Source organism: Ochlerotatus camptorhynchus, unplaced genomic scaffold (assembly GCF_037179485.1).
Source record: "Ochlerotatus camptorhynchus isolate MF236.1 unplaced genomic scaffold, CSIRO-AGI_Acam_v1.1 ptg000183l, whole genome shotgun sequence".
In the NCBI taxonomy this organism is placed as follows: Eukaryota; Metazoa; Arthropoda; class Insecta; order Diptera; family Culicidae; genus Ochlerotatus; species Ochlerotatus camptorhynchus.
Window position 1 is genome coordinate 80,490 of NW_027040673.1, and position 288,358 is coordinate 368,847.

Below are 288,358 nucleotides of genomic sequence, written 5' to 3' on the forward strand. Positions count from 1 at the left end.
TCATGATTAATTAGACCTTTTCTGCACGGCGTGTGAGATGAGATGAAACCTGTGAAAATGGGCACCCTAATGACAAAATAAAAAAAATATGTTTTGCGATAAGGAACAAAACAACAAATTTTTACTAAATTCTGAGAACAACCAAATCGTTTTGCCATGGAATGGCTGTATATATAGTACTATCCCGTTTCTGTCAGCCCCATCTGAAATTTTAGGCTGACAAAAATGGGAAGCTGACAAAATCGGGAAATTTTCTTTTTCAATATTTTAACCATCAAAATGATTGGAAAATCAAGTTTAACCATTATTTATCCACTATTAATGGAATTACTGATAAATGTTTACTATTCTGGCTACCACGTTAATGGCCTTCGCTGCCTTCTCGTAGGCGTATTCTACGTGGCTATTGAAGCTAAACGGTCGTCGACCATCACTCTCAGGCATTTCAACATGCACTTCTAGTTTATTGCGTGCTCCCTAACGGTAATTTCTGACCACTGCACAGTGGCGGGCCTCCATACAAAGGTCGGACAAAACCTCATATGTTATCCGAAATGGCTAAAACTCACATGTTAAGATGATTTTGGTATCCTGAATGTATTTCTGATATGAAACTTTTCATATATTTTGGTTTTATTATATTAGGGTGGTTCTAAATTATGAAAATCAGCTCATTTTGGGCTAAGTAAAAAGTAATCAATAATAAGCTATCACGATGTGTTAGTTGAATGAAGATTTTGATTGAAAGGGTTATTAGGGGGTTCTGAAATCATTATTGATATTGAAATTAACTTTACTTGGGTATTTTTTGCTCTTAGGGTAGTCCAAAAGCTATAAAATCATATAAATTATTAAAAAAGTTCGATTACCTACGTTTTGTTAGCTGACAAAACTGATTGGTATTCTTAGGGACCGTCCATAAACCACGTGACGTTTTTAAGGTGCGAACTCAGAACTAAGTTAATGCTGAAGTTGATGTTGTATAAGGATTTATTTCTTTTACGATTTACAATGGGATCAGATAGTCTCAAAATGTGAACTACGTAAAATGTGAGCTGTCCCTTACCAATCTCATTTCAAGGCTTTCATACATGGTCCTCTGAGTGTGGGCTATAATATACATTGATCTTTTTTTCTCACTTGTCGAAGAGATACCAGCGAACAAAAGAATGATGGTACCTCATCTCATTTTACGAAAGTGAAACAAATGTCAATACACATTCGCAATACCGAACGGAGTTGCTGATAAACAGTCATCAGTGATCGGTGATCATATTGATAAAAAGTAGAGTTCCAGCAAATACTTTCAAATTTTTAATCAATCTTTGTGTGGTTTAGTGGAAATGTGCTCTAAGAAAAACGGTATAGATAACACACAATGAAATTTCTAGTTATATTAGAAGTAATATTTGTTTATATTTTATAGAAGTTTACTTAAAATGAAAAGACGTATTGGAGGATGCTCTGAACTGTAGCGATGTGCGTGTATAGCAGAAACGCAAAGCTGTCGACCAATATGTGTCGCTATATGTTGGATGTGCGGTAGAAGGTCGTGATGAGATCGTTTCCAAGCTTTTTAAGGAATTTCAACGAAGATGGCAGAGTGCGAATCGAAAAAAGGATCAGGTTTTGAAGACCAATGAGCAATTGTTTGTAGTTATTGTTTCATGTTTTTTACGGTTGATTATTTTTTGCTTTTATTTAATTTCTTAGGTTAGAAGAATTCGTCGTTCTTGGTGAAGCAACATCATCTTCAACAATGCGGAATGTAGGTGGTCGTCCTTCAAAAGATTTTGAAGACGTTTGTGATCGAACCAAGCGGCCAAAAACAGAAGTGTTGCGTAAATCATTTACTCCGCCAGAACTGAAATTTGATGCAGGAATGGCTTTGCAAGCAGAAGGAAATGCGGAATTGGCTTCGTTACTAAAGAAAGGCACCTGCACGACAAGCATTCCGATTGAGCATGCTTTGGCAATATATGTCGACGCAAAACTTTCGAAAAGAAGATACAATATCATTCGCGCACCCGTTAAAATTTTTTATCCATCTTATGAAAAAATATCTTCTTCGAAAAATGAGCACTTTGAAATTACGGAGACTGTATGTAACATTCAATTACAAGCATTGCTGAACCACACTTGCTCTCGGTTGATTGTACTTGTTAAAGATAAATTTGAAAATCTAGTTCGTGAAGGTTTCAACGATTTCAACGATTGTGATGGAAGTTCTGGTTTTAACGAATACAAGCAAAAATTTATGGGTCCTAGCTGCTCCGACGCTCACATTTTTTAACATCGGTGGTACCATTAAGATTAATTACCGACCGGAAAGTAGTTGGGATAACCCTCGATCGTCCTCTACGCGATACTGTCGGCCTGTTTCATTGAAATTTGCAAAAGAAACTGTCGAGTTAACAAAACAAGAATTTGAGCGCATGAATGACGAAATTTCTAATTTAGAACCATTCGAATTAGAAATTTCAGGCATCAAGGTGTTAATCACATTTGATCTTATGTTAGCTATGATTGATGGAAAGACTGTTAACGCCATCACCAATACAAAATCTTCTCAGAGATGCTACCTTTGCTATGCTACGAGTTCCAATTTTAATGACATTGAAGAAATGTTCAACAGAGCTATCATCTCGGATAATCTGTGTAGCTTACAATGCTGGATCAGAACATTTGAGTGTCTGTTACATATAGCATACCGACTTAGCTTCCGAAAATGGATAAAAACTGCACATATGGAGGAGTACAACAATGCTAAAGCTCGAATTCAAAAAAGTTTCTTCCAGCAACTTGGATTACACGTCGATAAGCCTCGTGCTAAATTTAGAAATAGCAACGATAGTAAGATGGCATTTTATAAGACTGACTTTCTTTGATTTGCACGCTAGTATTCTTCAATATTAATACCTTTTACCTATTAATATTCTAATCGCATCGTTCTTATTATCTACAGGTAACACCGCGAGACGTTTCTTCAAAAATGCTGAGATTTCATCTCAAATCACTGGAATTGATCTTGATCTTATCATTCGATTGAGAACGATTTTGCAAGCCGTTTCATCTGGAGAATCCGTTGACCCAGAAAAATTTCACCAATATGCAAAAGAGACAGCCAAACGCTATGCTTCTTTATATGGATGGTATAATATGCCTACAACGCTCCATAAGTTGCTTGTCCATGGGTATCCAATAATAAATAACGCATTGCTTCCCATTGGTCGTATGTCCAAAGAAGCCCAGGAAGCAATGAATAAAGAAATAAGGCAGCTAAGAGAGCATCACGCGTGGAAAGGTTCACGCGAGAAAACAATGAAAGATATATGTTGTGGATTGCTTGTTGCATCCGATCCCATTGTTTCAAATTTATCGCCATGGGCAAACGGTAGTGGCAGATGAATTGCCTAAAGAGGTGAGGGAATGAAACCTCTCCAAAAATAAATGTCTTGACAAATAAAGGCTAAATCATCCTTAGTCATCACTCTGCTCCTCTCCACCTTACTGTTTTTTTTTTACCTTATATGTAACACTCCTGCTTGTGGTCTTTTGTCCGTAGAAAAATTCTAAAATTTGTTAGGGTCGTGGTCATGACCCCCTCCCCCTCTGCCCCTCCCACCTCCCCTCCCCCTAAGACCACGTGGTTTATTGACGGCCATTTACCTGCCAGAATAAGGATTACACTAAATAGTCAGTATTCAGATGGTAATTTTATTTATGTTAGGATAAAATACAATCTTCGAACTATTTTGCTTCCTCCACAACCATGCGTCTCCATAGTGACTTGATAAAAAAAAAATTCGCGCTTTGCGCAAAAATGCGCAAAGAGTGGCCTATATACCCAAAAACTAGACAAAATTTCGCGTCAGATCCGGGGTATGGCATCGTTTTCTGATGTTTCCTGTAAAAGTACTGGCTCTCCTTAATACTAAGTATTTCTCCAAAATTGCATATAAATCAATATATTTGCACGCTGGAAAAACACTATAATTTTGCGAATGGATTTCAAACAAACCTTGAAATGTTTTGGTTATTTATGCTCAAAAACACCTACAGTATTGTCAGATTATCCAAATTTTCCAATGTTTTACAACGAGCTCATAAAGAAAGCTCATAAAATAAAGAGAATAAAAATTGAAAAACTATCACACAAACCTCAACTTTAAAAAAATCCCCAAGACTAAATTTTTGACCAAATGACTTGAAAATTTGGGATTTTCTTAGTTGAAGTATCTATATTGAGAGAAAAATATAAGAAAAATGAAATAATGAAGTCGATTTTTGAGGTTTTGTCCGATTTCCGGCCACTGTGCACTGCAGCGCTTTAAGCTGGGTTTAGACTGGGCATGTAAAATGATCAACTCAGTTGAATTCAATTGGCTTGAAAAATTGAGCCTGGTTCAACTTTTTTCAATTCAAGTGAGTTGATCAAGTCAGTTGAATGGCATGGTTTACACGTTCAATTCGCGTTCATGTCAGTTGAATTCAACAAACTTGATCAATTGGCTTGCCCTGTCTAAACCCAGCTTTAAAGTTACTGCTCAATACCACCTTGCTTTTGTTGTGGGATATCTGCAGCTTCGCTCCATGCATAAGGTTTCCTATCATGTCGACCGCCTCAGTCACCAAGATTTCCATCTATTCCAGCGTCTTGCCTGTTACCGTAAGACGCAAAGCCAACGATCTCAACTCGTTTGGGTAGCTTCAGCGTTAGACCGCCGTTTTAAATCACGTTTCAGAGCGTTGGACCAAAGATGGAGCCTTGTGGAATTCTCACCGTGATCATAATCGATCTCTGTCCCATATTTGGCTCGTAGATCAGAACCCGGTTCTGGAAGTAGCGTCGGCCTCCCAGCTGGAGCTGTTGAACGCATTCTTGACGTCGATCGTTATCACGGCGTAATATCGATCTCCTCTAACGGCGCCGGTGGTGTAGTGGTAAGCGTGATTACCTCTCACCCCAGCAGGCCTGGGTTCAATCCCAGTCGGCGCCGCCGGGATGTTCTGAGGCATAACATCTCTGATCACGCCTTCCTTCGGATGGGTAGTAAAGCCGTTGGTCCCCGGTTCATGAGTTGATGGGTCGATAGGTAGGGTCCAGGTGTGGGAGCTGCCTTCCTGGCACGTCGGTAGCATTGGTGCTCAGCACGGAAAACAAGATTGACGGAAAAAACAAACCAAAGGAAAAAAAAAATCGATCTCCTCTCTACTTCTGTGTCGATGCCTTCTCGGCTCTCTCGAATTTCATCCACTTTTGCTCTTCCTTTTCGAAATCCGAACTGCCTCCCGACAATCTTTGCTCACTCTCCGTGCATTTCGTCAGTCTGTTTAGGATGATCCTCTCTAAAGCTGGGTTTAGACTAGGCAAGTCAAATGATCAACTCAGTTGAATTCAATTGACTTGAAAAGTTGATTCTGGTTCAACTTTTTTCAATTCAAGTGAGTTGATCAAGTCAGTTGAATGGCATGGTTTACACGTTCAATTTGCGTTCAAGTCAGTTGAATTCAACTGACTTGATCAATTGACTTGCCCTATCTAAACCCAGCTTAAGAGTTTTCCGAGTGTATCCAGCAGGCACTGCTACGAGTTGCTCGTTGGTGACTTCGTCGTTATCTCCCTCTCCGTCTCCATACGATGTACGTGACCAGGTCGTTGGATCATGCTTCGAGAAAAGTCCTTCAACAATGACTTTCAGGTTCTCTAAGCACATTTCAGCGGGCATGACTTGACATCTGATCTTCGTCATCATGACACGGTGTACGTCGTTGGCAGCAGTGTCTCAACCCAGGCCAATTGAAAATATCTGTTGCTCTGTTTTATATTTCTTTTATGTGCTCGGAACCATGGTGGGTATATACAGGGGTTGTGAGAAATATAGGCCCCCTTATTATGCGCCACGAGTGAGGTGAGGTGACTCGCTGTCACTAGTGAGGTGACAAAAGTCACCGCGAGTGAGGTGACTCTCTGTGGAAATCAAATGGAGAGTCACCTCACTCGCGGTGACTTTTGTCACCTCTCAAGTGACAACCTCACCTCACTCGCAGCGCAGAATAAGGGAGAGGGTACTAGCAAAATTTTGTCCAAATTTGGACTGTTGTAACTTTGTTAAATATTGTTCGATTTTTTATCTTTAAGAAGCATTCGACTGGACAACTAATCAAGTGTTATGACGGGGTTATGGAAGTGACCATGGTTACCGGATACCGGAGATATTCCGAGTTTTCTGAGGGCATGTCTAAATTGCTAAATTTGTGATGAGTTTTTCTCAGGGTGTCCGTTACTAATCTGTGTTTTTTGTTCATACGCCAAAAAAAAACCATTTTCAAAGTAAATGACGCACCATCGTCTCTGAATCAACCGAGATATGGCCATTTCCCTGGAATCGGTCCTGAGGGAGGGTTCTGAGTGCGGTCAGTTCTTTCATTCATTCATCAGTAGGCTTCCTTTAGCCTTTGAATGGATCATTGACCACATTGGTCACTTCCGGAACCACCGGAGTACTCCCGAGGGCACCTGTAGTAGGGGAAAATTGCATTTTTTTTTTTCTCCTCCACATCATGCCGTGCGACAGCTCTTTCTTCATGGTTTTGCATCAGTCGGCTTTCTATAGACTTTGAGTTGATGATTGACCTCATTGGCTACCTCCGGAAACACCGGAGTACCTCCGAGAGAACCTGTAGTAGGAGACAATTCCATTATTACACAAAAACATGCCGTACGACAACTCTTTCTTCATGGTTTTCCATCAGTAGGCTTTCTATAAACTTTAACTGGATCATTGATCACATTTCCCGCTCACTGAACCACCAAGAGGCGCCACGGATGCGTTTACCTACTGCAGGAGACAATTAAATTTTTACACCAAAACATTCCGTATGGCAGCTCTTTCTTCACGGCTTTTCAGCAATAGACTTTTTAAAGACTTGAATTGGAGATTGGCTGCTCTCGGCACCACCGGGATGTCTCTGGGGGGGGGGGGGGGGTTCCCTTTAGCAGGGACAATTACATGTTTGAACCAAAATGTGCCGTGCAACAACTCTTTCTTCATGATTTTTCATCAAAAAGGTTTCTGTAGAAGTGGATTATTGACCATATTGGCCAGTTTCGAAACCATCGAGATGCCCCCGGAGAACCTATAGTAGAGGAAAATTATATTTCAACCCAATACATGCCGTACGACAGCTCTTTTTTCATAACTTTTCGTCAACATGTAAGACGTGACGATATGGAAAGATATGAAAAGTTTCGTATACACCGATGAAAATTCAATAATAACATTTAGAAAGATTTTTTCGGAAGCAAAGACTAGCCTTGGACTCGTCTGGCAATTGAATCGTACGGTTTAGGAATTGTTTCAATAGGTGTTTAATACCACTCGTCAATCAAAAGTTTTCCCAACTTTTTTACAGACGTCGATGGTGGGAACACGCTCCTCACTCAAATGGGAAAGCAACGAAAAACAACGCATTTTATTCCAGGGGTGCATTTAAGTTCATCCTTACTTAATATTCAAATTTTGCTTTTGTCTTCGTTCATGTGACTATGCAGCGTGTGAGTAGTAAGATCAGATTGAAAAAGAGAAGAAGACAAAGATGCATATTCATTCTTTGCGATACGTTGTCAAAAATGTAAACAATGAACATTGCGACCAAGATTATCATAAAAGGTAGCCTTGATGTTGACTTGCATCTGTATTAGTATTTCGAAAATCAGCTGATAACCTGTTTTCCTGTTGTTGTGATCCATTCAAAGTCTATAGAAACCCTACTGATGAATAACCATGCAAAAAGAGGTGTAGGAGAGCCGATTTTATCTCTTGGTGCGTCATTTGCTTTGAAAGTGTTTTTTTTTGGCGTATGAACAAAAAACACAGATTAGTAACGGACACCCTGAGAAAAACTCATCACAAATTTAGCAATTTAGACATGCCCACAGGAAACCCGGAATATCTCCGGTATCTGGTAACCATGGTCACTTCCATTGCCCCACTATAAAATTTGATTACTTTTTAAGTCGAATACTTCTTGAAGATTAAAAATCGAACAATATTCAACGAAGGTACAACAATCCAAAGTTGGACAAAATTTTGCTAGTACCCTATATTTCTCACAATCCCTGTACATGGTGATACAGCTTTATCACTATATGGGCGAGGGGGTCGCGTGGGGGAAAAGTGCGGTTTAAGAGCAAATTGTTAACAAACTCGGTCGCTGTCCCATACAAAAATTCAACATGGCTGAACCATGAATTTGACACATTGGAACACCTATATATAGTCACCTTGCTCGGAACATTCCTCTACGTCCCTATCTGCCTGCTTCTGTTCTTGATCTCTGGATCTACTGGACGACTTCTGGCTCTGAGACAACTATCGCGGAGGGAGCTCATTGCTTCGTTGCAGTAGAAAGCTGGAAGCCGTCTGTTATTTAGCTCTAGTTTCCTCGGCATGATCTTGTTACATGCTCCTAATGATTCTGTCTTCCACTTCAGGTCGCAAGTTCTCGTCCTCTCTACTGCCACAGGATTCCGTTGGCCGATGCCCCTATCGGATTGCCTGATGGTCACTATGGGTATATCCTTCACACACTCTCCAATTTATGCTTTCCACCAGCGACGGACTGCAGTCCGCATAAAGTGACGTCGACAATCGATTCCGGGCCATCTCTGCGAATAGTGATGGTCGTGCCTTTATTGAACAGCCTAATTTCCAGCTTTGCCCGAGCTTCCAGAAGAATGTGCCCTTTTGCGTTGGTACATCTATATCCCCACTCCACTGCCTAAGCATTGAAGTCTCCTCCGATGACTAGCGGTCTTCGTCCGATCAGCTCTTCGGTAAGTTCAACCAGCGTCTCGTGGAACTGCTCCATCTTCCATCTGGTGCGTATGAATATTCCGTTAATTTTGGCGATCACGAAATCTTCTTCTTGAATGGGGTATCTGCCCATAACTTGCCCAGACAACCAGTCGTATAACAATGTACACACAGTATCGTAAATGGCTACGGTTTAAATCAAAATCGCATAAAAGAATGGCATAGCTCGCATTATGTTTAAGTTAAATCGTATAGAATGCAAATGCGATGACTCATTTTTCCGTCGTACTGTATCACAAATTAAATCGGATTACATCGTAAGACTTTTCAAAATGAATTTGTTATTACAAATTAAATCGTACATGATGTTAAATCAACTCGTTTAAAATTAAATTAAAATTTGCACGTAAATGGCCTCCACTTTTGTACATACAAGCCATTTATTTACATTCTATACGAATTGTTTGTTTGCATATATGTTTGTATATCACGAAAACAACTTTAAATATACGTGCATTCTGGTTGTCTGGGTGTATTGCAGACATCCCAGCTCTATTCACCAACTAGTTACCTTTATCGGGAGGGACTCGATACAGCTGTGCAGTGTTGCAATAATTGAGGTTTAATTGAGTTACCTCTGTTATTGTTCCGACAATCATTTGGAGCGAAATGCTTGAGAATTCATGCTTAAAAACCAAAAAGTTCAGCAAAATCTTCAGGCTGACGACATCGGAAAAAAAAACTGACAAAATCGGGGGTAGACCAAATCGAAATCGGTTTAACGGAAAGTAAATGTTCATGGCCATAGTTTCAGTGTCCTTTTGAGATTTTGAATTTTGGGTAATTTTGGACACTTTTTTGTCCATATTGCGATGATTTTGCATGAATAAGTGTACGGAAGCACTCAAAAACTAAAATCTCATTTTTAAGACTATTCGATTATTAGTTTTGCCTTGCTAAATTCAGCAGCGCATTAATCACTGATAAGTCGGTTAAAAATTAATTGCTTTATATTTTGGCGTTATGCATTGTTCTCGGTGTTATTTTTGCACTATTTCTTGGAAAACTAACAGAACATTCATGTGCATACCATCAACTAACATTTGACCGGATTTTATGTGATTTGAAGGAAGGAGTTTTTGGCGTTGTGAGTGAGAGTTCGTGAAAATGCATGAGCGAGAGATTTGTTTGTGAATTCGTTCGTGAGTGTATTCACTCAGGAGTTTTCAATGAAGATAATGAATTTAGCGGAAACGGTCAACACACATGATTGACAACAAATAAATACATAGTTGAAGATGCTAAGTTTATGATGATCGATGAGGAGATGAAAGTATAGAGTTAATAGTTCATTATAGTACGGCAGCGTGAAAATTGTATATAGAGAGAAAAGATCGAGCAAGGACAACTTTGAGGAAGGTACGAATCGTGTTGATCACCTCTCAACCCGATTCGTACCTTCCTTAAAGTTGTCCTTGCACGTTTTTTACTCTCTATATACAATTTTTACACTGCCGTACTCTAACCGAACTATCAACTCTATACTTTCATCTCCTCATCTATCGTATAAAATTACCACTTTAAGTTTGAGCACTTTATCGGGGCAGCAAAAAATCATTTATTACTTGATATAGCTGACCCTAAACATATCTTGAGATACATAGTTTAAGGTCTCTGGGTTGACTAAAGCAATATGCACTAAAGGCCATTGAAGTTAGTTCTTTCTATAATTCATCGGAACCTATCCAGTAAACATCAATTGAGTTTTAACATCTCACCAGGCAGTTTGTTTTTACATTTGTGAAATCAACGGAGACCCTTATGACGGAGAAATTGAAATGAAGTAACAACGAGTCACTCACGGCTATGTGATAATCCATTTGACTTGCAAGGCAAATCACTTCACTGTGAGTGATGTGTTGCCACTTCACATCATATTCACCGGGCTAATAGATTTGAGTCGTCTAGTCATTCATAAAATTTCGCTCCCGCACAATGTTCAGATTACAAAGAATACTCTCACAATAGCACTTGCTTCGACATAAACGATTTCATGAGCAAACAGAAGACCTTACGTCTCATCCACTAGGCCACCGTCTGCAATCTTTAACTGCATATTGGTTATGCAGGCAATCTTGTTGAGTCAGGCTTTACAGTGTTTGAACCACTTATTTGGTGGATACGAAGAGGTTGCTATAGTTCAGCAGTTAGTTTTTTTGGGGCACGATTCTTTGCTAACGTATTACTTCCCAATTTTACCCTTATGAATACCGCATTTACCATGACAGCACAAATCTCGAGAAGATCGATTTCAACTTCCAGCTCGCCGTCGCGTTCAAAATCAGTCCAATAATGCGCATTCCCTAAACCGAGCTCGTTCCATTCCTAGCGTTCGCACGGTCCTCTATTTTGACACTCCTTTAGAAATGATTCTGATTAACCCTATACACTTGTTAATACTAGAAAACCTGTACAAAATATTTATAATAATAGCTACTTGCCTCTAGAAACGAAGTCCTCTAGCTCTCTTCTGTCGTGTGGGAAAGAACCCCAACCCATCTCGTGCCGACCCACTACCCGGCATCGCGGCACGAAACCTCAACAAGTGAATATCTATCGTGAACCCTTCCTTCCCACCGGTGACCCTTAGACCGCATCAAACAATTTAATACTTTTGCTGAATACAGTCTTCACGATTACCAGCACTATTAGTATACAGAGTGTCATCCTAAAGCTAGTGAGACTGGAGGCCATCGTCGTTGCAGCCGTTTGCCGTCGCAGCAGCATCGTGGACACGGCAGAGCAGGAAGAGAGGGAGGAGAAAAGCGTCGTTGGGAGCCATCGCAGGATCCACGGAGAGGACCAATAGTAGGTCCAGGTCAGCAGAAGGGCCGCCATCCATCCACCGGTGGCAGAGCTCGTTAGTCGTCGACTGATGGCTGCGGCACTGCTCGCAACTGTTGGATTTTTCGGATGTTGCATTGCGGCTGGCTTTTCACCTGTGTGGGGGGAATAGAAAGAGAAAGAGCAGTGCATTAAAAATCCATCCAACAACGGTTGTGGCTATGCCAGACTGGATCGTTATGAAGTGAAATTCGGTGTGCCTGAATGAGGGTGGAGCAACTTTCCACTTTCGAAACACCCGGGGGAAGATTTATTGTTATGGAAATATTTTTATTTCGTCAGGATTCCTATTTTGCCTGGCTGCTCCGCTTTGACTGGGACACATAACGTGGCGAATGTGACAGGACAGTGAAATGTGATCGTTGGTTAGGGTTTTTGACAGGGTGGAATGATGTGAAGGTCGATGGATTTAGTCGGGAATATATGTTCGCATGACCTTGGTAGTTTTTTTTTTCTCGATGCACTCAGATTTGAAGTGGATTTAAGTGCCACAACGTAATAGTTCAATATGTTATCAACTCAGGGCTCCTAAAATGACTTGAATCATATTTAACTAACCACCAACAAATAATTACATTCAACGGAAAGAAATCGAGTCCAATTCAAGTCACTTTAGGCGTCCCCCAAGGCTCTCATTTGGGACCTCTTCTTTTTATTCTATACGTAAACGATATTTCTTTCATTCTCAAAAAACTTAAATTGCTTACTTATGCCGACGACATGAAGCTCTTTTTGGAAATAAGAAATGAAGAACACATCAATATATTCCGGAATGAAATACACACATTCTACATATGTTGCAACAAAAGTCTACTAGAATTGAATGTAAAAAAATGTAACTTAATATCATTTAGCAGGAAAAGAACAACTTCAAATATTTCAATTGCACTAGGAAATCAAAATGTAGAAAAATGTGAAAGAGTTAGGGATTTAGGAGTTATCTTAGACTCTAAACTAACTTTCATAGACCATTACAACACAATTATTCACAGGGCAAATAACATGCTAGGCTTTATCAAGCGCTTTTGCTATAACTTTCAGGACCCATACACAATTAAAGCACTATATATCGCCTATGTGAGGTCACGACATTGACTGCATCACCATTGCATTCCTTTGGTCCTGTAGCGGATTAAGTCAATTCTAACGCTTTCCACACTTCTGGAAATAGACCTGCTCTATGCTGTCAATCATGTCGAAACTCGAACACGCAAAAACACTTTTATCTCAAATCGCAGTCCTTCACTCCGATCAGCCAAATACCAAGTCCAAACACTGCATGATTATGCGTGTTTTCGGTATATATTCTTTAACGAATCCACCACACTCGCGTGAACAAAGTCGTGGCTCATCGCACCAATTGAACAACACATTACACGCGGTTAAGGTCAAATCGGGTAACAAGATAACAAAACATTTGCAAAAAAGTATTTAATCAAATGAAACGACTACCCATGCGATATAGAAACTAATAAAATGCGATCTCCGGTCCAAAGTAACACAGCCGAAAAACTCCAACCACTCGGTTCTAAAAACTGATGACAGAACTGCTCATGCTTACAAAAAATAAACAATTACTGTGATGATACATAATTAGGATTACCATATCAAAAACTTGAAAGGAGTACGTTTCAGTTGAGGTTTGGAGATAAAGGAGGACAATATTTCCTTTTCTTAACATTGAAGGAGTACAATGAGTTTTTATCCAACGTTTGAATAATATGTGCGCTATCACAAAATTCATGATTTTGTAAGGTTCAATTGAGATTGTTTATAACTTTAATTCTTTATCAATTCAATTCATTTTCTCGTTAAACTTCTGAAAAATGCATGAAACTAGCCATCATAATTTATTTTTAATACAAGAAAATGATTAAGTCTAGCTGTTTTTGCATGAAAACTACAGCTTTACAGCCTTAAAATCATCCCAATTTTTATCATGAACAAAACTTAGGATACATGTTATCGCTGATTGAAACCAACATGAAAAAGGAACATCTAAGAAGCCTGATAATTTTACCATTGATTCAGCAAAGGACTCTAAACCAATACCAGAACATCAAAAACGAACACATGTTGGATTCTATCTAAGGCTGTGTTCCATTTGGTGAATTTTCACTTGCATTTTAAAGTTGGGAAATTTTTAAATAACCATGGTATTGCATAAGACTTATTTCTGACAGACAAACAATCCATTTTGACAAACACCTTCTCGAAAATTGGCCAAGAGGGATTTTCGAACATTTTAATATATTTTCAAAATTTAAATGCAAATTCCCCAATAGAAACACAGTCTAATACTCCGTACAGAATATGGCTTATATCATGTACTACTCATACACTTTTTTTTTTTCCTCTATTCGGGATCTAACACCACTGTGACCAGTAATTTGATCTATTGTAGTATATCCCGTGTCCTTAGTTTAGTGCATGTCGTATTACTCCATCACTATTGAGAAATGATGAAGTATTCGATTTTTTTACAGTTGCCACTCTTGCATTTATCGCAAGGATCCGACTCTAATTGAAAGGTCTTGCAATTTATACCCTTGTAAGTGTTGAAATCCCCTCGAAAGGCGCACTCCTTTGTCAGTCAAAATTGAATTCCTTAGCAACAAAATTAAACAATGACACTGATAATGACCATGCATCAGAACCCTAGTCTTAACCACTTCAAACTAGAGAACAACGAATAAAGGATTAGGAATCACATAGGTGAAGACTAACTAACTCATTTTTTCCTTATTTCAAGATCATCCTCGGTGGACAAAGCCGAGTCTTGTCACTATCAACAAGACATAAAAAGTAACAAGGACTAAGAGGTGTTCCTTGGATTACTGAAAAATCCTGTTCACCTAGTTTGAAGTAGTCAGGACTAGGAATCGATGGTAGATCTTACATCCCGTAACGTACCACGAAAAGGTGATCTACCCACGTTACGGGGCACTCATACATCTAGTTTTCACTGGAAATCCTATGTTTGAGTGCTCATTGCAAGACACCCTATATTACATGACACAAGTCATAGTCTAAGGCTCTAACGTGAGTGAGCTACCAGCTATGTCAAATCGACGATCAAATGCATTGTTTACAAAAACTGATACATCCCTTCTAAAACGTAATCGAGATTTGGTGAGTTTTCACTTAAATTTAACGCTTCGAAAATACATTATAATGTTAGAAAATCTCGCTGTTGTTGATCTTCAGAATTTCGAGGAATTGTTTGTCAAAATTGATCCCTGGTTGGTCAGAAATAAGTCTGGTATTCTACCTATGGAATAGCAGGTTTATTTTAAAATTTCCATCGGTCCATTTTGTGCTCTGCAAACAACGCTCTTTGAAAACAATTTTATGAATATGATATTGGAAAAAATGCAAAAAAGGAGGACATTTTCGATGTGTGATGTAGAAAAGTTGTTGAAAACGGAGGACATGTCATCTTTTAGGATAGCATATGTTAATCCTATACATAATGTCATATTTTGGTAGCGAGCCCATGCAGCACCACAATTTCGCCCATTTGAGCGGGTTTCCTTTATATCTTTGTCATCATCTTCAATCATCTTTGTTTAGATCATCACTCATTAATTTGTAGATAGTCAGTAGCTCGAGGTGAACACAGGAAATTGAAATTTGATTCAAAGTTTGTTGTTAGCTCGTTCGGTGGAATAAAGTTGTGGAAATTAGTAAACCAGTAGTGCAGTGTATACCCGAAAACTACCTCTGTTTTTATATCTCCTGATTTGATTGTTCATCAGCGTCGAGTTAACTGTAGTGCCAAAAATACGGCTCTCTCGCATTTCTGTTCTCGCCGCTGTTCTCGCATCGTATGCATTTTTCTTATCTTCCATATGGGTCATTCCAGTTCAAGTGGGTACAGAATTTAAAAAATATGTGGTCCATGTCACCGATTTGAGCCAAACTTGGCCAAAACGCTTATTTTGGAATTCTGAACTAACGCCTTTTTTATTTTGCTCTAAAATGCCTAGATCGTTCTGGGCTACAACCCTGGATTTTTGAGATTTTTAAAAAATTTAAACTTTCAGAATAGATTACTCTACAACCAAATAAACTATTCGTGATATTTGAACGTCAATTTGGAGGGTTTTTAATGTAGATTCTTATAAATGCATAAACATTTTGTTTTGTTATAGTTACTACAGTAAACAGACTGATTACCGGCAGGTATTAAAATTTTCAAAAAAATGGCCTATTTTCGCCATGGGCAGGATTTTTTATTTCTTACTATTTTGGGCTCAGTTATTTAGTTGTTTATTTATTTATTTATTTATATATTTATTTATTTATTATTATTTTTTTATTTATACGGTTTTATTTATTTATTTTTTTATTTTTTTATTTCATTTTTGTTTTCATTTATTTATTTATTTATTTATTTATTAATTTATATATGAATTTATTAATTAATTAATTTATTCATTTTATTTATTTTATTTATTCTATTTATTTTATTTATTTTATTTTTTTATTTACATGCAAAATCTCCTTAATAAAGAATTAGAAAAAATAGTTTGAAGCAAGCCTAAATATTGACAATCATCATCACTTTCTCACATAAATAGGATGTTTAGGAACAATTAAAAACTGTTTATTTAATTATTTCCATTAAATTGTACATTTAGAGTGGAAGAAAGCATCGTTTGTTAAGGAACACGTTTCAAAAGTGCCTTTTTTAAACTAGTTATGGTGACCTTGCTTGTGTTTGCTTAGAGTCGTGTTGATTAACTCTGAAGACGACATCAAAGCAGCCGGACATTCTTGATTGGAATTTAATCCGAGGATAATACCGGTTGGAGCTTACCACCATTAATGGAATTGTGAACACATTATCTTATAACTGTCAACGCCATAAATATAATATCATTAAAAGGGATTGTTGAGAAACGAAATAGAACATTGTAGTGACTAACTTCACCTCGTTTTACGGTACCATAAAGTTCTCTTTGCCTCAATCCAATCCGCTTCGGTAGAATGCCTAACTTTTCCAACTAACATCCCCCAGAATAAACGCTGAAATCCAAATAGCGTTTCTTCGTAACGCAACATAGACTAAAGCACCTACAATACTCTAGTAGAGCTCACTACAAGGCACAGTTTCTTATCCATTTTGCAGCATATTTCGATGGTACTATGGTTATTTGTTATGGCTTCGTTTGGCTCATGCAAACCTCTCAGTAATCTGACGGATATAAGCCGATTGATTTATATAAAGAAAGTGAGAAGGACTACTAATTTCCATTTAAATCCACTACCTTAATTGCTTATCCTTGACAGCTACGCGTATTTCATGAACAATGTGCAGACTTCTTTAGTGTGTTGAATTATTCTATCTTTCGACTATAGACGCCTACATTGATTAGAATTTGCCGGAATACATTTTCTCCACCTGTGTCTTATACCTATGACAAATATGATGATAATATTTATCACAGAGGTAACTTTCTGACACTACCGCTGCACTATGGGCCAGAAATTAAAATTTCCTGGCAAAATCAAAAAACTTTTTCGAAATAATCACAATTTTTCAACTACTCAATCAACCTTGATAGGTTACCGAAATCAATTTGGAAGTAATTTTAAATTTAACTGTGCTTGTTTCATTTTTAAGCATAGTGATATAATATGCGTTGCTTGGAAAAATTATGTTGTTGCTAATTTGTAAGGTACACTCGAACTGATAAAATAGAGCTTTGAGTGTTTTGGTTAATTTCCTTTAAATTCCGTTATAATTGCTTATCTTTTGACAGATATGTGTATTTCGTCTACTACTTGCAGACATCATCAGTGCCAAGTACTTGCCAAGTGGTGTTGAGTACTTGGCACTGATAAAGTCTGCAAGTAGTAGACGAAAAACGCGTATCTGTCAAAAGATAAGCAATTATAACGGAATTTAAAGGAAATAAACCAACACACTCAAAGCTCTTTATAAAGGGATTCCGTTAAGAGGTTCGACAAATTTTAAAGACTGATAAACTGGTTTTAGAATCATTAAGTATTGCGTTCCTGTTGTGTAAAGAGTAAATATTCTTTGCTTTAACATATTTAAGGTTTGAAGAATTGTTAAAATTTTTATCGAAATCGTTATTTAATTCAACCTACAAATTGGTGACAACATTTTCTGCAGATGTCTGCAGATGAGGTCAGCAGAATAATTTTAATCAAGCAAATCTTTGTAGTTTTTTCAACAGTTTCTTCAAAGTTTGTGGATATTCCTTAGCAAAAATTCAGATTTGGATGCATCTATACCATGAAAAGATGAAAGTTAGCATATTTGTTATTGGAATTTATTTTATTCACCATTTCTTCATGTTTTAACCAATTCTGAATTTATTTTCCTAGTAACTCGGGAATGGCAGGCTGTGGATCATTCGTGCCTGTTCGTGCTTATTTTTTTTAATTCAAAACTTTTCATCTTTATGGGTGAGTTGTGGACGCCAATAGATACATAGTTTTAGTTATAAAGAAAAACAAGGCTTCACTTGAAATATATTGGGTTTGCTGTCCACCGGGGATGAACTAGCCATAGGCTACAAATCTCCTTGATTAAGAATTTAAAAAAAAAAAAGTTTGCTGTCTACATTTTAACTGTGTACTGTACTCCTCTATGTTTGTTCTACGAATATCTTCAGTTCAACGGCTGTCAAAATATTTAGTTTGAATCCAAAATGTCCTCGATTTTAACGTTCTGATCCTATGGCATTTCATGTTTGGGTTCAGCTACCTATGCTGCATCAATGGGAACATTAACAGGTTGCTTAAATATTCCATGTTTATGTTGATTTTAAACAGCCCCCGGCATTTTAAGTCTATGCTGGGAAAAGATTAATATCAACAGCTACTTTTTTAGATTGATTTAGCAGTAGTGAATAAAAATTGGAAAATCACATGGAATTTACTCTACTTCTCGTTAAACTGCATAAAACAGTCGGGTTAATCGCACTTTAAACTGGCAAATATTTGACAAATACGAACCAAACCGATAACCACTGTCAACGCCATAAATATAATAATTCACTGGAACAGCAAACAGCGCAGAGCAGTACGTACACACCACGAAAAATATATTAGTTTTATCTGCAAACTCGTTGATTTGTCGAAGAAAACAAACCCGTAGTGATGAAAACAACCACACTATACTGTGGCTTGAGCTGGCTGCCGCCTAGCAGTGAAATCCCACGGAAAACATAAACATAAACTACCCATTTTCCATTATATAAATTTCAATCTTTTTATGCGGCTTTGGCTTCAGTCTGCATACTTCATCCCTTTTTCCTCCAGCAAACGATCCTAGCAAAGAAGAACCGCTTGCAATAAATTTTCATTTTGTGTATTATGTAAAATTAAGTTGAAACAAAGCAGTCAGTGAGTGTGCTTGGTGGCGATGGCGACGGACGGTGGTGAAGTTGAAAGTCAGTACGAAGAAAACATAACCTCCCAGCCGCCTGTGATGCAGAGAAGGGACCTTCTTGTTTCTCCCAAAAAAAAAATTCAGCCAAACAGTGGAACAACAAAAGGCAAGGATCGAATAAAAGCAAACATGTTACAGTTTGCTTCGTCGTCGTCGTCGTCGTTTCGGTTTCTGGCAGTTTGGCGAAGCGGGCTGATGGTTGGAAAGCTGAAATACGTCACGTGAAGGTGTAGGTTCAGCTTTCAAAATTCACGACGAAAGGTTGCCGTTGGGGGTGACAAGGAAGACGAATGTTTTTGTGGCGTCGGAAAAAAAGCGAACAAACAATTTAACGCTAGCGTAAATATGTAGTAACTCCAGCGTGGAGTTCTGTATTTTCGTAACAAATTAAGGCACATAGGGGAAATGCAGGTAATGTCGGCCTAAGTGTCCCTAATTTGGGCCCATACATAAATTCAGCAATCAACTAAATTTTCAATAGCAACCAAAAATATCCATTAGTAACGTCCCAATAACGCGTTCATCTAGATAAAATTGATACATAGCAGACTTTTAGCGATGGACCCAAATTAGGAACATGTAGGCCGACATTACCTACATTTCCCCTAATTTATTTTACAAATTACTAAGCGGCCGCTGGGATGAACAGCGCTCCGATGGAGACGCAAGGTTGTTCAATTTTATCTTTGGATTTTCGATTTTTATAGATGATAGATATGCATAATCAATGATGTGTGATAAATCAATGCAAAACACACTCACAACGCTCGTCGGTCTAAGCATCAAAACATGTTATCTTTGAGGATAGATTACGTGACATGAGCAAACAACCCCTCCGGGAAGTGGGGTGATGTCAAGTGGAAACAGGCTATCAAGAGAAGAAACGAGCAGACGCTTGCATTATTTTGACAAAGTATTATCTATTGGAGCATGAAGCGATGCGAAAATAGACTGAGGCAATATGTTGAGCTGTACTGAAGTTATCAGACCAGGAAGCGTTCTCTGCATGTTGCAAAGAGAGAATACAATATTGCAGTTCAAGTTGGTATGTTCGATCGTCAGGGATGCAGCAATTTTCAGTTGGACAAATTACTATCTTTTCGAAAGCTGAAAATGCATTTCTCACAGAAACATGAAGGTGGTTGTATCTGAACAAGGAACTGATCACCTGCATTTGTACCTTTTTCCTGGAATATATGATTCCTCCTAGAGTTTGTGAAAGAATTCGGTCATTTTGGCTGACGTCTAATTTTCCGAAATGGCGTTTTCGATATTGGATATTGGATATTGGAAAATGACTCAGCTAAATAAAATGACGTCTGAGACAAAGTTGTAGAAAACTAAAATGCCTTTTAAGAAAAAAAAAACCACAAATCTGCGTCAAAAATGAAAAAAAAAATACTGTTCAAAATTTAGATGTGATGTGATGTGATGTGATGTGAATGGAACCCACCATCAGTGCAAGGATTACCAATGTCTGCAGATACTTTACCGGTTGTAAAGTTCTGCCTGATGGTTTGTTGCAGCAGGGTGAATCAGCTTCATTGAAGACCTTTGGAAGACAAAATGACCAGATAGCCATCTGTAATCACGTGACAAGGGACTGGCAAATCCGAGAGCCCTCTTTCAGTCATCAAATCGTTTGATTCCCTCCGGCTGCCCCCCAACCCAGTATATAATATAATGTTTTAATATATATGAATTACAATAATGTTTCACCACGTGTTCAAAAATGTGCAGACATTTGGCGTTCAATGATGATTTCAAATACACAAAAAATGCAATGTGTGGAGAAAACTCCATTAAGAATTTGCCAAATTTTAGATAATCATGTAAATATAGTTTAAATAGATAAAATCAGATACGATCTCAACAAGTTAGTCCAAATGAATCCACAGGAAGCATCCGTGCTATTGTTGCATTGTAGTTCCAATCAAAAACGGTTCGCTTGATGGGGATCAATATAAACTAGTCCCATCCTATGTAGAACGAAGTTGAAGTGTCCAATAGGGTGTTTCATTTTGAAAAAAGTGATGAATTTTTGATAGGCCACCCTCCAGTTCGATTCATAGCCCCAAAATATGAACCTGTGCAAAAAATGGTAAAGATTGATGAAGGTTTAGAGGTCGCGCCAATGATTTGGATTTTGTATGGAGATTTTGGTGAATTAGTATGGGAAATTATTGATTTTCGTTTACATTGCTCTAACTTTGGTTGTAGTTGTCCAAACGTTGAAAAAAAAAAATATGTGGTTGTCATGACAATGATCAACAAGCCTGTTGTTGTTGCGATGAAATTGGCGTTGTTGCCTTGTACATATTCATCTGTCAATTTACCCTATTTTGCCATTTTTTCACATTTTTATAATTCTTGATACGCTGCAAAACTGAGCGTAGCAACTGTAGGCTTTTTGTTTATTGCCATAGCAATAACATACTAAATTTTTTCGACATTTGGACAAGTAGAAGCAAAGTTATAGCGATATAAGCGATTTTTTAAATTCTTCCATAGTAATTCCCATACAAATTTCAAATCATTGGCGCGACCTCTAAACCTTCATCAATCTTTACCAATTTTTGCACAGGTTCATATTTTGGGGCTATGAATCGAACTGGAGGGTGGCCCATCAGAAATTCATCACTTTTTTCAGAATGAAGCACCCTAGTGTCCAATCGTCGAAAATGTTAACCGGATTAATAACCAAATAAGCATAAAAAACACCGAGAAAAAAAAAACGAACGTCATGAATACTGTTCAAAATATAGATAACAATTTTATTTTAAGATTTTTAAACTTTTGTTTGTTTGAAAGGTAATGGACACAAAAGACCTTTCAAAATAGTCCAAAATCTTAAACCATCAATAACAGTACACATTTGGAAGTTTTTTTTTCAACATTTTTTTCTTATTTTTTTTTTTGTTCAGAAAACGTATTTTTAGTCCTGAAAATTGTTTCTTAAGCACAAATCATAAAAAACATCGCGTGAAAAATATCTAACTTAAATTTTAAGTTTTACAATTTTGGAAAATTTTCAAGTGTCCATTGCTCATTTCAGGAAAGCTAGAATTTTCGACAAGCTTTCAAAATGCGGCGCCGGTGGTGTAGTGGTAAGCTTACCTCTAACCCCAGCAGACAACACCTTCCTTCGGGGGAAGTAAAGCCGTCGATCACCGGTTCAAGAGTCGATGGGTCGATAGGTAATGATGATGATGATGATGGTCCCACTTCTTACCGCTACAAAAGTTTGAGCTGGACAATCTATCTTTAAGATAATTAAATATGACAAAAAAAAAATTAAAGGGTTGTGTCCTAGACATGACCGCAGTTTGACGTAGAACTACGCAAGATTGATGTTTGTCCTGCATTTTGGATTATTATACTTTATCTTAAATTTTTAAAGTAATTCAATGTTTCGGTTATGGTTCAAAACTCGCGACAATTCATGTTAGCATAATCAGACCACGGTTCATCTTACGCATGAGATAATGTTTAAATTTAATGTAATGGTTGAGAATTGACAGAATTTCCCCTACAACTACCTTGGGTTGATCAATGTTGAGTTATTTTGCTGTGATCAATGTACACTAAATTTGACATGGACATCGACTACAGCAGGAACTGACACTATTTTGTCACACATTTTTTGTTGATTTGCACCTCAGTATAGTACACAAAAACGCCATGCATGTTGTGGGATAAAACATTAATTTTTTTCAGTAGCTCCATCATTAGTTTTAAGTTAGGTTTGTGAAGCAGAGAAGAAAGTGAAGATTGCATTTTATAATAACGCAACAGGCAGTTGTTTTACTTGTCAGAAGACGGTACTTTAAATATTGAACAAAATGTTGGTTCGTATGTCAACGAAGTAGGCGAGGAAGGAGTATAACGATCATACGGGGTTTAAGCACCTCTTTGTTCTCCAATTTGGAGGACAACCCTAACATAAAATTACCATGCATCATCATTATGTACTTTACAGCGTGTTAGTAGAATGATTGCAAAATAGAATACTGTGACTTTTCTCAAATTAAACGTTTGGTTTCCAATAAGTAGGTGCTTAGTACAAAATTAATTGAAAATTAGGGGATTCAGCTATTGAATTTCAAAGTCAGAGCAAAAGCTTTTATACAGGTTCTCCACCTGTTTAATGTTTTGATAGTAAACATCATAGTTAAGGTACACTGGTGCAAGTTGAAAAAGTACGTATATCTCTTTGGAAGTGAATATCCACTGTAATTATTTTTGAGAGGCATTGTGTACTACCGCAAACTATATTAGAAATAATCGCAGTGATTATTCACTTTCGCTAAGAGCTACATCTAGTGTTTCAACTTCCCCACGCGTTTCTACTTGCCCTGGTGTAGGGTAATGGATTTTGATTGGACCTTTTCATGTTATTTTCACACTGCGTCTAAATGTATGCCATGTTTTTTCTATGAATATTACATAAGGACATGAAAAATGTGTGTTTGGTGAAAAAGTCTAACTTTCTTGTTACTATTAATACTTAAAAATACAATGTTCTCAAAATAGGATTTTATTGAAACGCGGGATCGTAATCAAACAAGCATTCCTGAGTAATTGAGCAAATTGGGTATTTTAATTAAAAAAAAAGTGTGTCGATTTTTATACATCATCTGAAAGAGCTTCGTTTTTTGAGCACAACGCTATTTTTTTTCGAAATCGTAGACTTTCATCTCGATTTTTAAATCAAAGTTTAAAGCAAAATATTAACTCCACTGTTTGACACTAAACTAACAAATTGACAGCTCGCTCCCATACAAAGTCCGACTGAGGGGCGCTGAGATGGTGATATTTGCTAATGTGATCGCACTTATTTAAAATAGTTCTAGTGTTCCAATTTTGATCAAATTTCGGATTTCGGTTCCATGTTTAATGTAGATTACGAATATGCCTTTACCTCAATACCCTTAAAGAACCCAATTGGAAATAGTAGATAAAGCTTCTTTCTCTATGATGCACGGTATATGCATTTGGGTTAACATCCGACGCCCCTCCTTTTTTACATAATCTGCAAAAAAAATACATTCTAAGTCCCGCCCCTGACAGGATTTTCCACCGTTTTTTATCAATGGGACGGGGCAGAAAGTATTTTTTGTGCAGAATATGTAAAAAAGAATAGACTTCGGATATTTATCTAATTGCATATATAGAGGTACCAGATATGTTTTACAGTCCGTCAGTTGGTGGTAAATCACGTACATAATAACATCAAAATATTGTGAGCGATTTTTCTTTCAAATTCGAAGCTCTCTGGGCAGTAGTTGGGTAAAAAATTAACGGAATTATACTTTTTTTTTACTACATTGTAGTTTGCTTAGTAATTATGTCCATGTTTTTTCAGGTTGTCGTTATAGGGGAGGGGGGAGGGGAGGGTTGTTTGCATAAATAGCTTTTCCGCGTTTCGTATTAAGGGATGTTCATTAGCTACGTAGACATTTTTTTGGGATTCTTGCCTCCTCCGCCACCCCCTCGTAGTTAGTTAATGAACAGCCTCTTAGTTGAACGGGACCCAAGTCACCTTTAACCACTGACTTGCTCCTGCTTACTGCAGGACCAAGCGCCACGCCGTCCGAAGCGGTAATGAGCAGAAACGCGACAACAGTGCTGTTTCTTTTCAGAGCGATGTGCAACCAAGTGGTACTCGATTATTATGACTGGGTTTGGGAAACACGCTTATTTCATGAAAACAGTGATAAAATTATCATTTGTACATTTTTCAAAAGTTGTGTTACAGAAAAATTGGAAAAATATTTCAGCAGGTTTGTAATGTAATATCCTATCGATTGGCGTATTCGGATTTTAATTTCACCTTTAAATGACAAAGTTACAAGTGTCCAAAATCTAACACTACTTCACGACACATATTTTTTGATTTGCACCCCAGTATAGTCGACAAAGACGTAGTTCTACGTCAAAAAACCAACTTTGCAAACAAAATCGAACTGGTTACAGTTACAGATGTAAATTCCATCTTTTCACTTCAAGTTATTTTTCCACTTCGCTAATACCAAATTTAACGCGGTTTCACAAGAATGACTTTCTCGATATCCCGATTGTTCTGGTATCAACAAACTATTTTTTATTTAAATACTCCAACAGCTGGCCTTTAACAACAAGTTCTAAAATTTTCTCTAATGTGTGCAACATGTTGATAGGACGAAACTTTTCGGCTTTAATCAATTACATTAACAATATCTACTCCAGCCGATTTCCCTTATAAAAACAAATAACTCATCTAATGTTATTGGGTGAAAACCTTCGAATCTACAACTTTTATTTACAGGCTGTTTTATTCCGACAGGTTCATCAATGGATTTTATTTTATTTTATTTTTATTTAATACATCCATCTGACAATAAGTCTTAATGAACCAGAAGCCATAACAAATACTAAATGTATCTGGAGTTAATAATACGTCTCTGGAATTGAGCAGCAGGTTCCCCAAACTCGAACAACTCTTCAACTGTAGAAAACGTGCGAATCATACTCGTAACAGGTTCATGTTGTCCAAAAGAAGAGCGGTGTGAGTCTTGACGCAATAGGAACGTTGAGCGTAGAAATCTGCTTGGCGCACGAAAGTTCAAGCAAGAGAGTAAGTGGGTAGAGTCAATTTCACCACTTAATAACTTTGCGACAAATGTTGCCTGTTGAATTTGTCGTCGTCGTTGTAACGTGTCCATGCTTAGCAAGCGACATCTCTCAGCATACGGAGGTAAGTTTAGTGGATCTCTCCAAGGAAGTTGTCTTAATGCTCGACGAATGAATGTTTTTGGATACGTTCTATTCTGATGTTCCAGGAAAGTTGGTAGGGAGTCCAAACAACAGATGCAGTCTCGATAATCGGACGAACAGGTGAACAGTACAGTGCTTTTAAACAGTACGGATCCGAAAAATCTCTTGTGATTCTTGATATAAAACCAAGCTGACGATTAGCCTTAGTGATTATCATTGAACGGTGTAAGTCAAACGTAAGTTTAGGGTCCAGCATTACACCTAGGTCGCTTACTTGTTCTACTCTTTCTAGTACAAATCCATCAATTGAGTAATCGAATACGATTGGCGTTCTTGTGCGATTAAATATCATGACCACACATTTTGATATACTGACGGAAAGCTTGTTTAAGCGGCACCAATCAACAAATTGGTCTAACATTGCTTGGAGCTGACGGCAATCCTCGACGTTCTTGACAACAATGTATAGTTTGAGATCATCGGCGTATATGAGCACACAACTACTCGGCAAGAGGAGCGTCACATCGTTGAAGAAGATTGTGAACAGCAATGGTCCTAAATTGCTGCCCTGGGGAACACCGGAGGTTGCAGCAAATGGTGATGAAGTGCACGAACCCAGCTTGACACGAAGTGTTCTGTTGGAAAGATATGATTTCAGCCAATCAACCAAACCATCCGAAATTCCCAGGCAAGACATTTTCCGAAGAAGAATACCATGATCGATGCAATAATTGATTAATAAATGAAACACTGTCTACAAAATAATCATTAAACTTAGATGCTATTTCTTTTTCTGACTGTTCTAATAAACCATTAAAAGTTATGGACCGCGGTTTGCAATTACCAGGTTTTAATAAAGATTTCAAAATTTTCCATAACTCTTTGCCATTGTTTTGATGCTCATCAATCTTCCTTTGAACATATTCACAACGAGTTTCCTTTATCGATTGTGAATACTTATTACGCGCGATTGTGTACCTATTCCAGCGATTGTCATTATTCGATCTACAAACTACCATTTGTCCTTTTTTCCGTTTAAGACGAAAAAGATCCAAATTGTACCAGTTTTTCGTGTTTTTCAAAAAAACAAACTTTTGCTCAACTAGTTGATTGGTACACGTTTTCAAAGCGTTATTAAGAACAGCTGTAGATTCATCTAAGTTACCGGCCGCGAATGGAAAATCAACGCTTCTCTCAACAAGATTCGAAACAGCCTATTTCTAATATTTCTTCCAGCACTTCAATTTTACTAATTCAAAATTGAAATAAACGTGGTCAATTAAAGTTTTACTGTGCCTGAAAATACGCGTATATTCATTTACCGTTTGTTTTAAATTGAAAAAGTCAGCTAAACGCTTCGAATGATGCGAATTATGGTTATCACGCCAATTAATATTCAAATTACCAGCCAATATATTTAATTTACTAGAGTCAAGGAATGTCTCGAGTCAGTTCTCTAAAACTTCAACAAAACGCTGGTCACTAGAACTGGGAGAATGATACAAAACACCATAATAACCCCTCTTCATGCCACGTACAACTGTAATGCCCAAGAAACAGTTGCCATCAATAGCTTCGTTGGTACAAAGGTTGAATTGAACTGGTTCTTTATGTTAACACCGCCAATGTGTCTATAATGTGATAAACAAGCAGCAACAATATATCCCGGAATACTATACTGATCAAAAGTTTCAGTTTCTACAATATGAGTTTCTAAAACTAAAAGAAGACGTTCTTCCTCAACAATTTGATGTAATGCTCGAAGTAGAGCCAGGTGTGGGTGCTGCCTCGCTGGCGTCGGTAGCATTATGATCGATGAAAAACAAATCAAAGGAAAAAAAAAGTTTTCAAGGCGGCACTACATTTTGGGTGGATTCTACGTGTGCTTTGCGATCGATCCAGGCTCCTCCGTCTACGTGGTCAGTATTTGTCGCAAATAGGGTTGCTAAAATCTAGGCGATCACAGAAGGTTGTGACTGGAGACATGTAGCAGGTGCTGACAATCCGGCAGACTTGATTTCGAGGGGAATAGGACCGAAGGATATCATCAACAATGACTTCTGGTGGCATGGACCGAGCTGGTTAACTAAAGAGCGGAACAACTGGCCAATTTCGGATCCTGCTCCGGCAGAAGAAGAAGAGGAAGAAAGAAGGCGTACTACAATTGTCGTTACAGCGTCAGCAGTTGCTGATTTCAACGAAGGGTTCATCTCCACATCGAACTCCTACACGACGTTGATTCGTCGCGTTTCTATTTGGCTGCGGTTGATACGATCGCTTCAGACACCGGAGAATCGTCCAACTGGGTTTCTAAGAGCGGAAGAGCTACGGCAAGCAGAATATACGTTGATACGAAAGGTACAGGAAGAGGTATTTCCGACTGAGCTACGAGCCGTTCGGAAGCAGGAACCTGTCAGTAGAACGTCTCCACTTCGCTGGTATCATCCTTATGTTTGCGAGAATGGCATTCTAAGAGTCGGTGGACGTTTGCGTAATTCGAACGAGCCTGACGACGTCAAACACCCCATGATTCTTCCAGCAAGACACCGGTTAACCAGGATGGTCTTTGAACATTACCATCTTTGTTTGCTCCACGCCGGTCCGCAACTTCTGCTTGGAACGGTTCGGCAACGCTACTGGCCTCTCGGAGGAAGAAACGTTGCAAGGCAGGTTGTCCACCAATGTGTAACGTGCTTCAGGTCGAAGCCAAAACAAATACAGCAGTTTATGGGAGAACTACCTACATCGAGGGTCACGGTTTCTCGTCCGTTCTCCAAAACCGGAGTGGACTACTTTGGTCCGGTCTATTTACGGCCAGCCCCACGTAGAGGTGCTGTGAAGGCCTACGTAGCCATTTTTGTGTGTATGTGCACGAAGGCCGTGCACATGGAATTGGTGTCCGATTTGTCCACAGAAAGGTTCCTGCAAGCACTCCGACGATTTATCGCACGCAGAGGAAGGTGTACCGATTTGTATTCGGACAATGGTACGAATTTCGTTGGAGCTCGAAACCAGCTGGAGGAATTCTTTCGTCTATGGAAAGATACTGATCATCGACAAGACGTATTCAGGTTCTGTGCCAACGAAAGGATTACTTGGCATTTTAATCCTCCCAGTTCCTCACATTTTGGAGGATTGTGGGAAGCCGCGGTACGATCAGCTAAACATCACATGTTACGGGTCATCGGTTCCAATCCTGTTTCACACGAAGACATGTTCACGTTTCTAGCTCAAGTAGAGGGCTGCTTGAATTCCAGGCCGCTGATTCCGATGTCAGATGATCCTAATGATCTTGAGCCTCTTACCCCGGCACATTTCCTGGTTGGCAGTTCATTACAATCACTTCCCGAACCGGACGTACGGTTGGTACCCACGAACCGCTTAAGACACTATCAATTGGTTCAGCAGCATCTACAGCATTTTTAGGACAGATGGAAGAGAGAGTACCTCTGTCAATTACAAGGTAGGTCCAAGAGTTGGACTAGGCCTGTCTTGTTTGAAGTTGGAAGACTGGTTGTTATTCAGGACAAAAATCAACCACCGACTCGATGGCGCATGGGCCGCATCGTGGATGCACACCCGGGTGCTGATGGTGTCGTGAGAGTCGTAACTCTGAAGACATCATCTGGAGAGTTGAAACGAGCAGTCGAGAATATTTGTCTGTTTCCAGTTCCTGAAATGGCTACCGGCGAGAATTGAAGTGCGCACCTTACCCTTTCCCGTCCCAATCGAAGAGGATTTTGTTTTCTTTCAGGTTCAGAAATCAACATTTCAGGGTGGGTAAGAATGTCTGCGAGGACCACCCTAAAACACACCATCTCAACCGACCAGCAGTACGGCAGACTGTTGTTTTGGATGTCCTTTGTTTCGCCAATCGATCGACGGTCAGCCAGATAAACAAGGGAGATCACTTTCCCTTTCGATGGCACCTACATTGACGTCATCGATGCAACCGATGGATCGGTAGCCGATAGCTGATGAGCGCGAGAGAATTTCGGTATTTTGTATATGTATAAATTCACTACAGATTGTTTGGTTCAGGTTTTGTTTTAGGAGTAGTGGCAGGTCAAAATTAGTGTTAAGTAATACAAGGTCGAAGACGGTCCTGCGTGACCAATTTAGTGTTAAATGTTAAATGTTAAATGTAATAAATGTAAATTGGTAGAGTCCTGTAAGTAAAGAGTTGTGTTAAATAAAAAAAGTAGTTTTCTGTGCTGTGACCATTACGGAATCACCTCATCACCTCATCGAACATTCCAACCCATCCACCGAGCTATCAACCGGTCCAGGTATCCTACATAATTGAAATAAGTTTTTAAATTTTAAAAATTCACTTTTTTGTTATTGAAGTTTTAATAGTTTTTTTTTTCTTCATTCTATGACAAAATATATTTTCATTCTATGACGGTGTATATTTTTTGTTCTGAAAAGGTTATCAAGTTTCCTACAACTTTGTATCAGACATAATTTTGATTAGATGAGCCAATATCGCGTGAAAACATTCAATGGCAATAATAATTCTCAGCACTGTATCACTTAATAAAACATATTTATGAGGTGGTGATTAAATTAAATAATGTGCAGTCATATTTCTAGGAGAACTATAAATATTTTATGAGCGACTAAGCCCGACCCCTTGGTTCAGTCGGAAAAGGCGCAGCTATAAAGGCTGGCGGCTGACATAGATTCCCGAATCTATCTAGGAATTTTCACACTATCTCGATATAACGTAACTACTAAGTTGAAGATCGACGCAAAGTTCCAGTAGGGACATAATAAAGCCAACATGAATAACCCATTGAGAACTGATATTGTGTGTCAAACATTTTTATACAAATCTATAAAATTCATTATCAATATTCTAAGTGCGTACAACACGCCGACTAGTAATTACTAATCCAATTAACCGTCATCAATTTCATAGATCTTCAGGATGGCTATTTAAAGAATGATTGAATTCAAAACCGCATAAAACCCGTTCCAAAATCCAACACGCCATGGGAAACTAGTTAAGGAACCACCTCACGAATCAAATTTACATCTGCAGAGTAACTTTTTGGCAATAAATTAGGTTTCGCGGAAGGGATTCCCGCTAGCAGCCGACAGAAGCAACGCTACACGAAATAAGAAAGAAGACCGAAAAAATGATCCAACGAGTTGAGAACTCAATTTTCCACCCGGGCTGAAAAACGTCTTCATTGCTTCACGTCTTCTTGGTGAATGCTGGCAGCGTATGTACCCAGTTGTATGGTTGTTGAAGCTCCTCGAGGAAGAAATTTGCCTGTCCCTCTCCGGTTCACGTCTGCGGCACGTGATCGAGCTTTGCGGACGATTTGTCTTACTCATGTTACTTACTTCCTCTGGCTTCTTGGGACGGTGAACCATACATAGACAGACACTCTTCCACTGAGCAAAGTTGAATTTAGTGATTCTGTTGAACATTGAATTCATGGGTGTCTGGCGGCTCAGCATGACACTCTAGCACTTGTTCTCCTTGTAGGAATGGCATTTTTTGTAAATCAATAATTCAGCTGTGGACTTCCTTCTTCCTTGCTGATGAAATATTTGATTATTTATAGATATTTATTCGTTTTGTTGTTCGAACAGGTAAAATAGGTCGCCTCTTAATTGGCGCTTTCGGAATTCGTTAGGTCCTTAACACACATTCCCATTAACCCCTGCTGCTGTTGTTGCTGCTACTCGGCATGAATCATAATGAAGATTTCCCTGAATAAAGTCGAACGAAAGCTGCCTCTAATGACTTGAAGAGGTAAACAAAAGAGTATGTTCGTTTTCTCTTTCACCATGCTGTGTAATATAGTGAAGCCACCTCCAAACGTCGTCGTTATTCTCCAGTGACAAACAACAATAACTCACCATTTGTGCCGAGCGTGCGAGGGCTTATCAGACGGTTTCCAGGGTGCTGGGTTTGCCATGCTGCCTAGGGTACGTTACATTCGCTATTGGATGGCACAAGATGGTTTCAAAATTTTCACAGAACATCAACAATGAGAGTTGTTGTTTTCTTGAAAAGAGGAGTTTGTTGGAGCTTTTGCATCAAAAGTGAGCCGGAGCAAGGTTTCTGGCGAGAGCTCAAGGGCAGATTCTTCAAAATAAGCTTTCGAAGTGGCCTTTGATTGTGATAATATTAATAATATCAAAAATATAGTTTAAGCCACTCCACATGAAACGTCAAGAGGTCTACCATCGCACAGCACCCTGAGAATTGAGAACTATGTGCTTCAAAGTTTTTCAACGGCATGTTGGAATTACCAGAAGATCAATGGAATGGGTCTAGAAAACTCCGCACAACAAAACCTATGCTGCCTTCGGAAGCAAGCCAGCTCATATTACGAAAAATGCATTAAACATTCATATCCTTCTGCTTTCCAAGAGAGTGGGAGGGACCAACCGAGTTCCGTTAAGTGAAACCAACGCGTGGGATTTCACCTTTCCCCTCCCTGCGTTCCTTGGACGGGTAGAGAATGGAAAGCAAAGCTTTTGTTCTAACAGCAGCTACAATGCACAGTGTTAACGATAGACACACCGCCGTCGTCGTTGCTCAGCAAGTTGTTTCTCATAGTAGCTTGGAAGGTATGTACAATAACTTTGGTATGAAATAAGGATAAAGAGGAGATTTTCCCAGCAAGTGGCTCAGAGTTGCTGTTTATGTTTGTTCGTGAAGCGTGAAAACTATTCTTCTCGACCATTATTGTTGCCTCGATGAACAACATGGAACAAACTGGGTTCCTGAAAAACGATGCAACCTTGGACTTTACACAGGTTTTACACCGTCCCGTATCGATCTGAAAAGAAATATATTTTACTGCACCCTTGTTCCGGTTTTCTTTTTATTCAATTGCAATGCCCACGTGACAAAACTTTTCTCATCAACGGAGGTAAGGTTTGTTGATGCATGCTGATCAGAATGCTTGGTCAACGGAGAAATTTCATTTCCCTATGTGCCCCGAGAGTTTGGCTTCCGTGCTTGACATTTTCCGACCCGTATGATCCAATTAGATTTATTACATGTGCAATAACTTTTACGATGCCTTTTTTTTTCTATCGTCGGCGTCTTCGGGTTGAGTTGAGGGAACTAGACCATCCGGAAGGAAAGAAAAGCTGATGGCAGAAAGCTAGTATAAAAGTCAGTGCCAGACCTGGACTGTTGCCGTTTGGACCTACCTTGCTTCGTCTAGGAAGACGGGTATGCATTCGTGGTGTGGCTTATTGGTTGAGTAAAAAATTTGTCCCATTTTTCGAGCGGGTTGATGGTCATCGTCCTGGGTATCTTCTGGGTTTGGGAAAACGGAAGCTATATGGACGAGTCAGCTGAAAGGAGGCATCTTTATGGGTACAATCATCGTGGTCTATATCTTTGGGATCAAACGGGAATGGCTCCACTATATCCCTCTAGTGAGATGATGGTGGTTTTGAATTTATGAAAGTTTCTTACATTACTCTTACTGGAGGGAAATTTGTTCAGGATGCTAATAGGCTGCGTTGTTAGCTGTTGTAGTAGAGAATTGTTTCAAAGTATTAGCTGATAAATCACTCAAAATTGGGATAATAAAGCGCATAAAACAGGCTACAGTAGGGTGCTTAATTATGGAAGAATAATGTCCGCATTCAAAAATGGAAAAGATTTATCGAGGTTTAGGGTCGTGCAAACGGATTCAAGTAGCTATGTATGAAGTCTCAAACAAATAAATCAACAGGAGATTTAAGTTATCCAAATGCTGTCCAACTTGAATGTTTGGTTGCTATGGCATTAAAGATTGCTCAGATTGTAAAAACTGACACCAAAAAGAGTGTGTAACGTTTTCAGTCTACGTTGAATCTGAATTGTTAATTCAAGATAAAGGGCGAACACGAAATTATTGCAACACTTACAACTGGCTGTATTTTTATTCCTTCTAGGTGGAAACTAATGCAAAGTTTCTCTTTGAAGTGTATTGTTTACATCCTATAAATTGCGTTATTGTCTGTTTCGATGCGGCTAAGATAGAAGTGAGTCAAGTGAAGACGCGTGAACAAATTTCTGGAGCTGCCCCATCGTGCTGTAAGAAAAATACTGCATATCAATAATTCAACCGTATCAAGAGATTCAAGGACCGGTTTAAATTGGATCACAAGCACGGAGCATGAAGGAAACTGGGAGCAGGATGTAGGAAGGCGGAGGGAAAGATAATTACACCCGAAATCCCAACATTTCAACACATGATGTTTCCAAAAAGGTGGGTGTTTCGCAAAATTACGTGCAGAAAGTCAAGGCCAGAGCTTGATTACATGCACTCAAGGTTCAAAACTTCCCAAACCGCGATGAACGCCAGAAAACTGTAGCCAAAACCCGCGCAAGAAACCTCTACACGCAAACGCAATTTTTGAGGCAGCGCAGGGAAAAACCATTGGTTGGGCCGGACTTAGCTTCATTTCACTATTCTAAAAGCGTTCTGGAATGGTATGAGGCTATTTTTTTTATATCTTTATTAAGGAGACTTTCAGCCTTGGGCTGGTTCGTCTCCGGACACCCCAGAAGGGGGTATCTCAAAGGAAGAGAAGGTACAGAGTTTTTATTTTACGGAGTTGAATGATGGTTGCGGTTCCAGAGGGGAACTTATTTTGCCTAGCTGTTCTGTGTTGCTCTCATCTTTTGTGTTTTCTGTTTTGTTTTGAGGACCCCAACAGAGCCCCACAGGTAGAAGCTGCCAGGAGAGACCTGGCACCCGCTACCGACAGGGAATGCCGGACCTACTGTAATAATATACTGGTTAAACTCTTTTGTAGATTCCGGCCTCCTTCGCGAAACATATCAGTTGTGCCTCTGCTACCGGGTCGTTCTGAAGGGCGTCTCGGATGTTGCCCGGGATCCCGTAAAGCTCTCGTGGTCCGTGGAAACAAGGGCAGTTTATAAGAATGTGCTTGACCGTCATTATTGTTCTGCAGGTGTCGCATATTTGGCGGAAGTTTCTGCCACTGCTGCTCCCCATATTGTGGGTGATGCGGGTGTGGCCGCTTCTTAACCGGGACAGGAATCTCTGGTCGTTAAACCTTAGGACATCCGTCCAGGGAAGGGTTACCTTTTTGGTCTTCCGGATGAAGAGGTCTCTTCTGGCGAACCATTCACGGTCCCATGCTGTCCTGAGGGTTGACTTGATCCAAAGTTTCAGGTCCTGTCTGGGGACCGAAGTGTGGGCGAGTCCAATGGCTGCGAGGTGGTCTGCTCCTATGTTTCCGGCAATTCCGCAGTGTCCCGGTATCCACATGAAAGTGGTGCCAAGGGGAGTGTGGTTTTGTATGGTCTGAATCCAGGGGTGGCTGGCGGTGGCGGATTCCAGTGCCGGGAGGGCGCTATCAAAGTCGGTTAGTACTCATAGCGGAGAGGAGGATGGTAGGGAAGCTGCGTAATGAAGGGCTGCAATCTCGGCCGAGCCGGAACTGCTTGGCCATGGATTTGTCCACTCGGATGGGGAGGAATCCCACTCTCTGGCTCCTTTCCAGTGCAGCTGGGCAACCGGGGGGAGCTCCTGATGAGTGATTTCCTGGATGATTCGTTTCCCTTCTGTGAGGAGATAGAATTCTCCGTCTCCGCTTAATTTTCCGTCGAGGCCCACGGCTCTGGTACAGATTGTTTCCGCAATGTAATATCGGAAAGGAAGCACTCCGATTTCAATACAGGCGGTATCGGCTGGTGTTGAGGGCAAAAGTCCAGCCGCAATTCGTGTTGCCTGGTTATATATCGGCGCTAGTCGGGTGACGACCGAATCGCTGGACGCACAGAGGAGCTCAATTCCGTAGGTCAGTCGGCTATGAACAATGGCTCTGGCGGTATTGAGTACAATGGCCCTGTCGCTCGAGCGGAAGCTGTTCAATCGTGATCAACAATTAGTCCTGACATCATTAAGCTGGGTGTCGAACCGAAAGTTCCGGTCAATCGTGACCCAGAGGATGCATATGGTCTTCTTTCTAGGGATAGTGTGGCTGTTTTGATTGGTGTCGGAAGTGGTCGGTGGCCAAGGTGGCAGACGTGGGAGATTGAACTCTTTTCGGCAGATATCTCAAAGCCGGTCCAGCGACCCATCGGCCAACAGCGGAGACCGCAGCTTAGAGCTTTACCCTCATGGCCTTCAGGGTCTTCCCTATAATCAGTAGCAAAATGTCGTCCGCATAGACCAGAATGTAAATCTCCTTAGGGAGCCCCATAAAGATTCCGTTCATTGCCACCAGGAAGATGGTAACTGCAATTACAGAACCCTGGGGAACCCCAGTCTCTTCCCGTCTGGTGCTGGAGCGGTGGTTCTCGACGGTCACCTGGAAGGTTCTGCCCTGCAGGAACTTCTTCAAAAAGTAGAGGATATTTCCTCCGAGGCCCCATCTGGCTAGCTGCTGTAGTACTTGAGGTGTCCAGGCTCTGTTGTAAACTTTGGCCAGATCCAGGGAGGCCACCTCGACGTGCTGGTCATTACGGAGTGCCGCATGCACTATCTGGCCAAGGCTGTTAAAGTATGTACCAGTTCCGTGGCCAGGACGGAAAGCATGCTGTCAGTGGTCTAGTAGCTTGTTCCCCTCAAGGAATCTCGCTAATATCCGGTTGACCAGACGCTCCATTATTTTGCTGCAGCAGCTAATCAAGGAGATCGGCCGGAAATCCTTCGGTAATAGTGCTGAACCAAGGTTTTTTGGGATGGGGACGATAAGGCTATGTTTCCAGGAGTCAGGCAGCCGACGTCCCGTCCATGCCTGGTTGAGAAGCTCGAGAAGGGTTCCTTTGTGCGTGGGTGGGAGGTTTCGCAGCATCGGGTATCCATGAGGCTAATTTGGTGCATTTTGTCCCCAAGGACATGGATCCACTGAACTTTCCAGAATTACGTCCAATCTAAACCTATTGGGCCATGATGAAGCGAAAACTCAGAAAAACCAAGGAGAAAATAAATGATGCAAATGCCATGCAGAGGGAATGGATAAAATATGAGAAAAAGGTACTGGATACGACTGTTGGGCATTTTACTAAATCCCCAAAAATTGATCCAATTTATGTATGAGCTTAAGACATGTATAGAACCACCTTTCAAAATTGGTTTTTAATTGATAAATACGTGAAATTTTAGAGCAAATTAAATGTGTTGCAATAATTTCGTGTTCACCCTTTATGTAAAGATTATTAGCCAAGTAACATTATGCACCACTTAAATTAATGGATGTCAATCTCATATCTTTTGATTGATCATTCGAAATATTTAAACAATTGTACCATATATATCCCCATACTATAAAGGGTGGGTGTACCAGTTATGGCTGTACGCACTCTTTGCTCGACTGTTGAGCTGTTCAGTTCGTTTTCTTTTTCGCTCGAGTTCTCGCTTCGATTCGGTTTGTGCTGTCGCGTTGCGCCGTGGAAGCGTCGCCACCTTCGCGCGTTCTGGCAAGTTTACTGCAACTTGCCAACACGAAACAAATGGTGCGTAAACGTACCAATGATTCAGCAGCGGGCCCTTCAAAGAAAGTGGTAATCCAGCACAGCGCGTCGCAGGATGACGCCGGAAAACGGGTACTGCAAGCCAACCAGTTTGCGGTGCTCCCCGAAGAAAATGGCGATGGTGACGTCGTTCCCATCGCTGCAAGAGAGCGGATTCCCCCGCTTTTCACGCCGGAGAAGGATGTTGCCAAGCTGCGTGCCGAACTGGCAAAACACAAACTGCTGCCTCGCTTCAAGCTTTGCAGCATCGGCACCAAAATCATGTGCTCCAGCCTGGAGGAGTACAATCAAACAGGATGTTTCCTAAAGGAAAACAACGTTGACTTCTTCACGCACGATCTGCCATCGAGCAAGCCACTGAAGCTGGTATTGCGTGGATTACCGTCGTTCGAGGCGGCTGTGGTTAAATCCGAGCTGGAGCGGCTTAGGCTCAAACCTAAGGCGGTGTTCCCAATAAACCGGCGTTCCAACCACAACACCAGCTTCCGAGACCAGTTGTTCCTGGTGCACTTCATGAAGGGATCCACCAGTCTAGCGGCTCTGAGATCCAAAATCCGGGACCTGTTTCAGGTCATCATCAGTTGGGAGCATTACAAATCCCAACATCGTGATGTTACGCAGTGTATGAACTGCCTCTCCTACGGCCATGGCACCAAAAACTGCCATATGAAGACTATCTGCGGCAAGTGTGCTGGAACTCACTCGACTGCGTCCTGTGAGCAAGATGATGACATCGAGCCAACGTGTGTCAACTGCGGTGGTAACCACCAAGCCTCCAATCGCGGATGTCCCAAGCGAGTGGAGTTCATCAATATCCGTCGGAAGGCTACGATCAATAATCAGCCCGGTCGCCTCCGTAATCATCGTTCGCCTCCTGCACGCACGGAAGTCCAGTACCCAGCTCTCCAGCCCCGTCAACATGTTCCAAACTTAGAACCACTTCCGCTCAACAACCAACAAATCAAGCATGTGAGTATTCCTAACAATCGAACAGTCCAGCATCGTCTCGCTGCTGCTGCTGCCCAGCCAATGCCAGGTCCCTCCACCGCCCCTGGTTTATCATACGCTGGTGTTGTCTCAGGTGAGCCTGTCGACGATTCTCCGTTCACCTCGGAGGAACTTGTGACGCTCGTGGCCGAGGTCATCATCATCTTGCGCACCTGCAAGACTCAATCTGAACAGCTTCATGCTGCCCTGTCCCTTGTCACTAAGTATGGACCGTGAAGCCATCAAGATCGTAAATTGGAACGCTTGCTCCTTGAAGAGCAAAAACATCGAGTTTGTTGAGTTTCTCAATGAACGAAACATCGACATTGCCATCAAAACTGAAACCCACCTGAAGCCTGAAACAAACGTCTACCTTCCCGATTTCCGGCTCGTGAGGCTAGATCGAACCAACTCTGGAGGAGGAGGAGTGGCTATTGCAATAAGGAGAAACATCTGCTGTCGACTGATGCCCAGCTTTCAGCTGAAGATCATCGAAGCCGTAGGGGTGGAAGTTTCTACTCCTATCGGCCCCATCACCATCGTCGCGGCTTACTGCCCCAAACAAGTCAACATCAGGGACGGATCGGCAGAAGATCTGCGACGAGATATTATCAAGCTAACACGACGACGGGAAAACTTTATCATCGCTGGCGACCTGAACGCCAAACATCAAGCTTGGGGCAACAATCGGCGCAATCAAAACGGCACCACCCTGAACAACGACCTGCAGGAAGCGCAGTACAACATCCTGAGTCCGGAAACTCCCACCCGGTTGAGTCGGTCCGGTGTTCACGCTACCATCGATATCTTCATCAGCAACATGGGCAACAACATCGCTCAACCTATCACCTATCAAGAACTCAGCTCGGACCACTACCCGGTGGTGACTGAGGTGGGATCCTCCGTAAATCGATTTGAAGCTTTCCGGCGCAACTATCATCGTGTTGACTGGGGTCAGTTCCAACATTGCGTCGACTCCGCTCTAGACTACGATGTCCAACCGGAATCGTCCGAAGATGTTGACCGGTGTCTGCGCTCCATCGATCAAGCAATTTCCCGGGCCAGGGAGCTACATGTGCCAGTATCCAGACAGGTGAGTAATACTCTGAACCTTGACAGGCCTACTAAAGACCTCATTAGACTCCGCAACACGATTCGTAGGCAGTACCAGCGTACTGGGCTGCCTAACCTGAAGACCAATTGCAACCGTTTGAACAAAATCATCCAAGCCAGGATGGTGGATCTCAGAAATATCGATTTTGCAAACAAGATTCGCTCTCTCCCAGATTGTGCTAAGCCATTCTGGAAAATGGCAAAGATTTTGAAAAGTAAGCCGAGGCCCATTCCTCCCCTTTCCTCTCCTAACCAAAATTCGGACCCATCTTTACTAATAACCCCATTTGAAAAGGCCAATGCTCTTGGACAACACTTTGTAAATTCACATAACCTTGGCCACGCCATGGTGAGTCCCCACGAGCCTGCAGTATCACAGGCAATGGCTAGTGTCGCTGCCACCCCCGTAGTTGTCCCTGACGAAAGTAGAATATCGGCTGATGAGGTGATAGCAGCGATTAAATCAACAAAGAACATGAAGGCCGCTGGTGTCGATGGAGTGGTCAACCTCGAGCTGAAAAACTTGAGTGTTGACTTCTTCAAGCACCTTGCAGTGGTCTTCAACAAGTGCTTAATGCTTGGCTAATTTCCTGCATGCTGGAAGTTAGCCAAAGTTATTCCAATTCACAAACCTGGCAAAGACCCTACCAGTGCCAAAAGCTATCGCCCCATCAGCCTCTTGTCCTCCATCTCGAAGCTATTCGAAAAATTGATACTCAGCCGTCTGCTGGTGTTTTCAAATGATAATAACATCTTTCTCAAAGAGCAATTCGGGTTTAGGAAAGGCCACTCTACCATCCACCAACTCGCACGGGCTACTAACATCATCAAGCGGAACAAGTCCGTTTCCAATACATCTGCCATGGCATTGTTGGACGTCGAGAAGGCGTTCGACAATGTCTGGCATGATGGTCTAGTGTACAAGCTGCATCGATACAACTTTCCGAACTACCTCGTGAAGATCATCAAAAACTACTTGTCGGGCAGATCATTCCAGGTCTACTTGAACAATGTCCCCTCTGATACGTTCAACGTTGATGCAGGGGTCCCTCAAGGTAGCCTGCTTGGGCCTATCCTATTCAACATTTTCACGTCAGACGTTCCTCCCCTGCCGGGTGGTGGTATCCTGTCAATGTTCGCAGATGACACCTCCATCATCTATAAGGGTCGAGTGATCCGTGCTCTGGCGAGTAAACTACAATCAGGCCTGGATGTTTTGTCCGACTATTTTAAGAGTTGGAAGATTTGTATCAATGCAGCTAAAACACAAACCATTCTGTTTCCACATTCGTATTCACCTCGGCTTGTTCCGCCTGCTAACGTCAAGATCCTTGATAGCACTCCCATTGAATGGTCGAGTGAAGTAGTCTACCTTGGTCTCACCCTCGATAGCAAATTGCTATTCCGATCCCATGTGGACAAGACATCCACCAAGTGTAACATCTTGATCAGGTCGCTCTACCCTCTGATAAACAGGAAGTCCACCCTGTCCCTCATAAACAAGCTTGCTGTCCACAAGCAAATCATTCTGCCGGCTGTTGAGTATGGTATGCCAATCTGGGAGAGTTGTGCTAAGTGCCACCACTTAAAGCTTCAGAGGATCCAAAACAAAATCCTCAGAATGATCCTTAACAGTCCACCGCGAACTCGTAATTCTGAGATTCACCACCTGGCCGGTCTTCAAACACTCGAGGAGCGAAAGACTTCCACGCTGGAAAGGTTCAGAGTCACCTGTCTGCGATCAAACCACCAGATCATTCGTGATTTGGCAACCTAGTTTAAGTAGTTAGGTGCTCAAGTAGGTAGGTTATCAAATTTTTAAATTCAAACCAAAACAATCCCACAAAGGGTATCCTGTAAATTAGCGCTAAACGCAATAATCACATTAGAATAACCAATTAACTAGAACAAAGATGAAGAGCCAAAGGCTAACCAATTGAAATGTTAAATCAAATGTTGAAACATAAAGCCCAGAAAATAAACGTAAATTTTACTACTTACTTATGGCTGTACGTTCGTATTATGTTGTGTTGTAATGATAACCTATTGGAATTGTATAGGCCATAATTGGAACACACTCAAGTCTTTCTTTACATGGTTGATGCCGCTGAGTCGCAAATTACACGGTACGTTTGTAACAATTTCTTGATAACGATACAACCGACTTGATTCGAAACGCATAGGTAATCGAATGGCATACTTAAAAAAAATCACCATTTTTTGGTGTACGTACAGAATTTTTTTAAATATGTCTATATGGAACCACAGCATGCTATAAATCCGAATGGGAATAAAATGCAAATTTAGTAGCTATGTGAAAAATCCACGGGGTATTCAATTCTGCACATCTCAATCTGTGCTGACTACTTTAACTGTGCCAAAAGCTATGCCAAGCGTTGTGCCGAACGTTCCGCAATCAAGGTGTCAGCCTCAGTATCCCATGAGTTTGGCAACCCTGCAGTTATGACTTTTGAAATTGTTGGTTAAACAAATTTAAGCTCTCATTTGAAGTTAATTGAAAAACGGAAACGGAGAGGTGAATATTCATTTCGAGTGTCCTGTTGAAAGTAAAACGAGCATAGAATAACACGCGTGTGGTGAGTTAGTTCATTCCGCTTGGTTCAATGATGCCAAACGAGTGTTTCATGACAAACACGATCGCAGTAGTAAATATATTTTGATTATAGCACCAGTTCAAGCACCACCATCATATCATCACAAACATCGATTCTGATCTTTGAGGCTTATACCAAGATTTTAACCAGGCTGGCCAAGGCGGACCCAACCAAGACATGTAAGATAAGTGATCAAGGCAGAGAGGTAACCCATTTTACTATAAAAATGTTAAAAAATGTAAAATGTGTGGTATGCATGAGCCATATAGTATAGATACAAATAAACACGAGTCTTATTCTATTTTGTTGTTGGGAGATACATTTATTATCTTACATAAAAAGTGGAGGTGTTAGATTCTACGATATGCAATTAATTAGACACAGGAAAACGGTACAAGGGGGGAGGACAGTGGTTATTTTTTTCTTAATTTTCCCTCTAAAGAAAATATGAGAATGAGAATAAAACTTAAACTTTCTTCTTGAGTCACGTACGGCCCTATGTCGTCATTGTATCTCTTACGATTTTCTCGCACAGCTGCAAATACATACTACTTCGACACGATGTTTATCACCTTCCTAAGCACCTGAATTTTCAGGTCCTGAAGCTGTCCAAGGAAATTTTCATAAAAAGATCCAGGAATTGTTCTGAAAAAAGATTGTGATATGCTCACTAATTAACTGTTTTGTTAGAGCCCACAGCTCCTAACGATGAGATATTGAATCCGATCAGTAGCGGTGCGGCTTCTTCCGACTTCTTCAGTGAATTGAGGGTTTTTTGAGGGTAGCTTGATAGGTAGTTGTACTGGAGAAAAATGTACAACGCCACGCGCCGAAAGCACTGCTGCTGAAGACGACCAGACACCACCACTCATCACACGCAGTGGTTGTATGGCGATACGGATTGAATTTTGAAATCTGTGTAAGGGAAAGCGTTTTTCCCAGGCAATCGGTGATAATTTAAATTATCATAGCAACAGTTGCACAGTTGACCTTTTGAAAATTGATAGTCTTAATTTTAACAGATTTTTAGAAATAATTCCCATCGATTGGCGTATTAAGAATTAAAATCCATCATCTCTGGATCAAAATCAGACCAGTTTCATGCCGCGACCGACTTTGGTTTTGAAATTGCACCCCAAATGTTGCAAAATACATGAAATGTTAGATTTAAACTTATGGGACCTGACATCTAATTGAAGGTTTCGACAAACAACCAAAAAATACTCTTTAACAAATTTATTGTGGTCTTAAAAAGGAACGTTTTGTCGTGATATTTAAATAATGCTGACCCTTATAGTGTTCATAACGGATGGGGCTGGTGAGCTGTATGTTATTTGGAACGAGGTGACGCGCTTGTCATTGATGGCCCACAGCGGCTCACGAAGAGCTACTGAATCCGATCCGTAGCGGTGCGGCTTCTTCCTCCTTCTTCGGTGAATGGACGCTCATGTGGGCTGCAGCTCGCTGATTGCGGGCAGCCTTTCGTTGTGTACTGGAGAACAATGTCCAACACCACGTACCGAAAGCACTTCTTCTGCTGTTGCTGATGACGACTGACCGGACACCACCACACACAGTGTTTGAATAAGCACCGTTCGGCGAGTCGATTTTGAAATCTGTGTTAGGATAAGCGCTTTTTGCAGGCAATTGGTGATAATTTTGTATCACCATAGCAATAGTTGTACATTTGTGTAATTTTAAAAAGTGACCTATTGAAAATTGATAGAGTGCTCATTTTGATAGATTTGTAGGAAAATTTCCAATCGATTCGCTTATTTAGAATTAAATTAAACCACTATTGACACAGTTATAGGTGGTCAAAACCTGACTACTTTTCGTAACGCGGTCGATTTTAGTTTTTTTTAATTGCATCCTCAATATGTTGCTGAAAGACGTAATCCTACGGCAAAATCTCTAGAAGAGAAATATAGAATTCAAATTTAATGAAAATTGCACTGGAGTATTTCAAAATCATCGGATTTGGATGCTTCAAAATAAATGAATCTCAATTGTTGGGATCCTACTTTCTGAATGCTTATAAAATGGAATAATCAGAGATATACAACTAAATTAATATTTTTATAGTTGGAGTGTAAATGCATTCAGATTATGAATCCCTAATTAATTCACCTATCGGTGACAAGTGCCTACCGCGTGCAGTATTAAAAAGCTTTACCTAATAAATGTGTCATATTCGGGCTTCCATTGCAGCGTCACATTGCTAGTGTTCATCATGGTTTTAAAGCATTCCGCGAGTCTAAATCATGGTCTACAGATCCCTTATAAAACCCAACATGTGACTTGGGCTGTACAGTTTTAGTGAAAAATTCACGTTTGAAACATAATGCTCGCATTTTTAAAATGGACCTTGCTTCTGAATCAATACGAATAGATATTTAATAACACAAATAATTGTTCAGTAAAACGGGTAAGTATTTTTATGAAATTTTGTTATATCTGTGCTGTCAAGTTAACCCTTTGAAAATTATGCTCAGATTTTGTCTTGGATTCAAAATTCAAAATGGGAAAAACCCGCTGTGTAGTTGGCAACTAAACTACAATCAGTCTGCACGTATCCAAGCAGTATATCAGTAATACGTTGGCTGTTTTGGTCACGAAAGAGCTATTGTTAAAGCGCTTAAAAATATCCCCGATGCTAAGACAAAACTCTAAAGCACAACGCCTAAGGAAGGAACGAATTCCTCTTAAGCTGTTCACGCGCACCTGCCTTCCCTTCCGAGACCTCTACCCTCCCAGATTGAAAATCACCATTCACCAAAAACTTTTCGTAGCTTTTTACCACCATCGCTAAACAGCACCATCAACAAACGTATATTATCGTCTACTATTACCTCGTTTTACGCTTCGGAAGGTGAGCCGTCACCTGTATTAATCAAATAACTTTCCCTGGTAAACTTCGCCACCGTCATCGTCAGCCGTATGAAAAGCAGAAAAACTCTAAGTAAAAGAAAACAGATCACCATTTTGGGTCATCGATGACACGGAAGGGAGGGGTGACGCCCAAAAGAAAAACACACCAAGCCCAAAATTGAAAAGTCACAACAACTACAGAAATTGGACAAGTAGGTGCACCATGGTATGAAACGATAAACAGCCATTAATGGAGATTGAATTCAATATATCTTTCTTCCGTATACTTTTCAGCATGGGATCGACTGCTACTGGCGGGGGCGGACAGACTTTTGGGACCCGAAAAATAAGGTGTCGACAAGTTAAATTGACTAAATTGAATTTAGTCCGGTAGAATTATGGAGGGCGATCAGAAAAAACGTCACGCTCGTGTCGAATCGAAACATTAGAACGTAAGAAAAACAAGTCCCATCAATAAAAAAAAGAGCAAAATGACGTGGCGCGGGCAGGGAATAGAAAAGGGGAGCAACGTGTGCCACCTTGCGTACATCGTAAACAACTCGACTAATAAAAAAAGTTTTGCTGCGTCTCTTCCGTATCGGAAGTAGATGGCTTCACTTTTTTTCCGGCTCTTTGGCATATGTTAACTGGGAGTGTGCTGCTAGAGGTGACACCATTTTCCTGTTGGGACATAGGTTTTGCCATACACAAGGGTCAGATCGACCTTTGACCGATATGGGATTCCTTCTTGGATGGTTTTGTCGTGCTTCGTTTTCACCCTTTATTGGCTTTAAAACGCTTTTATGTAAGAATGAATGAATAGGATTTGCACCTTGAATCGATATGGTGCAGCAAAAGGATGGAAGAGGTACCACACCGGAAATGCGATTGGATTTGAGAGCTACAGAGAGGTACCGTTGCTTGCGGATGGTGTTTCCTTTTTCTGGATTCCTTGAATTTTTTTTTTACTTTAAAAGGATTTGAGCACTTTCTTCTATCGACTGTTCAAGTTGTTTGATAGCGGATGAAATTGGGTTTACAGAAATGGCTATTTTATCGTTACATCTAATTGCTCGGAGACTTGTGAGTAAACGGCCAGAGCTTTGAAATGAATACCCAAACCAATCAGTAAGGTTTTACTGGGTTTTTAAATTGTGGAACTGTTCGGTAAAAGTTTTAAAATTAAATTCTAAAATTAGAAAATATATTCTGAACATGTACAGGCTATGTTCTTTGAATCCCATTTAATGTTGAAATAAAATTTGTCGATTTAATTGATTCCTTACTTTGTCACGGTCATTTGAATTTTCAACAACTTTCTAGCAATTCAAAAACTCAGTTAAAAATACTGACTCCTGTAAAATAATCTAAGTGTGTGAACCAATCCTAAGGGCCAAATAGCTATTTATTTCCTTTGCCGAGGAACATATGCAATTCACGGAAAACTGTGAACTTGAAATATCCCACTGAAAAATGCGCTCTCCCCAAGAGACGTATTCAATTTCCATCCAATCGTCTAGCAAGCACACACTTCTTACATACAAGTTACTGTCACCGGTGCGCGTTCCCACTGCGTTCATAAATATTGTCTCTGAATGTATCGTCAATCTTGGGCCTCCCGCCGGGTAGTGCTACGAAGGGTAGGACCCCCTCCCCTGATAAATGAATGTTGCTCACTGACACACGCGAGGAAATTAAATTTCTTCTACATTTCACTGGCGCCGGCAGCCATAAGGAAGCGACAGCTTTTTTATTACCTTCCCATACAAAGTACTTTTTCTGACAAACATATGTACTTTTATGAGCCAGTACACTCGGAAATGATACCGGGGTACGATATTGGAGACATTTGAAACTTTCACGCGTTCTGCCGAGAGGAAATGATTTCTATACTGGTGCTTTCTGGAATGATATATGATTGGAACTGGGTTCTCTGCAAATGGAATTCTTCCAATTTTGTCCAGCTGCCCGGCTCGTTTCCGTTTGCTGCACTACTGGTCGTTTATCAAAAGCTCCCGATAGTGAAGCATTGCAGCTGCGTGCTGCTCGATGAAATTTATGACGCAAAGGAAAGTTTCTGTTTAGAGTTGGCACACACTCACACCCTCACACAGCATGATGTCACCCAGTCAATTTTCTGGCAATGAATCAAAACCGAATCCCCGGGTGGTGTTTCTGTTTCTCAATTTTCAAGTACATAAATGAATGAATGGCTCCTCAATTGCCGGCTTACCTTTGAGCACGTGCACATAGATACTCGATTGTCTTGCATTGGCCGGTGCACAGGTGTAGTTCCCTCCGTGCCTGGCAGTGGCATTCCGCACCGTGAGGACACTCGACGTCAACTTGTTCGTTGACACCGAAATGCCATCCTGCTGGTCATAGTTGACCATTCGCTCCTCGTGATACCTGCAATTGTGTGGGAGAAGAAAGCGAAAATCAAACATCGAACGCCAAAATTGCCACTTCATCCTGCATTCAAAATGCCAGCTCCGAAGGAAGAAGGCACACTTACCAAAAGACGTACAACGGACTTTCGGTGGCACGTTTCAGTTTGCATTCCAGCCGCAGTGTCGATCCCTCGTCTATATGCAAATCAGGCGCTTCCAGAATTTCTGCTACGGCCTCTGCAGAAAAATGGAAAGGAACGTTCGATACCGATCAGTGACGTGCAAAGTGAGCCAGTATGGTGATTCAGGGAGACTACATTAATAACTCTCAATCGAAGTACTTTCCAGTTAAGGAACTATTTTGGCAATAGTTCTGTCTATGTGCGCGAGTATTCTAAGTTCTTGCAAAATCAAGAAATATCTAAATGATGGTTTCCAAATTCACCGTGAATCTGCACGCCGTGAAAACTTCAAAACGGAACGCAGAATCTACGGAGCGCGGGTTACTAGAAGCTCAAATTTGAAATGAACTCCGGTAATAGCGTTAGCGTTAGCGTTAGCGTTGTTATGATATACTTCGTAGATTGGATACAAGCGACACTCACGTCTCTTCTGAAATTCTCAGTTAGACTACTTTCAGGAATAATGCTGGGGAGTAAACATTGGTTCCAATCTAAACAAGAGTAACAGAAGCATGACTGTCGCTATTCCCGGCCACGCCCATCTTTACCATAACTAGGGATAGGGAAGGAAATGTTGATGTAGTACTTACTTAACGAGAGGCCACCGACTTAGCGACACCCTCATAAGTGCTACGGAGTTGGAGGGTTGGGTAGGGTATTCGGTTAGGATTCACCTCAAGTTGGTGATGCAACCAAAAGTATGTATTGTTTATTTGTTGTTTATTTAATCTCCCGATAGTCGGCTATCGAAAGAACATATTCATTTTGTTTAGTGATCATGAATTTTAAGAGTCATGACGGAGAGCTTGGGATTAAACCCATGATTTTCTGCTCAGTAAGCAAACACGATCCCTCCAGGGTCATAGATATTCAATATCAAATATACAAATTATGGTGGCGATTTATTGTGCTGTGGAAGAGCTTGGGGTTAAATCCATGATTTTCTGCTCTGTAAGCAAAATCGATCCCTCCAGGGTCATCGAGCATCTCATAATCCACAGCGCTTCGCGTCAAAGTACGAATATATGGATGAACTATCTATTATTGAATAACTATTATTTACGATAATAACATGAAGAAATAAAATATAAACTACAAACAAAACGTGACTACTAAAATCTCAAAGAGATATTCTCACAAATATATTTCACGCAACCAGGAACTTTAAAACCATTAGACGCTATAATGATACTCTGCACATGTTAGACACAAGAAGAGGCCAAAAAGCAAGCGTCTGAAACACAAAACCCGCCAAATCAACTTGCAGTCACAATCAACAATTCTACGAATCGCGAGTGCTCAAGAATCATAAAACCGCCGACTGCAGCACTCTGAAATCGAAATTGACAGGCTCTATGCGTCAAACACCCGCCCTCCAATCTCCTCCCGCATCCAACAACACAAATCTCCATTACAACATCTAACGAATTCAAAACTCCGAAAATCACTTATCTGTAGCAAGTGAGTGGAAGCAACCCTGCATGCAATTATTCTTCAAGATACACTTTTTCTGCTTATCTTTCTATTAGGCCTGTGGACATGCGTTAGCTTCGAAACTTCTAACCAAACTGGGAAAATTTTCAGATCACAAAAACAAACTTGAAAAAAAAACTTTCAATCACCAAGTAAAATACATATTTATTATTTTACGCAAAAACGAGGAACTAATATTGAATCTCTTGTATCGTATGCTAATGCTAATTGGCTGTTACAAAAATAATATGCTTGAATAAAATAAAATTTTAATAAAATGATTTGCTAAATTTACTAGGAGATCATTACTTTATTGGTGAGATGTTTCTAATAAGCCCTCCCAATTCCTCTGTAAACAGAACAAATCTGATACTATAATCAGAATTGCTCAGTCTGCATGAAGCAGCCGATTTCATCAAGGAAGTTCTATTAACAACCAAGAATTAATCGTTTGAGGCATACTGAAGCATTAATAAGGTGATATGTATCACTATAGGAAATCATCATCGTTGCAAATATAAAGAAATTAAACATAACCCTTTGCTACAGTACCGTCAACCTCCATGTCCATGGGGAGGGGGTATGCAATGTCAGCCTCAGCGTGCTCAACAAAAACTCTTCAGACCCACCATGATCACAGATAAAGGGAACTTTAAAGTACAAAAACATCACTGAAGACATCAAACGTCTAAAACCAGAAACAAAAGCACTTGGATGACTATCTTGACGTTCCCACTCGATCTCAACATGTGAAAATTGTGCGCTCGACAAATTACAGCATGAACGTGGCTCTTCGAAAAGATGTCCAAGACAAAATTGTAGAAAACTGATAGATGGTACAACAAATAAACAGGAACGAACTCACCAAATGAACGTTGGTTTGCACGTGAAGCCAATACTTGAAAGACTGTTGCATCTCCTAATTCTAGCTAAACATTTCACAACATTCCGTCAGATCTTCAAAGAAGCTCTTGCACCTGCCTCCAATCAGAATCTTCGGGCCAGATTGCCAATCGCCTAATAAATGAAAAACCGTAAATTTGACACTCGGAAATTTTTCGCGTCCGTACAGAAGCAGAGCACACTTCGATCATCCAAATTTGAAATGAACTCCGGTAATATGCACGAAGTGTGATTCAAATTATCGGGGGTTCACGGAATACCGCGAATTTAACGTATCCAATTATAATTTACCTATACATCGATTTCAAATCAGCATACGACATAATCAATCGAGACCAACAATCGACGATACGGATATTCGGATAAGTTGACGCGATTGGCAAAGTCGAAGATCGATCGAATGGTGTGTGTTGTCCGAGTAGCGGGGACACTCTCAAGTCCTTGGCAATAGAGATGAAATCGACATCATAGCACGGAACTATTGGATGAGGACGGAAGCTTACATTTAGAGCAACGATGGCGAGCTTAAGGAATTTTCCATAGATCGACGGAAATGATCGATTTTTCTCCGGAAATGTGGTTCTGAAAACAAAATCTTTAGAATTTAGCTTGTTCTACGGAGATATGCAGATTCAAGTAATTATAATTTACGGATCGTTCTCTTTTTATTCTAATGAGTGCCCTTCGTAACTTCAATGGGTGCCTTGTCGAAGTCCCGACCAACGCTCAACACTTTCAAAAGTTATGAATCCTCCGGAATCGACCTAGGAAAAATCTGGCATCACTGATTTAGACTGAAGGCTGAAGTCAAAAGGATTGTCATTACCATCGAAGCAACGATGCTATGAATTTTTGTTCACGGAAAAAGTGTACACCCTCTTTTAGTTCTTTTTATAAAATATCAAATTAGATGACCTGATGCAACACTATTTTTCTTACTAAATAGTAGCCCATAACGCCTAAAAAACATTGCTCACATGGTTGTATTTTTCATTTAAATATGATTTTATTCTCTAGAGTAGCTTTTGAAAAGAGCGGTGCCGGTGGTGTAGTAGTAAGTGTGATTGCCTCTCGCCCGAAAAGGCCAAGGTTTAATCCCACTCGGCATCGCCGGGATTTTCTGAGGCATACAATTTCTGGTAGCATTGGTACTCAGTACGGAAAACGAAATCGACGAAAACAAATCAGGGAACAACAAATTTTGAAAACAAAACTATTACATTATGATTAGGGTACAGCACAACTTCGGCCCAATCACCCATTTTGGGCCTATCGAACAGAAAACATCAAATAAATCCATTGTTTCAGAGTTAACAAGTCAATTATGCGGTTGGTACGATACTTTAATTAAAAAAAAAAAAAAAAAAAAAAAAAAAAAAAAAAAAAAAAAGTGGAGGCGAACCAGCCCAAGGCTGAAAGCCTCCCTAATAAAGATAAATAATAATAGTGCAAAAACCACCGAAAAAAGTCAATGAGAACGCGTGATATGAATGTTTACACCAATTTTTCTAAAAAAAAAGAAACGCTCCGACCGAATCAATTTTTATCTTCATCCGATAGGCCGAAGTGAATTTAATGGCGTTTCAATGGCGTTTCAATGCATAAGACCTAATTCAGAATCCGTAGGCCATGTTTGGGGTCAAAAAGCAGTGTAAGGTTTTTAACTATATCTCAACAGTTTGTTTCTCTTTATCAAATATTACGGTACGTGCGGAAAGGTAAATAAATTTAGGAGTCATCTGCTGTGATAAAAAAATCCACACGAAAAATAAAAGCAAAGGGCGGTTCGTGCTAAGAAGGCCCAAAATGAGATCTAAGCCCTACGATAATGATTGATGTGATCAAAATGACGTCTGAAAAGAAAGTGTAGGTAATTAAATGTTCTTTGAAAAAAAAATCTGTAAATGTATCGTACAAAAACATAAAAAGGTTGATTTTCTCTTAACATCAAACCATATATTTTTATTTTTTTTTTTAAAGAAAGCTGAAGTAATGCTCTGAAATTTGGAGTGTTGGTTGATACCTTTTTTTTTAAAAATGTATTTTTTTTTTATTTTTGTTTATTTTGAAAGGTTAATGAAATTGCATATTTCTTAGCATTGTACTTAGAAATACTGATTATTAAAAAAAGTAAAAACAAAATTCTTGGAACTCAAAAATCAAAGCTATATTCGAGTTTCAAACAACCAAATTGAATTAAAAATATTCTCTAACTTTTATGATGCACCCAAAATATTCAATGAATGCAAATAATGAGTGGTGAAAAAATACGTTTTCATATCTCACCAATACCAATCTTTCATTTAACAACATCATCTAGATATAAATAGGCCTAGAAAGCCACAATATCTTATAATGAATTGTTTTTTTTTATTTAATATACAATCATGGAAAACACATTTTGTTGCTGAAAGTCGTGACTAACATTTGAAAATGGTCTACAATGACGAAAATTCATAATTACTATTGTTAAAATTCGCATAAACAAAAGAACGACTGGGCTTAGGGAAACAGTTTGCATGTGCAGATTCATAAAAAGTTATTCGCAGAATCTAAATAAATTTTTATTTTTCCAATAAATATGCAATTTTGTTATATTTTAAAATGAAATAAAAATTTATAAAATTTTAGAACTGTGTTGAAGCAAGTTACCAACCTACACATTTCACCAAATCTCATTCAAACTTATTCACAAACTTCATTTTGATCAAATCAATCATATCCATTTTATGATTTTTTGAAAAAAAATATAATTATTTCATTTGAATACGCCTTCTTTAAAAGTTACTCTAGAGAAAAAAAATCATATATAAATTAAATATGCAATCATTGGTATCAGCGAACATATAAGTAATGTTTCATTCCTTTCCTGGCCTTTGCGCACAAGGAGCAATTGGCTTCAGTATTCTTGGACATTAAGGGGGCTTTTGATTCAGTTTCCATTGAAATTCTGTCAGACAATCTGCACAGATGTGGACTTCCTAGAATTTTAAATAATTTCTTGTAAAATTTGTTGTCAGAAAAGCAAATGAACTTTTCGCTTGGACAACTGACAACTTCCAGAATTAGCTACATGGGCCTGTCCCAAGGCTCATGTCTCAGCCCTCTTCTTTATAACTTTTATGTCAAAGATATCGACAACTGTTTGGCAGAACAATGCACGCTAAGACAACTTGCAGATGACGGTGTGGTTTCCGTAAGAGGTCCACATGCCGTGGACTTGCAAGGACCATTGCAAAGTTCCTTAGATAACTCTCGCCTATCTTTTCAAAAGGTCCTATCTAACATTTCACTCTTTTCGAGAAAAACGTGGTTGAAGATTGACAAAATCTTTTTTGATACTATTTTAAACCAAATCAACTTTTGACATTTTTAAGACCTTTAATAGTAAAATGCGATAGTAAAATTGAAATTGAAATTATAATCTACCCGTTTCATACATTTTTTTTATGAAAACGTGAAAAATGTTACATAGGACATTTTGCTCTTGTCAGGTGTACATTGGACATGTTATATAGGACGTTTTGTTATAATCACAGTTACATAGGTCATTTATGTTTTCAACATTATTGGTTTGTTTTTAAGCATTATGAGTGCATAATTTAAGTTATACGAGCTAAACGAACAATATGAGTATTGGACAATGCATCAACTTTTTTTTAACGGTATATCGCAACACTGCCCACAGATTGTTTTGGTCGATCGTTGGTGGTAGCGTGAGCTGCTTTTTATTTGATAACAGTGTTTTTTTTAGGGGCTGTTCACTAACTACGTAGACAGCTTTTCGGTATGCTTAACCCCCCTCCCCATGCGTAGTCAATTGTCCATATACAAATTTTAAAATTTGTATGGGCCGTGGATAATTGTCAACCCAACCCCCCCCCCCCCACGTAGAAATAGTAGAAAAATGCTTGACATGAAAATTCCGATGTGCACAATCATATTGTTTTGGTTTGTTTGAACATTTTAGACGTTTTACTCGTATAAACACAAAGGACCGAAGGTCAGATCTGCACTGTTTTGGTTTTTCTGATACTTCAGACGTTTGTCTTCATGAACATAGTCAAACGTTTTATGTAACAGTGAAACATCGTTAATGCAAATTTTGATTTCAGACGTTTTGTTAATTTAGAATTTTCTCAATTCAATTGACATTAATCTGAATGTCTGTGTGTGCATAATGTTCTTAGATACAAATGTTACAATGTGCATTTATAAACTCGATTTGTTTACATTTGTTACTTAGGACCTTTTGAAAAGTTAGGCGAGGAAAAGTTGTCTTCTTGGGCTAGGAATCTAGGGATCGAATTCTCGCCGCAGAAAACTGAACTGGTAGTGTTTACTCGAAAGCGGTACCCAGCCCAAATGCAACTTAACCTTTTGGGCAGAAACATTACTCAATCATTGTCTTTCAAGTACCTTGCTGTCTGGTTTGATTCAAAGTGCACTTGGAATACCCATATTACGTATTTGAAGCAAAAATGTCAACAGAGGATCAACTTTCTCCGTTCAATTTGCGGCACATGGTGGGGTGCTCATCCGGGAGACTTCATAACGCTTTATAAAACAACAATTCTCTCTGTTCTAGAGTACGGCTCTTTCTGATTTCTCTCGGCAAGAAAATGTCACCTAATAAAATTGAAACGAATTCAATATCGTTGTCTGCGTATTGCTCTCGGCTGTATGCACTCAACGCATAACATGAGTCTCGAGGTTCTGGCAGGAGTAACACCCTTCCAGAACCGTTTCTGGGAGCTCTCTCTCAGAATACTTATCAAATGCGGAGTGACGAACACACTTATAATTGCAAATTTTGAAGAAATGTTTAAGCTGAACACACAATCTCGATTTATGAGAATCTACCACCACTACATATTCTCGGATATGTGTCTTCCTTGTTATACTCCAGACCGTGCTCACTTCACCAATCGCAGTTCCTGTCCATGAAACAAGTGATTCATGGGATTCCAGATCAACTTCGAACTATTATTATCCCACGTATTTTTACTGAAAAGTACCAACACGTCAATTGCGTGAACAGATATTTCACAGACGGGTCTCGTCTCAGTGGATCCACTGGCTTCGGTGTCTTCAATAAAAACTCTAGCGCCTTCCGCAAACTTCAGGAACCTTGTTCCGTTTATGTTGCTGAGCTGGCAGCAATCAACTTTGACGAGGCTCGGTAGCTCAGTGGTTACCGTTTCTGCTTACTGAGCAGAAGGTCGGGAGTTCAATCCCAGGCCCGTCCCCTTCCTTGCAATTTTTCACTTTGCCTTATTCTATACCCACTAGATTTTAATGAAAACAAATTCTTCTTTAACACCGATCGCATCACTTACCACAGTGTGGGTCCTGATCTAAAAATAGAAATTGGATGAGTGCGCGCGCGTGTGTGTGTGTGTGTGTGTGTGTGTTTGTGTATTATAATCGCTCTACCAAAAAACGATTCCTGCGTGTGCGTGTGCAACCTTTCCCCACATCCAACATCCCAGTGATTTCTCGTGGAAGCGCAGAGGATTTCTCGGTTTCCTTCACAGCGAGTACCACGTCAACACATTCCTTCCCATTCCCTAGTTGACCTGCATTCGGACACGGCCGGCGCTGGTATTGCTAAATATTAGATCTCCAGTTCTTACACATTGAGGATGAATGTTAGTCCCAAACATCATCTGTTGGTTCTCTGTGTAATTGCAGCTGATCTGGTAATAACAGAGCAGCAACCGTGGGCGGTCAAGCTGATTTTTCTGATTTTTTTTGAGCTGGCAGCAATCAACTTCGCTTTGGGGATGATTTCCAACATGCCCGCAGACCATTACTTCATCTTCTCGGATAGTCTCAGTTCTATTGAGGCTATTCGGTCGATGAAACCAAGTAGGCACTCATCTTATTTCCTTTCAAAGGTAAGGGAGCAGATGAGTGTACTGGTCGAAAGATCATATATGATTACCTTTTACCTTTTTATGGGTCCCCTCACATTGCTCAATCCCAGGCAATGAGAAGGCGGACTCTCTCGCAAAGGTGGGCGCGCAGGAAGGCGAATTTTACCACTTAGTGCGTCAGAGGAACCCTTTCGAGTTGGCAAACCGATTGGGACAATGGAAATGGTTACATTCAATTATTCCTAATGTTTCTTCGAGAGCGTGGTTTAAAGGCTTGGGCTTAAGTCGTGACTTCATTCGCGTGATGAGTAGACTTATGTCCAACCACTACTCGCTAGATGCGCATCTCAATAGAATAAACCACGTGGACAGCAACATATGTCGGTGTGGAAACGGTTACGACGACATCGATCACGCAGTTTGGCAATGTACGGATAATGACGCCGCCAGAGAGCGACTTTTGAATACCCTCGAGGCCCAAGAAAGACAACCCTATATTCCTATCAGAGACGTGTTGGGTACCCGCGATCTCTGCTATATGCAGTCGATTTATGTGTTTCTGCAAATATCTAGTAGGAGAATTTAATTCGTTTGTCTTTTGTATCTCTTTATTAGTTTTTGTTTCTCTTGTCCCCCGTCTCGATGAATCTCATCGTCGTCCACTGGTCACCATATCCGGTCGAGCTCCAGACGAATCTAGAATGAGACAACGAAACCCTACCCCAAGCTCCTCCCCTTTTCCTATCCTTCGACAATGTACCCCTCTAACCTCGAGTAAGCCGCGAGTATTCGGCCCAACTCCTACTAGACATAGAATAAAGTGAATTTTGTTACAAACAAAGAACAATGAATTATCGGCTCCGTAAAGCTAATGCGATTGAGCCTTACAAATAAATGAACTAGATAAAAAAAAAAATTTCATTCAAATTGGAAACACTCATAGTCAAACGGTTTGCGTTTTGGGCTGGAAATGCTCTATGGTTAGATTTGACCCTTCTAACTAATATAAATCCAGACAAAAGTGTGTACATGTTATGATAACTTTTACAGTCAATCCAGATTATTCAGAGATCCAGGATATGTCCACTGTAACCCAAAATATCAATTCCTTATTAAATTCGCTTTAATCTCACATATCTGTAAAACGTAGAAAAAATCGCAAGGTTCTTGGAAATTTTTTATAACGTGGCCACTTTATTGGTCTATCCAAATTATCAGGTGAACCAGGATATGGCCACTTTATCGCAAAATAAAATTTCCATATTAAATACGATATGAATTCTGAACAATATATAAAAAAAATCCTAAGGTTCCAGGAAAATGTTTATAATGTGGCCACTTTATAGGTCGTTCCAGATTCTCCTTTGGGCCGATAATGACTCCATGAGGGCGTATAAGGTGTTAGTGCTAACAATTTCCAGCAATATACGTAAAGCAAAACCATGTCGATTGATACTGGAATTTCCTACTTTACCGGGACCTCCGGCCAATGAGATTACCTTCATTCGATTTAGCAGAATCTTTCCTTAAAGAATATGTATAACATGTTGACTGAAACCGTTTGACAGCCGAGATATTCAGTTTAGTTGCGGTTTTGTCAATTTTTGTTCACTGCGCAATAAGCTTTTCCAGGCAAAAAATAATAAGGTTGTCTGCAGCTAAATTTGCTAGCTGGGAGAGCAGTGTTTTGATCTATTGTGGCATATCCTCTTTTACAGTTTGCTGTGCTTTGATCATCAACCACTATTGGTAGATGAAATAATCTAGTTATCATTATCTCAACATGAGATTGCACTTAGTATGAAGTTCACAACTTTGTTGGGCGGACTAGTCCAGATTTCCCCAAGAACGGTCAGTCCCTTATTATCCCTCCGAACATGATCTTCTTCTTCTTCTTCTTCTTATGCGCATTTCAAGCTTATTGCTCCGAACATGATGCCTCCGGTAAAATGTGTAACGTCAAACTTGCAATGTTTAAAAAATCATGGCTCAGCTGTTAATCGATGAACTTCAAATCTATTTGCACAATTTGAAATTTAATACTTCAAAAATTTGTTTGGTATCAGTAGATTTAAAATCTGTTGATAAATTGATGATTGTTCAAACATTTTTAATATGCTGCTACATTTTTTACCGGATGCCTCCGAGTGATAATAAATCTTTATCGTTTATTAAATAGTACAACACAATAAATGTTCAGAGTTTTTGCACTCCAAATTAAAAACCAGACATCTTTCATCACTAAGCATTCCAATAATTGACAGATGGTGTTTAATAGGAATATATCCTGTTATTAACCCACTGTACGTACTTAAATCATTTTTGGAAATGATTAGTAACCTTTGAATATTCAAAGCATTGGATTCATGAATCGTTTTGATTGCCGGGCTGTTGAGATGTTATTTCAAATGGATTGTATCTTGATGTTTTCACAGTTCTGTAACTCAATTTACAGATTAGAAGGCGATAGACCAATAAACTGCCGGCGCCGGTGGTGTAGTGATTGCTTTCTAACACCCCGATGGGTCTGGGTTCAATGCCAGCCGAAGTCGGTGGGATTTTTCAGAGGCATAAAAATCTCTGGTCACGTCTTCCTTCGGAAGGGAAGCAAAGCCGTTGGTCCCGGCCCATTTGTGTTTGAATGGATGCGATATCCTACGCAGGTGTGGAAGCTGCCTTCCTGCACATTCGATTGCCGTCAATGGATGGCAATCGATGTCCGTCGGTGATTGGCACTAGATTGCGGAACAGAGACCGACGTTAAATAAAGGAAAGAAAAAAAAAAGACCAATAAACGCTTCTGGACCAGCAATTTGCAGAGATGATCTAACAAGCAATTTGAGGTGATTAAAGGTGAGCTGAATATGCAATTTATTAACAGAGAAGCATATTTTTTCTCTTATTCTGCTATCACTGTTTGTTTTGGAGCCAATCTTTGCTATTTGAGCAGCTTTTGAATGTCATCCAATCCATGGCTAGGAATACAATATAGAGGTTGTCACTCATTAGGATCTGTACAACATCTGGCTGCAGCTTCTTCTAGTCTAGTCTAGTCTACACATACACAGCCAGTACTTGAAAGAATCCTGGAAAATGATACATCTATCATTTTTCTTGTCATTATTAATGCCTGCTGCACATCAAGGATGTGAAACAAACAATAAAGCGGCCAGGCCTACTGTGTAGCGTTAAGTAAATTTTTGTGGAAGTGAATGTTTACCATGTCTACTTAATAAGTATAGACAGTGGTTAACATTTAATCCACAGGTAATCAAAGAGCGGGGACATACCGTACCAACCGCTCCGTATGCAGGATTTGAAAATAGGCTATATAAATCGTTGGGAGTGACAGAGCTAAGAAAGTTAATGTACACTCCTTGATTGTCCGATCTCCTGGGATGGAACACAGGTATTTACCCCTTGTGTTCGAGCGTACAGTCCTCCCTCCGTACAAGCATGGACGGCACCGCCAACCCACTGCCATCCCTCAATCGATCCAGCCGACCTCAGTCGAAGGACAACAGAGAGCGGTGTGCGGACGTAACCTATACGGAGGGAATGCTGTATTCGCCTAGGTTATAGCGCCCTTGCTCGCTACCATTTTCTTCTAGCGGTTGGGACCTGAGCACTAACTCTTGTCCTAGCCCTATATGGCATATGGTTATAGCGCCATTACTCGCTTTCTGAAAAGAGAAGAAGGGAAGGGAAGGAGAGGAAAAGGACTTGGGAAAAGGAAATGCGGAATTCCTTTCCTCATTAGTATTTGTATCGTCAACTTTTATGAAAACTATATAAATCATTCTTCCTTGGTCAGAGGTATTATTACGACATTTGAATAAGATTGTCTTATCATTTCCCTAATAAAAATAACCATAAAAGAGAGCTTAACGACGTGTTCGGGGTATCATCCAAACCCTATGTGGGATGGTTTACCTATCCGAGATACAGTTCGTTTATGGTATTTGTTTATTAGGGTTGTTATTAAAAATTTAATGTTATAATGATCAACATAGCTTTGGATTATCCAATATAAATCGGTAACACTGTCCTGCAACCGATGTAGGAAGCACCAAAGAATATATATAGACAAATCTCAAAAACACAGTTTTAACTGATAGTACTTTATAAACATCAAACTGTCCAATATTGGATCCTGCCAATTATAAGCACCAGAATAAATTGCAACGGACTCACCAAATTGATCCATGAACGATGTCCTGTTACAGTGATCTCCATACTCAAGGGTTGGTTGACTGGGCTCGAAAATAGGTTTTCCTATTCTTAGTATCGGACAAGCGAACCAAAAATCCTGTATGGCCAATCAGTTGATTAGTCAGATGATGAAAGCACAATTGTGGCTGAATGGATTCAGGCTGCTAATCGGAGAATCTGACCCACTTGTAAGGAACACAAAGAGCCACAAAGAACAACCAATGGTGCTAGGTTCCGAGATGATCAGTGGTTTAAGAACTCTGGGGTGGCAAATAGTTGAAGGAACACTAATTACAACTTCACAAAAGTCTAGAAAAAACGGAGCAAAAATTGACGGCTGAAAATTTTCTAAGTCTCTCTTCGAGCACAGCTCACTACAATCCTCGTACAAAAGTATTCACATCTGGCTGCAGCTTCTTCTGTACATAAACCCACTTTTTTTCATGTCTTCCTCAGATTTCCGTAGTGTCTGTTAATAGCTCAGTATTTTTCGATGGGCCTTAGTTCCGGTGAGTTGATGGTGGGGGAGGGGGGGGGGGTTACAAAAGTGACCCCATTGGCTTCGTACCACTCCAGGACAACATTTGAATAATGGCACGAAGCTAGATCCGGCCAGAAGATCGTAGGGGCCTCGTGTTGCTTCAACAAAGGAAGCAGACGCTTCTGTAGACACTCCTGGAGGTAGATCTCCCCGTTTACAGTCCCGGTGGTCACGAACGGCGCACTTCGTTTGCCACATGTGCAGATCTCTTTCCAAATCATGTATTTCTTGGCAATCTTTGAAAGTTTCTGCTTCGTTACTTCCTCCGGAACATCAAACTTGTGCTGGGGTGTGCCCCGGAAGCTGCCGGAAGTCCACCTTGTTGTAAGTCTCACCATGATGTGACAATGAGGCTTCGGTAGGCCCGTGACATTCCCACCGTATTAAGAATTTTCTACAGCGTTTTTTTCCGTGATGCAATTTGATGTGGGACACCCCTAATTATGACAGAACAATTGCTGAAGCTGTTTATATAGCATTCCCATACTGATTTTGAAATGTAGGTAATTGAATGAAGGGCATTCAATTCTGCTTGTATATACGAAAAAATGCATATGATTCCATTTTTATTATCTATTTTGTTGCAAATTTCTACACATTCAAGAATCGCAAATATCCCTGCTTGTAATCTGCTTTCTATAGAAAAATTGAGTCCAGAACCTGTTATGCCTGCTTCTACCCTATTATCCTGTTTCAAGTCTTCCATGTAGAATATTTTTAAACAAGAACGAATCAAAACACACAAAAATAAAACAAATTTAAAAAATGATGGAATTCATGTTTTTTCTGTCATGAAATATTTATTTTTCAATATTAGTGGACTTAATTGAATCTCTTTCAAAATATTCAGTCAATTTTCAAGATCTCCTTAGAGAAGCTATTTTGTTCGTCTGAGTCTGAATTTAATGAATGGATGTAACGGCAGAAGAGTAAGTCAAGCTTCTAAGGCTATAGATTGCTCCAGTAATACAGGTAGTAGCCAGCCTCTGCAATTGATGAATCTTCTGTGGAGCTGCTTCTTCTTTTCTTTTGGCCACAAAATTAGTGAAACATATCTAACTAAGGCCAAATATATTCAATGTAACATTTTCAATAACGTCCTCTTACTAATCCAAAGAGCATTGCCCAAGCAACATTTCCTGTTTTACAGTGCTCCTCAAGAGCATTCCAAGCCTTATTAATCTCTTCAAACCCATGATAAAACCAAAAATGTTACTTGGGTGGTTGCTTCTATACTGCACTCCAATAGAGTTTACTATCATAAGTTGCTCCTAAATATTTAAATTCATACGAAAATGTTAATTCTATTCCTTTCATAAACATTTTTGAAGGTAGGACTTTTTGTCTTTTTGTTTTTGCTGGGATTACGGTTACATTTAATGCCGTCTGAATTATGGTTGAATCAATTTCATCAAATTATATATTATAGCTATATCATCCGAAAATCCAATAATTTCAAATCCTAGAGATTCAAGATTAATAAGATGTTCATCTTTTACCAGAGAACTAGGAGAGAAAACCCATCCTCGAGGACAGCCTTTAGCAGGCGTTACCTTTATTGTTACCTATCCAAGATTTGATGATGTTTTTCGATTAGATAACATTTTCACTATTCAATTTTTTCGATTGCATTGAACCCACGTTTTTTCATGGCGTTTTCTATTGATTTATAACGTCGAGAAAGGTGCCATCCTTAGTTTCGAAGCATTTTTGTAACAACACGCGAACACGAAATTATTGCGACACCGAAAATGTCATGCAAATTTTCTTATAATGTTTAGAATCAAACCAAAATTTTAGGGTAGTTTTATACATATATTTACTTCAAAAATCAAAATAAAAGTTAATCGATGGAGCCTTGAGTGTAAAATTGAAGGCATTTTCGCTTGATGCCCTCCATCAAAGTCTTTACAGTGTCATCCGGTACCAGTTTCTCAGTTTTTTTTTTCCATTTTCTTAACATGTCCTTCTCGTCTTTGACTGTCTTCTTGCTCTTTCGAAGTTCCCGCTTCATTATTGCCCAGTACTGCTCCACCGGGCGCAGCTCCGGACAGTTTGGCGGATTCATGTCCTTTGGTACAAAATGGACAGAATTGGCCTCATACCACTCCAGGACACTTTTAGAATAGTGGCATGATGCCAAATCTGGCCAAAATAGCGGAGCTTCGTCGTGCTGCTGCAAGAACGGCAAAAGGCGCTTCTCGGGACACTCAGATTTGTAGATCTCGCCATTTACTGTGCCCTTTGTCACGAAAGGCTCACTCCTCAGTCCGCAAGAGCAGATGGCCTGCCAAATGAGATATTTGGAGGCGAACTTCGACATTTTGTCGTCCACATCGAACTTGCTCTTGCCGGTGAAAAACTCCAACCCCGGAGTTTGCTTAAAATCGGCTTTTATATACGTTTTGTCGTCCATCACACAGCAGCCATATTTTGTCAGCATCTTCTCGTAGAGCTTCCGTGCCCGAGTTTTAGCCGTCGATTGTTGCCGCTCATCGCGGTTTGGGAAGTTCTGTACCTTGTATGTATGTAGTCCAGCTCTCTTCTTTGCATTCTGGACGTAGCTCTGCGACATGCCGATCTTTTTAGCCAAATCACGGCTTGAGACGTTGGGATTTGCTTTAATCATCCGCTTCACCTTTCTCTCCGTCTTTTTGTTCTCCGGTCCCGGTTTTCTTCCAGCTCCTTTGCCGTGGTCCAACGTCAACCGCTCCTGGAACCGCTTCAACACTCTGGAGACGGTTGAATGGTGAATGTTCAACATTTTTCCCAACTGCCGGTGCGACAGGTCAGGAAATACCAGGTGTTTGGAAAGAATTTGTTCTCTCAACTCGCGTTGGTTCACCTCCATTTTCGTTGAATCGAAAAACACGACTTCGAGTTTGACAGCATGTACACAATACACATCAATGAGAAAGTGTGCAAAATTTGGTTGATTTTTACCCAATGGTAAAAAAGTTATGCCCTGTTGAATGTGTCGCAATAATTTTGTGTTCGCCCTTTAGTGTTGTATGTTGTAACTGTCGATTTTCCCAGATGATATGCAGATTGAGCTTTACTCATTGGTATTTTCGGAAGAATTACAGATTTGATATGTTCATCATGTAGGCAAATGGGGGAAATGAGATTTTATCATTACTTCCAAAGTTGTCTCTTGGTAAGGTAAAAAATTAATCCTCTTTTTTGAAAGTTGGGTTTTGTATTACCCTTCTCGGTAAAAAGGGTGAAAAGAGGGTGTCCACTTTTTTCTTGACAAAAGCTCAAATGAATAAAATCGAGGTGCACGACTTTGTTGAGATGGGGTCCTTGGGAAGTTGGCTCCTTCGTAAACTGTATAATTTAGGTGGTGCTCCACTCCTCTAACACGATGGTGTTATTCAAGGGAATGGGTAATGTTGGGAAAATACTGCACTCCCGCGGTGTGAATGCTTAGGTTCAGGACCGATCACTTTCTTATATATTTACATTAAATAGCATGTATCACACGTAACATAGAACACGTTAGAATTCCTAACCTAATGACCTAATTAATTGCCTTGATCGTCGCTGCCTTTGGAAGCTGGGATGGTTGAGAGCAAGAGAACCGTTGCTCCATGTATGGGTCAGATTCACCTTGCACTCATCCGGTATGGTGCAGTGGGGTGAAATATTGTTTGACCGTCTTTCTTCCAATTTGGGGTGGGCTACTCTCCAACAACCTATTTATTTATTTTGACACATTGATGACCGCCAATACTGATAATTGCACTACATATTCGGCTTGACATTTCGTTCCCAGGAGATGCGTGTTGGTAAGCTTACGCAGTTTTGATGTTGTGTTTTTAGAGTTGCGCGAGTGAATCGTGGATTTAGGAATTCAAAGCGTGAAGGTGTTGCGTTTCATCCACTGTGCAGTGCATATGGAAGACGGAATGTGGAGAATGCCAATAATCTGCGCAATAGGCATCATCCTCACCGTAAAAATGGGGTGAGTTTGGTGGGCTTTACTCGTTGTGAGAATATCGAACAACAACCCGAGAAAAATGGTTCTATAGATCGACTTGACTGGAGCTTGACGAAGAAATTTGAGTCGTGCAGCCATGTCCAAATGGTCCAAAAGCCGCATTTAGTAATCAATGATTAAAAAGGTTATTTAGTAATAGTGATTCTTTGGAGTTACCCTATGCTACTTTACTAGAAAAAAGTTAGTGACCCGTTTTGACCACCCTAATGTCTTTTACACGATTTTTTTTAATTTCTTTGAGTTAACGGAACACTACAGACGTTAATAAAATGATTTAGGCACAAATAATGTATTCTTTATTTACGATGATTAGCTTTTGGACCACTGTGCTACACAAAAGAGACCATTCTTATCCACATCACAGGCAAATCCACTCTTAGCCTGAAAGATAGCCTAAGCTATCGAATCAAGGCGACCCTCAACCATTATTCATCCTAATCCTCGCTACATCACATTTACAAATGATTATTTTCACCGCCTCTACGATACATGCGAAAATATTTTCCACCTTATTGCGTGATGAAAATCAGGCCTCCTTCAACAAAACACACCGCAAACATGAAGATCCTCTCCCTTCTGCACAACTCGCAAGGCCAATAATTCATCGGACATTATCATATAAATTACATTTTTTTTCCCCTACCTCCACCAATAGGCACAAATCGATAAGGACCTCCGATAAGTATACCGACTTAATGGGGTGCTCGAGTGGCGGTCGATCTTCAAACGAATGTTAACAACGAATTCCTTTGAAAACACCACCCACATTGAGGTGAAACACAATAGCACAGTTATAAAGTTTAATTATCTCTTTAGACGAGTGCCACCCTACAGCCGAAAATGCGAGAGGGAGAGAGTAGGAAATTGATTACGAATTGGGACACGTGCCCTGCGTGAGCAAACGGGCAGCCAAGATTCGAAAGGTGCAAAATTCGAAAACTTTGACGAACAGAGGAGGATGATGAAAAAGGGCAACACTTCAGCAGCGGATGAAAGGTCAGTCTCGTTGTTTAATCGAAATTTACGCATCTGTTTATTGAATTTCCGGGAAAAATTCATTTCATCAAGTCCTGTGAACCATTCATCCTCCCGCTCAAAGAAGAAATCATCTGGAACCGTCAATGGCCTCATGTTTTTAGATTATCAGATTAAAGGAGATGAGAAGCTCCCGCGTAATGTTACCAATTATGATAATTCATCTCATCTGCTAATGCTTCCATTCTCGTTAGGGATTATTTGCTTTGCTGTCCTGTCGGTGTACTTACCTACGATCCTAAGCTCGATGAATATCGACTGTGGTGGATGGGTGGAAATTTGGCACTCGTACAGTCCTTCGTCTTCCCTCCGGGCGTTCTTTATCCGTAGCGCCCAGTTGCCCAGGTGGCGGGTGTGCTCCACCAGGAACCGGTCGTCGCTGCTGTATGTGGACAGGCCGACCGTCAGCAGCTGGTAGTCTTTCCGCCGGAACCACGATACCTGTAAAGGAAGGGCAACACGAAGAAACAACACGGAAAAAGAATGAGAGACATTTGTCTTACACGGTTCGTAACGCGGCCGTTGCTAATTGCGCTAAATTTCGGTCGTGAACGGATCGTTAACGAAATGATAAACAACGTGATTACCGAGGGGAACGAGAAAAATTGAATCCAAAACGCATGGAACGGAAATATTGTCTATGGTTAATTAGAAAAATGATAAATAACCTGGAGTATGCTGAGGCATCTCGGAGACTCTGATCATGTTAATGTTTGAGATGATGAATGAATGTTAGGGCGATTCAAATAATTCGGTTTGGCTAGTTTTATATCATACCTATTTTTTAACAAATGGAGCTACATGTACATCGATCTATCTGTCTCTCTCTACTTGTCGAATTGATTTTAAAAAGAACATTCGGAAAAATATACAAAGTCATCCTTGTTCACTGTTTTAAATGCTTGCTGTATTAAATAAACAAATCAATATCATGCTACGTATTTTGAAAAATTATGAAAATACATTTAAGTAAACGTGTTCTTAAATTCTAGACCAACAATTGAAATAGGTGGAACAACCAAACGTAAGCAATGGCTTTAAACGAAAATTTCTCGAAAATAAAGGTACATCCACGCAATTTAACACCAGCATCTGAAAAAGCAAACTTCCTTTATCGAATGACATTGTTAGTTTGCTTTGGTGTGTTATGCTTCACGAGAAATTTGCGTTTACAGCAAAAAAATAATTTTGATATCACATCAAAGTGGATGCACTTCAATCGTGTCAAAAATAAGGTGTAATATTACTTGCCAAAAATCACAACATTACGCTTCTTTTTCTGCATTTGTTTATTGTTGTGGCCATAAAAATTAAGTGAGATTTTCGACTTTTCGACATTTCACATTTCGACATTTCGACGTGTTCAATTGATTTATTTAACGATGCTACCTGTCCATCTTATCCTAATCTAGACTGCAATGAAATTGTGAAGCCGGGAAGTATTCACCGTGAATTTCATCTGTCCGCAGTCATAACACATAACAACATTGCTAATTTTTAAAGACATTGGACCCAACATCAAATACAAATGTTTCATGTTCAAACTATATGATTAACTTTGAATTAAACTGATCTGGTATTTTTTTAAAGGTATATTTGGTTGATAGATCTGGAAATCTTCAACTAAACCATTAACTACCAGTACCATGCATATCAACATTTGCAAGGAAAATGGATGCATATTAAATAGAAATTTATCCTAGTTTCGAACGAAGCTTAAGAACTTCTCATACTAATACTCATACTAAATTTCTTACAAAACTGATAACATTTGTACATGCTTTTGGCCCAACTTGTTACAAAATCGGTCACAACTTTCAAAACACATTTTCCAACTAATGTGGTCAATGAAATGATCACAATTTGTTAGCAAGGATTTCAATAGAAACTTTTCACAACTTCTAACGGCTTGAACTCAACTTTTCACCAATTTGAACGAAAATAGGCACAGCTTCTATAAGGCCTTGTTACAATTTTCAAATAAATTGATTATTTATTTATTTATTTCTTGTTTAGTAAATCATCTGACAAACAGTTTTAATGAATATCTAAAGAATGTTCAATCTTCTTACTCTATTTGCAAATTGAGGCGTTGACATACCAAAATTGAACGCTGATTCAACCGATGCAAACAAACAAACCATTGCAGATATAGGCTGGTCATAACCATACAGAGTATGATGATATCCCGGCTCAATCAGGGACCGCTGACGTAATATTCTACCTGATGCACGGAAGTCAAGGAGCGATAGAAGATAGGAGCAATCAACGTCACCGTTGAGTAATTTAAGGACCAACGTAGCTTGTTGTAATTTTCGTCTTCGATCAAGCGTTTCAAGACCAAGCAGACGGCATCAAGCGAGATACGCTGAAAGGTTAGACGGATCACGCCATGGTAGATTCCTGAGAGCAAGCCGTATGAACCTTTTTTGGACTCGCTCGATTCTTATGCATATGTGAGCTTGCATCTATAGTCAAGTGAAGATGCAACGTCATTGAAAAATATGACAAATAGTAACGGTCTCAATTTGCTTCCTTGTGGGACGCCGGACGTGCTAGCAAATGGCGGTGAAACATAAGATCCGTGCTGAATATGTAGCACTCTTCCAGTCAGATACGATGAATACCATGACACCATGATTATTCGAGGCTCCCAATCGTGATAATTTCCTGAGTGACAATTTGTGATCGATTTTGTCGAAAGCCACCTTCATGTTTCTTATCACAGAAATTTTACTCAACTGCTAATGAAATTAATTTAAAAAGATATCAAACTTCAATGCTTAACTTTTAATTATTTTGGTTATTATTAAAATGAATCAAAATTGGCTACATTTGCAAAATCATATGACCTCAACTTCAAATGAAATCGATCACAAAATTTATCGAAACTAAACACAGCTTCCATCTAAATTATTTGCATCTTTCAATGTAATTGATCTCATTTGCAAATAAAAATGGACAGACATTCAAATAAATACACCGAGTCCAATATATTCTCATACGCATCTTCATTTCGTTGATGTAGTTTAACAAAGTATGGCACATGCACTTACTACACACTTACAAAAAATCATGTAAATTTACGATTAATCAGATGCACACAAATGGAGCGGCTGAATATATTTAATATTCAGTTACGCTATAAATTTACATGGCTTTCAAAACATATTATGTAAATTTAAACGAACGTAAACTAATAGATGTAAATTTAAATCCTATCGTAATTTCCATTTTGACGTATTTTTGTCCATTTAATACCCATTGTGAGCCAAAGCAAATGTATTATTCCATTTCGGTTTCCATTTTGTCACGGTTTAATACATTTTCGCTAGTCAAAGTTCGCACCAATATGTTTCTTCTGTTTTCGGAAAGGTCAAATTCTCTTGCAATTTCTTCGCTTATTTTTTTTTAATTTTTATTCTGTGCATCAGTAAGTTCTTCTAATGCCACTATAATTTCCTGAATTGCAGCATCAGTAACATGATTTTTGGAAATTAGTTTTATAAATAGGCTTCCAAAAAAAGCTTGAGCTGCTTCACAATTTTTATCGTCGTCACACTGTTCTTCGCGGAAATTTTTAGGTGTTTCTTCATCACAATTGTGATTATCGAGGTTAGGAGCTATTTCTTCTTCGGCACAACCATTTTTGCTATCATTCTGTGGCGCACTTCTTCTGACGCGATGATAATACATATTATGAATCCGAAGGCTGTTTCCAGCTCGGAATGCTTTTTTAGTTTGGCACTTTAGAGGACAAAATACAGGTTCACCAGATTCTATATAGCGTAATGTAAGAAGCTTAAAATTATCCAATTTCACGTCGCATCCTAACACCCCACAGTCGAATTCGCCGCTTTTGATTTTTCAAATATGGCGTTGCTCTAAGTGCTTTTTTAAAGCCACGAAACATTTAAAATTAACGCGACAATCATCGATAGGACACTCATAAATTCCAATATTCTTATGCACCCTGAGGTGTTTTATTAAAACCTCCACAGTTTCACATTTAATATACCAAATTCGACACTCTACAGTCATTTTTCACTAAATTACCGTTTAACTGAAAAGAAATTTGCGCTCGACCCCGACGACGGACGGAAGCAGACTCTGCATAAAGAAGCTAAAAAATTCAGCAGACACTTTTATGTTCAGCACAGTTTACATGCGTGCACTTGGCATAATTACGTGGCTTAACACTGAAAAACATTACAGTGAGCAATGTTGAAGTCAAGCACGATGAATTTCAAGACTGAAATGTAATATTCAGTTTGTTACTATGTACATATTTATATATCAAGATCATGTATTCATCTCAGTGATAGAGATCGTAACTTTACATAATATTTCGTTTACGTCTTTTTTATAAGCATGTTTAAATGAATTAGGTTGCGTGTGATTTTAATATTTTTTTAGTGGTGATGTACCCATCTTTAATCGGCAATGTTCATAAAAGGTGAGTCGCCGGGTGCCATTTTTAAAAAAATCAATGAAGCGTGATTTTGTCTATTGGATCATAAGAAGGTATCATTGTACTTTCTCGTTGGATGACCAGTAGAGAGCCAAGCACGTTCAGTGAAGACAGAACGAGCTATTAAAATAACCAGTAAAAGGATTTGACGAAAATCCCAGTACGTAAAATGCCTAATGATCTCAATATTTCAATATCGTTCTTGTAAAATGTCCTGAAACTTGACCTGAGAATCCAAATTTTCCAGAAACGGAAAGTTCATGAAGTTTCAGAAGCTTTGAAGAAAGTAAGGCTCGAAAGATCAATTCTTCTACTATCACAGCACGCTGGGGATGAGCTTGACCTACCCGACGAGCAGTTGCTTGCGCTGCAGTAGTCTCATCATGTTTAAAACACTAGGTTTTGGGCTTCTACCTCGAAAAATGTGCCAGGGAGTGACATAAATATTCCACGGTTCCAAAGTACCACTCCAGTGATGGGTTCTGGAGGAATATGCAAGTGCGGCAAATTACATAGGTTTGCATGGAAAAACAAAGCGTTTAAATTAACGCTATACATTGCGAAAAGGATTTTTTAAAGAAAGTTGTCAAACCAAGTGTATACGTTATAAATGGAATAAATGAAAAAAAAAAATCATTTTGTGTTTAAATAGGATGGAACGCCCTCTAACACAGCAAGTGTGTTCAAAGCTTATGTAGAGATAATATGGCCAACTTTTCCGTCAAAATTTCCTGGCTATCTGGTGAACTACATGAATCTCTTGGGTTATTTCATGTATTCATAAATACTGTCGAAGGTAAACGAGCTCAGGGTATCTAACTTAATCCAATTTAAAGCCATAATCAAACGAAAATGGAACGAAATGCCCTTGAAAATCGTGCGTGCCATCTGTAACGCATTTGAGAAACGTCTGAATCTGATGGAACAGGTTGAAGGCAGGGTGATTCCGACACATATGCTGTAATCGATCAATATTATATTGTCTCTCAGTTTGTATAATTACTAATAAAATCTAATGTACTGATATGAATATTAAAACCCATATTGATCCAGCGGGTAGGTGAATAGAACCTTTGTTACACAGTATAATCTCGTTTTTGATATTATCCATAGATAGACGAGGCCTTAATAGATATTTATAGTTTCTGCACTGCTCAATTTAACAGAAATTGCTAGTTTGAATTGGAGTACAAATCATAATTTAATAATCAGTTGATTTACTTCACTGTCTTCACGTTTATTTCCTAACATGACATTAATTTTAAGATATAATTGTGGCTTGTCTATGAGGAGCTGATATGAGTTTTACGTTGTGCGAAGCGTATATAAATCACTTTCTTTTTCTTGGTTTGTAAAACTGGAGCTTTATGACTTTATACTTAATCTGCTTGATTGTGCTCTACATACCTTAAGGACAATCGTATTATAAACAATCTTATTATATTGCAATAATATTTGACAAACCAATAAACTTAAATAATCAATCAGCTCGATTCTCTTCATCGATTTTCTCTTTCGCGAATAACCCGACTGCAAATGAATGTCCCAATCAGTGTGTTGATTCAGACGCAGTTTATTTGTAGTCTAGCGGATAGAATTTCGATCTATCAAAAAGCGGAACCAATTCAATGTATTGTAGACCAACAATTGGGTTCTTAAAGGGTATTGAGGTAAATACATATTCGTATTCTGCATTAAAAATGGTACCCAAACCCAAAATTTTAAATAAGTACGATTACATTTGTAAAAAATCACCTTATTAGCGGCCCTTGGTGTCAATTTGTATGGGTACGAGCTATCAGTTTGTTAGTTTAGTGTCAAACAGTGAAGTTATTATTTTGAGGGATCGAGGTAGGCCGTGCATTGAAACTGACGTGTTTTGAATTTGCTGCTGCTTTATTTTCCAAGATGTTTATTGAAAATTAACACCAGCACCTTAAGCTGGTGCATTTTGAACACCTGAAAACTTTTTCAATAATTTCACGTGTGTTTATTAGTGCTGCGTTTGGTTATTTATAAAAAATAGGGTCGAAAGAGTTTTTAATATTACCGCGAGTGAACAAACCGGGTTTTGTCTTCCTTCGTCGCCGCCGTGAAACGTTGCGAAAAAGCAGATCTCCGCTGAATTTTCTAATGTACGCTGTTGAATCGTGTCCGTTTTGGTTTAGTTACAAGTGCAAAACGATCCGGAAGCCGGAAGTTACAAAATAAGTCCAGGAGGTAGCAGTGATATCCAGTGGAAGTAGGTTAAAATCTAGCAAATTTTCTCCTGCAAGCCAAAATGGGCGCGTATCTATCGGAACCACTCACAACGAAGGATTCGAGCGAGGAGGCAATTGATTTGCTTGCTTGCGGTTCCAGCTCGATGTAAGGCTGGCGGATCAGCCAGGAGTAGTAGTTTCTAGTGAACGAAATGATCTCCATCACATCACTAAACATAACCACGAGCAATGACGAGGAACTGCATCCCAAACCCCATGATAAACAAGGACTGATGCATCCAATGAAACTTTTAAGCGCAAAAGAATCATTACCAACATAGGAAAAAATTCGGTAAGATCCTTCCATTGCATTATTTTATGATTCTTCAATATTGTACAAATATTTACACATTACACACAACTACACATAGTAGCTCGGAGCGTTTGGTACGGTATGTCCACGCATCCTTCCACCCCTGTAGATTTAAGAAATGTTCCCATTCATTTTCAAGAATTATCTTTATGGCAAATACAACGCAGTAGGCCTGGCCGTATTGATGTTTATATCATAACGGGTGTTCAATAAAAAATGAGAATTTATTTTTCAGTCATTTAGCTAGTAAATAATTTATTTTTTTTAACGAATTCAGTATTTTTTTTATTAAAAACATAATGTTTATTTTTCAAAAAAAAACGTCAATGAATATTGGAGAAGGGGCCCTGGTCAACCGCACGACGCAACTTAGTCGCGATGCTCTCAAAAGAGCGCTGGACGGCACTAAAATCATTCTCATTTTTTATTGAACACCCGTTATCTCAGATATGCTGTAAACATCAATTAGATAAGAAAAATGATTAGACCTCATCGAACCTAATCATTTTCCAGGATTCTTTCTTGTACTGGCTGCGTTTGTATTAGATTAGATTAGATTAGAAACAGTGAAGTTGTTATTTTGCTTTAAATCTTAATTTAAAAATCGAGATGAAAGTGAGTGGGTTCGAAAAAAAATATTGCTGTGCTCAGAAACCGAAGCTCTTTTGGATGATGTATAAAAAACAATAAATTTTTCAGACACCAATTGAAATAGTACTGTTAAGTTATATAAACAAAACGTTGATTATTCTTTCCTCGCCAATCGAACGCAAATTACCGGCATAGGAGAAATTTTCCACAAAGATGGTGCTAGTTTGCGTAGGCGTGCCTTAAGTCACGAAGTTTTGTTCGCAATAGCTGATGTACTCTTTTCTGTTGTTGGTCGTGATTTGCTCTATTGGTTCCTTTATTTGGCAGGTCAATTGGTTTCCCGAGATTCTATCCGCCAGGCTACGAATATAGCGACTATGAGGCTAACATCATCTTCGGGGCTGTTCATAAACTACGTAGACATTTTATTTGAATTATTGATCCCCATCCCCCTGCGTAGACAATGGTCCATACATTTTTTTTTTAATTTGTATGGGCCGTGGATAATTGTCAATCCTTCTCCCCTCTTAACTGTCTACGTAGTTTATGAACCCTTCTGTCCTGCGAGCTGAGCGAGAAACTCGTTAATGTTGCCGTGGTAAATCAAAGAGAAAATCGATGAAAAGAATCGATCAACGAAGATAGTTCCTCTTCAACTATTACGTGAGAATACAGAATAAAATTCGAAAAAATGTGGCATCACTGACTACGGCACCCCCAATAGCTACGCCAACGGGGCTGATCGGTCAGAGATTCCAGATTTATTTCACGATGTACAAGTTCTAATAGCGATTTTTAAAAATGAGGGTGATGTCCGAGGTTTAAAGCGCCAGTTACACATCCTCCTTGTGAATATATTGACATGTGTAACGTCCGCATTAGATGCAGAGAGCTTAATCAACGCACGCTATTGCACCATTTAAATCGAATGAGCGCGAGTAAGAGGGAAACTAATTAGTGGGAAAACAAACCGTCCGTTCTCCATGTGTGCCAGATAGAGAAATTCAATTAAACGTCAAAAAGGTCTATGGGCAAAAACAGCGCAGGATGCACGCTATTTCTAAACAACCCAAATTTGAGTAGAATCTACTCATATCCCCCAAAATTGAGTAAACAAAGTTGGGACTGTCAAGATAACGAATGAACACCTGAATCCGAATCTTACTTTGTTATCTTGTCAGTTACAATCTTGTTTGCTCAATATTGGGTAGCCCTACTTTTAATGGAAATGAGTAGATCTTACTGAATTGGATGTTTAGAAATAACGTGTATAGAAAGGTGAAAAAACTTGATGTACACGGCCAACGAGATCAATCCAAATTTGATTTTCCTTTACTTATTGCAACAATTTTCTTCGTGATTTTCAGCTTTTTCGCGCTTTTTCAAGGAAAAAATTCCAGAATATGATAACAGTAACGATTGGAATTTTCTCGCTCTATTGGTACTACTACTAGACTGAGAAAATTTTTCTCATTTTCCAGCAGATTATTGAGGTTTTTATTTGGGTTGATCTCATCGGCCGTGCACAAATCTTAAGGGAAACTGGTCTGAATGGTCTTATAGCAATGAGCTGGATTACCGAGGTGAAGCAATCACTCACACAACCACTGTACGATACACGCAAGTACACGCAAGTAGTGACGTCACTACTTGCGTTTACGTTGATTTTTTGGTTTACTAATACAACCCTATTTCACGATCTGCGCCACCTCTCTCTGTACCTCATTGGTCTTATAGAGCTTTTCGACGTCAAATCGGTGCAGACAACTGTCAAATCCAACGAGTGCGAGCAAGAGGGAAACAAATTAGTGGGAAAATACACCGTCGATTCATACATGTGTGATGGATAGAGAAAGACGATTAAGCATCGAAAAGGTCTATTGGAATACGTAGGGTAGGATGGTTCAAAACGCACCCTTGGAATAAAATGACCCTGCGCTGTTTTTCATAGCTTTCATCAGCATTGCTAGTTCAGTGCTTGAACGAACATTCTGGCACATGATATTCCCAGAATTAGTCATGGGAAGCAACGAAAAACTGCACGGGGCCATTTTACCCCAGGGGTGAATTATGGGCCTCTCCCCTAAATTCCACGATTTTGCGTACGATCTTCTGATGATAACGCCCAAACTTAATATAAAGCCTTCCTCTGCCTTAAAAAAAAATGGGGTTAAACGACATGCACGTATCAACCATACTGATCGGATAAGCCATCTCGAAAAAAGCTTGCCTAGATGAAATTGGGCATCGATTGGGAATGTTTTAAACAGGTAAGATAGCTTGTGTAGATGGCTATCGGTCACAGACGGCAAGATGTGTGAAAATCGATTCTAATACCTATGTTATGATAGATATGAATGGTCTTTCCACTGCTGCAAATTTCATGTTGATGGGATGTACCGTTGATTTTTAAGAAATCATTAACTAAAATCATTGTACCCTGTAAATATCAGGAACCGGAAGTCAGATCGGTATGAAATCATTTTCACAAGTAGATATGGATGAGGTCTTTCCATTGTTGAAAAAAATCATGTTCATGAAGTGTATCATTGATTTAAAAAAAAAAAAATAACTAAAATCATTCTGCCCTATATATTTCCGGAACCGGAAGTCAGATCGAAAAAAATTCAGTAGCGATCAATGACGCAATAGGGCCTTTCAAACGAGATATCAACCACATTGATCGGATAAGCCATCTCGAAAAAAGCTTGCCTAGATGAAACGCGTCCACAGACGCACATACAGATATCAGCAAATTTCATCTTGCCGGGTCGAATTTTCATGTTCAATTTGATTCTACGATGTCGTAATCAAACTGTCGAGCCAGATCGAGCCGAGTTCTATCGATTGGGAATGTTTTATACAGGTGATATAGCTTGTGTGGATGGCTATCTGTCATAGACGGCAAGACGTGTGAAATTCGATTCTAATACCTATGTTACGCTAGTAACAACGGTAATACAGTTTGAATTTGTATGAGAATATTCAACATAACAAATGTCAATAAATTGACAAACATCGTATTGTCAATTTTCCTTACAATATAATCAATATATAAATATTGACAACATTAATGACAATACACTAAAGCGTTTGTTACACAGGTCAATATATTGACAATATTATTGAAAGATAATATTGATGACGATGGTTTGATGATGAGTATTGTTGAAAACTGATTTTCATTTCACTTTCTCAATATTCTTCCCCTACCCAAGAGGAGGGAGAACGTACGTCATTAAGACCGACTGACTCACAATGCACCTTCATGCATGCAGTGTTGCCATTTTGTTTAAATCTTCGTGTGTGATATAAAATGGATATCAAACTAAATAAAAAAGTATCCTTTTACAGTCGCCAATCACTACCCAGGCTTCGTCTATATCGATGTTCATTTTCTACAAAATCACAAGCATAATCATGTAATTTTGTTTTTTTTTTATTTTAAAATAAAATAAATACTATCTGCGTTTCACATGCCTACACGTAACGCAAATTAAATAATATGCTAGTTTTTCCTTTAGCAATGTTTATCAAAACATCAGCATAATAGTTTATTTGTGGGAAACAGCATACCACGAACGTGGGTTATTCGACAATCGATTTGATTCAATTCCATTAATTTGTTATCATGTTGTCCTGTGTACTTTCTGTGTCCTGTCAAAAAGCTACAACATTTGATATTGGCGTTGACGGAACCGTCGAGAAATCGTCTCTTCTAACAAATATTGACAGTTTCTTATTGGAACTTTCAGTGGAGTGAAAGGATCCCCAATAAAAATAACCATAAGAGAGAGCTTAACGACGTGTTCGGAGTATCATCCAAACAATTTGTGGAATAGTTTACCCATCCAGGATACGGTTCGGTTATGGTATTTGTTTATTAGGGATAGTACCATAGAGGTAACTCTAAGACTAGTAGGTCCGAAGAAATCAGACATAACATTTGATAACAGCACAAAAGCATTTGTAAACAAACTTTCTAAGGCCCTTTACACGCGAACCAAAGTACGTCAACGCAAACGAACAACATCATCGGATAGGGGCAACTATCACCTTTCCGAAAGTGGTATTGGTTTGCGTGGGCGTACTTTGGTTCACGTGTAAAGGGCCTTAGAAAGTTTGTTTACAAATGCTTTTGTGCCGTTATCAAATATTATGCCTGAAATGTACTCAACTTTTTGATTCAGCTCTGGTACTATCTTCGTTCCCAAGCTAATCGATTCACCCTTGGAAACATAGGAAAATCCACTATCCCCTCATTTTATCTGTCAAACTTTCATAGAGAATCAAAACAAACATAGAGTAGTACTAGAATTTCGACTAGAATGGGGTACGTTAATCGATTTGCTTGGGACAAATAGGCTAGTCAAGTAGTGAGCCAATTTTAAATCGATAGTTTCCACCGGTTGATAGTACCAACTAGAAATACTCAGAGGGTGAGTTAGGCGGAAAAAACAAAATACAATTCGGCAGCAAGGATTTGTTCCTAAATTATCTTGCAACCCTTGCTAGAAGCTAGCATTTCAAATGACTTTTATTTTTGATTTGATTTACGTGCAAAATAATAATTGATTGCATCGTAATATTTTGCACATTTCTTGGTGCCATTCATTAACCAACGAAGATCAATTAATCAATAAAGTTAGAATATTGTTTTTGGTTCCAAAAACTAGTTCCATTTGAGAAGCACGCAAAACATAAAAGGGGATTGAATTTCTGTTAGAATGCAATACTCTCAAATTTATTCTAGAAAGAATAAGAAATCATCGCGAAAATTCTAATGGGAATGTTCGATTAGCTCAGATTTTGACAGTTCATTTGGCTCAAAACATTATCTCCGCCCATCTCTCCCTATGAGTATTTCTAGTACCAACCAATCCAAAAATCGGACCTATTTAAAACCATTCAATGATAATGTGTCGATTTTATTGATTTTTTACGAGTGATGATAATTTTAAATTTTACCGACTTTTTCAGTAGTTCAAAAACCGGGTAAAATTTTACCGACTTAGGTTATCCGCATTCAGTGTGTAGTTAATATTTTCCATAGGTTTTTTGTGTGGAAAAATTGAGACAAGTAATATTGACTTAAATACATTAAGGTTAAAAGGCTTCAAACGTATTGCCATTGATGTTGTCAATATTTGTATATTGATGATATTGATAGAATTGACTGTTTTTTTTTTGTCAATATATTCTGAGAATTGACAAAGTGAAATGAAAATCAGCTTTTCGTCAATACTTGTCAGCAATCATCATCATCAATATCACTTTTTCAATAATATTGTCAATATGTCAATTTATTGTCAATATATTGACATGTGTAATGGGCGCATAACATTACATGCTGTGTGAGCGAAGGCAAGCGGTGTGCGTCGCCTGCTCGTGAGTGACTGAATGTTTTGTTGGCTCTTTCATTGCCTCGTCCTTTACCGTTTGGTACAAACGGTCTGCACTGCAATGGATTTAATAGTGCAGTGCTTTCTCACTCAGCCTAGGTAATCAATAATTTACGCTCTGCGGAGGAGGCCAAGATTATTAAGTTTTCATGATAGGCATTTAAATTCAATAGAATTGATCAGGAGCCTAAAAGGTTGGGACTATCTTATTTAAAATGATATTTCATTAATGTCGGAGTCACAGCAGTAGTCGGTACTTCTTTTTTTTACTCCAACTCAATAAAAATCCGATTCCGACTCCACAGTCCTGGATTTCATGCGATATTGAGAATATTATTATTGACATTGTCATTGGATGAATTGACTCTCACCTAACTCTTTGTCAAAGTCTCATTCATTTTTTGACAGTGACAAAGATTCATCTGGTAGCAATCATTGTTATAAATGCAGCTAATGACGTAGAGGTTTGGCTTATGTATTTATTCTACTTAATTAATTTAATTGAAAACAAAACATGCACATGATCGTCACTGACTGAATCGTCACTGAAAAAAAATATCCAAAGTAAAATTGCTAGTTTTATGGAGGTTTTAAAGTATTCTTAAAGTCTACAGAACCCTCATGAAGCCACATTTTTTATTTGGGATGGCATCCTTTGAAGATCATTTTCATGTTGTGATAGTGACGCAACCTGTTTTGTCTATTTCGTTGTAAACGGTCGAGATTTTGCAACTTAGCAGTGCTCCATCTGCACAAAAACTCTGTCCAAACATTTAATGACCACCATTTGACCGAAAAACTGGAACCTCCTGATTCGTGAAATTGGCGCACTCTACCGTAAAAATCCCCGAAATGCCCTGACTAGCAGCAGCGCTAAATACTCTTCCGGGTATTGCATATTTCGTTTCACCTGCTACAAACACAGCACCGGCCGGTGCCCGGGTGTAAGGGTGGAAATTAGCCTCGGCGAAAATGTTTTTAATTAATTTCGCACCAGCCATCTCTCTCGCTCTCTCTCTCTCTCTCTCTTTTAACGCCATCAAACGATTTTCAGTGAAGATGTTATCTTTTTCAAGCTGCTTACCAAACAGTTCCAAAGGTCTCCGAAATGCTTTGAATTATTTAATTTCTGAGAGCGAATACTACTCCGTCAACAGCAGCTTCTACTTTTTTTTATTATCAACGTTGAGGCTGTGCTTTAGAAAATTAAATTTTACCACTTACCGATAGAAAAAAAAACAAACTTTTAAGTAACGGTTCGTCTGCTAGGTGAAGCTGTGTCGAATTTATTGCTAATTGAATCTTCTCCATGCTTCTGGGCCAGGGTCGGTCCGTAACGTCCGGGCCGAAATAAAAACAATGGACCAGGGTAATGAATTTCTTTTCAGTACGCTCTAATTCTCTAATTTGGGTGTAATGATAAATGAAGCCACTTTGTAGCTTTCTCGGTAGAGCCGACAAGTTTAAAAAGTAAATGGGACAGCTGTTGACGGAGACGTTTCCTGGAACAGTGTTTGTGATGTCCTGGATGTGCTTCCTTTTTGAGGGGACTTGTCACTTGAAAAAGAAGTGCGAAGACAAATGGAAGCTTCTTCGGTTGATTGATTTGTTCATAAGGGAAGGAAGATGTTCGTACTGATCGAATATTGATGATCCTACTGGATGCTAAGGCTGTGCTGAACTGAAGGCAATCTAATTTGCGATTGTCTGGAAACAGGTTGTCCATAGCCTACACGCGCAATGAACTCAATCCATCTTCGGCTGTCTGGCAGGGATGCTGATAATGATGATGCCAGTAAGGCATGAAATAATCGACGAGCAAATTGGATTGATATAGATGTCTCGAAGATAAATCTCTCATGAAATCAAACAGGCTCAGGATGAGATCAACTGGAAAAACACAGCCAAGCCAAAACTTGAAGCTCTTGTCCGAAAAATGTTCAACCAGATTTCGCCACTCCTAATTCTTATAAAAGCAAACGAAAATGAGCTTAAAAGCTTACCAACTGCTGGGCAAGTGAAAATCGTTGTCTGTTCAGTTGACAAAAAAAAAAGTGAGACAGCAGAATGCGACCTAGACAACCTAAAAGCGAGCATTTCCCTCCTCTTAGTCACAAAACTACAAACAGTGCCATTCGCTCGAATAAGAGATCAAGAAGAAGACACCACCCGAATTTTAATGCCTCATAAATTTTGCACTCGGAACGGTGCTAAAACGAGGGAGGTAGTTTTTCCTTGAACCGACAGAGGTTTTTCCAAGACCTGACTGATTTCTTCTTATCTCGAAGCCACGGAGAAAGAAAATAAAACAAAAGCTCAAACGGGACGACGGGAATGGTTGGTTCGCAGCCTGGTTGAATGATGGTGAAAAGTTGTGGAAAGAAAATTCAAAATTTATTGCTCCCCGCTCACGAGGAACACAGTCTTGCTCAACTTAGGGCCCCTCGCCAACAACAGAATGGCTTGCAGTGGTGGAAACTTTTTAGAGAGCATTGCTACCGTCATTCCTTCACTTTGTTCTTTCGAGCATCGAACATAAAAAATGGAAAGTTTTTTTTTAGTTCATCATTTTTCTCAAGACGAGTTCAACTTGTACAGATTTGAAAGATGACCAGTGAGTGAAAAGGTGCAGAACGAGTTGGACACGGGGCATTTCAGTGGGGTAGATAAGGGAGGCCAAGGATTCGAGACCTGAATACTTGTGCACGATGGACCTTTTAAAAAGAAGCAAATAATTGTAATCGCGAAACAGAAACAAAAGTCACTCCTCAATAGATCCGGGCCATCTGACGCCCCCAGCAGTCGTCAGAGTTCAAGCGAGGCAGGCAGTTAGCGTGGATGCCCACTTGACCGACGGAGAATGGCTTTGGGGCTGCCGTTCACTTGTAGAAAAGTTGCATCTTGTACAATTCTTTGGGGTGCTCTTCAACTGATTGATGGAATACTTAAGGCCAACAAATAAATGATTACAAGATGGAATATGAATCGAAGAGGTTGATTGATAAAATATCAATCTGATTGATATTGCTATAGCATGAAGCATGAAGCATGCAGCATGATTGACCGCCCACGGTTGCTGCTCTGTTATTACCAGATCAGCTGCAATTACACAGAGAACCAACAGATGATGTTTGGGTCTAACATTCATCCTCAATGTGTAAGAACTGGAGATCTAATATTTAGCAATACCAGCGCCGGCCGTGTCCGAATGCAGATCAACTAGGGAATGGGAAGGAATGTGTTGACGTGGTACTCGCTGTGAATCGCTGTGAAGGAAACCGGGAAATCCTCTGCGCTTCCACGAGAAATCACTGGGATGTTGGATGTGGGGAAAGGTTGCACACGCACACGGAGGGATCGTTTTTGGTAGAGCGATTATAATACACAAACACACACACACACACACACACACACACACACACACACACACACACACACACACACACACACACACACACACACACACACACACACACACACACACACACACACACACACACACACACACACACACACACACACACACACACACACACACACACACACACACACACACACACACACACACACACACACACACACACACACACACACACACACACACACACACACACACACACACACACACACACACACACACACACACACACACACACACACACACACACACACACACACACACACACACACACACAGGGCTACAAATGGTGAGTTGACGACCTAGCTCTGGTTCTCACAAGTTCCTACCTCACGCCTCCCCGTGGTGTAGCCTGGGCAATGTTGTCCTTCTGACAATAGCAAAGTGAGGGGGTGCGACGCGAACACTGGCGCGGTAACCATAACACGGCGATAGAGGAAATGCTTCGTCAACCCGCAGGAGTGCCAACCGGCACATTAGGATCGACGCCAGTAAGATCCTTATTACGGCATACTGGATACGGCATGGAACTATGGACACGACACGGCACAATGGATTGGATACCACGCTACAGGGCTGACAGTCGTGCTATTCTGCTCCCTAAGTAAAGAAGGGTGACACCTTCTTGAAATGGCGAGTGGGCTAATAGTGCGGCTGCCCCCGTCCCGGTAAAACCTTGGCAGGCCTCCGGATACGTTCAAAACTCGTCACCAATTGGTGATTGGTGAGTAGTAGACTCAGATGTAACATTCCTGACTTACGCCGATCTGGCTCTGAACACGGCCCCCATGAAGGACTGTGTCAACCCTAGCATGGCCTCCCTGCTTGCATAGATAACCATGGGATCACGATAGGAGACTACATACAACGAGTGGAGATAGCGGCCCGAAGGGGGGACCCATCAGAATGGATAAAATTGGAGAAAAAAATAAAAATGAAGAAAAAGAAAAAACCAAAAAAAATATGAAGAACGACGGCAATACGCCAGACAGTGAAAACGGAGGAGCAAACGTGTTCGCAAGGAGTGGGATATTGCAGAGATCACCAGTGTCGAACCTGGGGGTCACTGCGAGTTCCAGCAGCAGCAGTAAGTTTCAAGAAGAGCAGCCAGGCGTTGGGCTAAGCCAGATATTCACACCAATATCCAGTAGTAGCAAATCCCAAGAACTGCAGCTCGGGAGAACCAAAATGACGGAGGTCAGGAGGAAGATCGATGATCTCTATGTGTTCGTGAAGGATAAAAACAACGTACACAAAGAGATCAAGCAACTTGTGACCGGTATCAAATCCGGCATAACAGTGGCAGATCGGGAATGTCAAGAGTGGAGAAAAAGGGCCGAAAATGCCGAAAAGGCTCTGCTGGAGGCCAAGGAGAGCATAAGACTGGCTCAAGCACATGAGACTCCGAAGGGACCCACAAATCCACGTCCTGAAAAGAGAGATAGGGACACGCCAGGAGATGAGGAGGAGCCCAAAAAACGCAGGGACGACGAGGAAGGCATCAAGGAGATGGGAGAAAATGGTGCGTGGCGTAAAGTCGAGAACCAGAAGGAGAGGAAGAAAAAACAGAAGGAAGATGAAGTGAGGAAGAAGGAAGAGGAAGCAAGGAGGAAGGAAGAAGAAGCGAGGAAGAAGGAAGAGAAGAAGAAGGAAGACAGGAAGAATAAGGAGAATCCTAGGCCTCGTAGGGAGAGAAGCAAGGGTGACGCTCTGGTTGTTGAGGCGAAGGACAAAACGTCCTACGCAGCACTCCTCCGGAAAGTGAGAGATGATCCGGAGTTGAAACACTTAGGCGAGAATGTGGTGAAAACCAGGCGAACCCAGAAAGGCGAGATGCTATTCGAGCTGAAAAGGGACCCTACGGTTAAGAGCTCAGCTTTTAAGGAGCTCGTCGAAAAATCTCTTGGCGAGACGGCGAACGTAAGAGCCTTATCCCAGGAGTCAGTGGTCGAGTGCAGGGATCTGGACGAGATCACAACAGAAGACGAGTTGAAAAGTGCGCTAAAGGTGCAATGCAACCTGGGAGACGTACCGATGGCAATTCGGTTGAGAAAGGCGTATGGTGGCACGCAGACGGCGTCGATACGACTTTCTTCGGACGCAGCTAACGAGCTGCTGAAGACTGGCCGAATCAAGGTTGGGTGGTCAGTGTGCCCGTTGAAAGCTATTCCTCGGGTATCTAAGAAAATGGAGAGATGCTACAAATGCATGGGCTTCGGTCACCAGGCGAGACACTGCAAAGGCCCTGACAGATCTGATCTGTGCAGGAAATGCGGAGAGAAGGGGCACGTTGCAAAAGACTGTACAAAGCAACCGAGGTGCATGCTCTGCAAAAAGGAGGACGGAAATGGCCATGTGACGGGAAGTTTCAGGTGCCCTGAGTTCAAGAAGGCGATGGTGGGCCAGCAATAATGAAGGTAACCCAAATAAATCTCAATCATTGTAACACAGCACAGCAACTGTTGTGGCAGTCAACAACGGAAACAAAGTGCGACGTTGCAATCATTGCAGAGCCATACCGAGTCCCTCTCGATAATGGTAACTGGGTGGCGGATAGAGCAGGAATGGCGGCCATACAAGTCATGGGCAGGTATCCCATACAACAAGTGGTGGCAAGCTCATATGAAGGTTTCGTGATCGCCAAAATCAATGGAATCTTTGTATGTAGTTGCTACGCACCCCCGAGATGGACAATTGAGCAGTTCCACCAGATGCTAGATGGGCTCACCGAAGAGCTCATTGGACGGAGACCAGTCGTCATCGCAGGAGACTTCAATGCTTGGGCAGTGGATTGGGGGAGCAGATGTACCAACGCAAGAGGGTATAGCCTGCTGGAAGCTCTGGCAAAGTTGAACGTCAGTCTGGCCAACGAAGGAACCATCAGCACCTTCCGCAAAGATGGTAGGGAATCCATTATCGACGTTACTTTCTGCAGTACGTCGCTAATGGCAAATATGAACTGGATGGTGTGCGAGGAGTACACCCATAGTGACCATCAGGCGATCCGGTACAGTATCGGCGAACGAACACCGGTGGAAATGCGGAGGACGAAAGTAAGCGAGCGGAAGTGGAAGACGAAGGCATTCAATAAGGATCTCTTCATCGAAGCTCTAAGGGTAGACAACAGCGTCCCGGGCCTAAGCGCGAATGAGTTGACCGAATTATTAGCAAGGGCATGTGACACAACTATGCCGAGAAAACTGGAGCCAACGAACAGGCGGCGTCCAGCCTACTGGTGGAACGAGGAAATTAGCACCCTCCGTGCTACTTGTCTTCTAGCCAGAAGGCGTGCTCAGAGAGCAAGAACAGAAGCAGACAGAGAGGAGCGCAGGGTGGTGTTCCGAGAGGCCAGGGCTGCACTGAAACGAAAGATAAAGCTGAGCAAGTCAAATAGTTTCAAGGAGTTGTGCCGCGATGCCGATGCCAACCCCTGGGGCAACGCATACCGAGTTGCGATGGCGAAGATCAGAGGCCCAACGATGCCGGTTGAAATGTGTCACAACAAGCTGAAAGTCATCGTGGAGGGACTTTTCCCACAGCATGACCCAACGAACTGGCCACCTACACCATATGGCGAGGTAGATGAAGACAACGTTGAACAAGTCTCCAACGAGGAACTCATAGCAGCAGCGAAAGGGTTGAAAGTGAATAAAGCTCCCGGCCCGGATGGAATTCCCAACGTGGCGTTGAAGGCGGCGATCCAGACGTTCCCGGACATGTTCAGGATGGTGCTGCAGAAATGTCTGGACGATGGTCAGTTCCCTGATAGGTGGAAGGTACAAAAGCTTGTGCTGTTGCCGAAGCCCGGAAAACCGCCGGGGGATCCTGCATCGTATAGGCCAATATGCTTGCTGGATACTGTAGGAAAGCTCTTAGAGAGGATCATCCTCAACAGGCTGACGAAATGAACGGAGAGTGAACACGGATTGTCGGAGAGACAGTTTGGATTCCGGAAAGGGAGATCGACGGTGGATGCAATTCGGACAGTGATTGACAGAGCCGAGAAAGCTTCCAAACAGAAGCGGAGAGGAAATCGATACTGCGCCGTGATTACGATCGATGTCAAGAATGCATTCAATAGCGCCAGCTGGGAGGCCATCGCCAAGGCGCTCCATAGAATGAGGGTTCCAGGCTACCTCTGCAGGATTCTAAGTAGTTATTTCCAGAACCGGGTCCTTGTCTACGTGACAGACACGGGGCAGAAATCGCTTGGAATCACGGCGGGGGTTCCCCAAGGCTCCATTCTAGGTCCCACGCTGTGGAACGGAATGTACAATGGCGTGCTGACGCTCAAGCTGCCCAAAGGAGTTGAGATCGTTGGCTTTGCGGACGATGTCGTCTTGACGGTAACCGGTGAGACGCTGGAAGAAGTGGAAATGTTGGCGGCTGAGGCGATAGATACGATTGGTAACTGGATGCAAGGAGCGAAGCTGCAGATAGCCCACCACAAAACAGAAGTGATGTTGGTCAGTAACTGCAAAGCAGTGCAGCGGGCAGAAATTACCGTTGGAGAGCACACCATTGCTTCGAAGCGCATGCTTAAGTATCTGGGAGTGATGATCGACGACCGGCTAAACTTTAATAGCCACATCGAATATGCTTGCGAGAAGGCGACGAAGGTCATCAACGCAATAGCCAGAATCATGCCGAACAATTCTGGTCCAAGCAGCAGCAAGAGACGTCTTCTGGCTAGTGTTTCCTCATCAATACTAAGGTACGGAGGTCCAGCCTGGATTGAAGCGCTGAAAACGAAGCAGAACCAAAGGAAATTGAGCAGTACGTTCCGGCTCATGGCCATGCGAGTCGTGAGTGCGTACAGAACCATTTCGATGGAGGCAGTATGCGTTATCGCCGGTATGATCCCAATCGGCATCACCTTGGCGGAGGACTACGAGTGCTATATGACGAGAGAAACCAGAGGAGTACGAAAAATGGTGAGAACGGAGTCGATGGCTAAGTGGCAGCAGGAGTGGGATGCAGCAGAGAACGGTAGATGGACACACAGGCTAATACCGACTCTTTCGACCTGGGTGAACAGGAAGCATGGAGAAGTCAACTTCCACTTGACGCAGTTCCTGTCTGGTCATGGCTGCTTCAGGAAGTACCTGCATCGGTTCGGACACACAACGTCACCCTTCTGTCCGGAGTGTGGGAATGTGGAAGAATCACCAGAGCACGTGGTCTTCGAATGTCCTAGATTTGATGATGTGCGAGAGGATATGCTCGCCCTTAGCACGGAGAATGTCGTCGAAGAAATGTGTCGAGAGGAGGGCACCTTTAACGCCGTCAGCAGAGCAGTAACGCAGATCATGTCAGCGCTGCAGCGAAAATGGCGGGAAGACCAACTAGAAAGTAGTAATGTGCTCACACAAGTGCGAACTGAAAGCCGAAGCCGGGAGAACTCTCCGTCAGAGTAGGCTGTATCCACCACCAGGGATAACCGAGTAGAACGTGACACTGGGAGATAAATGGCTCACAAATTGGAGAGACGATCAGCGAACTGGAAGCGCCAATTAGCTGAGGTAAAGTGAGGTGCGTAATGCACGGCCCCCTCCGAAGTAATACGACAAGTGGTTCCGGGGGAAAAGGGCAAGGCGTCTAAGGAGGTTTTAGTGCGGTAAGAATCCCACACACCGTGTCACCGCGACAGTGCGCCCAGTCGTCAAGCGGTGGCACGATGGCCTTTTTGAAGGTTTCCTCCTTGCCAAAAAAAAAAAAAAAAAAAAAAAAAAAAAAAAAACACACACACACACACACACACACACGCACGCGCACTCATCCAATTTCTATTTTTAGATCAAGACCCACACTGTGGTAAGTGATGCGATCGGTGTTAAAGAAGAATTTGGTTTTCATTAAAATCTAGTGGGTATAGAATAAGACAAAGTGAAAAACTGCAAGGAAGGGGACGGGCCTGGGATTGAACTCCCGACCTTCTGCTCAGTAAGCAGAAACGGTAACCACTGAGCTACCGAGCCTCGTCTATCAATCTGATTGATATTGCTATAATTAATAAATAAGGGTGGCAAAGGGGTCAGATACCCCTGCATTGTGTATGCCTTCTTCACAATTTTGACGTAGGACTACGTCTTTGATTTCTATATGGGGGTACACTTTGTGAAAATCGAAAATGGAACATGTAACAAATTAAGAAAGATTTTGAACGTTAATAACTCAGCTGCCCCTGGTCCACTTTCGATAATTTTATCACCAATCGAGCAGAAATATGGCTGCGCTTCGATAACAATGCTTCCCAATGTTGATTTTCAACAAGAAACTATTGAAAAACTGGTAAATATCCAGCATTGTCCAAAAGCGTCGAATTAACTAACAAATCCACCAATTACCTACATGCATATGCTGCTACCCCAGCACAGTCGTCAGAGAGTAGTAAGTAGACGAAACAAGTCGAAGTGGCATTCTCCTCCGATCCTCGGGCGCGTGCGAATAGGGAGGATGAAATTGCGTAATATTTTGCACACTCATCGCCATATTCAGAACCAAACGCAAATTCTTCGAGATAACCGCCATCCGCCGTCTGGCTCGCCGTGGCGGTGTCTAACGTATCTCCGGTCTGATTTACGAGGTGTGCTGAAGGTGTTCCTGAAGAATGAGATCCGTGATGCTGTCACCTACACTAAACACGTCAAACGTAAGCGGCCATGGATGTCATCTACGTTTTGAAGCAACAGAGACGCACTCTGTTAGGTTTCGGAGGTTAAATCATCACCAACTTTGGCTACAAAACGGCTCTTTTCAGGGCCACCAAGCTTATGACAGTAAAGAGTAGGAATATAATTCTGCCTGTTTGTCCATATTCAGAACCAACGATCACACAAAATGCTCATGTAATCAAACAAGAAGCAGGGGTACAAATTATTTTGATCATCCTTGATCAATTTTGAATCGCCACGGCCGGATATTTTCGATGGAAGAAGCAACAATCTAGCATCTAATTCGACGAAGACGGCAGGAAACATTTGTGAAGGCGAGTTATTTACGAAAGAGAGTGTCGATGAAGAGAATCGATAAATTTAGATAGGAACTATTAAAAAGTGACGCGAGATTTGTTTTCCGTACTGAGCTCCAATGCTACCGACGCAAGGGAGGCAGCTCCCGCACCTGGACCATACCTATCGACCCATCAACTCAACCGGGGACCAACGGCTTTACTTCCGGAAGGAAGGCGTGATCAGAGATGTTATGCCTTAGAACATGCCGGTGGCGCCGACTAAGATTGGACCCAGGCTTGCTGGGGTGAGAGGTAATCACGCTCACCACCGGCACCGATATCTTTCAAGGTGATATCACGGCGAATGAGAACGAACCAAATTTGAGTTTAGTTATTTCAGAATTAAGAAATAAAGTGCAGGAACTCAGCGATGAGTAAATTTGCCTCATGTTTTCTCAGGTTTTTCCAGGATTTTCCAGAGAAAAATTCCCGAATTTGAGAAGTAAAGATTGGATTCACTCAGTCTTTTGGTACTACTCCGAGACTGAATAAAATTTTCGTCAATTTCCTCATTTTCTGGCAGATTTTTTAGGTTTTCCACAGGAAACCATGAGACAAATTTACTCATCGCTGAGCTCCTGCACTTTTGGCGATTATGAATGGACTAAACTCAAATTTGGGTCGTTCTCATTCGCCGTGTACGCAAAAGGAAAAGAGCCTGTGTCGCTACTTGATAGCAAACTACTCATAATGGGAGGAGTCTTTGTAGCTTTTATACCACTTGGTAGCACATCATTCTGCTTTAACCTGAAAAGATATAAAAGAGCGCTGCTGTATGGCATTAGCTCATTTTCGCTTCGGACGGCGTGGTGAACAGCAATAGCAGTAGTAGGAAGTTGGTGGCTAGTCCACTCCTTCACACCTAACAGGCAACAATTGACTGGTCGTGGCAAAGGAGGTGCCAATCTTCATCGCAAATTCCCACAAGCCCCAACGACCATACAAAATGCTCTCCTGAGTTGTTATCTTTTAACCAAACCTGGAAGCAGTGGTGCAAGTGATTTTGATTGATTCTCTTAATCAACTTTCTCTTTGAAAAAAAATTACTTCAAATTTGGTACGCCTACTATTCAACAACAGAAAGAGTTGAGATAATAGATAATTGATCAATTAAAAGAACTAAATGCTCTTCACGTTTATTCCGTTCACTGAAAAGTTTAGCATCACCCAAAGAGAATGTGAGTACTTGGGGTCATGCTAAACTTTTCAAGGTGACACAACATTGAAATATGTTCACACGCTCTACACAGAAGATTAAAATAATTTATAAAAATAATTATCTCGGGTTTAAGAAAATTCCTGGAAATCAAAAAGTTTTGAGGATTTTCAACAATTCAACTTATAAACAATCGGACACAGTTAAAATCATTCTTGATTTATAATAACTCTTTGTAACACGACTTTCTAGTATGTTTTTCATACGGCGATTTTTTTGGCCGCAAGTTCTCTGAATGCTTTTAAATTTTGCCCACAGGTAGAATTTATAATCATATGAACAAAACGAAAATTCAAAAAATTGGGGCAGCCAATTCTCCCAGCACAATTAAGACAAAGCTTTTAAATTTTTCACGACATCATGTACGTTGAAAATACATAACTGAAATGTTTTATAGTAAAATGCTGGATCGATCGAACTATAGGAATCCGGTAAGAACGTACCCGTATTATAGGAACTTTGAAAATATCGCTACAAAAACATGCCCATGAACACACCTGGAGGTTCATCAGAACTAGGATAAGGATATTATTTAATATCGGAGTAGAACTATGAATCTTACCACTTATACCCAATCAACATAATTTCTCTATTGTCTTTTGTCTCTTATGACTCTGAACACGTGAATGACGTTGATAATGTAACGAAATTCATTTTTATATTATTCCATTCTACAAAAATGGATCCAATCTAATGCAGAACTAAGTATAACCCAATCATGATATATTGAAATCTACAATCAGCGAAAAAGGTAGTCCAACATTTCCGTTTCGTGACTGAACATAATTTGCCTTTCTGCAAAACAGCCTCCTAGCCGCATAGCTGGGCTCCCAGGGATCGGGTCCAATCGGGTGCTAAAATTAAATCCACGTGTCGAGGACAGATGGTGTCATCCCTGATTAACGGTAGCTCAAGCCTTCCCAGATGTGCAAAGCTGCTTCTCCCAGTCCAAGCTATTCGGTCCGCTTTCTGCTCAGCCAGCAAGGATGAAATATATACACATTTTACGGGTCCGAGCCATCTTCGCATAGTCCCGTCGTAAAATCAAGTACCGGAAGAGAAAGTGCGGATAGCGCCAAAAGGACGACGACGATGCTGAAGATGAATAATCTTAGGAGATGACTTCTTCTTTTTTGCACTTTGCTTCTTTCTAACATAGTCCAGTACCTGACCAGATTTCCGACCCCTTGCCAAGGCACTCCAAAGATGGGGTGCTTCCTGGGAGAATGGATCAAGAGGGGAAATAAATGAAGTTTCTTCTCCGAGTCTAAGATAAGCGGATTCGACTCAAAGTGGGCTAGGCAATAAAAGTTTATGCCTTAAAATTTATCTTTATTTTATTTTTCTCATCTGGGGCTGGTAAAGAAGGATACGGATGCAACGAGGAAGGCGTGTACGACTCGACCAACGAGGTAAAATTGATGTTTCAACGTTGCTGGCTGGAGAGCTTCGGACGACGAGGATGAGAACTTGTTGAGTTCTTGCATAAGAAGTGGCAGAGTTTGTGAAAAAGGTTGATAATGAGAAAAACAAGACAGTATTGGATATTGTTTCTCAACTAGCTTGCAGCTAATGAGGTTGAGATCGTTATAAAACCGTTTGTTGCGGAGAAAATGAAATAAGTTTAAATAGAATAAAAACACGAATGAAGCAAAAAACGAAACAAAAGATCGGAACTGAAAAAAAAAATCCGCGCGTTTACTAACAAAATACTTACTTACAGTGGCTGGTGTTGACATGGTGACACTGCAGGGGAGCACGGCGAGGCCCCCTCGTTGACTAACTACTCTACTGTTGTTTTTGGTGACGAATTGACTTTCGTGGTGGTGTGGCGAGCTCAGTGCGTTTCTATGCGACGATTTGGCTTCGTTGGACTCTGGAAGGAGAAAGAGTTAAACGAATATGTGAGAAATTTTTTTGAGCTGTGATCTGGAACATTATGGCCTTTTAGATCAATTACGCTCACGTTTGATATCTAGAAAGCGAGAAGAATCAGTTTTCTTTTTCGATTTAATTGCTTATCCTTGACAGTTACGCGTATTTCGTCAACAATGAGCAGACTTCTAGAATTTTTATTAAAACATTAAATTATATTTAAAAGCACAGCACACGCGTAAATACAATTGATTTAGCTCTAGATGATAAAAATTACGGCTTACACTAATGGAAAAAGTAACTGTTGCCAAGAGGTAAATCACTCAGTACATTGTGCCGAAATTAGATTCGGCACAGCTTTGACACATCCATCGATACACCTTCAGCACAATCTCGTAGCCATTAGATTGTTGTAAATAAAATGGGAGCAGTGCTGGACAACTGTCATTGAAGTTGTTCACAACATTACGTGCTGTTTGACTGTATATTCAGACACATCCTCTAATTGAATATACCAGAGGAACTCAGATCAGCAGTTCACTTCTCGGTTCACTTATAGATTTAAAAACGAAATGTAGGTTCTAGAGTGGGCTCAATCACGAGAAAGAGGCAGTTAATCAGACCCCACTTGTATCATTAATTCAAATAATGCTTGTAACGTGCCAGTGCGGTGTTACTCCCAGCACTAATAAGACCCCCGTCTCCAAGCCTCAGGGTCGGCACACGCTCGTGACAATTCCGCGGACCAAGAAAACACTTGCTCAAGACAAACTCCCACTTTATTCGCTTTTGTTAATTTTCATTTCCTTCTCACTTCACGGTCGGTCCAGACTCTGACGTATCCCAGTTCCTTAGTTGACTACTTCTACCTTGTGCTAGCGCTACTCTTCGTATTTTCTTTGGGCCCTTTCATCTGCCACTGCCGTCGTCGTCGTTCCTCTCCTTCCTCTGGTACCGCGTCACTTTCTTGGGCCAGGGGTGGACGCCTCTAACTGTCCCATACGCCCCTCGAGTATGGTGACGGACTCGAGGCTTCAACGAACTACAAGGGTAAGTTGGCTTGCCTGGATTGGCGGCGCACACTGTAGCTGTGGGATCAGGTAAACGATCTACGATTCGGACACGCTACCGGCAATTGACGTGGTTGACTCCGGAAAAATACGTTAAATAAGTAAACGTTACGGTAAAACCGCGAGGTCCTGTGGGCGCGATGGAGAATTTGAAATGGTGGTTATCGATTGACATGATATCACTAGGCAACGGTTTGATCTGGTTCGGGGGCTTTTTTGTGTAATGCTAATTACCAGGCTGTCCAATTGTACGTGGAAACTTCCTCTACAACTCATTTAAACTTTCAATTTAGTTCACTTTAATTTTCACAATCAAACTATAGATTTTTGCTATGTGTCCGTAGTCTTTAATGATCACCAGGCTTATGAATGTGCCTCTTGGTGAACGATGACCCCGAACCGTGACCGTTAAACCGTCGTACGTGCCACGAATTCTCCATGCAATGGCCCCCATTACACCACACCTATGGGCGTCCATTCATGACTGCACACAGCGTGCTCTGGTGGTGGCTAGTGGCATTGTTCTACAATTTATAGGGAAGTGTCTCCTACTGGCTGCGTTCGTGGGGATTCTGGGGGGTTTTACCTTTTACGAACATTTAATTTTTTTTCTTGGAATTTAATAACTGAATATACGAAAACTACACGCGATTAATCTCACCAATCTTGGACGCAACACTTATGTCGTTTTCGTTTTTGCGGTGTAGCTACACCGGTGCTACACTGCCGTACACCGAAATATTTTAGGGTGTAGATATTGGCAAATCAAAGTTGGCTCTCGTGGAGAATAGAAGAACTATGAAAGTGATGATGGTTTCAAAATTTTCCACGGGGAAGTATACGAGTGCAATCTTAAAATGCATTTATTTTGTGAATGGAGCATTTTATTTAAATCTGGTTAGTGCTACGTTAGTAGAAAACTTCAGGACTACTCAATAGACATATAATACAGAAAACATAATTTATTTTCAGATTTTTAGGTGTAAACATAGACTTTCGCTTTTCTACCACTGTAGCAGAAACCAGATTTAAATAAAATGCTCCATTTTCAAAATAAAAGCATTTTAAGATTGCACTCGTATACTTCCCCGTGGAAAATTTTGAAACCATCATCACTTTCAAAGTTCTTCTATTCTCCACGAGTGCCAACTTTGATTTGCCAATAGGATGCACCTTTGTTTACAAACAAATAATGTTGAGCTGTCAAAGACTCGCGCTTATTCCTGCTTACACTACACCAGTGCTACACCGCAAAAACGAAAACGACATTACACTTGTTACATGCTGCAACTCGCACAAAACAAACTACAGAAGTCATATTCAACATCTTCTATAGCCGGTCTCCAACAATGTTCCCACTCTTTCCGGCCGCTGATAGACCGATGCTTTTCACATCACAAAAGGCTAGGTTTCTAGTCTGGATTTGAGGGCATTATAAAACCCTAAAACACAGGACTTTTGCTATCCTATGAACACACAATTTCACACACCTGCCAGTTCCCGCGTCATCCTCTATCCAATTTATCCTTTCGATTTCAAACTAAAACATTCAAGGTGTCAGAAATACCGGGTTGCCGGGATGGGAATTTCACAAACAATCGCAGCTTGCTCTATGACCGGCACAATCGGCACACTGACAAAAAAGATGACGCAAGATTGGTGTGCGGAGTGACCTACCCCTTGGACTGTTGCACTAGTAATAATGTATAACAGTTCTTTAGATGTGCAAGCTTTTTCTTATGGCAAGCAAACAAAGTAAAAAAAAAAATACTGAAGGCTGGGGTGTAAACAAGTCATGTCCATATTATACCCAAGTAGCACAATTCTGTTCAAAAAAGTCGCTGCAACTTGTTTATAACTGAAATAAGACATATAGAAGATTTCAAGACCAATTTATAACAAGGGTGCTACAAGGGTATGTACGAAAATCTCTAGAAGTGATGGACTCGACAAATGAACTCGGTTAGATTCGGAGAGAGAGTAGTATTACAACTAAACAACCCAAGTAACACAAATTCATAGAATTATGTTGAGTAAACCTCTGTAAAATCAAAACAAGGTTAGATACATTGTTATAGATCACGTGTGATGGGAAAAGTTTGAAATTGGCGAATGCAATGCTAATGTACCGGAATATTCGAGAATAATTACAAATTATGTTATAAACTTACACCCTTAGATTACATCCATGTAGCAAACCGCATGATCCAGAAGAGTCAAGAATGCGAGTGCAGAGAAAACCTATTTATTTTTTATTTTTCAACCATTGTTCACCTCATCACAATGCGTTACTTTATTATCTTACATCTACTCTGCACACAATAGTTGAGGTAGAGAAGATGAGAAAGGCGCGAGTATCTTCTCTTTTCAAGTTTCTCAGATGACTGGGTTGATTGATTGATTTCTTTATTTTAGAGACTTTCAGCTGTTGGCTGGTTTGTCTCGGTCAGATGACTGGGTTCAAATCCAGGTGGAAACACTTCTGGCTTTTATAATCTGACTGATAATCTATCTTGATGAAGGGAGGCTGAGCCCCGCAGAGTAGAGATTGTTTTATTAATTTGTGTTGAAAAACCAGTTCATACCATATTTAGTGTTAACACTAATGTGTAATTTTGTAAACATCATTGTTAGAAATATTACATTTCCCAAGCAAAAGTTGTTGTAATTTTGATAACAGGAAGAAGATTTCTTGCATTCAACTTACTCCGGGATCTTAATTTAACCAACATGGAATATCTCGGGATCCTGGACATATAGAAGGTTACTGTCTTGGGCAAAGTAGTTCACCGGATCAAGACCTAAAGATTGGTGGACAGAAGTTTGGAATTTCCTCATCACGCGGCGCTAGTATGCATGCATTGATGATGCCCTTGTTTTTGTGATATCTTGAAATCCTTGCCATCTAGGAGGTTGTTTTCCTGGATGAAGTTGTTTAGTGGATCAAGACCTTATTGTTGGTGGACATAAGTTCAGAATTTTCTCACTACGCAGCTCTAGTGTGCATGAATTAGTGATGCCCTTATTTTTGTGATATCTGTGATATCTTGAAATCCTTGTCATCTAGAAAGTTTCTTTTCTCGGCGAAGTAGTTCAGTGAATCAAAACCTTATAGTTGGTGGACACTACGTGGCGCTAGTTTGCATGAATTAATAATGGCAAGGATTTCAAGAACTTTCATGAACAAGGAAATCACAAATTCAAGCACACTAGCGCCGCGTACTGAGAAAATTCCAAACAGACCCCAACCACTAAGTTTTGATCTACTGAACAACTTAACCCAAGACAGCAACTTTTTAGATGGCACGGATTTCAAGATATGGAATAAAAAAGGACATCAATAATACATGCACACTAGCGCCGCGTAGTGAGGAAATTTTGAACTTCTGTCCACCAACCATTAGGTTTTGATCTACTGAACAACTTTGCGCATGACAGCAACTTCCTAGATGGCAAGGATTTCAAGATATCACAAAAACAAGTAAATCACTAATACATGCACACTACCCAAGTAACATTTATCGCGGTTTTATAGCATTCTACAAGTCTAAATCATGGTCTACAGAACCCTCATAAAACCAAAATTGTTACTTGGGCAGCGCCGCGTAGTGATAAAATTCCAAACTTCTTTCCACCAACCATTAGTTCTTAATCTACTGAACAACTTTGCCAAAGACAGTAATCTTCTATGAATCCTGGATCGCGAGATATTCCATGTTGGTCCCTATTAGGTTAAATATCATATGCTACATGTACTCCATTTACGCGATTCCCTCGAAATCATTCGAGACCAACGTAAATGGAATTCGTGTAGACCGAATTCACGTTCTTCGGAGGGAGAGTGTACGCATGTACGCAAAAGTAACACATGAAATCATTTTGTGTATAAGGCTAGCAAGTTTTCATCAAAAACAATCAGTTATAAATGTGCTATATATTAAAAAAAAAAAAAAAAATGTTGCTATGAACAGGTAATTGAGAGTTGCAATACCAAAGTATAACTTCAATGTATGATACAAGTAATGGTCTTGTTTTTCGTGTTTTAAACATGCTTTTTTATCTAGTCCGTTTATTTGGAAGGCTCAATCACGTTAGCTTTACGGAGCTGATAATTCATTGTTCATTGTTTTAAAAAAAATCACTTATTTCTATGACTAGTAGGAGTTGGGCCGAATACTCGCAGCTTACCCGAGCCTTGAGGGGTAAATTGTGGAATGATAGAATCATTGGACGAGCTTGGGGGTGGGGTTTCGTTGTCTCATCAGAGCTTTACCGCCAGTGCGGTTCTAGATTCTAGAGTTCAACCGGCTAAGGTGACCATGGTGAGACTTATCGAAACGAAGGGACAAGACAAACAAAAACTAATAAAGAAAGACAAAGGAATTAAACTCTTATACAAGACGTTTGCAAAAGCACAAAAATCGACTGCATATAGTAGAGATCGCAGGTTCCCAACACGTCCATCTTAGAGATAATTGTTTGTTTTCCTTGGGCCTCGAGGATATTCAAAAGTCGCTCTTTGGCGGCGTCTTAAACATATTTTGATAAGAACTATTTAATTTCTCAATGTGTTCTACAAATTTAACTGCAATACGACTGACCGATGAAGCAAAATAAAGAATGAAAATACATTTGATTTGTAATTTCAACATCACATGCAGGGAATAAAGATGGGAAAAGTAAGTTATTAAAAAATAAAATTGATTGGCATTGTTTTTCATTTTTGCAAAAAAAAAACGATGTTTTCAAAATTGGGAAATTTTATCCAGAATTGTTGGTGCAATGCAATTTATTGTATCAAGCTTTTTCCAAGAACCAAGGAGTTTTTAAGTTTGGGAGTACGAAATTTCAGTGTATGCAATTTAATTACTCAATAAAATTCCACAGACGAATACGTTTTGTAAATTCATGACGGAAAAATATACAAATCTCCATTATTTTTCGAAGGGATGTAGGGGAATTTACGTATTCTCGTCAATCTAAGCAGCGTCCGCACTTCTACTAGCATTTTCTCAGCGTCACGCACATATATGACGTGTCTGTTTGTTTACATTCATCTGCTGCTTGCTTCTCTATCCTTTCCAATCGACAGAATTTTTCAAAACGTTTTGAAAGCGGTTTTACAACACTCCAAACTTCTCAGGTGAGTGTAACTATTGTCGGCAGCCTCTTTTTCTTCGGCAACCTTCCCATTAGAACTGCGTGTTAACCAGCTGTTCTATTATCGGCAACTCGAAATCGACCCCATTTTGTAGTGCGTATGCTTCATTTGAAGAAAAATGTGGCATTACTGGATTGCTCGATCGTACAAATATAATCAGATTGAAGCTGAAAGGCTAAACAATCGTTTGGATACATTCAGGGAAGTGTGTTGATGGGAAAACATAGTGAAATTAACGTTTAAATTTTGGTTGCCGAAAACAGTCAATGGGTGCCGAAGCCAACATTTACCCTATCAGTTTTTGTAAACAATGCATTTTATCGTCAGTTTGGCGTAGCTGGTAGCTCGTCCACGCATACTAACACCACTATCATATAGGAGAAAATTTCCCTCATCTGATAGTAGTTTTAGCATGCGTGAGCAAGCTACCAGTTCCTTCCAACCGGTGATCAAATGCATTGTTTACAAAAGCTGATACGTCTCTTCTAAAAACTAATCGAGAAATAACATTTGTTGGAAGGATGAAATTCAATTACAACATGTTCGAAACCGTAGGCTGTTATATAGTCATAAATATTTGCGCAAGTCAATCATATCACACTTGACATATGTTATATATAAGATCCGACCCCTTGCGCTTTTTTCGTCCTGTGATACGTTTAAAAAAAAAACGATCTATAAATTGCTACTGCCTTCACTGAACTGATTTATTTCAATTCATTCGTTGGAAGGATGATATTAATATATGGGAGAACAGCTCATACTGCACCCCTCGGGTAAAATGCCCACTTATAGAAAACCAACGATAACTTTTCCTCAGATGAATTTTCCAGGTAACGGATTGTGTTTATTTTCAACTGGAGGTTGCAAACATAATTCCTGATCATAAAATCATATATTAACCTATTGATTCCTTTAAAAATAGCATTTTGTGCAAAACATGACACAGTTGTTAAAATCATCGACGGCAAATTAAGCTTTTAACAGCATATATCGCAAAAGAATGGAACGAATTCACTTCTCGTATATTTTTGAGGTGTTTACTTCATGAATCACAGCATAACACTCTATTGAGACCTTATTGATGATGTAACATAAAGGAATAATCATTTGAAATACCTTATGCCTTTGTATTCTCTACTTGCAGAGGTTATGATTTGTCTATATGCGGTGCAATATACCCCAATTTTGTCGTACGTCTTGCCACAATGTTGTGGTGCATATTGCACCATGAATAAAGCGTTCTGCTCCGCTATCATTTTGGAACCAATTTATGAAATAGCTTGATAATCATGAAAAATCATCGTTATGTAGTTCAAAATCACTCAATCTTCGTAGACAACATGGCAATGAACCATACACCATAGCTTTCTCCTTGATTTTAGCTTCCATACTTCCAAACTTATCGCCAAAGAACTGATGATCTTACGTTTTCGTTGATCGTCGTCGTCATCGTCGTGCTGCTGAGCAATCATTCTTTGCTGGGATGCCGGTGCTATCTTGGTTGAAGTATGTTGTCGCGGAATGGGTGGTGATGATGATGATGATGATGATTACGAATATGTTGATGGTGAGGGCTGTGGCTACTGGATAAACTGTTATGCTTCTTGGTCACTGCGTTCTCAACTCCCATAATCATATCCTGGCGATTGTGTCTGGCATTGATACTCCACAACACGGGTAATTCCGAGCGCAATCATCTGACCATTTAACGCACCATCGTAAACATGGCGAAAAACTGTTCCGCTGTCACAGGATAAAATACAACTCTTCCGACAGAACCGAAAACATCGGAAACCTGAACCACAGCTCAAACGACCGGAATTCCGTTGAAAATGCACCTGGAATTATCCATTAATTTAGCCATAAATTTGGGCACTTCTATAGAAAAATATAATCGAGTGGTAGAGCACCTCCGACCAAAACAAAAACGCGATGAAAAAACGCAACGAATAAACATAGACGAACAAATTGGCAACCGGATAATTTTCCATCCGTTTAGAAGCAAGGCACACTTTGATCTCCTATTTATGATGTAGTCATATATACGTATATGATTGTATTTCTTTCTTCGCAAACATGGAATGTGAAAGATATATTTTGCTCTTAAAATTGGACTATTTTATGCAATATTTGATATGCTTCATAACTTTACATGATTATAATGTAAACTATATGACGATCCTTTTACGTGCATCATATATAACAGAAATATAAAAACTACTTTTCTGCATTTGTTAAAAAATGTAATCAATTAAATAATTAAATCAACTAAGATTATGACGAAGGTTAACGCTACAGTCAGTTATTTTCTAGTGACAATGTTAAAAATAGTTTTGTCAATATAGCGCAAAATCTTTCCACGACAATGACAAAGCTCTGCATAGGTTAGCACACAAAAGCAATGACAATTAAATTCCAGAAATTGCAACGCCAGTCTGACGAATTTAAATATCAAACAATGACTTCGGCTTATCAATGAAGTAAAACTCCTACCCCAAGCTCCCCCATCGTCCGATCCACCGTTCGCTGTGGAATCGTGGCGTTTTAAATAAAATATAATTTACCCAGCATAAATTTACACACAAATTTGCAAATTTCGGCGATCCTGGTGACCCAATTTTGAAAGGTGCCATGCTGAGTGTGATTCATTCACGCAATCAAAATGCGCTGCTCCTCGTGACCTGGACCATGGGTTGAAGAGCAAAACACCAGTCGCCAAAAGCCAAAATGAAAAGTCAATTAGCATCAGGTTCTCTCCGAACAACACAGTGTTTAACGATACTGTGCGGATCCACCGTCAAAGCACAGAAAGGGTGGATTCAAGCAAATTCACGCTCCCACCCAGAGTGAAAAACTTTTTCATCGCAGGATGAAAAGTTCGTATTTTTTGTCTCAGGGGTAGACAGAACAGAATGTTATGAATTCGACGCTGTCAAAGATATTATATGTCAAAGATAAATAAAATTCCACAACTCTGAACCACCGACGACGATGATAATATGAAAAGTGACAATGAGATAAGGCTCAAATTTACGAGATGATGACACTGTTCGACCAGGATAGCATATCAAGATAGATACGGTAATAGCCTCAAAAATCTGGATCTTGAAGAAGGTAGAACGAAAGTTCACCCTAAGCACACGAGACAACAAAAATTCATCTCGAAATGTTATCGACAATCTTGGGTAAAATTCAACGGAAAATAAATTGAATGTGAAACCGAAAAGCCTGTTTAGCATTATTTTCCTAGGATCGGTACGGTCTCTCTCCTTCGAGAAATGCGAGGCATCATATTGGAAATGGAAATTTATGGGTACACCCACCACCCGTCGTGATTTCATGGAGACGAAAATGTTCTGTTTACATGTCCTTCAAAGTTGATCGGAAGGATCGTTATTTATGGTCGACGTAGACCAACGTATTATTTATTGCTGTTTATGTTTTGGAATGCGCCATGGGGCTGGAAAATTGTTTCATTAGAATTGCGGATTTCGGGGTAAATTCCAGTGCTTACCGAAAATGAATGCCAGACAATGTGCTTGTCGAACTCGTTGTAAGTCGTGATGATTTCTCGTGAATGTGTCTCTTTATAGGGTAGATGACGGTTTCGGCCATTCCTTTACCTATAGTCGAGAGTTGCTGCAGTCCTCGATGAAGGAAGTCCATCATGTTTCAGTGCTTTAGGACTTTAATTACCCCCTGACCATAATGGGTTAAGGTGTTGCCGATGTTGCTATTTACCCTATATAGAACAATAAATAAATATAAAAATAAATCTGTGTGCTTCTTTCGGCTGTCTTTCATACTAGTTGGTACACCGAACACAAACATTCAAGATTTTCTCGTCTGCGAGAACTGTAATAAATCACTGTAAGGAAGCACGCACAGAGGATACAAGAAACCCAAACATAAATATAATGAACAAGGCATTTGATTGGCTAGAAAAAATCGTTTCATGCTCTTTGATTGTACTTTGTTTTAAATCTAGAGACAAGAGTATGTAACATTTATTTTTCGGCAATCAAATTGCATATGAAAAAAATGCCTTGGATTTTTAATTATATTCGTATTCAGTTTATAGAGTAAGCCTCAAATCTTTAAACATACCCTTTCAAAGCAGTGAGTCATTCCATTTCTAATGAAATTTATAGTTACTTTATTCCTTTAACAAAATTTCTTTCTCTAACGCCCACCCCTTTGCCACCTCTTTGTCATTAATCCATTACGTCTCCGTATAGTCTATTAAAATATATGTAGAAGAAATACGACGTGGATATTGCTGGAAGAACGTTCGAAGTGGTTGTTGAGCAGAACACCAGGATGATATGTTAAGCAGATAAGGATGGATTAAAGGTAAATACGTCGTTTTCTGTTTGCTGAGGGATCCAAGCGCGATAGAGCTATCATAAATAAGCAGACGTGTGATATTCGATCGAGATGAGTTCGAGGTGGTGGATGAATTTTTGTACCTCGGATCATCAACTATAGTCGGCATAAGCAACCTTATTATTTGCATGCTGGTATACAACATTGCAGTGTTGGAAAAATAAAAAAAAAATCAAATCTCACCAACGCCCAAGATTCGTAGACTAAAATCAAAAAAAAACAAACAACTGTGGTTGATTTAGCAAGCTGTGATATCGCAGCTCGGAATATCAAGCTAACAAAACTCACCAACTGCAAATCTCACCAAACTGTAGTGAGATTGAGTTTAAGGATTTTTGCTCTACACTCGAATGCTACCGAAACTTCCATAACGGTTTGCAGCAGTCTCTCCGCGTCTGCCATCGGTAAAGATTAAAAAGAGATAGGAAACTATGCTTTCCCTTTCTAAGAAAACGATGTGCAATGGAATCATTTTTGTGTCGAGTCAACTCTCAGCTTGATTTTTGCACGTTTTGAATAGTCTCGCAATATCAAAGGAGCTTGTAAAATCAATATCAAGCATGATATTTTGTTCCAATATCACGCGTGATATTGCGTGCGCATGAGAGCGGAAAAATATCAATTGATTTCTGATTTTTCACATTGTGATATCGTGCTTAAATTCGTATTCGTGTACATGTATGCCAAATCTAGCGTTAACAACGTGTGCGGAATATATCGCAGAGTTTGACATAAGCAGTTCTCTATGGGCACGTGACGTGGACAATGATCAAGCTGGACCTGTAAGTACTGAGAGTTATTGAATGACGTATACTTCGAAACATCTATGACGAGGAATATTGAAACGGGGTATGGAGGAGAAGAATGAACCACGAGCTGGCGCAACTCTATGGTGAGCCCAGTATCCAGAAATTCGCTAAAGCTGGAAGCGAAGCTGGGCCATGCTTTGGCTCGAATCAGACCGGTACAAGACGCAGAGGAGCGTAGCGAGCTTGGGGACTAGACTGAGTGGATCAAGATCTAGGAAAAATGGTTCGTTTGAGAAAATTCACACTCATATTATTTCACAGGAGACAGTATTTTTAATGGGTTTTTATTGCTGATAAAAACGGTGAAAATTCAAATGACCGTTATCCGTAAGGAATAATTCAAATCGCAAATTTTATGTTCTATCATTAAATGGGATTAACAGAATTAAGTACGCACACGTTCTGAATAAATTTTCTCATTTTTACTTCGAACAGTTCCGCAATTCAAAAACTAATAAACCACCAACTAGATTAGTGTGCAGAGAAAAGCAGCCATGAACCTTATTAGTTAGTGCGACATTGTACCACAGACAAACAGACATAACACATTGAATATTTCTCACTATAATACATCGTCGCTAAATCATTACCGCCATCTGTTGAGTACACTGTGGTGGGTAGTACGCTGAACAGATGGCGGTAGTGTGCAAACGTCAAACGCAAGGGAATTGACTATGCGCGCCGCAGGTGGCGGTACTACCAACTATGATACTTTTAAATTGACCGTTAAATGCTTGTTCGATGAACAACTTGCGAGTGTTATGTCTGTTTGTCTGTGATTGTACATTAGGTGAAATCCTGAGGATCGTCAGATCAGCAAAAATGAAGTAGAAGTAATACGCGTTATTCCCATCCTTGAAAAAAGGCGACTGCTGTTACTGAGCGTCGAATCTACTCCATTGTTCTTCTCGGCCTCCAAGGACTCTGTTTCCCATTGTTACTGCCACTTTACCAGCGTATGTAGTGCTACCGCTCTATCCTTCCATCCGTGTAACCGGCCAGCCTAACGAGTTTCCCGGGATTTAAGTAAGGTGGCTTATGCGCCACTTCTTTCGGAGACCACCTACCAGTTGACGGTTTGCCCGGCCGTTTAGACCCTCAGGGAAGGGTCTTATTACTCCCGAAAGTGGGAAGGGAAACGAGCTGGCTAGCGCAAAGTCTCGGCAAAGGCCTCATTGGTTATACGATCTGAAAGTCGTGGTTAAAGGAAAGTCTACGTGATAGCAAAAGAATCCAGCTGACAACGGAAACTAAACCCACCGACTTCTCATCACTGGGAGACTTAGACGACCACCCCTTCCAACAGTACAAGACTCGAGAGTGGTCTTGGTTGATTTCGGGGCAACCTCCGCAGTGAACCGAATAAAGTAAAGAAGAGAATTACGACGCGATTAACATGTATCCCCTCTCAGTGACTTTCTTATTGGTTCGAACTCATCAATGTGAATTTGGGTTTCAAATTACCTTCTCCTGCATTTCCATTATTGACTAAAATATTTGTAAGGAGCAAAACAGTTTAATTTTTCATTTTAGAGTACTCATATATTGTTCTTCTCTCTAATTGTATTATTGTACTACGGGCTTTCCCTTTCTCTCTACCTAACATTCTTCATTGTTCATTTTGGGAGTGTGGTGCGTGGTGCGTGCGTGCGATGCGTTCATCCTACAGTGTGTGTGTGTGCTCAGGGTGGCATTCGGCACAAACGCGATTCGAATGAATGCCACTAGAATTCTGCGGTCGTAACCACGCTACCTACTTGTAGTCATTCGGTAGCGGGAAGAACTGAGCCATGCGCATGGTCTTATATTATATCAGCCCTGATAGTACTCACGATTTTACAGCGTACCTACGCTTTCAGGCGTGGCGGGAATATCGCCGTCGGTATCACAACGGTCACTACTACGCAAGTAAGTGCACCGCTGATGGAAGTCGCGTCGATGGATGATGATGACGTTGATGTCGATGCCTCGTGGTTTGTAATCTTCGAGGTTTAACCATTGTGGCGTCGGGGATGAACTTCGACGTTGCAGATGAACTTCCACCAGATTGTGTATCCATGTTGTTCCCGTACGTCCGGGAACTCCGTAGCAAGCAGGTGGGGTCAGAAGCGATCGATACTATAGGTGTTATGTGCTGGTTGCGCAAGACTGCAACAAATCTATAGAAACACGTGATGCCGTTTGGCAGCGGAATAAGCACACGCACAAAGAACACAATTGGATCGCACTGTTACCTGTTTTCCCTAAACCACTCGCACACAGTTTTCCAGCAACGCACAAACTTGTTCGAGAAGCCTAAGTTAGTCACAGAATGGTAACACATGTCAAGTTTAAATCACCTCTAATTACACATCACGGCGCGAACTAAAACTGATCACTCCTGCCTCTTCCACAAGCCAGAACGAAGTGATCGAACCAAGTCCCAAATCCTCAGATAAGGTGCGAGATTCAAATCATCTCCACTATCAGTTTGCGTCATTTCCCGAGAAAAAATGACGAAGCTTTAGATTCGTTTATTATCACGAAACATGACAGGATAAGGGGAAGTGGGGTATCCTTTATCGAGCAACTTTGCAATATCCATTATCTCGTTTCCCTCTCAAATCCGAAGAGAGACAAAGGCTACGACCGGGTTAAGGAAATCTGAATACGTTTTGCTTGGGTCAACGGTCAGAAGCAAGCGCGCAATTTTTGGTGATTTTTCCTATCGTTCTACTTTTAAGGCGGCGGATTACATGTGCGCTACAGGCTTAGGTAGGGAACTCATTATCTACATTTTACGTGGCCGTATTGCTCCTGAACCGAGTGAATGAAGTGAACTCTATCTGAGTGATCGCGCTTTAGGCTGGTTCATAAATATTTATCTGAATATTAATTAATTATTTAACAAGAAAACAAATATCTAACAATTAACGACATTCATGGTCGTTACATCCGTTGCTTTTTTTCCGCTTGTGGCTCGAATTCATCCGGTGCATCTCTATCGATATTTGTATTCCTGTTTTATTATATATTCCACTTCCTTTTGAGGAACCGCAGCAATGTGGGAATTTTCTCATACACCTGTGTACATGTTGAAGCGCAGTTCCACTCGGAATTCCTCCTGAGTGTCACGTTAAACTAAACTGTATCTGACTTGAACTGTATGAAAACTGATTTCTCTTCCGCAACCCGATTAAATGCTTCCAGTTAGGTGAAATAAAGTATTTTCCGCATAATTCGACGTCATATTAGTTTATTTTGATCTTTTTTCTGTAGAATTCCGTGTCACTTGGAAACCTGTTTTTTTTTTCTTGAAAAAAAAATGTAAAATCAATTGATAAAACGCCTCTTTTCCTAGAGAATAGATCAAAACCATTCGGTATAAAATCTCCAAAGCCACACCGCATAAATTCAATAGTCGAATGGAAAATTCCCCCATCCAAATTGCCCCCACTTTGCAGTGTCAACAATTTTCCGTATCTATTAATTTAATATCTCGTTTTCCGCCTGTCTTTTGTCAACCCTCTCGCCCCGAAAACGGCCAGGTACGACGACTCGGAAAATGTGTCGATCTGTTGAACAAACCGAACCATACCACGAACGAAAGCAAACATGTTCCATCGATTGGTGCCATCTCCCTCTTCCTATCATGTCACTCTGCCTACACTTCACTCCGAATCGCATAAATCCCACTCACTAGCAGCAGCAGTTAATGCTCGTCGACCTAGTTTTCCTCCCACATACCACCATAGATCGTTTGCCGTAGTAAGAAGAAACACAGCTCCGAGTGCCGGGACGTTATCTCTATTTGCACAACTGATTGCCCGGTTCACATTTTCACCATTGCAGCCGCTCTGCTCTCAACCTAGTGGTAGTCACTCGTCAGAGGGAACACTACTGCGCTGTTGGCCCGGTCGGATCAACAAGATGGAATTGAATTTCTCACACATCGTGCCAGTTGAGAGATTTCCGAAGTTCAATTTAATTCCGGTCTTTACCAGGTGGCTGCTTGATCCATCTGGAAATTGCAAACACCATTGGCTTACAACGAGTCCTTTAGTAGGATACTTATGCCCGATAGCTTTCCATTGTCTGCAAGTAGGAGTCTCTGAAGGGTGGTGTGGTGAAATTGAATTAAACCATCAAAAGGACAAGCGTTAGGAATGTCGATTGAAAAATCGAATGTTTTTCATTATTCATCATACAAAAATAAGTAAATACATCCACGCTACAGCATGAACTCGCCACAATTAAACAACTTTTTGTAGACCCATCCCCAACGACCCATATTCCTCCTCTGCCGACTGTGACTGTAGCGATGAAAGCTCTTCCAACTCTCACCAAATGGATAACACCATCTTCGGCAGATCTTCTCCGATGCACTCACCCCTAATGGCATGGAAATTTCGCATCCAGCCGACTTACAGCAAATGTTAATACAATCATGACGCTAACGTTTATTACGGCGATGACTATGCGGCTTCCGTGATTCTATTGTCCTTTAGAGCATGGCACGAGAAACATTTCGGAACCGACCTCACTGACACAGTTCTCAGTTGGTGAGCAGGAGTTGATGAAAAGAAATAACCAAAGCTGCTTTATCCTGGCTCTGATGTTCAATTAGAACATTCTTCCTTTATAGACGTCGTCATCGCCGTCGGTGTCATCGTCTTGGCTATTCAATGGAGTGGAGGAACTTCTGCGGAAGTGGAAGGCGAACCGAACATGCGGAAAGCTAATTCAACCAGAAGCTTGTCGGTCTGTGTTTACTTCGCTAATTATGCCTGTTTTTGCCACTTACTTGGACGTCATTCATTATTGCGGCTTTTCACTTAAGGGACCCGTAAAACACTGCCTGCGATGACACGATGCGTGGTGAGGGTTTGGGTGATGAAATTAATGACAAATGAAGCCATTCCATTATCTGCCTACAAAAACACCCACTCAGTCACTTTGGCACCGTTGAGGGTGCTGATGGTTATGCTTTGATGACAATGCGGATCCTTTGTGAGGCAGGCGAAATTTGTAATGTATGCTTGAGCTGTAGAAATGTTGGTTTTTGTGATTAGCCAATCAAGACGCGTCATATGGTTTTTAAAATAGATGCACAATTAACGTTTCATGTTTTATATTATGGGGATTTAAGCAGGTTTTTTTTCACGTCTAAATGACTATGATTAAACCACAATTGATTCACAAGTGACAAGCTCTAAGATTTCTAAAACTATAGTTTGACTATAGTATTTCTGATGAATGGCAACCTATTTAGTGTATGAACATTAACAATTACAAAAAACTCATCTTCCACTTGGGCAGTTCCACGCCATATGAAGAATCGGAAAAATTCGACCTTCTCTGATTCACATGAAACTTTGCATAATTGTTTGTTATGGGTAATGATTCACATTTTAAAATAGCGTCTTTGAAATCAAAAAAAATAGTTTGCATGGAAACGGCACTTCTGATCAATATGACGTCTAACACAAAGTTGTATAGAAAAATAGCGTTTTTCTGGATTTTTTTTTAGTAATTTCAAGCAAAACTTAAAAAAAAAATCTTAAATATCTCAAAATGTAAATGTTCCATTTTCAAAAATTGTTATACAAATTTTTGAAATGTTACAAATTATGGACATTATAAAATTGTCAAAAATCTATCTTATCAAACTAAGATTACATACCATGACAACTCTACCCATATCTAGTAACCCTCCTAGGACCAACCACCGACTCAGGCGGCTGAAGTCATCCAAACGAGCTGCCTTGAAGAAATTTTGTAAACTTCGAACGGATGCATCGAAAAGGAAGTACAACCTCGTTAAAACAATATAAGCGGCTCAACAAACAGCTTTATCGAGCCCATCAGCGCCATCTACAAACTAAATTCAAAGCAAATCCCAAGAGCTTCTGGAATCATGTGAACGATCAACGGAAGGAATCGAGCTTACCTTCTACAATGTACAATACGCATCAAGAAGAATCAGATGCGGATACGGGAATCGCTGACCTGTTCAATTCAGCAGTGTCTTCGTCAAAGAAAATTTACCTAACGACCATATCGTAGCCGCCGTAAGTGATGTTACCGTACTTTCTGCTGTTGGGCCGCATCCGCCTATCTCGGCAAACGATGTTCGTAGAGCAGGCCTGGCCCTGACGGAATCCCTTCCACGGTTATTAAGAACTGTATTGGAGGGCTGGCCGCACCTTTAGCATCCATCTTCAACCTCTCATTGGATTCTGGGATCTTTCCCGACTGCTGGAAGGATTCTTTTAAAAAGGCAATAATTTCAGTGAAGATTGGAGATCATTTTTCTCAAGCGTTCGCTGTTTCTTCTGGTGTACCTCAAGGCAGTCATCTGGGACCGTTCATATTTTTATTGTATCTGAATGACGTTCACTTTTCGATCCGTTGCCTGAAGCTGTCTTATGCTGACGATTTCAAACTATACTTTGTCATCAAACATCGAAGTGATGCATTGTATCTTTAGCAGCAGCTGGACGTTTTTGCTGTTTGGTGTGACAAGAACAGGATGGTATTAAATGCTTCTAAGTGTGCCATTATAAAGTTTTCCAAGAAAAATAAGCTTACAGCCTGCAGGAGCAAATATTAAGCCGTGAATCTACCATTAAAGACTTAAGCGTCCTACTTTATTCACAACTCACCTTCAAGGACCATGTGGCTTATGTTTCCGCTAAGGCATCTTCTCAACTTGGTTTCATTTTTCGTTTTGCCAAAGACTTTAAGGACATTTTCTGTTTTAAAACGCTCTATTGCTCGCTAGTCCGCTCCACATTAGAGTACTGTTCCATAGTATGGGCTCTGTTAGTTAGTTAGTTTAGGTCAAATTCTTAATTCTAAATTTGTTTAAATAGCATTGCTTACAAGTAAATTTGCCACTAAATACATGCACTTAAAAGTATTTATATTAAAATCCTTTTCGCACCGCCCTATTACCTGTAAAACCTGTAGCTTCATATACTCTCACTGACCCGGGATATCACAATAGCCTATCGGTGATAGCAGACCAACACCAGCTTCCCTGGTTCTCTGGATAGTAGGCAGTAATCGAGAGAGTAGCAGATGGTATTAGCCGAGATTGAGATACATAGAAAAGACAGTTGATCTCCACCCGGTCACCGATCTGGACGTACCCACGTTGCTATCGGTCGTACAATATGGTCATACAATATCGTTCTAAATATGAAGTGTGGAAGACTTTTATTCGGTGGAAGAAAGACTCGGTCCGGTTGCCTTCTCTTGGTGCCCACAAGATTGCCGTGTCGGCGGAGTCGCGATTTTCCCGCGAGTGTCCGCGAGTTTCTTCATTTCTCGTATCGAACATGGTCCTTCGAGCCGGATACTGGACCAAAGTGCTAGTCCCGAAGTGACGCTGAGAAAAGTCATTTTGCAGCTGGCCTGTGACCAGTAAATGGAACAATAGTTCGCCGGTAATTGTGAGCAAACAAAGAAGCCCAACGGGCTTTGTGGTCCAGTTTCGATTGTGGCATTGTGAAAATTCTCCGAACTATCTGGAGAGCGATTTTACTTGCTATGTGCAATAAGTGCCGTGATTAATTACCACCGCGTGGCGAAGAATATTTCATCCTGGTGATTGATCACGTGGCCAACTATTGGCGAAGACCTAACTGCGGTGAAAAGGGCTAACGAGCCGAAGATAATAGCTGTTGATCGAGCCAGCGATAGCAGAGTCATCAGTTGGTGTAAACCGGCGAAAACTCTGCACATCGTCGCAAGGAAGCCCCGAGTAATGCCGTTGGCATTTCGATAGTATTTTTATCGCTCCCAAAAACCAGGTGGGTTCGTTCCTTTTGTATTCCGTTGATATTATGTGGCGTGTCAGTGTCGATTGGTGGTCACTTGAGGTATGGCCATGTCGGAAGAAGCAATGGAGACCAAGAGGTTGGAGTACGATGTCCGAGGAAACTACCTCATCTCTTCGGTGGCTGCGATCGAAACTTTTCTTGAATCGTACGATGCTAATTTGCATGCGGGTCAAGTACAGGTCAGGTTGGAAAAATTGGAGTGCTTCTACAATCAGTACGTTAAGGTGATCATTCAGCCCCAGCTACTGCCGTCCTCGGAACCAGCAGTCGAGTACGAGACGCAGCTGTTCAGGCTTGAAGCTCAGTACTACGAGCTGAAGGCACAGTTGGCTCGTTTGTTGGAACGGAAGCCGCTTAATGTTCCACCGACGTCTCGGAGAAATACTCCCCTCACCAACCATATCAAGTACCCCGAATTGAAGCTTCCAGAATTTTCAGGAAATCCTCTCGGATGGCGTTCATTTCACGATTTGTACAACGCTGCTGTTCATTCGTCTGGCGAATTGAGTTCTTCGGAGAAATTCCAGTACCTGAAGAGTATACTACGAGGTGAAGCAGCGGGTCTAATTGAGGAAATTCCCATCAGTGACGAAAATTACGCTAAAGCCTGGGAGCGTTTAGTCAACCGGTACGACAACAAGCGGATACTGGTAAAATGCCATCTCGCGGAGCTCTTCGACACTCCTCCGATGAAGCAAGAATCGGCAGAGGGACTGCTGAACCTTGTCGACCGCTTCGATCGAAACATCGCCATCCTCAAAAAGCTTGGGGAACCAACGGACACCTGGAGTACGATTCTCGTCTATCAGCTCAGCCTCCGCTTAGACCAAAACACACTCCGTGAATGGGAAAACCATATTGTTCGCAATGTGATTGCGAAGGAAGAGCCGCAGAACAACCAGATGCCAAAATATTCGGATATGATAATGTTTCTGCAAGGTCATGCTCGCGTTCTTCAAGCTCTCGCCCCCAATCTGGGTCGTTCCCGTGAAGTCAAGGTAAAGCCTTTACCGAAGCATTCAACGTTGCATGTTGCTCAATCGTCGTCTGGGGAAACAACAGGCGGTCGCAAGTGTTTGCAGTGCGGAAGCGATCATTTTCTGTACCAGTGCTTCAAGTTTCGCAAACTATCCAACTAACGTCCAATACCAACAGCGGTCAACAATCTTCGCCTGCCTCCACCTGTCCGCTTTGAACCATCCTACACCTGACCCTAGTGGATCAAACTCTACCTCAACTCTTGTGTCCGTCCATCAGTCTGCATTAGTGCCAGTCGCACCCCTGTCCACTTCGTCTCAACCACAATCGAACCCACCTGCGGCGCTGGTGGCACACTCGGCGAAGCTTCCCAACGAAACAGTTCTACTATGCATGGCGCTGGTCAACTTTGAGGACAACTGTGGAGCTCGGGTCGTTGCTAGGGTTCTCTTGGATAGCTGTTTGCAATTCCATTTGATGACAGAGTCCCTTCATCAACGTCTAAATTTACAAGTTAAATTGACCGTCATCTCATTTCGAGCATAGATACGGTTATGATGGTCATTCTCCTTCCAAAATCACGGATGAGGTGATAGCTGTGATGTTTCAAGGAAAAAGTTTTATCCTGCGTTATACAATCGTATTATAACGAGTAATTATTATTACGAATGCTTATTCATGGATAGAGATTTTGCAGCTATTCATTTTTTCGGATACCATGACGCTTGAGCTCCAAGAATAAGGATGCTGACCGCATATTGTATCCACATTACCGAAGCCCAAGTATCAAGGGATCCGTAAAAAGCAAAACCAATAACAAATCCTTGCGTAAATAGGAATCCCCCTCTAAATATTGAAATTGTGGCTAGCAATCAAAGCAACCATTGGTATCCATCAAATTTACGATAGAAAATTGGGCCGAATATCATTTCACCGAACGCCATTGCTCCCAAAAGCCTTTGTGTGGCTGAGTTTAGGGGAGGGGGGTGACTATCCCCTTCTGGCTACGCCTATGAAACACAATGTATTTCAATAAATCTTCGCTAAAATTAATAGTGAATTCGTTTATTATTCAGTTCCAACCTGGATCGGGTATCAAGATCGGATCTGCTTGTTTTCGGACAAACGTCAGTTTGATCGATTGCTTTTAAAACTCAGGTCAGGTTGAGGTTTGCACTGACAAAAAGTTCCACCTGCTGGTTCCATGATGGCCCTTGCAATTTTTCGGAGCAATTCAAAAATTTAAGATTTTTCGCTTCACTTTCGCACGAAACGTAATAACGTTGAAAAGATTTTTTGTTTATTAAGCATCGTACACAATGACGCGTACGGCGTACGTAAAAGAGAATTGATACTGCCTATATAGTGGCTTTAATTTGCAAGTTAAGAAATGGAATTTTTGAAGATAAGCGGATATTTTTCTACATTGTAACGCAACAGCACCCACATTTCAACGTTTTCTTCAAAATGTTTCGTATGTTCTGAACTTCGCATCTTTCAGCAAGAACAGGAAAATGAGGGAGCATTGTTCTCACTTCCCACTTTTAAATGCCCAACAGAGATGATCAGTGAGTGATTGATTTTGCTACTCTCTCCTTGTCATTTAATTTAACTTTCATGGATGGCTCCCTTAGCTCAGTTGGTAAAGGCGCAGCTACAAAGCAAGACCTTGCTGGAGGTGGCTGGGTTCGATTCCCGTTCCGGTCTAAGAATTTTTCGGGTTGGAAATTTTCTCGACTTCCCTGGGCATAGAAGTATGATTGGACTTGCCACACAATTATACCAATGCAAAAATGGTATAGGCATCGAAAGCTCTCAATTAATAACTGTGGAACTGCATCTAGTAGAGCACGCAATAAGCTAATATGCGATATGCAATAAGCTTGAAATGCGAAGAAGAAGAAGAAGAAGAAGAAGAAGAAGAAGAAGAAGAAGAAGAAGAAGAAGGATGGCTTTTATGAAGACGGTCTAGTGAGGTAGAAGTTTTCCCAAGTGATATGCTAGTTGACCGATTTTGAGATGTGACGGTTATGCGAGGATGACCGTCAAGGTACAATAACCGTTATGATAAGCACTGGTTTCAAGGCGCTCTACTTCGAAGTAGGAATCACAGATTTTTTTTTTTTTTTTTAAATGTGTTTATTTTTCCAGGCTCATTTGCCGTAGCTTTGCGGAGCCGATATTCATTGTTTAGGTTACAAAATTTCTTAAGACTAACGTTAGTAAAGCGGGGGCCGATTACTCGCGGCTATCTCGAGGTTAGGGGTAACAAATTGTAACAAATGGATGGCAGGGTAGGGATTGAGAACACAAGGTTTGGAGAGCAATGTGCTCTTGATCTCGAACTAAGCGACCAACTGATGAAAAAGACAAACATGGGGGTACACCGATGGGCAGCTAACAACTTGGGGGAACACAAGATGACACTAACTACTAAATCCTCAGATCTATCCGTTTTAAAAACACATATAAATTGCAATAGTCGAGATCTCGGCTCGCCAAGATGTCTCTAACGGGCCGCATGGGTTGTTTTCCTCGGGCCCTGAGGGATGCGGATAACTCGGATCTAGCAACACAATGGAGGGTACATGACCAAAGTACGTGGTCGATATCGTGATAGCCACTACCACAAGCGCACAAATTGCTGCCTGCGAGCCCGATTCGGAAGAAATGCGAGTCTAACGAGTAGTGATTGGACATGAGCCTTGATATGACACGTATAAAGTCACGACTCATGTCCAATCCTTTGAACCATGGCTTGTTCGATACCTGTGGGAGAATAGAATGTAACCATCTTCCCAGATCACTCTCATTCCATTTTTGTTGCGAGGTGGTGAGGACGTGCTGACGGGTAATTGAGAAAAATTCCGCAAAGGCGATTTGACGATCAAAAATATCGCCTTCCATAGCGCCCACCTTAGCTAGCGAGTCCGCTTTCTCATTGCCCGGAATTGAGCAATGAGATGGGACCCAAACTAAGGTGATAGTATAGGAGCAGTTAGATAAAGTACTCAATTTAGCTCGGATTTCGGTCAGGAAATACGAGGAGTGCTTCATCGGCCTCATTGATCGAATAGCCTCCAACGAGCTAAGGCTATCAGTAAAAATAAAATAGTGATCAGATGGTAGTGAGGCAATTTGCTCTACTGCGTAAAATATGGCTGCTAGTTCCGCAACGTATACGGAACAGGGTTTTTGCAGTTGATATGAGGCGCTATGAAATTCGTTGAATACTCCAAATCCAGTGGAAGCGTTTATAGTTGACCCATCTGTGAAAAAACTCTTATTGTTACTAACATGGTGGTACTTGTTTGCAAAAATTAAGGGAACAACCATCGACCGATGGTGATCTGGTATTCCACGGATGTCTTGCAACATGGTCAGATCAAAATTTACAGAGGAACTATAAAAGTCTTGGAGGCAAACACGAGAGGAATTGAATGAAGAAGGGCCAATCTCCAGCGTCATGTACTCATAATAGAGACTCATGAATCTTGTTTGAGGATTTCTGTCGAGCAGCTTCTCAAAATTTTCTATTACCAATGGGTTCATTACTTCACAACGGATAAGAAACCGGAAGGACAGTTCCGCGAAACGATCTGTCAGTGGGAGAACACCCGCAAGTACTTCGAGGCTCATCGTATGCGTCGAGTGCATACAGCCAAGCGCGATTCGGAGGCAACGGTATTGAACCCGTTGCAGCTTCAGGATATGTGTTTTCGCCGCGGATTGAAAACAGAAGCTACCGTACTCTAGAACCGACAAGATGGTTGTTTGATACAACCTGATCAGATCTTCCGGGTGTGCTCCCCACCAAGTTCCAGTAATTGTACGAAGAAAATTGATTCTTTGTTGGCATTTTTGTTTCACATACGCAATATGTTTTCCCCACGTGCTTTTGGAATCGAACCAGACACCTAAATACTTGAAAGATATACTTTGAGTGATTGTTCTACCCTTTAGTTGAAGCTGTAACTGTGCAGGATGATGCTTCCTAGAAAAAACAACCAACTCAGTTTTCTCCGGAGAGAATTCGATACCCAGCTTCATAGCCCAAGTAGACAAATTGTCTAAGGTATCTTGCAATGGTCCTTGCAGGTCCGGTGCACTTGGCCCTATAACGGACACAACACCGTCATCTGCAAGCTGCCTTAGCGAGCAATTTTCATCAAGACAACCATCAATGTCTTTTACATAAAAATTATAAAGAAGGGGGCTTAAACATGAGCCCTGGGGGAGACCCATGTAACTAATTCGTGAAGTTGTCGAGTTTCCATGAGAAAAGCTCATATATTTCTCAGACAACAAGTTGCTCAAATAGTTGTTCATAATTGGTGAAAGCCCACTATCGTGGAGTTTATCCGAAAGGACATCGATACAAACAGAATCAAAAGCCCCCTTAATATCCAAGAAAACTGAACCCATTTGCTGTTTTTGCGCATAGGCCAGTTGAATTTCAGTTGAAAGCAACGCAAGACAGTCGCTCGTTCCTTTGCCTCTCCGAAATCCAAATTGCGTATCTGAAAGTAAACCATTCGACTCGACCCATTTGTCTAGACGAAAAAGAATCATTTTCTCCAACAATTTCCGTATACAGGACAGCATCGCGATAGGACGGTACGAGTTATAATCCGACGCGGGTTTACCGGGTTTTCGAATGGCGATAACTCTTACTTGCCTCCAGTCATCCGGAACAATGTTGTGCTCCAGAAATTGATTGAATAAGCTCAACAAGCGTCTCTTCGCGACATCTGGGAGATTTTTAAGCAAGTTGAACTTGATTCTATCCATTCCTGGAGCTGAATTGTTACATGAAAGGAGAGCAAGTGAGAATTCCACCATCGAAAACGGGGAATCTATTTGGTTATTACCCGACGGACGATCACGAACGTTGGTTTGAACCGCCACCGAATCCGGGCAAACTTTCCGCGCGAAGCTGAAAATCCATCTGTCCGAGTACTCCTTGTCTTCGTTAATCGGTGTAGACGCGTTTCGCATTCTCATGCCGACATTCCAGAGTGTTCTCATGGAAGTCTCTCGCGACAAACCATCGACGAACCGACGCCAGTAACCGCGTTTTTTTGCTTTAATTAAGTCCTTAAAAGTTTTCTCGAGGTCGATGTACCGCTCGAAATCCCCGACCTTGCCGTGTTTGCGGAACCGTTTAAACGCGGCGGACTTCTCGCTGTTCGCGTCGGTGCAGTCCTTATCCCACCACGGGGTGGGAGGTCGCTTGCGGACGGAAACACCCGGAACACGTTTCGTCTGTGCTTGCAGCGCAGAATCGATGATGACACGCGCGAGAAAGGAGTACTCGTCCAGCGGAGGAAGTACGTCAACCGATTGACTGGCATCAAGAACCGCGGTCGCGAATTTTCGCCAGTCAATGTTTTTCGTAAGATCGTACGCGATGTCGACCGAGCGAGTAGAAGATGAACCATTGGTAATAGAAATTTTGATTGGCAAATGGTCACTACCGTAGGGATCTTGAATTACTTTCCACGAGCAATCCAACGATAGTGAACTCGAGCAAAGTGAGAGGTCTAATCTGCTTATTTTTGCTGGAGGTTTGGCTACTCGTGTTGCTTCCCCGGTGTTTAGAATTGTCATTTTGAAGAAGTCGCACATGTCGTATATCAAGGTTGAGCGGTTGTCGTCGTACAGTTCCCCCCAGCCTGTACCGTGAGAGTTAAAATCTCCCAAGATCAACCGTGGCTCTGGCATAGCCGTGCAGATATCCGAGAAACTTTGACGAGAAATCGCAGTTCGCGGTGGAAGATATACTGAAGCAATACTGAGGCATTTACCTCGAATATTAACCTGACATGCAACAACTTCAATGCCTGTCACCGAAGGCAGATCGATTCTGTAGAAGGAATGGAGCTTGTTGATCCCCAGAAGCACCCCTCCATACGAATCTGCCCGATCAAGGCGAATAATGTTGAAATCGTGGAAAGCAAGATCGTTGTCTGAAGAGAGCCATGTTTCACAAAGGGCAAATGCATCAGAAAGTGAGTTGTTAACTAAAAATTTAAATGTGTCAAGTTTTTTGGCATAAGACTTCTACAGTTCCACTGAAGAACAGAGATCATATCCCCGACCTCATTCGGAGAATTATCCATCAAAGGATATGATCGATGCAAGGAAGGACCACCTAGAAGCTAGTTGCTTCAAAAGAGTTTTCACCATTGGCAGCACTAAATTAATAATGCTCCTCGTTGAGTCAGAGACATTGAATATACTGAAGAAGCTATCCACAATACCAGAAAACGTGAACATGGGGGCATGTTCTTGCTGATTATTCAGCTGCTTTTCTGGCCGAAAAACTGGGACATCTGGGGTTTTAGATGATCCTGGAAGTGACGGAAAGTTCTTGTCATAATTACAAGGTTGAAAACCCGGTGGAATGGGCTTCGGTGCATTTCCGTTACCTCTTGATTTTTCCAAGGTGGAAGGGTGGTCCGTACGAGTGGCCTTACGAGGCTTTTCGGTGTTGTGTTGTTTTGCTCGTTTTCTCGTATTGCCTTTAAAGACCAACGGACTACCCTCACCGACCTCTGTGTCAGAGTCTAGATCATCAACTGGCAAAATGGAGAACGTGTTACTGCTTTTTGGTGTGGTCTGAGAAGATGAAGCGGTATTCTTCAAGAGTTCTGCTAGTGTTCTCTTGGAGCGAGCTTGCAGAGACCGCTTAAGTTTTTCTCCCTGCTGTTTATACCTCGGGCAGTCAGTCAGGGTATGTAGGCTTTCCTTGCAGTACACGCATTTTGGAGGAGCACCGCAAGGGCCCTCTTGATGTTGCTCGCCACACTGATCGCAGCGTGGTTTGTTCGAGCAGTAGTCCGATGTATGACCAAGTTGTTTACATTTCGAGCAGTTCATTACCCGAGGTACAAACAGACGTACAGGCAGCCGAACCTTGCCAATAGCGACGTAGTGAGGTAACGCTGAACCCGAAAAGGTCACACGAAACGAGTTTGACAAGGAATAAGTTTTTTTGGAGCCTACTACCGATACTGACTGCATTTGAAGGCAGTCCAATATCTTCACCTTCGGCAGAGCACGGTTTTTAAAGATTCCGAAGGAATCGGGACCCAAGAAATCATCACTAGTCAAACTCGCTTCGGTGACCACTCCTTCAATTTCTACCTCACTACTGGGTATGTAGACTCGGTATTCCAATGAAAAAAGCTCGCACGCAACAATTTGGTTAGCCTGCTTCCGGTCATCAACGGTAACGCGCAGTTTTTTTGGTGTTACCTTGAAAATATCGGTAACGGCCGAAAAATGTGTTGTTAGATCCTTAGAGATCCTCGGAATGTTCAAAGGTTTTTGTTTGGGCCGGAAAAAAACAACCCATGGGCCTTTCGAGGCTTCTGGGTAAGCCTTTAGGCGGGGGAGCGCAGAGATTTTTGGGGGCAATGGTGTGGGGGGTGCAGGACGAGGAGGTGATGGTGGGGGAGAGGGTTGTGGGGAATACCTATTCTTGGGATATGCTCCAGTATTTTTGCTGGAGAGCGAGTCAACTGGGACGTCAAGGGTTTCCATTTCCACAACTTCCTCGAGACTTTCATGTGAGGAATTAAGAGTTTCGTCGTCTGAGATGGAAAGCGACCATCCCCCGCCTTTATCATTTTCATCCATTGCGGTTAAATATCGCCACAATGGTGTTTTTAATAAATATTTTACAAATAATTACAGTAATTTCAAATAGTATCAAAAAAATGCAAAAAAAAAATAAAATAAAAAAATAAAAAAAAAAAATACAAAAAAAATTATATAGTTTTACTCTAATAAAGAGTAATACGAAAGAAGGAAAAAAAAACCAAAAAAAGAAAAAAAAAATATATATACTAAAAAAAAAAAAATGTTTTTGGATCACCCTAACTATGCTCTACTTATAAATAGTACGAGAAAAAAAAACCCAAGAGAAAAAAAAAATATAGATATATACTATTTACAAAATTTTGAATCACCCTAATTATGACCCAACCTAATCTAATACTGGACCATGCGGGGAGATGCGATACTGGTGAAAACAAAGCGACACGGTATACCTATTACACTGAGGCGGCAGATGACTGGTGCGAGGTTATTGTTTGCCCCAACGGCTGTTGGGTCGATAACCTGATAGCTGGTATGCCTCGGTCGCCTCGGTAGGCAATTTAACGTGCTTTCGTTGTTGCTATCAATGGGATGATGTGATGATGCGATGATGGTGATTAAAGCTGGACCGTAAGCAAAGCGCTCGGCGTATGGTTAACGGCTTCCTCACTCGCGCACTAGTTGTATAAGCACTATGCCAACTAACTTTGGCGAGAAAAAACCCTCGCGTGGGGAAAAACTCAAAAACTCAAATACTAGTGTCGTACAACGAGACCGATGCGACTTGATCGGCTCAGCGTGCGAGACGGAATGAATCACAGATTTAACATGCATTTATTTTTTTATTAATCCAACATTCTTCTGTCATGATTAAAAGAGTTTACTTTACTGTCCCTACTTTACTCTCTATAATCATTTGGCCAATCCAGCATAGGATTCGCATGAATGACTACACTGCCAAAGTCTTGACCCACAACATACAGCAATATTGTCATTAATTATTCATGCTCATTCAAGACATTCCTGGTAGGGTTGAACGAAGGTTAGAATACATGCGTTCCTTAATTTTTTTGTTTTTGCAGTATCTGCATTTAATTATTCACAAAATCGTTTTTACTTTGTTACAACACAACAGCTATGAAGCACTTTCACTTAGGAGCCATCGGAAAAAAAGCAACATGCTAAAGTGTAAAAGGGTTCACCTGACGATTTAACCGCATATAAACTTCTTACTTGGGGATCAACTCCGGAAGCATGAAAAAGGTATATATTTGTAAACATTCTCAAGCGTAGCCTGTGCCGTAAATTGATTACGGACATTTTTCAGGAACCCACGTAAAATGTGGGCTACCGAGGTTGTTTTTGTTTTCATCTCCATGATCGGATTTTTACTTCTTTCAGTTTGGAAAGGATTGGCCATGAATTTTTAAACGAAGTAATGTTACTACTTTATGACGAACGCTTCGCAAACTTGTTTTTTGTTCGTCCAAAAGCATACACTCAAGCTCTTCAAATGTACGCCCACTGAAACTGTGGAATAATTAATTAAGTTCAGACCACGAAGCCGCTTCACCACGCTTTCCCCGGAATACTCTTATCAGACAGTGTCTTCCCTTTCCCGTGACGCCTTTTTTCATGGTTGACCTGAACGCCGTACTACACTTTCTGCATGTTAATGAACCTCGGAAAAACGCTCCGTACACACTTTTCTCCGTATCACTCTCTCAGGTAGAGACTATATAATTACATTACCCCTTCCTTCCGCATGCCCCGCTTACCCACTTCATCCTCTGTCAGATCTTCTTATCAGAATAATTAAAATGGCACCCGATCCTGCAGCAACCGGTCGTGGCCTGACTCACAAGCGCCGGTTCATTACGCGGCAAATATTTCCCGACCGATCTACGGACGACGACGCGCTGCGATTAGAAAAGTTTCCGACATCCCGCAGGCCATTAAAGACTCCTTCCAATCACACTGACTGCTGCTGCTGCACTTGGGAGTCTATTAAAGACACGCGCGTAATGGAGAACCTCTCCTCCGCCAAACACCGGGCCATACCAAATCACCCGCAGAGGCCGAGTTCAACTCATTAAAAGCAAAGTTCGACCGTGGGAACCGAAAATTGCTCCCAAATCTATAATTTAAAGTGTTTTATGAGTTTTCCGGCTTCCGCTTCGTGCGCCGCGTCGCCCGTGTTTCAAGGAAGGAACCGTGCGAAAACCCATAAAAAAGTATGCACCACGACGGACGGTTCCGGTGGAAAGTGGAACGTTTTTCTTCTCAATTTGTGCCTTCGGCTTCCGCTTTGTTTCGATTCTTCTGCACTGTCAGCGTCTAAGGGGTGTCACTATATAGCTATAGGGCGGTGTTCGGAACACCAGCAGGTGCAGCTCAATTTTCCGGTAATCACAGGTCGTCACAGTTGGCGGTCTCACCATGTGGCCACACCAAGGTGAATCAAGGAAACAATCGAGACTAAATTATCCTTGTTTTTAGGCTGGGGTCAGGAAAGGCAGGATGCAATCATTCTTCCGTCCTGAATGGCTCAACTTTGCCGGTGCCGCTAGACTACAGAAGTGTACGTTAACTTTCTCGACACTTGCTCGTGTCACACGAACAATGATGATGGACGCTTCGAATGAAGTGGAAGGCAATAAAAATGAAATAAGTCGCCATAGAGGTGACATTCACAAGTATCAATCATAGCGGAGGGTTACGGTTCAGCACGGTGGCAAAGGTGAAAAAGTCCATCGTCATAAGTGGCCCTTGCGGGCAGTCACTCTTACACACACGTCATGACTTTTCCTCCCCGGAGCTTGACCGTGACAGGTTGAATGAATTACCATCACTTGGTGGTGTGATTGGGATTGAACTGGATTAATTTCTTCACATTTTATTAACAAACCAACATTACGAAAAACGATAATTGCTATAGATCACCAACACCATACGTGTGCGTGCGTGTGTGTGTGTGTGTGTGTGTGTGTGTGTGTGTGTGTGTGTGTGTGTGTGTGTGTGTGTGTGTGTGTGTGTGTGTGTGTGTGTGTGTGTGTGTTGCACAGCATAGGTTGAAACTCTTAATTTATAGATACACCTTCATACTCTAGATTGATAAATGCAGGATTGCAGTAACTTGTCTTCAACTCTAAACTCCTAATTGTGGATATAAGCATAGACATTTTCGATGAGTACATTAATAGAGTACAATTAATCAGCACCAAAACGGCAAACTAATTGCTGCTAAACATAGATTAACTAATAATAATAGGACAGGGTATTTTGCTAATGCAAGGTTACGATAGCAATGCGACTAATAAAGAAAACGGATTCTAGAATCTAATATTCATAATATAACATTCCACAAAGGATCTCACAGAAAAAAATGTTGGTTCATGAAAGGAATTCTCTTTCTTTGTTTCTTATAATTATTTGTATATCCACCAAAGAAGTGACTGTAAAGAAGCTGATCTAAAATATAGTTATTTGATGCAAACAGCCTCCCCAAAAATCACTAAACTGCAGATTATGCATGCTCGCAAAAAAAAAAACGTAAATTCAGGCATAACATTTGATAACGGCACAAAAGCATTTGTAAACAAACTTTCTAAGGCCCTTTACCAACGAACAAAAGTACGCCCATGCAAACCAATACCACTTTCGGAAAGGTGATAGTTGCCCCTATCCGATGATGTTGTTGGTTTGCGTGGGTGTACTTTGGTTCGCGTGTAAAGGGCCTTAGAAAGTTTGTTTACAAATGCTTTTGTGCCGTTATCAAATGTTATGCCTGAATTGTTCTCGGTGTACATTCCGTTCTACGCAAGGACCGTGAACTATAGTTCACGACTATTGGTCTCGAATATGGGACCGGATTTTTCCCGAGTGTTGTCATACTCCATGATTAATATCAAATGAGTTTCCTAAACAAAATACGTTCAATCTGACATTTGCCAAACTGCGATGCCATGACACACTATTGGTTTATCATTAACTATGGACGGTACACTACGGTAGCGTGCTTGTCACTGCGTGGGTTGTAACTCGTACTAGCTAACCATTAGGTCCGTTGAGCGACCTCTAAACATCAACGTACGAACTTCAAATGTTATGATATTTGTTTCCAAAGCAAGACGAACATTTTAAGAGGTTGACTCCATAAAAATTGCCCATTTTCGAAGAATAAGGGACGGCCCAACCTACTTGTCAAGGATAATGTACCACGTTAATTGCCCACGAGACGATGACTTTTACTTATCTTGTAAACATGCTTCGTCACATTTTCTACTGCCACATCCGAACATAACATGCTCGATCCGGCTTTTTTCCAACTTAACAATATCTACCATCTGTTGGGAAACGGAGCCTATAATTTACTAGGTGTTACGTGGCTTTAATGACCATATGATAAGAACGTAAATAGATGCTTTTATTTTCGTGAATGAAAATTACGAAAGCATGAGAAAGCTACAACAAATATTGAGACAGTTTTTTCAGGGCTGCGCAGTAGGAATTTTAGTCGGAACACTCGAAATAAATTTCTCTTACATCATAAGGTTGGATTTATTATATCCTCTGCATATGTTTCATTCATCAAATAAAATAGCAGGTCGTGCAATGGACTGCAGCGTACCATCAAGCTTTTCCAGAATGTAAAACCTTCACGAGATGATTTTCTAGAAGCATTCCATCTGACCACGTTACAGAATCTGTTTATGTCACGAAACATTGCAAATTCTGCATACTTTTCTTGCAAATCTGTGATGGAATCTTACATTTCCCGATTAAGTGAAAGCATATGGGCTGACTTCAGCATGGTAGCTAATAGTCAATCTGAAACAGGGTGATAGAGGATCTGAAACCATGCAAACATGCTGCTAAACTATATCTAAGTTCATGATTATAACGGAGATATTAAAGTTTTAATGGTTGTTACCACCCTACTTTTGAACCATCCAAGCGGCAATTACTTATCACTTAGCGATCTAGAACAACGTTTTAAAATTTTGCCAGAATTATATGCTATCTGCTGAGCAGCTCACAACTATTACTTAAATCTGTTGATCACTTTAAACAAATCTATGGTACCCTAATAATCCATATTTATTAGATATAAAACCTAGTCGTTTTCAATCGCATGTATGTCAAAATCTGTTTGGTTTTAAAACGTTATTAGAAGAATATGTTGTGTATTTATTGTAGTTTAGCGGTGATGGTGGTGTAGTGTAGTAAGCGTGATTACTTCTCACCCCAGCAGGCTTGGGCTCAATCCTAGTCAGCTCCGTCGGGATGTTCTGAGACATAACAACTCCGATCACGCCTTCCTTCGGAAGGGAAGCAAAACCGTTGGTCCCCGGTTCATGAGTTGATGGGACGATAGGTAGGGTTCAGGTGTGGGAGCTACCTCCCTAGCGTCGGTAGCATTGGTGCTCAGCATAGAAAACAAGATCGACGGAAAACAAATTATGGGAAAAAATGAATGGAAATTTGAACTTTGGACTTGATACGTGTCATCAACTTCTGCTCATGTAGCTTGCCAACTGGCTGCTATCCGGCAATTAAAATAGCATCTTTAGCCATTTTTTCCACTCTTATTAAGTTGAGCATTGATGATATTCAAATATATTTCGATAGGGCAGAAATTCGGGCCGCTTTAAGGTGTTCATCCCTTCCTCAATGATGTCTACATAGCGATACCACTTTTGCGCATTCTTACTGTAGTGGAAACTCGCCAGATCTAGCAAAAAATTTCCGGGGTCCCGGTGGGGCCTAATGAAAGGCAATACACGTTTTTCAGGCATTTGCTGATGCATAACTTTCCGTTCATATTGTTGGTTGTGATGAAGTTTGGAGTCTACTGGCCACAGCTGCAGATTCCATGCCAGATCATCTGCTTACAGGAAAACTTGTGATGATGATGATGTGATGATGTGAATGGAACCCACCATCAGTGCAAGGATGAACAATGTCTGCAGATATTTTACCGATTGTAAAGTTCTGTCTAATGGTTTGTTGCAGCAGGGTGAATCAGCTTCATTGAAGACCTTTGGAAGACAAAACGACCAGATGGCTATATGCAGTGCTGATAAAAATCATTTCTTCTACACTCAATTTAGCTGAAAATGAAGACAACTTTAACGACCTATCTGCATGAATTTAAATTTTGACATAACAACATTCTTTTAATCGATCTCTGAGTATCTAAATCAACATTTCAGTGCCAACATTTCAAAGGGGCGTAATTGCATTTGTAAACAATGGCTTTAACCGTCAATATTTCGCGAATAAAAGCTCAATCATGAAAAAGAATGACACCAACAGGTAGAGGAATGTTTCCTCTGCGAGTTAGCAATGTTTTTTTGGAGAGGTGAGCTTTTATTCGCGAGAAATTGACGGCTAAAGCCATTGTTTTCAAAAGCAATTATGTCCCTTTGAAATGTTGGCACTGATGTGTTTTTCTTCATTTGTGGCTGGATGTTCATTATCGTCTGTGTTGTTGTCAATATTAATATTCGTCTTCATCTTGGTGGGGATGATTTTGAGGATCAATTACAAAACGATTATTTTCATTTTACACAAATATAGCGCTGTAAAACGTGTTGTGTTGGATTTTAAACACAGATCGATGAAACATTATTGCCTCATGCTGAATTGATGATAATATCGAGGTTTTAGACTCTGGGTTCGACAATATTCGGAATAATCATTTTATCCAAAATAATATTGATTATTTTGCTTTTGAGGATCGCTTCCGGTTTTGACAATTTTGGGTTGGATAATCAAGCACTAGTGAATAACAACAAACACGTATTCGATGATGTATAATGAACTCATTTGTTCATTTCGCTTGAACGTGACAGCGAAGATTTTCAAAACAAACGCAATTCATCAACACTGGGTTGAAGCGCTACTCCTTACGTGTGATGGTAAATGATAAAAGCAGACACTGGCTATATGTAATCATATGAGACAAGGGACTAGCAAATCCACGACCCCACGTCCAGTCAACAAATCCTTTGATTCCAGTAGGCTGAGCCCCCCTCCCTCCCCCTGCAACCTAGTTTATAATATAATGTTTTAACGTATATGATTTACAGTAATGTTCTACCACATGCTCAAAAATGTGCAGACAATCCATTTGGCGTTCAATGATGATTTTAAAGACACAAAAAATAGGATGCGTGGAGAAAACTCCATGAAGATTTTGTAAAATTTAAGAGAATCATCTAAATTTATTTTAAATAGATAATATCACGATATCACGATCTCACCAAGTCAGGAAACATTGTACTTCCAATCAAAGACGGATCGCTTGATGGGGATCAACATAAAACTAGTCCCGTCCTATGTAGAACCAGTTTGAAGTGTCCAAATGTAGTGATCTTCCGGGTTGGGATTAAAAATAATCGGCTGTGGTCGATAGCTGGATCCGAGTGTAGGTAGCCAAGTATCAGGTCAAACAACTTGCAATTTCTTAACGCGAATACGACCAACAATGGAATAAATTGGTTCCAATAAAGGTTCCTCTTCGTTTTCGAAACCGAATGTCAGCGGCAAATCACAGTCAGTACAGCAGCATGACGTACAGCCAGTATCCCTAGGGGATGGGATGCAGTTATCGCAGAGCTTTTTCTGCATAGATGGTTTGATTCCTTTTGAACCGGATAATCGCGTTCTTGGCCATATTCTAAAATATTACCTGGATCAATAACCAAATAAGCATAAAAAACTAGAAGAAAACAAAAAACGAACGTCATGTTCGTTCACACGCGCAGCCTACTCTGATCTGCTTACAGGCAAACTTGCCCGCAAAAACAAATTTATATTTCTTGGGAACATCTCCGTGACCCCTGGCAACATAAAACTTCTGTCCCGGAAGTTGTTTGGAGTCCCATTTGACATCGTCCATAAGGATGCATCCGTTGAATTTGGTCAGCACCTGGTCATACAGCCTCCGAGCGCGCGTTTTGGCCGTAATGTTTTGCTTAACGGTCCGGTTCGGTTGTTTAATAGTCCAATACGAAAAATCCTTCCCGAATGCGTGTATTCTGAACTGTACTGCGAACAGCACCGAGTTTGTTGGTCACATTCACGTATGAAAGTCCTGGATTCGTTTTGAAACGTTTCATGACGTTTTAGGTTCACTGTACCGCTTCGACGCCTTGATTGCACCTTCCGGGAAACAGACAAACGCTCCTTGAACCATTTCAGTACTGCACAGAAGGTGGTTTTGGTCATTTTCAACTCCTTCTCGATCGTCGTACCCAACCATATTGGGTTTTCATATCTTGTGTGCAGAATAAATTTCTTTATTTTTTCTTCAATCGCGTGGCAATTTAAGAAAATGGGGAAGAGGTAGCTCATCGATTCTTCCGGTTCGCCTCCTAGCATCGTGCTATAAGGTACCAGACGATAATAAGGGTAGTTGATCGATAGTCTGCAATGGGAAATTCTCATAGCAGGCGTTGACGATGGGACGTTGTCGAGTTGTTGAATAGCAACTATCGTGGTAACTCACCGATTACCTGTCGATCTGCCAAATTTGGAATTGCGAGTAGCTGAGTGGAATGGAGTTAAGTTAAGCATTGGGTATAGGACCAAGTCTCCCGTGGGTGGTGCCAGAAGATGAGCGCAATAGAATCATCAAGTTGCCATAAGGCACGGAATGAGACTATTGCATGGCTGGGTAGTCAAAGTCTTCCATTCGTTAATCATTTCAGGTGGATAAGAACAGGTTTAGGTTTAGGGTGGGCGTTAGCCAGATTTGGATTTTTCAGATGTAATCCTGGTTAGGACCCTGTCATTGAACGTCGCGGGAAAGTGGAACTTAATGAAGGCCTAAGTACTTTTTCGTAGTTTTTAGTTTTCGGATTTGAAAGATCGTCGGTAACAGTGGCCTGCATACTGAGCAGAAAAACGCGGTCCCAGGTCCTTACATATCAAAGAGATTTATGGTAAAATCGCTTGTGTATCGTGTATTTTGCGAAACTCATTGTTGTCGTTGGTTCCGGGTTTGAATGGATACAAAAATTTGAGCAACGGTATTATGTGATATGAGGGGCTCGGTGGCCTTAGAGCAACCGTTTTTGCTTACTGAGCAGAACATCATGAGTCTAATCTCAGGCCCATCCACATTCAAGATTCGTCAATCGTTTTATTTGTTAATATGACTACATGGTAATAACAGCAACTCGGTGATTAAAAAGGTGCTCGTCTGCTTTGTGGCAGACGTTTTTGCTTACTGAGCAGAAGACCGTGAGTTTAGTCCCAAGCTCCTTCGCGTTATATGATCGTTAGAACATCAATTCAGTTTATCGTTTACCAAAACGAACCCTGCTGCAAACCCAACCCTCTTATCCAACATCCCAGTGATTCCTCGTGGAAGTGCAGAGGTGTTCTCGGCTTCCATCAAAGCGAGTGTCATGTCAACACAATCCTTCCCATTCCTTTCTTGACCTGTGTTCGGGCGCGGCCGGCGCTGGTATTGCCTAATTTAAGATCACCAGTTTTTACACATTGATGATGATTGCTAGTCCCAAGCATCGTCTATTGGTTCTCTGTGTAATTACAGCTGATCTGGCAATAACAGAGTAGCAACCGTGGGCGGTCAATCAAGCTCAAGCTCAAGCAATCGCGTGGCAATTTAAGAAAACATAAACTTTTTTAAAAGGTTTGCACAGGACTTCAAGAGAAAGACATTATAAACACATTTCTGTTAAAAGATTCCACCACGAGAAGTGATATACCGGACAAAAATAAGCGTACCGTTACTAAATTGGAAGGGCTTTATTTAGGTAAAACATAATTAATAACTTAATTGAAACAGTCCAAATTAATGGACGCATTAGCGATCGGCGATCACAAACATTAAAACCTTCAAATTGATTTAATGTTACTTCATACGATTTTCAGAGTTGGTTTGAAATGCTATCTAATATCAACATAAATCTTTAGTACGATAATTTACTGGCATGAGAAAGGTCTGAAAAGGGTATGATGATAGTTCCGTTAGAGATCGTCAGTGTGAAAATTGAATAGAAGTTGAAAATGAGCGAAGGGCCATTAATGCGACAGTACTACACACTTAGAATTAACTAAATTTACTAATTTTAATCCATCTTTGACATAAAAGATGAGACGTAAACAAACATGTCATGTAATATTAAGTGCTCCGATACGGAAAATGTCGTTTCTCGACGAAAGGTACGTTGGATTAAGCTATATTTCGCGTCTGTTATGACAGAAATTTATGTCAAAATTGACGCTCGCTCGTATATGTCACTCTCAGAGCATCTAAATTTACATTAATTTTTCAAAGTGTGTAGTTATACGCATACTCCTTTACCTAGCTCATACATTAATGGAGAAATACTTCAAGTTTCCTTAGCTATTAATATGCGAGTTAAGTAAAAGAGTGTGCGTTTGACTAGTATACTGTCGCATTGATGGCCCTTCACACATTTTCAACTTCTTTTCAATATTCCCACCACCGTACTCATGCGGAACTATCAATTTACCCTCTAAAGAACTTTGTCTAGCTAATAAGTTATCACACCAAAGCTTCATGTTGATATTAGATAGCATTTCCAACCAACATTAAAACCTTAATATCTTCGTTATAAGCAAGAGCAGATGTATAGTATAGAACAATTGTTGCGTGGATTGAGGACCTCCTATTTAAGATTGACTATGAGCCCTCAGAAGTCTTAATCGTAGTCAATGAAATTTTGCTTAAATCTTAGTTAGAAGCTTAAATTCAGATTAAATAAAATGATCTTATTTTTGCATGCTAAATCCCCGTAATTCTATTCAAGTCAAAATCACCTCTATTTCCTGAAGCAACTGGCACTATATACGGCTATTTACTCTGATAAGATTTATATTACGTTGCAGTTGCTGGTCAAAGTGAGTAAGTTTCATTATTAGAGATGTACCGAATATTAGGCCGGTTGAATATCAACCATGCATCAACTTGGCCGAATATTTGGCTCATAAAATAAAATATAACACTGTTATTCGTTCAAATATGCTGAATAGTAACCAAATAGTAACTGTAGTAGTACACTGATACTATTGATAAAGACTGGAACGCACAGAAATTGGTCGGCAAAAAAATCATTTCTTTCAGTCAAAATTCATATCACAAAAATCTTCTTATTTTCCTTTTGGTAGTTCAATATTCGTTTATTCTTTTGGTTTGCCAAATCCGAACTGCCGTGCCTTCCGCTTAACCCCTTCCATTAAATTTTGCAGTGGTCTCATCGACCTTATTCGCCGCCGAACGCCAGCTAGATTTAAACTGCTGCTCGTTTTCCATAGATTTATTAGTTTTTTTGAGATTCCGTTTGACCAAGGCTCAATACCGTTCGATAGGGCGGAGTTCTGGGTTGTTGGAAGGGTTGTGGTATTTGGGTACCACAACCACGTTGTTCGCATCGTACCACTCGATTGCCTTTTTCCCATAGTGGCAGCTCGCCAAGTCCTGCCAGAACAGCACAGGTCTATTATGTTTCTTAAGGAATGGTAGCAGCCGCTTTTCCATGCACTCCTGGACGTAGATCTCTTGATTGATGGTTCCCGTAGTAATGAAAATGCCGCTTTTTATACCACACGTGCATTTGGCCTTCCAGACGAAATATTTTTTCGTGAACTTCGATAGTTTGACGGTTTTGAAAATTTCAGCCACCTTCCCTTTTCCTGATGTGGTATAAAACTCCTGTCCCGGAAGCTGCTTGAAATCCGCCTTCACATAAGTTTCGTCGTCTATGACGACACAGTCGAACTTTGTTAGCAGATTCGCATACAGCTTTCGGGACCGCTGCTTTGCCGACGTGTTTTGTTTGTAATCTCGATTCGCCACCTTCACCTTCTTAAACGTCGACAACCCGGCTCGTTTCTTGGTCCGCTGCACCTTGAGCTTTCCAGCGACGTCCCGGATGGAGAGGTTAGGATTCCGCTTCTATTTCACCGCCACCTTCTTCGTCGTCGCTGCCACGTCCGGTTTACGATTGCCGCGGCTTCGAGGCTTGCTGGTGGCCGCCAGACGGTCCCCGAACACTTTTAAAACGTTTGTCACGGTTGATTTGGCCACATCCAGCAATGTTGCCAACTAGGCGTGTGAGAACGTCGGATTCTCTTGCTGCGCGAGCAAAATTTTGACATACTGCTCCTTTTGCTTGGACGTCATTTTGAAAACTGGAGAGCAAACGGTGAAAACTCATCATAGCAACCATTGTATATACACTCAACTTCCAAATGCAGCATTTCAGGTTTTTTTTTATGCATTTTTAACAGAAATACATCGTTCCAGACTTTATGAGAAAATGATGTTTGCAATATTGAAACGATAAAATTACGCTTTAACCTTGCAAAAATTGGGCTAAAATTATATCATTGTTGAGACATAGAAACCACGCCGTAGAAGCTTCTAAAAGGAAACCACTGGAAGCGAATCCCGTTCTGATGGAGGAAGCTTTTTGATAGCTGAAGATTAAGTGTTTTTTGTTTTGTACCTCATGACTGTAGTTTTAAGATGTACTGTATAGTGAACAAGAATTCTCGGAACTGTAAAGTTTATTCAATTGTGCCTTACCAATATTTGTTAATTGAGAACATAATAAAAATATTGTAAAATTTTCATGCTGTACACTTAAAAATTGATAAAAATCACAGAACAAAATTTTTGGTAGAAATTGTTTCCTCTTATTTTTGACATAAAATGGTTGACATTTTTACGCAGATCATAATTATTAAGATTTTTTCAATTGTTTGCTGTTCAAAAATTTGAAAAATATTTAATTATAAATTACTTTCCTTTATTTAACGTCGGTCTCTGTTCCGCAATCTAGTGCCAATCACCGACGGACATCGATTGCCATCCATTGATGGCAATCGAATGTGCAGGAAGGCAGCTTCCACACCTGCGTAGGATATCGCACCCATTCAACACACATGGGCCGGGACCAACGGCTTTACTTCCCTTCCGAAGGAAGACGTGACCAGAGATTTTTATGCCTCAGAAAAATCCCACCGACCTCGGCAGGGATTGAACCCAGACCCATTGGGGTGTTAGAAAGCAGTCACGCTTACCACTACTCCACCGGCGCCGGCTTTTTTATAAATTACATAAGTTCATGATTTAATGCGTTCATCTTGAAAATTTAGTAGATTTTATAAGCTATTGATTGAAAAATATTCAACCAAAATTGAAATAGATTTTAACAGTTTTTTTTTTTAATTTTTCACCCAAATTATTTATTTTAACAATGTTTGTTTTTCCACGAAAGACCTTATTTTTTAAATTTGTCTCAGACGTCATAACGGTTAGATGTGACATTCTTGCGCTTTAATTATGTTGACTAAATTCAAAATGAATGATTATTAGAATACATATACCAATACTGACTATAAGTTCCTTTTATTCGTATCCTATCGGAATCCCATGTGCCATAGTTGGAACACACCATAGTAGGAATGATTAGCAAGGACTGCTAAATCCTAAAAAAAAACGTCAAAGGTTATGAAAACTTGATGAAAAATGTTCGGCTTAAAGATGCTATTTTCCGAATTTAATAAACTATTTTTGGATTTAAGAGTACCTTGAGTTATGGACTGGATTTTATCTTATTATTTATCCTCTTGATTTGTTTTCCGTCGATGTTGTTTTCCGTGTTGAGCACCAATGCTACCGACGCCAGGGAGGCAGCTCCCACACCTGGACCCTACCTATCGACCCATCAGCTCATGAACCGGGGACCAACGGCTTTACTTCCCTGCCGAAGGAAGGCGTGAGCAGAGATGTTATACCTCAGAACATCCCGGCGGCGCCTACTGGAATTGAACCCAGAACCTGCTGGGGTGAGAGGTCATCACGCTTACCACTACACCACTGGCGGTTGGTTGATGATTTATAAAAGGTTCGGCTATGCTGCCAACCAGTCGAGCTCAAGTTGTTTTTGGCAGCCTTCTGCAAGGAATATCTATCAGTAAAATTAAATCATTGATTTCGAATTGAAAGTTGCCTCCTAGCAGGGATAACGCTTTGTAAGCCTTGTTTTCAAATGCTCATACAAAAACTGTTGCAAACTTAAAGCGAAAGTTTCCAGCTGCTGCTATTTCAGAATTTTGTTTCGCTTATTTCCTCTATCAATAATCTTCCATTTTAAACATCGTTCAATAGAAATTTTAGAAATTAATCCGTGAATAAACGCGGCACATTTAATTAACCCAACTCAAGATTTTGGTTCCGATCTAATGCAAATAAACCATCGGTGAAAAAAAGTCATCCTTCCATTAAAAAGCCCGCACGTGAACCGGAACCCTAATCTCCTTCGGGGCACGAGTCTCCAAAATCTGCTTATCTTTGTCCCCCGTTTTCAATATTATTCATAAACCCGTTCGTGCCTCGTAGAGTCTCTTATATCCAGCTGAACAGATTCAACAAAACATCAATCTTGACTCCTTGGCGTTGGCGTCCTTGTCAGCGAATGTCGTCGAGTCCGGACATAGGAAGGCCCTGCTGATCTGAGATGAAAAACAATCAATCGATATTGGGTTCGGGTCCCGACACTTGGCCGTAAGGGAAAAAGACATTTTTTTTTAGATCAGCACAATCCGCAATAAATCACTATTTCAAGGTATGGTATCATAGAAATGTGTAAACATTCGTCCCTTATACCTTCTTGTTTTGGTTTTTGTTGGTCGCGTGACCCCACTCAGTTCACTGTAGGCCTCCTTGGGGGCTTCCTTCTTCTTAGCTTTATACGACCTGAATGGAATTCATGCTTGCTGTGAGCTTAATGTTCATCTGCATTCGTATATTGTGTACAATCAGGTCATGAATCGAACCCACCACCATCAGCATGGTTAGCTTTATAACTGTGCGACTTCGCGGGCCTGGCTGATGGATGCTCCCTCGGGCTCCCACATAACAATAATAAAAAACGGCCAAAGAATGTTGTTTACTTGGGATTTTGGGCTCCCCCAAAAGAAGCAACGGGTCATCAGCATGCGATTGGGTGAGCGAATGAACGGATTTAATGAGTTTGACTGAATAGCGGAAGGATGAGGGATCTCTTTTGACCCTTTTTTGTCTACTCGCTATCCCTTCCCCTGTAAGAATAGCATTTTCGGTCGGTTATTTTAAATTGAAAAAAAAAAATATCCTCCTAACAAGAGCTGGAACGAGCCCGGGCGAGTGTTTTGTTTTCGATTGTAGGGGTTGATTGAGTTCCAAAATTGAAGAAAAACAAATTAAACTTACGGGAGTACGGAATGAGAAATGGGCCGGGGAAATTACCTGAAATGAATCATGGAAAAAGTGTAGTTAATACATTTTCTGTCAGGAATTAAGAATTTGGTGTATATTTATCCAATTATCTTGCTAATAGCCACTGGCACAATAAACGGCATTATCTACTGTCGAGAGACTGCCACGGGCAGTAATTGCATAATAATGGTCGTCGTTTGCAACCGCAATTTCAATTCTTGGGAAGACGGACATTTTAATGCAGCGATATTCTCGGTTGGCAGAACTGGAGCAGCACACAAAGCGATGGGGGTTTCCAAACCATTTTTCATAACAGGGCACTTGGCAGGAACCCACCCATACTGCTGCTGATGGTGGAAGAAAAAAAAAATATGCAAGACTGGGTGGAAAGGTGTTGAAAAGCAGGTTGGCAACTGTAAATTTTGTCGCTGTGCTGATTTATTTTCACGCGCAAAGGAAGACCGGGAAAGTACAGCGAAAGAGTGTTACTGTTACATTGTATGGCGAATGAATGTTTCGTGGTTCTGGTTTTGTGCATGGATTTTGAATGGAACGACACGTAGGTAGATGTGAAATCAGTTGCACTCTTTCTTTAGAAACAAACTAAAAATGGTTCGTGAAATTGCGGTGTGTTGGAAGGGAGAATTGAAACTTATGTTTCTTCATAGTGTTGGGAATTAGGGCATTATTTAATCATTATCCTTTTACTAAGACACATTGAGTCTTCTTTTTTTCTGGTTTTGACGCTCTTACATGAGCTTACGCCTGCTCTTAAATTAGTGTTGTTGAAACACTCCCACAATTATTCATTGAGAGCTTTGTATGTCAACCAATGCACAGTGTTTCTTTTAGTCGTATTCGTGCGCTTTTTGAATGGAATCTCAACCATTGATTTAAGATCTATACCCAACGTATATTCATAAAATTATGTTGAGTAACTTATTTACCGCCGAATTCAGTTATATAAAGGTTATATAAACTGATATAGAATTTTTTTTATTGCTTTAGTGCTATGTTTGGATAAGAATATACCCACATAAATATCTCAAACAATTGTTTTTTTTTTTTATCTGATTCAAATAGACGCTTAGTATATCTGACAAAGTTGTAGCAAATGGTATTTCAAGCAACATTGCTGAACAAATACCTTGGTCTTATTCTTTATGAGACATATATACCGTTCCCAAATAACCAATAAGCCAAATAAGGAGTCCTTTTTGCCTTATGCGGGCCTCATGAGAGGGTGGAATTCGAATCCATTATTCCCATTCAGTACACGGGTGCATTTCCAATTATACAACGGTGGACCTACTATATATGATCTACGGATGTAGGGGTTCCTGGGGTAACATACAGCACCGTTGGGGCAAGATGCACTTCCTCCATTTTAAGCCTAATATAAATTTTTACAACAAATTAGTTACCCTACAAGCTAAAGCTATGTTTGCTTTGGACACCGTATCAATTTGGCAGCTCTGTGTTATAGATAATGTAAATGAAAACAAAAACCAGTTTGCATTGGATATAGTGTGATGTTGTTATTAAGCGTCAGAGAAATATATTACCCATTTGATTGAGATTAGAGCTACATCTTTTTGAAAAAAATACTGATAAGTTTTAATATGTTCTTCTATTTTATAATCAAACTCATTTTCTTTATACATTCAGGGCAAAATGATCTTTTAGTAAACTAGCTTTGTTTACGTTCTGTTCTTTCTTTGCAAATGGCTTGCAACGTTCCGAAGTCTATTTAGCGGCCATGGACCTTTGAACAACTATGATCGTAGCTAGAGGCAGTCAAAACGAAGACGTTCTTCTGCCTCAATTGGTCATGGTCATTTATAAGACGGCAAGCACAGTCATATTGGCCCATTATTGTAGTGAATTTTACCCCAGCATGGGTGCATTTTGCTCTGATTAGTGGAATTTCCAGATTATTTGATCAATTTCTAAAATCACCTTTTAAAGTATGTTTTTAAAGTTTTCATGTATGTTGCAAATATAAACGATTGAATAATGCTTAAGAGGATTTAGGTGATACATGTCATTCACTGTTGCTTTTAATTTTAACCAGAAAACAGCTTGATTTCCTTATATGGTGAATTTTACCCCTGGAACCCCTATTTGGCTAATGACATTTGAGTTTCAAATCCGTTTCTCACCCTAGACTTTTAGCGCAAGCGTTCTCTAATACAAAACAATCGTCTATTATCGACGATATGTGCTTGAACCGCAACCACTGCATAGTCGTTAAACCGTAAATTAAGCCGTAAATAAACAAAGTTATAGCATATTTTGACTTTATTCTTTATTATGAAATAGGGTTCACTGGAGACACACTTGGAGTAGTTTAATCACAACGTTTGAATTCGCGCCAACGAGTATTATCATTCAAAGTCAGAAATGAGCAGCGATAATTTATCTTTGGGGTTTTGTGTGTGTTAACAATCTAACTCCCACTGTCTGGCAGTGGCATCTGCCTACAATCATTTATTATGAATGCTAGAAGCTTGAACCTGGGAATTAGAAGGTGATACAGTAGTTCCAATAGCTTATTTCTAGAACGCAATCATTCCAAAGCAATTTTCACGCACGATATGCCGCGCTACAATAAATAATCGATGCCACTATACATCATTTATAATGTACTGAAGCTTTCAATCAAGCAATACCGTGGAGGTACCACATTTGACGCAGGTACAAACTTGACGCACTTTTTTACTATTCTCGCACTCAGACAAGTATTTCCCGAAATAGCTCCCAATAATCAACCACTAATGTTTTGTAAGCACTTAACCTTTACATTTACTATAAAAAAACTTTTTGTGGATAGCCTTTTTTGGTCAATATATGAGCAAAAGAAAAATTTCATCTGTCAAATGCGTCAAAATACGTCTGCCTCAACAAAGAAGCTGAGAAGTTGGTTGATCCTTTTTATCGGGTTTTCGCCGAATTCAAGTAATCTAATATTAATAAAAAATCATTTTTTTTTATAACACAAATGCGTTTGTTTTACATTTTGAATTCGGAATTCATATTGATATTTTGAACAATTTAATCATTAATTCATTGTGATGAGAATCCATTTGAGTGAAAGTGGTTTATTATGTTGATGAAACTATCCGAGGTTGAACCACTGATACACACCACGTTTCAATGCCTTCCATAAATGAGCACAGATTTTAAAATGAATTTGAAAACTTGAATGATGTAATATTACTTGACTTATAAAATACTGGAAAATTTGCCCACAATAAACCTGGAAACAGATCCTGCATATTTAGGCTTATCGTTACCACTCAAGCATTGAGGAACGTTCTTTTGAACATCCACAAATATAAATTAGGAGTATAGGCAGAGATTAGATCTCGTACCCTAACCTTCGTAAGTGAATGCAACGATACTTTGAAAATGTTGCTGGTTTTGTCCGAAATTTTGATTTTCCTACAGCTCCACCTACAGTGATGCATAGAGATAACGTGATTTTTTTTTACCTTGGTGGCAGCTTGCTTTCTTTTGTTATACTTTGACAAGGACCCAAGTCAGATTTAGTTTGTTTTTGGTGAGGTTCCGCTACATGGCTCCTGGCCTGGCCTCTGTTGTGATGGTCTGACGGATTCCAATCCAGCCCTCGCTTGCAGTTTTTGTGTCCACCCTTTCGTAGTATGTGGTCGAGTCAACTCCACATACATTTGCCAATTTCTGTTGGCATCAATGAAACTGCTCTGCATTTGAAATTCCGCTGTTGGTGCTGATTCTGCATTTATGCCGCTGTTGGTCTGGCGCTATATGTCTGCAGAGAAATTGGAAACGTCGACCTTTATCCACTGCTTACCTAGCTACCATAAAGTTGAAAGAGTTGTCCGTGTTGTAACATTTAACTATTTGGTCTTGTTGCCGTTGCTGGTGACACTCAGCACAGGCGACCTGGATAGGGTCGGACAAGGCATTATTACGCAAAACTTTGCACTTGAAAGCCTCGTACCACACTTCGGTGAGGTTGATGATTTCATCCGTGATTGAGTCGATCGAAAGCTTCATCGTAGTCAATGAATACCATAGGCTAGGATGATACGAAGCGTAACAATACGGTACGCCCAAGATCTTCCCGAAATGAATCCAAAGTTGCGTCGATCTTCTCCTGTGTTCAATTCAAGATAAATTTGTACAGAAAATTGAGAACAATTCGTAGTTACATGATACATCACTTATAGTCACACACAACTAGATCCCGCTTATCAGGTAGACCTGTGCACCGCCACGCCACGCCGCCGCCGCCAAAAATTTTCATACGCCGCCGTCGCCGATGAAATTGAGCCGGCGCGCCGCCGCAGTAAAATTGTTCACGCCGCCGAATAAATGTATTTCACGCCGATGAAATTTCCGTAACATCTTTTCGGTAAAATGCATCTTGAACGCGTTGAAATAAGAACTTGTGTGCACGCTCGTTCGTGGCTACTAAAATTTTTATTGAAACCAGATCTACTCAAAATTGAGTAACATAGCCAGAACTGAATTTTGCTACAACGGCTAGGTAATTGTTGATGAGCTATTTCTACTCATTCCCATAAATTCAAAATAGCAGCAAAAATGCTCAAAGCTGACTCCATACTACCCGCTCAAATGTTGCATCAACTATTCTGTAATATCTGGGACACCGCGACTTTTCCGGCCGACTGGATGAAGGGCGTCTTAGTGAAGGTCTCAAAGAAGGGGGATCTGACTGTGTGCGACAATTGGTGAGGCATCATGTTACTGTGTATTGTTCTCAAACTTCAGTGCAAATTTATCCTGAATCGGATACAGGAAAAGATCGACGCGACTCTCTGGCGGCAGCAGGCAGGATTCTGTGCCGGAAGATCTTGTGTAGACCATATTGTCACGCTCCACATCATCCTGGAGCAGGTCAATGAATTCCAAGAGTCCCTTTATTTGGTATTCATTGACTACGAAAAAGCTTTCGACCGACTCAATCACGAGAATCTGTGGGGCGCCCTATGACGCAAGGGAGTCCCGGATAAAATCATCAACCTCATCGAAGCGCAGTATGAGGCTTTCACGTGCAGAGTTCTGCATAACGGAGCCTTGTCCGACCCTATCCGGGTAGTCGCTGGTGTGAGACAAGGATGTATACTATCACCTCTACTGTTTCTCATCGTAATCGACGAGATCATGGTAGGTGCAATTGACCGTGTACCGAACCGTGGGCAGCCTATCACCATGGAGCATCTCAACGACTTCGATTTGGCTGATGATGTTGCTCTACTAGCACAACGGCGCTCTGATATGCAGAGTAATCTCAATTACCTAGCCGAACGCTCCTCTGCGGCGGGTCTCACCATCAACGTCAACAAGACCAAATCGTTGGATATCAACACGGGCAACCCTTCCAACTTTACGGTAGCGGGGCAAGCAGTGGAGAAGGTCGAAAGTTTCCAATATCTTGGCAGCCAAATAGCGTCGGACGGCGGGACCAAGAGCGCGACATAGGTGCATAAATCAGGAAGGCTAGGGCTGCCTTTGCGAGTTTACGAAACGTATGGAGATCCAACCAGATAAGTCAACGCACCAAAATCCGATTTTTCAACTCGAACGTGGAATCTGTGTGTATCAGCGGAGAACACTCAGAAGCTACATGTCTACATAAACTGATGTCTGCGGTATATAATTCATGCCTGGTGGCCTAACAACTGACAACTGACTCGAATATCGAGCTCCATCCTCGATGTCATCTGAAGCCGATAGCAACAGAAGTTCGAGAAATCTGAAGGCAAGCGCTGGATTGGAATCCGGCAGGACATCGCAGCAGAGGCAGACCCAGGGGCTCATGGCGGCGGAGCCTTAACAAGGAAATAAAGCAAGTTGATAGGAATCTGACCTGGGCCCAGGTCAAGAAGTCTTTCGCGTTGGCCCTTTGCACCTCCGGTGGTGTACATGACCCTTAAGTAAGTATCCTTGGTTGGCAGCCTTGGCTCGCAAGGTATTTTGTGTGCCCACCACCAACACACCAAGTGAACGAGATTTTAACACAGCTGAGCTGACCGTATCTGCACGTCGGTCAGGCATCCACTCTAACAATGTGGATAAAACAATCTTCATTCATGACAATTACAGCATTTGCAAAAATAGAGTTTTGCAGTAAGCAGTGGCTGCTACGTAATGCAACAGATTGTTTTTATAAGCTATCCACCCCTACATAACGTACTTTTCTAATGCTTTATAATAGGGTTGTAACACTTTGCCATATAACTCCACCCCTTGCAATTTTAACAAGCACTTGACATACCTTTACAAACAAATTCCACATGCACGGCCAATGAAAACGCTCAAAATTGAGTAAGAGTAACTCATATTTGAGTTCAGGTTACTCAAATTCGCGAAAACGTAGGTCACTCATGTAATGAGTAAATTTTTCGACGCTTTTCCGAGGAAAACTTCTCGAAGACGAGGAAAACTGATTATGGTTTTAGTCTGCCTACTAGCAACCGGTGGAAACCAACGATTTTAAATTGGCTCACTACTTGACTAACCTATTGGTCCCAAGTAAATCTTTAAGCGTACCCCATTCTAGTCTAAATTCTAGTACTACACTATGTTTGTTTTGATTCGCTTTCTAAAACAAACTCACGCCGACCAACGCCGCCACGCTGCCGCCGCCACCGAAAGCAAACGGCGTGACGCTGCCACGCCGCCGCCGCCGGCAGAAAACAACACATCACGCCGCTGCCGAAAATATTTTGTTCGGCGCACAGGTCTATTATCAGGACCTTCACTAAGATGGTGTGCAACAAATAGTAGCGTCCAGATTTTGCAGAATAACATTTGCGTGGATAGCTTCGAGCATATTGCTGCTTGTATATTCTGCAATGATGGATCATCGGAGTTCACGCAACTGGTGCATGCATTCCTTAGCTGATTAATTAGTTCAACTAGACCAGCTGCTAGATTCGATTTGAAAATGATTAGTTGCTTCTTTTACTGGCATCTTTAGGTTTTTCCTTGTTCCACCCTCGTGAGATATTGTAGAGGAGACGGACATCGTCAGGTGTAACAATTATCTACCGTTCATCCACCGCTCGCTTGCAAACAATAAAACAATCATTGTTTCTATAAAAAAAGACCTTCCCCTCTATCAGTTCGAACTAATAGCCCTTGGATCCTAAAGCAGGAGCCTACTGAACTAAGCTATCTTATAATGCCAGATTGTTTGAGGGCAAACAAGTTATACGTTATGATCATGGCAAACTTTATAATTGCGCATGCGCAAAGTTCATTTTGCATTCACCGAAAGTGCTGCCAGTGTTATGGCAATATTTTCAGTTTTCAGCTCAAGTGGTACCTTAAATGGAAGAAAATAAGCTTCAATAATAATCCGGTACTATTAAGGCAATTTTATCATGCTTTTGAAAGGTTAAATTAGATATGTTATTTGTGTCAAGTTAGAGTCATAGTGTTCCTAATTATTTTCACTATAGAATATAGAACCCGAAAGGAAGAAAAATCATCAGAAAATAAATAAGCTGTTTACGAAGCGTTGTTAATCACTATCCAATTTCTAAGAGTTGTTTTATTTCTTCGGACAGCTGACTGTGCGATAGTTCATAATCCTTCGTAAAAGTTCAAAAAAATTCGTAGAAGTTCAAAAAACTTCGTAGATTTTCAGAGAACTTCCTTGATATTCATGGATCTTAAAAAAGGGATCGCAAAATTCCACTGAATATTTTCAAGGCTTTTGGTTGATCGAGTTTTATTATGAAGGTCTTCAACTGTACAACAATTCAAATACAATATCTTTTTTTTTTTTTTTTTTTTTTTTTTTTTTTTTTTTTTTTTTTTTTTTATTATAGTCACTTTAACACTCTTGGGTCATTCGTGACTTGTCCGGGGGTGAGATTTGAACTCGTGACTTTGGCGTGAGAGGTATGCATGTTAACCACTACGCCGGGGTCGCCCCCTCAAATACAATATCTCTCATTGGGTCAGGAAGGTATTAGAAATACTGGTAATTCCGATCTTGGTCATCATGACTTGTGTATATATCCTGAAAAAACCTCAACATATAAGTTACTGATCTCGCTAATCGTTTTTCCTGTTTTGTTGTCTAGGGAAGGATAATTATTTGACTTCTGTTTGTCTCTAACAAAGCTGAAAACGCTTTCAGGACTCAATTACGGATAAATCATCGGCCATATTCGTAAACAATAAATCTTAATAACAATTGTTATGATTTCTGACATGATTGACTTGATAAAGTACAATCTCTGTACTTTTGTCAAATAAAGAATGAAGCGTTTCGTTCTCTCCAACAATCGGTATCAAAACAGATTCATTTTCTTCGTCACCAATACAATTTACTGCTCGTTGACAAAAGTCACCGTAAATGCGAACATTTGCTTCAGGCTCACATTTAGAAATAATAGTATCAGCAATACTAAACACACAATCCATATGATTATTTTTTGGCACTTTCAGGAGGAAAATACACTGTCACAAAGATATGAATTTGATTTCCAATAAAACATTTGACCCAAACATGATCAATCTCCTTGCACTTGCTTGTTTCAATCTTTTCCGATCCATAGTCGGTACACACTGTGATTAAAACACCTCCACCAGACTTTTTGTTGGGTAACATTTTGTCACGATCATCCTTGAACACATTAATGCGATCTTCGAAAACTTCTTCACTATTTTCGCTGGCATCCCAACTTGTTTCGGTACCTTAAATGATAGGATAACTAGAAGCGGCTAAGTGGTTATAAATTTCATTGACCTTTATCGCGCTCTTCATCCTGTTAAAATTTTAGCAATAAATTACAATTTCTTTGCTGTCGTAGTTTCTCTTGCTATTATTGACTTTAGGCAAGTATTTCGTCTTTAGTGTAGAAAATCAATCGGTCGACAAATTTAAATTATTAAAACTAATTACCTCCCTCTCACGCGGAAAAGTCGTCAACTCCTGGCGTACGTCAGGATCCACGATAACGTTGTCTTCCTCCAAGTGGTGCGTCAATTCCGTAGAAAACCCGAATGCTTGGAAAATCACGCCTCGCACGACGCAGCTGAACATCCTGGAGCCAACCTGTTGGGCGGGTGCGCTTGAGCTGGGCGCGGGAAAACATCACTCGGTGGGTAGGGGCTTAATATTTCACCCCTTTGAAATTTGATCGTTGGTTGGTAATTACTCGGTGGCCTTGAAAACCTATCCTTTGCTGCCGCAAGAAGGTTTCTATCATGAGGAAGACGGTTGTTTTCATTCTGTCTGTTGATGTATTTTGTCTGATGATGATGCATTCTGTAGTTGATAGATATTGTGCTGGTTTGTGTAATTATTGTGATTGTGATTACGACTGTGACTATGATTGAAATGTGCGTCGGCTTTTCGTTGCTTCATGCGCTTTTAAGGCTTATCAGCCCTTTTTTTCTGATTCCAGCGATGCAATTTCCGAGCATCCATACCCGTTTGTTACCGAGAAGTCACCATCCTGAGTAATCGGCATGATTTGAGTTTTTGACGGGGCCTTATAGCCTAGTCAGTAAAGGCACGGTACACCAAACCGGAGGCGGCGGGTTCGATTCCCGGTCCGGTCGAAGGAATCATTCGGGTTGGAAATTTTCTCGACTTCCCTGGATAGAGTATCATTGTGCTTGCCACACAATATACAAATTCATGCATTGGTATTGGCATCGAAAGCTCTCAAATAATAACTGTGGAAGTGCATTTAGAACACTAAGTTGAGAGCACGCAATAAGCTAATATGCGCTAAGCAATAAGCTTGAAATAAGAACAAGAAGAAGAAGATGAGTTTTTGATTTCGATTTCCAGGCTAAAGGAGTCAAAGGTGCGTTATGAATATGTGTTATATTAGCAGAAATGGGCTTCAATTCATCAAGAATATCCAACTACAGCATTGGATTGAGACTTGAGAGTTGCTTGATTTCTTCATTCAAACATTTCAACAACAGACATATCCGACGTCGTTGTTTGTAATGACGTAGATATAGTCTTTTTAGTCGCCTGCATCGCTATATCAAATAGAGATGTTATGTTCTTTATGGTCGTTAGATTGCCAAAAGAACCAGTGCTTCTAGTGCCCCCATAAGCTCTTTTTTTATTTCACTGAGCTGGCCCTCGAGGAGATCAATGGCTTCATACACAACTTCCATATTGTTTTGCTGATTTGAACGATGGACAACCTGGGTATTGTTGTTATTGTTGTCGGCCAATAGTGTCAATATATATATTATTTTTTTTCGATACATTGTACGTTCTTACTTCAAGGGAACTTTGATAACCTTGTCCCTTTAGGTAGGGTATTACCAAGCCGCTGGTAGGTTCAATTCCCGGTGCGGTTTTTAAATTATTTTGAGTTTGAAGTTACCTCAAGTTCCCCGGGCATAGAGTGTAATTCTGTTTGCCACATTCGTTGGCATAGAAAGCTCTCAATTCATATCTCTGGAAGTACAAAGAACACCGAGAAAACCGAAAAAAAGCCAAAAAGAAAGCTGGAACTTTTTTTCGATAAACTCCCTCAATTCGAACATCGTTTACCGAATGCGCAAAGTGTTGCTGAAGAAGCGATAATAAATTATAAATTACACCTGCAGAGCAAGGTTCCTTCCCGTGCAACGTATACTTTCGTGTAATAGAAATTTGTTTCACTTTGCCTAGGTTCACTTCTTTTCTGTTTTCTGGTTTTTAAGCAAGATAATGTAACCACATGGCTACAATCTGGAGAACGTTTGCTCTACCCCAAAAAAAAAACCAGTAATATTGTGGATAATCATATTCTGGAAATGCATTCACTGTTTCAGAAACTGATTCCGTTCACAGTAGTTTCTTCGCTTGTTCGCAGGCTGTACTATGATATGCAAAGTATTTTCTGTGTTATCAGCTAAAAAATTTGTGCAAAACCAGTACATGGAAACCCTTCCACCTTGCTAAGCAAAACTCTGTGGCAAATCCATTTCAAATCCCTCAAAGTGCCGTGAAAAATTGATCCACTTCCACCGCGTGCCATCAATCCGATTGAATAGAAGTTCGTCCCAGGCAACAGACGAAACATTGCTGCAGCCGAAATCCCATACCAATTTGCTTCGATAAATAAAAAATAATCACTATTCCTAGTGCAGCGCAGCGGGTATTCCCAACTACGTACATATGTATCGCTTGAATGGCTGCTGGCTGGATACATGAAAAATTGTTCTTTGCAGCAGCCACAGTTCGTCATCGATTTCCACTTTGCTCGGTTACTACCCAGCCAGCCCCAGTCAGTCCCAGCTAGGAAGCGAACGAATCTACCAAACTATCGAAACCATACCGATCGACCGAATCTGAAACAGTTCCCCATCGCAACCGAGCGATTGTGTTTAACTGGCTTACGGATCCAATAGCTACATTTTTTTTCTGCCCCAATCGCGCTGCTCATCCGTCACGACGACCCACAGGAAATGCATGTATCCCAGTGCAACAGCACATGTGCATTTGTTTGTAAGGGAATCTTCCCGCTCTGGGTGGGTGTTCAGAAAAAAAAACCGAATCGTTTTGCTTGCCATCAAAATGATAACGTATCCACCTCTGTCCAATCTCAAACTTTGCTCCTTTATAACTGCCAGCGAGGAAAACATATGATTCCCATTTGTACGGTTATGGTGCAGTGTTTTGAAGAATTTTTAGGTCAGGGGTGATTACATCGATATGCGGATTTTCGCAGAAGTCATTGCCACATGATACCCATGAACATTTGAAGACGTGATTTGTCGAAATATGCTAAATAATATTTATGCACAAATAAAATGTTAGCCAATTTGATTGAAACTGGTCTCAGTTGATCACAGCAAGACTGATGTTTTCAAAAGCTCTATAGGGAAAAATCCGGTCGGAAATTAAAATCATAAAATTTCCCACAACATTATGCTGTGAAAACCGTAACCTACAGGATGAAGGTGAAATCAGAAGAGCACATTTAGCAACAAAGGTTCAATTCAGCCAAAGAAACCGTAACCATATGCAGGCTAAAAACTACAAGCTTAGCACAGATGCATAAGAGCAAAGCCAACCAGAATAAAAAAGCAGTTTCCATACACTTCACAACGGTATGAATTTGAAAATGTGTAACTTTACAAATAGAACTTCATCACAAAACTATTCTGCAAAAATCAACTCAGAGTAGATAGCCATTTCAGCGAATGCAAATAGCTTGTTGATGGTTTGTCATGCCTGGATGGTCTGAATAGAATTTCCGATGAACAATGCGACATACCTACTACACCACATCTAATGCCAATTTTGAGCAAACAATGGTGATTATCCATTGTTCCCGGACTAACGCGGTCTGTGGTCGTCAACATCGATGCTCATTTATGATTTTTATCGTAGCACAAAGCATGAACATGGACGAGCCGCCGATGTGGATAACGGTGCTAATGGATTTCAAATTACTGTCATTCGAGCAAACATTAGCAAACAATTATTGATTGTTTTGCGGGAGTGGTAAAGCGTGCATGGTTGGTGGGTGAAATCTCTTGGATAATACTGATGATAAATAATGTTGCCGCGGCAGTCAGTGTGCTAGAACCGGTTATCATAACTTCCTATGCCGACAGAGGATTAGCAGATTAATTCGAGTTTACTTTCAAATCAATACTCATTATGCTTTGGATGAACAATGAGCTCAAGTGTATGCGAGCTAAAGGCTGGTTTTTAAAAACTTTCTGCCCATCTATAAGTAATCTAAAACTGTGGTCCAGTAAGCTTTAAATTCCGTTCCCATTCAGCAATCAATCGAAGGATTGTGTTGAAATCCATCACAAAGTTTCGATACCACTAGAAAAACCTCTCACAAAGTCCATAAACTTTCCCAATCAACACATTCTTTTCACGCAAGTGTCATTTTTCGGTGGATACGAAATATAAATTCCGAAAGTTAACGCCACTGTCACCCATCTGCCATTCTACGTCTCCTTTGGAACGGTGAACACGAAAGATACATAATGCTCAGACCCCACCACTGCCAATACCTACCCTCCCTCAACTACCGGAGTGGCCAAAGAGACAAGATGATGCTTTAAAAAGGTGGTAAAAAGCAATTTTCTTCCCCAATTTCAGGAACTCCCTCCTCGCTTTCCTGATAAAAAAAAACTGGGATCCTGCCGAGATAGGATCAAATTGAGAGACTCTCTGCGAAAGGGTTTCAGCAGTCCGACGTGCTTTTTCTTTGTTTCATTGCTCTGCGAAAGCAGTCAACCCAAACGGAGTGCGTTTGTATTTCTGCCTTCCCCTCGCACCACTCAATCGGTTTGCAAAGTGGAAATTGTTGCTCAGAGTTTGTAGGGAAGCAGCAATCGGCAACCGTGTTCGGTGGGTTGTTGTTTTTCTTAAAGTTTTTGGGGACATTTTTTATTCAGCTCCAGATTCGAACAACCTTCACATTGCACGGGGTTGATGGAGAAGGACTAGACCTTTCAGCCGGTGCGGAGGTGGAAGATGTCAATTTGAAAGCGTCGGTTTGGGGTTAAGAATTATGGTTCAAGGAAGGTATCACAGTGAACTTAATTGGTTTGTAGAAGTCTTATGTATCTTCGATCTTTTTGCGATTGAAATTAGATTGGGCTATATTATTGAAACAGTAAGGGCATTTATAACATGTTGTTGTATGTCTAGTGAAATGAGACAGGAATACAAATGTTCCATGGGACCTGTTTTGACTAGTAGTAGAGGCCATTATGTCGTACATACTACGAATAAGTCATGTAAATGTCGGTGGTCTGAGACCGAAACTATTTCATATTTAAGGATAGTCTCAGTTCTGTCAAGGCTATTCGCTCCTTGAGGCCGGTAAAGCACTCCTCGAATTTGCTCATGAAAATACGAGAGCTTCTAAATGCTTTATCTTTAAGATCTTTTGTCATCACCTTTGCATGGGTCCCTTCTCATTGCTCGATACCGGGCAATGAGAAGGCGGACTCGCTTGCAAAGGTGGGCGCTATGGAAAGCGATATTTACGAGCGACAAATCGCCTACAACGAATTTTTCTCCATATATCGTCAACAGTCACTCGCCAGTTTGCAACATAAATGGAGTGAAGGGAGTTTGGGACGATTGCTATATTCGATCGTCCCTAGGGTGTCGAAGATTCCTTGGTTCAAAGGGTTGGATGTGGGTCGAGACTTCATTCGTATGATGTCTCGCCTCATGTCCAATCACTACACGTTAAACGCTCACTTGATCCGTGTTGGGCCGGGGGACAGCAATCTCTGTGAATGTGGACAAGGCTACCAGGACGCAGATCACATTATTTATTCTTGTGCTGAGCATCGTAAAGTCAGATCTGAGCTATGCGTATCTCTTCGGGCTCGAGGTAGACAACCTAATCTTCTTGTTCGGATTATTTTGGCTGGACGCAATCTGGAGTTTATGAAACTGATGTATGTTTTCCTGAGGCACAGTAGCTTTAGATTATAGTTTGTATATTGTGTGTGTAGTTTTTTAATGGTTGTATTAGTAATAATTGTGTTATGATAATGCTGATATTAAGTTGAATAGAATGTTTTAGAAATAGACGGATTTCACGCCAACTCATCCAGTGGTTGGCAGCACCCTCTCAGAACCTTATGGAACTTTGTGGGTGTGGAGACTTAGCAATTTTAAGCAACTTTGCGTACTTATTTTTTTCAAAATTTATCTCGCCTAACATTTGATAAGGGTCAAAGTTTTTTGTCGATTTTTTTTTCAAATCGATATAGCTTAAAAATGACAAGCCCTACAAAAAAGTGATGTATGGCGAACTTTTAGCAAACAATCTGAAATTTTAAAATTTATTAAAAAATTTAAATAAAATAAAAAATCGGTTTCTACACTCTAAAAAACTATATTTAAAAATTAAAAGTCATTTTCCCAAAAATGGTACCCCTCAGATTTGCTTGATATTTTTTCTCATGAAAGGCAATATAATTACCTAACTTTTCTTCATACATCGCAAAGTGGGCGCTTTTAAGGAAAAAAAGTTGTTCGAACAACAACTTTTTCATGTTAATTTTTTTTAGCGTGTTTCACTCAAAGTCGAATAGTAATACGCGCACAACCTTATTAAAATTCGATTTAACTTTATGGGTATACTTTTCGATAATCTGGGCGAAATCTAGCCTAACATTTGAAAAGGGTACAGAGAAGTTACCTGCAAATCGTCCAATAAGAGTTCAGAACAAAACGTTCTAATGAGGAACAGTCATCTCAGCATGGTTTGCACTTTCCTGTGATGGATTGTATTATAATATATGCATACACTCTATCCAACTTCTATAAAACCACCCTCAAATTGTTCCAAATCAACAGGTAAACTAAGTAAAAATCACTTATTATGTTTTATTGATGAAAAGATTTCAATTCATGTATTTGTGATTAATTTAATTAGAAAAATAATCATTCATTTATTTTTATGTATTAGGTGTGTCCATTAGTAAGCAATATGCATATATGTTTATACCTCATCTCTCAAGTGAATACATATAATAGCGCAGGTAACTTAACGATTATTTAAGGCATGCCTAAAATAATCGTTAAGTTACCTGCTATATAGCAGTTATATAACAACGCAGGTAGTCACATGAGAGATATAAGGTATAAACTTAAAGCACCGCAGTCTGTTTCTACCGACATAATCTAATATTTAAGTTTGGTGATATCACAACAATGCTCATAGTTGCTGTAGTGCATAGTTGTTGAAAGTGTAGTGCTGCATAGTTGTTGAAACGAAAAAGTGTTTATATATACAACAATGGAAAAATCTGCTGAATTGATTATTAAAAGGGTGCAATGTAGTGCCAACATAAACAATCCCAATTGCAGCCGCAATAATTTACGTAATTTATCATCAAGTCTCATAGAGAAAATACATTCATGGGGCTTTGATCATCAATTGGATGTAACAATGCGTATTTGTGAATCGTGTCGTGGAATTTTAGTGCACAATAGGACACCTCTCCCGAAAAAGAGGCGATCGGATGGAAAAGAATCAAGCCATGCTCGGAAGTTTGAAGAGCCGCAACCATCAACAAGTCATCAGCAATCAGAACATCAGGAATTTGATGATACACTAGGTAAATAATAATAACTTTAACTGTTTCAACTGTGTGGTTTAAGGATTGTACATCGAAGATACAACTTCATTTTCAACATTTTTTTAGAGCACGAGCTGGATGAACCGCTTATCGTACAAATTTGATCGATTGGTAGGCCAACCTCGGTGAACAATCTATCAAATTTTCACGACTGTACGATATGCGGTTTATGCAGCTCGTGCTCCACAAACATGGGGAAAATTCAGATGCGGCTTCGATGTACCGTAAACGGGGATGTCTTTGATAATGGAGGTAACTTTGATAATGCAGCTAATCCAAAAAGTTATGACTTAATGCTCTTCGTATTCATTATTTTGGAAGGGAACATCGGTTTCCTATCCAAAATATTGCGTACGATGTGCCTTAAGTCATAAATTTTTGGCTTAGCTGCATTACCAAAGTTACCCCTATTATCAAAACCACCCCCGTTCATGGTACTATCACCTTAACAGCGTTATATATTAATGTGTGGTAATATTTTTTTTTTTCTTTTCTTTAATTTTACAGATACAGATCCATCGCTAGAATCAATCCCATCAGCGGATCAGATCCAAGGTCCATATAATGTGGAACAATTCAATTGTATAGCTTCAACCTTACAGTTATCACCAATTTCATCGAGAAGTATGAGAAGTATGAATTATCGTGTTCAAAAATCTGCAGAGATCACAAAGGCAGTGCGTAAAAATATATTTGGGATGGATTCAGACGATGTCAACAAATCAAATACATTGACGAAATGATCATGCAGTTAAAGGAGAAATTTAATTTGCCTTCTACGAGTACAAATGACAAATTAAAAGTGTTATCAGTGCTCCCTAAATCATGGTCAGTGAATCAAATAGTTAATGAGTTTAATGCACCCCATCATACAGTGAAACAGATGAAAAGGCTAGTCAGAGAACAAGGTATTCTTTGTAGTAAGAAAGCAAGAAGTGGTCATGGATTTAATGATACTGAAAAACAAATTGTTTTAAATTTCTTTGACAGTGATGATATTAGTAGGCCTATGCCAGGAAGTAATGATTATGTTTCTGAATATCGAAATGGATATAAAGAGCATGTTCAGAAACGTTTATTGATGATGTCTCTTAAAGAGGCTTTTATGATTTTTGAAGAGAAATACAAAAGTGTTAAAATCGGATTTACTTCGTTCACTCAGCTCCGACCAAAGCATTGCATACTGTTGGATAGTACAGGTACACATAATGTATGTGTCTGTACTATACATGAAAATGTTAAATTGATTATTAATAGTGTAAAATTTGATTCATATAAAGAAATTGCAGACAAAATACTTTGCAGTAGTCCTATTAGAACCATAGATTGTTTTTATCGTACATGTGAAGAATGCATTTCCACAGATAGTATCGTGAGGGAACTTACATCAGTATTAGAAGCAGATGATATGGAAGAAGTTTTATTTCAACAGTGGTTGACTACCGACCGTTGTAATTTGGAAACTATTATTAAACCTGCAGATGAGTTTGTTCAATATTTGACGGAAAAAGTTGAAAAGCTCATAACCCATGATTTTATTCATAAAGAGCAATCATCTTACCTAAGTAATAAAAAAAATTCTCTTCAAAACGGTGAAATTTTAGTGATTTGCGACTTTTCTGAAAATTATTCATTTATTATTCAAAACTCAGCACAGGGGTATCATTGGAACAATAATCAAGCTACGATACATCCTTTCGAAATTTACTACATAAAAGAAAACAAGTTGGAAAATTTAAGCTTTATTATTATTTCAGAAGTATCGACCCATGATACAATAGCAGTTCAATTATTTATATCAAAATTGTTAGATTTCATTAAACAATCTATTAGTTTCACAAAAATTACTTTCATGTCAGATGGAGCAGCCGCTCATTACAAAAATAAAAAGAATTTTGCCAGTTTGTGCAACTTCAAGTCCAAGTATGGATTGGAAGCAGAATGGCACTTCTTCGCAACGTCTCATGGGAAAGGCCCATGTGACGCAATTGGAGGAACTCTCAAACGAATGGCAAAGAGAGCAAGTGTTGCTCGAGATTATGGAAACACAATCACAACTCCACAAGAACTGTATGACTGGGCAGTTAAACAAACAGATACAAGCATAACAAAATTGAACTTCTGCTTCATATCAAATGATCAATACACAAAGATGTCCGATGAACTCAAGGAGCTGTTCAGTCATGTAAAAACTATACCTGGTACACAAAAATTTCATTGTTTTGTACCTATTTCTCAAAACATAATTTCTACTAAGCGATTTTCACATTCAAAGGGAACTCCGAAAAATTTCACTCTGTTTCCGGTAGACTAATAATCAATGAAAAACTCAAATTATGTATGGAGAATTATAGGAAAATAAATTATGCACTAAACAAAAACACTAGAGTTTTCATTTATTAAAACACCATTCGAAATGCAGGAAAATCCTCTGTATTAGGCCCTTTCAAATGTTAGGCTAGATTTTTGTTTTAAGCACGCCCAGATTATCAAAAGGTCAAAATCTTTATGCTCATTAAGTTTCAACGGATTTTAATAAGGTTGTGCGCGTATTACTATTCGACTTTGAGTGAAACACGCTAAAAAAAAATTAACATGAAAAAGTTGTTGTTCGAACAACTTTTTTTCCTTAAAAGCGCCCACTTTGCGATGTATGAAGAAAAGGTAGGTAATTATATTGCCTTTCATGAGAAAAAATATCAAGCAAATCTGAGGGGTACCATTTTTGGGAAAATGACTTTTAATTTTTAAATATATTTTTTTAGAGTTTAGAAACCAATTTTTTAATTTATTTAAATTTTTTTATAAAATTTCAGATTATTTGCCAAAAGTTCGCCATACATCACTATTTTGTAGGGCTTGTCATTTTTAAGCTATATCGATTTGAAAAAAAAATCGACAAAAAACTTTGACCCTTATCAAATATTAGGCGAGATAAATTTTGAAAAAAATAAGTACTCAAAGTTGCTTAAAATTGCTAAGTCTCCACACCCACAAAGTTTCATAAGGTTCTGAGAGGGTGCTGCCAACTCCGAAGACGAGTTGGCGTGAAATCCGTCAATAGTGAAATATTTGTTTCGTAAATCAGATTTCAAATCTTTTTCTCCCTCTGCCCATTTATAAAATTGTAAATCTTCACTAACCTCGAGACGACCGCGAGTATTCGGTTCAAATCCTTTAACTCTAGATTTAAATTTAAGATTAAGTATCTATAACGCAAATGATAATTTGGCTCTTTAAAGTTTACTCGAATGAGCCTGCAGAATAAATAAATTCACAACAAATATATATCTGTAAAATTAAGTACTCTAACAATTATCAATAATAAAAAAAATACTCGGATTCCTCCGGGTGCGAATCACAGTTCATCTGTGGCCACCAGTACATTCATATTTAAATCTTAACCTTCCAATTTTCAACAATTCTATTTTCATTTGATAAATTTCCACATGTTCATATTTTAGGTATTCTCAATTGACCAAACTTTAATTGTACAAATTGTAGATGTCTAATTATCTTTTGGCCAATATTACAATGAACAATTTGTAACTGCCCAGTTTTAAATTTTCCATTTTAAGTTATTCAGTTTTCAACTGAACTTCGAAATTTAGCGGTAGTGATAATGATGATGATGACGATAGAATAAATGTCACCATCAAGCCGATTACCGTCAGTGGAAGTGCAAGTAATTCTTCCACTGTTAATGCGTCGAAAAGCCAAAAAAATAAAATTAAGAAATTTTTAGAATCTGGAATGAGTATGGAGGAAGCTCAGAAGCAAGTATTTGTTAATGCCGATCCTGGGACTCCAAACCCTGAAAAACGATCGAGAGATTGTGATCAAGGTAGCAGTGGGGAAAAACCAAACGTTAAAGGGACTAAGTCAAACCTTTGTCCTAAAACGTAAGCTGGGTTATCCAATATTGGCGATCAGACTTAATCCAAGGTGGAGGCAGACCAGAGAAAAGGAAAGACTGATGGAAGTGAAGGAGGCACAGCTTGATGCTGTAGAAAATATTCGACTCCTCAAAATCGAAGAGCAAAGGCATGAGGTAATAAAACTGAAATTCATCATATGCAGCTATAAGCATGGTTATTTGTCCTTAGTTTATAAGGATCAAGCAACAGCGAAGGAAGCTAAAGGAAGTGACGAATGTTCTTACCCCTTGGGAAAATGCAGAACTTTTTGCTTTGGACGAAAAGGAGGTCCCTCGTCCGGATTTGTTCCACGCATTCTTCCCCCTAAGTGCTGCATTCAGCGATGAGAGACTTAAGCTTGAAAGGCTGGAATTTACTGAGCTCAGGAAAATCAAAACTCGAGCATCAAACGATGGGTCTATCGCTCGCCCTAAAAGCAAAAATGAGCGAACCAAAAAACAAAATGAAACCAATTAAGTTCCTGCAAGCGAACCTCCATCATGCAAAAAGTACTTCAGCTGCATTGAGCCGGAGTTTAAAAAAAAAGAGCTGGACATGGCACTCATTCAAGAGCTATGGTCCAATAGAGGAAAACTACACGGTATCGACATAAAAGCATGTAAGATATACTATGATGAAAAGCAAAATTCACCCAGAACTGCTATTCTAGTTAGTAAAACATTGAAATGCTACCCTATTTAAGAATTCATTAAACGGGACATCGTCGCAGTCATGGTTGAGGTACCAATCACCAGGGGGAAACCGAGATAGTACTTGCTTCGGCTCCTGAGGTGCCTCCTCCGAAGGTCGCCTCGTTAGTCCTACATTGCAGAGAAAACAACAAATATTTCATCGTTGGCTGCGATTCCAACGCGCATCATACCGTATGGGGTAGTACGGACATCAACAGTCGAGGTGAGTGCCTTTCGTAATGTCTCTCTTCTCACAATATAGATGTATGCAACAAAGGAAATGAACCTACTTTTTCAAATGTTGTTATACAGGAAGTTTTAGATTTGACATTATGCAATCCTTCAAATTCGGAAACAAATCGGAATTGGCATGTGTCTGATGAAATATCTTTGTCTGATCATAAACATATTATGTTTGAATGGGGGGAGGTGATTTATCACCTTTTGCCCTTAGGGATCCTAGGAAAACAAACTGGGATCATTATGCACAGTGCTTGAATTCTGACATATTTACAAATGATATTAAAATTGAATCGATTCAACAGTTGGAATCATTTTCCCAAAAGTTAAGCGAAAGGATTATCAGTTCTTTCAACAGTAGTTGTCTTTTCAAGCGATTCTCCACTAGCAGGGATATAGCGTGGTAAAATTCGAATTTGGAACGCCTTCGGAAAACTTCTCGTAAGATGATGTCGAAAATCACTTCTGATTGTACACAGTACATAAAATCTCTATCTCAATATAATAACGAAATAAGGAAATCTAAGAGACGGTCTTGGATTAGAATATGTGAAAACATAAACAGTGTTCCGGATGTGGCAAGATTACAATAAACTCTTTCGAAAGATCATACGACAGAACTTGTTAATCTAAAATCTTGATGGAGGTTTCATTAAATCTTCTCCTGAAACTTTAGATCTAATGATGGAAATACATTTTCCAGGATCAGTCTTGTGTGAGGAATCGGCTAACTCTGATTTTGTCGATGAAAGATGTTCTACGGAGACCTCTTCGGAGTCTCAAAGAACAGGATACACCACACCAGATATGGCTGATGAAATCTTAACTGAAGCCAGAGTAGAAAATGCGGTGAGATCTTTTCAGCCCTTTACATCTGGAGGTGTGGACGGAATATTCCCGGCGCTACTTCAAAAAGGTGGAGCAGTACTGATTCCGGCTCTAACTAAGATTGTTAAGGCAAGTATAAGGTTTAATTATATTCCATCAAAATGGAGATTGGTAAGAGTTATATTTATACCAAAAAATGGGAGGCGCGACAAAACGCATCCAAAATCATTCAGGCCCATTATTCTTTCATCAATTTTGTTAAAGAATATTAAAAAGATGTTGAATGAAGAAATTTCATCAGTTCAACTTACATGTTCACGCATCCATTATCTAATTTTCAGTTTGCGTATCAATCCGGAAAGTCAACAGTTACTGCTCTCCATACCTTAGTAACAAAAATTTAAAAAACCTCTTTCAGTTAAAGAAATTGCACTCTGCTCTTTCTTGAATTCCGAAGGAGCTTTTGAAAACCCATCTTATTCCTCTGTGGTGTACGCCGTGAAGGCAAGGAACTTCGATAGGCGCATCGTCAACTGGATTCAGACTATGCTTGCAAAAAAGGGAAATCACTTCTGGGCTGGGTAGCTCCTCTATAACAGTAAAGGCAACGAAAGGTTGTCCTTAAGGAGGAGTTGTCTCACCACTGCTGTGGTCTTTAGTTGTAGATAATCTTCTATGAAGCCTGGAAGCAAAAGGTTTGTGAGCTTTGCGGATGACATATTTAGTCATTATAGTAGGAGGAAAGTTTGACTTTATCATTTCTGAAAGAATGCAAGAGTCCCTAAAGTTTTCCCAGTTTTGATGCATTAAAGGGGGTTTAAGTATTAATCCATCATAAGTCGTTATCATCCCCTTTACTAGAATGAGAAAGATAAACTTAAAAGAATTCAATCTTGGAGGAGAGCAGATTCATCTTAGTGAATAGGTTAAATACCTAGGAGTTATTTTGGACGCCAAGTTGAATTGGAAAGCTCAGCTTGATTCGGTGATTAACAAAGCAACCAGTGCCCTGTTGGAAGAAAGTGGGGTTTGAACCCAAAAATTATACATCAATAATCCGTCCAAAAGTAGCATATGCTTCGTTAGTGTGGTGGCCAAAATCAAAAGAAGCAACTGCACAGAGGAAATTAGCAAAACTTCAACGTCTATAACATTGCATTGCAAAAACGGGTGCAATGCTTAGCACAATATCAAAAGCATTAGAAGCAATCCTCAGTCTGCTGCCTTGCATGAACATGTGCAACTTAAGGCGGAAAGAAAGGCTTAAAAGATCTAAAAAAAAAGTCATGCCAGGTGATCTTGTTGGTCATCTAAGCATCTTACAATACTTCCAAAAAGGACCATTGATGAGTATGAATGAAGACTGGATGAAACCAGAGGACAACTATGAAATTCCCTTCAACGTATGTGAAACGGCACGTTCGGATTGAGAAACTGGTGGTCCTAACGTTCGTCAAGGCTCAATCATATTTTTCTTAGATGGCTCAAAAATTGAAATACGAACAGGTGCAGGAATCTTTGGCCCCGGGACAAATATTTCAGTTGCGATGGGACATTTTCCAGAAGTGTTTCAAGTGGAAATTATAGCACTGAGTGCCTACAAATAAACATCAAATACCGTCTGGGAATGTATTCTCTCGCTTCGTCAACTGTGCCAACGGAACTTATATTGGGAACCAGGACACTGTGGCATTGAAGAGAATGAAAGAACAGACGACCTAGCAAAGTTAGGTTCCAATTCACAATTTTTTGGCCCGGAACCATACTGTGGAATATCATACTGTACGGTAAAAATGGAACTCAAATGCTGCAATAAAAGAGCTCTTAGTATATACACTGGCCTAGTAACTGGGCACTGTCCTAGTAGATATCACATGATGAACATTGGTCGGTTCAGAGTGATATCTGTCGTTTCTGTAATTTGGAACGTGAAACATCGGAACATATGCTCTGCAGTTGTGGTGCATTACACAAGCGTAGATCTAAATTTCTACAGCAAATAGGGGTACCACAAAAGTTCAAATAATGGCCGCAGTGGTTTTACTCCCTTCCCCAACAAATTGCACCTGCGTCACAATGTTACGCCAACTAACTCGGTTTGTGGCTGCTTGTCTACAATTTCTTGACCGTCCCACACTTCCTAGATCTTGCTCCACTTGGTCTAACCACCTTGCTCGCTGTACTCCTCTGCGTCTTGTACCGGCCGAATTCGAGGCAAACACCATTTTTACGGGATTGTTGTCCGGCATTCTTACAACGTGCCCCGCCCATCGTACCCGTCCAGCTCTCACGACTTTCTGGATACTGGGTTCACCATAGAGTTGTGCCAGCTTGTGGTTCACCCTCCTCCTCCATACACCGCCCAAGTAACCAAAAGTTCCGCATTCAACGATTAAAATCACTTCCAAGTTCCATAAAATTCAAATAAAGTTCCGACAGAACTTTCAAGTTCCATCAAGTTCGAATAAAGCCCCGACAGAACTTTCAAGTTCCATAAAGCTGAAATAAAGTTCTGACAGAGGTTTCAAGAGCCATAAAGTTCAAATAAAGTTCCGACAGAACTTTCAAGCCACATGAAACAATCCGCACAAGTCTTTATTAGTAACAAAATTTAATGCACGTAAATATGAAATGATCAGTGGCCCGAATAAACCATAATTCATATATTTATGCAACATTCTATCCAAACATAAAAAACAAATCAAAAAGTAATTTCCTGGATTCGAACCCGTGAATTCGGGCATGCGATCTACGATTGCTAACCACTGCGCCACAAGTGTTTGCCACTAATTTAAAATTCATCAACGTGTTGTGTTTCGTATTCAAGTCAGTCAGCTGGCACTGAAAACTCCAACAGTAGGCGGGACAACAGCTCACTTTAATATATCTCAGATGACGCAGCGGTTCATGCTGGGACTCACACGCAAAAGGACTGAGTTTAATTCTTCAAACAGCTCCAATTCTACTACTAATGTTGATAAATCAATACACATTAATACCTGCCTTTTGAAATAACTTTCATAAAATTGCGAACTTAATATTATATAATTGATGCAGAGGACAAAATCCTTTTTTTAATTTATTTCCGTTCAAGTTCCGCCAGAGGCTGCTTAGAATGCTCTTCAATTATGGTACCAGAACTTTCAAGTTCTTATAACGATTTAAAAATGAGGCTGCTTAGAATTCTATAGACCACCTTCAACTAAGCTTTTATCAGAACTTTTGGTTACTTGGGTGTTCTCACATACCCCGCCAAAGATGGTCCTAAGCACTCGTCGTTCGAAAACACCCAGTGCTTGAAGGTCCTCTTCGAGCATCGTCCACGTCTCGTGCCCGTAGAGAACTACCGGTCTTATCAGCGTCTTGTACATGGTACATTTAGTACGGGGCTGAAGTTTACCCGACCTCAGGGTCTTGTGGAGTCCGTAGTAAGCACGACTTCCGGCAATTATACGTCCACGAATTTTTTAGCAGCAGTTGTTATCCGACGTCACCAATGATCCGAGGCACACAAATTCATCCACCACCTCGAACTCATCTCCGTCGATTGTCACGCTTCTGCCTATGTAAGTCCTATCGCCCTCGGTTCCTCCAGCTAACAGATACTTTGTCTTCGACGTATTCACCTTTAATCCAACCTTGTCTGCTTCACATTTCAGCGTGGTGTATTGCTCCACCACGGCCCGAAACATTCTTCCGACAACGTCCACGTCGTCAGGGAAGCAGACTTATTTAAGATCGTGCCCCGCATGTTAAAGCCCGCACGTTTCATAACACCTTCTAGCGTAATGTAGAACAAGAGGCAGGAAAGACCATCGCCTTGTCGAAGTCCTATGCGAGTTTCAAACGAGTCCGATAACGCACCCAGCACATCGTAGCCCTGATCAGTCTGGTCAGCTTCCCGGGAAAACAGTTCTCGTCTATAATCTTCTAAGCTCTTCACGGTCAATAGTATCATAAGCGGTCTAGAAATCGATAAATATGTGGTGTGTAGGGACTTGATACTCACGACACTTTTTGAGGATCTGCCGCAAACCTGCTTGCTAGCAGCGATAGATGGCGAAAGATGATCTGGGAAAGCACTTTGTAGGCCGCGTTGAGAATAGTGATCGCTCGATAGTTCTCACATTCTAGCTAGTCGCCTTTTTATATATTGGGCATATTATTCCCTCCTTCCACTACTCCGGTAGCTGTTCTGTATCCCAGATCCTGACTATCAGTCGGTGCAGAGAAGTGGCCAACTTATCCGGGACCATTTTAATAAGTTCCTTTCCGATACCATCTTTACCAGCTGCATTGTTGTTCTTAAGCTGTCGGATAGCATCCTTAACTTCACCTATCGTGGGAGCTGGCATGTCCCCCTCATCCGCTGTACCGACGAAGCCATTCCTCCTGCTGCCTTGGTCTGCGCCATTCAGATGTTAATCATAGTGCTTCATCCACCTTTCAATCACCTCACGTTCGTCCGTCAAGATACCCCCTTCCTTATCCCGACACATTTCGGCTCGCAGCACAAAGCCTTTGCGGGATGCGTAGAGTTTCTCGTAGAACTTACGCGTTTCGTGAGAACGATACAGCTGCTGCATTTCTTCGCACTCCAGCTCTTCCCGGAAAAGCGATAAATTGTTTGGTGAAACTACCGAAGATTCTGAGGTTTCAACCATCTGCAGCAAAATAACACGGAAACAGCATCGGCAGCCAGCGAATTGAATCGTGTCACTTGAAAAAATTGCCTGATTTACCGGAGGCGATCATATATGGTGGTGCGATCAATCTAATTATAAGGTAATGAAAAATATGCTGTTCACTTTTTATAAATACGTTATGGATTTGCAAACATCATGTTTTTGAATCTGGAAGTGTGTTGACATTTCCATTATCAAATTGATAACGGTAATGTTAACATACGGGGCTTATTGTATCTATGTTAAAATGACCTCGGACGTGAATCACCAGGCATTCTGAAATGGGTTGCTAAAGATGTTTTCAACTGTCACCTCAAGGATAGTTGCGAACATATTTCTTCCATACTACCACTGCCGGCCAGTGGGGGTTAGTTTGATTACACACAAAGTTTTTTTTTTCATAGTATGCCCAAACTAAATCCTTGTTTTGCTTAAGTTCAATTTTTTTTAATTTTTTAGGCATTTTTTTATTTTTTACAGAAAACGAATAGTTTTAACATTTTTCCATACATATTTAAAAATTCTTTCGCAGATCCAGGTCACAACCAAATTCGCTCTAATTTTGCATAGTTATAATTGACCCACCCTATTGGACATACCGAGAGTCAAATAAACCCTATCTGTATCATCCGATCACCACCTAAATTGGTAAGATCTGCCTACGCATTGTGTGGATTCAGCACCGGGTGGAGATACTTGGACGATTCAACACACGCCGACTTAATAGAAGATCCAGAAGTTCAAAGTTAATTTGTTGACGAACTTGAGACCAAACAATTTCTTTATCGAGACTAGTGAAAACAACCTGGGTGAAAATAGTGAACAACGGGTGAAACCAGGCGGATGACAGAGGAACGTAGAGAAGCGATACTAAACCAAATTCATTGTAATTCTCAAGCATGTATGGTTTTAAACCTTATGTAGAGTGGTCCACTTAACTGAAAGACAATCTTATAGTGGTTATCAGAAGGTGGCGCTCTTAGTTTTATTAACAAAGTAACATTTCACGTTTTATCAAAGTTTTTAAACAGTACATAAGTCTAAATCATGGTCTACAGACCCTTCATAAAACTCAAATTGTTACTTGGGATGCGCTCTGGCACTCCGAACAAAAGAGCATGGGTTGATTCCTTGGTCGATGAAGAGGAGAATCCTGCTACAACTGCTTCACGAAATTATGTAAGATTTTAAACGCTAATAACTAAGCAGTGCTGGTGGTGTAGTGGTAAGTGTGACTGTTTCACACTCCAAAGAGTCTGGGAATAATCTCAGTCACGCCCGTCGGGATTTTCTGAGCATCAAATTTCTGAGGGAAGTAAAGCCTTTGTTCCCTGGTGCATGAGTTGATGGGTCGATAGATAGGTTCCAGGTGTGGGAGCTGCCTCCTTGGTGTCAATGGCTTTGGTACTTAGTATGGAAAACTTAATCGACTAAAATCAAATAAAGGAAAAAATAAATGTACAGTCACATAGGAGTATTGAGCGAAAACCCAAAACTTTATAACTTGAGAAAAATATAACTCAAAAACGAAAAAAAAAAACACATCGCTGATTTTGTGATATAATGTGTAAAAAAGTCTTAATTTTTAATGAACAATATTAAAACATATTGCGGCCTCTATCTACAAGCCACGACAAAAAAACAAAAGCAATCAATGTTTTTCAATACAAAATCTCAATTTGTATATCATTATGATTTTGCTGAAAGTGATTTTTAATATCCTTTCATTTGATATTATGATCTTTAAAATCGGCCCAGTGGTTCAAAAGTTGTGGATATTAAAAAAAAAATATATAAACATCGATTTTTGGACCACTTCAACATGGAAATGGTCATCCTAATGACAAAATTGCGATAAGGAACAAACCTACCTACTTTTACAAAATTCTGAGAGCCACTTTATCGTATTGCTGTGGAATGGTTGTATTATTGTTTTTGATTTTATGGAATTATACTAATGCATCTAAACAGCAAAAAATAAATTTTAATATTACATCCAAGAGGATGCACTTCAATCATGTCAAAAATCTAATGTAATTGTTTTGGCCACAACAATAAACAAATGCAGTAAAAGCAGCTGACATTACAGTTCATGCACTGTATTCATGATAATTTTGTCCTTTTGGGCAAGTAATATCACACAACGGCGCCGGTGGTGTAGTGGTAAGCGTGATTACCTCTCACCCCAGCTGGCCTGGGTTCAATCCCAGTCGGCGCCGCCGGGATGTTCTGAGGCATTACATCTCTGATCACGCCTTGCTTCGGATGGGAAGTCCCCGGTTCATGAGTTGATGGGTCGATAGGTGTAGGGTCCAGGTGTGGGAGCTGCCTTCCTGGCACGTCGGTAGCATTTGTGCTCAGCAAAAAAAAAGTAATAAATATCACACCATATTTACGACACGATTGATGTGCATACACTTTGATGAGGTATTAAAATTATTTTTTTGCTGTGTAAACTAGCTATCATCCCTCGCTCATCACTTTCAAAAGTTATGACATGAACGGAATTGAACTCAAAGAAATCCAACATCACTGTTGGAGCATTACGTCTAAAAATAATAATATGACTGCTATCAACGAGTCCTAAAACTCTTAGAATCTACGAATTTTCAAAAAGCCCACGGCGCATAGATCTACCACGAAACAAATCGAAAAAAAAAACAGAAGATGACATGATGTTTAACAGTCACACAAAAAGCAGCACCCCATAGAAAGGGTTCAGATTAAAGCCAATGGAACCGAACCATGCAGGAAAGTCGACGATGGCGGGTGTCAAGTCAAGGGGAAGAAAAGTGGCAAATATTGACTAGATAATGGTAAGAATCCTTCGCTTCTCGGTTTTTCTGCGCGTTCGAATTTTTCTTTGGATCTTTCCCTTCCTAAATGGATTTGTTTGAGCTCGGGGGCCTAGCCTATTTCGGTAAAATTTCAAGAAACTGTGGCTGCAAACATTCTCGGAGAACCCATTTCGAGTGCTACGGCGGGAGGCAAGTAGATAACGGTGAAATACGATGGGCTGAAAATATCTCTCTTCCTTTTCGGGCGTGATTGTTCCGTAATGGTGTGCGGTAGGGCGGAGTCGAGGATAAAATTTAGAAGTTTTTCGGGTGCTATCTAGTCGCTTGTCGGGATTGAGTGCCAACATTGAGTGTGCAGATATAATTGATGGATTACAGCGCAAGGAAAGTTTCTCATTTTGTCTAGTGAGCGGATCGTGCCTGGAATACAGATTGCGCTTAAGTAGCTGATTTAGAAGCGATCGTCGATATCTGATGAGTTTAAATGCCTTATCAGGAGGAATGTTGCTCCGAATTTCAATCGACGGGAAACTTTCGGTGAAACATTCATCACTTTCCTAAGCGATGAATCTCTTCCATTCAAGTGGGCCATCATCAATGGCTCTCAGTGAATATAAATTGCCTCTGGTTTGCACATGTTGCTGTTTTGCTAAATGAATTCAACCGACAAGAAACTTGCTCTTACTAGTCAATCCCACAATGGCTGATTATATTTGATGGGAAAATGCTATTAACCAGTAGCAGATGACCAATCTAGACACACAGGCACACTGCAAATCCACTTGAGGCTAACTCGAGTTGTAAACTGTTATTTCCGTTTCCATCATCGGACCAAAGAGCAGCTATCATAATGATTATGGGCAGGGTAAAAAATAAACAAACTGTGGAACTGTGGAACATTCTACAGACCATTCGTTCGACCGTTTGCGTAAATGATTCCATCCAACTGTGTGGCAATCGCCTCCCATTTGTCCAGCCTTCTCAATAGCTTTCAAAGTGCAGACCGGACGGAGCATCAAGGGAGAAAAAAAGCTATACCTTCCTCTCCCACACCCAAGACAACACATCATCATTCCGGAGCACATTATTTGCTTTTTACTCATCTTCCATCCATTCTTTGTCTCTGTCAAGCCGGCAGCACCATCTAGCCAATGTGGGAGTGTTTCGAATAGTTTGCGGTCGACTTGAAACTCTTATCCACTCTCCACGCTTCACCTAGGGAATCGGACGAAAGCACTCTAAGCCGGCTGGATCAATCCGGCCGCCATTCATGTGCCGTCATTTCGTACCTATATCCCTTTTTCCTTCCCGAGCATGCCCTTCCGGGTGGTGACGCTGGGGGCTGGGGAATGGTTGGTTTTGCTTTTGCACCGATAAACAATAAGCACAGCTAAGCTACGGCTTAGCTGAGCAAGCTTCCGAATGATTACATGCGGCCCTCTCGATTTTATTTGTTTTCTTTGTGCTTCCTGCTATTTTTCTCTGATATTGCTGAGTGGTCTAGTCCTGGACTTCGCACAGTAGGCCAGAAATGCAGTTTAGACCACAAACCCAATGTCTCTTAAAGGGGTAGTCCACTCTGGAAATTAAAAAAAAAATCTTTTTTTTTTTGGCTTAAAAAATACTTTGGAATGTCTACTTTGACATAGACTTGACCGCAAGTCCGCAAGTGACATCGTTCCAAAGTTATAGGCCGATTAGTGGGCTCGTGTCCAGACGCTCCAAGCGCGCTCAGGTGAGTGCTCGGAGTACCCGCCCGTTACCGGTGAAACGGCGTGTCTTAGTAGTTCCAACTGCTGCCGCAATTATCACTAAACGATGTTAATTAATTAATTAATTTATCTTTATTAGGGAGGCTTTCAGCCTTGGGCTGGTTCGCCTCCAATAAACGATGTTTTCAAAATTGGTGGGCGCTGTATTTTAGAAACGGCTCATTCGATATAAACGGCGATTGAATTTTCGAATTAAGTACCTTTTTCTAGTCTTGTACGTAGCCGATTTTTAAAAGAATCAAAAATGGATTTTTAGTGCAAGCTATTATCTCCAATTTTAGGGTACAAAAACAGACTGTTTTTTTTTTTTTTTCAAAACGTCGCCAAATTTATATTTTTTAACCAAATTAAAAACGGCTACTACAAGACTGGGTCATCTATCAGAAAATCACCACACAAAAATTCGTTGTTCCAGCTCCAGTGGTGTGACCGTCAGACGTCCCGCCCCGCGACGACTCAGACGGGAGGTCTCCTGGAGAACCTGGTGCAGCGGCTACAGAAGACATCCAATCGCGCCAAAAAAATTTCAATTAAAGAGGACATTTCAATTGACAAAACCATGCATTTCTTTTTTTTGAATTGATCGTTATTTACCCTCAAAAAAAAAAAAAAAAATCGTGAAAATGATCTATTTTTCATGCCGCTAGAGTGGACTACCCCCTCAAACGAAACATTTCCGAGAGTTGGTATCTGCGAAAAGGTTTCTTGTTGTAACTAAAACTATCTATGGGCATAAACAGATAGTTCGCAATTCGCAAAGATGTCACCATGATCGAAGTTTTTAATCTGTAACTAAAAAAATAGAATTTTCATTTGAGCTAATAAAAAAAAAATCACATGTTTGAGAAAAAGTGATTAGTTTTAAATAAAGCTACGACACGTTACTACAAAAAATCAATGAACATTCGAATAAGGTCTTTAATCAGCTGTTTGACGTAGCTTTGTTACAAATGCAACTTTTGAATCGGTTTATCAGCTGATTAAAATTCTTGGCCCTCCAATTGTTTTTGTACAACAACGAACTCATATTTCAACAAAAAATCTTCAATTGGGTGACACTGAGGTAAGTTTGTTCGATTGTGGTTTTTGGTACATACGTGATATTTTGATTTTCCAAGAAGGTTAGTGTTTTCTTAGCATAATGCGCTGATGCTTTATCCGGCCATAACACGTAGTTTCCGTCTGCGTGATATTTTTGAAGAAATAGAATCAATATTTTCTTCAAACACTGATTATGTTACACTTCTTGGTCGATACCCAAACCGATATACAGATATACAGCATCACTTTCTGTTCAAACTTGTGTTTGAACTTGAATCTTACGTTTGGAAATTTGATACAACTATTTTCTGAATAACATCATTCGTTTCCAGGAATGTGAGATTATGAGAGAGGAATGTAACTTTCATCATTCAAAACGAGACATTTTCCTGAGTAATTTCTTGTCATCCAATGGAACTGGGTTTTCACGTTCTAAATTTGTTGATCGGTATGTTTTGAAGTTCTTGATTTCTTTCGAAAAACAATTTCTATCCTTTTCAACGTTTTACAGAGGTGAGGTTGCGTGCACTAAAGTTTTTTCTCGGCGTCCCACTGACTTATCGAATCTTTGTTGTTGAACGTATTGTGTATCGATTGAAGTCATTTTTTCTCATTTTTTTTGGCTGGTTTTCCACTACCTTACTTCCATACTGTTGTCAGGGATGCCAGAATACGATAAACAGTAGAAATTGGTACATTCTCTGATTTAAAATGATCAACCATAGACTTTTTCCAATGATTTTCGTGTGTTTTGAAGAACCGCACAATGCGCTCATGAATTGCGTCTTGCCATTTTGAACGCAAACGAGCATGTAAAAACAAAATAAATAATTCTATAGTTTTGTTTGGAGCGATAGAGTATTGATTTCCACAAGCTGTCTCTTTTTGTGGCCATTTGTGGTTTTTAAAAGAGAGTTGAAACTATTCTCATTTTTTAGATATCACCCATTACATACAAACGGTATCTAGAAGTCTCAAAAAGATCACTGGCCACATCTAATATCTATCAAAATATTTCATTGATAGGTAAATTTTTCAAGTTTTAGCAGTTTTACTATTAAAACTTAAATTTCATTCGTCTCAAGGCAATCCTGAACAGAGATGCCAGATTTTTGACGAAGGACTACGACTGTGATATCTATATGGGGGTACACTTTGTGAAAACCAAAAATGGACCATGTAACAAAATTATGAAAGATTATGAACGTTAATAACTCAACTGCCCCTGAACCAATTTCAATAATTTTATCACCAATCGATCAAAAATATTTTTACACATCTGATATATTTAAGACTTCATCAGTTTTTTGAAAATTGCACGAATAAGCAAATGTTGCTATGATAATTAAAATTATCACCGATTGCCTGTGAAAAGCGATTTCCCTAACACAGATTTCAAAGTTGAATTCCATCCAGTCTCTTCAAACGGTGTTTATTCAATCACCGCGTGGTGAGTGGTGGTTTTCTCCGGTACACCACGAAAGGCTCCCCGCAAGCAGCTAGCGATCAACGCTGACCTCAACCGCTGATCGGATTCAGTTCCAATTATCGTGTGTGGTGGTATCCGGTCGTCGGCATCCGCTGCAGCAGCAGCAGTGCTTTCGGCGCGTGACGTTGAACATTGTTCTCCAGTACACAACAAAAGGCTTCCTGCAAGTAGTGAGCTGCAGCACACATGAGCATCGAAGGAAGGAGAAGCCGCACCGCTATTGATCGGAATCAGTAACTCTTAGTGAGTCACTGTAGGTAATGAATGCCGAGCGCGTCAGCCTCATTCCAAACAACATACAGCTCACCAGCCTCATCTGTGTCTAACACCCTAATAGCTCAGCATTACTCAACCATCACGAAAAAACGGTCCGTTTTCAGGACCACCATACATTTGTAAAAGAGTATTTTTTGGACATTTGTCAACGTCATCAATCGGATGTCAGTTTCCATGTCAAGATAGAGCTGGAATTAGGGTGTAACAGCTTTTGTAAACAATGACTTCTTTCGATTTTGTCTACGAATCTGTTAAAATTAAGACTTCAAAATGTCACTATTGAAAATTTAACGGAAGTGCAACTAATAATTAAAATTATCATCGATTGCCAGCGAAAAGCGATTTCCCTAACACAGATTTCAAAGTTGAATTGCAACCGGTCTCACCTAACTGTGTATTCCATCACCGGGTGGTGAGTGGTCGTGTTCTCCAGTACACAATGAAAGGCTACCTGCAACCAGCGAGCTGCAGCCCACATGAGCATCCATATAAAGTGGAAGAAACTGCACCGTTATTGATCGGAATCAGTAGCTCTTCGAGAGTTGCTGTGGGGCTCTGCCAAGTGTATCATACTAAAGAGTATAAGCAGAGAGAACCCTGCTTAGATTCCCATTTCTACACAAAACACAAGCACCTACGGTTAACAAATAAGATTTATTATATAAGACCACGTAGTCATACGTCACCATTGCGTACAACCCCTAAGGACTGTCCCTTGTAGTTTTTTTTTTTTCAAAAGTCTGCGAAAAATGTCTGTGAATTTCAAAAATATCAGTAATTGGGCTGCACAAAATTAGTAGAAGTTTTGCGTGTGAGAGGGGGGGGGGAGGGTTCATGAAATAGAGACGAAATTTGAAAGTAAAAGTCATGTTTGAGCAAAAAATACCCGCTTTTAACGAATTGAACCTAATTGGAGTTGGGAATACATCAATTTGCCGTATACGTTAAAAGCAATTAATAAAAAGATAAAATACTATTTCACGCCAAATGAAGTTGACTCAAAGTTTAGATTAGTTCACTCATGTTCTTGAAAACGTAGTTAACTCATAGGCTTTCCGAGCTTTTACAGGAAATTAGTACACGGAAAAAGGTTTTCATGTAGTTTCCAATTGGTACAGCACATAATATTTTTCCATTAACAAAACCAATCAAATCGATCAGAATTTCACATAATAGTTCTATATGATAAATCACTTAAATTTAATTTGACATATAAGGTTCATGTGATTTTGTGGGGCAATTCCCAATTATGATATCACAAGAAAATTATGTGAAATTCTAATGAATAATTTCCATTGGATATGTGATTTATTTTTTGAGTGTATACTTCTAGAATGAGTAAATTTTTCGTCGATTTTTGTCATATTAGAAAAGATTTATGAGACTCGGAAAATTTTACTCAGTTTACAAGTAAACAACGTTTTCTAGAGTTTGAGTAGTTTAAACTCAAGGTGTACCGAAAGGCTATGATATCACTTTAAAAACACAATTTCGTTCCAAGACCCGGAGAGACGAATGGCATATACCAATAGACTCATCTCAACGGGGTCGGAATATGTTTCTGTATGTGTGAATATATATGTATGTATGTATGTATGTATGTATGTATGTATGCATGTATGTATGTAAGTTCGTATGAGTTTTAGACCGGCCAACGTGAGTTGACGTATCCAAACAAACCGTCAAATAGTATGGAAAATGTTCGTTTTGGATACCACATTGACTGGTCTATAACTATGAACCTCTATAACACTGACATCTCGTACGGGTAGTGAATTTGAAAACGCGCGAATTTTAATGCGTGTTCCAAAATGCATCGCACGTGTTATTTGATTAAAGATGTAAAACAGTCCAACCAAATTAATTTTAAAATTTTCCCTTGATTACAAGAATCTGTAAATATCTGTGAAAAAACTAAAAAGTCTGTAAATGACTGTGAAAAAAAAGTCTGCAAATTCACAGACATGTCTGTAAATTTGGCATTTCTGATCCTGGATGAAGCTTGAAGTCATTATCAAATACCTGTAAAGAAAAAAAGATAAAAAGAGAAAAATGTGTAAGAAACTTAAATTCAAAGTATTTATTTTACTATCAGTTTAAAAAAATATCAGTTTAAAAAAGCTACTAGTAAGTATCAATATAAAGCTTTGAATAATCGTAAAATAATACTTTTTTTTTAATTTTATCTCCCATCCAAACCACCGGAGTGGTATCAGCAAAACGAAGAACCATAAACTAACAACACCCGAAAGACTGCTCGTACCCTACCGACTGTTCCGGAAACGTCTCTCCCCCTTCCAGGAATCGAGGGCTCTGTCCTGTCCACTCAAATCAAGGAAACGAAGGACACGCCAAACCGACCCAAGCGCAAGCGACATGGGAATCATTTTTATTTTCATTTTGCAATCCGTACTCTCGGCAAACCAAGACTCCAAGGCTCCGATAACGATGACGACAACCAACGACAATGGACGGTTAGGCAAATTCCAGATAAACCGGCCCAAAAATCCACCATCGCTGGGAAAATATAAAGAGCCCAACAAAATAAATAGCCTGGCATTTTGCTTGTCGCTTGTTTTCAAAACAGATCGAGCGGATTATCCCGGGGTACTCCGGATCCGATTGGATGAGGTTGCGTCTGAAGTGAGGAAACGGAGACGAGGATGATGATGTTGATACAATCATCGAAGACAAAGTGAAAAATTTACGGAATTTGTCAGTAAACCCTTGTAAAGAAGATCCGCTACGGTGCTGGTTGCTTTCCTCAAGGAATGACTAATCTTGCCGATACTTTCTGTTTTCAAGTGGCTCATTTTCCGTCTTAACAATTGTGTGCTTCTCCTGTGTTGTTCCATTCCCCAGCAAAGTTTTTGGATTCCAATGGTAAAACATCACAAAGCTCCACATTCTTTCTTCGTTTTCCTTTGCTGTTACTTGCTGGGAAACCCAAGCTTTTTTTTGCTCTCTTTTGTATGGGTTTGGCATTTGGCATGGAAAGATGGATGAGTGAAGAAAAGCTGAATGCGATGCGGTAGAATGATTTTCAATCGTTTCATGCAAACATGCAGTGTTGTTAGCTCTACGGTTGTTTGCACACGATAAAAGTTGACCTATCGGCGATTTCCTTGTAACTATAATAATAATAACACTTTTTAAACATTATTCATTTCCAAAATTACTTCTAAAAATTAGTTATGTTATCCATCAAGTCTAGCTAGTTTGATGTTATATTGGTAAAATTAAAAGTGGGTGTCCATATTTTTCGTGAACATATATACGGAACCACATTGCAAACATACCGTCGCAATGGGTATCACTAGAATGACTGGGAATGTTTGTGATATTCTCACAATGTATGAGCTTTGCTTTTGGGATACTCGGTTCTTGATAAGGATTAGAGATGGCGGGCAGTCCAGTGGGAATGTTACTGACTGAAGTACTCTCATATGCGGCAACATACAGCAATCGGCTTTCACTGGTATACTTAATTATGCATTCGTCCCTAATTGGATCTCGTTTCTATGAGGACATCTGGATGTTTGATATCAATTGAGGTCGGCTGGTTTCCGCTCGAACTTTGTCGTTTGTTGGCTCACAGAGGTATGTAGCCACTAACATCCAACAACTGTACATCGTTGTGACGCGTAACTTCCATCAATTTCCACTTTCATTAACAGAAATTTCACACGATACACATTCCATACATACTCTTTGTAAGCAGGAGCGCAGTTCCCACTTCAGTCAACTTTGAACACGAAAAACGTTAATTATTCAGCCTCTTTTCTGTAATGCGAGCGACATTGAATGTACGCCTCAGGCAATGTTGAAAAAGTAATAAAAAAAAGTACGTCACCCCAACGTTGTGATCCATTGTTTACCATGCTCACTTTTTCTTGGAAATTATTTCATGTTTTCATAAATTACTTTGCCCGTACTTCATTTCCTCGTTTCCTAGTTTGCACCGAAGAAAAAGCAAAATCACAGTCTCCTTTCTAAAGACGCCTTCTGCTTTATCTTATTCTTTTTCTACGCCATCATCATCATCATCATCATCATCATCATTTCCTCTCTCACTGGAGCATGGTTTCGTGTTCGACGGAGTGACTTCCTTCGTCTGTGGCAACTGTCAACTTCCGCTGGTGGATGCTTGACTCGCGTGTTGGGCCCCAGTTTCAACAACTTCCGCTCCACTCATGGCTTCGGCGGCAAACTTTACTCTGCAACCAACATTCAACGCCGTCGTGAATGGCATTCTCCACAGTTTAGTCAAGTCAGTCGATCGTCGGTGTGCTTGCTTGCTAACGCGCCCTGCCAGCTCCGCAGCCGGCTCTTTCAGTTTCACATGCCTGCTGGAGACTTGCGATGGGTGGTGAAGAAAAAAATGAAATGAATAGAAGAACACACGCGAGTCGTTTACAATCTAGTTACGGTTTTCCAATTTGAGTTTACTGCAGTACAATTGAAAAATTAATTTCTACTTTCACGCTGACGCAACGGGTGAAGCGTTTCTTCGCTGAAGAGCTTTTTCTCTCATTCACTTTAAGGTCCAAGTTTCCTATAAATTAAATATTAGGGAAATTCAAAATGCAAAAATGTTAATAACTCATCGGCTTCCAAACTGAACAGAAGACAACACTTTTACCAAAATAAAGTTTCTTGAATTCTATTAACCCACTTTCTTATGTTGTATATCTCTATAAAGGACACTTCCTCAACTTTCCATGTCAACCTGTTGGCCACGGTTGGGAAATTTTTTTTTGCGGCGGTCAGTACGTTTGTACTATAATAACTATATATTTTTTTTTTAAATAGTTCGTTTATTTCTAAGGCTCAATCGCGTTAACTTTACGTAGCCGATAATTCATTATTATTAGTTTGTAACAAAATTCACCCAATTCTATGTTTAAAAGGACTTGGGCCGAATACTCACGGCTTACCCGAGGATAGAGGAGTACATTGTCGAAGGATAGGAAAAGGGGGTAAGGTTTCGTTGTCTCATCAGAGCAATGTCGCCAGTTTGAACGGTTGTATAGTTCTAGATTCGTCAACTGTAAATTTTACTTCTAGATTTTTTAATATGCTTTCAGGAAAAATATGATAGGAAAATAAAATAGTTGTAACTTGAAAAAATAAAATTCAAAATAAAAATAAAGCCGAAAAAAATATTAACCATCGAATCTGTCACCATGGAAAATCTTTAAAAAATATAAAATTTTAAATAGTTAGCGCCCCTGGTAGACAAGTTGCGGTGAAGGTAGAATATAAATGTTAAATTTCAAGTGGCTTGCGCCCCTGGTAAACAAATTCGGGAGAAATAGCTAGTGCACCTGGTAAACATGTTCATGATGAAATTTTAAATAGCCTACACCCCTGATATAAATGATCAGAGATACAAAATCGTTAAATTTGAAATGGCTTGCGTCTGATAAACATGATCTGGAAAAAATTATAAAAATATTAAATTTGGAATGGCTGCATCCCTCACGGGAAAAAATCCGATTCCATTTTCATGAATAAAAAATCATGAAATGAAAAAACTTGCCATCCCATGAAATCGTAACAATGATTCATGATTTCGTCATGGAAATTCATGATTTCATAATGCAGTGGAATCAAGACCGCTACAAGCGTTACACGTACTTGGCAAACCGTCTTCATAAACCGCACTACATAGGTATTTCTTATACGCCTTTTGTCTTCCAACTTATACAAGTGCTGATAGTCTAGTGGTGAAAGTATGGGTTTAGTGATCTCAAGGTTCTTGGTTCGAATCCAGTCTGATGCTTTATTTTATTCTTTTTGCATTTTTTGGTTAAAAGTTAAACCCATGAATTTAGCTCATGATTTCAACTCGGATGATTCATGATTTTGGGAATATTTGCTGCGTTACGCAAAAGTTGCTCATGATATCATGAATATTATTCATGGTGTATTTTCATAACATGAAAATACGCTGTGTTCATGAAATCATGAGTCATTTTTCTCATTTCGGAGATCGGATTTTTTCCCGTGGTGATATCCATGTTCAAGGAATTTGATTAAAAAAATGTCCAATTGAAAATAGACAACTTCAGGAAAAAAAAAATAATGCTTGCACCTCGGGTAAACATGTGCAGGTAAAATTGATCATAATAATTAAATTTGAAGTGACTTGCGCCCATGATAAACATGATTAGAAAAACATTTAAAAACATATGTAAATGTGAAATGGGTAGTGTCCCTGGTAGACAAGTTTACGGAAAAATAAAAAATCGTAAAGGTAAATGTAAATTGAAAAATCTTGTTAAATTTTAAATGGCTTGCGGCCCTTGTAAATATGATCAAAAATGAAAAAAAGTGTAACCAGTGCACTAGCCCTTGTAAATATGTTCAAGAAAAAAATATTCTTAAAAATCGATAAAAAAAAAACTTTTAATTTGAAGTAGTTAGTGCCCCTTACGTTCAGGAAGAAATTTAAAAAAATATATTAAATTTGAAATTGCTTCAACCTCTGGTAAATATGTTCGAGAAAAAATAGACAAAATCTTACATTTGAAATGAGTTGCTCCCCTGATAAACATGTTGCGGAAATAATCAATCGGAAATGGTAAAATTGACGTGGTCTGTGCCCCTGACCGGGAAAAATTAAAAAAAAAGTTAAATAATACCACTGAACTGATGAAAAGTTCATCTGATTAAAGTTAACCTTTGCGTGCCTAACGTCTGAATTTGCATAGATTTCAAAATTCAATTAGCTCTAAAAAGATAATTTCTCAATCTTTTTCTTCACAACAAATTGCATTTTGTCGGGAATCTATTGAAGTTTTTGAATCTATCTGAAAATCATTGGATCAATACATGGTTCCGGAGTTATTCCGGTTCCCGTTGGGGTCACATTCGGCTTTACTGTTCTGTAATAAGTATACACACGATGAAAATCATGTTTTTTCTCTCATATGATGGACCAATGGCAGTTATACCGACGGTCCACGATCACATTGGGCATCCCGGAAATGTTCCGGTGCCCCGGGGAAGTGGCCAATTCTCAACAAGAACCAAAACCCATCGTGCGACATATCGAATTTCATGATTTGACAAATCTTGGCCGGTAATGGCCTTATTGAGAGTCCATGGTCACACTAGCCCTTCCAGACATGTTCCGGTGCCCCCGGGTTAGTGGCCAATTCTCAACAAGAACCAAAACCCATCGTGCAACACATCGAATTTCATGATTTGACAAATCTTGGGCGGTAATGGCCATATTGAGAGTCCATGGTCACACTAGCCATCCCGGGAATGTTCCGGTGCCCCCGGGGAAGTGGCCAAATCTCAACAAGAACCAAAACCCATCGTTCGACGTATCAAAATTCATGATTTAACAAATCTTGGCCAGTAACGGTCTTTTTGAGAGTCCATGGTTACACTAGCCCTCCCAGACATGTTCCGGTGCCCCCGGAGAAGTGGCCAATTCTCAACAAGAACCAAAACCCATCGTGCGACAGATCGAAATTCATGATTTGACAAATCTTGGCCGGAATGAGACTCGACGGTCACACTAGCCCTCCCGGGCATGTTCCCCAGTCAAGTGGCCGATTCTCCACAAGAACTAACATACGTTCTGCGACATATCAAACTTTATGATTTTGCTGAACTCGGCCAGTAATGGTCTTTTTGAGAGCCCACGATCCCATTGGCCCTCCCTGGCATGTTCCGGTGTCCCCGGGTATATTTTCTTTTATTATAAGAAACAGCAATTAACTTGCATACTTACTTTCGCCTTCATGGAAGTTGACAGAGTTGATTTATTTCTCTTCTTAGAAGTTGATGGTTCAGAATTTTTCTCAATGTCGTCTATCGATTCTCGATCCGTCGATAGAAGCAACACAGTTTTACCCTTACGCTCGGTCCAAGATGTGAGCATCATTTCTTGACTGTCATCATGTAGTACAGTGCCAGGCTCTAGTTTATTTTCTTCTTATCGATGAACTCTGGTGGGATTTCTTTTTGATTGCATCTTAGATTACCCAAGGACACAAGACCTTTGTCAAGCAAACCTTTAGCTAGAGGAAAGGTTGCAAATACTCATTTCAGCTAAAACAATGTTTGTTTTAAATTATGAAATAATTGTGATAATGATTATGTCACACGGGAAAAAATCCGATCTCCGAAATGAGAAAAATGACTCAAGATTTCATGAACAAAGCGTATTTTCATGTTATGAAAATACACCATGAATAATATTCATGATATCATGAGCAACTTTTGCGTAACGCAGCAAACATTCCCAAAATCATGAATCATCCGATTTCAAATCATGATCTAAAATTCATGGGTTTAACTTTTACCAAAAATATGTAAAAAGAATAGAATAAAGCATCAGACTGGATTCGAACCAAGAACCTTGAGATTATTAAACCCATTCTTTGACCACTAGACTATCAGTACTTGTATAAGACGGAAGACAAAAGGCGTATAAGAGATACCTATGTAGTGCGGTTTATGAACACGGTTTGCCAAGTACGTGTAACGCTTGTAGCGGCGTTGATTCCACTGCATTATGAAATCATGAATTTCCATGACGAAATCATGAATCATTGTTATGATTTCATGGGATGGCAAGTTTTTCCATTTCATGATTTCTTATTCATGAAAATGGAGTCGGATTTGTTTCCGTGCATGATCATTTTTTGAATTGGTATTATTATTATTTAACTTTATTAAGGAGGCTTTAATTGAATTGGTAGCATACAAGAAGAGGTTGCAAAGAATGTCTTTGACATATTAAACCTGTTTATTTCACTTCATGAGTGTCACAATCAGTGATTTTTTAAACACTCACTCACTCACTCACTCACTCCGCGATCAGAAATTCGCTGATTGTGACTCATAGAAAGCAAAATTTACAGGTTTTATGTTTCAAACGCATACTTTTATATAATAATAATTTGCCTTGTCATTTGAGAAGATGTCGGCTTCGGCATGTCCTTAGCCTATAATTGTCAGGGGTTAAATAAAGTCGTAGAGTGCTAAGTTTCCCAAAAGGATGATCTGGAGCATGACGCACCTTCATGCACTCCCTGATGATAATAGGTTAAGAAGTACCGAAGCTGTTTTACCCCTACAATAAAAAATAAAATTCACGTAATCTGAAAAATTTAACAAGACTTACGATCGTAGTACGAAAGCAGCAAGAAAAGTACTAGCTGAATACAAAACAACAAAAAAGTCAATTAACAATTGTATTGTAATCAGGAATCGTATGTAAGCTCATTGCAATAAAAAGTAGTTCCAAAATCAATGTAAAAATAAGCAAAATTTTGGGTCTTAGTTCCGTATCATGGAACAATATTGTGCTTCACTGAAACTTAAAAAATTGTTATATTTTGGAAAATGAGATAATTTTGCATGAGCGTTTATTTTTAATTAGCAAAAGCTCATAGTATCAGGTCATTGCACATGTATGTGCTTTGTGCAGTTCCATATCCCTGATTGTAATCACGTAATCAGAGATTGAAATAAAAGGTTAAGTCATGAAGATGCTTTCAAAATTCTTTCACGGTGAAGTATGGGAGAGAAGTTTGGAATCATAAAAAAGATCGACATCACTTCGGAAAGTACTGAATCACTTGAGAATAGCTCGGAATCATTTCGAAAAGTACTGAATCACATAAGAAAAAAATTGAATCACTTCATAAAAATTCGGAATCACTTCGGAAATTACAGGATCATTTCAGAGAGCACTGAATAACTTATGAATAGTTCAAAATCACTTCAAAAAAGTTTGGACTAACTTCGGAAGTGCTAAAGCACTTCAGAAATGTTTTCAATCACTACTGAACCACTTAGGAATGTATTGTATCACTTTAGAAATGTTCGGAATCTCTTCTGAACGTACTGAATTGATTCAGAACAGTTTGGAAACACTTCAGAAAGTACACTTCACAAAATACTAAATATCGATTTGGTTGTTCGACTGGTTTTATGGAGATTACGTTTTTATGGCTTTCTCAGTCTAGGGTAATTCAAACAGTTAGTTTTGCATTGCCCGACGTTTCGGCCGTTTATTGTGGCCTTTTTCAAGGGTAAAACAGTCTACCGACAAACGGTAGACTGTTTTACCCTTGAAAAAGGCCACAATAAACGGCCGAAACGTCGGGCAATGCAAAACTAACTGTTTGAATTACCCTAGACTGAGAAAGCCATAAAAACGAAAAATACTAAATATCTTCAGAAAAGACCAGAAACACTTAATAATTCGAAATCACTTTGGAAACTACTGAATCATTGCGAAAAGTTCACCTTGAAAACAATTGAATCACTTCAGAAATGTTTGGAATCACTTCGGAAAATACTGAATGTTCGGAATCACTTTGGAAAAGTTCATGATCATTTCGGAAAGTACTGAATTATTTCAGAAAGCACTGAATCACTTCGAAAAGTATTGAATCACTTTAAGCTCGGAATCTCTTCGGATAACATTAAAAGGTACTGAATCACTTCGGAAATCTGAATCGCTTCAGAATGTACAAAATCACTTCGGAAAGCACTGAATCATTTCAGAAAGTACTGAATCACTTCAGAAAATTCGTTATAGAATAATCACTTCAGAAAAGTTTGGAATCCCTTCAGAAAATATTAAATCACTTCATAAAAATCGCAATCACTTTGGGGACTACATAATCATTTCAAAAGAAGTTCAAAATTTCTTCTGAAAGTACCGAAACACTTTAGAAAATCTCGAAATCAGTTTGAAAAATACAAAATTACTGCAGAAAAACTGCTGAAATTACTGAATCACTTCTGATAGTATAGACATAACTGAGCATGAGAATGAGTAACCGCTCGCAGTTGCTACTCCGTTATTATCAGCTCACCTGACAGAGAAGCAACAAACAATGCGTTGAACTAGCATGCATCTGTAATGTGTAAAATCTGATGATCTCATTTTGTATGATAGGCAATAACAGCGCTGGCCGCTTCCAAATGTAGGTCAATTAGACCGTCAAAAACCGAAAGATCCTCCTCACTTACATGAATTTTTCAATATCTTTTCAACAGGATTCACTTAAGGGAGTATTGATTCTTATCGCTACCACTCAATTGTGATACATCGAAAAAGGTCTCAATTTGGGCAACATAGATGAAGTACAGTCAGCTCTCCACAACTCGATGTTCACAAACTCGATATCGAGTTATATAACCATAATAAAAATGAGTGTAATGACTACTGCGATAGCTAATTTGTATGGGATTGTTATTCTATTACTCGATAATTCTATAACTAGACATGTATAGAGTGTACCGTAGTTACGTTTCAAAAAACGAGATCTGAATATACTGACATTAAACTACATTAGGAAAGTTTGAAATCACTTTGGAAAAGTTCAGAAATACTTCAGAAAGTACTGAATAACTTGAGAAAAGCTTAGGATCACTTTGAAAAGTACTGGGTCATTTAAGAAAAAAAAAGCACGTACAAAATAACTTTGAACAGTTCTGAACTTTACGAAAGTTTCGAATCACTTCGGAAAAATTGGAAACACTTGTTCCGTGTATTCAGCTCATAACATATTTAATAACTTCAGAAAAGCTTGAGTTCAGCAGGGATCACTCAAAGATAGACTTACTTTCGAAAGTGTTAAATTCTCTGGACTGATTTAACACTTTTGCCAGTAATGTCACAAGTTCTTGGGAACGTCTAAAACAAGAACCTGATATAAAGTAAAAACCTAGCACTGAAGTAGTAAACGTATTGTCTATTAAGGTTTCCAAAGGTAACATCACCCGAGTAGCACACTTTCATCAAGAGCTGATGAGATATAATAGCCAAATTTATTTAACTATGATTTGAAGTATTGATTTTATTTTTGATATTTTACCCCTTGCATCAATCAAACTAATGGCAATGGTGTTCTGTTCCCCAATTTAAATAGTAAAACTTGCTGTTGATTTGAAATTCTCGTCTAGTCAGGATCCTCGGGTAGAATAAAATATCTAACCTATGAACTATGAAACTTATAAAATGCTACGTGCATTGTAAAATACATTCACTGAAAAACAATAACAAGTTCTGCCCACTCTGGTTCATCATGCATAATAGTTGAGATATTCGCAGTTAGTAGCTAACCTATGAACGCTTCATACATAATTTACGAAAGTCAGTTGATGAAAAAGTTAGAAGCAAATGTAAGTTATTGTCCATGCCTGGGAGTCTACGTTAGTGCTTTTGAAAGTACTATCGTTATATTCCCCGTAAGATACAACTTGTACTTAAACTCGTTATTTTAACTGTTAATTGGATTGTTGGATGAATTGTTGGATTGCGTTAAGACGAATTATCCTGTGACCGTTATTGTGACCTTTTTTTCCTTAACATTTTTCTTGCAAAGCCGAATATCCAACTGCTCCACTGATGCTCAGAAAAATCCCCTTATTCCGCATTCGTTATGTATGAACCAAACAGAACGAAATAGTCTATTCGTTTGTTTTTTTTTGTCTACTCGCTGCATAAATCATCCTTTATCCTTGCCACCATATCAGCTCCCTGCTAAAACAAAACCAACTAACTCCCAGCCGTAGTCGACGATCCGCAGAGGGAAAAAATCACACACTCGCACGAACACAAATGATAAAGTGATAAAGCTGCCGAAGGCTTAATCCTGCTAATTTTTTCATTCTCCCTCCCCAGAGTCGTGTCGAGTCGAGGCTCCTCCGTAAGGACACTCATTCAACGCGTGTGTATTTCTAATTCCGACAGTTTCACAGACCTTGGCTCGGCTGGTTGTTGAGCATTCCACTCGAACGAGCACGAAAAGAGATACCTACCCAATAGCACACCGCCCCTCCCCCCCCCCTCTTTTTGTGAATGCGACTGGCCCCAAAATTCTGAGCTGCGATCTTTCAGTAGGACTGCTTCTGGCTGCTGCGCCGAAACAAAAATGAATCTTCTTTCATTCGGCGCAAAATTTGTTGAGCGGATTTACGAGCATTAGTGGGTACTTTTCTTGCATTCGCATGCCGATGGTGAGTTGCATTGAGGATGACAGCATTTTTCCGGGTTTAACAACAGGCGGCAACACAGTGTAGCCCCATGGTGAAACAAAATTCGGATTAAAAGTAAAAAATAAAAAAACACAGCATAATCGTGCGTTGAGCTCCGTCGACGTACCGAATGTCACGCGACGAGAAAAGGCCTAAGTTTGCTCATGGCATCCAAATTAATTTGTTTTTTGTTTTTTGTTTCATAATCCTAAATGTTTAAACACTTGCACAACGAGGAGGGTGGGATTCTCACACGGCAAACCAGCGATGCGGAAAGTGGGAAAATTAGAAAACTCATGTGGGACAGTGCTGCACATGGAAGAATGCCGCTTTCGTTCGTCGGCTCCAGACGTAATAAGAAAAGGGGTGAGCTTCGAAGTTTGCCTTTCGCTACGATGGAAGAGAATATAGGGTGTCCCAGAAAGGACAACCACAGTTTAAATACGCTGCCATTTGAGCGCCGATGACGTTTAGCAGCAATGAACTGTCTACAAGTTGGTCAACAAATCTGGACAAAGGTGGTCAAAACAATCGCCATAGAATGTGAAATTTGCAAGACCATGTAAAATAGTGCACAAATTTTCAGGGAAACCCTATATCCTCAAAAGGTTGGGGTGTTTAACACGTGGTATTTGTTGTGGAAAGCTTTGTGTTGCTGTTTGATGGCAATTAAATTTTTTTACATGGTGGCATGGGAAACTCGCTGCCTATCAGAAGGTTACGATCTGTGGTTTTGATGGTAACTTGAACGGAGTAGCATGTTAGCAATATTACAAACGTATGTGGTTTCTTTCACGATTAACTTGATACATATGTGTGTGTTTACTCATAGTGTGATGAATAGATTGATTTTTTCCACATGAACTATTAAATATTTAAAAAAATATTTCTGCAGAGGGTCACCCTGTGGTGTTCAGAGTCCATATTCCAAATAAAAGTTTTCGAAGAATGTCACTATTAAGTCCAGCAATCAATAAAATACCATCAACGAGTGATAGAAAACAGTTCACAGGAGGAAGGTGCTAATCCGTACGTAACAGTGAGCAGCTCATAGATTTGTATCGGAGAGTTAGGAGAGAAGCGGAAAAAGATGCGCACTAGCGACCAGTCATCCAGATGGAGCAAAACTTGCCGATACATTTTTGCGACATCACCCACCACGGCCACCTTGAACGTTCGAAAGCGAGTCATAATGTCCAGTAGATCGTCTTGTACCACCGGGCCCACGCAAAGTGCTTCGTTCAGGGAATAGCCTGTCAACGTCTTTGCCGAAGCATCGAAAACTACCCGAATTTTGGTGGTCGTGCTGGAATATTTGAAGACTGGGTGGTGTGGAAGGTAATACGACACGGTAGGTTCTTCTTCGTGTTCTTCGACTAGGCGCATGTGGCCACGGTTAAGATATTCCTGCATGAAGGCGTGGTAGTCCTCCTTGAGCTTTGCGTTCCGCTCGAAAGCTCGAAACGACGAAGAGCATTGGCTTTTGACGCACCAAGCTTTACGTCGAAGTCAGGTTGACGGGGCATTCGAACGATGTATCGACCATTTTCATTGCGTGAGACCGTAGACTGGAAAACTGTCTCGCAGTGCCGTTCTTCCACGGAGTAGTCGTTGAGGACCAGTTCCTCGGATTTCCAAAAGCGCTCGATACTTTCTTCGAGGGACACCATCGAAATGGTTACGGAGCTAGACGAAAACGTGTCAGAAGAGGAATCTGGATGACCTTGCGCAGAGGCACCAGCGACAATCCAGCCGAAAACGCTATCATCGAGGACGGGAAGATTAGCAGCCAACTGCAGACGCGCAGCGCTGGGGAAGAATGAATAGAAATGCTTTGCACCAATAACCAGGTCTATCGGCTGCGACTTATTGAAGGAAGGATCAGCCAATACGAGTTCCTTCGGGATATTGCACCCTGCCGTAGGGATGTTTTGTGACGGAAGATCTGCCGTCACCTTGTCCATCACCAAAAAGCTGATGCCACACGAAAACTGCTGATTTCTAGCCCGGATTTCCGTACACACCGATTGCCGAACAGTTTTCGATAATTTGCTGGCTCCTTGGACCGTAATATTGACATTGCTACGCCGCAGACGAAGAATGCTTGCTAGCCGCTCTGTTATCAAATTTGGTTGTGAAGCGCTGTCCAAAAGAGCGCGCGCTGGATGCTCCTGACCAAAGGCGTCGATGATATTCACGATGACGGTCAAAAGGAACACATTGTTCCTTGGCTGTAGAACTGGGACGCTAGTTTGAACCACCGGAATGGCTTCCGCTGCTGTTACCAGAGATTGTTCGGACCTTTCTGCTGGAGGAGGATTGACCGCTGGCTTTGCCAAAGCGGTAGTAGCTAGCGTTTCATTGTCGCTCAAGGCCCTGCGGCCGGCATCCGAAGCAGCGGAGTGCAGAAGACTGTGGTGACGACGATGACGACGATGACAATGCCTGCAATTCATTTCCGAAGGATAGTTACGGAAGGAGTGATCAGCTTTTAAGCAGTTGAAGCACAGATGCTTCGCGTTAACGATCTGCTGACACTCAGAAAGCGGAAGACGCTGGAACTTAAAAAATCTGACCAACGGAGGTGATAGGTTACAGGCAGGACATCGTTTCGCTGTGCTAGCAGTGGACGAGCACGACGAAAGATAAATCATCGATTGTTGTTTCTTCGAAGACGACACAGTGGGCGGAGCGGAACCCGATGGCGCCTGATGATTGACGGAAATGGACGAATTTATTAAAAAACTGCCAACTGGAATTATTTCAAGCGCAGTCTGCGCTATTCGCGACTCTGATTCAGATCGCTGGAATAGGTGTAGCCCGTCGGAAAATGCAGCTTAATGGCTCAAAAACTCGATGAAAATGTCACAGGGGGCTTCAGCTGTCTTCGTCGATCGAGCACAGTGTCGAAAATAATCCAGAAAATCCACAAACATGCCATGTGAGGCCTTGCTGGATGAACACGTGCACGTAGAATTCAATTGATCCTCACAATACTATGGCTTGGCATCGGTTTCTTGATGCGATGGCGCCGAACAGCCGTAGGGCGGTAAGCACAGACTCCGGAAGGCCAGGAGACAGCTGTTAAGGAACGAAAAGTGTATGCAAGAGAAGAAACAAACGATCTAAAGGGTACCTGTGAGACCCAGTGAAGAAAATCGGACAGGTAATTACCTGATGCCCGATAAATCGAGCCTTGAATTCAATTCAATCAGCAGCAATCTCGAAACAATGTCCTCATCCCAATGCCCCAGGAATGGCGGAGACCACTGAAACCTTCCGGATTGTTTTATGACACAAATCCTGGTCACGGCACCAATTTTATGGTCGATCTTACCATAAATAACACTTGCAAAGTCCCTATGTTGTGCTTTTCTTTTTAATTACAATTTTCCACTCACAGGCAAACGGACGAATAGGTAAGTAGTTCACAGATAAGTAGCTTTAATTACACTTTATTCAGAATCTCTGCACTATACGCTTTCATCTCATCAATTCGATAGCAAAATTTTAACTGTGTGCTGATCTGTCAGAGGTCGGCTAGTTAGATAGATGGAGCAAAATCATATCGGTGGCGACCGGGTGCAGCGTTGCCAGGCGAACCGAGGTGAATGCTAAAGTAGCGCATATTAAACCGGTTATTCCAGGAGCTGTGGTCAAATCGCATACAACATTTGCGCTACTATGCTATGTTCGATCACCCTGTTTTAGCCTCCTCTTCCTAGCTACGTCGAAAAATTTCTGCCTTAAAACTAAAAAAAAAACGCAAAAAATACCCCGGATAATCGAGTCGTTGGATAACCGTATCCGACCTGTATTGGATCTACTGATTCTACTTCAAGCATTAGACATAATGATATAAGCACCGCATAGGGACAAAACGTCAATATTCAAGAAGATTTTTTTCACATACACGATGTATCACAACCTCGTTATAACGTAAATTTTGAAAGTCGAAAAATGAAATCAATATATTTGCTCCGAAGCTGGCTCTGAGGAAGTTCAAATATGTTAAGACTGAATTTTTAATTTTTCGGGATGTAATTGACTACCCAAGTAATCAACAAGCCCGTTAATCGCCCTTCTTGGTATATAAGGCTGCTATACGACTGATATAAAGATCGGAAACCCTATATTTACCTTATGTCGCAAAAAGGGCGATTATCGGGTAGTTAGCGGGTGGTTACATGGGTGCTTTGCTAGGAAAAAAAATATTCATAATTCATGAGTATTTTTCCATTGAATCAAGTTTGCGCCAAATAGTTTACTAGGTGAACAAAATTGCCAATTGTGACAAGCCACGTAGCCATGAACACATATTTTGATTTTCTCAAAGGGTCGAAACCCACTGACTGCCATCAGAAGGGTCGCAGAAATTCGGACAACTTGGCCTATGTTTTTGAAAATAAGTCCAAATTTCGAATGAGCTACAATATCAATCTATTGAATTTTATAGCTTTGCTGGTTAAAACGGCATGAAACTTAAAACTAATAGTAATTTTAAAAAATCACACTTAAACCTTTTTTTTTTGTTACATTAACATTTTCACAACCATTTATAACGGCATTCTTTCATTCTTGAAACTTAAAATATCATTTATATGATTAATCAGTTTTTTTGGGCGTTTTTAGCAGCTTGTTTCGGTATTTTATTTTATCAATTAAACTTAAAAATAATTTAAATGTTTTCACGCCATTTTTAAGGTAATTTTGAGATTATAAAGCCAGTTTGGCCATTTTCGGCATTTCAGGTAATTTTTGGTTGAACATTCTAATTAGTTTTAATAGAACTTTGCGTTTGCATGATTTAAGATCATTTTCGCACATTTAAGGCCAATTTTGGACTGAATTTTCATTTGAGCACAATTTTGGAGTAAATAGTTATGGAGTTATGAGCAATCATGTAGCTCTAAGGTTTTTTTTTTCTAAAGCCATTTTGGAATGTTTAAGATCATTTTAGCCTTACAACATCTATATTCAATATTGCTGGGTCGCGAGATTATGGAATTTCTTAAAGTGGGTCTCATTCGAGAAAAGTTTGGGAACCGTTACTATATCATGTAACTTCGATATAACGGTACGAAATTAAAAACGCAACGTTGTTACGGTTAACACTCCGAACATGATGCCTCCGGTAAAACGTGTAACGATAATTTGGCAATGTTTGAGAAATCATTACTCTGCAATTTATCAATAGATTTTGAATTTATTGATACCGAAAAAACGCAGTAGGCTCTGCCCGCGAACGGTTGGTTTTATTTTCACTGGCGCTGATTTCATCTGTTTTTCGCATATTTTTTTAATTGTACTAAATCAAACAAATATTAGTTTTCGCGTGTGGATAAGTGTAAATTAAGATCTATCACGTCTTAAGAAGTTTTTTTTTAGTGATATTGTAATTAACGTGAAAAATCTGGGACAAGAATTTGTTTCGAGTAGCTGTGTTGCTGTGGTGTCGCGTCGGTCGGTTTTTCATTTCGCTTGTTTTTGGTGCTTTGCCTCCCTCCCAAGAAGAGTTTTACCGGGTATTTTTTTCTTTTCTTGGTGCTGGCGTTCTGCCTTCCGGATGCACGCGAATGAGGTGTCATGCAAAAATTCGGTGCAAATGAAAAAACTTCGAATGTGTTTCAAAATGTCGTGATGGGTTGTAAAAACAACGCGGAAGATTTTTTCGATTACCGCGAGTGAACAAACCGGTCCTTTTTTGGAGGCAGAATTTGGTGAGATCGATCTGATTTATAATCAATCATAAATGCATATTTCCATATATTACTAAATACGCGCCAGATTTCGAAACATCACATTTCGAAATCTGGAAGTGTGTTTGCAGTACCATTATTCATATGATAACGGTACTGTTTACATGCGGGGCTTATTGAATGTGAAAGTAACCTCGGAATAGACGTGAATTACCAGGCATTCTGAAATGGGTTGCTGAATCTGCAGTAGGGGTTAGATTGAATACACACACATACACACACACACACACACACACACACACACACACACACACACACACACACACACACACACACACACACACACACACACACACACACACACACACACACACACAGATTTTGGATTTAATGATACCGAATAAATTTTTAAAGTATAAAGTTTCAAATGGCATCAATAAATTTGAAATTCATCAATGAATGGTTGAGTTATGATTTTTCAAACATAGCCAGTTTTCCGTAACACATATTACCGGAGGTATTGTGTTCGGAGTATTAACGACTTTCAGTCAAATTAATTGTTTTACAGAAAATTTAGAAGACATTGAGAAGCAAAGCAAACATATGTATGAGAAAATTTCCGACTAAATCTACAGCAACTGGTGGGATTTGAACTCACAAATCCCATCCAGTCAGCACAAGGCTTTCACTCAAAAGTCGTACAAAACCGTAAACATTGCCGTAAATTGTTGGAAATGATTAAGTTTGGTAAGGAGATGATTAACCCGGTTCGTGCCTTCCTCAAAATTGCCTGTACTCGCTTTCTACTCTCTATATACTATTTTCACACTGCCGTACTCTACCGGAACTATCAATTCTATACTTTCATCTCCTCATCAATCGTATAAAATGAACACTTTTAGTCTGATATTTGTCGTTTAGCATCTTCAACTATGTAAATCGTTAACTTCACCCATAGAGTAATACAAACATAATTAGTTAAAGTATAAAAATTAACTAATTTAAATAAAAATCATTCTCGACGATAAATAACGAAATGTATGAATTCTTTATAAATTCTAAGAAGGGGAAATGGATGTAATCTAGGCCTGAATGGCCCTAATTTGGGCTCATAAATTAATTCAGAAATCGACTAAATTGTCCAAAAATATCCATTAGTACCGTCCCAATGACGCGTTCAACTAGATAAAATTGATAAATAGCAGATTTTTAGCGATGGGCCCAATCTTAGATCCATAGGGCAGCATTAGATCCATTTCTCCTACTATTAATTGTTTTCGTATTACAAAAATTATTAAACATCTGGATCAATGTATTTTAATAATCACTTGTCCCTCCAAAATATTCATTCAATATATCCTTTTACAAGAACCAAAACGGAGAAGATATTGTTTCTTTGGCCAACCATTTCTCTGTAACCTAACGAGGTTTGGAAATTCAATAATCCAAAATAATGATTAAGCAAGAAAAAAGCAATAAAATCCTCACGAGCATAAGGGTTAGAGCCATATCAGCCTAACTATGCATCCAGCGTTTCATGTACTATATGAATGATTAAAGTATACCCTGTCCACGATGAAATTGCATCACACATAATAAACTGTAACTTTTAAAACATAGTCTAATCTAATCTAATCTAACACGTGAGACGCACGGAAGCGATCCTTCGATCGAACCCGAAAGGTTTTTAGTCGTTTGTAAATTCAAAACGGAAAGAATCCGGGCTGCCTTGTTCCATGTTCTTCGGAGATGATACGGCCTGCAGCGAAAGTGAATAATGCAGCTTGTTTGCTCGTCAATTCAAACAAGTCTTCCACGATTTTTCCGCTTCACCGACACAGGTGTTGGTCGCATCCTCCGGGATGCCACGTGATATTTTTAGTTTTGACATACCTCACATCACTGAAGACATGGTGATAGCCGCAACACGCAAAATGAAGAACTCATTCGCCGCTGGTCCTGACGGAATTCCCTCGTCAGTTTTAAAACGATGTGCAGTCAACCTCTGCCTTCCACTTGCGCGACTTTTTAATTTCTCGGCACAGCAAAGTGAATTCCCCTCCCGCTGGAAGCTTTCCTATCTGTTTCCAATTCACAAAAATGGAGACAAACGGAATGTCGCTAATTATCGTGGGATTTCCTCCATGTGCGCCTGCTCTAAACTTTTCGAGATTATTGTAAATGATGCTCTGTTTATGTGCTGTAAAAATTATATCGATACGGACCAACATGGTTTTTACCCCAAGCGATCGGTTTCCACGAACCTGGTGCAGTTTACCTCTGACTGTCTGCGAAGCTTGGATGCTGGGTGGCAAGTTGATGCTGCATACATGGACTTAAAAGCCGCATTTGACAGGGTGGATCATAAAATCCTGCTTGCTAAGTTGGAGATACTAGGTGTCTCGTCTATGGCTGTGAAATGGTTCAGATCGTACTTAGTGAATCGCTCTGTACGAGTCAAGATTGGCGCGACGGAATCAAATGTTTTCTCAAACAACTCGGGAGTCCCACAAGGCAGCAACCTGGGACCTCTGCTGTTTTCGATCTTTTTAAACGACATCTCTCTGTTGTTACCATCTGGATGTCGTCTTTTCTACGCAGATGACGCCAAAATCTACAAAATTATCAAAAGCCTCTCGGACTGTTGGGATCTCCACCATATGCTATGTATTTTCGCTGACTGGTGCACGAGAAATTTGATGGGCCTGAGCATCGAAAAATGCAACGTCATCTCCTATCACCGTAAAAACTAACCAATTATGTTTGACTATGTGCTCTTTGGACGTTGCATTGCCCGTGTAGAACAAATAAAGGATCTCGGTGTTACTCTGGACTGCGGGCTCACCTTCAAAATCCATTATAACGACATCATTTCCCGAGCCAATCGCCAACTGGGTTTTATTTTCAAAATTGCCGATGAGTTCCGGGACCCGTTATGCCTCAGATCACTTTACTGCTCACTTGTGCGGTCTATATTAGAATCTAGTGCAGTTGTATGGTGCCCTTTCCAAGCCACTTGGATCGCTAGAATCGAATCTGTTCAACGAAAGTTTGTGAGATATGCTCTTCGTTTCTTGAACTGGCGTGACTCATCGAACCTGCCACCGTACGAGGAGCGTTGCCGTCTTCTGGGCATCGAACCGCTAGTGGTGCGACGGACGGTCGCTCAAACTATGTTTGCTGGAAAGCTTCTCACGGGTGACATCGACTGTCCAACGTTGCTGGCCCAGCTAAATATGTATGCTCCTGAGAGACCTCTTCGTCAACGCGAATTTCTGTTTTTGGAGCCACGAGGCAGAAATTATACGCAGAATGAGCCAATTCGTGCAATCAGCCGACAATTTAACTACTTTTATTGCGAATTTGACTCTAACGTATCAGCAAATGTGTTTCGTCACCGGTTACTTGAACGTTTTCGTTTCGTTGACCATAACTATTTAGATTAAGTTTTATTCATTAAGACATTAATTGTCAGTTGAATTATTAAATAAACAAATAAACAAATAAACACCAACACAGCCAGTTCATGAAGGCATCCTGGAAAATGATAGATAGGTATACCTCCATAATTTTTCTTATATATTTGGTATATGTTGCACATCAGCGTTTCGCAAAATATATAAAAACGGCAGGGCCCACTGTGCAGCATTTAAGGGGCAAGATTATTCAGAAGCCTCGGCCTGTTTGAATCAAAGATTGAAACACAATGTTAAACAATCCAATAAATAGACATCTCGTTCTGTTGTATTGTTATTTATAAATGATTGGTCGTTGGAAGCATCTAATCGAAGAAAGTTAAGTGCTGTCTCGAGTGGTCGAGACATGAGCAGTAACTCTTGCCCAAGCCCTATATGGCATATGGTTATAGCGCCATTACTTGCTGTCTGCTATTTTCTATTGTATGGCAACTGAGAAAAAGCGGGTCTCTAACCAATCTTCAGGAAAATTTCGCGAAAACTCACAATGACTTGCGAACTGTTCCTTTTGCGAGCTTCATAAAACTTTGCCGAATTTTCGAACGCTGAACACGAAGCGGTGTCTGCGGACAGACTGGCGGGATCTGGTGCATCCCGTCCCCGCTACACCAGGAACGTACCCCTCCTAGACGTCAGATGTTGGATTGTGAATACTATTATGGAAGCCTGGCAGCAGGAATGGTTCCAGTTGTGGATCACTTTCCTGAGGAAGATCAAAGAAACCGTACGCTTCTGACTGGACAGCCAAAAGTACAAAGACCAGCGGATCATTTCAAGACTCTGGACCAGCCATGCGAGGATTTCCTGTAATTTCGGTGGGACACCTTCCCGCAAGGTTTGTTCAATGTGTAGCATCCCCGCTTCGATGGAACACGTGCTGTGTGTCTGCCCGGAGTTCCAGAAGCTACGTGAACAGCATGGACTCCCGGAGAACGTCAGTAATCTGCTTGGCTACGACCCCTCAATGTTGCCCACTTGTATGATCAAATCTAGACCTCCATCGGTGACTGCACTGATCGTGTTTTCCTCACCTTTCTATTGTTTTCTGACGTCGGGGTTTCTCCGCCGGACCGGAAACTGTCTGCTACGGTGGAGTTCTACCTTGTTCGCGCACCCAGTCCTCACCACAGCCCCGATGTAATCCTCACTTTACATTAAGTTTTTAAAATGTTGTCTGTCTCATTCGTCTGGTAATCAGAGCCAGCTATACGTCACGTTAATTAATGTCAAATTGAAACCTATTTTTTGAGGCAGGATCTAGTCTGGCCATCTGCTGTATAACGTGATGAACTAGCCTACGGCTAAAAATCATAGTAATAAAGAGAAGAAAAAAAACGAAGAGGTGTGATCCATATTTCAGTAGAGAAAAACAGAACGAGAATACATTAAAAATTTAAGTACGCCAAAGTCATGAGTTAAAATCTCACTTCCGGACAAGTCACAAATGACCCAAGAGCGTTAAAGTGACTTAAATGAAAATAAATAAATAAATAAGGAAGATCTCATTCAATTTCATAATTGTGTACCCCACTGTCCTGCTGTACTACTATTGAACTAAAGACCATTCCAAGACTTTTCTGGGCTATCTTTAAACTAATTCAAAACCTCTTCAGACCCATCATGATGTCAAACAAGATAACCAATGGGCAATTCTGTGCTGGAACTTGGCATTCCTCTTTCGTTACCAACCTTTGAAAATAGCACGCTCGACATTTTTCAATAAATCACAACACGAGTTACAACAGTAGCTCTGCGAGGATCGAAGTGTGCTGTGCTCGTGAACGGACGCGATTTTTGTGTCCTCCCGTCATTTTTTTTTATTCAATTTTGTTCAATGTGAAATTTTTCTACATTTTGACTCGAGTGATTTTCAACTACGGACTTGCAGTGGCAACGGGTCGGATGCGCGGTTTATCGAGTGTTGAAATAAAGAAATTCCGAATTTGGGCAGGACGCGAGCGAAGGGTGCAAAACGCGTTCCGCTGGTCAGCCGGCAGCAAGAGAGAAGCACTCGCAGCAGTAGCACCACCGGGTGAAAACTTGCAGCCGGAATCAGAGGACTAACGCTGGAGAAGCACGAGGATATTTCCAGCTTCCCGTCGGCGCAGTGGAGCTCCCTTGAACGGCGAATAGATCCGGGTCAAGCAGGAAGAAGGGAAGTCTTTCACCCACGGCCAAGGAAACGGAGTAAATAGTGTTTGTAGTGTGTTGATGTATCTGTGTGCAATGTGAACACCATCAACACATTTCAAGCTGCCTTTAGGTTCAATTGGCTAAACTTGGTGAGTTCGTTCATTTTTGTTCAAATCGCTGATCGCTGGCAGATCACCTTATCGTGTTGTGTTACTGGAACAAGATTTTCACTGAACTCTAGTCCTGAACAAGAGGGGAACAGGAGTTTCCAGTGAGCAGGGGAACACACATTAGACCTTGTTATTTTTAATGCCTTGTTAATAGTGACAAGACTCGAGTATGTAGTTGTTGGTGCTGCCATGGTAATTGTATTTGGTGAGCTTGTTCCAGTTGAAAACAACCCGTTTGTTTCCTGCCGGGATAACCTCAATCCAGCGTGATCTATTTTGCGAGTGCAAGAACATAGTTGAGTCTTGTGGGGGAGGAGGGAAGACATTAGGATTTATCCCAGGCTACTAGAAAATTGTAATTGATAGATATTGGGCGATATTTTAATAACTTGTTTAACCAGGGCTTAAACAATCGTCACGTCGGTCATAGCTTGTTATGATAGCCTGAACAATGCGTAAAGAGCAAACCGAAACATTGAACGTCGCGTGAAAGTGGAACTTAATGAAGGCCTAAGTGCTTTTTCATAACTTTTAGTTTTCGGATTAGAAAGATCATCGGTTGCAGGACAGTTTTGCCGATTTATATTGGATAATCCAAAGCTATGTTGATCATTATAACATTAATTTTTAAATTACAAATGATAAGACAATCTCATTCAAATGTCGTAATAATACCTTTGACCAAGGCAAAATGATTTATATGGTTTTAATAAAAGTTGACGATACCAATACTAATAAGGAAAGGAATTCCGTATTTCCTTTTCCCAAGTCCTTTTCCTCTCCTTGCCTTCCCTTCTTCTCTTTTCAGAAAGTGAGTAATGGCGCCATAACCATATGCCATATATGGCTAGGACAAGAGTTAGTGCTCAGGTCCCAACAGCATTGCATTGACCGATAGAGTGGTCACATTATAAAAAATTTCCTAGAACCTTGCGATTTTTTTATGTTTGTTCAGAATCATGAGATCAAAGCGAATTTTATATGGAAACTATATTTTGGGGTATAGTGGCCATATTATGGTTCCCCGGATAATCTGGATTGACCAATAAAGTGAATTCCGTTCAGTGGAATATCCGCTCAGTAGCCAAAAAATCAGTACCACTTTCACTCACCCGGAAGTGAAGTTAAAAGCCAGACGAATTGCAGACTGCCTTGAACAACATTTCAAAGTACAGGTTAACCGTTTGAAACCAGGAGGAAGTGGTAGTTCCAATAACGGCAACCTTGCCCGACGTTTGCTTTCAGAGCCTGCCATATTTGCCGATAAAGGGCGAACACGAAATTATTGCGACACCGAAAATGTCATGCCAATTTTCTTATAATGTTTAGAATCAAACCAAAATTTTAGGGTAGTTTTATACATATATTTACTTCAAAAATCAAAAGAAAAGTTAATCGATGGAGCCTTGAGTGTAAAATTGAACGCATTTTCGCTTGATGCCCTCCATCAAAGTCTTTACAGTGTCATCCGGTACCAGTTTCTCAGTTTTTTTTTCCATTTTCTTGACATGTCCTTTGACTGTCTTCTTGCTCTTCCGAAGTTCCCGCTTCATTATTGCCCAGTACTGCTCCACCGGGCGCAGCTCCGGACAGTTTGGCGGATTCATGTCCTTTGGAACAAAATGGACAGAATTGGCCTAATACCACTCCAGGACACTTTTAGAATAGTGGCATGATGCCAAATCTGGCCAAAATAGCGGAGCTTCGTCGTGCTGCTGCAAGAACGGCAAAAGGCGCTTCTCGAGGCACTCAGATTTGTAGATCTCGCCATTTACTGTTCCCTTTGTCACGAAAGGCTCACTTCTCAGTCCGCAAGAGCAGATGGCCTGCCAAATGAGATATTTGGAGGCGAACTTCGACATTTTCTTCTTCTTAAATTTGTCGTCCACATCGAACTTGCTCTTGCCGGTGAAAAACTCCAACCCCGGAATTTGTTTAAAATCGGCTTTTATATACGTTTTGTCGTCCATCACACAGCAGCCATATTTTGTCAGCATCTTCTCGTAGAGCTTCCGTGACCGAGTTTTAGCCGTCGATTGTTGCCGCTCATCGCGGTTTGGGAAGTTCTGTACCTTGTATGTATGTAGTCCAGCTCTCTTCTTTGCATTCTGGACGTATCTCTGCGACATGCCGATCTTTTTAGCCAAATCACGGCTTGAGACGTTGGGATTTGCTTTAATCATCCGCTTCACCTTTCCCTCCGTCTTTTTGTTCTCCGGTCCCGGTTTTCTTCCAGCTCCTTTGCCGTGGTCCAACGTCAACCGCTCCTGGAACCGCTTCAACACTCTGGAGACGGTTGAATGGTGAATGTTCAACATTTTTCTCAACTGCCGGTGCGACAGGTCAGGAAATTCCAGGTGTTTGGAAAGAATTTGTTCTCTCAACTCGGGTTGGTTCACCTCCATTTTCGTTGAATCGAAAAACACGACTTCGAGTTTGACAGCATGTACACAATTCACATCAATGAGAAAGTGTGCAAAATTTGGTTGATTTTTACCCAATGGTAAAAAAGTTATGCCCGGTTGAATGTGTCGCAATAATTTCGTGTTCGCCCTTTATTTTGAATGTTAGTAGGAATATGATGCAAAATTTGAGACTGATCAGCAATTTGGCGCTTATAAGAGGCCCGGATGGGCCTAGATAAGCCTTTTAATTTCACACCAGGAGGACCAGGATATGGTCAATTGATCCCAAACTATAAATACCATATTAAATACGCTTTAACCTCGTGATTCTGAACAAAAAACAGTTCTAGAACAATTTTTATAATGTGGCCACTTTATCGGTCAATCCAGATTATCCGGAGAACTAGAATATAGCCACTTTACCCCAAAATATAGTTTCCATATAAAATACGCTTTGATCTCTTGATTCTGAACATCATAGAAAAAATCGAAAGGTTCTAGGACAATTTTAATAATGTGGCCACTTTATCGGTCGTTCCAGATCCTCCTTTATACCAGTAGAGTTTACCTGAGGGTTTATTTGGTGTCTTTACACCATATATACTTAGTAATATACGTTAAGTAATGGGTAAAATTATGTCGACAGATAGTGGCTTTTCCTACTTTACCGAGAATTCGGGTTGATCCCGGCCCTCTATCTCGATACTCAAAAGTCTCCGGCCAATGAGACCACCACCAATCGATTTAGCAGAATTTTTCCTTTGAGAATATGTATAACATATTGACTGAAACCGTTTGGCAACCGAGATATTCAATTTAGTCGCGGTTTTGTCAATTTTTGCCCAGTGTGCGCTAGACGAAAATGGACCATCATTTAACCTTTTTAAACTACCGTGCTAGCACCATATTTAACGCGTCCCTAATGATGACGCACTCGGCTATTTTTTATCGCATCTCGATTTTGACAAGATATTTTTTTAAACTTTGTTGCACCATCATACCTAGAGCACAGGAATTAATATTTCACGAAGCAACATTTCAAAACTAATGATTGAAAATAGTCGAACATTATTGATTGCGTCGTTTTGAGAACCGCTTCGAATATGGTTATAATGATTTATAAATAACAATACAACGGAACGTACGATACGGGATGTCCACGTTTCATCCATTTATTGGATTCTAAAGCATCGTGTTTAGATCTTGGATTTAAACAGGCTCGATGTTTCTTATAGCGAATTCGTTTATTATTCAGTTCCAACCTGGATCGGGTATCAGGATTGGGTCTGCTTGTTTTCTGACAAACGTCAGTTTGCTCGTTTGTTTTTAAAACCTAGCTCAGGTTGAGGTTCGCACTGACAAAAAGTTCGGTTTCGCACTGGGTTGGAACTGGTTCCAACCCCGATAATAAACGAATTCGCTATTAATCATCTTGCACCTCAAATGCTGCACAGTAGGCTTGGTCGTTTTGATATATTTTGCGCATCTATGATGTGCAACATATACCAAATAGAAAAAAAAAAGTGATGGAGGTATATCAATCATTTTCCAGGATGCTTTCATGAACTGGCTGTGTTGGTGTTAGATTAGATTAGATTAGATTAGATTAGATTAGATAAGATTAGATTAGACACGAATTACAACAGTAGCTCTGGTAAAGTATGTCCAAGACAAAGCTGTAGAAAACTGATAAAAGGTACCGAAAAAGATGAATAAACAAACAGAAACAAACTCACCCCGTGAAGCAAAAATTTTGAACGACTGATGCATCTCTTAATTCTAGTTCAACATTTCACAACATTCCATCATCATAGACACTATTGTATAATCCGCCTCCAATATGAATTATCGGGCCAGCCTGCCAATTGTCTAATAACATTTCTGACAAATATCACCCGATCACTTCCACTTGTTTTGCACTAAATTTTTTTTTAGAACTATTTTATCGAGAGGCACATTGCTTTGAGCTAAAGCGCGATGAAAAATTCAATTCCAGAAAAAAGAAAACCGAAAATTTTACTATGACAAAAAGTTTACATGAAAAGGAATGTTACAACAACAACAACGTCATTCATTTTATCCCCAGTGAAAACTAGATGTATGCATTATTATATCAAGCTAATCTTAATTACGTTTCATAGCATATAGTGTGAGCGGGGTATTAGGCTTTTAAATCTTGAAACAGAAAACATAGATAAAGAGAAACAAATCATTAATTTTAACGACCAACTAATGGACGCTTCCATTCCCTTTGAAAACCGAAAAATATGCTTCTAAACCGTCTTAATGAGCTCCAATAATTCCCATTACCACTGAGTCAACTTGTGAACAAAAGTCAAAAAGCTTGAGCGAAACGAAACTTTTCCGCTAATTTTCAGCGTTTGACAAGAAAAGAAATAATAAAGCAGCAAATTCACAATCAAGAAGGCGGAACCATCGCACATTTCACCGCCTGCTGTGTGCACAATCCAAATCTAGTGGAAAATCATTCTTGACTCTCCAAGCCCAAGCACTCAGTAAACGCTATCAACTGAAGAAGTCATTAGAGCACGGAACTGTTACGCATCGAAACAGGAATCTCCGACGGCGAAAGAGGGAAGGGGAGAGGAAAAACTTTTCCCGAACAACATACCAAAGCCCGCATTCGCATTCGTGTGGAAAACATCCCCAGACCATAGGAAGAGGAACAGAGTGAGAATCAGTGCGCAATGAAATTAATTAATTCCAAGCACCGAGAATGAAACGATGGAATCACTCAATTTACACTTCTCACCGCGTGAAGAAGTCAGGTGAGATGCTACTTTTCACAATTTTAACTAGAAAACTCAGGGATTGCAAATCGGAACTCACAGCCTATGCTGCGGCATGGAATTTCCTGGTGAAAGTTTCAATTACCTGCACGGTCGATTATACTAAATCAAATTTGAGTTTCATTCTCTCAAATTCTCAAGAACGTAGGTAGCGAGGAATAATTTTCTCAGTCTACGATTTTGCGATTTTCAGTGGAAAAACATTCAATTTTGAGTCGATCTCATCATCCGTGTACCGACCAAGCAACGGACGCGATACATACGATGAAAACTTTGCCACCCCTCGAGTGGTGCCCATATGTTTGTGTTGGTGTGTGAATTTCCATTTTCCTCTTGACTTGGAATGAACGAAAGAAGAACAAGTGGGTAGCGATTTGTGAACCTTATCCAAGGTACTACACAGAATGGCAGTACTCATTATCAGGCGCCAACCGTATGGAAATGTGCTTTGAATCAATCCACCTAGTGCGGTGCTAGAGCATGAAAGCTCCCTTGACCGATATGTAAATCTACAACGAATCCCACAGAACAGTACCTAAGGACTTGAGTCAACTTCCACGAGTGCAGCATTCCTAACACGTACGTTTACACAGTAACCGTTCGTATGAAGATTTCTATCGGAACTTGGGAGTGCCTGACTGTGCCATTCTGATGCTCTATGTTGGAGCAGGCTTCTCTTTCGCTCCACCCCGTTATCGAAAAGAACATTCCAATTTTCTTAATTAAACCATTGTCATACATGCACGTTCAGACAATCTCGCAAAGGGGCAAAGATTGGAGCAAAGTTGCCGGCTTGTGGGGAAGCCTCTTGACTGTGCATGGTGTGAATTCAATAAGTAGGATTAGGCACTCACTGTGCCACTTGACGTTCTGATTAGCATGAGAACTATCCTTGCACGTTGCTTGGCGTGAGGGTGTTATGAGTTTGCAATGAATATGAATTAGGCTGCGAGTTTTCACAATTGATATTATTCACGCTACTGATGCTAAGGAATAACCTTGAACGTTTTCTACCGTATTTCAATCATTCTCGTGTAATTTGGATGTTAGGTTTGGAAGGTCGAAGGGATTCACATTCGCGTCATTTATGCTGGATGTCAATTCCTTGCCTACTTCGTGTTGGTCTCGCATGTCTCATGTTTCTCTTGAGTATACTAAGTACAGCGGTGTAGTGGTAAGCGTGATAACCTCTCACCCCAGCAGGCCTGGGTTCAATCCCAGTCGGCGCCGCCGGGATGTTCTGAGGCATAACATCTCTGATCACGCCTTCCTTAGGATGGGAAGTAAAGCCGTTGGTCCCCGGTTCATGAGTTGATGGGTCGATAGGTAGGGTCTAGGTGTGGGAGCTGCCTTCCTGGCACGTCGGTAGCATTGGTGCTCAGCACGGAAAACAAGATCGACGGAAAAAACAAACCAAAGGAAAAAAAAATATACTAAGTACAGCAATCCATCCATTTATGCGGTGGGTGGCACCGCCCATCAACCGCTTATTTCTAAGCTGTCATTCATCCAATTGAGCGGATTTTCTGTAGATAAGTAGCTTATGGTTGGCAATAATCGCATACAAAAATCAGAGTAATTGTTTCAACGATAGTCGAGAAATAGCAGTATACTGTATACCGTATGCGTGATTTTTTTTTTTTTTCTTTATTAGAGAGATTTTTAGCCATGGGCTAGTTCATCTCTTACCGTATGCGTGATAATGTTTGCACCATCGTACAAATAAGGTTCCCGTTTCACTTGTGCATACAATGCCTTGGTTTTCTTTGCATGCACGTAATCTATAGCTCATACCGTAGTAGGCTGTGCATAAAAGAAAATGATTTACTAAGTTTGACAGTTGCACCATGACGAAGTGGCAGCGTATTCGTGATTTGTCCCACGCGCAAATGTCGCAAAAAGACATTTCAATCGCCGTGGGAGTGTCCCGGTGGACCGTCAAAAGGGTTTTAGACCGAGAAAAGAAAGGACAACTATCCGCGAAGGTGACCACAGGTCTTCCTAGGTCAGCTCAGGCTCCGAGATTTATCGCTGCTATCAAAAGGAAGATTCGGGTAAATCCAGTGCGTTCAATAAGGAAAATGGCAAAGGAACACGGGATCATTGATGGAAGATCGTAAAGGAAGATTGCGGGGCGAAGTCGAGGGCACGAAAAAAAAAACTCACATGATTACCAACCGCATCCGGGAGCTACAAGTCTTAAAAGAAAAAAATCCGGTAATCCTGTTCAACGACGAGAGCATATTTACCGTCGATCTCGAATCAAATTCCAGAACCGACCGGTAGGTTAGTTTTTTTTTTATTAGGTAAAAGACGTGGCCAACAAGCACAAAAACGTGTATCTGACCAAGTATCCTGCTAGCGTTATGGTGTTTGGATTGGTGGCTTCCGATGGCAAAAAAATGGACCCGGTGTTCATTCCAGAAGGCGACAAGGTCAACACGGAGGTCAACATCGGGATTTTAAGTAAGTATGTTCTTCCGAGGATCAAAGAACAGTACGGTCCGAAGCCAAATTTTGTATTTATATTTACAAGGTACTCTCTGGTAGTTTTTTGATGAGGATATAGAAAATTCCATCATCACCTGGAGCTTTCATATTATGAAACTTTTTAGTTATAGACCTTACTTCGTCCAAATCAGTCCCCCAGGAATCATCAAAAATATTTTCCCGAGAGAAAATATTCAGAAAATCCCGAGCAACCTGATTCTCAAAAGGACTAGTAAGACCCAAATTGAAATTATGGAAACTCTCGAATTGCTTAGCAAGTTTCGGAGCTTTTTCCAAATTTGTGATCAAAATTTTAGCACCTTCTTTAAGCGCTGGAATAGGCTTTTGAGGTTTTTTCAAAATATTTGTGAGTTTCCAAAAGGGTTTGGAACTCGGGTCTAATTTAGAAACATTATTTTCAAAAGTTTTGTTCCTCAGGGCAGAGAATCGTTTTTTAATTTGTTTTTGTAAATCCTGCCAGATAAATTTCATGGCAGGATCGCGTGTTCTTTGATATTGTCTCCTACGGACATTTTTAAGACGGATCAATAGCTGAAGATCGTCGTCTATTATAATTGAATCGAATTTAACCTCGCATTTTGGTACTGAGGCAGCTCTTGCTTCAACTGTAGAAGTAGTCAGAGATTCAAGAGCATAATTAATTTCATCTTTGGTTTACAAAGAAATGTTTGGATCGAAGTTATATTCCATAAATGTTCGATATTGCTCCCAATCAGCTCTATGGTAATTGAAAGTAGAGCTGTTGGGATTAGAAATTATTTCTTGGGATATTTCAAAAGTTACTGGAAGGTGATCAGAACCGAAGTCAGCATGGGTAACCAATTGGCTACAAAGTTGACATGAATCAGTTAAGACCAAATCAATAGTGGAGGGATTTCTTGCAGAAGAAAAGCATGTTGGACTGTTTGGATATTGAATAGTGTAATAACCTGCAGAACAATCATCAAACAGAATATTACCATTGGAATTGCTTTGAGCATTATTCCATGAGCGGTGTTTTGCATTAAAATCACCAATAATGAAGAATTTAGACCTATGACGGGTAAGTTTCTGGAGGTCACCCTTGAGAAAATTCTTTTGCTGGCCTACGCATTGGAATGGCAAATAGGCAGCTATAAACGTAAGTTGTCTAAATTTTGTTTCAACAGAAACTCCCAAAGTTTCAAAAGCTTTGGTTTCAAATAAAGAAGAATTTTATGTTTGATTCGTCTATGAACAATGATGGCAACGCCACCACAGGGTCCATCAAGACGACCATTTCAAAAAGTTAAATATCTCGTCTTCATTATCTTTAAGAGATTGAGCATTCCAATTTAAAATATTTGATGCTTTAAAATTCATTACTGAATTTAAAAGTCATCACAATATTATTTGCAAAGTTTATTCCAGTTTGAATAGCATCAAACATGGAGTTAGATTTAAGCATATCAGAAATCATATCAATTAATGATTAATGAATTCCATTTTAGGGGCAAAGTTGTCAAAATTTCCGTTAGAATTACGTTGGTTAGTATTTTGATTTCTACCCGCTGCAATAGCAGCAAAGGTAGCTCCATTAACTCGTTGATCATTGTTAGCAGCGAGGAGAGTAGGTATAGATGACAAATTTGAAGCAGGGGTGATATTTGCACCTACGGATACGAATGTAGAATTTATTCCTCGCTGACCGTTGTTAACAGCAGAGGAATTTGTACCTGGTCGGGTACGTGGAGCGTTTCCTACCTGACGGTTAGAACGAGATTGTAAGATCGCTTTGCGAGTCTTACATTCCCGAAAATTGGATATGTGGTTTTCACCACAATTTAAACATTTAAATTTCTTAGGATCTTCCTTCACAGGACAGTCGTCCTTTGCGTGAGAGGAATCACCACAATTCCTGCATTTAGCTGGCATGTAGCAATTTTTAGTTCCGCGACCCCATACTACGGCACTGAGTGAGGTTTTGGAAATTTCCTCCAGTCTTCCTGAAGTGTTCCCACTTCACTCGGACATGGAGCATAAGGCTAGCTTTTTCTAAGGCCTTAAGGTTGTTTAGTTCACTAGACTTGAAGTGAACTAAATAAAAATCATTAGAAATCCCGTTGCGCGAATCGCCAGGACGGGATTTCATTTTCATTTTGATTACTTGGAGTGGCACAACTTCAAGTAATGTTGCCAGTTCATCTTTGATCTGATCCAGGGATTCACCACTGGGCAGTCCTTTCATGACAACCTTGAACACACGTTCAGTTTTGGTGTCGTAAGTAAAAAATTTGTGCTTCTTCTCAGTAAGATACTTGAGAAGACATTTAAATCCGTCCAAGGTTTCAGCCAATACACGGCATTCACCCCGACGTCCAATTTGTAGTGAAAACTTAACTTTCACGAAGTTCAAAAGTTCCATGCGAAGAGCATGGAAATCGGAAGTGGTTATCACAATAGGGGGAATCTTTTCCTTCTTGGAATTAAGCCGGGAAAGTTTACTAGAATTTTTCTTGGATGGTGGATCATTCTCATCATCTGTGAGCAAATCAAATTGATTACTTAAATTAATTTCATCAAAAGGGGTCAAGAGTTTTCCCCTTTCTTTTGCGTTTAGGCGCCATGTCGGCAGTAAATTTTTATCCAAATCGACTTCCAAGCAGATTACTATAAGAATCTGAAGGATCGAAGAGGAATTTTCCAAATCGATATCCAAGAAGGATTACCTCGGGTAGGGTCCAAACAAGGATCGAAGAGGAATAAGAGTTGGAGAGGGTTGAAAATTGTTACAGGTTGAGCACTGAAAAGTGCTGTTTAAATTTGTTGTAGCTTGAGGTAGCAGTAACACTTCCTTAAGCAAAAAGCAAATAGATCCGCACGGCAAGAGAGCACGATGCGGACTGCATTAGTAGCTTTGTTTATTGCCTGCTCTAGATGCATGCTACAATTAAGTTTACTATCAAGGATTACTTCAACATTTTTGACAGCATTAGAAAGTTCTAAAAGTGTGCCTTTCAATCTTTTGTTGTCTAATGAGAATTTCTTCCTTCGCGTAAATGGCACAATAGTAGGTCTGGAAGGATTTATGTTCAATCCTTCCCTATCACACAATGATGAGACAAAATTTAAAGAAATTTGCATTCTGTTAGCGATAATACAATCATATTTGCTACGCACAATTATAACTATATCATGTGCGAAGCCAATAATACCGAAACCTTGGGCTATTAAATATTTGAGAAGATCATCAACTATCAAAGACCACACTAGAGGTGATAACATGCCTCCTTGAGGGCATCCTTTGGTTCAAATTTTCTTTCAGTAAAGATTTTGTTGGCCAAAGTGCAAGCATCAGCTCTTGTTCTGTCTAACTCAGTCGTTTCATTCAATATTTCATGAATATTCGTCTTGGTTTCATTGATACCAATTGCTGTTGTCGTTGCGTTTTGGTCTTCGTTGGAATTGATAATCTTCTTCTTCTTCTTCTTTTTCGCATTTTTAAGCTTATTGCTCAGCGCATATTAGCTAATTGCGTGCTCTCAACTTAGTGTTCTAAATGCACTTCCACAGTTATCAATTGAGAGCTTTCGATGCCAATTACCAATGCATGAATTTGTATATTGTGTGGCAAGCACAATGATACTCTATGCCCAGGGAAGTCGAGAAAATTTCCAACCCGAAAGATTCCCTCGACCGGACCGGGAATCGAACCCGCCGCCTCCGGCTTGGTAATACCGTGCCTTTGCTGACTAGGCTATGAGGCCCCTGAATTGATAATAGAACATGGAAAAATCGTTCTCATCATCAACTCTAACGTTTCATTTGTAGAAGTATTAAAAGCACCATCCTCCTTTTTTCAAAGTGCCCAGCCCAAGTAACAATTTTGATTTTATGAGGGTTCTGTAGACCATGACTTAGACTTGTAGAATGCTATAAAACCACGATAAAACCTGCAATGTTACTTGGGCAGCCCATTGGAATGATCTCTAGCGAGTATTTTCTGCAACCTAGCAGTTGCTGAAGTATTTTTAATTTTCTCACATGTATGTCTCCATTGTATCCTCTTTGATCTTCGTATTTCCTGATTATATGCGGTGAGTGATTCCTTATATTTTTCCCACTTTATCACTATCTGCATACTTTTAAGCAATCCATGAAAAAAGTATCCCTTATGCAAATTAAAATGTTCCTGTATTTTTCTAAATCTAGTCATTTATAAACAAAAAACCATTTATCATATAACTTAAAATCCAACAAAGCAGACAAATAGATAAAAAAAAAGAAGTCACGAGCTTAAAATTTAGATTTTAAAAGCTTTTCACGCCATATTATATCACCCTGAATACTCAAATCCCCGAAATCAGAAAATGTGCACTGACACTATTATAACACCCTTTTTCCCCGGAGACAGCACTTTTATCACACATATATAACATGTCTGCTAGGGGCTGCTCCTGATTCCCACCTTCCACTCCCAGAATCCATCAGCGACAAAGAGCAGATGCGGTGGTCGGTGGTGCTTATGGTCTCACACAGATAGAGTTGGTATTATTGTGCGGCATAGTTTGCGATCTGTCCGAGTTGTCGTAACGAAAGCGTGGGACCATAAATTTGCCAAACCATTAACTGTCTTTTCATCGCCACTGGCATAGCCCCCAAAAGCGCAGTCATATTTCATCCGAAAATCCTTCACACTGGACCATAATGTCGGCGTTTTTGGCGCTCAGGAGGGGTTCATTTGCTAACCCAACCCAAACAAGGCGTTCTGAAAATGACATTAATTCGCACATTGACTGTGAGCTAAGTGAGGAGAGGCAAATAAGGGGGCACCCACGACGACGACAACGACCAGCACTAATGGCGAACTTTTCTGCCACTCAGTCGAAAAACAAACTTTCGACCCCTGTGACCCGGCAGACGAACGGATCGGGTCATGCTAGCAGCCACATGGTCAGAAAATAACTGTGGAAAAAACCTTTTATTAACACCAAAATTCACACACTTCTAGGATCCAGGATACGACAGCTTGGTACAATCTAGTCCCTGGGCGAACGGTCATGCGGTTTGGTAATAGGAGAGAACCCATCAGACCTCATATAACCCTTACCTCGCCAAAGAATGGCAGTCGATGCTGTCTTCTCGTGGGAGGAAAGGGAGCACAGAATGCCAAGTGACTCTTGAATTGACTCTTTATTCCTGAAGGATCAAGTGAGCTCTCGCCTGTTTGTATGTGTGTGTCTCGGTGCAACAGCGTTGGATCCGGAAGGCAACTTATTTTACACGTGTATTACCTCTTTTCTACTCACAAACATCGGCACCAGATGCAGCGGGAGTGAGTGTGAAAAGCAGGTTTTCTCCCACCTTCAGCAGATATGAAGTATATCGCGGGTGGATGTTTCTCCATATGTGCAGATTTCGCAACTGTGTCTTCCTCGAATAACCCTCCCCAAGGGTAAAGGCAAAGCGAGGTGAAACGAGCGTGACTTTCGTATTTTTTGTTGCCAGCGTTAGGGGGGAGGGATGTGCGTGTGTATGAGAGTGGGAAATGTTTATACGAGTCTGTTGCGGGTGGATGAACTAGATGATACCTATCCAGAAAACCAGGACAAGCATTTGATGAAAGTTTTTATGCACGGGAAATTCTGCAGACCGACTGCGAAGGCTGCCTTTTAAAGGCTGAAACTGAGAGCAGATGTTAGATTTAGATTTGGTTTTTGGATATTTGAGAAAATTCGTTACATTCTATTTAGGTAACGGGTCAGAAGTCCAAAACAATGTTCAAACATTTAAAAATTTCAAACTTAATTACAGAGATTTGTGCTATTTGCTTTCACTGCCCAAATAATAGTTGTATTACTTCCATTAAATTCACATGAAGTTAAAAATTTCTTCGAAAATATTAGCAATTTTCGGAAATTTGTCCATTACAGTGCTGTCACAGGTTGTATTGGCTAACAAAAGCAACAACAAACGCACCGAAAAATGTTAATCCAATCGAGTTATTAACAAAAGAGAAAATCGACGAAGAGAATCGATCATCGCGGTTAAGCTCACTGTCGAATTAACCTCCGAGTTGCTGTCGATTTTTTACTCAGATTCTGCTCAGATTTCCATTGAGATGGACTCAGAAATTCCTTGAAATTCCTATCAGAATGATCAAGCAGATCACGTATTGATTCATTCGAAACTCGTCCCTTGTTAATTTTAATTGAATTTCTTTTTATAAATGCTCTGAAATTTAAATACATTCTCATCAGAATTACCTTTGAATTGCCTTTCAACTCCCTAGGAGTTATTTTCAGTGCAATTATGGAATTTGCCTCAAAGTTCTTTTAAAGTGCTCCACAGAATTCCCATAGAATTGTTGTCAAATATTCCTACGTAATTCTAGTCAGAACTCCATAGGAATTCACCTCAGCATTCCTATATAGCTTCTTTTAAATCTGAACCAAAATTTCCACCACAACCCACTTGTAATATTCTTTTAATTTTTTAATAATTCTTCAAAACTTATCATGAAATTATGGATTGAATCTGCAATAAATTCTTTTAAAAATTTCTTTTGAAGTCTTTGCATTCCATGGAACTATCTATGGAATTATCATGGAACATTAATCGGAATTGTATTTTGAAGCAATCCTCAAAATTCACATGGCATACCTGTAATTATTAAGAATATATATTATATTATATTTTTAAGCCTTTTTTTCATTGATTTGTTTACCGTCGATCTTGTTTTTCGTACTGAGTACCAATTCTACCGAAGCCAGGGAGGCAGCTCCCACATCTGGACTCTTCTTATCGACCCATCAACACATGGACTGGGGACCATCGGCTTTACTTCCCTTCCGAAGAAAAGCGTTATCAAGGAATGTAAGAGAATAGCAGTATTTACAATATTCCAGGTCTTCGGAGACGAGCCAGCCAACGGCTGAAAGTCTCCTTAATAAAGATATAAAAAAAAAAAAAAATTCCAGGCTATCGAGCATATTTTGGATTTAACGCTATGTAGCTCTGCTCTCTCAGATCGGGTAATAAACTGGCATGTATCAGATGAAATTTCATTATCTGATCATAGACAAATTCTATTTGAATATAAAGCAAGTGATATAATCAAGGAAACCTACCTAGGAAAACAAATTGGGAGCTGTACAACTCCAATCTCTCCGTACAATGGGATGTTTCTATGGATATAAGCACCAATGATAAGTTGGAAAAGGCATCTGAATGCCTAGTAACACAAATTAAACAAGCTTATTATGTAAGTTGTTCTATAAAGGAACGCTCTACTAATAGAGATGTATCCTGGTGGAATGACAGATTAGAAAAGCTAAGGAAAAAGGCTCGTAAACTATTTAACCGAGCTAAAATAATAGGAAATTGGTCTACCTATAAAGAGGCTTTGACTGACTATAACAAAGAAATTAGAAGATCCAAACGTAAAGATTGGAGACATATGTGTGAAAACATTGAAAGTACTCCTGTTACCGCAAAACTTCAAAAAGTCCTTTCTAAGGATCATGCAAACGGCTTAGGAGCCTTTAAAAAAGAGGACGGTTCTTTTACCTTAACTACTAAAGAAACATTGGAAGTAATGATGCAATCTCACTTCCCAGGGTATTTGCCTACTGCTTCCACTATATCTGTTGTAAATTTCGCTAGAGGTCATGACTCAGTAAATGGATCAAGACAGTCCAATGAAGAGGCAAACAATCTAGCTAGTGTAATGTTTACTAATTCTAAAGTTGCATGGGCTATAGACTCTTTTGAACCATTCAAATCTCCAGGTTTGGATGGAATTTATCCAATTTTAATTCAAAAGTATAAAACAGTATTGATTCCGGCCTTAGTAAGTTTACTTAAAGCAAGCTTTTTGCTTAGATACATTCCTACAACGTGGCGACAAGTTCGAGTAGTATTTATACCAAAGGCTAATAAAAAAGACAAGTCTTCTCCCAAATCATTCAGACCTATCAGTTTGTCGTCAATTTTCCTTAAATTAATGGAGAAGATAATAGATGAACATATCAAATCTGAAATTCTTCCAAAAATACCAAAGAGTAAAGCTCAATTTGCTTATCAACCAGGCAAATCAACAATTACAGCATTACACACTCTTGTCTCAAAAATCAAAAAATCCTTCGAAGCAAAGGAGGTATTAATGGCTGCCTTAATCAATGGAAACTGCCATGAAAAGACGTGGGTTTAATGAAAGCGTAATATATTGGATAGTAGAAATGTTATCGAATCGTGAAATAACATCAAATCTTGGAGAGTCAACCATAAAGGTAACAGCTGCTAAAGGCTGTCCTCAAGGAGGCGTCCTCTCTCCTCTTCTATGGTCGCTAGTAGTAGACGAGCTTCTTATTAGTCTTGAATCGCTAGGGTTTGAAATTATTGGGTTTGCGGATGATATAGTGATAATAGTCCGCGGAAAATTTGATGAAATCATATCAAGCAGAATGCAGACGGCATTAAATGTAGCTACACTGTGGTGCAAGAATGAAGGATTGAAAATAAATCCTTCAAAAACAACGATTGTACCCTTTACAAAAAGACGAAAAGTCTTATTTTCAAAACTTTCTTTTGAAGGAACAGAATTAAAATATTCTTCGGAAGTAAAATATTTAGGAGTAACTTTAGATAGCAAGCTCTATTGGAATGTACATTTAGAACAAGTAATAAAAAAAGCAACCAATGCTCTTTGGATTAGTAAAAGGACGTTTGGTAAGAAATGGGGACTCAAACCTAAAATGTTACATTGGATTTATTCGGCTATAGTAAAACCAAGAATAATTTATGCATCACTAGTTTGGTGGCCAAAAACAGTGCAAAAAACAGCTCAACAAAGACTTGGAAAACTGCAGAGGTTGGCCACTACCTCCATAACTGGAGCAATGCGCAGTACTCCATCTAAAGCCTTAGAAGCTTTGCTTAATCTTCTTCCTTTACATCAATTCATTCAACTGGATGCAATGAAGAATGCTCTCAGACTCAGACGAACAAAAGAGCTCTTTGAAGGAGATCTTAAAAATCATATGAGCATCTTGAAAGAGATTCAATTAAGTCCACTAATTTTAAAGAATGAAGATTTAATGGCAAAAACTCATGAATTCAACCATCTATTTAATGTGTTTAATACAACACGCAATGATTGGGAGACTGGAGGGCCGTTGATTCGTCCTGGGTCTATAACATTCTACACGGATGGCTCAAAACAGGATAACAGGGTAGGGGCAGGAATAACAGGTCCCGGAATTAACTGTTCTGTAGCAATGGGTAAATGGCCAACAGTATTCCAAGCAGAAATATTTGCGATTCTAGAATGTGTAGAAATATGTTTAAAAAGAAATTATAGGAATGCAAACATATGCATTTTTTCGGACAGTCAAGCAGCATTGAATGCCCTTAAATCAATGATCTACACTTCAAAGTTAGTGTGGGAATGCTATAATCAACTTCAGAAATTGTCCTGTCGTAACAAGGTAAATCTATATTGGGTTCTTGGTCATTGCGGCATTGAAGGAAATGAAAAAGCTGATCAATTGCAAAGCTTGGCTCATCCCAGAAATTTATTGGTCCCGAACCATTTACTGGTCTATCGCCTTCTAATCTGAAAATGGAATTAAAGAACTGGGAAAAAAGTAAGGTACAATCCAATTGGAATAATACCTCAACAGCCCGGCAATCTAAACAATTCATTAAGCCCAACGTTTTGAGTACGCAAAGGTTACTCAATCTTTCCAAAAAAGATTTAAGCACCTACACTGGATTAATAACAGGACATTGTCCTAGTAAATATCATTTTAAAAAAATTGGAAAGCTTAGCGACGATAGATGTCGCTTTTGTTATTTGGAGAGCGAAAGCTCTGAACATTTATTGTGTGATTGCACTGCTTTATTTAATAAACGATGCAGATTTCTTGATAAAGGACTCACCGTACCTGAAGAAATTTGGACCAGTATACCCAATAAAGTTGTAAACTTCATTCGAAGTGCAATTCCATATTGGGATAATGCCGATGATCAATGATGAAGATCACTCTACATAGTGGTTGATCATCAAAACACACGGCAAATAGTAAAAAGAGGATACACCACAATAGATCAAAACACTGGTCGCAGTGGTAAATGTCCACGACACGGAAAAAAAAAGTTCTTAAGATAACAAATTGATAGATAGTCAAACAATCAATGGCCTGCATTACGTCCATTTAGAGATCAAGTTCCGGGGCCATATGTATAACGTTATTGGTACTTATCACCCACCTTCGTTTGATTACAACGAGTTTCAGAATATTTTAGAAGGCTGGCTATCTAGTGCTACTCCGTCTAAACCTTTTTTCATTGTTGGTGATGTAAATGTCCCAATTAATCTGCAAAACAATAACGTAGTAGCTAGATACAAAAATTTATTAGAATCTTACGGCTATGTAAGCACCAATACTTGTTCAACACGTCCAGCAAGTAACAATATTTTAGATCATTTTATTTGCCTGATCGAACTTGCTGTGAATCTGCAGAATTATACTATTTTCAGTGATATTAGCGACCATCTTCCTGTTATTTCGTCTCTCCCACTGATTAATGGAAAGAGGCAACAAGAACTGAGAATGTTTTTGAATGATCTTCAAATTACTGATGATGTTGAAACTACTCTAAATATTCTGATTGCAACCTATAATAAACTGTTAACTGAGTGCACCAGATCATTCACTAAAATTGTCAGAGTAAAAGGTGAGCATTGTCGGATGACATAGAGCATTTGGCGGCTGATCCAAATAAAAAATAATTACCTCGAAAAAGTCAAAAGCAATCCTAATGATGTGCATGTTCGTGAAATGCTGGTTCATGTTTCAAAAAAAGTGAAAACTGCTAAGCAACGGTGCAAAAAAGAATATTATGAAAACATACTCAATAGCTCTAGTCATTTCAATGTGTGGAAAAAGCTGAATGAAATTTTTGGTCGCAATAAAGATAGTGAACGAATAAAATTACGAGCTGATGGGATAATCTTGGACTCAGATCACGATGTTGCTGAAGTTTTCAACAGCTTTTTTTCTGGCATTGGCAACAGTTTGGCCAAAAAACTTCCAAAGAACAATTTCGATTTTTTGAAACCTGTAAAGTGTGTTAATAATTCGATTTTCCTGAGACCCGCTAGCGCGAACGAAGTTAGTATCTTAATAAGTCAGCTTGATGTTAGGAAAAGCAGAGGGTATGATAATCTTCCGGTAGATTTGATGAAAGCTAACATTGGTCCACTCTCTAAGATTATTTCCAAGCTCTTCAATAGCATAATAGTAACTGGATCTTATCCTAATGTTTTAAAAATCGCTTAAGTCACGCCAGTGTTTAAATCTGGCGACACTCATGACCCTTCTAACTATAGACCAATTTCAACCCTGTCAGTTCTTAATAAAATTTAAAAAACTTTTAACAAGCCGGCTTCTAAACTTTTTGTGTTCTAATAATGTTCTGTATAAATTCCAGTACGGCTTTCGGGAAGGCTGTGGAACAATGACTGCTATTACCGAGCTTATTGATGCGTTGATCTGTGATGTTGACCGAATAAAGATTGTTGGGGGCTTATTCATTGATCTAAAAAAAGCATATGATACCATTAACCACGAAATTCTTCTGAAGAAACTTGATCGATACGGGATTAGAGGAGTTGCCAACGATTTGATAAAAAGCTATCTCTCAGATCGAAAACAATTTGTAGCAATAAATGGTGTTTGTAGTAGTTTACGCCCGGTTAATATTGGAGTTCCTCAAGGAAGTAACATAGGTCCTTTGCTGTTTTTGATATATATCAACGATTTGGGAAATTTAAAACTTCTTGGAACACCAAGACTTTTTGCAGACGACACGGCTTTATTCTATCCTCGTTCTTGTATACAATCCATTGTTAATGACATCGAATCAGATCTGGCGAGTCTTACAGAATATTTTAACGGCAATCGCCTTTCTCTGAATCTGACGAAAACAAAGTACATGGTTTTCCACTCGTCACGGAAAAAAATCTCGCAATACCCCGATCCATGTGTCGGAAATTTGTGCATTGAAAAAGTTGAACCATTTAAATACTTAGGGTTGCACTCAGATTCTTGTCTTTTATGGGACACTCACTTAAAGCATGTATCTAGCAAAGTTTCGTCTTTATGTGGCCTCATGAAAAGAGTACGCTGTTTTGTGCCCAATGAATCATTGCTGTGATTTTATTACGCGTGTATTCATTCCATACTTTAATACCTAATCAACGTTTGGGGTCATGCTGCTAAATCAAAACTTAAAAAATTCAAACGTTGCAGAATAGATGTGAGAAAGTAATTTTTAATTTACCTCCCTTATTCTCAACAGTTTTGCTTTATACTAGTTCATGCCACAGAATTATCCCCATTCTAGGCTTGCGCGATTCTCAAACAATTTTGAATGTGCACAACACGTTACATAACCGTAATTTCCATCTCAACATTGTTTTTTTTCGACTATAGTTAACCTTCAGAGAACTAGACATGTAAATGAGTTACTGAGAACCAGAGCATGCACGAACTTGGGTCTAGGTCGCATCACAAACTACGGTCCATTAAAGTTCAATATACTTCCCATCGACTTGAAAGCAATAATGAACAAAATTATCTTCTAAAGCAAGCTGAAGCAGTATATAATTATGAACGTAAATGAATATATTCTCTAAAAGTGTCTACCATTTGCATATGTAGATTTTTCTGGAACCTGCTATATTTTTCCTGCATCATTAATTATAGTATAATTTAATAAGTTCAATTTTTTATGTTAAGCCACAAACGTTATCACTCTATAAATTATTTAGAATTTTCTGTTGAGTATGTGAATCCCTTCAAAGGAACTATGTTCCACTGGGATTTACATTGTTTTTAATCACGCTCCGCGTTTTCTTTGTTTTTTTTTTAGTAAGTGTCCATTACCAGGGGGCTCTCTGTGCGAGCTCCTTGGTGTGGTGGTTAGTGGAGGGCATTAAAAAAAATGGCCTCTGCAATTCCCAACGGTGCCGAGTGGGATTGAACACAGGCCCTTTGGAGTAAGAAGCCGCTATTTCTGGTTCGTTTTAAGGCATGTTTTTATATCCATAATCATTTCTAGTAATCTACATCAAAAGAAAATCGATAACTTAAGGTGGCTCCTAAATGTAACCGAGAAACGATCTTCATAAAAATAATCAATTTGATCTCAGAAGAACAATTATAGAGCCAAATGTGTTTCAGATATATAGAAATCTCTTAAAAAACTTTTTCAGACACAACACACCCCATGTATTAATGCAATTGGAAGCGCTTTAGTCTAAAAAATATGTCCAATTTAAAATAGTGATTTAGTAATATGGTAGCTTAGGTAAACAAAGCTTATAAAAGACTTAAAGTATATGTATTGAACAAAGTGTTTATTTTCATTGTTTATGATGATAAACAGTTATTGAAATGAATTTAACCTCCTGTTGATATTTATTGAATTACATGGAATATAACTGTGTCACACCTTAGACTCATTTTTCAGGATTTCAACAAATATTCATCTTCTCCTATATGTACAAAACTCAATTCTTGTCAAATTATCCTGTAATTGTAGATTTGAGACTTAAATTTATCAGATATTCTGCAACAAAATAATAAATACGAAATCTATTGCCTCTCAATATTTCCAAGTCCGATGTTTATTTCTCTAGTCAATCTTAGACAACCTCTCATCATTCTGGGTAATGATGAACTTGATTACGTAAATTTTATACTCAGTACATTCCAGAATGACTAAGACTAAGAGTCAAGTTAATCAACAAGAAATGCTCCATAGGCTCACTGCTGGTATGCTCCCAAGAATGTAATATTAATTCCTTATTTTCAATTTGGGTGTTTTTTTTTTATCCTAGGTTTCTTGTCCGTCGATCTTGTTTTCCGTGCTGAGCACCAATGCTAACGACGCCAGGAAGGCAGCTCCCACACCTGGACCCTACCTATCGACCCATCAACTCATGAACCGGGGACCAACGGCTTACTTCCCTTCCGAAGGAAGGCGTGATCAGAGATGTTATGCTTCAGAACATCCCGGCGGCGCCGACTGGGATTGAACCCAGGCCTGCTGGGGTGAGAGGTAATCACGCTTACCACTACACCACCGGCGCCGCTCAATTTGGGTGTGAATTTCTGTTAAATTAATTTGCGAGGGCAATTGACAGGTTACGAGTTGAGTTAAATTGCTGTATTCGATGGATATCAGCCTATCTAAACACTTAAGAGTTATGCATTATCAACAGCAATTACTTGATTGTTATTTCTATATTTTTTAAATTAAGTAGCCGTTTTGTATTGTTAAGATTTATTAATTTTGAAAAAAAAAAACCATTTTCCTTATTTGAGAAACTTTGACCTTTACAGGGAACCCATAATTTAAATTTTATTTTGCCATAGTATCACACGTTGCATTATGGAGGTACTTTGTTTGTACGAGGCATTGTCTGCAGGAAACAAATTTTGCCTGAAATCAAAACTCTACGCAGAGTTGCGACCTATCACAATCACGATCGTCAAACAGTTGATGGTAGCTCTCTCCATGACCATCCATTAAGTTGACGAAAGAAGTAAAAAGCAACTGGTGAATGTCGTCTTCGGTTGTGATCCATCACCGATCTGGTCATTCCCGACAATCACGACACTCATCTGTGCTCGTTTTGAAGCAATTGCTGCTTTGCTTGTTTATGTGAGTGTGTTGGTAAGTGAGCCCAACAGCTTCCGTTTAATGTTGCCTGCTTTGTTTGTAACTCACACAGTCGCGCCTGCCAAGACGAACTTGGAATGCGTAGGCATTGTTTTCATTTTCTTCTGTCGTTTCGCTTTTCTCATGATCGTACTGCAGAAGTCTTCACTGTTTTCGTTGTGCTTTTCATCATCAGCAGCGAGTGTAATATTTTGCTAGTGAGCAGTGACCATTACTGGTGATTATTCTTTGCAATGGCTCTACCTCTCACTGCGTGACAAAACGTTCTGTCAGCGATAGTCGGTAGATGCGTAGACGAGTGTCACGTGAGAGTCATGATATTTTGCATCACTGACTCTACGAAATCTGTTATAGTTCCGCAGCTAATATACGGCATTTGACTACAAATCTCTCAAATAAAGCTTTAAAAAGTATACGGCATGGTTTGCAATAAGAAATTAATACAAAAGTGAGGTTATTGCAGTTTTAGTTATAATCATTTTTTATACGATCGTGAAATTCAATTCGATTTGATTTGATTTGAATTGCATGTCAGTGATATATAAAAATAATCAAAAATAAATAAACATCAAATTGCATTACCAACAGGTCGCTAACAAGCGACTTTCAGTCTTACAAAACGCGTCATTTTTTTCTCAAGCGAATTATCAGCAAACTCAAAATTCAACCCTGGTGGCACGAAGAAATCCGCAACCAAGTTCGGCATCGTTACATCACGTTGCTGCCGAGAATACCTCTGAATTCACAACCACAAGACTGCATTGACTGCGTGCTCTTTTTGCTACCCACCCATTTCCCCGTGCGTAAAGGTGTGCAATATGTTCTCCAAAGGGAAACTTTATCTTTCAACCCTCGCTTACATTGAGTAGGCATGGTTTTTTTTTTGCAAACACACGTGCTCTGAAGCTCTTTTCCATATAACTAAGCCACATTGCCAAAATCACGTCTTTCCGAGAACGATTTAATGTATGAACCATTACCAAACTCTTTTTCCGTTTGCAGATTGCCAACTCGGGTCGATAGCTTTCGATCCCGGTTGAGGCAAATTTGTCATCATCTTGACTGACAAGTTGTCTGGAGCGCAGAGTTCAAAGCCTTTCATTATCGTTGTTGCTGAAGTGGAATCTAAGGGCATTAGGGTTGATTGATGCCCTACGGAGACGAGAGTGATATGAAGCCTGTCAGACAATGAAGTATCGATATCGATATAATCTTCAAGGACGAAGAAGAAGGACGATGGAAGTCGAAAGTCTCGAGACAGACATCTGTTCTTGATTCTATGTTGTGACATAAATCACAGTCCAAGTCGACAGCGACATAACCATGGCGACAAATAAGACACAACAAACATCATGAGTGTTGACAAAATTCGTTCCGAAGTAACAGTTAAACCAATCACTGCCGTAGTTGATTCCAATGTTCCGAAATCTATTTCCTGGCTTGTCGAAAGGAAACCTATTCTACCAGTGAGATGCCGTCCCGGTTTATTCCGCTCCCGTTCGGTAAGATAACAGTTTTATTGATTATGAATAACGTATTCCGATGATTGCCATACATTTTCCCAACGCATTCTCAGCAAGACCTAACCGCACATGTCATAAGGGAAGCACGTGATCGCCCGAGAACAGCTGAGTCGCTTCCGGAGAGCTTCTTTCCGTCCGGTGTTTACTTGCTGCAGAAAAACCACCAATACCACAGGGACACGCCCCATGCTGCTGGCATCCGCATTGAACAGCTGGAACGGGAAAACACCGAGCTGAGGTCGTTGATTGAACGGTTAATGGCCGAAACGGAAGTGCAGCGGTTCACGTACCGAAAGCAATTGGAGGTAATTTCCCAGCTGCAAAATGAAAACGAGTGCTTACGCGAGCAACGGGAAATTCTGATGGCACCGATGGCATCCTATCACACCCGGCAGAGGATAGGCGACTTCCTGAGCGGGGATCTCGATACGATTGTGTAAGTGTACGTGAGTGAGTGTTTGTTCACTGGCGGTTCTATCCTTTTCTTCTTCTTTTTCTTCTTCTGCTGCTTGGGCTCTTACAATTCTTTTTGAATTGGAACTGGTTGTCTGAAAAATCTCTGGTTGATACAAAATTTGAAATCATTTTGATTTCTACTTATTTTTTTATAAATATAGGGAGAAGCATTACTAATGTCAATTTATAACCAATTGAAATAGTGGAATTAAATAGAAATTAGTAACCCTTCGCTCACATTCATCAGAATTTTTAATTTAATGTAGATTTGCAATAGGAAAATCGGCTATTATTATATATTTTTTTCTAACAGGGAAGACGAAACATTGGACATCATAAACTATCGAATCATGTTCATAGAGATGCGAACATTCAAACGGAATCGCGAGAAGCAGAAATCATCAGTTAAAAGGTATCATGTGTAAGATTATTCTTCTAAATACATGCGTAAATCCAATTATCCTCATCGCAAAACCAATCCAATTAGGCTTAAATTAGTTAGAACCTTGAAATAGGCAAGAGTAAAGTAAAATTTCCAGCATTTCAATCAAAATTCTACCGGGCCTCGGTCTAAAATACTTTTCCCAATAAATGGGATCATCCCCCCTAGCGGCAACCGTCGATGCCAGACAAGACCTAATAGATTTTCCAGTAAATCAACCTACCTCTGCTCGGCTCCAGTCTATCCGGGAAACTGGTTGGTTGGTCGTTTGATGTTGCTGCTCATCGACTCCTACAGAGCAGACCTAATTAATAAGTTAAGCCGATAGCTGAGAAGATACATACCGGTCCAATTTCAGACACCTCCCGAAAGCGTTCCCCGAAGGCAGCTGGAAACTTTTTTCCTCGGAGGAATTGGAACCGGTGGGGGCAAGCACGAAGGGAGATGTAGAAGATCCTAGACGCTCCACTACCGGCAGTATCTAGATTGAAACGAATTAGAAACTTTACGACTTCATGTACTATAAGATTCTCCCGGGATTCTGCAAATATGCGGGATACAGCGGGAAAGAAAGTTCATATATTTTGAGCACCAAGATGGAGAAGTTTTGAAATGCAATGAATATTTAAACGCTTTTCCGTATGTGTGCGGTGACGTGGTGTGAGTGTATGTTAGCGATGACAGAAGAACTTTTCGAACCAGCAGATATGAAATATTTTCGGTTTAGTTTCCGTGCTGCAGCGGGATCCTCGAGGGGATAGAATGTGTAATGTGACAAATTAGGATGCTTGCATGGAGTTTTTTATGCCATGCCTGAGTGGAAGTCTGATGGAGCCAACAAAGTTTCGTGTCGGGTTGATTGCAGTGAAGTTTTAATTTATGTATTCTCAATGTTGATATACTTATGGATGAATTTTAAGTATTTGACTCTTATATTTATTTATTTAGATGTGCTAATATTAGGTTAAATAAATAGTTTTATTGATATGGCAGCCAGCCCAAGTACTGGCACAAAACGTTCAAGTTACCTGCATGGCAGTTTTCTCAACGCTGACTGACGTCACTGATGTAGCTATTTTGTTTGACCATTGCATTGTTTCAATAGTACCGATGAGTTTTTCGATGATCAGTATCCGATTAGAGGGCGTAAGTGGGAAACATTTGCTACCGAACTTTGAATGTCAGTTAGTTACGTTACGGTTATAATATCATTTGCCCATTGATATTTAGGAGAGCGACATTGATATTGACAGTCTGTAAAATGATACTGACATCAGGTGGATAGTGAAAATCAGCTATTTTTTTGGAAATGAAATTTATACTTTGCAGCAGTGGCTACTGGTAACGCGATAACTTGCAATGAGTACAGGCTACAACTTGACTCACAGATTTATTCAGATCCATGCTGTAACTTTAGATAAATTTATCGCTATAAACATTCATCAATCTTCAGTAATGCCGAAAGCATCCTAGAACCCATAACCCATGTCTGCACGATTTTTCTAAACCTTATCAATCTGCTGGCTTCCGTGCCGTACGTACTCACCTTTTCTCCTGTGACGCCCAGTCAAGGGACTGTCGTTATCCAGAAAGTATCCGTCCAGTGAGTTGAACAGCGTCAACAGATACACTAGCACCAGTTTTTCCAGCCACATTTTTCTATTTCGCCCTGTTTCACTATTCCACTTTTTGTTGTTGTTGTTGTTGAAGGTATTTGTTGCTATATCTATACTATTTTTCCATGTATTCTTTACCACACACCCTTGAACCTCCTGGTGTTATTCATACTCCGGAAGTACCATTGCTGTAGTTGTTTTTCCTCAACACTTTCTCCAGGGTAAAAGGTGCTATAGACAACACTACTCACTGCTTCTTCTTCATCTTCTTTCTGGTGCTTTCTTCCTCTTCCGGAAAAGTGTTCTTTTTGTTCACTTCCGTTTTTTCGCTTTGAAAAACTTGAGAAAGTGAAGTAGGTTTTTAATACCACTTGATTTTCACCCTCCCAAAACAGCACAACCAAGAAGAAAAATAACTAAACCGACACCCACTCTCGGGCTTTGAAAAGAGGCTGTGCGGCTAAAGCTGAAAACAATTCAACTTTTACGATTATTGCAACCCAACCAGCAGCGGCAGCAGTAGCAGACGGTTTTTCGCATTTTCTTCTTCCTGCTTCGTCTTCTTGCAGCTCAGCGTCCTTTGATTGGGGGTAAGAGTGCTATTCAGGTTTCCACACAAGCACACACAAACAATCAGACACACTTGTTCATATGAGAGAAAGATTCACACGCAGGACGACGGCTCCCAACCCCCACGGGGGACGTGGATGGTGAGGAAACAGCTAAACGAAGCAGTGTTTAGCATATAAATGAATGCTTAATTTATGGTTATGACTTTGACCCAATGGGCACAAGAGGGGAGCCCAAAGTACCGAGATTAGCTTAAGTCCTGGGTTTGAAAAAAAAAGAAACCTCAACAACAATGTTTCAAACTAGCTGGACACCAACGAGTTTCCGTTTGTTGTAAAGCAGGCGAGTACATTTTCTGCGAAGGACTTTACGGTGTAAACTGTAATCCTTATTACACGATGTTTGTTCGAACTCATCCCGATTAAGTAGCACACGGAGCTTGCGTGTTCCCAATTACAGGAGGGTTTTCATTCGTCTGTAGCTTTTGTGAGAGTCAGAATATGCTGGTAACTTTCTTTTAAAAGCGAGAAGTCTGGTTTGTTCCGTTCAAGCACATAAATTCAGCTGTTTACGATTTCCTTGGTGACACAATTTAGAGATTAAGTATTCCGTTCCCTGCTGAAGTAGCCTCTTTCTACATTCACTTTTCCACATTTTCCTTTTTCGTGTGGATATTACCCACACCATTAGCATCCGAGCCTAGACCTGCCACAATCCAAAGATGATGACGATTTCACACAATACATTCAGTACATATGCATCGCATTTTTATTGAACGTCACACAAATTAACACTTCACCGAATGGCTATTGTCTGAATATTCAGGACTCTACCCCGAGGGTCACCTGTGATCATGTACCGGCCGTAACATCACTGCCTACTTCTCTGACAAAAAATAACAGAGCCCGATAAAAACAACAGTCCTCACCGGGAAAAAAAACGTCTCCACTCTTTCACCGTGCGCACCGCTCGCCTACTATGGTTATGTGATTGCTACCGTTTTTCGATTCGCACTCACGAAGCTCCCAGCAGAGGAAAAACCCGACCGAACGCAGTGCACTCGTAACAGTGACTGAAACATTCCTGCTCGTCGGAATCTTGCTGCTGATTTTGCATCCCGTGCAACACACGTGAGTCGGGCTCAAACTGCTCGAACGACACAAGTGCGCATGTCACCATTTGCAGTACTCGAAACTTGAGCAACCGACAGCGGATTTTTCTCTGACGTTCGAGATTACCTTGCCCGCGACAGAAGCGACCTGACCGCCGACAAGGTAGCAATCCTTATCCAAGGAATGCTCACGTCCACCCAGACCGAGAAATTGCATCAAATCGAGAGAAAACGGTTTTACGTAATCACGTTCGCACTCACCTGGTGAACGTTTTCCATTCCCATCCCTATCGAGAAGCAAAAAGTAAACCAATTACAACCCCCTCTGGGAATAAATTACACACGTACGCATAAACATCTCCTTTCCCTGCATCGCAGTCTTGGCTTAAATATAACGATTGGTTTCCACGGAGCGGAAAATTCTGCTTTTATGCAAACACTATTTTCCATTCGAATTCAAACGACGAACGTCGGAAAAGCCTTTGGAACGTGGCCAACAAAAACACCTCCTGGCCGTCTCCTGCAAGAAGCTTTTTATGCAGAAAAGGGAAATTTCCCCCATTTACGAAAACGCTCCCCAGGGCAGCAAACACAGTAAGTCACACACTCACAGCGAGAGACCGTTCTATTTGATGAGGTTTCCGTGCTCATCTAAAAGGCAGACCAAAACAAATTCATAAGTGGTGGGGACCTCCAATCCCGGACTCCAGGATTGTACAGTAGCAGTATCAGCAGCAGGCCTTGATATGGGAATCATATTTTATTCATAACCTACCGCCTACTATGGTTGGGTAGCGTGGAGAGTGGCAGGAGTGTGCGCACGGCTGTTTGTTTTTGAGGTTGGAACTTGGAGAGTGCTTAAAATTGGATCGCTCCGTCATTAGCATAGTAATTTTTCAAAAAACCCTCCCTGTCAACGACTACGACGAACGACGATGTGCTGCTGCATTTGTCGGGGAAGGTGAATTAATTATGAAATCCATTTACGAAGTGGGTATGAAACGCACAGAGCGACGCATATAAGTTCACACTTTAAGGTGCAATTTTCAATGATACATTTTTCAAAAAAAAGCAGTTGTTTGTACGCTTTATTTAAGCTTGCTGTGAATAGAATTGGAATGAAGACTTTTCATAGTGATATAAAATGAAGCGTCGGTTAAAACTTTTTGATTACTCTTACTCCAAAATAAATAGCACCTTAACAGGTGTTTACCGAGCTGGCTACCCCAGTAAACCATGAAACGTGGTTTAGAATTTGTTGCATCTAAGGTGCGGATGTTACACGATTCACTTATTTTTAATGGGGGAAAATAGTGAGTAATTGAAGGAGAAGTGTTTTATGTACGAGTCATTACTAAATTATGGAACAAGGAGTTTAACGGATTATTATAAACTTCACGGACGTTTACGATGAAGCTTACGAGTAACGTGTATGGGCAGTATTGAATTCAGGGTTTTTTACATTGTTAGTGCTTTATATTATAGTGACTTTAAGGCTGTTCCATATAACGACGCAACAAACGGAAATCATGCAAACGTGTATGGAGAATTGACATTGAAATGCTTAATTCTATCTAATTTCACTACGTGCACTCCACGAATGCCAAATTGTTTCTTTCGTGGCATTTAAAAGTACACCAAATATTGCCCCTTCAGTATTTTGAAATTCTTTAAGAAGGAGGAGGGGTGACATATATTAAAAATAAAATTTGCATTAACCATAATTAGTCCCATTAATCATATTCCATATGGGGAAACATGACCCCGAGCGATTATGAAAAATGAGCCACACCCTACAAGCCTGCATGAGATTAGCGTGGTTCCAGCACGATGTTGCTCCACGTGCTCTGTCTGGTATCATCCATATTCGAACATTTTGAATCTAGTCATATTTTTTTTCCAATAAATCGTAGCTTGGAAACGTCACATCAAATAGAAATTAAGTATGACATAAAAATTTTCTTGGAAAATATACACGCAAAGTTTTTGAGGTTATTTTTGAGAAAAAATAAACAAATAAATGTCTTCTTCTTCTTATTCGCATTTCAAGCTTATTGCTTAGTGCATATTAGCTTATTGCGTGCTCTCAACTTAGTGTTCTAAATGCACTTCCTCAGTTATTAATTGAGAGCTTTCGATGTCAATTACCAATGCATGAATTTGTATATTATATGGCAAGCACAATGATACTCTTTGCCCAGGGAAGTCGAGAAAATTTCCAACCCGAAAGATTCCCTCGACCGGACAGGGAATCGAACTCACCGCCTCCGGCTTGGCAATACCGTTTTTAGAAAGTTGAAAAAAATGGCGTCACCCGAAAAGCAACGTCGCGAATTGATTTTGCGCAAGCACCTGGAAAATCCTCAACTCTCTCATCGGGACATCGGAAAACAACTCGGAGTCAACGGTAAGTCATGTGATTAAACGTTACTACGAAACTCTGAGCATCGAACAGAAGGAGAAATGCGGCCAAAATGCGGTTATATTAGTGATAAGAAACACAAGCGTGTCGTGAAAGCGTTTAGGCGGAATCCCAATGCTTCGGTCAGGGATGTGGCCAAAAAGTTGAATATGTCCAAGTTTTTCGTTCAGAGAGCCAAGGACCGGGAGGGACTGCATACGTGCAAAGTGCAGAAGGCTCCAAATCGTGACGAACGGCAAAATACGGTGGGAAGCTTCTTTGTCTCATCATGGATGATGAGACTTACGACAGGGCAGACTTCCGGCAGCTTCCGGCAGCTTCCGGGTAAATCTGAATACGAAAACAGTTCCAAGGAGAATTTGTTGGAGAACATACCGAAGGAAGATTTATAAGGGAATTCTGAGGGGATTTACAAAGGAATAACAGTCCTAGAAAAATTTGTTGCACAGTGCAATAGTAGAAGATGTATTTCTGGATATAAATTAAGGGTATTTCTGACTAAAGGAATTCCATGGTTTAAACATACACTCAAGCCAAAAATCTATTACAATGATTATTAGTTCCGTTTCCTCACATCCTCTGTTCATGAACATCGCAACGAATATTATAAATTGACCATGCAGGCGATGTAATGTTTTTTGTCTTTTTTTATTTCGTGTTCTATCTACGCTTTCGACTATACCAGTAAGCTTGTAGAACGACGCACATTGTAGAACATTGTAGAATGACGCACACACTTGCCTCGAATCTCTCCAGCAGAAAAAGCATATGAAGTCGAGTATGCGAGGAAATGAGCGCTTCATGTAGAAGCACAGGTCTGATAATCGCAACGTTCGTGGTTCGAGTCAAGTCGGCAATCTGTTTCCTATGTTTTTCGACATAACTAATTTACCTCACTAATCACTCTACATTTTTCGGTCTCGAATTTTCTTGCATTGGACCGCAGCTAGGTATACCACATCCTCGGTTCATGCGGTCTTCACTAACATCCTCTGATGATGAATCCCACGTAATTATAAGCGAATCTTACATCCCCCGGTAGGGTGTAGTGAATAGTTTTTTTTTCATGTTTTTGAAATATTTTAACAATTTTATTGTGAGAAGAATTCGGGTTTGAACAAATCTTCAAGATGCTGGAACTAGAACTAGAACTATTTTATTTTAAACAAACTGGGCCAGGAACTTCCCTGGGCTTTGGCAAATCCTTGAGGTAGTTAAATTAGGCTACCAGGTCCCAGGGCTGATCTGGATCTTTACCACATTGGAAAGATGCACACTAGTGTTGCCAGATTAGTGTTTATGCTCACCAAAAGTGCATTTGAACCCGCTTATAAAAGCATATTAACAGATAAGCATATTAACAGATATCATCACCGGACATTGCTTATTGCTCTGTACTAATAATAAATGATTAAGCACAGCATTTGATATTTTAGTAGGAATGCTGGATTTAGTCGCAGTGGAAATCAATTCTTTGCCGTATGCGTGATAATGTTTGCACCATTAAGCAATGTCAACATTAAAATAATTCTCAAGAATTTCGTTTCGAGTTTTTTTTAATATTCAAAGGGGGTTTCTCAGAGTCTTAAACTATTTATGTTAATCATCGATCGAGTTTGCACTTGCTGCAATTACGGCCTCCACACGCTTCCGGAATGCACGGCAGGTTCTAATAATGTAGTCTGGATCCATTTCTCTCCAGGTACGGTTCAATGTTTGTCTGTGGCTTGCTGTACTCGGGTGGCGTTTAGAATAGGCCTTGGCCTTCATGACGCGCCATATTGAGTCATCCAGCGGATTAAGATCGGGGCTGGATGGCGGCCACATATCCTTCGCCCAGAACGGAAGATGTTCCTGCAACCACTTCTGAGTGCGGTTCGAGGTATGGCACGGAGCCCCATCTTGTTGAAATACAACATTTGGCTTCGGACCGTACTGTTCTTTGATCCACGGAAGAACATACTTACTTAAAATCCCGATGTAGACCTCCGTGTTGACCTTGTCGTCTTCTGGAATGAACACCGTGTCCATTTTTTTGCCATCGGAAGCCACCAATCCAAACACCATAACGCTAGCAGGATGCTTGGTCAGATACAAGTTCTTGTGCTCGTCGGCTACGTCTTTTACCGGAAGAGAACTAATATACCGGTCGGTTCTGGAATTTGATACGGGATCGACGGTAAACATGCTCTCGTCGGTGAACAGGATTACCGGATTTTTTCGCTTAAGGAAGTTCAAGATTTTCTTGCACCGTTCGACTCGTAGCTCCCGGATGCGATTGGTAATCATGTGAGTTTTTTTTCCGTGCCCTCAACTTCGCCCCGCAATCTTCCTTTACGATCTTCCGTGCCGTAAAGTCACTGATCCCGTGTTCCTTTGCCATTTTCCTTATTGAACGCACTGGATTGACCCGAATCTTCATTTGGATAGCAGCGATAACCAGCGGAACCCAAGTTGACCTCGGACGACCTGTGGCCACCTTTGCGGATAGTTATCCTTTCTTTTCTCGGTCTAAAACCCTTCTGACGGTCCACCGGGACAATCCCACGGCGATTGAAATGTCTTTTTGCGACATTTGCGCGTGGGACAAATCACGAATACGCTGCCACTTCATCATGGTGCAACTGTCAAACTAAGTAAATCATTTTCTTTTATACACAGCCTACTACGGAATGAGCTATAGGTTACGTGCATGCAAAGAAAACCACGGCATTGTATGCACATGTGAAACGGGAACATAATTGGTACGATGGTCCAAACATTATCACGCATACGGTATTTAATTGGATTTATTTCTATGGTCTCAGTCTACAGCACTCAGTCTACAGATTGTGGGCGGGAAGCGTTGTGTTTGTTTTTGTTTTTTGTTTATCTATTTATAGAGTCAATTCTTCGAAATACGAAGCGAAAAACCTTCAAGAAAACTAACAAAACGAAGCTGGAAATGACAATGTTTCATTAAAAACGTCAAGTATTTCAAGAATATTAACTCCGATCATATCGATCCGGAATAATAAAATCATCTGTATCTCGGTAACGGATTGACGTACACATAAAATTAATGTATATATTTACAAAAGGAAATTTTGAATTTATAAAAACTAACATCCAAATAAATTAATCGAATTTCACATTTTACGTTCGGTTGTTACCCAATTTCTAGAAAAAAAAAAAAAAATTAAATCAGGTAACTTGTAGCACGAAAAGAAGAGTCGGTGAGACCCCTCTCAAAATGGCCCACCAAACATGAGCTATAGTAGTGAAGGATTAGTTCGAAATTTCAACACAGCTAGCATAGGGTTTGTAGGAGAAGGCGGGGTAAGAACGCCTGGCGGGGTAAGAGGAATCACAGCTAGTTATATATGAAATCCTCAAGATTCTTACCAATACTCAATACAGAAAAGATTAACAACATGTTTTAATCATTCTAAAACACCTTGTTGTCCCCGAACTTATGAAGCTTCAAAACAATAAATAAAAGCAAACTTCTCGTTCGGTGGGGCTTTCACAATCTAATTTTGAAAGCAACAAATTTAAGACTTTTTGATGAATAAACGATACTATCTAACAGGAAGCTTAAGTGTGATAATTTATTAGCTAGAGAATGATCTTAGAAGAGACATACTTTAAATCTACGCATACATCGTACGGGTTAGGCAAAGAGTGTGCAACCAACCAACTCTGGACAAACGATGTTTTCTGATTTGTTGGTACCTTTTTCCTTCAGCAGGCATACTGCTTCTGTGACTGTAGATAAAGGTATGTAAAAATGTATGAAACATGTTAAAATATACCATATTGTGAAACATTTGAACCTGGCGTAAGACGGACCTTTTTTGACGGACCTTTTTTGACGGACCTTTTTTATTGCGAAATGACTTTGATTGAAACTGAAATGTTGTTTTTACAGATCAAGTATTAAGTGACATTGATTTCTCTTAGTTGTAACCAGCGAATCCAAACACATAAAGCAACCAACGATACAGACAAAACGGTTGCTACGACTACCATGACAAACTCGCTCTATAACATAGCTCGATCCGAGTGGTAGAAGCATAATAATATATTGCTTGCCTGCTTTGTTGCAATATACACGGATGAAGACATAGCTTGATATGAATCGGGAAAAGACATAACAAAAAAATTCCCATTAACACACGTGTATCATCTTCGGTTTTACTTCGTGAAGCAGCTTGCCAACAATTTGCTCGTTTCCTTCTACCGCCCCGAATGAGTTGTGTCGCACGGGCTGCTTGTCATGAAAAAGTACAAAGAAGATTATATCATTATTGCTTTCAACTTCTGACATACACTGAGGCAAATAGACCTAAGAATTTCATAAGGCTCGACTTATGAACAACATATATGAAATTCATAAGCGCGACTTATGAATGATTTTCGGGTAGCATGAGGTAGTTCTTATACGCCTTTAACCATTTCATTTTTACAAGCGTTGAAAGACAAGTGGTCAACATACGGGCCCCCTAACCTCAACGTCCATTTGCCGGTTCCAGTCTGCTCCGATTTATTATTTTTTCGTCAACATTATTTTTCATAAGGCAATCACATTTATGTATATTGCTGTGAAGCAACTGTAAAGTCTAGAGGGAATTTATATCTGTAACTGTAACCAGCTCGTTTTTGTTTGCTAACCTGGTTAAAATGTTTATATTTAATTATCTTAAAGATAAATCGTCCAGCTCAAACCTTTGTAGGGGTAAGAGGTGGGACCATCATCATCATCATCAATGAAATTCACACTCATTTCTTATGGCTAAAATTCACAAGTGTTTCTTATGGAATTCTTACATTCTTTTGCCTGCGTGTAGCGTTATTATTCGGTTCGTTGATCGCTTGTCATTTTTTCATTTGGAGATATTTTTGATTCCTTGGTTGTAACCAAGAATTAAAACCTGGATTTATCCATCTATGATGAGATGTGACCATTCTTATTTATTTACATTCCCACATTAAAATAAATTTTGTTTTACTCCCGGGTGGTATCCGGAACATGTCCGTAAGTAGCCAATGTAGTCCACCATACTCAATTTAACCACCAATCACAATTTTTTAGAGTTCTCATGTGATTTGACGTGTCGCATAATGGATTTTGAGTTAATATGATTTTGACCACTTCCCTGGGGTACCCGGAACATGTCAGTCTGTAGAAAATGGGACCCTAGGCACAAAATATGACTCATACTGATCATATTTTATAATTATCATGCGCTTTTATGTGTCACAATATAGGTTTGTATCGTTTTTGATCATTTTTAGATCTGTGCTCACAGATCACTGGAATATTTTCCGGCCATATATGTGGAACCAGTTGATTGATTACAAAGTTATTCACTTATTATCTATGTGACCATAGTATCATTCATGGGGCGCTTGTTGCTTCCAATTTTGTGCAATGATTATCGAAAAATCCGAAATAGTCCGTCTTACCCCATTGGTGGTCCTTCTTACCCCGCTTGTAAAAGAACGAGTATTTTGTGATCGTTTCAAAAATTGATGAAAAAGCATAAATAATGTGATGAATCAGAAAATTTTAATATTTGTTTCCATAGATAAATGCATGCTTCTTCATTTGTAGCACATCAAAATGTGTAATTTCTTGCTCATTTAGAGCTACTAAATTTTTTGCTTAGGGTGGCGGTCTTACTCCGTCTGCCCCTAGGGGAATTTCACTGCTCGCATCTCAAGAAATTTGTCGATGTAGCCAAGACCAATACCAGTGCAGCAGCTACTCGAATACAAAAGGCGTAATCTACAAAGAACGATGCCCTACGCATGTGATCTTGTATCGTACTATCATTGCCACATTGACACTCTCTGGTACCTGGAATAGCAAAGAAGATAAGGGTGATAATTTCGGCAATTGCGAATTGGTAGTGAAACGTTTATTAACGGACCAAGTTAAAGACAGTGTTTCTAAATTCGCCAAGAATCTAAGGCTACTTCCAAGAGGCGCTGGTCCTCCTTATAGCCAGCGCTGAGGGCAGACATTGAGTGAAGAGATCGCGATCCGGTCGAAGAGCTAGTTGATGCAGACATTGTCGGTAAAGTTTTCCGAATGTGATTACCACAATTCGCGAGTGAACAAAACCGGGATAATTCCTCTCGAAGTATGCACATACCGCTATTTAGGTTGCCGAAGGTCGTCCGTCAACATATGACCAGCCACCACCAACAAATCCTCCGACCGAAATCGGAACCGGAAGTAGCAGGACGATTGGGGCCCGGTGAAGCTAAGCATAGCAGATTCTGACTGACTTTATCACAGTAACCGGTACAGAAGCCGTGCGATCACACTGCTGAGCGCCGCCTACAAGGTACTCTCCCAAATTCTATGCCGCCGTCTGTCACCATTTGCAAGAGAGTTCGTGGGGCAATACCAGGCGGGATTCATGGGTGCCCGCGCTACCACGGACCAAATTTTCGCGATTCGGCAGGTTCTGCAGAAATGCCGCGAATACAACGTGCCCACACATCATTTGTTCATCGATTTCAAATCCGCATACGACACAATCGATCGAGATCAGCTATGGCAGATTATGCACGAGTACGGATTTCCGGATAAACTGACGCGATTGGTCAAGGCGATCGAGTGATGTGCGTTGTTCGAGGATCGGGGACACTCTCGAGTCCCTTTGAATCTCGAAGGGGGTTACGGCAGGATGATGGACTTTCGTGTCTGCTGTTCAACATCGCGTTAGAAGGTGTGATCAGAAGAGCTGGGATAGACACGAGTGGCACGATATTCAGGAAGTCCATCCAGCTCCTTGGTTTCGCCGATGACATTGACATTATGGCACGGAACTTTGAGATGATGGCGGAAACGTACATCAGACTGAAGGCTGAAGCTAGACGGATTGGACTTGCCATCAACGCATCAAAGACAAAATACATGAAAGCAAGAGGTTCTAGGGAAGACAATGTTAGCCTCCCAGATTGACGGTGACGAAATCGCGGTGGTCAATGAGTTCGTGTATTTGGGCTCACTGGTGACCGCCGAAAATGATACCAGAGAGAAATTCAAAGACGCATTATGGCAGGAAATCGTGCCTACTTTGGACTCCGGAGGACGCTCCGGTCGAATAAAGTTCGCCGCCGCACGAAGTTGACTGTCTACAAGACGCTGATTAGACCAGTGGTCCTTTACGGCCACGAGACCTAGACTATGCTCGTGGAGGACCAACGCGCCCTTGGTGTTTTCGAACGGAAGGTGTTGCGTACCATCTACGGTGGAGTGCAGATGGATGACGGAACGTGGAGGAGGCGAATGAACCACGAATTGCACCAGCTGCTGGGCGAACCATCCATCGTCCACATTGCAAAAATTGGGTGACTACGGTGGGCTGGGCACGTCGTAAGAATGCCGCACGACGACCCAGTGAAAATGGTTCTAGAAAGCGACCCAACAGGAACAAGAAGAAGAGGCACGCAGCGGGCAAGGTGGATCGACCAAGTAGAAGGTGACCTGCGGACCCTTCGCAGATTACGAGGCTGGCGAACTGTGGCCATGGGTCGAGTAGAGTGGAGACGACTTCTTCGGACAGCAGAGGACAACAAGGCCTTAGCCTGATTGGTAAGGGTAAGGTACGGTACAGAAGCCGACGGTAACCTCGTGGTGACGGTACCATGACCAGCAGCGGGAAAGTAGTCGAGTAGTAAGAGTCTGTTATTTTTTTACCTTTCTTTAAAAGTATTTTTTTAAAGTAAATTGTGGATACAATTCCAATGAAATTGATTTCAGCTTCGTCCGCTTTCGGCATCAAAAAGGACAGGTGAGTTTCCACTAGTGCTTTTAGTCGACCCTGAGAATAAAAAAAGAGGTAAGTGGGGTTGGCAGTCTTCAATGCAGCCATCACAAATAAGTCATCAGTGATTGTCGAATCGTGACCGTTGGATCGGCTTTGAAGAAATTAATCAAGAACATGTTTTACACCTTACCATTCACCTAATTATGGATCAGGATATTTTTTTTTTTGCATGGATTCACTGTGGTAAGTAATGCATTGTTTATTTTAATCACTAGTAAATTTAAGATATATACCAGAAGGCAAGACCATGTTTTTGGGTGGAGAGATATGTTACGAAACGGTGAGAGTGTTGTGGCAATAGTTAGTCAGAAAACTTTTTCACTCTTATTCCAGTAGGCAACTAAGGTCATGTGGTTGAGTGTGATGCAAGAATAGTGAATCATATCCCGCATACTAGGGATTAACTGGTTAACTACTTGCAATCTTCTTCAGTGTCTAGCCATAGACTATGGACTAGATACTGAAGAAGTTTGCAACTAGTAAACGTAATACGTATCTGTTATCGTTTTTTAAAGTGATAGTGAAAGTAAATAGTGAAATTGAAAGTGATACAATAGTAGTAAAGTTAAAAGAATAAACAACGTAATAAGGTATGCATTTTTAATAGTTTATGGAGCATCTCATATATTCAAAGGTAACATTCCATTTATCTCATTTTAAGCTCGTTGATGCTCTATCAGTAAATTTATTTTTCTGGCACTTTTGTTTAAAGTAGATTCAGTATATCCCAGATTTTCAATCTAAATTCAAATTTAATAGCCTAGTAAATACATTTATTTTCTGAAAAAAAAAAACATTAGCAAAAAATCCGAATCAAAAGCACCGTCCAACGACGACGCACTCACAGCAGCAATGGTAAAGTTTCGAAAAAGTTGAACATTCATTCTGTTCATTTGTGGTTTGCTTAGTACACTTCGTATACTTCCTCTTTGCGCTAGCTGAGATATGCTTAGTGGGCAAGAACGAGCGTGGGTGAAATGTTTATCGTCGAGAAAAACATAGTAAATTAAATAAATACTGGCTGCTTTACTATCAGATAGTCAGAACCCGCAGGAGCACTACATTCCCGAAGGGGAACTAAAGACGAACGAAGGCTGGGTTTATGTTGCTTGGCTGCTGTTACCATCCGGGTCCGGATAAAAGCTCAGATGATCCCCTTGTTTCCCCCCGACTACTGGTATCTGCGCCTCCGTCATAAGCGAGATGCTCCTCGGCTAAACTAATTGACTAAAGCGAAAAGTTTTTTACTGCGCTATGAACTCTGTTAAAAAATTGGTACGCGCTTCCGGCTGATCGTTTCACAGAAAGTGGAAATTTTAATATGCGTTGCAAGGCTTGGTTTATCGGGTTATATAAAAAATTGCACTTCAGTGTTTTCCTGCGAAAATAGGAAGGCTGAGTAACGTCGGGTGTGAGATGCACATTACTCGGAAGTTTTAATTAGATTGATCGTATCGGATGTTGAAAATATGCTGACCTTGCACGAGAATGTGTTGTTGTCTGTTATACTGAGTTTGTTTGTGAATAATTGCTATGATGAATTGAAACATTATTCAATTCTGAAGCTAACTTTGAAAGCACTCCTAAGCAAAGTTCACTATTGCCATATAACCCATTGCTACCCGAAACCAAGCTTGTGGTGTGTAATGATGATAAATTACCAAGCAGATCATTCATTAGACAAACTGAACAAATTCATTTACGACATTACATGCTGCTTCTACATCCATCGTCAGCCGGTGCAAAGATTGAATATCATCTTCATTACCATCATCAGCACCATTATGGTGATAACTATCATTGCCTCAGATGCAGCATTCTCGGATTTCGAGTTCATAGCTACAGACTGCACCGACACTGAAAATGGAACACTATAATTTTACGTTTTAAACAATCTTTCACCCATTTCATCGATGAGTGAAACTCTCATTTGTTCACATCAAATTCGATGGTCCATTTTTAGCGTGCATCGACCATGTGAGAGCACATGCAGAATCAGAAAAAAAAATCAAATGATTTATGACAGGACTGTAAATCAGCTTCCATCAACGTGCTTCCTACCAAACAACCCCCTTCAGAAGGAGATTTGCAGCTCTTATTTTTTCCCCGGCAATCAATTCGAAAGAGTCTCCAGCTCATAGGAAGCTTGGCTGTGACACATTGAGTAGCAAGTGGGAAAACAGGATGATCGTTAGTCGAACATAAATCTTCACAATGTCCAATCGATCCAAACAGATGTGAGAAGATGCAACGAAATTGCATCGCGGGGTGGAAATATTGATAACAAGCTCTATGACGCAATGTCTGAATAACGTGGCTTGATAGAAAGGAAGGCTTTGCAATGAAATAAGAAGATGTATTACCACAATAGATTATCCAGCTGGTCGCAGCGGTTCAGTTCTCCAACAATCGAGGTAAGAAGAGGTGATATTTTAACAGCATAACGAGACAACGTAGTGACTCACTGCATGCATGATTTTGCCTACTAATGAATAAATAGTTTGAAAATCAAAACTTAAAACGTAATAGAAAAATTGAGATGATTTCCTATAAAAGTATTTTACAGTGTCATTCGTTTGATGGAGAAGGAATACTTTTGTGTCACGGTGAAACCAAGCTTTATGCGATTTATTCATGTGAACCTAAATGTATTGTAATTTCAGCTCCGTTTCAAGATTTTCCAATGAACTTTTTTCGAAGAGTTATTAAATAGATTCAGAGAAGTACCGATGTTTGCGGATGGAGTTTTAAACAAGTGATTCCAGATAAATTCGTAAATACATTAATTTTCTTTTCTTTTCATTTGTCTGAAAATTTTCAGAATAACCCAACTGCTTCATAGTGGAGCGTTGGAGACGGTTGGTTTAGGTCCGGCATCGTTGGCGCATTCCGTGGCAGAATAGTGTCATGAGCATGCGATGAGGATAATTGAGCTTCCCCTCTCTGATGAACCATTGCATGAGAGAACCAAAGTTCTAGCCTGAAGTGATATTATCACACCTGTTACTCCTTTTTTGTGAGCCGCTTCGTAGTACGCTTACGTATAGGCACGACTTTGTAACACTTTTGCGTGTTTCAGATGACGCTTAAACAGATGATTATCACGTTGAATCATTGTTTACATTTCGACCAAGAGTTTCGTGTATCACAAGTGTCGGTTCTTTACATTCCCGTGACAATGCGAAGCATTTCTCCGAAAAAGCGCAAACAGATCGTGCACAAATGGTGCACTATCTTCAACATTTCTCTGAGTTAATTAGCGAAATTGGAAGGTTTAAGCATCGGAGCCGTTCGTGATTCGGAAGAATAGGGGGTGAAGCAATTTTCTAGGACAAGCAAAAATCTGAACTTGAATTGAACCCTATTGACCGAAATCTGGACCGGAAAATTGTGCAAGCTTCTACTCGTAAGAAAATTGCTTCGGTTCGAGACGTGGCTAAAAAAGTGGGATCCTCGAAGAGTAACGTCCATCGGGCCAAGGAAGCACGCAAATCTTCGAGATGGCTCTTCGGAAGACCCCAGATGTTGTCGTCAGAATACTTCGGTGACTCGACCAAGATTCCACTTCAGCGGCGGTAACCGCTCATCCATCAGCAAGACCATAGTTCCTACTGTGATATTGTCATGTTGCGTTGTTCATTTCGTGCGATTATGCAGGTCCGAGAGATACAGAGTAGTCCATTTTTTCCACAGCATCTGGACGTAGTTCTGCGATCTTTGCCAGACTGAGAGCCGATTAGCAGAAAGATGCTCCAGGTTCGGCTCAGCGATTGCTGTCAGTGGTCGTTGAACTAGAAAATGACCTGGTGTGAGCGCTTCGAAGTCTCCAGGATCGTTGCTAACTGGAGTGAGGGGTTTGGAGTTCAAAACCGCTTCGATCTGTACGAGTACTGTCTGCATCTCGTCGTAGAGCAGAGTTCTTGTTCCGATGGTTTTCTTGAAGGCGTTCTTGAAGCATTTTACAGCAGCTTCCCATAAACCTCCGAAGTTTGGTGATCTTGCCGGGATGAACTTGAACTCAATTCTCTCCGATGCGGCGTTACTGGCTACTGCGTTCTGGAACTGCTGACGTTCGAACAGCTTCAGCAATTCCCGTAGCTCTCGATTAGCTCCTACAAAGTTCTTGGCGTTGTCGCACATTATCAACGCTGGACGTCCACGACGAGCGGTGAAGCGTTTCAGTGCTGCTAGAAATGCTTCCGTGGTGAGATCGGCGACAAGTTCAATGTGTACTGCCTTGGTGACGAGGCAAACGAATACAGAAATATAGCACTTCACGGGAGGACTACGACGTTGTGGATAGGTGACCAAGAACGGGCCGCAGTAATCCACACCCACCTTCATGAATGGTGGTGCTGGAGTTACTCTTTCCGGTGGAAGCTCGGCCATCAACTGTTGTTGACATCGGGGATTGTTTCGAAAGCAGGTGATGCATTCGTGCAGGATTCGTCGTGCAATGTTGCGGATGTTCGTGATCCAAAACCTTTCTCGTGTGCTTGTGATCAGAACTTGTTGCCCGGAGTGAAGCATCTTCAAGTGGTAATGCCGAATTACCAGTGTAGCGAGAGGATGGCGATGGTCGAGTATCATCGGATGCTTCCGACTCTCCGAAACCGGCGCATTCTGCAGTCGACCGCCAACGCGAACGATGCCCTCATGGAGCTGAGGATTCAACGATGATATCCTGGACGAATCTTGAACCTGCACCTCCCGGGACAAACTTGCTATCTCCTGCGGGAAGCATTCCTTTTGCGACAGTCGAACCAAGTCTACCCGAATTTCCTGGAAGTTCGGTTAGCTCTCTGGGCATTGTGGCGAAATCGGCGAATCCAGACCACCAGACGAACTAGGCTGAAGAGCGACGAGTGGAGCGAGAAGATTTCGCTCGGTGGAGAAGCTTGTATGGTCATGGCACCGGTGCTACGTTCTTCAAGAACTGCTGGATCAAGCTGATCAATGGCTACTTCAGCATTCTCGGGCCAGTAACTTCTACTTTGGTGTAACCAGATGGGACCTCTGAACCAACTGTTCTGGTATTCAAGCTGTGTGGCTGATATACCTCTTGAGAGAACGTCTGCTTGGTTCTGTATTCCTGCTACGTGGTTCCACACTCCTCCTTCTGTAAGATGTTGGATCTCGGACACCCTATTTGCAACAAAAGTCTGCCATCGCGATGGAGTGGAAGCAATCCAAAATTTGACAATGTTGGAGTCCGTCCAGAAATACGAGGGAACTGCCAGTTGAGTGCTACGACGTACCTTTTCATATAGATGGCTGAGTAACAGAGCGGACGAGAGTTCTAGACGGGGCGTAGACTGCTTGCGTTTCTTCTTTTTCAAATCCTCCAGCGGCGCTACTCTTGACTTCGATATCATTAGCTGGACTCGAACCGATCCATCAGCGTACGTGCATCGAAGATACAAGCAAGCACCGTAAGCGCTATCAGAGGCGTCGCAGAACCCATGCCATTCAATAGATGTGCATTTCTTGCTATACCCAACCCATCTGGGAATGGTAATGGATTCTAGGGCACTGAGATTCCTGCGATACTCCAGCCAAAAGGTTTGCAAGTTTTCAGCGAGCGGCTCGTCCCAACTCACTTGCAGTTTCCACAACGTTTGGATGAAGATTTTAGCTTCAACAACGACAGGTTCTATCAGACCCAAAGGATCGAATAATTTGGACGCATCAGAGACGACGGTTCTTTTCGTAACGGTTGGGGTGGGATTCCATTTGGGAACGGTGAAGCAGAAGTTATCGGTTGTCGGACTCCAGAAAAGACCCAAAGTTTTGACGGTAGCGGACGATGCAGGCGAATCCATGTCAAATACCGCCCGTTCATCTCGTAGATGTGATGGAAGCTCGCTTAGAACTTCTTCGCTATTCGAATTCCACTTGCGCAAAGTGAATCCAGCTAAATTGGTCAGATTGACCATTTCCTCGACTAACCTTCTTCCTTCCTCAGGATCATCTACCCCAGTGATCATATCGTCAACGTAGAAATCTTTCCGCAGGATGTTCACAGCGATCGGGTGTGTTGATTCTCCATCTTCTGCTAACTGTACCAAGCAACGAGTCGCTAGAAAAGGAGCCGATGTTGTACCGTACGTAACGGTCGTCAGTTGGAAAATCTCGATTGGATCATCCGGGGATTTCCTATACAGAATCAGGTGCAACTTCTGATCGAGCAGGAACATCTTAATCATCCGGTACATTTTGGCTACGTCTGCTACCATTCCGATGTGATGTAAACGGAACCGTGTGTGAATAGAGATAAGATCATCCTGGACTACAGGGCCAACCATCAACCCATCGTTGAGTGAGAATCCCGATGTAGTTTTGCACGAAGCATCGAATACAACGCGCAGTTTCGTTGTTGTGCTATCCGGTTTCAACACGGCATGGTGCGGCAGGAAATAGCACGCTGAATCGGACAGATCTTCTTCTCGTACCTTCTTCATGTGGCCCATCGACAAATACTCCTCCATGAACTCGCAATACAGCTCCTTCAACTGCGGATTGGTAACGAATCGCTTCTCCAAGCTTGCAAATCGTTTCTCAGCGCTACGCCTTGAATCTCCCAAGCGTTCAATGATGTGCTTCTTCTTGGGCAGCGACACCACAAAACGTCCATTGTCGTCACGAACAGTGGTCTGCTTGAAGATCTCCTCGCATGTAGACTCTTCCACGGAATACGTGCTCTTGACGTGACAACTCTCGAGTTCCCAAAAACGAGTCAGCTGTTCTTGAAGTTCAGTCATTGAACACAGCGTTGTAGACGTTTTGGGAACGGAAGACCGGAAATCGAATACACGCCCGGACACGATCCATCCAAAAACGGAGTTTTGGAAGGTAGGGCCATCCTCGTTTAGCCTGAACCTTCCTTCGCATAACAGATTCATGTAGTGTTCTGCGCCGATTATCATGTCAATATCCAATGTCTGGTAGAAGTTGGGGTCTGCCAACACCATATCCTCGGGTAGATTCCACTGGCTAATTTCGACCTCTTCACTCGGGAGTGGAATAGTCAGTTTTGGGAGGACGTTCAACTGCATCACTTCTTCGTAGTCTGAGATGCTGGTGAAGCGAGGGCTGATCATGCCGCAGACAGCGTTATTCGATACAATTCCTGAACCCCCAATAACTTTCACTGACAAATAGTCCGGAAATTGCTTGAGTTTCATCCGTCGACAGAAGTCGGATGTCACGAAGCAATACTGGGAGCATGAATCAAGCAACACTCTGGCTAGCATTGTGCTTCCCTGGCTATCACACACACGTACCATAGCGGTTGACAGAAGAACTTGGCGTGTATGTGATGTGCTACAGAATTTTGTAATGTGTTGGATCGGTCTGTGGCAGGCTGTGGGTTAATGCAATGCGATTGTGTATTGACGATTGGTAGTGAAGTGGATGGTTCGTGTTGGTTTGTGGTTGGTGCTGTTTGCTGTGTTGGTGATCCCGATTGTGCTTGGTGTGTATGTTTTTGATATTCACTTGAGGGTCGTTTTGTCGTCTGTGGAACGGAGGATTTTTGGTAAGCTCTGTCCGAATCCGTATGAAGCAGGGAATGGTGTTTCCTTCCACACTGACGGCAAAATCCTTTGCTACAGTTCCTTGCCAAGTGCCCTGATGACAAGCAGTTGATGCACAATCCGTTCTTCCTCACTGCGTCATAACGTTCCGAGATCCTCATCTTCTGGAACCGTTTGTACACGAATGCAGAGTGGAATGATTCGGAGCAAAAGCAACACCTATTAGTGGAGGAGGTCGACGAATGACTCACACCAATCTTCGGTTTCCTGAATTCAACAGGGGTGGGCTTGCACGACCCAACGGATTGAAGTACGGCGCAGTGGTTCTTCAGGAAGTTCACTAGGTTTCTGTAGGTCGGTACTTCCTTCGAGTTATGTGACGTCTCCCAGAGTCGAAGAGTCACAGGGTCGAGTTTCGGACACACCATGTGCACCAGAATGGTACTCCAACCTTCGGTTCTCTCCTCCATTTTCTGCAGCATTTGGAGATTCTTTTCGAAGTCACTGACGATCTGGCTGAGTGATTCGAAACTCTCCTTCCTCATTGGCTCAATTGCGAAAATGGCATCCAAGTACGCTTTCACGATCAGCTTCTTATTGTGGTACCGATCTTCCAGTGCATTCCAGGTCACCTCGTAGTTTGCAGCAGTAAGCTCAACGGCATTTATTTCTAAAAGCGCGTCTCCAGACAGTGATGAACGAAGGTACGTGAATTTGTCCATGTCAGTGAGATCACGGTTCTGGTGAATCAAGCTCTGGAATGCATCACGATATGAAACCCAATCGCGCAACTTGCCGCAGAATGTCGGCAGTTTAATCTCCGGAAGCTTGACCTTCGAAAGCATGGGTCCAGAAACCGGTATTGATGGTGCAGGATTTGCCGATAACATTTTCTGCCGCCATTTCACTAACGCAGCCTTGGTCTTGCAGTAGCTATTCTCGACGTGCTTCGTAATAGCTTCGCTTTCATCTTCCCTCTTCTTCGACGCACTTTCAAGCCACAACTGACGATCCTTCGACGCTTCCTTGGAATCTGCTACTTCTTCCTCGTCGACTTCATCGATTATCACGTCTTTCTTCTCAAGCACTTCAAAAAATTCAATGAATGCACTCTCTAACAGCTGCAAACGAACTTCAACCTCTTCTTTATCACGCTCTTCGTTGTCCAATCCACACGCATGTGTTTCGGCTTTTCGCTTATTGCATTCTAACTACAAAGCCAGTAAAAATGTAATGGCAATACATTGTGCACACTCACATTCATTCAGATTTTGCAAAACACGTCGGGCTCCTGCAATTTTCATAACAAAACATTGGACATTACTTTGATCACCCTTGTACCGGGAAAATGGGTTCCGCCGGTGTTTGAAGAGTCTACACGTGTAATTGAAAATATCTTGCGGCAAATTCTTCCGGTACAAGACCTTAGCCGAACCGCAATTATTTAGCCAACGCACACATTTCTCCATCTTTTAGTGCTTTAATACCACCTTTCCAGACTATTTAGCTCAGCTCCGTTGTTGCCGGCAGCCTTTCTTCTCAACCCTGTTCTTCCGCAAAATATATGTGTCTCGTCTCGACTGAACCATTACCTACCTATTCTAATTAGTTTACCTTTGTTTTCCTAGGGCTCTTCTTTCAAAGTGGGGTGAAGGAAGCCAGGGAGGCAAGGCAAGGTCCTGATCGCACAAACAAACCGTTGCTCAAACATTGTTCTTTTTGACGGCCGTCCCGCGACGCCGACGTCAACTGCTGTCGGCACGGATCGGAAGCTTTGGAGCGTTTAAATGTCGGCGCCTAATAGGCATCGGCTTTGCTTCAAGGCGTGGAGCTGACATTGTTTAGTCGGTCGATGGAACGAAAATGGTACCAAGCTAATGGATGAAGCACGTTTGTATCGTTTTCCCCATGATTATGCGGTGTTTGATATTAATTACTGGAATAAATAATAGAAATTTGTGTGTGCACTGCACTGCACTGACTTTGCCTAATGAATGTTTAATTACAAATAAGGAAGGGGATGGAACTAGGCTTCACAGAGAAAAAAAAAGCGTATTATGAATATGAAATGATGCCCAGCTAGGTCTCGATTCACTGAGCACAATCGGATTACCGTGGAATAGCTTAATTCAGAAGCGATTGTTCTCAGTGTTGTGTACGCTTCGGCAACCAGATTCAGCTCAACGTAGTTGGTTGAACATTTTTCCCATGGCTGTTAGCTATTTTTTTATTCTTCTCATATCTACAACATCATAAAAGTGCCTCAAGGTAAAGCTCCGCTTGTTAGGATATTTGGTTGGATGGAAAAAGTTTTCTGTGTTCCCTTGGTGCGATTACGAAAATTTACGTGTAAATTACAACACCACTAATAAAGTGTGCTCGCTCGCCCAATCCCCTTTTTATTTCCGGCCTGAAACAGAGTTTTCGGATGCAGCAGCGCAGACATCGTCGGAACTCGACACTGCTCCTAATTGGCACATGGTACAACCACCCAACGGAGGAGGTAAAAAATCCATCTGCGAAATTTTCACCGTCTAAAGGAGAAACTTTTTCACACCTCCATAGACCAGGAAAACTCATTCGACAAACTGTTCCTCGATGAGAGTAGATGCGTTCCATACCTGTTCGCTCAAGTGTGGATCGAAGGGATTAAATTCGTACAGTACTAATGATGAGTTTGGTAAGCCGAAGTTTGGTGTTGAATTGTGGGATGAAATTTTAAATTGTCTAAATAGTTGCAGTAATGAACTCGCATGCAGACAAAATTTTTAAGCTCATTAACTCAGTCGGCAAAGGCGCATCAATGTAATATTATCGCAGAATGCGTATGTTCCTAAAAAAAATTCACGAGGTGATTTTCTAGCAGCAGTGCATGGAAAGAAACTTTGTTCGAAAATTTTGCTAACATAAAATTTATGTAATTACTTTAAAACAAATTTCCAACGGCCACATTGCAGAATCTATTCATGCGGGGAGACTTTACTATATACTGTTTATGCAAATCTGAAATGGAATATTTCATTTGAGCAACTGGTGGGTCTCAAAATCCTCAGGGCATCCGTCCATCAGTTGGAATGTTTCATGGAAATCTGTAAAAGTGTATGTGTGCGGTTTCTGTTGCAATCCGATGATTGGCCATTAGCATAGGAACATCAAGAGCCATCAGGACTTCTGTAAATTTTGATATGCCACCAGACTGTTCAATGCTGGCTTCTTCCTCCTGGGCTTTCAAAACCTGTTCGAGTGAACATTTTCACACTGGGAACCTCATCACCATTCAACGGTAGGAAGAATCATCACACACATAAGGGTTAAACATTTTTCAGGTAAACCATTTCAATGAAAACCAGTTCAATGCTCATGTTGATTACTGCGGTTACAAGCATCAATCCAAAATAAAAATGCAACTGCAGCAAAGCTCTCCAATCAGACGAATCGTTCCACAACTGCACAAGCAGAATATCAATTTTGAACGCATCGTCGTTGCACTGCAGACGAAAAAAAAAATTCCCGAACCCCCGTTTTCACAGGTGGAATCGCAAAAGTTTTCCCTGCTATACCGCAATGTATTCGCGAAACCAGCTGTGACGACTCACGTATGTTGTGGGGGCGAAATTATAGCCGTCTGCATTATGGTGAAGCAATGCATTCAAACTCAAGCATTTGCTCACTTGCATGTTTCCAGCTCTGTTAACCGGAAACATGGTGATCAGAATAGATTATCGGTATGGAATGATAAACAATCGATTTCTCCATTGTTAAAAAGAAATTCCAATTGATATGGACTGAAGCTCCAAGCAGGGATCCAAATGGAAAATGTTATCACCGGTAATGGTGTTTGACAAACAAATTTCACCACTCGTTTGCTACCAACCGGAAAACACTACACATCATGACAATATTTTCTTAAAGGAAAACCAATGCAAATATGCAGTTGTTGAGCCAGAGCCTGATACAGCCGTGCCACAGAGGACCACTTTCCATTACCGCATCGTACAGCACCGGTTTCGTTTTCTATGCTAGAGAGCTCCTTCACTCTAGTCCAATGCAATAATAGGACATTCTCGGCACATTAACAACACATAAGTTCAGAAATTCTCCTCAAGGGTGCAAAATAAGTTTCATCTACCATCTTGACTCGAGATCGAACTGGAAGTAGACTGAAGGATCACAGTCATTGTTTATGTGTGCCTTTCATTGAAAATAATTACGCAATCAGAAACGATTTACTTCCCAATAGGAACAGTACCCCGGCACTCTCTCCGGTAGCAACATTTGATTGTGAACTATTCCCACCGGATTCGTTTGAATAGAGAATTGGCATTCTGATGTATGTGAGTGAGTGGGTGAGAATGGCTACCATCATCACGTTGAGCAATCCGAGAACGAGTTTCCCTTTTGAAACATCTTAGACTTTTCCATTTCAATGCTTCTTGGGTCATCGTTCAGGAAAAGTGGTGCCATAGCTGTTCAAGTTCAGCCTCTCAAAGGTAAGTGTATAATGGGGTTCACATTTGTGTCGTGTAAAAGGAACACAGCATCTTAAACTTGCACACAAAAGCCTTTCTCATTCCTGACTTAGTTTAGATTAGTATCCGAGGCCGAATGTGAAATAAGTACAGGAATCCATCGAATAGCACGGTGGGTGGTGCCGCCTACCCACCGCAATTTCTCAGCAGTCCTCCATCCAATTGAGCTGAATATGATAAGGGGCAACCATGAGCTACCACAGTTACCAACAGAAAATCAGCTCAATTGGATGGAGGACAGCCGGCACCACCCGCCGCAATAATTGGGAGATTCCTGTACCTATAAGCACGAAATGTTCACAAATTGCACTGGTACCGACACGTTCGCTCTACCTTTGTAAAAAGAAAGGTTCATTTGCCTCTTGGCCATTGTTTCTATTTGTAAGCAGATCGTTTCCATCAAGGGATCATTGTTGGGTCCATGCTTTGCCTTTATAATAACATATGTTGACGACTCGTTACCTGAACGTTATGCTTGTAGCAGTGGCAAATATATCACAATTTTTCGTTTCATAAAATCTCAAAGGTGAGTGATACACATGTTGACTTGCTCTTTGGGGGAAAGGTCACTTGTGAAATTGTAAACGAACTGTAATGGATGTAGCACATTGAAGGCATCTATCAAGATTCTGAAAAAGGAACAGCATGGATGAAGGATTTTCCCTGGGCAGGACGAGATGCTTTTCCATTGGTATCTGGAAAATCAGTAGGTAAACGAAGCTCCTTAAAAGCATAGAGTAAGATGGGGCAAAAGTACGATTTGAGGTTTTCGAAGCCCGTTTGAACCATTAACGGGGGCGAACACCAGTGGAGAATGTTCCAGCGGACTGTGCTTGTCACGCAAATAGAAGGATCACTGTTGTATGTATATACAATCCAACTTCCATTGTCCGGCAGTGTTTTGATGGAAGAAAAATGTTTGCAATATAATCTATTATTATCTTATACTGATCCCATTGCAGACAATTTTAGCCCGGAAGTTGAAAGGTGATAGCTCTGTTGAGATTCAGTAACCCATTTAATAATGCCTGGTCACTCACGTCCATTCCGAGGTTACTTTCACTTACAACAATCCCCGCATACACGTAGTACCGATAGAAAATGTATATTGGTACTGCGTGTACACTTCCATCATCAAAACAATTCCTGCTTTTTAGTTGGCACGTATTTAGTAGGATGCATTTCATATTTTTATATCTAGTTGTAATCAGTTAGATCTCATCGCTTATGTATTGTGTCCTCAGCTTTCCCGGTTGTTGTCCAAGGGGCAGAAAGCCCATACCAAATACGTAAAAAGACTCGGCAAACGTTGTTTCCGGGAGTTGCGTAGCACCCAAACACGCTAGCACGACGCTACAGCAACACAACTATTCAAACAAAAATTTTCACAATAATTTAAAATATTAAAACGTACAATCATGATGAATCTATATACACATGATAATAATGAAAACGAATTTACTTTTTGCCTTGGTACAAGCCTAAAAGCATGCGGAAAACACGGAATTTGTGTCAGCGAAATAAAACCGACCGTTTGCGGGCAGAGCCTACTGCGCACTCCTCACGCATACAGAAGGATCACTGTTGTAATATAATTCTCTTGCAAACCCAAATAAATCTATATGTGTAAAAATAAATAAACTAAAATAAAATAATGTAACATCAACTTGCGGCCAAACCCGCCAGTATCGCAACCAACGTCAGTACTACGACGTGGCTCTCAAACAAAGGAGTCACAAGTGTGGTTCTATCCCTGCCAGACTAGATCTTTGGTTCTCTCATACAGTGGTTCATCAGTTTATGAGATGATTATGAGATCAGATGAGTTTATCGTTTTGTCATGTTCAGACTTGATACCCTTTGAAAGAATAGGTACTGCGATCACGTTTACATGCAGAATTAGAACGTGGCAATGAGTGTTTTGTTTGGAAAGTTCGCTCACTATTTCTACGGTCGAATATGCTTACACTATGCTATGTTTGAGGTATATAAGGGTTAATTTGGTGTTATATAAATGTTTATTGTGTTGAGAAAAAGCGGGTCTCTACTCAATCTACATACAATGTTGACGAAAACTCACTATGACTTACGAAATTTTTAATTTTTTTTTTTATTAATTTATTTGATAAGGCTTAACCGAATTAACTTTACAGAGCCGAGGATTCTTGGTCACTATACAATACATCTTAAAACTACAGTCAAAAGGTACAACACAATAAACACTTTATCTTCCGCTATCCAAAAAGCCTCATCCATCAGAACTGGAGCCACTTCTAGTAGTTTCATTGAATGGCAGTTACGCCAACGAGGGTCAGAGCGCGTCCATTGCAGCAATGAAAAACGTGGTCAGCACTCACACAATCATCACGAAACGGTTGCTTTCCAAAGTCGACGCCGCATCGACCGAAAGAACTGCTGATGAAGAACAATGAGGAGGACCACACAATGGTTGCTGCCGAGAAAACAGACGATCGCGTAGCACTCATCGAAAGTGGCCTGCTTTTGTCGACAGCCGAGTGAACACTGAAATTTTTCATTTGTGAGCTCCATAAAATCTCGCGAAATTTTCCTACGCTGAACAAGCAGAACTGGATTTAAGTAGAGTGGAATTGAATGAGAATTCATTATAAATTTAAGGGCATACAAATGAAAATACAGGAATAATCTCATACAATTTCAGAATATTGTGCTCCTACTATCTTGCTGTACTACTGTTGAACCAAAGACTATTCCAAGACTTTGCCAGGCTATTTCCAAACTAGCATCAGCGTTGTTATGATATACTTCGTAGATTAGATACTAGCGACAAACAAAACTCTTTAGAAATTCTCAGTCAGACTACTTTCAGGAATAATGCTGGGAAGTAAAAATTGATTCCAATCTAAATAAGAATATCAGAAGCATGACTGTCGCCCATCTTTACTAGGGATAGGGAAGGAGATGTGGATGTAGTCCTTACTTAACGAGAGGCCACCGACTAAGCAACACCCTCATATGTGCTACGAAGTTGGAGTGTTGGGTAGGGTATTCAGTTAGGATTCACCTCTAGTTGGCGATGCAACCTTGTGTTGCTCATTTAATCTCTCGATAGCTGAAAATATTCATTTTGTTCAGTGATCAAGCATTTTAAGAGTCAAGATCAAGAGCTTGGGATTAAACCCATGATTTTCTACTCAGTTAAGCAAAAACGATCCCTCCAGGGTCATCGAGCAGCTCAGAACCATAACGTTTTAGAACTAAACGCGATGTGTAACGAACGATTGAAGGTACGCGATAATGCAAATAGTATTCCAGCTCGATGGTTAATCTAAAATATACAAATTACGATGGCGATTTACTGTCCCGTGAAAGAGCTTGGGGTTAAATCTATGATTTTCTACTCAATAAGCAAAAATTATTCCTCAAGGGTCATCGGGCTTCTCACAATCCACAGCGCTTCGCGTCAAAGTACGATTAAGTTCTCTTTTAGTATGTAACGAACGATTAAGATACGCGATAATTCATGTATTTTAAAATATACAAATAGTACTGCCATCGACGACGATAATAGCGAATTTCAAGCTTACCTTTTGCTAAGGATAAAAAGACCTTGGCACCTCCACTGGATCCTCATGTGCATCTAGTTCCAATTATTGTTCTTTGTTTTGCGCTAAATTCCTTGCCGTAAAATAAGCTCTATTGGTATTGGCGAAGTATTTCCTTTAACGCCGTACTACGGTTATCGTGCGCCGCACCTCCTCACTTTGCTATTGTCGGATGACAACAAGGCCCAGGCTACGCTGGTAGTCACTTGTAATCATGAAGGCGTGAGATAGGGACTTGTGAGGACTGGAGCTAGATACCACGCTCTTTCCAGGATATCAACTCACCATTTTGTAGCGGCAAACTTGTTTTTGAATATAAAAACCAATAAATGATCCATAAAATATTGAAAAACGTTCCGAATTAAAGGGTGTCCACGATGAAATTGCCACACTATGAAATTGCTCTAACTTTTTAACCGTTGGGTAGAATTTAATGAAAATTTGGGTGGATTTAGTTCATAGTGCATTATTTACATCCTGCAAGTTTTAAAGTCCTGTGATCAAAACTCGCGGAAATGGAGTCGAAAGAACAGCTCGTTCGTGATAAAATCTTGCGCATTCATCACGAGAACAAGGATCTCTCGCATCGTTCCATCGCTAAAACGTTGGGAATCGCGAATTCCACGGTGTCACGAGTGATTAAGCGGTTCGAGGAACGGTTGACCACCGATCGGAAGCCCAGAAGTGAAGGAAAAAGTATTCCGTACAACACCAAAAATCACAACCGCGTAGTTGGGGCCTTCAACCGAAATCCGAACGCCTCCGTTAGGGATGTGGCTAGGAAGCTGCACCTAAGCCGAAGTTTTGTCCAGAAGGCCAAAACTAAGGCTGGGCTTCGAACGTTCAAGGTACAAAAGGCCCCTAATCGCGACGAGAAGCAGAACAAGTCCGCCAAAACCCGTGCCAGGAAGTTGTACCTCAACATGCTGACGAAAGTTGAATGCTGCATCATGGACGACGAAACATATGTGAAGGCCGACTTCAAACAGATCCCCGGCAACCTGTTTTTCACGGCCAAGGATAAGTTCAGCGTTCCGGAGCATGTCCGCACTCAGAAGATGTCCAAATTTGCGAAGAAATTCCTGGTTTGGCAAGCCATCTGCACGTGCGGGAAGCGGAGTGCACCTTTCGTAACCCAGGACACGATGAACGGACAGGTGTACATAAAAGAGTGCCTCCAGAAGCGGCTGCTTCCTCTCCTGAAGGCCCACAACGTCCCAACAATCTTCTGGCCGGATTTGGCCTCATGCCACTACTCCAAGGACGTGCTGAAGTGGTATGCGGACAATAAGGTCAATTTCGTGCCGAAAATGTTCAACCCTCCCAACACTCCGGAGCTCCGCCCCATCGAGAAGTACTGGGCGATTATGAAGCAGCATCTTCTTAAACGACCTAAGGTAGTGAAGACAGTCGAGGAACTGAAGAAAGTATGGGTTTACATGCAAAAAACGGTTGATTCACAGGTTGTGCAGAATCTTATGGCCGGGGTTAAGGCCAAGGTGCGGGCATGTGCGTATGGACTGTAAATAAAATACGAGTAAAATGGTAAAATGAAGTTTAATAGTTATTTCTCAATCCCTGAAAATTTGATGGCAATCGGATGAAAACTCGAATTTTGCGAATCAATTTTGTGTGTGGCAATTTCATCGTGGACACCCTTTAGCATTGAAATTGTACGAATTACCCATAAAAAATAACACATTCAGCAGTGAACCTTAAACTAAAGAAAGTGATCCATAAACAATCAAGTTTGCGCACTTAAAAATATAGCCATGTTCGGATTAATGAAATCAACTTCCTCAGAGCAGTCTCGTTTTGGACAGCTTGAAGCTGAAATAGGTTTTATTAAACTAATATAAAATCTAAACCAATCTTAATGCTTATGATAAAACCTAGCTGTTCAAAACGAAACTGCTCTGAGGAAGTTGCTTTCATTAATCCGAACATTCTTGAAGAACAACATCGGATATAACCTCAAAATGTCAGAGGGATCAACACCACCGTTGAGTGAAGAACAGAACAGCGATCGAAACTGTACGCTTTGTGAAGGTCGTGACCACGTAGATGATATGGTCCAGTGTGATGTCTGCGATTTCTGGACCCATTATAGTTGTGCTGGTAAGACAACAGCTCTAAAGGAGGTTCCGTAGACGTGCTCGAAGTGCACAAATATGCTGAAGGTGCCGAAAGGAACCAAGAAGTCTGTCCCAAAGAAACCACCTTGCAGCAGGAGGAAAGCGCTAGAGGAAGAGAAATTCTTCCATGAAAAGCGATAGGAGGCTGAACGAGAGATTTTTCAAACCGAGAGTTTTCTTCCGTCACTATTTCAGCAAATATTTGGCTATATTTAAGATTTAGAGATTCAATTATTATTTAAGTTAAGCACGCAAACGATGTAGAATGAGCTACTTACTAGTTATGATTTCTCGAAACGCAAGGCACGCCCACGCAAACCAACATGAGTAACGGGAAGGGAAGTCTTCCTTTACCTGATGGTGACGTTGACTTGAGTAGGAGAGCCTTGGCTTTCTAGAAATCATCGAGAGAAGTCATTGTTTACAAAAGCTGTCACGCCCCTTTCTAATGGAGTTTTGGAGGCGAACCAGCCTAAGGCTGAAAGCCTCCTAAATAAAGCTAAATTAATTAATTAATTTCTAATGGAACGTTTTTCAATATTGTATGGATCGTTTTATCAATTCTTAGGGCTGCCTTTTGTAGCCCTTTTCCGGGTTATTTCCAAACTAGTTCAAAAACTCTTCAAACCCATCATGATCACAAAAAAGGGAACTTCTAGTACAAAAACATAACTGAAGACTCCAAATGTCTAAAACCAGAAAGGATTAGGACGATTCTCTTGCCGACTGAACCAATGAACAAAATGTTCAACAAATTACAGAAATTACAGCACGAAAACGGTTCTTCAAGATGATATCTAAGACAATGCTATATAAAACTGATAAGAGGTACCGAAACAGGTGAATAAATCAACAATAACGAATTCATGAACAAATGAATGAATGAAACTCCTAATTCTAGCTCAACATTTCGCAACATTCCATATGATTTAAAAAAAACCTTGCAGAAATTTATGGGCAGCCTGCCAATCACCTAAAAACAGTTCTGAAAAAAATCAATGCCAGAAAAGTAAAATCAAAATACTAGCCACTCGGACATTTTCCGCGGTCGTACAGAAGCAGAGCACACTTCGATCTCATATAATATCTTGTGATTCCATAATACAATCAACTTTCCATTTCTCGATACTTAAAGGACCATCAATATAGGGAGCGATCGACATTCAGAACAATAATACTTCGAGTTCAAACATTATATTTGTTTATACGTATCCAAAACAAAACTGGATCACTTAGTTCATACGTTGAATAAACCAGTGAACTAGATCTATCCATCGACATATGGAGAGTTATTTGATCCCGAATATTGTCTAGAGACCATCCTCTGGAAAAATGTTAGGAATCTAATGAAGATTGGTTGCATTTTCAGCAACCTCAGATTCATGAGGGCTGACGATGTTTTGTCCGAGATTATGGGAGCTGACGAAGTGTTGACCTATCGCGGCAGCCTTCTCTTCAGGAGTTATCAGATGAACCACTGGGTCGCCGGGACGATCCAGTGGGGTCAGTGGTGGAATGGGTCTTGGCTTATTTTGAAGGGGTTTCGTTAGTTTCCAGAAGGGCTTTGCACAATCTGGGAGAGAGCGGATCTTGTTAGCAAAATCTTGATTTCTGAGGTCCACTTGCTTGGATGGTTTTTGTAAGACGATTGCAATGGGTCTTCAAGACACGTAAACCAGAACGCTGGTATTACCTTCGGATGGACTTACAGAGTCTGATGAGATCTTTGGTATTTCTATCAAGGTTCAGAGTATTGCTCACCTGGCCCGAGATATTGCCTCCTCGATGGAATGCAGACACCGGTCAACGTCTTCGGGCGTCTCCGGAAGGACATCGTAGTCGACAGTGGAGTCGACACAGTGTTGGAACTGCTCCCAACTGACACGATGGTAGTTGCGTCGGGAAGCTTGGATTCGGTTGACGGATGAACCTACTTTGGCCACCACCGGATAGTGGTCCGAACTCAGCTCCTGATGGGTCACAGGTAGCGAGATGTTGTCTCCCATGTTACTGATGAAGATGTCTATCGTGGCTCAACCAGGTGGGACAGTCCGGCGCTAATATGGTGTAGCGAGCTTCTTGCAGGTCGTCGTTCAGGATGGTGCCGTTTTGGTTGCGTCGACTGTTGCGCCAAGCCGAGAATCGCCAGCGATGATATAATTTTCGCGTCGTCGAGATAGTTTGATGACGTCCCTCCGCAGGTCTGCTACCGACCCGTCCCTGATGGTGACTTGCTTGGGGCAGTAGGTCGCAATGATGGTGATAGGGCCGACAGGAGTGGAGACTTCTACCCCTAAAGCTTCGATGGTTTTCAGCTGGAAGCTCGGTAGAAGCCGACAGCAGATGTTTCTCCTTACAGCAATGGCCACTTCTCCTCCCCCGGAGCTGGTTCGATCAAGTGTTAGAAACCGGAAGTCAGGAAGGTAGATGTTTACCTCCGGTTTCAGGTGGGTTTCGGTGATAACGGCAAAGTCGATGTTTTGTTTGTTGAGGAAGTCAACGAACTCGATGATCTTGCTCTTGAGCGAGCAAGCATTCCAGTTGGCGATCTTGATGGTTTAACGGTCCATAATTGTCGATGAAACGTGATGCATTGTGGATCGGCGTTCTCCATCCTCTCGCATTTTTCGGGTGCGTATTGCTTGCCACATTCGTTGCAGCGATGAGCCATGTGACAATTTTTGATCCCATGCCCAAACATGAGGCAGTTTGAGCATTGGGTGACGTTACGGGGCGAGTGTGGTAGCGTTCCCACTTAACCACAATGTGGAAAAGCGCTCGAATACACTGCAGGTTTTTCAAACACGTTGTGTTTCGCTCGAGATGGAATCTTGAAGACTTGAAACGGCTTTAGACCGTTCTTCTTCAGCTCATCCGACAGCGCGGCGATTTCCATGTCGGGTAGACCACGCAGGACCACCTTGAACGGATTGTCTTTCTCGACATCGTGAGAGAAATATTCCCATTTTTCCCGTTTCAGCAGCTCTTCGATGGCGTTGTAGGACTTCCTTGCTGGTACCATCAGCAAGATGCCTTCAGTGCACATGCGCATGGTGCACTTTAAGCCTTGCTCGATGTAGAATTTAATGTTCTCCTGAAGCCCGGGCGGAAATCCTTTGACGAAGAAGAGTTTTCCTTTTCTCCTTTTTCTTTATTTCCGGTTCATCACCATTTTCGAGAATGGCGTACCAGTTGTTTGACAGCAGCTTTTTCGATGCCAACTGAGCGTTGGCGGTTTCCAGTCGGGGACGCTTCCCGGACAAGCTGGCAACCGCATTACCACGTGGCGGTTTTCCCATGCTGGGATCAATCGATGTTTCGCTTAACACCGCGAAAGAGAGACGAAAGAAGAGTGTGTGTTCCAATTATGATCTATAGGAATTTAAAAAAAGCTATAATTGTAACACATCATAATCTAAAATTGGTCCATATGACCATATTCAGCGTCACAAAAAAATCCATCTGGATGTGCAAAAATTTAAAACTTTTGAAAATATTTTACAGTTTGCGGAAAAAATATTTCAAAGCAGGCACCAGAAAACAATCCTCATATTGTATTTTTGTTCCCTTTTTTTAAATTTTGGAATATGTTGGACACATACCTTCTATATATACAAGTAAACGCCATAAGTGTGTATCATGTATATATTTGAGTAAGATCTGTAAATTTTTTTCTTTCCTTGATTTGTTTTCCGTCGATCTTGTTTTCCTTGCTGACCACCAATGCTACCGACGCCAGGGAGGCAGCTCCCACACCTGGACCCTACCTATAGACCCATCAATTCATAGACCGGGGAGCAACGGCTTTTTCCACAAGTGAATTTGCAAAAAAAAATAATTGTGGAATATTTTGAGTGTATAGCTTCAACTGAGTTTGTCTTATCGATGTCATTGGATGAAATAAAGTAAATATCAGCTGAACATATCCAACGTTCTACCAACAGTCAACCGGGTTTCTCCATGCACGTCACAATTATGTTACCAGCACGTATCAAACAGCCCCTATTTTATCAAGCTTCTTTCTGTGATCGCATCTTCGACAGCCCTCCAGTAAATTCTGCACTTGATTACATATCATTAGGGCTATGAATTCTATTAAATGGCGAAGCTTAACGAGCGATCTCCTAATCCTCCGCATTTTCTCGGAAGCGCTATCGGAAGACAAATACACTGAAACCATTTTTACACGGTGGAAAAGTACCGTGTGAAAACACCGCACTATTTAAAAAAAAATCATCATTTAAACCGCTTTATATAAAAAAAATTGTCGTTAAACCACGTCATGTGAAGGACAGAAACATTCTATATTGCCAAGATCTCAAAATATAGCATATATATGAATTTTACTCAAACAATTCTGAACTTTAACTTCCTGATCAACTTTACATTTCACACAAAGATGTTTGCAGAACCTTTCCGAAGTGTTTATTTTTTTTTAATTTCTCCTCTGAAAACACTTAGAGTTTTCGCCTCTTTAACCGCGTTATTCAATAAATCGTAGTAAAAAACCGTGTAAAGAAAGACTTCAGTGTACCGAACTTTGTTCTCCTTCTGCTGCTGGTCCACCATATTCCACTGACAACGGTCTGATAAATGAGCTCGTTGAATCCGTGTGACACCTCGCTTTTACTCATGTGTACCACCATTCTATGCCATCCATCCATCCATCCATTGAAACCAAATGAGCCTATGAAGCCCCCGACCGAAAATATGCTTCCTTTCAAATTATGTCGACGGAAAAACGAACCTCATACTTCACTCAAACAAAAAGATGGATTACAGACAATTCATCAGCCAACGGATTTTTTTTGCAAATGTCGTCCGTCACTTTGGTCGAATATTCGCTTAGCGTAGGCAGCAGCTCAGCTTGACAGGCAAATGAAAGTAAAATGATTTCTTATAGGTACCTAGCATGGAGGAATACCCGATCTGCTGGTTGCAAGCGAAAAGGATTCTCTCTATATAATATGTCTGATTAATCTTTCTCGTTCGCTTTTGCCTACACGTCACCAGCAGACGGCGTTGTTTCTTTACATTCATGTTGTTACTTTCCGGCGCTGGCTGCCTAGAAGAGATGATGGGTTTTCTTTTAAACGAGCGAGCACTTTCTCGAACAAGTCAAGATGGATTGCTGCCGGAGAGAGCTGATCGAATATTATTGCATTTTTACCCCCTTGGATGGAAGGACACTGCTGAGGAGGATGCTTGGTACAAATAATAAATACCCTTTGCAACAATATACCGTCAGGATGTGATAACTGGAAAGGAGAAAATTAATCTATAGATTTTTTTTTCTGTGCTTCCTGTGTGTCGGGGAGTGATGCATCGCCAAAGTTCGTGCAATATACAAGAGCAATGAGTTCAAATACCAACACAGGTACCTAATTGTTCTGCTCCAGGAAATATCATTACTATCTACCACATGGTGGTTACTCATGGTTCCTTCATGAGTAACCAGCTCCGCAGAATGATTTTTGGGTGCAGGCATTTCGATCGACATGCATTCTTCTAATCCATGCTGCACCAAAATCCAGAAGGGATTTTATGGACGTCCATCTAGATTACTATGCGCTTATATGAACAAAATATCGCTGCAAACATTCATCATCGAATAAAAACGGGTTGCTCCTGTCAGATACCTACAAACAGTTTGATTTTATTCATAAATTCTCCTGTAGCGAGCATAACGTCGTGAGTTAAATCTCAGCTTCTTATAGGTTGGAATATTTTTAACTTTGATAAATTTCCGATGACGTATCCAATGGCTTATCCTTTCAACAAACCAACGTCCCACGACACTTAGATGGGGTCGTAGAAGCACTTCCAATAACTTCAGTAAAATTTTTAGGAACTTAATAGAAGTTCTCAGAAAATTTAGGGAAGTCCAGAAATAGTCAGAGCAAAAAGTTTCATGATATCAGAAAAAATAGAAGAGTTTAGGACAGTTCCATTAATTTCAATGCAGTTTCAAGAACATCATCAGGAGAGTTGTGAAAACTTATGCGAGGTTCCAAAAACTTCAGGGTAGCTAGTAGAACTTCAGGGCAGTCCCATTAACTTTACAAAAAATGTAGAAACCTAATAGGATTGCCTCTCAGCCTCCTGGGATCAGATTTTAGAGAAGTTTCAGAAACAGACAGATTTTCTTTTCAGAATACATCTAGTAGATGGAAGGTTTTCCAATATGTGGAGGGGATTTCAGGTCAAAATTTTGAAAAAATTGGTTGGAAATGCTTTCTAACATGAAGCTTTCGTGAGATAATTTATTAGTGAAGCGCCCCTAAGTAAATCCAATCGCTCCACCGCGAAAATAAAAACAAAAAAAAAACAACAAATGTCAGCAACAGAACATTAGCCCATAGGTTAATGTTCTGATCGAAAATCAAACGCGCGGTTCCCCGCGACGGCAGCGAATGAATTACGAGAGAGAGAGGATTATTGACAAGTGCGAGGATGAGTGTCGTAGGGTATTATTTGAACAAAATTATGAATAAAATTGGGGACTGTTCTGTTCTAGACTAGAAGCAAAGGGGTGTGTTATTTTCATTCCCTTTCATTAGCTAGAGAAAGGTCTTAGAAGAGGGTAGGTAGATAGTTTCGTTAGAGTACGGCAGTATGAAAATTGAATAGAAGTTGAAAATGAGCGGAGGGCCATTAATGTAACAGTACAAGTCAAACGCACACTTCTTTGCCTAACTCGTACGGTGTACGAGGAGATTTAAAGTATGTCTTCAAATCTACAGGCAAAAAAGTGTGCACTTGACTTGCTCATATACTGTCTGTGGCTGTGGAATAGTTTTAGCGACGTACGTAAATTGAGCATACACCCTTGTGGAACATTTGCTTCAATACTCAATAAATCGGATACCGATTTTGCGTATCGAACAACGGCTTGGGAGAATGAAACTAGAAGGTATAAAGTTCAAAAAAAGAAATGCAAAGAAAAAAAAATAGATTAAGATTAGTTCCAAGAAACATACAAAACTTTCGAAAACTTCATCAAAGTTCCGAGAGCATCAGGAAATTAGCAGAAAATTAAGCAAATGTGGGAGCAGTTTCAAGAAAGTTCCGTAGACTTCAGAGCAATTTTGAAAACTCAAGAAATGCAAGACTTCAGCAAAGATTAGAGAACTTCAAGGTAGTTCCATTGGTTTCAAACAACAGCGGAAACTTTTAAGAAATTCCGAATCCTACAGGGTACTTCAGACAAATCGTGAGAAGATAAGAGGAATTAAATGCAAATTTTATTTACTTTAGAGAAGTTTAAAGTACTTTGGGGGAAGATCAGATAACTTTAAAGCAATTACATTAATTTCAAGAACCTGTAGGAACTTGCAAAATGTTTCGATGAACTGTCGAGCATCCCGATAATCTTCAGGAAAGATCCATACATATCAGGATGATTGCTGGGACATTAGGTAAATTCCACAAACTTGAGGGTTCAGAGTCAAGTCCAGAGAAGTTCAGGGAAGTTTATAGATTTTAAATAATGAAGAGATGAATTTTCAGATCGTTAGTGTAGTTACAATAACTTCAGGGAAGAACCGATTTTTATTTAAAAAATCTTGCTGAAATTAGTTTTTATAAATTCAGAGCAGTTTCATGAACTTCAAAAACACCTTTAGAAGTTCAATGACAATCTTGAAACCACGTAAATTATTTGGATTAAGAATATCAGGAAAATTTACCTCAGAGAAGTACAAATAACTCCTTATAAGGTAAGAAACCATAACACACATAGTTTTTTTTCTAACGAGCTCGGCTGTGCAAATGTCGGTAAAAAAAGGTTTTACTGTGATTTCAGCAAACATTTCATTTGTTTGCTGAGATTCAGCTAAGCATTATCCAAACCACAGCAATCAAATGTCACTTATGCTGAGACCTCAGTGAAACTTATTTTTGCCGAGATTTGCCTCCATGAAAAAAAAAACACGATGACCAGGGTCATGACGAGAGGAGCAACACAATAGTTGGGTAAAGAAGAATTGCATTATAACACACCATTGACTGGAAATGCTCTCGCAAACGTGGGGCTTTAGGTAGTTATGAAACGTCGCTAGAACTATTCCACAGCCACAGTCAGTTATGAGCAGAAGGAGGACGCACATCTTTTGCCTGTAGACTTGAAGACATACTTCAAGTCTCCGCGTACATCGTACGGGTTAGGCAAAAGATGTGCGTCTGACTTCAAAAACTGTCGCATTAATGGCCCTTCGCTCATTATCAACTTCTATTCAATGTTCATACTGCCGTACTCTAACGGAACTATCCACCTACCCTCTTCTAAAAAAGATCATTCTCTAGCTAATAAATTATCACACTAAAGCTTCCTGTTAGCATTTCCAACCAACTCTGAAAAACCAAGTGTTCAGAACAGATAAGGGAACTTCACAGAAGTCTAGCGATGAAGAAGTTCCGATAATTCCTGATAAAATTATGGGAACTACAGAGTGGTTCCGAGAATTCCAGAAAATAACGGGAACGTCAGAAAAGATTCAAGGATATTAAGAAAATCGTGGCAGGATATAAAATTTTCGAGAACATCTAGTAAATTTTCAGTGTTCACTCGGCTGTTGACAAAAGCAAGCCACTCTCGATGTGTGTTACACGCTCAACTGTTTACTCGGCACCGACCATTGTGTGGTCCTCCTCATTGTTCTTCATCAGCAGTTCTTTCGGTCGATGCGTCGTCGACTTTGGAAAGCAACCGTTTCGTTATGATGACGTTTTGCGTCAATTGCTGCAATGGAAGCGCTCTGCCCCCCGTTGGCGATACTGTCAACCACTGCAAGCGGATCTCATTCTGATGGAGGAGGCTTTTTGGGTAGCGGAAGATAAAGTGTTTATTGTGTTGTACCTTTTGACTATAGTTTTAAGATGTATAGTGAACAAGAATCTTCCGCTTTTTAAAGTTAATTTGATTGAGCCTTATCAAATAATTTAATGAACAAAAAATATTAGTAAATTTCAGAAACTTCTGGAAGTTCTAAAAAAATTGGATATTTTAAAGGATATTCTGTTAGCATACTTCAGGGAAGATCAAAAAACTTCAAGACAATTCTATTCACTTAAACACAATTTTGCTACTCAGGGAAGTCCAGGGAATTTATGAAAGTCCAGAGAATTTCTGGGAAGTACAGATTTTCAGAGAAATCAAGAGAGCATTGAAAAAAAGCTTCAAAAATTTTACAGAAGTTGCAATTTTTCATTTTTATCATAATTGGAGGTGACAATTTTTCATAGGATATTTTCACCTTGGTCCCCCTTATCATAATTGGAAGAGACAATTTATCGTATAATATTTTCATTTTGGGAACTCTCGCGTCGAGTATTAGTACAAGACACTGAAGTAGTCCGCACGGACCGGAGATTTCGTTCGTGAATAAGCAGGACATGTGCCCGATTACGGAAACACCGACGGAAGATGAAATGTGGAGAATTGTACATTTTTCTTACAATGGAAAGTCACCAGGTGCTGACGGAGTTAGAATGAAATTTCTTAAATATGCTGATGAAGAGACGTTTGGAAATTTGGTGCAAGTTTGGAGAAGAATATGGTTGCAAAACAAAATGCTTAAGGATATGATCACATCAATACAAGTGCCAATACCTAAAATAAGGAACCCCAAAACAGTTGATGATTTTCGCAGAACAGCGGCACCGGTGGTGTAGTGGTAAGGGTGATTACCTCTCACCCCAGCAGGCCTGGGTTCAATCTCAGTCGGCGCCGCCGGGATGTTCTGAGGCATAACATCTCTGATCACGCCTTCCTTCGGAAGTAAAGCCGTTGGTCCCCGGTTTATGAGCTGATGGGTCGATAGGTAGGGTCCAGGTGTTGGAGCTGCCTCCCTGGCGTCGGTAGCATTGGTGCTCAGCACGGAAAACAAGATCGACGGAAAACAAATCAAGGAAAAAAAAATTTCGCAGAATATGTTTATATAATGTTGTCTATAAATCATATGCTAAACGGTTAAGGAATAGGCTAAGGAATTTTACTGGTGATCCAGATCTGCATCAATCTGCATTTATGGAAGGGCGTTCGACAGATGATCAAATTTTTTTTTTAAAGAAGGTTGATGGAAGAATTTTGGAATGCAGGAGAAACGTTGTTTGGGGAGTCACTGGACATTAAGAAAGCATTCGACAATGTTAAACTGGATAAGTTGAAGGAAATTCTATTGGAGCTGGTAGTGCCAACGCATATTATTGACAGAGTTATACTGTGTGTTAAGGAGTATAGAACTAAGGTTAAATGGCAGAATCAGTTCTCAGATGAAATCAAACGAGGAAAGGGTGTAAAGCAAGGATGCCCTTTGTCACCATTCCTTTTTTAATTTAGTGATTCAAACTGTACTGAAGAAAGAAGCTTGACATATGAGATTGGTTGAGATTGAATCTCTCATATTACCCATCATACTGGCATTTGCTGATGACCTTCTTATAATAGTCGACGATCAACAAGATCTGGAAAAGATTATAACGGCTTTGGAGGAATGCTTGGCAGAGGTGGTATTAGAAATCAACACCAAAAAAAGTCAAATATTAATCAGGGTACCGAATGCCACGAGAAGTGCACCGAAGACGATAAAATTGAATGGAAAGGATTATGACACACTAAATCGTCCAGCAACAATTAGACAGAGATGTGTCAACGCAATGAAATCAGCCAAATCAATTGTTCAATTTTGTAAAACCTTTAATCCGTCATGGAAAATCGGGAGACTAATTTACAACACAGTCATTTCTCCGGCAATTCAATATGGAACAAAGGTATCCACACTCACTAAGAGAAGCAGATTGCAATTAGCGCAATACGAAAAACTCATTGTGAAGGATATTTGGAATAATTGTAGAAAGGAAAATAGAAAGTTGAATGTTAGGAAAGAGTTAGTAGGAAAAACAATAAATAGAAGAATCAGGGTGGGCATTCGTATTATGGTCTTATCATCAGGAGAAAGAAATTACATCCTCTTAAACTGACATATAAATTTAAATTTGAATGGAAAAAAAGAGGGCATACCTAGCTTTACGTGGAAAGATTCGCTGAAGCAAGATTTTTCAAGATATGAAGGGATGAATGAAAGAGATTGGAAGTTACTAGCCAGTGATAGGGAAGAAATGAAGAAAAAGCAGAGGAATATATATAAAGAAAGTGGAAGTAAAATTTCCGATGGAGAAAGTGATGAGGAGTGAAAAAAATTACTTTAGAAGAAGAAAGAAAATGTGTAACAACAATAAGGAAAATAAGTAGGACTAGGTAAAAATAATTAGAAGCGTTTGCGAATGGAAAAAGAAAGTAAATATGTAAAAGGAAGCTCCAGAAAACTGGAAAATAAGTAAAGCAACAATTCATCGTCGTCAAAGGTAAATACAATGGTACAGGTAAATTATCTGAACTCTAAATAACCCTTTTTTGAATACTTTTCATTAATCAAACATTATTATATGCTGGGTTTGAGGGGCAGCCTAAGGGTTTCAATGGATTTGTAGACTGGACAAGGGTTCGTGGATTTGCCAGTCCCTTGTCACGGGTGGATAGACGTGCATCTTGTCGTTTGTCTTCCAAAGGTCTTCAATGAAGTTGATTCACCCTGCTGCAATAAACCATCAGGCAGAACTTTACAACCAGTGAAGTATCTGCAGTCATAGGTAATCCTTGCACTGATCGTGGGTTATATTCACATAATATCACATCACAAGACACTGAAGAATTCCGCACATTGTAGACGAAATACCCGTATCTGTCAAGGATAAGCAAATAAGGTAGTGGAATAAAATGGAAATTACTAATCCTTCGCTCTCTCTCTCTTTTTTAACTAAATTGTGTTAACATGGATTTAAACTTTACTTCATTTCAATTATGTACTCTTGTGAAGGGGGCATATGAAATTAAGGAGATTGGAGGCGCACATATAAATATTCAGTGAGTAGCCAGCTCTGAATTTATCATGACAGCACTGGCTATTCCACAACAGAAGCCTAACAGTCCTAGACTAATATTATGAGTTCGAACCTAGGTAACCTTTTTCACTGCGTTTCCGTATCGCGTGGCATATTTATGGTACCAGATCCGTCAATCATTCATTTAACAAACATTTACGGACTACTGCATACAATTATAAAATACACGAGACTCAAAAGACTTTCAGATGAAATCAATGTTGCATGCTCACATTACATCGTTCTGCCGTATTGTCAGAAAGACATTTGATGCTTGATGCGTAACCAGGCATGGTAAATCATTTGCATTCATTTCATACATTCATTTTTATTTGCCTCTAACTTTTTTCATCAACAGCATTCCGCAAAATGATGTATAGAGCTTTTTTAGGTTTTGTTATTAGCTACAACTTTTGCTCATAACGCAAATCTGTATCTCTTATGCATCACGAACTAAAGCGGGCAGAACTTGTTACTGTTTTTCAGTGAATGTAAAATACATTCACCGAAAAACAGTAGTGGCTTCTGTTCACTCTGGTTCGCCATACATAAGAAATACGGGTTTGACTTGTTAACAAAAGTTGTAGCTAATATCAAAACCTACCAAAGTTAGATACATCATTTTGCGGAATGATGTTGAAGAAAAAAGTTAGAGTTAAATGAATGTAAATGAATGCACGAAATAAATGCAAATGATTTTCCATGCCTGTGCGTAACCATCTGCGTAAAGCCCGTAAACGTTACTTTCACTCCAGGACTGCTGAAAAAAATATGGTGCGCAGCATGCAGAAGGCGAGTACAACAGTTTGCATGAAGTTCGCTTTCGTGAGTATAATGATAACCTTCAGAGTGGCTTCAAAGAAAACCCATCGTCGTTCTGGTCTTTCGTAAACGCTCGCAAAAGATCAGCTGGTATTCCGGCAGATGTCACCTACTGTAATTGAAGCTCCTTCACTGATGCCACTTCTGCAAACCTCTTTGCTGATTTCTTCCGAAGAGTTTTCGAACTCGATCAAACTCCTCTGCAGCAGCAGTACATCGACCAGCTGCCGAACTACAACATTCATCTGCAGCAGCTTAACAGGCTATTTTCAAAGCCCTTTGCTCAGTGGATACTTCGAAAGGCTCAGGTTCGGCTCGTATTCCACCGGCTTTCATCAAGAATTGTGCAGCATCGTTGGCCACACCGGTTATATTTATCTTCAATCCTTCACTCTTGGATGACGTTTTTCTGGATTCCTGGAAGTTTGCATCAATTACACCGATCTTCAAGTCAGGTATCATTCACAGCGTAGAAAACTACCGACTTATCTCGATCCTTACTTGTTTGGCCAAAGTTCTCTAAAGTCTTCTGCATGTATAATGCATGTATATCCAGTTGTGCATTGTATAATCTCGGAGTTTTCATGAAAAAGCGCTCGACGATTTCTAACTAGATGTCCTACATCAACACTCATATTGGAAGCATAGAAAAGCGTCAGAAAGTATTTAGACGCCGTTTACAATGACTTCTATAAGGCTTTTAACAAAGCTGAGCCACCCCTTGTCTTCCACAGTGGGTCGTTCGCTGGTTAAAATCATATGTATCTTCCAGGACGGACTTCGATAAGGTTCATGATGCCAGATGTGTTTGATATGTCATCGGGAGTTCCACAAGGGAGCCACTTAGGACCTTCAAGTTGTTATATGCTGATGATATGAAAGTCTACCGTGTGATCAAATCGATCCTAGATTGTTATGCTCTACAAACTGGCATCGAGCGGTTAACATCGTGGTGTCAAATGAACAAAGTCAATTGCCGCTTGAACGAGTTGATCCTATTAATGATCTTGGACTTATCTTGCATAGCAAACTTATATTCAACGAGCACACATCTATGTCAATTGCAAAGGCCAAAGTCCTTGCTTGGATTCCTGCGTCGCAACGCTGCACAATTCAATTATTTGCACGCTTTGAAAACATTGTACTGCTCCTTGGTTCGTAGCGTTCATAAATATGGAGTACAAATCTTGGCTCCATATCATGCTGTGCACATATCGTGCATCGAAATAATCCAGAAACGTTTTGTCAGATTCGCCTTACGAAAGCTTCCATGGACCAATCTCTATAGCCTACCACCATACGAATACAGATGTGCGCTTATTGGACTGCAAACACTATCGAGTCGTCGAATCTTCCTGTAGAGACTATTTATTTTTGACATGGTTAGTAATCATATTGACTACATTAGTGTGCTCCATATAAACTTCAACGATCCAGTCTGTCGTCTCTGCAATACGTACCTCTTGTGGACTCCTAGACACAGTTCTGCTTACACACTAACTTTAGATTACTGGAGTCAGTAAATTTCTACTGGGTTTTTGAATTGCGGATCGCCCAGTAATCATCGCAGCAATAATGTGCAGTACCGAACTGTCCGTAAAGTCAATCTGTCAAAAATAACAGTTAATTCAGTAAATGGTTCGAGTTGCGTTCAGCAATGTTAACTGGAAAGCACAGTATTTTTTTTTTGTTTATTTTTCTGTAGTTTAACTGACTAGACAGTTATTTTGTTCATTCTTGTACCGTTTTACCCAGTTTCACACTCATTTTAGTTTACCGAAGTCAGTAAAATTTTACTGGGTTTTTGAACTGCGGACCACCCAGTTATCAGATCGGTTGCAATTTTGAATACCGAACTTCCAGTAGCGGCAAAATGGAAATGAAACGTTAAAGAATACTATATGTTCAGTAATGCATAAAAAACCATTATCGGGGAATCAACCGATGAGCTCAGTACATATGATCAAAATAATGTTGATTGAATATAACGATTATGATTGCAGCAGCATCAAATGCATCAAACGCTTTCAATATGGCTCATGATCAATAATGTTGTTTCGAAATTCTACAATACTTTTAACTGCATACGGTACCATTTGGCGTACAGAACGAACATCGTCTATTTGAACAAAAACTAATAAGAATACAGAACATCATCTATACATTAGTTACTTACCTGAGTTCGATCAGTTTCCTATGTAAAAGTTACAGTCAACTGTACATAATTACGTGGCAGCACTTTATTTGCCCAAACTATCCAAGCATTGTGTCAAATTGCACTGTTCATGATCAGTTATATGCACATCAACATTGATGAGGATTCAGTAAATACTATATAAAACTGTTTCTTCGGTAATATTTTGTACTGAAAATTAGTACAATTTAGTAGACATACTACTTTATCGTTTAATCCGTAAAAAAAACTTGCAGTACACAGTATTCTTTTGGCAACTTAACTGATATTCAGTTATTAAATACCGATTGTCGGTTTCAAGTCACGTCTGAACTGATGTTTCAGCTATAATTTTGCTTTACAAACCAGAGTCAGTAAAAATAATTACCGAACACCTAAATCCTGAATGAGTGTGTATGACTGTAACAATCCACTCGAAAAATGTTGCAGACTGTTCAATGATGTGTGTGATGCTTTTGATTTTAATATTAGTAAACTAGTTGTTATGAATAGAATTCAGTCTCTGTTACTCGGATGCCAGTTCAGTAAATCAACAGTTTCTTTTTATTTTTTTCTTGCGTTTGATACACATTGGTTTTTTTTTTTGGGAAACTCCGATCTCGACAGCAGATGTTTGTACAAATCAAGACCAACAATTGAAAAGGCTTCAATTCCATTTTGTAAACAAACCTTGTAAGGCAATTTTCTCGCGAACCGACACCTACATTCGCAAACCTAAAACACAATCGGGTAGAGGAGAATTTCCCTTACCTGTTCATTGCGTTGGTGGACGTCGGTTCGCGACAAAATGGCCTTACAAGGTTTGTTTACAAAATGTAGTTGAGGCCTTTTCAATTGTTGGTCTTGAAATATGTAAAGCGCTTAATCTAAATCCTTTATTAAATAACCCTTAAAGATAATCATCTTCCAATAATATCTCATACTACACAACGAAACATGGTTAGCTGGTTGATGCCCTGCTTCATCGGATTATTGAAACAATGCAAACATTTCACTACATTTTCCATGAATCCATTACACGTTCCATCCGCAGAGCCACTGCAGCAGACGTTCCGCTGAAAAGAATTCGGAGTAAAGCTAAAGCTTCCAAACCCGACAGAGTGTTTTCAACACACACACAAAAAGGATTCCTCGAAGCTCATATCGTGCTACGATCCGTTTTCCCGTAAAAACAAACCAGACGCCAGCCACTCTCGGTTGCATTTTCCTTTCCTTCCTCCCTGCTGCTTATCCATATGGAATACAATCGGATTTAAAAATGTATGATCTGTTGAGCTGTAATCCTTCTTAAAAATTCATTCTCTTATGAAAAAAATTTCTTATGCACATGTCTGTTCGCTACGCTACATAACCTTACATCGATCACGTTGTTGCCTCTTTACCCAATTCCAATCGTTCTATCTCTCTCTCTCTCTCTCTCTCTCTATCTTCATCTTCATTCCCGTGGTTCTCATCATTTTGCATTTGTATATTATGTGAGTATTACGGAAACCAAGAAATTTTCCATCCCCCATTTTTGTTCGAACCTACCACCTCCATCGTTACTGACTAGGCGACGAGAGGCCTTTTATACTGTCTTCCTTATGCACCGTCCATTATCCTTTACCTCGAAACACATTACAATTAGAGCGGAAAATCAAGGTTTCCGCTGCAGAAAGCTGAATGCGATGAAAAAAAAATTACGTGCATTACACGTCTGGTTTCAATCAGTTCCCATCAGTTCCGAATGGTTCGCGTGGCATTGTATCCAAACATTCCGCCCTTCCTTCTACTTTGGTCGAAAAGGCAAGCGTTCTCCGCTCAACAAATAGAAGCGTAAAATTTAATCATCGCTACTAGGGAAAAGAGCAGTGGGAAGATTAAAAGTAAATAATTGGGAATTTCCTCTACCCAGTCGTCATCGATGTCGTCTACCACTGTGCAAATCAAAAATCACTTTCACTTTCACTTTTATATTAATTTCCACGACGTCGCCGTCCCTCGAGATGGGATTTTCTGGTTTTTGTCAGCGGGCTTCTTTCGGGGACATAAACGATCCAAGCAATTCCACCAATTATATTCCATTTAATTGCTTTGGAGAAAGTTCTGGGTAATCGAAAAAAATAGGAAAACACTTATTGAACACTGGCATTCCCAAATGGGAAATTAATGATAAAACAGTGGATTTCAAGAGACGGGGCACGATTATCGGAACAACCAACAGGGAGGAGAAGCATAAATCTGCTGAACGTGACTATCTTAACGGCCAATAAATCTCAGCTCAGTCCGGTGTAAATCCCTCTGCGTCTTGAACCTGAAGTTTAACGAATTGACGGGAATGGCGAAAATTTCGTTTGAAAATTAATTAAAATTTGTTTTGCTTTTATCGAAATGACGGTTTTCTACTGAGAAGGACGGAGGCGTATAATGATTGTTTTATGTCATGAGATTAGCAAGAAATTAGTAAAAATAGCGATTCGCTTGAAGGTTGATCAATATCTAATGTACATGTAGAAATTCATCCTGCAGCCAATCAAATTTGCTATCTTCACCCCATCTCGACATCAACTTTGGAAAACACCTCACAATTCTTATCAGGCAATCATGTACCGACATAACTGACAGAAGAACACTTCTCCACACACATGGCGCTCCAATTCAGACCAACTGCCGGCATAGCAAAGCTCCGAAATGGATATATTTTAATAGAAAATGTTATTAGGATTAAATTTTGTAATTAAATTCATCATAATCAGGCAAGTGTATAACGACGAACGAGGATCTTTCGCAGCTTCCACCATCACCAGAATGATCACCGTCTACGTCAGTCAGCCGGCTATCTACACGGTCTTTCAGAACGACGCAAAATTGAGTCGATTCGACTCAATTACGACAGAAATTGATATACTGAGAAGCGAGTTAATTTTTTTTTTTAGGGAAATCGATAGGGTTAAAATTTTCATGGATTTTCTTCATATTCAAGAAGTTTTTTTCCAACGCACTTTTGCCGAAATTAAGTCGACCGGACTCAATTTTGAGTCAGTCTGAACGACCGTGTACCCTCACTTGAAACACTTTAGTGAAGCACAGATTTACAGCACGTGAAACTTGTCCGGCCGGAGGATGAAGGCGCTTGTACCGGATGCGAAAAAGGGCTCAACACTCGCATATCGAACAGTGCTTCAACAAGCTGTTACCCTTCCTCTTCTGTCTTCTCTCAATCACATTGTGAATTTCACATCAACTCTATCTTCATCACTGCTCGCATGTAGCACATTTTACGAGGACTACCACAGCAGCTAAGTGCGAGTTTCATCGCACTGGAAAAGCTTGAAACATATGTCCCGGTTGGAGACTCGAGTTTCATTACGATAAGCAGTTCCACAGAGGATGTTTGGCTTGGGTTCGTTTCGTCCACGACGTCACTGTCAATGTACGAGGATATGTAAGCCATTGGCGGATGATGCGAAAAGAACCACTTTTTAAATCCCACTTGCAGCTTGGGGGATTGCATTTTGCTCTCGATGCCGAACGGCAGTTGGGACTCTCCATGAGGTTGAGAAATATGGAATAGTATTTTGTTTTCATTTGTTTTATCGTACACAGGGCACTGCATAATTTCACCATGCCTAGGCTATCTGAGGCCTCGTGTGAGCTTGTGCGGCCCACGGAATGCTTTCCGTCTGTGTTTTATAATTTCATAATAGTCATTGCACCCAGAATTATCACTTAATTATTCACAGAACTGTCCTATTGAGCGCTTAGGAACACACCTCACTATTCGTTAGTATTTTGTCTGAATTCGATTGAAATCCTTTTTCTGAGGCATAAGATCTCTGATCACGGAAGTAAAGCCGTTCGTACCTGGTCCATGAGTTGATGGGTCGATAGGTAGGGTTCAGGTGTAGGAGCTGCCTCCCTGACGTCGATAGCATTGATACTCATTACCGAAAACAAACCATGGAAACAAAATCAGTCCGCATCGTGCTCTTGCCATGAGGATCTATTTGCTTTTTGCTGAAGGAAGTGTTACTACTACCTAAAGCCTGTAAACCTGTAAAAAAATTCTATCTTGTTCAACTCTAATTCCTCTTCGATCCTTGTTTGGACCCTACCCGAGGTAATCCTTCTTGGATATCGATTTGGAAAATTCCTCTTCGATCCTTCAGATTCTTATAGTAATCTGCTTGGAAGTCGATTTGGATAAAAATTTACTGCCGCCATGGCGCCTAAACGCAAAAGAAAGAGGCAAACTCTTGATCCCCCTTTTGATTAAATTAATTTGAGTAATCAATTTGATTTGCTCACGGATGATGAAAATGATCCATCATCCAAGAAAAATTCTAGTAAACTTTCCCGGCTTAATGCCAAGAAGGAAAAGATTCTCCCTATTGTGGTAACCACTTCCGATTTCCATGCTCTTCGCATGGAACTTTTGAACTTCGTGAAAGTTAAGTTTTCAGTACAAATTGGACGTCGGGGTGAATGCCGTGTATTGGCTGAAACCTTGGACGGATTTAAATGTCTTCTCAAGTATCTTACTGAGAAGCAGCACACATTTATGACTTACGACACCAAAACTGAACGTGTGTTCAAAGTTGTCATGAAAGGACTGCCCAGTGGTGAATTCCTGGAGCAGATCAAAATGAAAATGAAATCCCGTCCTGGCGATTCGCATAACGGGATTTCTAATGATTTATTTTTAGTTCACTTCAGGTCTAGTGAACTAAACAACCTTAAGGCATTCGAAAAAGCTAGCCTTATGCTTCATGTCCAAGTGAAGTGGGAACACTTCAGGAAGACTGGAGGGAATTTCCAAAACCTCACCCAGGGCCGTAAGTGCCAGGGATGGGGTCACGGAACTAAAAATTGCTACATGCCAGCTAAATGCATGAATTACGGTGATTCCTCTCACGCAAAGGACGACTTTCCTGTGAAGGAAGATCCTAAGAAATTGTAATGTTCAAATTGTGGTGAAACCACAAATCCAATTTTCGGGAATGTAAGACTCGCAAAGCGATCCTACAATCTCGTTTTAAGCGGCAGGTCGGAAACGCTCCACGTTTCCAACCAGGTACAAATTACTCTGCTGTTAACAACGGTCAGCGGGGAATAAATTCTACAATCGTACCTCTGTTACAAATTTTTCATCTATACCAACTCCCCTCGCTGCTAACAATGTTCAGCGAGTTAATGGAGCTATTGCACCGGGTGGAAATCAAAATACTAAACAACGAAATTCTAAACAACGGAATATTAAACAACGGAAATTTTGACAATTTTGACTTAGGAAGCATTACTGCCCCTAAAATGGAATGTTTACAGAAATCATTAATTGACATGATTTCTGATATGCTTATATCTAACTCCATGTTTGATGCTATTCAAACTGGAGTAAAATTTGCAAATAATATTGTCATGACTTTAAAATTCAGTAATGGATTTTAAAGCATTAAATATTTTAAATTGGAATGCTCGATCTCTTAAAGATAATGAAGACGAGCTTTTTAACTTTTTGAGAGTTCTTAACGTGCATATTGCCATATTGCGTTCCATAAACCTGACCATAAGGTTAAAAAGGACTCAAATCATTTCATTTATAGAAATGATCGTCTTAATGGATCTTGTGGTGGCGTTGCCATCATTGTTCATAGACGAATCAAACATTAATTTTTTTCTTGATTTGAAACCAAATTTTTTGAAACTTTGGGAGACTCTGTTGAAACAAAATTTGGACAACTTACGTTTATAGCTGCCTATTTGCCATTCCAATGCGTAGGCCAACAAAAGAATTTTCTCAAGGGTGACCTCCATAAACTTACCCGTCATAGGTCTAAATTTTTCATTATTGGTGATTTCAATGCAAAACACCGCTCATGGAATAATGCTCAAAGCAATTCCAATGGTAATATTCTGTTTGATGATTGTTCTGCAGGTTATTACACGATTCAATATCCAAACAGCCCAACATTCTTCAGCAAGAAATCTCTCAACTATTGATTTGGTCTTAACTGATTCATGTCAACTTTGTAGCCAATTGATTACCCATGCTGACTTCGGTTCTGATCACGTTCCAGTAACTTTTGAAATATTTCAATAAATAATTTGTAATCCCAACAGCTCTACTTTCAAGTACCATAGAGCTGATTGGGAGCAATATCGAACATTTATGGAATATAACTTCGATCCAAACATTCCTTTGCAAACCAAAGATGAAATTAATTATGCTCTTGAATCTCTGACTACTTCTATAGTTGAAGCAAGAGCTGCCTCAGTACCAAAATGCGAGGTTAAATTCGATTCAATTATAATAGATGACGATCTTCAGCTCTTGATCCGTCTTAAAAATGTCCGTAGGAGACAATATCAAAGAACACGCGATCCTGCCATGAAAGTTATCTGGCGGGATTTGCAAAAAGAAATCAAAAGGAGATTCTTTGCCCTAAGGAACAAAACTTTTGAAAATAATGTTTCTAAATTAGACCCGAGTTCCAAACTCTTTTCGAAACTCACAAAAATTTTGAAAAAACCTCAAAAGCCTATTCCAGCGCTTGAAGAAGGTGGTCAAATTTTGATCAAAAATTTGGAAAAAAAAACTCAGAAACTTGCTAAGCAATTCGAGAGTTTCCATAATTTCAGTTTGGGTCTTACTAGCGCTATTGAGAATCAGGTTGCTCGGGATTATCTGAATATTTTCTCTCGGGAAAATATTTTTGATGATTTCTAGGGGACTGGTTTGGACGAAGTAAGCAAAAGTTGTTCCAATTTTGAAGCCGGATTAAAATCCAGCTGAAGCTTCTAGCTACCGTCCATTAAGTTTGCTTTCTTCAATGAGTAAACTTTTTGAAAAGATAATTTTAAATATAAGGATGCTTCACATCAATACCAACTCCATTTTCGCAGATGAGCAGTTTGGATTTCGCCACGGGCATTCAACTACTCATCAACTCTTAAGAGTTATCAATTTAATTCGTTCAAACAAATCTGAAGGCCACTCAACTGGAGTTGCTCTTCTAGACATTGAAAAAGCATTCGACAGTGTTTGGCATGAATGTTTGATTGCTAACTTGAAAAAGTTTAATTTTCCACATTATATTATGAAATTAGTTCAAAATTATTTAACTGACAGAACTCTGCAGGTAAATTATCAAAATTCCAAATCTAATAGACTACCTGTTAGAGCAGGAGTTCCTCAGGGTAGCATTCTTGGGCCTATATTGTATAACATTTTCACTTCGGACCTCCCTGATTTGCCTCAGGGTTGCCACAAATCTTTGTTCGCTAATGACACAGGCATTCCGCTAAAGGAAGAAGTCTTCGTGTTATTTGCAGCAGACTTCAGAAAAGTTCAGATATTTTCTCTTCTTATTTACAAAAATGGAAGATTTCTCCCAACGCTTCCAAAACGCAACTTATAATATTTCCACATAAGCCTAGAGCTTCGTTTTTGAAACCTAGTAGTAGTCACATAGTCACTATGAACCGAGTTCCAATTTCCTGGTCAAACCAAGTGAAATATCTTGGGTTAATACTTGACCAAAAATTAACTTTTAAAGATCACATTGAGGGCATTCAAGCTAAATGTAACAAATATATAAAATGTTTGTATCCCCCTATAAACAGGAAAACCAAACTTTGCCTGACGAATAAACTTCTAATATTTAAACAAGTTTTTGGAACGGCCATGCTTTACGCTGTGCCAATATGGTCTAGTTGTTGCAGTACGGGGAAAAAAGCACTTTAAAGGATTCAGAACAAAGTTCTAAAGATGATTTTGAAGTTGCCACTTTAGCACAAATAGTTGAGACTTTAGCACAAATGTCCAACAAAATAATTAGTAATTTCAGGCAAAAGATTTAGTTTTAAGATTTCAATTGTTATACTGATGTGCAGGTTTAAAAAACCTGTTTAAAATACTGAATTTCTAAGGCAGGAACAATTTTAAAACACTTAGATATATGTCATAACAATTAAGGCTGGTAAGTTACTGTAGTAACTTGAGCACCTAGGTATTTTTTTTTTTCCTTTGGTTTGTTTTTTCCGTCGATCTTGTTTTCCGTGCTGAGCACCAATGCTACCGACGTGCTAGGAAGGCAGCTCCCACACCTAGACCCTACCTATCGACCCATCAACTCATGAACCAGGGACCAACGGCTTTACTTCCCATCCGAAGGAAGGCGTGATCAGAGATGTTATGCCTAAGAACATCCCGGCGGCGCCGACTGGAATTGAACCCAGGCCTGCTGGGGTGAGAGGTAATCACACTTACCACTACACCACCGGCGCCGTACCTAGGTAAAAATGAAATGTAATTTATTTTGAATTTGGAACAAATAAAGAGTTAAAAAAAAATCATGGAAAAAAATTATAAATGCTTACTTCTGAATATTGCATTGCATAAAACCCTGCATTTTCAACTTCACCCCATAATTGATGAGTAGCATTTTCTAATTTTAATGTAAAAAAATTAACCAAGCATGCAATTTCAACACTAAATTCGTATTTTAGAAGAACATTTACTAGTACAGGTTTCAGAGGCATATATTTGTGTGCAAACCATATGGTTGGAAAAAATATTCAGGTTTATCGGTAGAAAGTGATCAGTTTCCCCAAGTTTAACGGTATTCTCTAAATTTCTTTTAATTCTTATCAGATACTCTTTGAACATTTCCTAACAATCCTCTTGGAATGGTTTCTAAAAGTTTTTTTTACTACAATCTTTTACTTTTCTAAATTTGACCTTGATATGAGACTTTGGAAACCTTACGAGATCCCAAAATTCAAGAGATGCACTTAGTTTCAAAGCTAGTAAAATTTGATGCAGTTTTCATAGTTTTATTGCAAAAATATGTTTCATGATTCATGAAACAATAATATTTTTTTAACTTGTCAGATGGTCTACCACATGCCTTCAACTGAGCACCAAAGCAGTAGAGTATGCCGCACTATCGGTTCTGCGACTAATCAAATTCTGCCTTGATGCCCGAGGACATCCGAAACAAACCACGGCAATCAAAACAATTTCATCAACATTACCTTGCAAAAAGAAGAAGTTTCGACACTTGCTGTTTCCTGAGGGACTCTGAAACATCGAACTTGTCTTTCGCACTCACATACTGGTTCCCGGAGTTTGTTTGAAGTCCCCTTTTTTCGTATGTTTCATCGTCCATGATACAGCAGTGTGGTTTTGTCAACATTTTTGTGTACAGCTGTGTTCGATAAAATAGCAGCGCATGCCAATTTATTTTGTATGAAAATTTGTCAACTTTGACATGATGTATCTTTGTTAACTTGTGGGCAATGTCATCACGATTAACCCATATCGTGATGATAGCAAGGCTGAGGAGGTGCGAATCGTCGAGCGTCTGTCCACCAGGAAGTGCGGCTCAAACAGCGTCTGTCTGGAATCCAGCGGCTGAAACAAGAAATGCTGTATTGTGTCAACTAAACCTAAGATGGCAGCCCCATCAACACGATGTAGGTATCGCGACCCTGGTACGGTAGCATACTGAATTATAAAAATACTCAGAAAAATGAAGTAAGAAGAAGAAAAAACGAACGGAATTTTCGGCAACTGACCCAACGGCAACGAAATAAGGACAATGATTGGAAACTCGGTTCTTGGAATGTCAAAACGTTAAATGAACCTGGACGAGTGGGCATTCTGGCCCGTGAACTGCAAAAGGTGAATGTGAGTGTGGCTGCTATTCAAGCAGTACGGTGGCTTAGATCTGGAGAACGTGAATTCAGGGCGGTAGATCCTACCGCCAACACATCGTTCAAATACCATATCTACTACAGCGGTGACGATAGAGCAGAACACGGAGTTGGTTTCGTAGTAATTGGGAAACAGATGAAGCGGGTTATGCTGTGGAAACCGGTTAGCGAGCGCATCTGCGTTTTGAGAATTCGTGACAAATTCTTCAATTACAGCCTGATCAACATCTACGCACCGACTAACGATAAATCCGATGACGTGAAGGACGCGTTTTATGAAAGCCTGGATAAAACCTATGATGAGTGCCCTAAACAAAACGTGAAGATTGTCATCGGAGATGCAAACGTGCAGGTCGGAAGAGAGGAATTCTTACACCCAATCATTGGAAAAGAGAGCCTGATAATGGCCTGAAGCTGATAAATTTCGCTGCTGCTCGTGATATGGCCATCAGTAGCACTCACTTTGCACGCAAGGATATCCAAAAGCACACCTGGAGACATTCTAATGGCGAAACTTGCTCCCAGATTGACCACGTGTTGGTGGATGGTCGGCATTTCTCGGATGTCGTAGATGTCAGGACCTTCAGGGGTCCTAATATCGACTCGGATCACTACCTCGTTGTCGCGAAAATTCGAGCGCGTCTGTCGACCGTTACGAGTTCGAGAAACCGGAGATCGATGCGTTTCAACATCCAGCGTTTGACAGTAGATGGTGTTGCTGCAGAGTACCACCAGAAGCTGAATGAGCGGATAGCGGAAAACAACCTGAACGAGAATCTCAACAATCTGTGGGAAGCTGTCCACGGTGCGGTGAGCACAACAGCACGAGAGGTGATAGGTACAGCTCAGAGATGCCCCCGGAACGGGTGGTTTGACGAGGAGTGCCAGCGAGTGACAGAGGAGAAGAACGTCGCCAGAAGTCGGATGTTGGTGTCTGGTACTCGTCAGAACAGAGAGCGGTACAGGGTAGCAAGGTCAGCCGAGAAACGAACCCATCGCAGGAAAAAAAGGCAGTGTACGAGGAACGCGTTATTGCTGAGGCGCAAGAAATTATGGAGCAGAATGATATGCGAAGGTTTTACGCAACTGTCAATGGTGTGAAGAGTAAGACAGCGCCGTCTCCCGCCATGTGCTATGACCGTGAAGGTAATCTGCTGACAGATAAAACGATGGTGGCTGCCAGGTGGAAGGAGTACTTCGAGACGTTGCTGAACGGAGAGAACGAGAGAGCATCTACAAACAGAACACACATCGACGACGATGGTCAAGCTGTGGAACCACCAATGCTAGAAGAGGTGAAAAAGGCGATACGAAAGCTGAAAAACAGTAAGGCTGCGGGGAAGGACGAGCTCCCGGCCGAACTTCTCAAACACGGAAGTGAGTAGCTGCATTAGATGATCCACCGTATTCTGCTCAAGATATAAGAGGAGGAAGAATTGCCCGCTAGTTGGTTGGATGCTCTCGTTTGTCCCCTCTACAAAAAGGGACACAGACTGGAGTGCGCCAATTACAGAGGAATCACGCATCTGAATTCGGCGTAAAAATATTATCACGTGCTCTGTTCAACAGATTGAGACCGCTTGAGGAATCCTTCGTCGGCGAATACCAGGCTGGTTTACGTGAGGGTCGATCAACGACGGATCAAATGTTTACCCTGCGTCAAACCCTTGAGAAGTTCCGGGAATACAACTTGCAGACTCATCATCTGTTCATAGATTTCAAGGCAGCGTACGATTCAGTAAAGAGAAACGAGCTATGGCAGATAATGCAAGAAAACGCTTTTCCGACGAAACAAATTAGGCTGATTCGTGCAACGCTGGATGGTTCGAAATCATGTGTACGGGATGCAGACGAGATTTCGGCCTCGTTCGTGACCTTAGATGGGTTGAAGCAGGGATATGCTCTTTCGAACTTGCTATTCAACATCACCCTCAAAGGAGCGATTAGGAGAGCTGGCGTGCAGAGGAACGGTACCATCATCACAAAGTTGCACATGCTCCTTGGTTTTGCAGACGACATCGACATCATCGGAATCGACCGTAGAGCAGTGGAAGAGGCGTTCGCGCCTTTTAAGAGGGAGACAGCGAGGATTGGTCTCACGATAAATTCTACCAAAACGAAGTACATGGTCACCGGTAGAAAGCGTGGGAGCAATAGTGGTGTTGGTAGTGAAGTGGTGCTAGATGGCGAAAAATTTGAAGTTGTGGACGAATTTGTTTATCTTGGTACTTTAGTGACGTGCGATAATGAAGCTACCCGCGGGGTGAAAAGGTGTATTGCAGCCAAGAACAGGGCTTTCTACGGGTTGCGTAGCCAGTTGAAGTCCCGCAGCTTGCGTACGAAAATGAAATTCGCGCTGTACAAGACGTTGATTCTGCCGGTAGCCCTTTATGGCCACGAATCGTGGGCATTGAAAGAGGCCGATCGAAGAGCTTTCGGTGTGTTCGAGCGTAAAGTGCTGGCATCTGGCAGCGTCGCATAAATCACGAGTTGTACCAAGTATATAACGGCAGTTTATGAAGTTTATAAAACACGGCAGGCTACAGTGGGCTGGGCATGTGGCACGAATGCCGGAAGAGCGTCAAGCGAAGTCAATATTCAGCAGAGAGTCCGGAAGATGACGTCGGCTTCGGGGTAGGCCGCGCACGCGTTGGCTTTGTGCAGTTGAGGAGGACATTAGGTCCTTGAACGTCCAAGGCGACTGGAAGCGATTGGCTCAGGACCGAGACCAATGGAGACGGTTACTTCGTTCGGCGCAGATTTGAATTCAACGAGTCGTCGCCCATCAGGCACTCAGGTAGGTACCTTTGTTAACTTATGATCAATTGAGCTGAAACGTTCGCCAAAGATCTACAATTATGTTTAATTTCCCGATTACAAAATATTATTTTTTTGGAAGCACCTGCCGGAAAGTAAGACACCAGGTAAAAATGTTCAAAATTATAGCAGTTTTTTATTTGAAAATTTACGTGCTGCAAATATTTTAAAATTTTAACTTTTATGTACATTTATTAATTGGGTGGGGATTGTTATAATTTTGAGAAATGTAAAATATAAAATCTCAAAATTAAGCTGAAATGAAAATTATTAGTACTGCTATTATTTTGAACAATTTTACCTGGTATCTCACTTTCCAGCAGGTGCTTCCAAAAATGTAATATTTTGCAATCGTGAAATTGAACATATTTGTAGTACTTTGGCTAACCTTTCAGCTCAAGTGATCATAAGTTAACAAAGTTACATCATGTCAAAGTTGACCATTTTGTATGAAAATCGGCATGCGCTGCTATTTTATCGAACACAACTGTACATCTTACGTGCCCGCATTTTAGCTGTCCTATTCTGTCGTTCATTACGGTTTGGTGCGTTCTGAACCTGGAATGAACGTATCTGCTCATTTCTTGGCTTTCCGCACGAACTGTTTTGCGTTTGAAGGCAGCAACCACTTGATTGTGATCTTCAACGCAGTACTGGACACTTTTTCTTGCACTCACTTGCTTCCGATCGACAGTTAAACGTTCTCCGAAAATTAACCCAGAGAGCACAACCCGTCAATTCCTTATTAAGGCGAGATGCAGCAACAAAATATCTTCAGTCAGATAGTATAGGACTGGGTACATGTCCCATCGGAGTAAACTACGACACTGTACTTTCACATCAAGCTTCCCATTCCCGGTAATGCTGTGACGGTGGAGAAGCCACTCAACAAACAGAAATCTAAAATCATCAAACAAAACCACCATCTGCTTCATGTTCATACACACTTAGAAATACATAATTTAAGATTTACGGTTTAGCGACTTTGCAGTCAATTTAATTGTTTATAGGAAAGTTTGAACATACTGAGAGGTAAGCACATATCATCGGTAAGAGACGTGTGTGTGAGAAAATTTGCGAAAAAATCTAAGGGCACCGGTGGGATTCGAACCCACAATTCCCATTCAGTACACGGGTGCATTGCCAATTATACAACGGTGGGCCTATGGTCTACGGATGTATTTGGCTAATGACATTGGAGTTTCGAATCCGTTCCCCCACCCTAGTATTTTTGCGCAAGCGTTCTCTGATACACAACAATCGTCTATTATCGACGATATGTGCTTGTACCGCAACCACTCAGTACATACTGATACTGAGTACATCGGTACATCGACTGATACTAAATACATTATTCCAAAACAGAAGCCTGATCATAAAAATGCGAGTTATAATGGGAGATTTTTAAATTTCACTAATGTAATTCTAACTCAATTGGTTCTAGCAAACGAAATGCCGTTAAATTTGAATAAAATGTAGGGTAGGTGGGGCCTAGGGAATTCCCATAGGACATAATTGGAACACACCATAATTGAAACGTATAGCCATAACTGTCGAAATCGTAGTGAAAATAAAAATATAAAGAATAGTACTGCAACGAACATAATTGATGACCTTCATACTGAATTTAGATCACCGAAGTCAGTAATTCTCTACCAATAAATAGGACTAACTGAACAAAGTCTGTATTAATTTTTAAAATTTTAACGGATTTTTAAACTTTTCCGAACATTTCCTTAGTTTAAAAAATACCACTCCTGCATAAGCGTACACTAATGTTGCAGAAACCCTTCCAATTTTTGGCATGACTTAAAACGACAACCTGGGCTCATTAAAACATTAATTCTGTATCTGTCTGACAATGCACACAGGTAAAAACTGATACCAAGGCCACAATCCACCTGTATGCCTGTTATCCGTAAAGCCGCACTCCAACCACAAATGTCAAGGTCATCAGCATCAGGGTCGGTGTACACTCAACGACAAAACAGTTCGCAGAATAAGCAGAAGAATAGCCTCTCTCTCTCTTAGTGTTTCAGTTCCCAGGTCCAGAGTATCCGATGTTCACTTCACCCTTTCAAACTTCTACACATTCTCGCCGTTTGGTTAGCTGCCGCATCTTCTATCTAGAGCCATTGCACGTGAAGCCACACGTTAGGCACCCTCTGAAACCTCATCCGTGAAATGTGGCTTCGACTTGATGAAAATGAATTATTTTCGCCCCATCTACCATCTCTCGATCCTTTTACTCTACTTGCTCCGGCGAATCGAGCTCCGGTGGAGATATCCCTTGTTCCAACGTAACTCTACTCGCCACGATGCCATGATGCCGAGAATGTGCAGCGGTAGCAAACTGAAAATCTAATTTCTCATCCATCGCATCAGAGCACAGAAACCGGTGGTGGAATGGATTCCATGGGCCCTTTCCGGGTTGGGTGTTTCAACCATGGAAGTGTGTTATGTGGGAAGAAAGGATTAAGAGCTCCCGCAACTACCTACCGTAGGTTTGTAGTTTCCAAAGATTTAAAATGGTTCAGCTTAGAATGAAGGCACCCGATGAAGAATTTCCACCACCCAGAGAAACAGCTTCTATGCCATTTACGCTAGATTAGCTACCGAAATTAGGGACTTGATACATTCTCGTGTAAATTCATTTAAATGGAAATTTGTTAAATTCGAAATTAACCCCAGAAGCAAAGCGGATGCGGCACCTCATTTATTGCCACTCTCTGGTTACGGAGAACTAGTTTGGGTCTCCCGGTCAGGATGGATGCGGTATAAATCTTGTTGGAAGGATAAATAGTTTCTGAGATTGAATAGAATTAGTTTTGTGATGGAAGTGGTGTGTAGTCCTTTTCCAGTGCTCAAATTCAGGGGTCATCCACAAATTATGGAGAGGTGGTTAAATGGGAGGTTCTAAATGGTGCTAAAAATGTTGCGTGCCAAGGAAAATGTTGCATGACAGTAAACATTAGAGTGAGGCAAAATTTGAAATTTTCGCTCCACCATACTTAAACGATTCCAAATTGGATCCTGCCTAACCTCTCAAAATTTGAACCTATTTGGTGAGAAACTGAGATGGCACAAACTATGGTAAAACCAAGATTTTTGTTTTTGTTCTAATAATTCACCATATCGGTCTGCTCCAAAAGTTTTCATATGCTCTTGTAGGAAATTTTCCCAGCTACAACTTCACTTTTTGATTAAATGCAAGAATCGAAAGTTATCAATGGTTCAATGCGCTGATGTCTTATGATCATGCTCAATCAACTGCTCAGCAGGCAACATTGGTGTTTCTGGGGCAAAATACAATGTTGCCTACAGAGCAGCTGCTTGATCATGTCATAAGTTTACCAATCTTTTAAATAATTTATAAATTTTTCCAGTATCGTTTTACATAGAAACAATCTTCAGCAAAGTTGTAGCTGAGAAATCTTTATAAATTTTCTATAAGAATGGCTATCGAACTGTTTCGCAGCTCAATATGGAAAAAAAATCTAGAAGGCAATGAACAAAAAGTTGAGATTTCCCATTGTAATAACATGTAAACTTCAAATGGCTTGTGCGAAGTCTGTTTCTAACCAAATGAGTTGTAACTTTGGGAGGCTAATCAGGACCCGATTTGTAACCATTTAAGCGCTGTGGAGCGAAAAATTCAAATTTTGCATCAGTCTAGTAAACATGTTGCACGATATGAAAAATGTTGCAGGACATGAAAAATGTCACATTACCTGGAAAACTAGCTAAAATATGCTACTGCTTATATTACAATTAATAAACAGATAATAATTGGTTTTTAACCGTTTTTATACCAAACACCGTATGACCAGAAGAAATGATTACTTTATATAACAATGTTCCCATCTCAATAATAATCGATATTCTGCCAATTATAAAATAATTCTAAGATATTAGAGACATAAAATCTTACAGTGTCTTACAAGGGTGGGCGGGTATCAAATAATCACACAAAAAACACTTGTTTTTTTTTTTAAATCTTTATTTGTTCCAAATTCAGAATAAATTACGTTTCATTTTAACCTAGGTGCTCCAGTTACTACAGTAACTTACCAGCCTTAATTGTTATGATATATATCTAAGTGTTTTTACATTGTTCCTGTCTTGGCAATTCAGTATTTTAAACAGGTTTTTTTTAAACTGCATGTCAGTATAACAATTGAAATCTTAAAACTAAAAACTTACCCTAAATCTTATCTTAGTATAAAGGGAATTAATCGTTGCAATTTAGGGTTGCAACGATTTTTGCCACACAAAAAAATCCTTACATAATTTGTGGATGACCCCTAAGGAGTTTGTTTGGGCCATTGTGCTTTACCCAGCACATAGAACCGTGAAATGTATATTATAGAGTCTGGTCTATGAATTCTACTTGTACATGAAATTACACCACTGCATCCTTTTCCTGATATGTGTAAGAGTATGAATTGCGGAATAATTTTTGGAACTGTAACTGAAATAAAGGTCAGTATTTCAACTTAGTTGATTTAGAGTGCTCATTCAAAACCAATTAACTGGAAGCAAGTTTTTTTTTGCTATCAATTGCACTAAAGTAAATGTTTATCTATTTATGTATTTTAATGTGAATATTCAAAAAGGGATCAACTCCAAAGTTATAGCAACCATACCATAACCAGTGTCTTACATTTATTCACAATGACCGATGCTGCATCACATACATACATACTTACATTTATTTGTACAATATCACATTTAAGATTAGACATAATCAACAATAGTACGCCACAATACTCGGTTTGCGGCTGCCGTTCTCCATCCTCGGTCATGCCCAATGCTCGCTAGATCACGCTCTACCTGGTCCGCCCATCGTGCTCTCTGCGCTTTACGCCTTCTTGTGCCAACCGGATCAGTAGCGAACACCAACTTTGCAGGGTTGTTGTCCGGCATTCTTGCAACATGCCCTGCCCACCGCATCCTTCCGGCTTTGGCCACCTTCTGGATGCTGGGTTCGCCGTAGAGTGCAACGAGCTCGTGGTTCATTCTTCGCCGCCACTCACCGTTCTCCTGCACACCGCCGAAGATCGTCCTTAGCACACGTCACTCGAAAACTCCAAGTGCTTGCAGGTCCTCCTCGAGCATAGTCCATGTCTCGTGTCCATAGAGGACCACCGGTCTTATTAGCGTTCTGTACATGGCACATTTTGTGCGGGGGTGAATCTTTTTTGATCGTAGTTCCTTCTGGAGCCCGTAGTAGGCACGACTTCCACTGATGATGCGCCTTCGTATTTCACGACTCACATTGTTGTCAGCCGTCATTAAGGATCCAAGGTAAACGAATTCCTCCACTACCTCGAAAGTATCCCCGTCTATCGTGACATTACTTCCTAGACGAATCCTGTCATGTTCGGTTCCGCCTACTAGCATGTACTTTGTTTTTGACGCACTCACCACCAGTCCGACCTTTGCTGCTTCGTGTTTCAGGCGGGTGTGTAGTTCTGCTAAATGTTCTTGCAATAATGTCCATGTCGTCCGCCAAGCACACAAATTGACCGGATTTCGTGAAAATCGTACCCGGGCTGTTGAGCCCGGCTCGTCGCATTACACCTTCTAGAGCGATGTTGAAGAGTAGGCATGAGAGCCCGTCACCTTGTCGCAGTCCCCGGCGAGATTCGAATGAACTGGATAGTTCACCTGAAACCCTTACGCCGTCCATCGTTGCTTTGATCAGTCTGATCAGCTTCCCAGGAAAGCCGTTCTCGTTCATGATTTTCCATAGCTCTTTGCGGTCGATACTGTCGTATGCCGCCTTAAAGTCGATGAACAAATGATGCGTTGGGACCTGGTATTCACGGCATTTCTGGAGGATTTGCCGTACGGTGAAGATCTGGTCCATTGTCGATCGGCCGTCAATGAAGCCGGCTTGATAACTTCCCACGAACACGGTCATTTTAGGTGATAGACGACGGAAGATGATCTGGGATAGCACTTTGTAGGCGGCATTCAAAATGGTGATCGTTCTGAAGTTCTCACATTCCAAATGGTCGCCTTTCTTGTGAATGGGGCAGATTACCCCCTCCTTCCACTCCTCCGGTAGCTGTTCTGTTTCCCAGATCCTAACTATCATCCGGTAGAGGCAGGTGGCCAACTTTTCTGGGCCCATCTTGATGAGTTCGGCTGCGATACCATCCTTACCAGCAGCTTTGTTGTTTTTGAGCTACTGAATGGTATCCTTAACTTCCCTCAGCGTGGGAGTTGGGTCAGTTCCGTCTCTGCTACACTGACGTAGTCATTTCCTCCATTGCGCTGGTCTCCCGTGCCTTCGTTCTCCTCGCCATTCACCTTTCAATCACCTCACGTCCGTCCGTCAAGAGGATCCCGTCCTTATCCTTGCACATTTCGGCTCGCGGCACGAAGCCGTTGCGGGATGCGTTGAGCTTCTGGTAGAACTTCCGTGTTTCTTGGGAACGGCACAGCAGTTCTATTTCCTCGCATTCCGCTTCTGCCAGGTGGCATTTTTTCTCCCGAAAGATGCGAGTCTGCTGTTTCCGCATCTGTTTATACCGTTCGACGTTCTGTCAGGTTCCATGCTGCAGCATTACCGCCCGCGCTGCGTTCTTCTCCTCCAAAATCGCTCTGCACTCCTCGTCGAACCATTCATTCCGTCGACTTTTTTTTTTTTTTCTCTTTATTTGTTCCAAATTCAAAATAAATTACATTTCATTTTAACCTAGGTGCTCCAGTTACTGCAGTAACGTACCAGCCTTAATTGTTATGATATATATCTAAGTGTTTTTACATTGTTCATGACTTGGCAATTCAGTATTTTAAACAGGTTTTTTAACCTGCATGTCAGTATAACAATTGATATCTTAAAACTAAAAACTAAAACTAAATCTTATCTAAGTATAAAGGGAATTAATCGTTGCAATTGAGGATTGCAACGATTTTTGCCTGAAATTATTAATTATTGTGTTGGACATTTGTGCTAAAGTCTCAACATTCGAAATTCTATGTACTTCGGTTGTACTGTACCAGGGAGGCAACTTCAAAATCATTTTCAGAATTTTGTTCTGAATCCTTTGAAGTGCTTTTTTCCTGGTAGTGCAGCAACTAGACCATATTGGCACAGCGTAAAGCATGGCCGGTCTAAAAACTTGTTTAAATATTAGAAGTTTATTCGTCAGGCAAAGTTTGGATTTCCTGTTTATAAGAGGATACAAACATTTTATATATTTGTTACATTTGGCTTGAATGCCCTCAATGTGATCTTTAAAAGTTAATTTTTGGTCAAGTATTAATCCAAGATATTTCACTTGGTTTGACCAGGAAATTGGAACTCCGTTCATAGTGACTATGTGACTACTACTAGGTTTCAAAAACGAAGCTCTAGGCTTATGTGGAAATATTATAAGTTGAGTTTTGGAAGCGTTGGGAGAAATCTTCCATTTTTGTAAATAAGAAGAGAAAATATCTAAACTTTTCTGCAGTCTGCTGCAAATAACACGAAGACTTCTTCCTTTAGCGGAAATGCCTGTGTCATCAGCGAACAAAGATTTGTGGCAACCCTGAGGCAAATCAGGGAAGTCCGAAGTGAAAATGTTATACAATATAGGCCCAAGAATGCTACCCTGAGGAACTCCTGCCCTAACAGGTAGTCGATTAGATTTGGAATTTTGATAATTTACTTGAAGAGTTCTGTCAGTTAAATAATTTTGAACTAATTTCATAATATAAAGTGGAAAATTAAACTTTTTCAATTTAGCAATTAAACCTTCATGCCAAACACTGTCGAATGCTTTTTCTATGTCTAGAAGAGCAACTCCAGTTGAGTGGCCTTCAGATTTGTTTGAACGAATTAAATGGTTAACTCTTAAGAGTTGATGAGTAGTTGAATGCCCATGGCGAAATCCAAACTGCTCATCTGCAAAAATTGAGTTCGTATTGATGTGAAGCATCATTCTATTCAAAATTATCTTTTCAAAAAATTAACTTATTGAAGAAAGCAAACTTATTGGACGGTAGCTAGAAGCTTCAGCTGGATTTTTATCCGGCTTCAAAATTGGAACAACTTTTGCATTTTTCCATTTATCAGGAAAGTATGCCAAATGGAAACATCTGTTGAATAATTTTACCAAGAAAGACAAGGTACTCTCTGGGAGTTTTTTGATGAGGATATAGAAAATTCCATCATCACCTGGAGCTTTCATATTTTGAAATTTTTTAGTTATAGACCTTAATTCGTCCAAATCAGTCCCCCAGGAATCATCAAAAATATTTTCCCGAGAGAAAATATTCTGATATTCCCGAGCAACCTGATTCTCAATAGGACTAGTAAGACCCAAACTGAAATTATGGGAACTCTCGAATTGCTTAGAAAGTTTCTGAGCTTTTTCCAAATATGTGATCAAAATTTTACCACCTTCTTTAAGCGCTGGAATAGGCTTTTGAGGTTTTTTCAAAATTTTTGTGAGTTTCCAAAAGGGTTTGGAACTCGGGTCTAATTTAGAAATATTATTTTCAAAAGTTTTGTTCCTCAGGGCAGAGAATCGCTTTTTAATTTGTTTTTGCAAATCCCGCCAGATAACTTTCATGGCAGGATCGCGTGTTCTTTGATATTGTCTCCTACGGACATTTTTAAGACGGATCAAGAGCTGAAGATCATCGTCTATTATAATTGAATCGAATTTAACCTCGCATTTTGGTACTGAGGCAGCTCTTGCTTCAACTATAGAAGTAGTCAGAGATTCAAGAACATAATTAATTTCATCTTTGGTTTGCAAAGGAATGTTTGGATCGAAGTTATATTCCATAAATGTTCGATATTGCTCCCAATCAGCTCTATGGTAATTGAAAATAGAACTGTTGGGATTACAAATTATTTCTTGGGATATTTCAAAAGTTACTGGAAGGTGATCAGAACCGAAGTCAGCATGGGTAACCAATTGGCTACAAAGTTGACATGAATCAGTTAAGACCAAATCAATAGTGGAGGGATTTCTTGCAGAAGAAAAGCATGTTGGGCTGTTTGGATATTGAATAGTGTAATAACCTGCAGAACAATCATCAAACAGAATATTACCATTGGAATTGCTTTGAGCATTATTCCATGAGCGGTGTTTTGAATTAAAATCACCAATAATGAAGAATTTAGACCTATGACGGGTAAGTTTCTTGAGGTCACCCTTGAGAAAATTCTTTTGCTGGCCTACGCATTGGAATGGCAAATAGGCAGCTATAAACGTAAGTTGTCCAAATTTTGTTTCAACAGAAACTCACAAAGTTTCAAAAACTTTGGTTTCAAATGAAGAAAGAATTTTATGTTTGATTCGTCTATGAATAATGATGGCAACGCCACCACAGGGTCCATCAAGACGATCATTTCTATAAATCAAGTAATTTGCGTCCTTCTTGACCTTATGGGCAGGTTTAAGGAACGTTTCAGTTATAACGGCAATATGCACGTTATGAACTCTCAAAAAGTTAAAAAGCTCGTCTTCATTATCTTTAAGAGATCGAGCATTCCAATTTACAATATTTAATGCTTTAAAATCCATTACTGAATTTTAAAGTCATGACAATATTATTTGCAAATTTTACTCCAGTTTGAATAGCATCAAACATGGAGTTAGATTTAATCATATCAGAAATCATGTCAATTAATGAATTCTGTAAAAATTCCATTTTGGGGGCAGTAATGCTTCCTAAGTCAAAATTGTCAAAATTTCCGTTAGAACGTTGGTTAGTATTTTGATTTCTATCCGCTGCAATAGCAGCATAGGTAGCTCCATTAACTCGCTGAACATTGTTAGCAGCGAGGGGAGTAGGTACAGATGAAACATTTGAAGCAGGGAAGATATTTGTACCTACGGGTACGAATGTAAAATTTGTTCCTCGCTGACCGTTGTTAATAGCAGAGGAATTTGTACCTGGTCGGAAACGTGGAGCGTTTCCTACCTGACGGTTAGAACGAGATTGTAGGATCGCTTTGCGAGTCTTACATTCCCAAAAATTGGATTTGTGGTTTTCACCACAATTTGAACATTTAAATTTCTTAGGATCTTCCTTCACAGGACAGTCGTCCTTTGCGTGAGAGGAATCACCACAATTCATGCATTTAGCTGGCATGTAGCAATTTTTAGTTCCGTGACCCCATCCCTGGCACTTACGGCACTGAGTGAGGTTTTGGAAATTTCCTCCAGTCTTCCTGAAGTGTTCCCACTTCACTCGGACATGGAGCATAAGGCTAGCTTTTTCTAAGGCCTTAAGGTTGTTTAGTTCACTAGACTTGAAGTGAACTAAATAAAAATCATTAGAAATCCCGTTGCGCGAATCGCCAGGACGGGATTTCATTTTCATTTTGATTACTTGGAGTGGCACAACTCCAAGTAATTTTGCCAGTTCATCTTTGATCTGATCCAGGGATTCACCACTGGGCAGTCCTTTCATGACAACCTTGAACACACGTTCAGTTTTGGTGTCGTAAGTAAAAAATTTGTGCTTCTTCTCAGTAAGATACTTGAGAAGACATTTAAATCCGTCCAAGGTTTCAGCCAATACACGGCATTCACCCCGACGTCCAATTTGTAGTGAAAACTTAACTTTCACGAAATTCAAAAGTTCCAAGCGAAGAGCATGGAAATCGGTAGTGGTTATCACAATAGGGGGAATCTTTTCCTTCTTGGCATTAAGCCGGGAAAGTTTACTAGAATTCTTCTTGGATGATGGATCATTCTCATCATCCGTGAGCAAATCAAATTGATTACTCAAATTAATTTCATCAGAAGGGGGGTCAAGAGTTTGCCCCTTTCTTTTGCGTTTAGGCGCCATGGCGGCAGTAAATTTTTATCCAGATCGACTTCCAAGCAGATTACTATAAGAATCTGAAGGATCGAAGAGGAATTTTCCAAATCGATATCCAAGAAGGATTACCTCGGGTAGGGTCCAAACAAGGATCGAAGAGGAATAAGAGTTGAACAAGGTAGAAAATTTTTACAGGTTGAGCACTGAAAAGTGCTGTTTAAATTTGTTGTAGCTTTAGGTAGTAGTAACACTTCCTTCAGCAAAAAGCAAATAGATCCGCACGGCAAGAGAGCACGATGCGGACTATTCCGTCGACTT

The 288,358-nt window shown here is 40.3% G+C and overlaps 2 protein-coding genes across 2 annotated transcripts; one reads left to right on the forward strand and one right to left on the reverse strand.

Annotated features, from left to right (window-relative positions):
• Nucleotides 1-11,315: 11,315 nt before the first annotated feature.
• LOC135702057 (igLON family member 5-like) lies at nt 11,316-221,702 on the reverse strand. The gene is made up of 6 exons (XM_065223047.1): nt 220,011-221,702; nt 91,994-92,148; nt 65,819-66,029; nt 47,486-47,597; nt 47,204-47,379; nt 11,316-11,818 (listed from the first exon to the last, which is right to left on the reverse strand). Exons 1-6 carry the CDS (start codon nt 220,117-220,119, stop codon nt 11,466-11,468), a joined length of 1,116 nt encoding a protein of 371 aa, XP_065079119.1. The 5' UTR covers nt 220,120-221,702; the 3' UTR covers nt 11,316-11,465.
• Nucleotides 217,755-218,451, forward strand: LOC135702049 (uncharacterized; the record flags this gene model as incomplete). The annotated part of the gene is made up of 2 exons (XM_065223018.1): nt 217,755-218,002; nt 218,336-218,451. Coding segments are annotated over 2 exons (360 nt in total), but the record flags the coding sequence as incomplete, so codon positions are not given.
• Nucleotides 221,703-288,358: the final 66,656 nt, after the last annotated feature.

Bases quoted from the DNA above. Each gene is read 5' to 3' on its own strand.
- LOC135702057 (XM_065223047.1), bottom strand. From the start codon at position 220,119: ATGTGGCTGGAAAAACTGGTGCTAGTGTATCTGTTGACGCTGTTCAAC. The intron at 92,149-220,010 runs GTGAGTACGTAC...TTCTCCTTCCAG, and splicing joins TGGGCGTCACAGGAGAAAAG to AGTCCAACGAAGCCAAATCG. The intron at 47,380-47,485 runs GTAAGTGTGCCT...ACACAATTGCAG, and splicing joins AGTCCGTTGTACGTCTTTTG to GTATCACGAGGAGCGAATGG.